At 40.6% G+C, this 288,358-nt stretch overlaps 2 protein-coding genes across 2 annotated transcripts; both read left to right on the top strand.

Moving 5' to 3' along the window:
* The first annotated feature begins 112,865 nt into the window (after positions 1–112,865).
* PARP8 (poly(ADP-ribose) polymerase family member 8) lies at positions 112,866–279,357 on the top strand. Its single transcript, XM_080933512.1, has 27 exons — positions 112,866–112,972; positions 113,403–113,504; positions 114,430–114,484; positions 205,937–205,974; positions 212,092–212,181; positions 212,861–212,931; positions 214,653–214,730; positions 217,317–217,411; positions 223,974–224,034; positions 224,449–224,539; positions 232,358–232,424; positions 239,478–239,603; positions 240,059–240,617; positions 242,099–242,149; positions 242,254–242,349; positions 254,861–254,953; positions 256,292–256,417; positions 257,332–257,397; positions 261,495–261,562; positions 263,732–263,780; positions 264,721–264,833; positions 265,038–265,110; positions 266,182–266,251; positions 268,603–268,676; positions 269,697–269,766; positions 270,539–270,623; positions 279,072–279,357. The coding sequence occupies exons 2-27, from the start codon at positions 113,414–113,416 to the stop codon at positions 279,172–279,174; spliced, it is 2,559 nt and encodes an 852-aa protein (XP_080789638.1). The 5' UTR covers positions 112,866–112,972; positions 113,403–113,413; the 3' UTR covers positions 279,175–279,357.
* On the top strand, positions 145,262–145,762 carry LOC308433590 (peroxiredoxin-1-like; the record flags this gene model as incomplete). Its single annotated transcript, XM_080933700.1, has 1 exon — positions 145,262–145,762. The coding sequence occupies one exon, from the start codon at positions 145,262–145,264 to the stop codon at positions 145,760–145,762; it is 501 nt and encodes a 166-aa protein (XP_080789826.1).
* Positions 279,358–288,358: the final 9,001 nt, after the last annotated feature.

Genomic DNA, 288,358 nt, shown 5'->3' with positions numbered 1-288,358 from the left:
GCCTTAAGATGAAGACGTAGGACTCTCATCTCCTTCTGTACCATGCCTACCTGAATGTTGCCATGATCCTTGGTGACAATGGACTGAACTCTGAGCCTGTAAGCCAGCCCCAGTTAAATGTTGTCCTTTATAAGACTTGCCTGAGTCATGGTGTCTGTCTAACTAAGACACCCTCCTACACATCTCTTTCTTGTATTTATATCTATTCACTTCCTTCTGTGACCCACTGAGTTTAACCAGGGCAATCTGTGTATTTGAACTTACCCACTGGGACGTGGTGAGCTCAGCAGTAGACACACAACTGAAGTCAATGACTCTTACTGTCTGAGAATCTACCAAAAACCAATTGTGCAGCAATCAAGATTGGGCCCCATAAGGTCTTCTTCCTTCCATGACTGACAGTTGGCAAGTAAGGTCTAATGTGGGCTCAATGCAAGCAACAGATTGTGAGTTCACCATTTCAATAGCTGTCTTTAGTCTAGAGGGTGGCATTTATCAGTCCTTTATCCTATCTCCTAATTCTGTCATAATCACAACCCCCTTTTTATAATGTTTTTCAATGCTGTAAATATTTCGTTTAGGGATGAACCCTTAATTATCACTTGTCTTCAGCATCTTAGACAACTGTGAGTCTCTGTGTTTACTCTCACTTGCTACAAAGAGAAGGTTCTCATAGTAATACAAAGAGTGGCTTTTGTCTTTGGCTATAAACAGATATTTAGAAGGTAGTTTGGTCTGTGTCCGTTTAGTTAAACAACAGTAGTAGATGTCTACTTGGGCTTACAGCCTTCACAAGCACAGGTTGCTAACCAGGCTTACAGTATAAGACATGAGTTCTCGACAGCAGATGGAGCAGGCCATAAATCCAGTCATAAGGTGATTGGGCACCTCCATAACAATCAAGCCTGTATTCCACAGGTCAGTACAACTTGCCTGGCATATCGGTTCTGTAGTTTGTAGAGTTAACAGTTGAGTAAGATTCCTTTTCTCTTCCAAAAGCCTGCATAGCCCTTCCAAGCATTGTAAAACCAGCCAGTGAGGAGGAAGTTTCTAGCTAGGTCCCATCTTTCTTTTACTACATATTGCATCCAAGGTATGTGTGTCTTACGCTGTAGTTCTGGTGGACAGCCAAGACGGCTGACAGGAGTCTGCATTGTGTCGGGGTCTCTGGGGCCTTCCTGACCCATTCTGAGGTGTCCCATAGTTGAGACTGGAACTTTGCTTAGTAACCCACTTCTGCTATGAACAGAATCATCTAGATGTTCAGAGCCACTCCCTTCAATCTCTCCTTGGTATTTTGTATTTGGGCTACAAGGTAGTAGGTTTCCATTGGGCTTTTTTTCCATACATATTTTGTTTTGTTTCACTCTTCCTCCCATCCGCCCATCTCTCCAGTTCCACCGCCTCTTTCCAAACGAAACATTTCTACCTTCAGTATTACTCATCTCTACTTTCTGATCTATTATTAAACCAGCATCTTACATATATAAAAATGATGCTACCTTGTTATTTTCTTGTTTTGCTTTTTACTTTCTGTTGAAATGTGTCCAAGCCAGATCCTTCGTAGTGGTCTTTCCCAATGAGGTTTCTGAATTGTACTGTTTTATAGTTTGATAAAGTATCAAAAATAAACTCATTGTGGGAAAATGCACAACAATGCACATATAAGGCAGTTGAATTTCGGGTTTTGTGAGGAATACTCGCACATTCTTCAGGGTAAATGTACACTTATTATCACACATAGCTCGAAAGGGTAAACTCCCTTCCCAAAATAGTTCATGAGAGGAAGTTTCCCTTTCTCATCTACTACCACCACATTTCCTCCAAACTAGAATCACAAGTTCTCCACGGTGACAAAGGTTCATTTGTCTTCCAGAGTGTGGGTGTCATGCACCTGCCCAGCATCCCAGCTCACACCTGCTTCTCAGCTTCTGAGCTTACTCCTGGAGCCTTCACTGCCACTCTGATGTCATGCTGGCTGTTGCCCTCTGGGCTCCAACACAGTCCTCAAATGGTGTTGACTATGCCAGGCATAGCCTGACAAGCTACAGACTGGTGACTTTTATAGCCCATGATGTTTATAGGCAGGCTATCCTACCTGAAAAGCTCCAGGCCAGTCCTAAAATCAACATAAAGATGACTCCTGATGTTGGAGGGTGACTTTAGGCCTTCACAAACCTGGGTACACATATGTACTTACACACACACACACACACACACACACACACACACACACACACTCCAGTATTGCTTCAAATTTATTTATTTTTCAAAATGAGTTCAAGACCTCTTTAATGTTAGTAAATTATTCTAGGTTAGAAACTCTCGACTTTCTTATAACTGTATTCCATCATTCAGTTGGTAGAATGCTTACCTAGGATGCTTGAAGCCCCATGTTCAGTCCTCATCACCATATTAAACAGGCCGGCAGTGCATGCAATTCACAGCTACAGAATGAGTTTGAGGCCAGTTCTGAGATACATGAAATAACATATTTAAAACAGACAAGGAAATGCACCCAGTCAGAACTGATAAAAGGTATTGAAATAACAAAGGATATTTTTAAGAGATATACAGGGGAAATATTATTTCATTTACTGTGCTCTGGAAGACAATATTAAGAAAATAAAGAAAGAAAATAAAAGAAAAAAATCAGTAGTCCTTCATCTTCATGAACTTTCTTAAGGCGTAATTTACATGTGCCGACCGGAAAGTGCACAGTTCAGTGAGTCCTGAGAAATGCCCACATTTACGTGACCCCCAACACGTCCAAGGCTGTTTGGCGTATTTGCATCACAGTTATTCCTGCTGTGCACTTTCCTGACTTTTGCCCCAGGCAAGGACTGGCCTCCCCAGCTGTCACTTTTTGTCACTGCAAAGCCATCTTCTCCATTCTATGTGTCCATATAAATAGTATAGAAATCACACACCACACACGTGTGCATGGTAACGTCTGCAGGGCAACGCTGTGCTCCACATATTACAACAGAATATATAAGTAGCTTATTTCTTTCCACGCTGAGTAATATACCACTGTATTATTGTGCTACGTATTGATATATTACCACCAATAATGCTATGAGCATTTGTGTGCAGGTTTTTCTGTGAACACGCATGCTCACTGGTTTTAGATAGTATTTACAAGTGGAGTTGCTGTATCATTTTTTAACTGTATGATTAACTTTGTAAGAAGCAGATGAAGTGGGGGGACTGATGGTTCACATCTTTGATCCTAGCACTTGGGAGTCAGAGAACTGCAAATTTTTATGAGTTAGAGGCCAGCCTGGTCTACGTGCAAGTCCTAGGCTACTCATGGCTACATGATGGGATTGTGTTAAAAAATAAATAAACAAAAAGCTTTCTCTGATGATAGCACACTCACAAAATGGTGTGTGTTTCTAAATGCAACCAAAGTTTCTGCAAGAAACGTAATGAACAACAGCTCCACCCTGTAACTTTATACCCATGGCCAGGGGCTCTCTTCCTACCCAGCAAGAGCAGTGCTGAGAGAGGAATCCCCCAGCAGGCTGAAGCTATAAAGAAGATTGTACTGAGACTCCAGTGTGCAGAGCTCAGATGCAGATCAAGAGGATGCTGGATGTTAAGAGATGTGAGCAATTTGAACTGGAAGGAAACAAAAAGATGAAGGCGTAGTTGTTTATCTCTCTGCTGATTGTATTTTATTTAATGAAGACCATCAATATGACATTATATTCATTTCATCTGGTTGTAATTTGTCTTCTGGGAAGGAATAAGCCAGATCTGTGAACAACAACAACAACAAAAAGAAATTAACAAAAGTTATTTTCTAAAATAAGTGCACCCAGAAGCAACAGGTAAGTTCTAGCTGTCCCTGTCCTACTCAAGACTGGACCTCTGCATTAGAGTCACATCATTGGAACACACCCTGGCAACTGCCTTACACGGAGTAAGGTTTTATTCTGGCTCACAGTTTTGTAGGTTTTGGTTGGTGCTGGTTTTGTGCTGCTGTTTGAGTTCTGCTGGTGACACAGCATGTCTTCATGTGGTCGAGCAAAACCATCCATCCACTCATTGACCATGCTGTAGAAGAGTACAAAAAAAGAAAAAGGAGGGAAAAAAATCTTGGCTTTTCACAACCCCTTCAAGGGAATCATCTCCCACCAGACTCTACCTCTTCAAGTGTGAACAGTCTCCCACTAGTGACACTCTGGAGCCTAATTTCTTAGCACACGTGCCTTTGGGGACCATTCTACATCCAAACGGTGCTATACTGCTAGTCTTCCTAATTATAGCTGCATTTGTGAGCCTGTCATCTCCAGCTGTAATTTGCATTTCCCTGCTGAGAAGTGACTTTGACTGGCTTCTTAGTGGAATTTGTGTATTTTTCCCATAAGTATCTCTTCAATCTTTGGTCCCCCCCTTTTTTTTCTTTTTCTTTTTAATGCACTGCTTTCTTTTATCATTTGCTTTGAACCATGGTAGTCTGCAGGGTCAAAATGCCACTTACAGAGAGGATGGAATTTTGAATTAGATTCATGGAATAACCTGCGAGCGATAATTAGTCAATCTGGTTTCTGTCGCTGACGCCTTCCCCACAAGCCTTCAACTAGGTTAGTAATCTACCCGTTCCCAGAGTAGGCCTGGTTTCTCCCCCTGAATGTGACTATCCCAACGAGCTGTCTTGACATCCTGCATTGCTGCCATCTTGAGGGACCACATCCCTCTCTTTAGTTGGAGCCTCCACGCGGCTCCATTCAGCTCTGTTGTCTCTGACCACTTAAATGACAGCCATATGTGTCCTCTGTTTTCTCCCATCAAAGCATTGAGTCCATCAGGATTCCCGCTTTGCAGTAATCCTCTTATTTACTTGGGCTTTCTTTATTCACTGCCCCCAGGCACGCAGCAGTGCTCCCTAGCCGTCACACCCAGCCTACTTTCCAGGGAGACCTCCGGCATACCGTACAACCCCAGGTTCACATTGAGAGTTGAATAAATACTATTGTTAAATGACTTAACCTCAATTACCCATGAGTTATTAATCTGGAGGGGAAATATGTTCAAAAGTCTCATTCCATATATAATTTTTTTTGAAACACTATACTGTTGTTAATAGTATGTAAGTGGGAATTATTTCATAATAATTTACCTCAGTTTACCCACACTATGAACCCAGCATTTGTTAGACACATACTCTTCTGTTCTGTACTCTCAAAATATATAATGAAATATTTACATATAGCAATAAAAGTTAATGTACCAAGTGCAAATAAGCAGCAGTTACGTAACACAGCCAGAAGTAACATGAAATAAACTCTGATTATTAAAAAGGAAAAAAATTAGCAAAGGGAAACCTCACTCCATAAATAACTAAGAAAGGATAGCTGGACAAACCTGAAAATGATCACCTTAAGGTATTTAACTTTCTCTTCAGAACAAGGTTGCGTAATTTATACTTGATTTAAAAAGACAAAGATTTCATGTGATTTGTTTATGGAACCAGACAATGTACCTACGCATAGTTCCCAGACATTCAAATAGTACTCTGTGACTTCCCTGTGAAAAATAACTTGGCCTGACTATAACATTGTAAATATGGTGCAGGTGTTATGTAGCGGTTACATCTCAGAAATTAATCAAAATCTCAACAGTTAGCACCTAGGGAAGTTTCTATTGAGTCCTAGTTGTTAAGTATATACTTTGAAGGAAGAGGACAGATGTGCCTAACGGAGTAACTTCATATATTGCATTCATAATCAAGTGTGACTTCTGCACACATGAGGACAATCAAGTCCACACAGCCTTTGTCTCCAGCTCCACGATGCCCAAGCTTCCTTTAAAACCCTGTTGTCACTCGGGATCCAGCACCCTCAGTATCAGCCCAGTTATCTGTTGAAAAGCATTTCAGTTCTCGAAGTCAGCACATGTATAATTTTCTCCATCAGTGAGAGTGAAAAGAAGACATTTATCTTTCAGTCTGTATTTGATTTCCAATATCATGTCTAGTCTTTTATCAAGTTGTTGTTTTTTAATTATGAGGTGAGAAGGAAGATTGGCAGTTATTTCTTACTTCCTTTCTTCAGCCTCAAGCTCAAAAGGGGAAGAGAATCCTAAATGTTAACGACAATTCAATCATTTGCTTATCATGGAAGAAGGCGCTTCTAAATTTAAAAATAGCGCTTGCCTAGAGCCGAGTTATCAAAATCTATTCTTGTCACAGCTACTAACTAGCCCCTTGTCATAAGATACTTCTCCTTTCCACTTCAGGTACCTAAGAGTGGCTGGGAACTGGGTGATATTCTGAAACACCTTTCTGTTCTGGTTTTTTTTTTTTTTTTTTTTTTTGTTTGTTTTTTTTTTAGGCTGTCTTCCCATATTTATTTATTTATTTTTTTTGCTAGTCTCCATTGCAAGTCTCTAATCCAGGTGGAGATACTCACTTTAGGGCTGCATCTATTACTCCACAATTACCTCAGCACTGTGCTCTAAAAGTCTTCCTTTGACTTTGCTGAGCATTGTTTTCTCAGATGCCACCAGAACCTTCCACTGAAATGTCTTGCCACAGAGAGTCAAGTCTTCTGCTGGAGCCAGCACCATCGTTCATTGCATGAGAACATGCAGCACAGCATGTCTCCCCTTCTCTTGCCTATGTATGTATGTATGTATGTATGTATGTATGTATGTATGTATGTATTTATCAATCATTACCTCTGCCATCCACATGCACATCTTTTCTTGGTAGCCCAAAAAAAACTTACCCCACTCATCAGTCAAATCCTCTAAACCACCAAGGTGATCCATCTAGTGTCTAATAAGAAAAGGCGCTCTTGGCCCACGAGAGACAGAGAAGCCGAAAGGGCACACCCTGTGATGGGGCTGCCCAATGCTATGTTCCTTGTGCTGCCTGCTGATGAAGGCTGCTAAGGTTCTCACCATAAGTCACCTGTGCTGTGCAGGTCACCAGCTTCTGAGTGGTGAGGCCTTCCTGCTCCTGTGCAGAGAACTACTGTCTCTACTAGACGATCATGATCAACATATAAGAGATGAGAATTTGTTTGTGAATGCCTCAGGTTCCATGGGCTACAGGGGGACCATACATTATGAAGTTACACATGCCTCACATGGATGTTTGCACTGAGTTGAAACCCAGACACCCAGTGCTAACCTACAGGAGGAGGCTCTCTGTTTTGTTTATACTTTTCCTGGTCTTATTTCTCCACTCCTCCGTCCCTGCTGCGGAAGGCTGACCTCACATACACTGCTACCTTTCAAATATTTGGCTTAAGCATTTCTAAGCCATATTCAATAGCATATGCTTTTTTTTCCCCATGGTTTGATTTGTTTGATTTTTAAAGAAAATTCTTTCACTCATGGTTTCTTTTACCAACCCATCGTTAGGCATTGTTCCTTTGTATAATCTATCAAACGTCCCTTGCCATTGTTATCAATCCAAACGCCTCTTACCCCTCTTCTTGAAGGTCCCATTCTTACAAAAGTGCCCATTTTCTTCTTTCAATGAATTAGCCCATAGCTTATGGACCCTCGTTTCTGATTTTTAGTCTCATTTGCTTTTTTTAGTCCTGCACTTCCTATCTCACTCATTTCTGGTTTCACTTTTAAAATTCCTTCCTCTTTTTTTTTTTTTTATTATGTCTGTGGATTTTTTATAATACTGAGCCACATTCCATAGCCCAGTAGGTCTGAAACTCACCAGATAGCTCTGGCCAGTCTTGAACTCATGAGGAGTCTCCCAACATCTGTGGCTGTTTAAAATGAACGCTACATTCATCGTTCTGCCTGTCTTATCCTTTAATTAATAGATATAAAATTTCTATCCAAATACTGACTTAGAACTACCAGCCAGGGCATAGAGTGTCCTTCTTGTCTTTGATTTCTAAATGCTTTAAAAGTTCCACTAAATTTATTTAGTAGAGTATCACTTAGCAATGCAACATTTTATTTCCAAAATGACTGGGCATGATTATTTACTTCTAGTTTACCTTCTGTGAGCACAAGCTTATAGACCCTTTCTATGGGTATGTGTTTACAAGTTTGTCACATGTGTACAGTACATATGTTTGGTGGCCAGAGGACAGCCCCGAGTGACATCCTCAGGAATGCTGTTGACCCTCTTTGAGACAGAGTCTATCACTGGTCTGGAGTTCATCAGTCAAGATAGGCTGAATTGAAGGGAACAGCAGGGATGCTCCTGTTCTACTTTCCTACCACTCAGACCACAAGCAGGGACTCCCATGCCTGGTGTTTCCACATGGCCTCTAGGAATAGAGCCCACTTAGGTCCTCATGCTTGAGACACAGGCACTTAAGCAGCAGAGCTCTGAGAATTGCAGTCAGCTTGGAAAGTTTAGCCAAACCCTTAATTTATATGGCTGTCTAAAATCTTTGCACATTGTACACCTTCTGTTAGTTTGGAGAATCATTCTCTAGAATATGTGTTTGGCTAGAAACTGTTAATAAAGCTTGAGTATGTTAATACTTTTCTTCTAACTAATCTATCACTTTCTTAACTAGTCCATTGAACTAGTCCAGCAGAATTTTAGAGTGGAAGTTTTGTCCTGTAACTACCAGTCTGCAATTTTGGTTTATCTGTTGCATAATCCTGGTTTAGCAGCCATGCATTGTAACTGCTCTATTTCTGTTAACCATTCACTTTTCTGTTAATATTTTTCATCACTCGTTCTTGAATCAATTCATCATTCAAGAATACTATCTTCTGTCTTCACCTCAGGTCCCATGTTCACAACATGTGGGGCTGGTGCTGAGACTTTATGTGCCCATGGCTTTCTAGGTAACAATCCCAGGCTTTATGACCTTCTTTATGTCCGAAACTCCACATCTAGACACTGGGTTTTGTTCTTTCTTTCAAAAATATGGATGGAGAAGTAGGTAAGTAAAGACAAAGATGACAGAGAGAAAACACAGTTGCATACACGTATGTCTATGTGCAGTGCAACACACACAGAAAGAGATGAGAAATGCACACATAATGGGGTTTTTCAACACGTGCTCTTCTTGTTTGTGAAGTCTATCTGTCAAGTAGAAAACTTGACTAATTGCTATCACCTCAAACCTTTGGATTGCAAATACGGCTCTTGGATATGAAGTAAGGTTTCTGGAGCACTGTTCTGTGAGTTTTCTGTGAGCATCTTCCTTGCTCTGCTGTAAGGAGCCCTGGAGGTTACAAGCTGCAAGTGACTGCTCATTGCTTCCCCTGGGATGCACAGCTGCCCTTGAGAGATGCTCCTGATGTAGTTCGGCAGGAGGACCTGATAAGTGTCTACTGCTTTTTAGAAATGGACTAAAACACCAATCACTGGGCTCACATGAGAGACCCATGACTCCAGGTGAATATGGAGATGAAGACAGTGTATGGCATCCATGTGAGAAGAGGCCTTTGGTCCAGGGAGGGCGTGTTTTCCAAATGTAGGGGAATGCCAAGGCACTGAGGAGGAGAGGGTGGTTGGAAGAGGGTGTATCTTAGTGGAGACAAGTTGAGAGGGAAGGGGAGGGGAATGGGGGGAAGGGATAACATTTGAAATGTAAATACAGAGAGTATCCAATAAAATAATTTTTAAAAATGGCAGTTGGGCTGATGCCCACACATGCATTAAAAGGGAGAATGGTATTAATGTGGCCTTAAAAACATTTTTTAGCCTAGTGGGAAGAAAAATCACTTTATTCTTATAATTTGCTTTATGTCTTGCTATTATCAGTGTTAATTGCAGTTTTCTAATAAAGTATTTATTTAACCTCCATTAGTTTATTTTCTTCTCATAAAATTTATTTTTTTTCCTGGAAAATTTATTTCTTCCTTTCAAAATTATATATAATTTAATTAAGTGTTTTGGATGAATAATCAAAATAACTAATGGTGGAGACATTGCTGAAGTTGGTGGCTGAGGCACTGGCTAAGATAATGTCTAATTTACTTTTTTCATTTTATTTAGACTTTGAATTTCAAGTTCTTTTTCTTTTCTAAAAGTAAAGAAGTGTTAAGAGGTCTAAATCGAGCTAAGTCAGACACATCCACTTACATTTTTAACAAATTTGCCTGTGTTTTGACAGCTTTTCTTCCTTCACCGTTTAGATTATAATTTATGGTTTCATTTCACAGCAGCTAAATATTATAGTCAGTTTTAGGGAGTGAAAAAAGTATCATAATCTGGCTTCCAATACTGTCACCCACGAGTCACTTGGAAAACTATAGGAATCTGTCCAACCGAGTTTCTCCTAATACATGTCTATGTGTACAGTGCCGGGACTTCCAATTCTTTTGCTTGGAAAAGTGATAGAACAAAATAAAATGAAATAATGAAATAGGGTATCCAGTGCAGTACCAATGTGACCATGCTACCTGAAGAACTACTGATACAAATTTATTTAAATTCAACGTATACCATTCATCTTACACAATACAATATGCATTGATGAGAATCATTCCCATAGAAGCAAAGAGCAAAGACAAAATATATACTGTTAACAATTATGATCAGTTATTATAAATTACAAAATTAAATTTAAAATTTTATATTTATTAGTGTGTGTGTGTATGTGTGTGTGTGATGTGTATTTGTGAGAACAGGTGTCTGCAGGTCCCAGTGCACTGTGGATGTCAGAAGAAAACCTCCTGAGTAATTTTCTTCTTTCACTGTGGGCTGGAGGAACTAAAACTCAGAAAGTGAAACTTGCACGCGTTTTCCATCTGTGTTCTCATATTTGATAATGTTACCATGTTTAATAAGCACATTCTCTATTGAATGCTAAGTATTAGGTTTAAAGATGGTTTTGTAGGAAATACAGATGTATCCTCATATGACAGATTTCGGTGACTCTTGAGATGTCCAAATACAAACAGATAGAAAGATAGATAATAAAATAGATGATAGAAATAGGTATATAACAGATGATAGTTGATAGGTAGGTAAATAAATGATAGATATATGATAGATACATGTACAGGTCTGAATTATGTATCTGTATAGTTGGCTCAAAGACACATATAAGTATATATGTGTATACTTGGCTGAAAGATGGCAAATAACAAGAAAATGCAAAAACCAGGCAAATCAAAGAGGAAAATGGGGGACTGGAAAAAAATGGCACAGTGGTTAAGAGCACTGACTGCTCTTCTAAAGGTCCTGAGTTCAATTCCCAGCAACCACATGGTGGCTCATAACCATCTGTAATGGGATCTGATGCCCTCTTCTGGTGCATCTGAAGTCAGTGACAGTGCATTAATATACATAAAATAAATAATCTTCTAAAACAAAGGAAACTGGAGGTGAAGAAGAAAGAGAAAGGAATCAGCAGACCAGAGGAGTGATTGATGGTTCTGAACCAATGTTTTAAATTGCACTACAGAAATTCACTGCTTTGCTAAACCGTCTGTCTTCACTTGGACAGAATCACAGGGCGGTGATTCATAAACAGAGTCAAGGACACCATACTTCAATCGTCTTCACTTTTTTTTTTTGATAGGTTTTCATTTGTATTGTGTTGTAGATGTGGCTTTTATTCTCAGATAACTTGATACAATGAGAAATGAATCAAAGCTGGGTGAGTACTTACTTGGCCCAGGGCATTTTTCCTCTGTTCCAACTATCTGTAGGCCTAGACCTGGAAGCTGTGAGCCCCTGTACAATCTAATCTTCCAAGCTGACTGTTTCAGCCCAGTTTTTGATTGGATTAGTCTGCCTAGCCTTATACTAACTTTGGCAAAACATTCTAATCTTCTGGTTCTTTCTCATTTTTTGGCTCGTTTTGTCTTTACCTTTCTCTCTGTAACCTGTCTCGATAAAACTGTCCCAGCACATACATGCTCACCACACACCACACCGCCACATTTTTCTCTCTCATTGCTCTGAAGTAGCCTCTTTTCCTCTGCTGTTCTCAGGAAAGCAGAGACCTGTCTCTGACTCCCATCAAGTCTTTGATTTGTTACATTGTCTGCCCCTCAATTAGATGTCACCTTCAAACCTGGTTGCTTTCTTCTACCAACTAACCTTATCTTCATTGTTAGGGATTAAAGATGTGTAACAAGGGTCTGTCAATATTTCAGCCAGATCATACCAGAATCTTGGTGTATGTATTCCAGCCAGATTATATCTTTAGATGAGATTTTTGTCAGAGCAGCCATGTTACTAGATTAAAATTCCTCTACAGTTGTGTATTGAATTTGAGTTCTGTAACAAGCCAGACAATTACACTACAACTAAGCCACACCCTAATCCTCTGAATTGATTTAGAACAATGAGTTTTGTAGTGACTGGAAGATAAAGAAACCATTGTTCACTCAATATATATTTGCCATTGAATTTTGGCTTCTTTCATTTTTTTTTTTTTTTTTTTTACTAGTGAAGCTTCTAGTTTTAGTGTGCTGAAAAACACATGTTTGTGATATAAATGCAAATGAGGTAACTAACCCTGAAACATATCCCTGCCACAGCCCGACTGCTCATTTTGTGCTTTCTCCAGTAAGAGCTCCAGACACTCTGCAACTTCATATTATTAGTCAAGTAGAACCAACATGTTTCAAAATAGTTTGGCATTTTTAAGCCTTTGGGTCTTTGCTCTACACTTAACACAAAATCCTCAGATACAGCCATGATCTGTGCTTGCTTCTGGTGCACTGTCCACAGAGCTTGCTGCATAGTATGAGACATTTTGTTTTCTTCTCAACTGAAATGCCCCTGGTTGATTTTTGAAGGCAAGTTTCCTCAACAAAGACAGCATGAAAAACGTATGACTCTGTTCTGGTTGTGCAGGGCACAGTACTGCCAAAGTTCCCCAGATGCCTGAAGTTTCTTTATTGTTTGTTTTTTTTGTTGTTTATTTTGTTTTGTTTTTGTGTCTGCTGCTTTCTGCTGATGTGTCTATCACTTTTCTGGGAAAACCATTGCTTCAGAGTGAAATCTGTATACCACACCCTTAGGAAGAAATATTCTGGGCACCCAGATGATGTCAGTCTCCGCTGTGATGGGCTTAGAGCAGCCCTGGAATTCCTGTCCATACCACTTGCTGGAGTTTGACAGTGAGTGACTCTGGGTAACTAAACACCATGTTACCCTTACAGGAGATGCTATGAAGGACATAAATATAAGCAAGATTTGGTATTGTTGACCACACTTCCCTCTATGTCTAGTACTAACATCTAGTATCAGATAATGCTCAAGAAAACACTGTGATGGGCTGAGTAGATAACACAGCATGGTGGCCATAGTGCTAAGCAAAGACACATCCCACAAGCAAAGATATAGCATAATAGACATATTGTTTATTGTCTTACACACCATTTATAACTTATATGTATATAACTTCATTCATTCCTAAGGATCTTACGTTCAAAGTAGACTAAGATTAAATTTCTATGAAAACAGAAATACAATGTCTCTGTCTCTTTGCTCTTTTATTTCTATTATACTTACCCAAATGTAAAAGCTATTTCAGAAATAAGGTACAATAATGTGCCAGACACTGTGCTTATGTCCCTTCTCCAGCAAACCCTGAAGGCAAGAGTTCCAGTGGTGATGGCTTACATAGGAGATGACTCCTGGAAACGCTGGTGGCAAGGTGAGAAAGTGGTGGAACACGAAGGCAGCTCACATGACATGCTAACACAATTACTAGTGCCAGAGCCTGCTCTACATAGTGTGTGTGAATGTGCAAAACACAACTCAGCAATTCTGCAACTCCAGTATCTGACCATTATCTTCCATCAGTCATGGAGAACACTGCTGAAAGGGTGTAAATTTCTAGTATGCTATTTAGTGGGTGCCAGGAAAGTGGCTTCAGACTGTCCAAGAAAAGTCTCCAACAGATACACGTTCTGACCATCATAGTCTACTGACTATTTGCACTAAGTACCGAGGAGCTAGCATGTATAAGATAGGCCAGGGTTCACAGTAATCAGGTTCATAAATGTTTCTTGATGAACAACAAATTTTTACCTTCTTAAATACTAAATTGTCATATCATAATCATTCATTATGATACTTCTGATTGAAGCATGAAGCATTAAAATTGATGGTAATGCATTTTTAAAAGACGAGTACCACAAATCTCTCTTTAAACAAATGTAATGGGAGGGGGATGCTAAGTTAGAACAATGACCCGCAATGATGAATCTATCCAGAGGCATGGAGCCTTTTAAAAGGTTGTGAGAAGAGAATAAGTGCAGTATTTTAAGGGTTGACCCAAAGCATGGTTTATAGGAATGCTTTCAGATGTAAGTAACTGTCCTTTGGAAATAAAGCTGGTAAAAGTGGACTGCTTCTTTTCATGTGTGTTTGTCTCTCTCTCTCTCTCTCTCTCTCTCTCTGTGTGTGTGTGTGTGTAACAATAGTAGTTTAAAACAGTCAGTAATTTGAGAGGGAGTGGGAGCACACAGAAGAGCAGGAGGAAGAAGATGAAGGGTTAGAAATGATGAAAAAGAGCACCCATGTATAAAATTCTCAAAAAATTAACTGTTATTAAAAAATGAGCCAAGCATGTTCTCCAGATAGAAAAACACATGAAGAAAACAATAGCAACAGAACCACAGGCATATTGATTCTGAAGACAGATAAAGGCATGTAGTGGAGCTCAGCGGAATGAAGCCACTGGCTATGCTGAGCTGTTGTGTAAGTGATGAGCATCTTAAAGATCTCTTCACTGAATCATTCTTAGATGTGTATATGGAATCATTAACTTTCCACATGAAAAGGTTGATCACCTACTGATAATTAACAATTAAATTTGCTTCACAAAATAAATCTATTAAATTTATGCTATAGTTTTTTTAACAATGTACATTACTTTACAAATATGTATCATTGCCATATATATTATTTTTAGGTAATAAATACCATTGACTATAGGTTTAGATATTTCAAAACCTATTTTAATAAAGGTTCTCAAGTGATTCAACTCCCTTTCTAGCCTATCAACCAAAGGTAGGGGAGAAAAGATGGTGAATAGGAAAAGCAGATGTTGACCTGTTTAGAAGTAGTTCTTTAGGGCAATTCTAATCTCCATTGTCAGGATACCCGAAGTTTAGGTCAAAAAAGTGTGTCACTAAACACAAATCAGTAGTGGTGGCATGATCTAGCAGAAACCACCTGGTTGTCAAAGAATCTGGAGGAATCAGTGGGAGAGACCAGAGCCATCTGGGTTGAGAGAAGTTCCCTGCTGTGCCTCTTTTAGAGAAGAGAAGGTTGCCAGGTCACTGTCCATTGGGTCTGACTTATACTTTCTTCAATCATTATATGCAGGCATGTAGGTAGGTCCTGCCTCAGCTAAATACCATGTGAGCCTGTACCACATGATACAACCAGAACCTTCCATGTCAATTGACCATCTGGCATAGGCTTTAAAAAATATGACTATCAAGTGAAAAGGGGAAAAACCTTCAGTTGTTAAAAATACGGTGAGGAGGGCTAGAGAGATGGCTCAGCCATCAAAGGCCAGGCTCACAACCAAAATAACCAAAAAGAATGTAAGAGTATCCAAATACCCAAGGCTATATCCATATGAAACCAATTATTATAAATGTTAGCTTCCAACTTCATAGAACTCTCATCTTCATTGCTGTAAGGTGTCATTAAGACATTCTGTTTTCAATAGGAAACGCAAAGTGTGGCTGAATGTCTGCTGAAAACCTTTTCTCTTCCTCCAAAGCCAATCAAAGCCTTAGACTGAACTCACCACGATTTCCTCAAATTAAATACAGTTTTGTCTCGTCCACTCATCTTCTCCCCATATTGGAATAAAGAAATGGCCTCTGTTCCTGATAAAGGCAGTACCTTCTGTGTTCTGGCCTTTACCATCTTAGAAACTTAATATTATCAAATACCTTCTTCCTTGTCACACCCATGTGAGTTTTTAAATAGCTCTGTGTCTTTCCTGTTTTTAAAAACCAATAGAAGAAAGCAAACACACAACAATATAAAGACTAAAAAACAATACCCCCCAGGAAAGCCTGCATCCTCCTCCACTTCTGTTTCATGGCTATAAACCCGGAATGAGTTGTTCAAACTCATGGTCTCACTCCTCATTCTCTCCCCATTAAACTAGAAACCCCAAAGCTTTCCCTCTTTTCATTGGATATATTTTATTTACATTTCAAATGTTATCCCATTTTCTGGTTTCCCCTCCATAAACCCCCTATTCTATTCTCCTCCCCCCTGGGGTGCCCTACAGGGGTGTCCCTAACCCCCTGCCTCCCCACCCTGATATTCCCTTACACTGGGGCATCAAGCCTTGGCAGTACCAAGGGTTTCTCTTCCCACTGATGCCCTGAAGCCTTTTGTTTCCACCATATTTAATTCTTGGAAGCTCTGCGCTTATTAACTACACTTTCTCCAGAATCATTTCTTAAATTCTAATTAATACAACAGAGTCTAAAAGTGGGTTTCAGTCTCCTCTCAGTACTCTGTAGCTGGGCAAGTGGTCCTGCTTGCTGGGCAACTCACAAGCCAAGAACTTTTCCATTTATCCACCTCGTCTTTCAAGCTGCAATGTATCATCATCCCCAGATGCTAATAACTCTTTCGTCCTCCTACTTCTCCCCATTCCCAATACCACGATGCAAACATATATTACTGTTTTCCACTCTAAAATCAATATGTATCTTTTCAGTATGTGATCATACCCCTCTGCTGCTCAGAACCCTCAGAACCCTGTGATATTTTCCCACTTGTTTTATAAGGAAATTCAGAACCCTTACCTGTGTCTTTACTACTATACAAGCTCTTTCATTGCCTACCTCAGAATCTGGTTACCACTTCCCCCTCACTCAGATCTCCAGTTCTACCTGCTGTATATCGTCCAGCAAATTTATATTCTGTGCCTCAAAACATTCCCCTCCTCCAAGAATGCCTTTCTTTCCGTAAAGGAAAACCCAGATCAAAAGACCTATTTTTTTTGGAAAACCCTTATCTAACCATCTTAGTCCTTCATCATTTAAACAATCCCTGCCTCCCCTTGGAGGCCCTGAGCAGGGTTACTAATTAAATGTTTATTTTTGTAATTATTTCATCTACCCAATCAGACTGACTCAATTAAGTTAAGCAACAAGGATGGTTTTGTTCGTAGCGTGTAGTCTTATCCTAGTGGTAACTATAAATAAAACTCTGTACTTTGGTGCAAATCTCTGTTCTCTCTACCAGTTCAGGAATTCTCCACTGTAGACCAATACGTGCGGCTGTGTGGGTAGATGTGTATGTTTAACAGATTTGGCTGCATTTCCCGTAAGCCATATGCTCTGTATGTCATATATAACAATAAAAACAGAAACTCATCTTTTAAAATTAGATTTTAAAACATTAATTTTTAAAACAGATTTGCCATAGCAACATCTCAAATCTAGTATTTTAAAACACACATCCTCTGACAAACTACGTTTTTTTTGTCACTTACAAAGAAAACAATGCTCTTAAAATTTTTGATTAAGATCTATACCTGGAGCTGACCCTGTAACCTGGCCTCCAAGAAATGCTGACTCAGCTGACACCAGAGGTGAGACCACCACTTTTTCTCAAATGCATGACCAAAGAGGGATCTTTACAAAACCCTCAAGACACAAACTGAAGTACAGCTGGAACAGGAGATATTAAAGAATAGTGATTGTTGTTTTTTTTTTATTTTTGTTAGATGTGAAGTTATGTTTGTGTGGCTATTTTTGGGGGGTTGTTGCAAGAAGATTACTTTCTTGATTTTTCTGTGGTGTTGTTTCCCTTCTTGTGCTAGACTTTTTCATCTATTATCCTTAGTAGGGCTGGATTTATGGAAAGATATTGTGTAAATTTGATTTTTATCATGGAATATCTTTGTTTCTCTACCTATGGGAATTGAGTATTTCTGGATATAGTAGCCTGGTCTGGTATTTGTGTTCTCTTAGGGGCTGTATGACATCTGTCCATGATATTCTAGCTTTCATAGTCTCTGTTGAGATGTCTGTTGTAATTCTGAAATGTCTGCCTTTATAGGTCCCTTACTGCTTTCAATATTCTTTGTTTTGTACATTTGGTGTTTTGTCCATTATGTGACTGTAGGAAGTTTTTTTCTGGTGCAGTCTATTTAGAGTTCTGTAGGCTTCTTGTAAGTTCATGGGCATCTTTTCTTGAGGTTAGAGAAGTTTTCATCTATAATTTTGTTCAAGATATTTACTGACCTTTTAAGTTTGGAATCTTCACTCTCTTCTACACCTATTATCCTTAGGTTTGGTCTTCTCATTGTGTCCTGGATTTCCTGGATGTTTTGGGTTTGGAGCTTATTGATTTTTGCATTTTCTTTGACTATTGTTTCAGTGTTTTCTATGGTATCTTCTGCCCCTGAGATTCTCTCTTCTATCTCTTGTGTTCTGTTGCTGATGCTTGCATCTACAACTCATGATCTCTTTCCTAGGTATTCTATCTCCAGGGTTGTCTCTCTTTGTGATTTCTTTATTGTTTCTATTTCCATTTTGAGATCCTGGATGGTTTTATTCAATTCTTTCACCAATTTGGTTTTGTTTTAGAAACATCAATAGTGATAGATAAAAACATACAACTTACTTTTAAAGGATTTATTAATTAATTAAAATTTTAAATAAAAAACTATATAGTAAGCCTAGATTCTACAGAAACAGAGGCTTTTGTGGTCTACCACTTGGAAGCAGGAGGATCTAGGCCTGGACTATAGAATACCCTAGCTACATACACAAACAAAAATATCATGCACAAATAGAACAAAGGGAACTCACAGGCCAGGCCCAAGAGATGACTCAACAGCAAAGTGTACTTGTTTGCAACTGTAGGAAAGTGAGCTCAGATACCAGAGCTCTTACCCTAAGCTGGTCATCAGTAAAAGGCCTGAAACTTTAATTCCCAGGGATCTATTGCCTACCCTCTTTTGGCCTCATGAAGTCATATAATACCTCAACACACACACACTCACATGTACACACACACACACAAAACTTTACCTCACAATGATACATCATAAATTAAAAGAAAAAGTTATAAAACAACACCTTTCCCTGCTAGATTTGAGAAATCTCTAGTTTGTATGAAATGTATTCTCCTTCTGAAAGGAATGGTATTAGCTCAGGACCCCTAAGACGAAGTTCTCAACGCAAAGATTTATTTGCTCCAGAGGGACAAAGGGTAGGGATAAGGGACAAAGATATGAGACAGAGGATGAGAGAGAGAAAAAAAAGAACATGAAAGAAGGGGTTGGGATATTTATCTGTCCCCGAGAGAAACAAAGGAGTGCCTGTGGATAGCGAGGAGGCAGACAAGGCAGGTAAGAAATGGTAGTTTATAGGGGAGGGTCAAAGGGGAAAGCCTGCGTTAAAAGAAATGCATAACCAGTGGCATATGAATTAAGTGAGACAAAGTGGGATCTTGATTGCTGGACTTCAGGACATTGATATTGGGATCATAGCAGTCAGGCTCAGGAGGAGGAAGTGGCCAAATAAGGGAATAGACCTTGTTGGGTAGCTTTAAGAATGTAATCTAACAGTTTTTTTAGCAAGGTGGAAGGAATGAGCAAAAAGGGCAAGATCTACCAGAGCCATGTTTGCAGCCTGACTAGATTCCTTTTACTTTCATGACCAGAGAGGTCATAATGGGCCATTCTGATACTTCATATTTCTACAAATAATATAACTTGCTTATAAAATGCTTCTACGACAATGCTATTCTTTTTTTTTTTTTTTCCATGTGAATATGTTTTTTAGTCAGTACTTGATTTTTTTCAAGGGCTTGACAGTATGCATTGAAAACCTACTAGTTGCAATAAACGTAAAGTACATGCAAAACAAAACGCAACATGGAAATAGTCAAAGTCTTCTTGTTTTGTGAATATATGTATATTTTTTGTTTTCTTTATTTCTTGGACTTCATACAGTCTGTGAGTGGTTTCTGAAGGAGTGCAAGCCTCTGGGGTTAGCATTCCACTATCAGTGACTAAATATTATGTCTGTTCTTTTGTGACTGGGTTATCTCACTCAGGATGATCTTCTCTAGATGCAGCCATTTTCTTAAGAATTTGGTTAAGTCATTGTTTTTGGTGGCTGAGTAGTATTCCATTGTGTATATGTACCACAATTTTTGTATCCATTCGTCTTCTGAAGGACATCTGGGTTCCTTCCAGCTTCTGGCTATTATAAGTAGAACCGCTATGAACATTGTGGTGCATATATCTTTGTTGTGTATTAAAGTGTCTCTGGGGTATATGCCCAGAAGTGGAATAGCTGGGTCTTCAGGTAGTACTATATCCAATTTTCTGAGGTATCGCCAGACAGATTTCCAGAGTGGTTGTATTAGCTTGCAACCCCACCAACAGTGGAGAAGTGTTCCTCTTTCTCCGCAGCCTCGCCAGCATCTGCTGTCATCTGAGTTTTGGATCTTGGCCAATCTGACTGGTGTGAGGTGGAATCTTAGGGTTGTTTTGATTTGCATTTCCCTGATGGCTAAGGATGTCGAGCACTTCCTCAGGTGTTTCTCGGCCATTCGGTGTTCCTCAACAGAAAAAGATTTGTTTAGCTCTGTACCCCATTTTTAATAGGGTTATTTGATTCTCTGGTGTCTAGCTTTTTGAGTTCCTTGTACACCTTGGATATTAGGCCTCTATCTGATGTGGTGTTGGTAAAGATCTTTTCCCATTCTGTTGGTGTCCGTTTTGTTTTCTTGATGATGTCCTTAGCCTTACAGAAACTTTGCAATCTCATTAAGTCCCATTTGTTAATCTTTGACCTTAGAGCTTGAGCCATTGGTGTTTTGTTCAGGAAATTTTCTCCTGTGCCTATGTGTTCTAAGGTTTTCCCTACTTTCTCATCTAATAGTTTCAGTGTATCTGGTTTAATGTGGAGATCTTTAATCCACTTAAACTTGAGCTTTGTACAAGGAGATAAGAACGGGTCTATTTTCATTCTTTTGCATGTTGAGTGCCAGTTGGACCAGCACCATTTGTTGAATAGGCTGTCCTTTTTCCATTGAATGTTTACTGCTCCTTTGTCAAAAATCAGGTGACCATATACATGAGGGCTCATTTCTGGATCTTCTATTCTATTCCATTGATCCACATGCCTATTTCTGTACCAGTACCATGCAGTTTTCAGCACAATTGCCTTGTAATATAGCTTGAGGTCAGGGATAGTGATTCCCGCAGATGTTTTTTTGTTGTTGAGGATGGATTTTGCTATTCTAGGTCTTTTGTTATTCCATATGAAATTGCACATTGATCTTTCCGATTCCATGAAGAACTGGGTTGGAATTTTGATGGGGATTGCATTGAATCTGTAGATTGCTTTTGGTAGGATGGCCATTTTTAAGATGTTGATCTTTCCAATCCATGAGCATGGGAGATCTTTCCATTTTCTGATATCCTCCTCAATTTCTTTCTTTAGAGGTTTGAAGTTCTTGTCATACAGGTCCTTCACTTCCTTAGTTAGAGTCACACCAAGGTATTTCATAGTTTTGTAACGATTGTGAAGGGTACCTTTTCCCTAATTTCTTTCTTCACATGTTTGTCCTTTGGGTATAGGAAGGCTACTGATTTGTTTGAGTTAATTTTGTATCCGGCCACTTTGCTGAACTTGTTTATCAGCTGTAGGAGTTCTCTGGTGGAATTTCTGGGGTCACTCAAGTACACTATCATGTCATCGGCAAAGAGTGATGTTTTTATCTCTTCCTTTCCGATTTGTATCCCCTTGATCTCCTTTTGCTGTCTAATTGCTCCAGCCAGGACTTCCAGTACTATGTTGAATAGGTAGGGAGAGAGTGGGCAGCCTTGTCGAGTCCCTGATTTTAGTGGGATTGCTTCAAGTTTCTCGCCATTAAGTTTGATGTTGGCTGTTGGTTTGCTGTATATTGCTTTTATTATGTTTAAATATGGGCCTTGGATTCCTGTTCTTTCCAGGACTTTTAACATGAAGGGGTGTTGGATTTTTTCGAATGCTTTCTCAGCGTCTAGTGAGATGACCATGTGATTTTGGTCTTTAAGTTTGTTTATATGGTGGATTACATTGATGGATTTCCTTATGTTAAACCATCCCTGCATCCCAGGGATGAAGCCTACTTGGTCATGATGAATGATGGTTTTGATGTGCTCTTGGATTCGGTTTGCAAAGATTTTGTTGAGTATTTTTGCATCAATGTTCATAAGTGAGATTGGTCTGAAGTTCTCTTTCCTTGTAGGGTCTTTGTGTGGCTTAGGTACGAGGGTTATTGTAGCCTCAAAAAATGAGTTGGGTAATATTCCATCTGATTCTATCTTTTGGAATAGTTTGTCGAATATTGGTGTTATATCCCCAATAAATGTCTGATAAAACTCTGCACTGAACTCGTCTGGACCTGGGCTTTTTTTGGTTGGGAGGCTTTTGATGACTTCTTCTATTTCTTTAGGTGTTATAGGGTTATTTAGATGGTTTACTTGGTCCTGGTTAAACTTTGGGACCTTGTATCTGTCTAGGAATTCGTCCATTTCCTCCAGATTTTCCAATTTTGTGGAGTGTAAGTTTTTGTAGTAGGATCTGATGATTTCTTGAATTTCCTTAGTTTCAGTTGTTATGTCACCACTTTCCTTTCTGATTTTGTTAATTTGGATACTCTCTCTTTGCCCTTTAGTTAGTCTGGCTAGGGGTTTATCAATCTTGTTGATTTTCTCAAAGAACCAACTCTTTGTTTTGTTGATTTTTTCAATGGTTTTTTTTGTTTCTATTTGGTCTATTTCTGCCCTAATTTTGATTATTTCTTGCCGTCTACTCTTTTTGGGTATATCTGCTTCCTTTTTTTTGTTCTAGTGCTTTTAGCTGTGCTGTCAGGTTGCTGATGTGAGCTCTCTCCAGTTTCTTTTTGGAAGCACTTAGGGCTATGAGTTTTCCTCTCAATACTGCTTTCATTGCATCCCATAGGTTTGGGTATGTTGTGTTATCGTTTTCGTTGAATTCTAGAAAGTCCTTAATTTCTTTCTTTATTTCTTCTTTGACCCTGCTATCCTTTAACAGAGCATTGTTTAGTTTCCATGTGTATGTGGGCTTTTTGTTGTCTTTGTTGTTGTTAAAGACCAGCCGTAGACCATGGTGATCTGAGAGGATGCATGGGAGTATTTCAATCTTCTTATATCGATGAAGGCTCGTTCTGTGTCCAATTATGTGGTCAATTTTCGAGAAGGTGCCATGGGGTGGTGAGAAGAAGGTGTATTCTTTTACTTTAGGATAGTATGTTCTGTATATATCTATTAATTCTAGTTGGTTCAAAGTCTCTGCTAGTTTTGCAGTGTCCTTGTTCAGTTTCTGTTTCCCTGATCTGTCCATTGGTGAGAGTGGGGTATTAAAGTCTCCCACTATTATTGTGTGGGGTGAAATGTATTTTTTGAGCTTTAGTAGAGTTTCTTTTATGAATGTGGGTGATTTTTTATTTGGATCATATAAGTTAAGGATTGAGAGTTCATCCTGACAGATTTCCCCGGTAATGAGTAAAAAGTGTCCTTCCTTATCTTTTTTGATAACTTTTGGTTGGAAATTTACTTTATTCGATATTAGAATAGCCACTCCAGCTTGCTTCTTGGAGCTGTTTGCTTGGAAGTTTTTTTCCCACCCTTTTACTCTGAGACAGTGTCTGTCTCTGTCTCTGAGATGAGTTTCCTGTATGCAGCAAAAGGCTGGATTTTGTTTATGTATCCAGTCTGATAGTCTATGTCTCTTTATTGGGGAGTTGAGACCATTTATGTTAATAGATTTCAAGGAATAATTGTTTCTGTTTCCTGCCATTTTTGCTTTTTTGGGTTGAGTTGTGTCTGTGTTTTTTTCTTCTTTTAGTTTTCTTGTTTAGGAGTTTTCTTGTTTTTACTAGGCTGTATTTTCCCTCCTTGTATTGGGTTTTCCACCTATAATTCGTTGTAGTGCAGGGTTTGTGGTCAGATATTGTGTGAATTTTGATTTGTCTTGAAATATCTTTGTCTCTCCATCGATGGTGATTGATAGTTTTGCTGGGTATAACATCTTGGGCTGGCACTTGTGCTCTCTTAAGGAGTGCATGATGTCTGTCCAGGCTCTTCTAGCTTTCATAGTCTCTGTTGAGAAATCGGGTGTGAGTCTGATTGGTCTGCCTTTATATGTTACCTGACCTTTTTCCCTTACTGCTTTTAGTATTCTTTCTTTACTTTGGGCACTTGATGTTTTTACTATTATGTGTCGGGAGGTATTTCTTTTTTGGTCCAACTTATTTGGAGTTCTGAAGGCTTCTTTTATGCTCGTGGTCATCTCATTCTTGAGGGTAGGGAAGTTTTCTTCTATGATTTTGTTGAAGATATTTACTGTGCCTCTTAGTTGATACTCTTCTCCCTCTTCTATTCCTATTATCCTTAGGTTTGGTCTTCTCATTGTGTCTTGTATTTTCTGGACATTTTGGGTTAGAAGCTTTTTGTTTTTTGCATCTTCTCTGGCTGTTTTTTTGTCTATGTTTTCAATGTTGTCTTCTGCCCCCGAGATTCTCTCCTTGATCTCTTGTAATCTGTTGGAAATGCTTGCTTCTGTGACTCCTGATTTCTTTTTTTGGTGTTCTGACTCTAGGGTTATCTCTTTTAGCATTTTTTTTTTTATTGTGTCAATTTCCGTTTTAAATTCCCTCTTCCATTCCTTCATCTCTTTGATTCTGTTTTCCTCTCGTTCTTTGAGTTCTTTGAGTGTTTTTCTTGTTTCTTCTTTAAAAGCTTCTGAATCTTTTTGCTTTTCCTCCCTTTCTTGTTTAAGTAACTCTATCAGCGTCTTGAGGCATGATTTCAGGTCTATGTCTTCTTTCTCTGGAGTGTTTGGAATTCCGATGTTTGCTACTATCGGAGAGCTGGGTTCTGGTGTTGCTAGATTGTCTTGGTTTCCTTGGGATATACTCTTTCTCTTTCCTCTTGCCATTTTGTTGTCAGTGATATGTTCTTGCCTTTCCCTTGTATCTGGTCTGTGTCCCTGGTACACTTTCCCTGTGCACTCCGCAGAGATCTCTCTACTCCCTGGCAGCCCAGGTTCCTGGTGGCAGCTGGGCCAGGCTCCGCTCTGCGTCCTGAAGTCGCCTCCGGGTGGGAACAGATGTTCCTAAGATCTGTTCCCGGTCACTGGATCGGGGAGGACAGGGCAGGTCAGGGCAGGGGGTGCCCTTTCCGTGTGCACTCCGCAGAGATCCCTCTGCTCCCCAGCAGCCTAGGTCTCCCACTCACCAGTTGCTCAGCCTGTACCCGACAATGCTATTCTAATGTACCTTTAACATCCACAAAAGAGCCTCTCAAGGCTCATTTGTACTCTGACTTCTGAAGACTCCTCCCAGAAGCTCGAATCCAAGTTGCTCTTTTCTCTTGAGTCTTGGGATGTCAAACTATAAACTAAAATGAACCGGATTAGACTGCCTCACCGGTGGTTGCTTTCCTAGCTTGGTGTGGACATCAGGTACAAATGCAGCTGAACACATTGTGGGCTCTCGGTACAGGATTAAATCATGTGAAGCAGTTCTGTGAGCAGGTTTCATGCTCAACTTAATATAAATATTCCATAACAAAAAGATTTAGGACACAGATTCATAGATCTATTAAACAAGCACTGGTCATAAGTCATAAGCAGGTCTTATCTTGAGGAACCTAAATCCAGTAGACATTCATTTCTGAATTTTCATTTGAAAGGTTTTCAGGATCTTAAAAACTTCTCTCTAGATCCAGTCAAAAATCAATATAGGTTTCTCTTTCAAGTCATGGTGCTTTTTGGTCTCTCTAAAGCTTTATTATAACATTAGGTGTGCTGGATAACTTTATATCAACCTGAGACAAGTTAAAGTCATTTGAGAAAAGGGAGCCCCAATTAAGAAAAGTCTTCTGTAGGATCTGGCCATAGGAAGCATAATGGGCCATAGTAGTTTAAGGGGGAGTGTAGATGGCCCTGCAGCCATTTGTATTAATTCTATGTCCCCAAGTAGGGCTTCCTAGTCCATGCTCAGGAAGGTGACTTCATCTGAACCTTCCTATTTTAATTAGGAAAATAAAGTGGAGAGCTGGTGATTGGGCAGGGGAAGGGAGATGAAGAGAGAGAGGATTAGAGGTCAGAGGACAGGGGAGGGCCGAGAAAGGAGTTCTAAGATGGAGGTCAAGAAGGATGAATTGAATCCAGGTGGGCTTTATTGGTGTTAAGTAGCTGTGAACACTTAAGAATTTCATAGGTCTAATATCTCATATAGAAGGGCAGTTTTTATTTTTGTCTATTTGATGTAATCTTATTGTGTAGAGGGTTTGTGAATTGAGAATTGAATATATAAACTTGTATGAAAAGCTATCAGGCCTTAGAGTTGTGTTTGTGATGAGATTTGGGGTAAAGAAACACCCCGGGATGAAGGCAGTAGGGCAGGCAGAGTAAACCTCCAGGAAAGGGAGTCTTGTGAACAGAGTGAGACCATGGGGATGACATGGACCAAGTGACAGAGTCTGTGTGCCAGCTCCGTGCTAGAAACAGTACCCGTGGAATGAGACTGCTGGGCCGATAAAGAGATAAGCCAAATCCATTTTTAATAATTACTACAACAGAGGAAGACCCAGCCCATTGTATTTAGGGCCATACCCCCACCCCCACCCTGGGCAGGTAATACTAGGTTCTATAAGAGAGCAGGCTGAGCAAGCCACACAGAGCAAGGCAGTAAGCATGTCACCTGGACCAGCTCCTGTCTGCAGGTTCCTACCCTGCTTGAGTTCCTATCCTGACTTCCTTTGATGGTGAACTGTGATGTGAAAGCATAAGCCAAACAAGCCCTTTCCTCCACACGTTGTTTTCGGTCCTAGTGTTTCATCACAGCAATAGTAACCCTAACTGAGATATTAGATAGAAACAGAACTTGATCAAATTTAATAATATGCAAAGACCTTGATTTGTAAGTACAGGCTGGTGATAAACTTGAAAATAAAAGAAGCTGACACATTATTATATAGTCTTTAAGAGATTCTTAAACACTAAAAGCATTTTTATTCATACAAAAATTCATATATAAAGATAATAAAGGCATTTGCTTTACTCTGAAATAAATTTGATTTAGGAAATATGTAACAAGCATTAATATTTACTATCATGACTATTGTCATTAAATATACTAGCAATGACCACTGCCAGCATGCCAAATTTCTACAGGACCTTTAATTGCTGACCAAGAAAGGATGATGAAGAAATTCTTTTTTAAAAATTTATTTCGGATACATTTTTTAAGGTTGTAATTAAGTATTTGTGGGTACATATACATACACACACACACACACACACACACACACACACACACACACACATATATATGTAACAATAATATAGGAAAAAAGGCTATTAATTTGAGGGGATAGGAGAGAGACTACGAGGGGCTGTAGGGAGGAAAGGGGGATATGATACCGTTCTATTTTAATTAAAATATATTCTTTTTTGTTGTTGTTGAGCTTCACACAGTCTGTGAGTTGTTTCTGGGGTGTTCAGACCTTTCTGGGGTTAGTATCCCATTATCAGTGACTGTATATTGTGTTTGTTCTTTTGTGACTGGGTTATTTCACTCACGATGATATTCTCTAGATGCATCCATTTTCTTAAGAATTTGGTTAAGTCATTGTTTCTGATGGCTGAGTAGTACTCCATTGTGTAAATGTACCACAATTTTTGTTTCCATTCATCTACTGAAGGACATCTGGGTTCTTTCCAGCTTCTGGCTAATATAAATAGAGCTGCAATGAACATTGTGGTGCATGTATCTTTGTTGTATGTTGGAGCGTCTCTAGGGTAAATGCCCAGAAGTGGAGTAACTGGGTCTTCAGGTAGTACTATGTCCATTTTTCTGAGGAACCACCAAACTGATTTCCAGAGTGCTTGTATCAGTTTACAACCCTATCAGCAGTGGAGAAGTGTTCCTCTTTCTCCACAACCTCGCCAACATCTGTTGTCATCTGAGTTTTGGATCTTGGCCAATCTGACTGGTGTGAGGAGGAATCTCAGGGTTGTTTTGATTTGCATTTCCCTGATGGCTAAGGATGTTGAGCACTTTCTTAGATGTTTCTCAGCCATTTGATATTCCTCCACTGAGAACTTTTTGTTTAAGTCTGTACCCCATTTTTTAATAGGGTTGTTTAATTCTCTGGTGTCTAGCTTTTTGAGTTCTTTGTATACCTTGGATATTAGGCCTCTATCTGATGTGTTGATAAAGATCTGTTCCCACTTTGTTGGCTGCCGTTTTGTTTTCTTGACAATGTCTTTAGCCTTACAGAAACTTTGCAATCTCATTAAGTCCCATTTGTCAATCTTTGACCTTAGAGCTCGAGCCATTGGTGTTCTATTCAGAAAATTTTCTCCTGTGCCTATGTGTTCTAAGGTTTTCCCTACTTTCTCTTCTAATAGTTTCCGTATACCTGGTTTAATGTGGAGATCTTTGATCCAGTTACACTTGAGCTTTGTACAAGGAGATAAGAAAGGGTCTGTTTTCAGTCTTCTGCATGCTGAGTGCCAGTTGGACCAGCATCATTTGTTGAATAGGCTGTCCTTTTCCCATTTTATGTTTACAGCTCCTTTGTCAAAAATCAGTTGACCTTATACGTGAGGGGATGAGGAGATTTCTAAACAGCTCCCCTTACATTAACGTGACAGATCTACTTTACTACCACTGTTTTGCTGACAGAATCATTTCTAATTCTTGTGGCTACTTTGATTAGATATTATTTAGAAGGTGGAGAATCAACTACTACTTTTTTAAGACTGTAGAGGATAGATTTATGAATCTCATTAATTCCAATGTCAGCAATCCATCAAAGGTCAGCTTTGTAGTCCAGGGTTCCTAATTATGTTTATGTTTATTTTTTTTTAAATTTTCCACGTTGCCACATGGTTTTAACAGTTAGAACTTTGACTGTGATGAATAATGTTATTAAACACAGAGGACCCATAACTTTAGTATACTATTGTTTGACTGCCAATTATACCGTTTGTTTCCATTTCTTTATTGAATTGTTTTTCTGTGTTGGGCAACAATAAAATTAATAGTTTGCAGCAAATAACTTTAGAGGACTCACTTGAATTTCTATACACTTCACTTGAATTTCTGTATACTTCCTTCTTAATAGAGTTTGCTGGAATACAATGCATATTTATCACCGTACACAGACTTTAATTGTGTAAATCAGTTTTTTCAAGTCTTCATTTCCACTTAGTCAATAGCAAAGATGCAGAGATTTACCCCCTGATTTAGAAAGTTCCAGTGCACATTTTGTTAATATTCCTTTATTCCCAACTGTGGAGATTTGAATAAGAAATACCCCCCAGTCTCTGCTCCAAACTTAGTCTCCACAGTTCCTTCTGCAAATATTTCCCCCTTCTAAAAAAGACTGAAGCATCTGCACTTTGGTCTTCCTTCTTCTTGAACTTCATGTGACCCGTGAATTGTATCTTGGGTATTCTGAGCTTTTAGGCTAACATCTACTTACCAGTGAGTGCATACCATGTGTGCTTTTTTTCTGATTGGGTTACCTCACTCAGGATATTTTCTAGTTCCAACCATTTGCCTGAGAATTTCATGAAGTCATTGTTTCTAATAGCTGAGTAGTACTCCATTGTGTAAATGTACCACATTTTCTGAGACTAAAGGAAAGGCCATCTAGAGACTGCCCCCACCTGGAGATCCAGCCCATATACAGCCATCAAACCCAAATAATATTGCTGATGCCAAGAAGTGCATGCTGACAGGAATCAGATATATCTGTCTACTGAGAGGCTTTGCCAGAGCATGACAAATACAGAGGCAGATGTTCATAGCTAACACTTGATTTCAGAATGGGAACCTTAATGGAGGAATTAGAGAAAGAATTGAAGGAGTTGAAGGGGTTTACAACCCCATAAGAACAACAATATTAACCAATCAGAGCTCCAACAGACTAGACTCTATCCAAAGTGTACACGTGGACAAACCCATGGCTCCAGCTACATATGTAGCAGAGGATGGACTTGTTGGGCATCAATGGGAGATGAAGCCCTTGGTCCTGCCAAGGCTTGATGCCCTAGTGTAGGGGAATGTCAGGGCAGGGAGGTGGAAGGGAGGCAGTGGGTGGGGGGGCACCCTCATAAAAGCAGGGGAAGGCGGATGGGATAGGGGATTTAAGGAGGGGAAACCAGGAAAGGTAATAACATTTGAAATGTAAATAAAATATATCCAACAAAAAAAGAGAAATGTCCAAAGGCCAACTTTGGTTGGTTACATAGATTGTAGAATAATTGTCATGTTATGGAATTCTAATCTCATAAAGTTATCACAAGCAAGGTTTTCTGACATGGGAAGCTTTTCAGATTACTAGGTGAAATCAGCTCATCAAATGCCCACGTGCCATAAAGGAAATACTTTCATGTACACAGGAAAATACTGTTGTCTACATACAAAATAAAGAATGGCATGATTTAAAAAAAGAAAGAAAGAAATGACCACGGAGGCTAATATATTCATGCACTTGGTCCCCAGATGATGGAACTGTCTGAAGATGACATAAAACTTTTAGACATGGAAACTTGCTGGAGGACGTACATTGATGGGGGTGGGCTTTGAGAGTTTATAGGCTTGGTTTACCTCTGTCTGTCTGTCTGTCTGTCTGTTTCTCTCTCCCTCCCTTTCTTTGCTTCCTGTGTGATAAACTGTAGTTTGCCAGCTTCCAACTCTGACTACCTCCTGCAATAGCTTCTTCACCCGTGTTTGACTTGCCCACAGAACCGTGAGTCAGAACAATTCTTTCCTAAGTTGCTTGTGGCCATGGTGTTTTTATCACAGCGATGAGAAATAACTAATATACTCTCAGGTACCCTCACTAATGAATTGTACAGTATGTACTCTGGTGTCTGACTTCTTTGGCTTGAAAGGACAATTTTCTTATATGTCTCCATGATCATTAGTTTGTATCTGTTTAAGGTTGAGTCATATGTCATTGCATATTTCTGGTTGTTTAATCATCTATGTGTTGAAGAACTTTGGGATTGTTTCTTGGTTGTGAATATTGAGAATGAATAGAACTACTGTCTACATTCTCGTACATACCTGTTTGTGGACAGAAATTCTCATTTCTCTTGGGTGAATATTTAAAAGCCAAGTTTGCAGGTTACAGGAGGTCTTTAACTACTGGTGACAGTGGTTTGCCTTTCAGTTGCAATGTGGGACAGTTCCAATTGTCCCACAGCCTTGTCAACGCCTATCCTTCTGATAGTTACTGTCATTAGAAGACCATGTAACTCATTTATTTCTATTAAATACCCCACCTTTATGTATTGCCCAGGTACTCGACGCTACCTTATTCTAATAGCAAATACAGCAATTCAATGGATGACCTTACTCCTGCTTTCATGGATAAAATAAAACAGAGACTATTTACCCTCATGTCTGACATCAAGAAAAAATTCAGTACACTTTAAGTGACTTTTGCAATCAGGTAAATATTTTCATCTATTAGTGTGCTCAGAAACCATCCCAGGAAATTGATTTGGGTTTTCAGTTAGACAATAACACAATTGTTGGAAACAGATCATAAACATTTCATTGACTGTGCTGGATAACTTTATGTCAACTTGACACAAGTTACAATCATTTGGGAAGTAGGAAATAGAGAAAATTCTCCATCCAATTGCCCTGTGACCAAGCCTGAAGGGCATTGTATTGATTAATGATTGATGATTAATGATTAATGCAGGAGGCCTCAGCTCACTGTGCACAATGCTACTTGTGACATGGTGGTCCTGGGTGCCATAACAAAGCAGATTGAGTAAGTTGAGAGTTGCACCCCATGGCCTCTGCACCACCTCCTGCCTCCAGGTTCTTGATTTCAATTTCACCTTGAGATCTCTGGGTGGTGGTCTCTATGCTTGATGCTGAGAAAAGTGATTTCCTCGCCAAGCTATATTGGCCATGCTGATTATCACAGTAATAAAAAATTAAGCAAAGGCATTGGTACTTGATTTTATTTTCAAGTAATAACCTCATTGTTCTAGTATCCAGCTAGAAGTATTTAATTATTGATTTTTATAGTCACAGAGTTGTGCAGCCATCCTCAAAACCAATTTTAGAACATTTAAAAAGAACCACCACACCTATTAGCAATTTATTCTTCTTCATTTTGTTTTGTCAGCAAAAAAAGGGGGGGGGGGGTAAAGGCATTGTTTTACTGGGATTGCTCTTAGGATAAGTGAATGTTGAATGACTGGGTAGCAGACAAAGAACACAACCCAAATCAATCACCATACAAATATTTCTTTTTTGAAATGAATGCTCAAAAATCCAATGAGGGATTTGAGAGGTTGCTCAGTGGGTAAAGCACTTGCCTCACAAGAGTGAGAACCAGAGTCAAGACTCCCAACACCTGTGTAAATGTCCGGTAAGTAAAGGTCTTTCCGTTCCCCACATCAGTACCACAAGTACTCAGTAGGATGAAAAAGGGGATCCCTACTTGCTGGACTAGCCAAATAGGTGAGCTATGGTGAGAGACTCTACCTTAACATATGACATGAAGATCAATCAAGAAAGGTACCTTCCCTAAACATTTTGCCTGCTTCATACGTGTGTCTATACACAGACAAACATGCATGTACATAAACACCGCACAGAGACACATGTGCAAAAAAACTCAGAAATCCTGTTTAAGATTAATATAGTTAGAAATTGAAAAAAACTAACATATTTTGATAAATAATGTCATCACATTACCATTATTTTATGCACTAATCACAAAATACTTACTATCCCTGATTTAGCAATAATATTTGGCAAATGCATTCTTATGAAATATTTTAACTAAGCAAAAATTTCTTGCCTGCAATTATGCTTATGCTTAGGTTGTCAAAGGATGTACAAGACCTGCTTTCCTTCCCACTGAAACAGTGTGTTTACCCAACAAGCAACTTAAACAGGTCATGTGGTGAAAATCCTGTTTCATGGGAATAAATCATGTAAAAGAGCTCAAGTACCGTGGAAACATAAAATCTGGGTAAGACAGCAAGTCCGGGAGTACATGTCCCCCTGGTGAAGCTGCTGAAGTTTTGACAGAGATGAGTCCCAAAGAAAAGGTACCTTCTGCTTTGATAGAGACAAACTGACAAACATGGGATCTTTGAGCTGGTGTCAGGGCTTTAAATGCGAAGAATCCTCCAATGTAGAAATTTTCTTTTCCCAGTAATCCTCTACATTGAAGATTGTACTGAGTCATCAAGCATTGGGTTAGGACTTCAAAACCAGTAACTAGTAAGATTTCAAAGCATACTATCAAACTTTTTAAAAAAATCAATTGCTGACAAAAATATATTCATATAGTTTATGCCAAAATGCTTTAAAAAAATCTGTACATGTATCTCTCTTTAAAAAAAAATAAAGGTGTAAGGGGAAAAACAAAAAGAAAACCAAAGAGCTCTCAGTATCCTACAGCTTCATGTTTTAAGTCTTATAGTTTCAGAAATCCAGCAATCTTAATGTCTTCACTAGTAAATCGAAAGAACTATATGGGATGATAGCTTCTGGTTCCATCCATTTGCCTAGGAATTTCATGAAGTCATTGTTTTTAATAGCTGAGTAGTACTCCATTGTATAAACGTACCACACTTTCTGTATCCATTCTACTATTGATGAACATCTGAGTTCTTTCCAGCTTCTGGATATTATAAATAAGGCTGCTATGAATACGGTGAAACTAGAAGCTATCATTCTGAGTGAGGTAACCCACTCACGAAAGAACACTCAACGTATTTACTCATTGATAAATGGATGCTAGCCTGGAAAGCTTGGAACACACAAGAAACAATTAACAGAATTTATGAAGCTCAAAGAGAAGGAAGGCCAGAAGGTGGATACCTTAGTCCTTTTTAGAAGGGAGAACAAAACATCCATGAAAGGAAATAAAGGGAGAAATAGAGGAGCATGGATTAGAGAAAAGATTATGCAGAAACTGCCCCACTAGGGGATTCATGCATATGCAGCCACTAAACCCAAGCACTATTGCTGTTCCAAGTAGTGCTTACTGGCAGGAATCTGATATGGATGCCTCCTCAGAGGCTCTGCCAGAGCCAGACTGTTACAGAGGTAGATGCTTGCAGCTAACCATCAGACTGAACATGGGGACCCCAGTGAAGGAGTTAGAGAAAAGACTGAAGGAGCTGCAAGTGTCTGCAACTCTATGGGAAGAACAAAATTATCAACCAATCAAACACATCACAAATCCCAGGGACCAAAACACCAACTAATGAATTCGCATGGAGAGACCCATGGCTCCACGTGCATATGCAGCAGAGGATAGCATTGTCTGGCATCAATGGAAGGAGAGACCTTTGATCAAGAAAAGGCTCATTTCCCAGTGTAGGGGAATGCCAAGGTACTGAAGTGGGAGAGGGGGGTTGGGAGAGGGAGAACCTTCATGGAGGCAATGGGAGGGGGAGGGGAAATGGGATTGACGGAAAAGGGGATAACATCTGAAATGTAAATACAGAGAATATGCAATAAAAAAATTAAAAATGAAAGAACCATACAGCTGTTACCAAATCAATCTTAGAAAATTTTTCCAAAGAAGGAGCTATTAGTTTTAACTCCAGTTCTAGGGGATACAATATCCACATAGATGCTGGGTCTAACATCCAGCAGCAATCTTGGAATATATCCAAGACTAATATATAATATATACTATTATAATATATATTCTACAACAATATATGTATATATATATACATATATATATATATATATACATATATATATATACACATACACTAACATCCTTGGATTATATAAGTTCCAAGGTTGATGTTGGATGTTAGATTATATATATGAAATCTCTTAAATTCATAACTATGATCTCAGTTTTGGGGAGAGTTTGTCTAGTGTGTGTGAGACTTCAGGATTCACGATCAGCTCTACACAAAAGACAGAACAAATAAAGCACAGAAGAAAACAAATACCTGAATCTTCATTTCCTCTGTGACAAAAGATACTGGTAATGATTTTGATGCTAAAACATGGTTAGTCAATAAAACGATGTGCAATGGTTAAGGCAGTCAGTGTTCAACCTTCGGAGGGTCATAGAATACTAGCTGTGCAAGAGGTCTCTGAAATTTTATTTTAAGAAAATGTTTCACAGGGAAACTGGGATAACTCCTCCAGAAGAAGCAGTTCTTTAAAAAGCCACCTTTTAAACTCTCAGGAATTTTGAGTTAAGATCCATAACCACTGAATGATACACGGTAGCGATTATTTTTAATAACTAGGACCTTTGTCTGTCCTGTCCCTGATGATGGCCAGTGCTGGCTCACTGCCTGTGCACCGTGCTCCTCTTTGGTCTCTGGGGCAGCTTGCTTGCTGATTGCAAACCCCGGGAATAAACTTGGCATTGCCCCAGACTCTGTTCCTGCCAAGTTCAATTTCATCAGGGAGTAATACAGAACAATACACATTTTTACTTTAATGTTCAAAGACTTCTGGATCATTGAATTTGGACAGTGTTTCATCTGTGGGATGCAAATTATTCTAATTACAACAAATTTACCTAATAAAAAAGAACACCTGCTTTTTTTTAGGGCAACATCCTCCAAACAATAATGAATTGAACGAGATTAAATTTTGCTTGCATTTAATAGTAGTTGGGGAAGAATAAAAAGGAAACAAAGTTGTGTTTGTCACTGGAGAAAGCATTCGATGGTTAAAGAACCTTACAGAAGAAACAATAGGCTTTTAAGTGTGTGCATTTGTACTTGGTGTCCTCAATAAATGGAAGGAAAACAACAAGGAATTAGCAATGTAGACACCTGGATGAAGCAACTGTTCAGGATTGACTTTCAATAAAACTGTCTTCCTTCAGAAACACAAAAGTCAAGAACTGAGGTCTTGATTTCTATTCATATATCAATAATGTTTTCATACAATTTAGGTGTGAAATCTCAAGAGAAAACAATTTTTATTGCATCATTTTTTCTGTAAACATCAATTATATATAAGTTAAGCATGTTTTCCAGACATAGAGCCAACCTTGGCTACAGCAGAGAACAGAAGTCCAACACTTTGGAGTTTGTGTAATAAACTATATGTTAGATTTCATATATCTTCTTTCCGTAATAACATTCTGCCAAACTTCTGTGTCACTTAAGGTATATGAATTTACCACATTTATAACATACTTTCCATTTTTGGTTTTTTAATATCTCATGAAACTCACAGGAGGTAAAGCAAAGCAAAGAAACTTACTAAAACTTTATGTGCTCAAGCAGTAAGACTGAAATAGGTTCCTGAAAAGTACCTGGTCGCAGGCAGTGATCTGAGAAGCTGCTTAGATCCAAAAAAAACTTTGACGTAGTACATTTTCTAACAGATCTCCACATGAAATTGGCTACATGCACCAGTGTTCTCCTTATAATAGTAGAAAAGAAAACTGGTAACAGAAGCTCATGTGTACTAGACATTTTAAGCAACCCTTCCCACTTGCTGGAAACTCCAGACCTAAGGAGGACAAGTTCAATTTCTGTTATCTCCACTTCACTTGGTGAAGGCAGCTTTTTCTTGTGCCCACATAAGGTAGAAAACCAATGAGATACCTTTGTTTGTTTGTTTGTCTGTTTGTTTGTTTTTCAAGAAATATGGTAATCCATCAGATGAAGGCCTCAGAGTTATAACCTCATTTGACCCAATGACATCCTTTAAGACTTTCACTTGCAATACTACCTAGCAGTTTCTGGTAAGATTTTTACATGTGAATATTGGAGAAACATGAACATTCAATGCCCACAATAGGTAGTTAAATCAAATTCTTATACTAATTAGTAGTAGTATTGTCTTAGATAATGTATATAAATATGTTTCATTACCAGCCTTTGAGCACACACTGAGAGACCTGTTGATCCAGTACCGTATGTAGCTGAAGATGGTAGTGTCTGGCATCAGTGTGAGAAGAGACCTTTAGTCCACGGAGGACATGTTTTCCCAATGTAGGGGAATGCCAAGGCAATGGGTGGAGAGGGTGATTAGGAGGGAGCACACCTTCGTAAAAATAAATGGAGGGGAAAGGGGAGAGGAGTGGGGTGGGGAGGGGGGAGGGATAACATCTCAAATGTAAATACAAAGTAATCAAATAGGTTTCATATTTATTTTAGTAATATTTGTAATATTATATTGATTAGTGATTTTAGGGATATTGTATGTCATTTGTGGCCAAACTCAGAAATGGTATTTATTTTCTAGGTTTATTTTATAAAATGTTAAATTATCATGAATTATTGCTATTATTTAGTCTCTATTACATAACTTTCACTATATTGATTTGTGTTATTGAGAGAAGCTGGAATGAAGTACATATTTGGCTTATGTGAGGCCTTATGCACCACACACACATACACACACACACACACACACACACACACACACAAGCACAGGCAGACACACTCAGGCATACACACACATACAAACACACACACACACAGGCACACACACACACAGGCATACATACAAATCACATGAGGATATTATTAAGTTGCCTTTCTTGAATTCCCATCCACTGAAATTCTGCATTTGCCACAGTGGTGGTCAATCCAGATTGGGATTGGAGAGACAAGACTTCAAAAGTGCAGGTTATGTTTCTTTAAATGCATAAAAGGCACAAATCGATAAAAAAAAAAAAAACACATTACTACCTAATTCTCTAATGGGGGGGGAGTTCTTGATGATAGAAATAGTAACATATAGCAATTGGCTAGCATAACATAGTTTTTAAGTGGGAAAGGGGATAACATTTGAAATGTAAATACATAAAATATCTATCCAATAAAAAAGGAAAAAAAGAATAGATTTAAAGCATCACAATCTACTAATGAAATAAACAAGAGACCTTTATTTTATTTTTTTCTGTTTTATTGAATATTCTCTGTATTTACATTTCAAATGTTATACCTCCCCCACTCCCCTTCCTCCTCCTCCTCAACTTGATTCCGTGAAGATGCTCCCTCTCCCAATCACCGTCTCCACCTCAGTGCCTTGGCTGCTGCTGATGTTGTTCTTCCATGAGAGTGCAAATTTTTCAGCTCCTTCATGCCTTTCTCTAGCTCTTTTATTGGGGTCCCCATGTTCAGTCTGATGTTTAGCTGCAAGCACCCTCATCTGTATCTATATGACTCTGGGAGAGCCTCTGAGGAGACATCCATGTCTGGTCCTTGTAAATAAACATTTCTTGGCATCAGCAATAGTGCTTGGGTTTGGTGGCTGCATATGTGGCGGTTCTCCAGGTGAGGCAGTCACAAGAGACCTTTAGAGTTAATTTTATGTTGCTGAATTTAAGGGGCCTAGAATTTAAGGCATGAAGACGTTAATTTACTAAATATTTTCAACTGTAGGAATGTACTTGATTTCAGAAGTGGGGGTCAGGCCATCGGTAGCTTTCAATCAGGCTAAAGAGAAAGCAGAATGCAGTTTTTTAACCCAAGATGATGAAATCCAGGGAGACCGTGGGTACACTTGTGGGAACATGGCTTTGATCTCATGAAAGTCTGAGAGTAACAGTGGAAGCAATGAGAAGGGCAACAAAGAAGCTTGAACTCACTGAGCACCATTCATCAGAAATTCTGCTTTACCTTGTATTGAGTGTGTGTCAGAAAGTGTGCGGGTGCCTTGACACTGTCTCGTGGGTCACAGCAATGTCCTTAGGGAAGACCTAACCCTTCCAACGCATCTCAGGAAGTGCATTGCTCACTTGTAGGACTTCTTCAGCACTAGAAACACATAAGAAAAGCCCATTTCTTCCCACTTGTCCTGTAATGTACCCCATAGAAGATAAATGATGGCCAAATAGCTCTGCTGATATTTTTCTCTCCTTCTGAAAAGTTGAGAATAGAGTTCTGCTCACTTAGCTGGGCTCCCCTTTCCTCTCTCTTCTACCCAGTTCTTCTCAGGCGTGCCCAAGCTTCTGCTTGCTGAAGTGACAGGAGATGCACACAAGGGAGTCACAAGTTTCATGTTTCAAGATTTGTTTTTCTCACACCCATAAAACTAGGCAGAGTCCGAGCCTAGTTCTGACAGAACCCCAAGGGCTTGCTTCTCTCTACTCTATCCCACTGCCAAGTACTCAAGCTCTCTAGAAAAAAAGCAATCAAGTGAATGATGTTGTTGCTCTTCAGTCTCCAAATTGCATTGTTTGATCTTGCAACAACCATAGCCCAAAATATTAAGACATACTGTTAAGAAGTATGGTGGAGCAGTTGAAGCAAGACTTCATCTTAAATGCTAGGACCACAGCTGTGATGCTGAGCACAGTGCTTCAACGCCTTGCTGTTTCTAATTTTTAGTTCAGTTCACATATCAACAATTCAAATAGATCCCTTTTGCACTTCAGCTTTGCTAAGCCGTTCCTGATGCATCTAGTCAATTTTGACTGGATCCATCTTTCTTGTTCTTTTTTTCAAAGCTTATTTTGCAAGTTGCCTCCTTTTTAACTGGAGGCAAAACAAAAAGTTGAGCCCACCCACCTAAATATGCACGATAATATTAATAACCCATATATGTCATAATTCTGACACTTTTTCAAAATTGGAGTTTGTGTGATATTAATGTCTTCTAAAAGTCTGTTTTTTGAGGTTTTTTTTAAGGTATATACTGACTGTGGTGCCTCTGATCTTCTCTTTGGAGCTACTTGACAACACAACTATTATTGTCTTCTTAGAGTAATGATTCTCAGCTGTGGATACACACACAGCATCAATGGTTGGACCAGTTAAGACAGAATCTCTGGGTTGTGTTCCAGAGGTGAAGATACTTTTAAATTTCAATGACGAAAGCTGCTTATTTAGTAATTACACTGTCTTCAAGATTCAGAGAGAATAAAATATCCCTTTCCTTTTTTCTATTGGAAAATAAAAACACATGGATTTGAAGCACATAGGCATTGGTTCAGACAGAGGAACCCATAGGATGATTTGAAGGTCAGGAAGCTGGGGGGCTCCTTGGAGACAAATGTGGAAATCTCAGAATCAGAGGATACCACTTCATTGGGATCCTAGACTCAGCACCTTGAGGTTGTATTGGTAATCCTTACTGCAGCTAAGTTTCCTAATGCACTTGTAGGGAGCTCTTGCTCAAAATGAGTCCTTTAGTTGATGATAGTTCAATATCTTGTATCCCCTGGTCTGCACCAAAGCCGTCAGGCATAGGGAGCTCAAACATATCAGACACATCTTGCAACTTCTCAGTCTGACACTGACCCCGCTCCTGCAATTTCCAGGTCTCCACCAACAAGGAAACTTTTTGATTTCACATTTAACACAGGCTACAGGTGACCTTCTCAGGATGTTCTGGCATGAGAGGCATCAGAAGAGCATGATGGGTATATAAGAGGCAAAGAATGGCATCATGGAACCCTCTGGGGGTCTGAACCTGAGGCAAGGAGCCAGGACACTTGCTCACGGGACATTTCTCTTCCTTCTGCACTCATTACTAGCCAACTTGCCATTCTATGTCCTCATGAGTCAAAAGGATGAAGTGCCATGCAGAACCTTGAAGGATTTTGCTTAGTAAGAAGACATGCAGCTGGACGCTTGCAACACTGTAAAGTGTTAATACTATCTAGACAAGATATCTTATAATGTGTTTTGATGAGTGATGAGTTTGACCCATGATCTTCTATTGATGACATTCATAATCAAACAAAGTGTACAGAGTGGAACGAAGGACGAAGTTTTTACTACCACGTATTTAATGGCAAACCCAATAAAAACAAGGGGACATTGATTACAATGCAAACACACTGGGCACTTATGATGATCCAGAAAATTCAAGACAAGGGAAAAAAATGCCTTGATTTAATTAATTAACTAATTAATTAATTAGCCTCATGTACAATGTGTGGGTCCTGCTCCTGCAAATTCTCCCTTTGTAGCCAGGACTGTCTAGGGCAGAATGGCTGCTTTTAACAAGTTCAAGCTTCTAAACTCCAACAGGCATCCTTGCCACTTCCTAAGGCAAAATGAAAATTCCGTCTTTGGCCTTTATTACTTTCTCCAGGGAAATGTCAGCCCTGCCATTCCAGCCACCCTGGGACCTGATGCCACAGGCTCTTTAGCAAACTCTGCAGAAAGAGGCCTTAGACTTCTTCGGAGAGTCCACACTGCTCACTTCACATACGAGATGCACACAAAGTCTTTATTCTCAAAGAACTTTTTCAGAGAAGTGGTTGTCGAGTGACTAAAAACATTACTATTTCATACCAGAAATTACACGTCAGGTTCAGGGATATGACTCAGTAGTAGAGCCCTTGCCTAGCATACATGAGATTCTGGAGTAAATCCTCAGCACCACCAAGAAGGAAAACAGCAATGAACGAAAAATGCAGGTTGCCTAATGTCTGTTAATTTACCATAACCTAGGATTATCTGCGAAATGAGTCTCAGCTGAGGTTCTGATGTAATCTCTACACTAGAGTGGTCTGTTGCTCTATGTCTGTACAGAATTATCTTGATTTTAACTGATACAGAAGGGCACCATCCACGGTGGGCAGCACTATTTCCTAGGTAGATGGTGCCAAACTATATACTAAATCTAGTTGAACATGGGTCTATCTTCCAGCCAGCAAGAAAAATCTGAAGTTGAAATTTCTGGTTTCTTTGGAGACTCAGTTGTATTATATGATGTGGTTCTGAAAATTGTCTTATGACAGGGTGTGTTGCTGAGAACAGACATGTGGTGCTTTTCTGGAAGCTTCCTGGAAAAGGGACATGTGGAGTTTTCCTGGAGTGGATGCTTGAGAGGACATGTGATGTTTGGAAAGGGTATAAGGATAACCCAACAGACAGTGGATGGTGTAGCACTGGTTCGCTTGCCACTTTTTTGTTGGTCTCGTTTGGGTTTTGTTGACACTGTCTTCACTAATGATGCTGTGTCATTGGTTTGCCTTGGCTTCTTTGCTGATCATCATTTGTCCTGACTTAATAAACAGAAAGGCACCAGAGAACTTCTTGTGATAATCTGGAGAATTTGGGCTGATTGGCAGAGCCTCATGGTTCCTTCTGGATTAGACTACTGTTGCTGATTCATGAATGGTGTTTGTGGGTGGATTGAGCTACTGTTGCTGATTTATGTGAACATAAAACATGCTGATATCATGACAACGAAGACTGGAATTTCCCCCAAAGAACTAGTTCTAAACAGATTCACATCCACCTTTACCTTACTAACTTTTTTCCCATCAATACTTCTGGTGGGTGTTGGGTTAGAAAAAACGTTAAAGTGTTTTAAAACCCTTATTAAAGTAGGTTTAGAAAAAATTAAGCCAATAAGAGTCCTCCATGATCTCTTCCTCATTTACTTAGCTGTGATGTCCATCCTTTGGATGGAGTTAATCTTGTGTGAAATATCACGCAGATCTGTTCCCAAGCCTCTGCCTTGAGTATCTGCCTTCGCGTCCCTCAGTGATAGACTATATGAGCTGAGTTGTAAGTAAACATATTCTTCCCTCCCCTAGGTTGCTTCTGATTAGTCAGGATGCTTTATCACAGCAGTAGAACTAAGCTAGGACACCCAATGTAAAATCAGGAAGGTTGTTGATGCCTTTGACGAATACCTAAGGAATCCCATGAAAACACCAAGTTATAATCACTGAAGGAAAACAAGTCTGAAGGCTTCAGGAAGAATTATGTTCCATTTGATTCTCCTAATGGTTACTCTCCAGTCTTCCCTCAATTTTAAGGAAACCAGTCAAGTTATGCTGTTGCGTTTCTATGATACTTTTGGTGAGTCGTTATAACGAATACATGAGAAATATTACTTCCTTAAGAAAATATTGCCCATCATTGTGTATGCTAGTATTGACTATTTAGAACACATACAGTAATGTGAATGACAAATTGTTCATTTTCACAAATAGAATGTGACTCAGATCCCCATCTCATGTCTAATTCTTTGTTTTTGCCATTTGTTTCTGTTTTTGTTTTTATTTTCATTTTGTTCTGGATGCAAAGTCTTACTGTGTAGCTTGTACTAACTCTGAGCTCTCAGTCCTCCTCCCTCTGCCTCCTGGATGCTGGAATTACAGGTGTGTTCCTGCTTGCCAGGCTTCATACTTAATTCTTGATGATCACTTTAAAAATATCCAACGCTTTGGTTTCAACCTGTGAATATGTTTAGATTCTTTTCCCATTTACCTTTTGTACCACAAAGATTAGCTCCTTTATTTTTCCCCTGGCTGCTTTTTGTGCTATGATAGTTTGAATCATTTTAAAATAATCTCCCTTCATAAACCTGAACACACTTCATCATGCCTTGTTGAATTTAACTATATTGCTCTGAGATTGAAGGAGAACCGATTGTGGATCAGAAAGTTTGACAAGAATTTTTCGAGTGTATTTGTTCTTAGACCTAAAATGCTTCTATGCACATATAACTTGCAGCTCAGTCTGCAGCACGGCTATATTCCCAACACTGTTTTCTGATTGTGTTTATTCAAACTGTAAAAGGCACATTTCCTTTGTCCCATTGCATTAGGCTCTTACACTAGTGACTTTCAGTCATTCCTAGAACATGTCGCCACATCTTATTTCTTCCTTCCTATCCTGCTAATAGAAAATAAAAGTTCAAGATGTTTTCTTCATAATAAGAAATATAGGTTTTTCTCTTTGATACTAATGGAAATGACAAATGTGGGTAATACTTAAAGACATCCAAATGACTATGTGCCTTTATCGTTGATTTAACCCACCTTTCATGATTTGTTTTCCCTTACCACCAAATCAGCACAGCTACCACAATATAAAACAGCAAAAATATGTTCCAAAGAGACTTAAATTGTCACTGTTCTTTGCTGCTTTCTCATTCTGCTTTCCCTATGGTATCTCACAATTCAGGATCAGTTGACTCTCAAGTGGTGAACGTAACTGTCATTTCTAGTCTTTTTGATTATGATCCGTAGCCTTAAATGGCTGAGCCATCTCTCCAGCCTACAGCTATGTTTTCTAAATGATAACACTGCAGGGACAGAATCTCCTTTTCATCTATCCACCCCAGCCCCTTCAACCTTTTTGTGCTCACTAAAGTTCTGTTTCTGTTTCAGTCAACCCTGTTACATCCTGAATTCTTGTTCCTTTGTTTTCTCAGATTGTTTTGCTTTATATATATATATAAAGCACACACACACACACACACACACACACACACACACACCCTTCTCTTGGGCAAAAGCTTTTCCCCTGACCTAAGAACTTCACATGGACTTCAGTAGTTATGTAAACATTTGCATCTGCCGATTCTGCATTGTTCCATCTCCAACCTCAGCAGCTTCTTAAAGAGGCTCATCACCGCCTTGACTAACCTTTCTTAAGTAGCAAAATCCCTCCTAAGTTCTTTGTATTTATTTTGGATCTCCACCCCCCAGCCTTGTGAGAGGTAAAGGAATGCAAATGTGGCTTAGGAAAGGGAACAGGATGCTGAAAGGAGACAACAGAGGGGAAAGGAAGAGATCATGGCTGAAAGTCTAGAGGAATGAGATTAACACAGCTTTGGAAAATGTTGCTTCTTCAGAGCCTGTTACTAGGAGTGCTCCATTTCTAAATGTTCCAAAGTGGGAGAGAAGGTAAGAATAGCATCTTACCTTCGAAGGCACCATTGTGAAACTGATGCCTGAAGCTTCTGTCTAAAAATGAGCATTACAGGGAAGGCAGCAACAAACAAAGCACCATCAAGAACCAGAGGATGTGAGAAACTTGGTTTTCCTTCATTTCTACCTGTTTCCTTGCTCCAGCCCAGCCTAAGGCCATTCCCAGAGTTCATCAACCTTAATGTTTATCTCCAATGTCCCCACTGTCTGCCCTTTAAAGTGAAATTCTGAACTCTAGAGCACTTTTACACTGAGTTGGACTATATGTTGGCTAGTATCAGGTCAACTTGACACACAAGCTACAGTTGCCTGAAAGGGGGGAAGGGCTTGATTATGAAAATGCCTCTATAAGATCTGGCTGTAGACATTTTCTTAGTTAGTGATTGGATGGAGAGGACACAGCCCATGGTAGATGGTGCCATCCCTGGGCTGGTGGTCCTGGGTTCTTATAAGAAAGCAAACTGAGCAAACTATGCTGAGCAACCCAGTAAGTCACACCCCTCCATGGTCTCTGCATCAACTCCTGCCTCCAGGTTCCTCCCATGTTTGATTTCCTGTCCTGACTTCCTTCAGTAATAAACAGAAATGTGGAAGTGCAAGCTGAATAGAACAACTGCCTTCTTCCCTTGGTTATGTTGCTTCATCACAGCAATAGTAACGCTGATCAAGACAGCCTTTAAATCATCATTCTGGATAACAACATACTCCCAGATTTATATTGGATTGTCAAACAGGTAGTTATCCATGAGTACAGCTATCTTATAGAGCACTAATAAACACAATAAAATTTGATATGGTTCTACTAATATAAAGCATGGTTTAAAAGTCTGAAGTAGAAAGACCTTGCCTTGCCTTCCTGTTAGTCTGGAAGGGCAGAGAGGCAAAACTTCTTTGCAAGGTCTTAAGCAGCTGTAGACAACAGAACAATTGCTTTGCCACATGACACCATGAATCCTGTGGTTAACACCTGCTCCTCCCCAGCTGGTTGCTTCGTTTTGTTTTGGTGCTGATGGTGACTTGTTTAGTTGTTTTGATTGTTTTTTTGAGTCAGGGTCTCATGTAGTCCAGGAAGGCCTGGTACTACTATATTTGTAGCCAAGGCTAACCTTGATCTTCTGGTCCTCTTGCCTCTACCCCCTCAATGCTGAGATTTTAAGTGTGCAGAAGCACATCTGGCTGCCACTATTAATCTTGCCGTAAAAAGATCTCTCAGCCCTGACTGGCCTCTAGGCCCTTAATGCCTTCTAACATCCTTCAGCAGAGCCTTTATGGTACTCTTTTTATCATACAGGGTTTTCAATTTCCTGTTTGCAAGCCAATCTAATTTTTCAAAACATGAGTTTGAACTTGATTCTTTTTGGCTAGTGGTTTTGTTAGAAATTTGAAGTGTTAAAATCAGTCTATCCAATAAGCAGTTGTAATGACTCTGAACTCTTAATTGCAGCCCTTGCAGATTAGAGGTGGAGGACTAGGAAGTCATCCTTGGCTGTGTAGGGAGTTTTAGGCCAGCGTGGCCTATAGGAGACCTTGTGTCAAGAAACAAACATGTTTTTTTTTAAAAGAGATGTTAGCAGTTTTGCTCATATACTTGTCATGTGGTATGTGTAAAATATTTTAAAAATTAAAATAAAATCTGAGAGAGAGTTAAAAGTAAAAGTAGGAAGGGGGAGAAAGAGAAAGGAGGGAGAGAGAAAAGGGGAGAGAAAGGAGGGGGAGGGAGAAGAGAGGGATGGGGAAAGGAAAATGGACAGTAGGAGAGGAGAAGAGAGGAGAGAAGGAGGAGAGAGGAAGAGAGAATATGAGAGAGACAGAGAGAGACAGAGGTGGAGAGACAGAGAGACATAAGACAGATATAGAGATGGAGAGAGAAATACAACAGAGCCTTCTGACCAGGGGCTCCCCAGCCTTCAGTTGGTAGCTGAGCTTCCAGTGAGCAGAAAGTTGAGTTGCAGCAAGAACTCCACAGTAAAAGTGATGAGTTCCCAGAAGTCTTAGGTTCTCAGAGTTTTCTGATGTTTGGTTATAATGAATATACGCCAGTTGTCCCATAGGAAAGGTCTTAAATATTAAATGTTTTCCCATTTCTAACAGCATTGTTTCATCCTGCAGATGCTGCTGCGACCAGCTTTCAAGCACTGTGAAACAAATTCTGACGTTTTTGGGAAAGCGCCCTGTTATGTTACAAGGAAGTATTGAAGTTCCACGGAGATCATGGTTCAGAAAATGCAGTACCCACAGTGCTCTTGCTCACCACTGACTCTGACTGGCCTGTTGCTTTTTCTTTCATTCTTCTCGGTTTTACAATCCATATTCTCAGCAGATAAGTACAGGCATGAAGACTCAACACTGTGGGCACCTTTTACTCAGAGTCAGCTAAAATCTGTCTGTCTGTCTGTCTGTCTGTCTCTCTCTCTCTCTCTCTCTCTCTCTCTCTCTCTCTCTCTTTTAAATTTTTATTTCATTTCATGTGTATGAACGTTTTGCCTATGTTCATCTGTGCAAGGGTGTCAGACCCCCTGTAACTGGAGTTATAGAACAGTTGTGAGCTGCCCTGTGAGTTCTGGGGATTGAACTCAGGTCCTCTGGAAGGGGAGTCAGTGAGACATCTCCTCGGCCCCAATCTGATTTTTTGGGTTTCACTCTGTAACCCAATCCTACTGCCAATTTACACAAGTCCTCCTGACTCAGACTTCCAAGCATGGAAGTCAGAGTCACGAGCCACCGTGCTCAGCTTCCAATCTCCTTCAGATAACTACAGGTTTACAGGGAAATCCCAGGGTCCAGCTGCCCCTAAAAACTAGGCCTGGCCACTTGACCCACTGCACCAGTGAAAGACATGGGTAACACTGAAGAGTGAGAGAAAGAAATGCATTTGAAGTGGCCACCCTGGAAGAGGAATAGACAGGAATCTTCTCATCCAAAGTCCATCTTTGGGCTTATGACTTGGACTTTAGGCTTAAGAAGAGAAAGAAATGAGGCACAGGGCAAGAAACACACGCAATTAAGCAGTTCCACATATTGTTCCAGCCCTTTGTTTGCGTGGTAAACCGAAGAAGTCTTCGGAGCTGCTACCACTTGAGGGATGGCGACCAGAAGGTTCCTGCAGGATGATTGGGTCTCCAGGATGCACCCCCACTTTCTTGGATCATTGCTCTAATCTAAGTAGGGAGTCGAAGATGTCTGAGTTGCAGGGTTTTATGTGGATCCCTGGCCTCCAAATTATTCATGGTTATAGGACAATGACTGTGTTTTCAGCCTTGGTGGAGGTTGAGATAGCTTAGCATTTCCTTGTATCCTTAACAATCCTGTGTGCAGAGCCAAGTGGTGAACCCAAAGGAAAAGACAGACGAGAAGCAAAGAGAAATGCAAGACTTTCCAACACCAGCCTTTTCTCTCTCAGCCTAAAAGCATCCGACAGTTCCAGTTTCTGTCTCCAGGGGCATGACTTAGAACGCTTGCTGTGCAGAGAAACGCTTCCCAGATAATTCTTCGGATTTCTTCTAATTGTCCAGTCCTTAGGAATTTTCAGTGTCCTGCTTTTCGGAGAAATTATATCCGTAAGGACTGACTGAATATCCCACCACACTGGAAACATTGGGTAATAATGAAGATAATCCTCATGATAATACCCCGCACACACATTCCCTTTAATTTCCCTTTCTGCTCTCCCCACTGGTTTTAAGTCCCACTGTTAGTGGTGGGACTACATGGTCTGGTCCAAGCCTTACCATCCATTTCATCACATCTGTTAGCCCTGTGTCTTTGATAGCTTTCCAGTGTTGATTTTTCTATGTGCGTATTTGCATTTTTTGGCTTTTCCGCCGGCAGGCTTAGACAAACTCTGCTCCCAAAGAAAAGCTTCGCTATTGCTCGGCATATAGCTCCCTTCTGCACAATGGCTTACTTAGAGCACGGAATCCTCACAGCCCCTCTCTCACCAGAAATCCCCTAACCCCTTTTCATTTTTTTTTTTTTTTTTTTTTTTTTTTTGCTTAGTTTGTGAAGCCTCTGCTCTTGGCATTGTGCAGACTCATTCAAATTTTAACACGTTATGAGAAGTAGCTTGTGGTTGAAATTAAGGGGTGGGGGCAGGCACAAGGACTGTGATTGGATGAGAAAAAAAGATAGGCGGGAATAGAATTTTGGAAAGTGGGAGAAGCCAGAGAAATTGAAAAAAGAAAAAAGAGAATGATGACGATGACTCGGACCCGTGTGGCCTTAATTAGCCACAGGTAGCTATGACTATCTTATAAGGGATGGATTAGTACAGGGAGGATTCATCTTGTCTAGATGGGCGGATTATATCATATCAATTGGATCAGAGTTTATTGTGTGGTGTTTCCTTCAAGTGACGGCTCAACTGAGTTCCAGAGAAAGGTACAGTGGCGGGGTGCATCAAACCCACCACTGAATTGGGATGTGTGGGGCTGTTGTGGCAGCGACTCGCCAAGGGAATTGTGAGAAGGTAGCCACCACTGGGACCAGGGTGTGGCTATAGAAAATGTGAGCCGAGTTCCTGGCTAACAAAGAGGCAGCCAGGAGAGCCTAACCAGAGGGCTGCCGCCAATGAGATAAATATATGTTTGTTCTGTATGCCCAAACCCCCGGTGCTGGAACTAACGTGGAAGAACTAACTGGGGTTAGAGAGGACCTGAGGGCAGTGTGGTGTGGTGATAGCTGGAACCAGGCGCCACTGAGATAATATAGCCCGCTGATGCCATACGGCTTTAACGATGTCGGCCATAGCTAGGGTTGGTGGATCTTTTTAATATTTACTGCAACAGTAGGAAATTCCTCCCTATCCCCTTTGTTTGTTCTATTTTGTGTGGTTTGTTACTCCTAGATAGGATATCTCTGAGTAGCTCTGGCTGTCCTGGAACTCCATATGTAACAGCCAAGGCTGGCTTCAAACTCAAAGATCTGCCTGCCTCTGCCTCCCTACTGCTGGGGTCAAGGAAGTTCACCATCACTGCACGATGTTAATCCTGTTCTTTAGTTTACTAGTTTGAAACTCATCTGACCCGTTTCTGGCACTTTTGTTACAGCTAGTGATTTAGAACCAGTAGCTCACAGTGGACTCAGGATTATAAACACCTTCTTTTCTCTGTGAGAAACCAGAAACTCATGTGTCTAGATTTCTGGAGCACTTTCCTAACACTATAATTCATTATACCATTTTCTACCTCCAGCTTTGGGGGTTAGGCCTAGGACCATGTACATGACACAGAAGCCCACCCACTGAGCTATATTCCAACATTACAAATACCATACATTTTTGGCTCCCCCACCTCTGTGTGTGTGTATGATATAAATCTATGACATAAAAAATGCTTTCTGGGCAAACCACTCCACCACTGACCCCCAGCATATTTTATCCTTTATGGTTTTTACTTTTTAAATGGTTGGATTTCAAAGACAGGATCTTGCTATGTGGTGCCAGTTGGCTTGGAACTCATTGTATAGACCAAGTTGGCCTCCAGTTTATGAGTAGCCTTCCTCTCGCTGCCTTCTAAGTGCTAAGACTACAAGTGCACCACTATACTTGGCTCCAGTAAACATTTCAAAGTTGATGTTTTATAGTTGCACAAGCCTCTTGCTTCTGCAATGGTCTTTCACATCTGTCTTCTAATATGTCTGTAGTTTAAGTCATTCTTGCTCAACATTGCCTGTCCATATCATCTACAGCCTTGGGAAACTGCTGCTCTGAGATTGTATTTGTCTGCCCAGCCCTTTGGATAACTACATAGACACTCTCCACCCCCACCCGCACACTGTGTTTTCCCCAACAGTTGTTTCCTATTTGAAATACAAATTTAGTTATGAGCCTTTCATTATTGTGATAGGGAGACAGCAATCTAGATAAAGGAAGTTTCCTTCCATAGCAAAGCAAAATAACCAAGATATTCACGGACATCACCTCTTTACTACTTTTCTGTATACTTTAATAGTTTGATGGTATGTTTGTTTGTTTTCTGAGACAGGTCTTTCAGTGTAACAAGCTGACATTGACCATGTTATTTCTCCTGCCTCAGCATCTCCAGAGTTGAAAATCACAGCTTACGGGACATTTTTTTGAACCTACCAGCTATATAAATGACAAAGTGACTTACTAATTTTATTATGGCTTAGGCTTTTAGCTGGGCAGACTCTCAGCTAGCTCAATCTAAATTAACCTGCATATTCTGCCGGTGACCCACAACACGGCTAGTTCTTTTCCTCTCTGCCCCTGTTCACATCTGTCCACCTCTGTGTCTGCTGGCAAATCTTTTGTCTCTCAAGTCGTCTCCCATAAATCCTCTCTTTGCCTGCAAGTTCTGTCTTCCTTTCCTGCTCAGCTCTTGGCCCTCAGATCTTTATAAAACCAATCAGTAAATGAGAAAGGCAAGTTTACAAAAAAGAAAATCCATTGGTGAACCAGTACAGATGTGCTCTCTGCCAGTACAGAATTAACAACTGAATATACAGAGACATACTATAAGACCATGTACCCCAATAACAGTTGTTTACCATGGTACCCTGTCTGCAGGACTTCAAAACCTTTGTTTATCTCTTCCTGGGAATTAGTTCTATCCTTTTTTTTTTTTTTTTTTTTTTTTTTTTTTTTTTGAGGGTCAGTAGCACTTTTAATTCTGTATCTGTTAATTTGTTCTTCTCTTCTTCCTACTTCTCGATAGGAGTGCATATCACAAGAAAGGGAAGAAGGACTCGGGTGTGCAGGAGCCACTTCTTCACACCTGCTCCCTAAGCCTATAAAGTCACTACAGCAGAGACCGTGGGTTCACATGGGCGGCAGCAGCCTGCAGGGAGGAGGACTGATCACACGCAGGTGCTCAGGGCATGCAAAGCCTGAAGAAAGATGATCCTGTGGGGTTTTCATGGCCTTCTTTTCTTATGCTTTCTCATGCATTTTGGCTTTCTCTGCAATATGTTGCTCTATTAGTTTAAGTCACTGTTAGAGCCACTGACCTTGTCACCCTTATTCAAGTCATGAACACTCAACCTCAGTACAGACTCTTTTTTTTTTTTCATATTACATCCACACCTTTTTTTTTGCATTTTTATTGGATATTTTATGTATTTAAATTTCAAATGTTATCCCCTTTCTTGGTCCTCTCCTCTCCCATCTCCCCTCCCCCTGCTTCTATGGAGATGCTCCCCTCAACCCACCCACTCCCACCTCACCACCCTGGCATTCCCCTACACTGGTGAAATGAGCCTTCACAGGACCAAAGGCTTCTCTTCCTACCGATGCCAGAGAATGCTATCCTCTGCTACATAAGTGGCTGGAGCCATAGATCCCTCCATGTGTGCTCTTTGGTTGGTGGTCTAGTCCTTGTGAGCTCTGGATGGTCTGGATGTTTGATACTGTTGTTCTTCTTGTGGGTTGCAAACCCCTTTAGCTCCTTCAGTCCTTTCTCCAACTCCTACATTGGGGACCCCATGCTCAGTCTGAAGGTTAGTTGCAAGCATCCTCATAACTTCCTGAATTACCTGGTGAGGAGAAAGATTTAGCCTTTGTCCAAAATTACTGAGGATTAGTAAACAAATCTCAAACTTGGACTTACATCTCTGGCTGGGAGCTCACTTCTGTTTCCATTTGCTTCCTTAAAGTACATCTTTTAGGAATTTCTGAAGTCAAGGTAACTCAGAGTATACTATTCAAACAGAAGTATTGCATAGAGAGCCTTTGACCATATGCCACGCAGGCCTCTCCAGGGTTGTGTTTATATGATTACTCCACATGGGAAACAGGAGGCAGTAAAACAATTGTTTTGATGAACTCAGACCAGTTTTAAAATGGCTGAATGTGTTTAGTCATTTCCCTTGGTCCACACTTCTTCCCCATTTTACTTCTAAGTCATTACAATGGCTTTAATCTCTTCTTTAGTTTGACATCCGGGATAGTTTTTGACCATTATCCAATGAAATATTGATTCTCACTTATGAGCCTCTAATCTTCCCATTCCCTGATGGATTTGACTATTTATTTTCTACATTAGTTAAAGCAGTAGGGTTAAATTTTTTTTTTTCTGGTACTAAAAATGGTTTACCAAAAATCACATTTAATCTACCGAAAAAAGAGGCTGAACCTAGAAATCATTTTCATTGGCTTTCCATAAAATGTGCTTTTCTCTCTATAATTAAAATGGAAAACCTTAAAAAACAAAAAGACTTGGTACTAAGGAGGAAAATTGCATTAGTAAATGTGATGACTAATCTTGATTAGATTAGCTAGATCTATAATCAAGAAAAACCAAGCAGGGGAAGACCCACCCCAAATGTTGGCAACACCTGCGATGGCTATCTCAAAACCAGAATATGGAAGAATAAACTGTACTTCTTGGCTGCTTGTTCTCACTTTCGCTGGCAATGCCCTGTTGCTATAGTACAGCTTCCTTAGAGTCCACCTCTTCAGGATTACAACATAGACGGAAGACTAATAGCTCTCCAGAATTTTATTTACTTTTGTTTTAGACCTTTAACACCCGATTGGGACTGCTGAGACATCCAGCTTCCTGGACTTAGCAACTACCAGTACTAGATTCCTGGCTGCTGTGGTGTGTGACAACCATTGGATTACCCAGACTTTATTGTATAAGCTAACCTGATAAATCCTCTTTGAAAATATATTCATTCTATGAGTTATATCCTCTAGAGAACCTTGACTAATATAAGTCTAATCCCTAGACTCCACTCTCCACCACACACACACACACACACACACACACACACACACACACACACACAGATATATAATTGTGTGTATATGTATATATTTACATATATATTCTGTTTGATGCAGATATAATGGCTGGGTTTTGTGTGTGTGTGTGTGTGTGTGTGTGTGTGTGTGTGTGTGTGTGTGTGTGAATTTGATACAAGGTAGAATCATCAGAAGGAAAGGAGCTTCAGTTGAGAAAATGTATTCTTGAGATCCAGCTGTAGGATATTTTCTCAATCAATGGGAGAAGGGCCAGCCCAATGTGGGTGTTGCCATTCCTTTGTGAGCAGTGCTGGGTCCTAAAGGAAAGCAAGCTGAGCAATCTATGGTAAGGAAGCCAGTGAGCAGCTCCCCTTCATAAACTCTGCATCAATTCCTACTTCCAGCTTCCAGCTCTGCTTGACTGAGTTCCTGCCTTGACTTCCTCCAGTGATGGACTATAATCTGGAAGTAAAGCTAAGTAAAGCCTTTACTATTCAAATTGCTTTTGGGTCATGGCATTTCATTGCTGCAATAGAAACCCTAAGAACAACAGATAGGATTTCCTCAAGCCTACATAATATCATATTTAGTTTCCAGATGGGAAAGTCTACATAGTTGTTCTAACACTATTTCTTGACTTAAACCATCTGTTTATTTGATTAAACTCTAGTTTCTCTTTCATACATCATGGTCATCTAAAAAGACCACTTTTCTTTGTCTTTTTGTTTGTTTGTTTTTGTTTTTCAAGACAGGGTTTTCTCCGTAGCCTTGGTTTTCCTGAAACTAGCTCTGTAGACCAGGCTGGCCTTAAACTTATGGATGTCCACTTGCCTCTGCCTCCTGGGTGCTGGGATAAGAGGAGTGCACTACTGTCACCCAGACAAAAATGTCATTTTTCAATGACAGTACATTACCTTAAGACAAGGTCATTAGGTAGTCAATGTCAAAGAACTGGCTCACTGTTGAGAAGCTGCCCACTCAGAAGTGAGCTGTGTCCCCCACTGACACTGTACCATGAAAGTAGTCAAGACACTTGGGAGAGGGGCAATATCTCATATTAGTCATCATTATACTTATGTAGTAGTTTGTTCCCTGGGTCTGCTTGAATGCTTTCTGGCACCCACTATGATTAGATTCATCATTCAGTAGAGGTTGTTCCTAAAATTTTATTATAATCAGAACAAACAAATTACCAGATCTCACTGAAACCTTAAAATGGCTTAACAGAGATTCACATAGGTTTACCCTAAGATTTCTAAAATTTCCATTACCATCAATCTATTGAGGTAGAGCTCCAGTGAGGACATCATGGGTCAATTAACAACAGTTAGGTTTAACTAGAGGATTGCCATGATGTCCCCCAACAGTGATGACCCAAATAAACCAGAGTCACTTATTCAGCCTGTCAGTGTCATCTTGTCACACAGTTACTAGCTAAAATCTCCAGGTGTGTCCCCTTCATTATTCCATCATACATATGGTCTATAGATTGTGCATCCTAGAACAGACCTTAGCTGAATTGCCTCCAGAAACCTTGTGCTGAAGTTACCTAAAAAAACATGTATCTCTGTTAACTTCGACCTTATTATATACAATTGTCTGACTTGTCTGTCATGCAATGGGAGAAATGGGAAGTGTATTGGACTTGAAGACAGGTCTACTTTTGAAGATAGTAAGCTACAGGTGATAGAAGCTGACGATGAGTTATTTAGAACCCAAAGGCTACAATGAGTAAAGATACATGGGGCTTTGAGTAGCTGTCACTTAAGAGCCTAAAACTCTAGATGAGTAGATGAAAAAAAATCTGGGAGATTGTATCAGTAAACAGAAAGAGGAGTCTTATAACAAGACAAATGGCAGTCAGAGGCACAAAACAATAATGTTGTCAGAGAAGAACTATGTAAGAAACTGCATAAGTAACTAACTTATATCTTAAATTGTTGAGCAATTAAGCTCAAGGCACACAAGATGGCTCAGCAGGTCATGGTTCTTGCCACCAAAGCAGTTGAGTGGCGTTTGACCCCGAAAGCCACAAGGTGGAAGAAGAGGACTGACTCTCATAAGTTATCCTCTGGATTTGGTATGAGTGTCAGGGCATAGTCCTCCATGCCCTAAATAAATACATGTACATAATAATAACAACAGTATTTTAAACAACTGGGTTACTGTTGTAGACCAGTGTGTTTAGTACTTGTCTGGTACACACAAGGCTAGTTCTTTCTCTTCAGCATCAGAACCATAGGCATCAGTAAGTAAATAATGAAAAGGAAGGAAGAAAGGGAGAGAAGAGAGGAAGCTCCTGTTACCAAATTACTGGGCCAATGGTATGACTCAGAGCGGGAAGAGAAAGACCAGACTAGCTCAGTATTGGTAATGATGAAGTGAGCTCAAGTCTTGACATTTGGAGCTAGAAATGTATCAAATCCTTCTTACTGATGACAAATGCAGGGGATAATTTGCTGGTTCAGGGTGAACTTCAGCTCTTTGTTAACAAAGCTAGAACAAAAATAATCTTTTCCACTTAAAATGCACAGCGAATCGCTAAACTCTAAATATAACCGCAGGTCCCATGTCCCGCTGATCTGTACATACAGGGCATGAAGAGAAGGGCCGGAAACAAAGGCACAAGGAAAAGATGGAAGACACCATGTACTTGCAATGAAAGCACGACAGATTTCAAATAAAGGTCCACATTTTAAAGACAGACTTTTAAAATCAAAGTCATGAAGTTTTACATGGCTCTTTAAGCAGGCCTAGCATATTTACCAGTTCCAGGGCATAGCTTCAGAAAAAAAGCACATAACATAAAGAAATTAAAGAAGGAAGTCAGTCATTTTCACTGGGGAGAGAGAGAGAGACTTGGAGTCTCTTGCTCATTATTGTGTTTACATGTATAAGCTAATAGACAAAAAAAAAAAAAAAAAAAGAGGCTGTTTGTTTATTTGGTTTGGTTTTTCAAGACTGGGTTTCTTGTGTAGCCTTGGCTGTTCTGGAGACCAGGCTAGTCTTGTACTCAGAGAACCACCTGTCTCTGCCTCCCAATTGCTGAGATTAAAACCACCATGAAGGTGAGGCTCGGATTACCATACACAGCCTAGATTTCTAAATATATGTAAGTGGAAAGTAGGTCTTTCCCACCCAGCTCCATCCTAACCCCACTGCTTCCTCTGTTCATTCCTCAGCAATGAGACACAGTGTATGGGCTCTCAATGTCAGCTCCAGACACCATTTATGGCCTTAGAGTCCTTATGTTACATTTCTTTTTTATAGGACATGTTGTCCACCTGCATTTCTCTAATCAGAAAATGAAATTATCCCCATTAGAGAGTGAAAACATGTGATCTCATGTAATTAGCTCTTGTGCTGGTCACTGGTTGAACAACCTATTTTTCTGAACTTTTTGGCTTTGTCACTATGAGTTCATCGGAAATCTTGACTCAAGCACTTTGTATAATGAAAATCTTGTTCATCTCATTTAGGAAGTGTGTGTCTGTAAGTTAATTTCCTATGGGATCAATGTTACCAGCAGAGTCTAGTACAGTTATGACCAAAGCACTTTTGCTATTTCTTCCAGTGAATCCACTTTTGTTAGTTGTAAGATGTTTAGGTGTGTTTTAGCACAAGTCTGAAAGGACTGACTAATGTAGAATTCTCAGCTGACAGCACATACTGCTCTAATAAAACTTGATTTAGTGGTTACAACAAGAGAAAAAACATCTTAAAGAAAATAAAAACATTCCAATACTTCTCTGGGGCTTTTAACTTATCCCACGAAACAGATATGATTGTTATCACCTACTCATTAGACATTTTACACTCTTTGTAAACATAAAATTACCTGCATTTCCAAATGTACAAAATATTGTAAAATAACCCCACTCTTCCCATATATAATTATTGAATTAATTGACCTAGGACTATTTAACTCATTAATTTTTCTCACATTATAGAAAATACAGCAGTTCCCACTATACTATTGAATTTTTTTTTTTTAGAAACCAACAATTATAGTTAGGTTGTATTTTTCTGTTGTTTGTTTGTTTGTTTGTTTGTTGTTGTTGTTGGATTTTTAAGACAAGGTTTTGTATAGCCCTAGTCATCCAGGAACTGACTCTGTATGCCAAGCTGCCCTTGATTTAGATTGACTTATAGATTCAACTGCTTCTGCCTCCCCAGTGCTCAGATTAAAGGTATGGACTACCTCTGTCCAGCTCTGACATGTATTTTTTGACATATATTGGTAATGTCTAATAATTGGATTATTTTTTTGTTGTCTAACGGTCACCCAAGTGTCATGCATCTTCATAGCTTTATTTATGTTGAAGTTTGAGGGTTAAATCTTGCAAATGAAGTGTCAAACAAGCACAGTGTCAGAGGTATGGGATATGGGTGTGAAGCATGCATGTGCTTCCAGATACTTTTATCTCTCTCTCTGTTTCAGTGGTGGTGAATACCTTTCTGAGAAAGTATATTTTTCTCAAGGACATGAATCTGGAACCAAGCCTTTGCACATGTATTTGAGCACTTGGTCACCAGTTGGTGGCACTGTTTGGGAAAGTTCGACCTTTAGGAGGTGCAGCCTTGCTAGAAGAGTGTGTTACTAGAGGTAACTATGATTGTGGAGCCTGGCCTCTTCTGGTTCCCTCCTGTTGTTTTCCGTGTGTAGAAAGAATGCAATCTTTCCACCTGCTGACTGCCAGGCAGGGTGTATGCTCCAGCTGCCTTGCCTTCCTTGACTATGGATTCTGTCCCTCTGTAACTGTAAGTCAAAATAAATCCCTTTTCTCTCTAAATTGCTTTATGTCAGAGTTTTCGATCACAGCAACAGAAGAACAATTCATATTGCTCCTATACACCCAATTTTTCTCGGGAAATGGGGTCGATGAATCTGGTCCATGACGCTCAAGATCACATAGGAAATTTGAGAGCATTCTGTAAAATGCAGAATTAAGTAAAAGCCTCTTTCTCCCTTGTCTTCAGCTCGTTAGCCTTCTTCCAGTCAGTTTTTAACAGGAATAGTAGCAAGTATGGCCAAGATTGGTTGGCTATTCCCCAACGTTTAAATTTCTGGGGTTTTCTATTGCCAATTTGTTGAAAATTGCAGGTAAATGTGTCTTGATTTATAATAGCTGTTCTGATATGCAGGTTCCTGGAAACAACCAGCAGGTGAAGGGGTATATGACAATGAACAAGGAGATGTGGCCAGAGAAATGTGGATAAAAGCCAATTATCCCAGCAGCTGAGAAGATCCATAGACTCTCCCTTTTTTCCCTGTGGAGGTGGCAGGCTGTCTGACTGTGCCAGCCAATATTCTTCACAATAGAGAAAGGATCAGAAAACATTCCATTGAGAAGGGAGTTGCTGCTCAAGGATTTCATGTCAGGCTCTTGGTGACTCATCCTCTGGTCTGTGTATAAGAATTATATGCTACGGAGGTCCTCACTGAAACCAGAAAATGATGCTGCTTGCTGCAGGCATGAAAGCAAGACATTTCTGAAAACTGCTTATGACAAAGAATGAATTTTTAATAGGTGGCAAGTAACATTTCATAAGTATAGGACTAAACTGTCGAAGCTGTAGTATATTCTCCAAATAAATCCCGATCAACACAACACTCCTTGCTGTGCTTCAGAACCTAGGAAACATTTTTTTTGACTTTCAAATGTATTATTTTCTAGCCAAGGGCAGAAAATAATCATTATAGTGTCAAATTAGTTCTAGGCTGTGTTTTCATTTTACATATGTGTTAAAATGTCTCTAACATTACTTGGACAATTACTATTGCTATTCCTCCCCAGATGGCAACAATGTAGTTTGCATGGAAGAAATCAGCCCAGATTTATCACTGACCCCAGACAAGACTATACAAAACACATAAAGCCAAAATAGAGTGTTAAATATTAACTATAACTAGTAGCTTCAAACTCCTCTGCCCAAGGTTTCTAAAAACATAACTAGATATTTAGTTAGATAACAAGTTGAGATTATTATGGCTCAGGTATCCTTTTTAAGGTGTGAAGCCTAGAGGTTAGGAAACACATTTTTTAAAACTACCAAAATCAGACATGGTGGCAGACATCTGTAATCTCATCATTTGGAAGGCTGGCGCTGGAGGGCTGAACCATAGACGGTCTGGATTACAAAATAAGTTCCAGGTTAACCTGGGCAACAATGAAGCTGTCTTAGAAAAGGAGAACAAAACACCTCAAGTAACCAACAAGTTTTTATAACTCTTAGCAAACGAATGTTCTTAGAGGAAGGTACAATATCAACATAGCAGCAAGTGGTAATGACCAAGGTGGTCATGGATAATAGACCAATGGTGGTTGAAAGGGATGTTTTCTTAGAAGACCTGTGGAGGTAAACAGCAGAACCTAAGAACACTGAAAACGGATCCTCTCTTCTACCTGCTGCCCTCTTCCACACTTACTCACTGAAATCGCTTTCTTTCAACAAAAATTCACAGTTCTGAATAGTGGAAAATTGTCATCATTAAGAAATAACTCTTTACTATTTCTGTGGAAAATAGTCTAGTGTAAAACCGAAATATCAATATTATTCTTTTAGTCCCCAAACTGTGCTCAAACCTTCAGGAGTCCTTTTCGATTTTAACTCAGTAATATCAAGTACATATAAACAAATTGTAAACTTAAAGCTCTCATGTTAACTTCCGATTTTCATATATCATAACCTGCATTAAATAGAATCACTCACAATTATGCTCTAATTTTGAAAGAATAATATTTTAAAACATAAAATTTTGTATGCATATGTTCACCCAAGTTAAAACTCAGTCATTTGGAAGACCAAAGTATACACACCTAAGTACACACTCAGTATATGATTGAACAGGAAACATCTAAAAATTTACATTCTAAAATCCACTTAGTTCTGGTAGAGATGTACACATTTTTTAAAAAGTTCTTTCTTTAGATAATTAAAAGTACAATAATTGGCCTGGTTTTGGTGGCATACACCTTTAAACCCAGCATTCAAGAGTCAGAGACAGGTAGATATTTGTGAGGCCAACCTGGTCTACAGAAAGAGTTCCAGGATAGCCAGAGCTACACAGAGATACTGTCTTCAAAAAAAGTAAAGCAAAGCAAAACTAAACTAAATAAAGCCAAACAAACAAAAATGTGCATTAACAGTCCTGTATATAATTTTTTATTGGAACTTATGTCAAAGTAGGAGCAGTAAGCATGGCATTAGTAGGAACTAAAAGTATTTGTGCATACGATTTCCTTAGTTCAGAATAATACCGTATGGATAAAAGAAAATCACTGCAGAATCCAAACATTCCATTAATGGCTGCAGTAAAACATTAAAAAGTTCTTAGAGTTAACAAGTATATCAAAATGTAGTTTAAACTGAAATACTTTAGAAAAATCAATTCATAAGCTGTCAAAATTTTGTTTGATATGAGATTTGAACATTTTTCCCCTTTAGAGGAAATGTGATTCTAACACAGGCAATATAATTTTTCTTCTATCTCAGGTTACAAGATCAAAAAATTAAAATTTTCTGTCTTCATAATTCAATCCAGTTGAGACATAAAATCAATGGAGGGCTTCTAGCAAGCTCTGATTACTGAGGCTATTTTATAGGCCAGCAGAGTGGGGGAGGCAAGGGGGGAGAAAGGCAACCAAACCTCTGATGGCATGGTAAACTCTGGAAGAAAACAGAATTTATATAAAGCAAAATACCAAACTTTAGTATTTTTCCATGGACTCTTCTGTAATTAGAAAAACTCCTGAGATTTGTTTTTATATATAAAATCATTAAAGAGCTATTATGATCCTCAGAATTACAAATATCTCTTACCAATGTCTTTCTTTGTTTTTTATGCTCTGACATAAGTCCAAAATTAATTCCCTTCAGAACTTAACTCCACACATATCCTTCCCTTATGGGTAGCAATTTAGCAAGTATTGTATGTCCATATAAAAAAAGCCAATGAAAACAATGACTTTTGTAATTAGGTAAATATTTAACATAATTCATAAATCTTCACCAGAGACATGAAAATAAACAAGCATTTTTTCAAAAGTACTTGCATATACACAATGCAATATCATTATCAAATTCTTGGCCAATGATTATTTCTCTCTGATTCTATTGTATATGTTTCGATTGTTTGTTTTGTTTTCTGAGGCAGGGTTTCATACACTCCAGGCTGACCTTGAAGTCCTAGAAGGTATTAATTCTACCTTGAAATTGTTGAAATTATATACTATTTTGGTGCCAGTTGTAGTCTTTGTGGTTTGGTTCTGGCTTCGTTTGTTTATTGAGACAGGGTCTTTCTGTGTAGCAGTGGCTGTGATGGACCTCGCTATGCAGACCAGGCTTGTCTAGAACTCACAAATATCTACTTGCCTCTGTCTACTGAGTATTGGTTTTAAAGGTGTGTGCCATCATGCTCAGCCTTAGTTTTTTGCTTTGTTTTGTTATTTAAGATGACTGAGTTTTCAACCATCAGAAAACAGATATTGCCTGTACTCTTAGGAATCAAGACACCACTCAGAAGTAAAATAACAATTCTGAAGTAGCAACAAAAAGACAATGATAGTTGGGATTCCTAAGACCATTCGAAATATGTGTTTCCCAGTGCCTGCCACCCTCAGGTTGAGAACCAGTGATATAGAATCTCATGTATACACAAAACTGGCCTCAAGAATTCACAAAGAAGTCAAAGATAGTCTTACTGTCTAAATCCTCCTGCCTCTACTTCTAAAGCCTGTGATTTACATAGATTGTGACATTTAATCTAATCAGGTAAAATTAGGGCCATCATGTTTGATAACAGTACATGACTGTTGATATATACATCTTATTTAACTTCCCTTTTATGTTTCTATGTTTCCAGCAAGATTTTCCCAAAAGTTACAGTGCTGTCACCTGAAAGACAAAAAGAGTAAACACATCTCTAAACACTCACTTGATGGCACTCTATCCAGTAAGTAGGGTCTGTTTTAAAGGCTTTTCTTAAATAAGTTCTCAGTAGGTCCATTCTTTTTGTTTGTTTGCATCCAATACATTTGTTTCCCTGTAGAAGTGAGGAAACAGCCAAGGCACAGAAGTCACACTCCACAACAAACAAGTGTAAAGGCTTATTAACATTTTTCTTAGGAATAAAGATTTGCATTTCACCCCACACCCACAAAAGCCTTCAGATTTGTTTTCATTTGCCAGGAGGACCCAGTTGAAAGAGTGCCTCTCCATTCCACAGAGCACAACATTCTTGACTTTATGTTGTGCAAAGAAGAAAAGAAAGGCTGAAACAGTTTCCAAAATGTATCAAAATACTCATAGACAACTTAAAAACTGTACAAAGATGCAACCATCTGGTAGTGTGATGGCTAAAGAAACTCCATTTGATTCTGAGCATCCATCTTGGTACCGAATAGCCATCTGTTTGTCTGTGATTTAAGTTCCTGGAGGTCATATTCCTTGACCCAAAAATGCACAGCCATGACCATCTACTTGTTATGACTGCTTTTGTTTTTTCTTTGTTTTTGGTTGTTTGGGTTTTTTTTGGCTTTGGTATCCTGCTTATATGGGCATTCAAGGAATGTTTTGAGCTCTTAACTAGCTTATCTTGGCAGAGAAACAGCTCTTGATCCACTCGGGCAGATACTCAAGGTCTTCTTTTTTAAAAGAAGGTTTTCATTTGTCTAAATCTTTCCTATACCCATCTTTGTGTAGCAGTCTCTTATTTGGCTTAAAGATTGTTATCCTCCTAGTAGCTTCAGTAAATTGAACTAATTATAGTCCAAATTGTGTCCATGTTTGTTTCCCTTGGGGTATCTTGAATTCCTCAACAGTCGCACAGATTGTGATAGCATGTGTGAGGGTCTAGGTTCCATCCCCAGCCAGAAACATAACAATAAAATCTCTAATAGAGTCTTTATAACACAAAGAGTATGGTTTCCTGCCATGTGCCACTTATGAAGACCATTAGCAATCTCCTTGGCTGCTACCCTAGAGAAATAAATAGGAACACAGAGATATGAATGAGAAGAGGTAGATCTGTTTTCCTACTGGGTTTCTGCTTTGAAAATAATAGCAATAGATTTTACAGTGTTAGTCTGTACATAAATATATGGAAACAAAAACTGGCATGTTAGATTAAGCTTGGCATCTATAAATGCAAGAACCTGAAGATCCTTAGGGAATAAGCACCCAATGATCTAATTCTCCTGGTCATTTGTTCCATGAGAATGCTAAGCCAATGTCCTGTACATACAGAAGGAAAAATAGGAAAGAGTCAGAAGAGAAATAACTGATTCAATTGATAGGTTCCATAGCAACTTTCTTCTCTTCCTCTCCCTCTTCCTCTTCCTCTTCCTCTTTCTCTTCTCCCTCTCCCCCTACTTCTACCTCTTCCCCTCCTTCTCCCCCTCACCTCCCTTTTCCTCTCCCCTATCTCCTGCCCTCCCTTTCCCTCCTACCTCTTTTTCTCCTCCTCGTCTTCTTCTTCTTCTTCTTCTTCTTCTTCTTCTTCTTCTTCTTCTTCTTCTTCTTCTTCTTCTTCTTCTTTTTCTTCTTCTTCTTCTTCTTCTTCTTCTTCTTCTTCTTCTTCTTCTTCTTCTTCTTCTTCTTCTTCTTCTTCTTCTTCTTCTTCTTCTTTTTCTTCTTCTTCTTCTTCTCCTCCTCCTCCTCCTCTTCATCCTCCTCCTCCTCTCCTCCTCATCCTCCTCCTCCTCCTCCTCGTCCTCCTCCTCCTCCTCCTCCTCCTCCTCCTCCTTCTTTTGGCTTACAGGTTCAGAAGTTTAATCCATTTTTATTAAGGCAAGAACATGACATCCAGGCAGGCATGATGCTGGGGGAGCTGAGAGTTCCACATCTTTATCTGAAGAGTAAAGAATACTGGTTTCCAGGCAGCTAGGATAAGGGTCTTATAGCCCATGCCCACAGTAACACACCTACTCCAACAGGGCCACACATTCTAATAGTGCCACTCCCTGGGCCATGCATATATGAATTATAACAGTAGTATTTCTAAATTGTCCTCAAACAACTCAAACACAGGCATGAATCTTTTTTGAAATTGTGAGAACCTAGTCCTCATTTAATATTCCCTGTGTTTTATATAAAGGCATTACTACACGTTTCTGAACTTTACCTGCTTTTTCTGAGATTTAGTTGGGAGTCTTCACAAACAAGAGTTACAGCTTTAGTTTTAACAAATCCATGCCCATAGCCTTTGAATGCAGCAGGGAAGAACAGCAATTAAATCCTTGGACTATGATTTTCTTACACATAAAATGAATATGCTATTTCTTTCTTTAATTTATTATGGTTTGACTGAAGTCTTTTTTTTTTACTTTATTTTCAAAAAAACAAAGATAAATGTGCAAATTTTCAGCATTTTTTTTGCATAAAAGTATACGAATACATTTTTAAGGTTGTAATTAAGTATTTGTGGGTACATATACATACACATATGTATATTTGTAACAATAATATAGGAAAAAGGGCTATTAATTTGAGGGGATAGGAGAGAAATTAGGAGGGGCTGTAGGGAGGACAGGGGGATGTGATACAGTTCTATTTTAATGAAAATATATTTTTTGTTGTTGTTGTTGAACTTCACACAGTCTGTGAGTTGTTTCTGGAGGGTCTTGTTTCTTCTTTCTTTAGTTTTCTGATTTTTATAAGCATAGATATTAGATTCAAACTATATAGTTTAGTCAAGAGAATGCTTGCTTAACATGCCCGAGTTTGATCTCAAATAACCAATAAATTGGTGGTAGTGCACATCTGTTATTCTAACACTTGGGAGGTGGAGGCAGGAGAATCAAAAGTTTAAGGGCAGCCTTGTCTGTTTGCTGAGTTTGAGGCCTGTCTTAGCTACAGAAAACCCTGATTCAACATAGAGAACAAACAAACAAAAATAAAACAAATATCCTTAAAGTGCATAAAAAACTAGGCACTAACAAAACTTGCTAAAAGGAGCAACACAAATGTACATGTAAGTATGTACTATATATATTCAAAATGTCTTAGTTATTTTTCTATTGCCCCAATAAGACACTATGAGCATGGCAGCTTATAAAAGAAAGAGATCACTGGGGCCTATGGTTCTAGAGTTTGTCATGTTGTGGAGGTGGGGCAGCACGCAGCAGTCTCGACAGCTGGAGCAGAAAGCTGAAAGCTCACAGCCTTTGCCATATGCTCAAAGCTTTGAAACCCCAAAACTCTACCCTCAAGAATGTACTTCCTCTAGTGAGTCTACACCCCTAGAACTTCACACACAGTGCCAGCAACAAGGAACTGTGAAGTGTTCAGATACAGGAACCACTGGGGAGGCATTGCATTCTACCTCAAACATCACACAAGCAAGCATTTTAGTAAGACCATTCTCATTGAAGACTCAAAATCCAAAAGACAACGAGCATTTTTGTTCGTTCTGTAGCTTACCAGATTGACAGTTCAGTAGCAATAATAACAAACTGGAATCCATTATTAACAAAGATGGAGCCCTTCCATGCCCTTTTGGCAATGGGATGCTCTACTGAAGTAGGTCATCTTGATGGGACTTTTCAACACAGGCCAACAGAGTGTTTCTGTTAATGTCATGGAAGTTAAGGAAATTTCCAATCGTTTCAAGTCTAGACCTATTCTTTCTCCCAAAAGGCCACATCCATACATTAGAATGCCAGCAGACATCCATGATGGAGTTGTGTGTCTACCTTTATTAAAAAAGAATTATATTATAAAGTAGTAGGTAGTAAAGAAATGAGGAAATTTTGTCAAGCCATATGTTTATATGTACACACACGTACACACACATAATTCTGTATAAATATAAAGAATCCAGGCGACTTAGCATACTTTAAATAATACTTGAAGGTTATTTCCAAGATAATCTCATTAAAAATTGCCTAATACTCTGTGAATTGGCATCTTTTAAATTTCATTAAATCCAGTGCTGTTTTTTTCTTTCTCTGCCCACTCTCCTGTATTTATTCATAAGTCTGACTTGTCATTCTTCCCCCTTTACACATATATGTTCTTGCAATTTACAGTATACACTAAAGTATTTTATTTTCTCAATAAACTTCATTTTTATAACTCCTTTGCTATGAAAGGAGCCCTCAGAGGGATGCTGTGAGGAACTCATTTTTCTTCTCATTGCTTTCCTAAGCCTCCAAAATTTCATGTTCCCTCTCTAGATAAAATATAGCTCCTCCAATCTCTCCCTTACTTATAGTTTTTTCATAACTCATTCTTATGTCATTGTACATCTCAGCAAGATGTGTGAGAGTTATTACTTGTGAGAACATGGGAAAGAAACTTGAGAGTTGCAAAGACGAGCTCTTAGGTCACACAGAGGAATAAATAAATAAATGGTGGGTAGCAGGAGACTAAGTGAGCAGCAAGTGCCTGGGTGTCTGCACATCCTTAAATAACCCACTGTGTGACCGTGAGGGTTAACTTTGCCCTGTCTCTTACTGCCTTTTCTAACACGCAACCTCTGCATCTGCTAATGATGTCCATGCATTTTAAATTACAATAACATTTGGTTCTATTCTATATTTTTGAAAATTAACATCAGGATCCAGCTTAAGCAGGTATGGAATGATGCCATTATTCAGTCTCAGATGAGCCTTCTGAGCAGATAAAGTGCCTTTTACTACCCATGACTTTCTGATCCCACAGTTGCTTCGTTTTCTAATGGGTTTACCTATTTGGGAACTAGTATCTACCCTTCTGCCGCCTCTCTTGATATACCAACAGTACTGGATAATCTTTTCCTCCAAAATCTTCACAGAATGGAGTTAAGCATGCTACTGATTTAATAAGATCACCGGAAATTCCAGAAGGGTAGGAAAAAAATGCAATTCAAAGAAAAAATTGTAGTAACTTGATTCTCAGGTATATCTTTGTTTATCTTATAGGGTCCTCTTCTGTTTCTTTTTTATCACAAGATAGTCCCATGTAGGTCATTTCTCTATAACCAGAAAAGTTGTAAGTGTCCCTACATAGGCTGGGACAAGCTGGTTTATAATGACAGATGAAGCAGGGTATTTTGATTTTTCCCAACTCTAGTCTAGACCCTGCCTCCTCAGATCTCTTATAAATATTCCCATATGAATGTTTGTAAACTATCCATGTTTTATGAGAAAACCACTTTCAAGGAATTTTAACTTAACAACAAATCTATATAAAAAAAAGTGAGGCTTGGATTCTGAAGCTAAAAACAGGACCATCTAAATTATTTTAATTTAAATAATATCACATAGGGGTCTCTATAGTCCAGCCCACCAACTTTAAGCCATACTGACACCATTGGTATTTTGTTTGTTTGTTTGTTTTTTCTATTTTTCTTATTCAAGAAGTGTAAAACTTTAATATTTAGAAGATATTAATTTATGGGTTAGTAAATGTTTATTCCTGTTTCCTTGAAAGCTTCAATCCAGAGTAAGAAACTACAGTATTTTACACACTTTCTTCCCAGTAGCACAACATCAAAGATGAAATGCTTGATCAAGAACTGAGCATTTTGTTAATACAACAGAATATAAGTTTGTACAGTAGCTCTAGAACCCTCAACAGTTGGTGATACCAAGTGGTTGACTATTCTTTGCTAAGAATCTTACAGCTAGGCCACTCCCTAACCCTCCAAGTGGATAACAGCTGGTTGGTTCTGTATACTTCCTGGTCACTCTTGGACTCTGCCTGCGTGTGTGCAACCACATGAAATAACAGTTCTACCGTGTGCCTTACCTTTCTTCCATATTTTGAGCCACATAGAACCTGATACTTTAACTTTTGTCAATTCAGTTACATTTTCCACTACCGTAGCATATACGTACCATCAGGCTTAAAGGTTAAAAGGTCTATAGCTGAATAAATCAAATCTTCACTTTGGGGATAAAGCATGCCAAGAAATCTAGTCATAAAATCCAAGAAACTTAAATAGTGTTAAGTAGCTGAACAGAAATTTGCAGGTTGGATACTGTTTATCGGGCTTGGTGATCAATTCCTGTCTGCACTCCAGGATAAGACAGAGGCTTTAGTTGCTTATTAAATGGCATTAGGTGTAGTATCAGAATCAGCAATGGTGTGATAGCATCTTTGAATGTGGAGCTGGAAAGTTCCTGTACAAATCCTAGCTCTGCCAATTAACAGTATTTCAAATGTAGGCAAATTGCTTAATATTTCCAACATTTAGTTCCCCTAATCTAAGCTGGACAATGTCATTACCTCCATTTTAGGGGTGCTCTGATGAAGAGAGGAGGTGACAGGTGTTAAAGAGCTTCGCAGAGTAGTGAGAAACAACCACTATCTGCTTATATCAAAGAGCTTTTCACCCCCTCGACACCTTCACAGACTGTCTCTGTGGGATCTTGAGCAATTCCTGTCCAAGAAACAGAACTTTATCCTCTCAGTGACCTGAGCATGACCTCACACCAAAAATGACATAAATGTTTTGCTGGCCAACAATTATTTCTCCTGAGTCAATGGGTTATTGACCCTTTAATCTACATAAATACCAACACCATGGTGAACTGAAGAACTACCCTGGGGTGCATGTCTGTAATCTTAGCTTGTGGGACATGGACTCAGGTAGATTCAAGGTCATTCTTGGGCCATATGAGACTTGTCTCAAAAAAATGAAATTAAGTGAATGAATGGATAAATAAATACTTCTTTAAATGTCATAGGGAGTTCAAAAAAATTCTTATTAGTGCAATGGTGCAGTGATTTGAGTGTTTATGTCTCTTTAGAAACATAAACCTAAATCAAACCCCCAAGATAATGAGACTCAGAGAGCTCATTGATCCGTTCCATTGTGTTAAGACACAGGAAGAAGGTACAACATGGAAGCCAAGAAGGGGCTTCTTATCAAACATAAAGTACCCTTTGATCCTGGACTTCCCAACCTCAGCAACTGCATGAAACACATTTTTGTAATTTAAAAAGTCTCTGGGTTTAGGTCTCTCTGTTTTAGTTGCCCAAGCAGATTAAGACTCTTAATTATCTCTCACTTTGCCTCTGTGCCGCAGCTCAGCTCTGCCTGTGCAGATTCATTTACCTCTCTGTTTCTCATTCTCCAGCTTGGAGTATTCCTGTCAGCTCACAATAACATTGATCAAGTGGTGGCTTGCACTCCTTTGTTTTTCTTGTCTGTTTCAAGGCACTCAGCCCAAGTTCCTCTCAACTACCCCCCCCATCTTACAGGCTGCATTATTTTCAATTAATTCCCAATAAGTCTTAATCGTCAGCGCCCTGGCAGAGCCAGCAGAGTTAATCCCTGTTTAAGCTAATAGGTTCAACTTCTTCAACAAACAAATCTTTCATGAAAGCTTCTGACAAGCCAGAGAATTAGCTGAATGAGGTTTCATTGCTTCTCCTTTTCCTTGATCTTTCTCTCTATTCTGGATATTTCTTTGGTGATCTGGTGCTGGCAAATATGGTTAAAAAACTAAAAGCATAATCTAGTAAGGAGGTGGTGAACTCCTCACCCCCGTGGGTGGAATGTTTCTTGTGAATCAAGCTTCAATTTAATCAATAACAATTACAACAACAATAAAAATGGCAAGGCGTTGGTGGCAAATGCCTTAAATTCCAGTCATGGGGAGGAAGATCCAGGGAGATCTTTGAGTTCATGGTCAGCTGAGTCTACATAGCAAGTTCCAGGACAGCCAGGGGTACCTAGAAACTATGTCCTAACCAAATAGATAAACAAAAATATGGTGGGTGATACCTGAGGAAAATCACTGAAAGAACAAAAGACAGAGTGAACATATTCACACTCACAAAGGGGAAGGTGGGACAATAAGTGGGTTGGGATGAGGCGTAATGGATAAAATCTTTGTTGGATGAGCATGGGGGCCTAGGTTCAAATCTCCAGAACCCACATGTTGTACATTGAAAGAGAATCCTTATTCCCACATAGCCAAGCATATTTGTATGCTTGCTTGGTCTCCTGTTGGCAGAATTCTTTTGGGGGACATTTGATGGCGTGGCCTTGTTAGAAGAAGTTTGTCACTGAGTTCAGACAGGTTCTGATGCAGCCAAGACTGCCAGAAACTTACTAGAATGACTTCCAGCACCTCATTTTTATTCTTCATCCTCTAAGTGTGGGGAATACAGGCCTACATCACATATCTGACTAACAAAATTATACCATTAATCTTAGTATTTGGAAGTAAGAAATGGCTTACACAGTAGCTAGTTCAAGGCTAAGTTGGGTTACATAGCAAGGTGTGTTCGAAAAAAGAAAAAGAGAGAAATTGTTGGAGTCTGAGAAGTTGTGTAAGGTAAGGATTCTCCACATGGGGATTGGTATAAAAGTTTCTCAAAAGGAAACTGACTAATGGAATTATCTTCAGGAAAATTCCAGCTGGTGGTGGGAGACCAATGCAGAGAAAATTTCATTTCTACCTTTTCGTAAGGTTTTAATTTTCTTACCAGATACACAAATTGTGTTTTTTCTTTTTAAATGTCAGAGTGAGTTATCAGGTAAATGAAATTCCAGTCCATTTCTGTAGTCTCTCATTTGTTTTTGTGTCTAGATAAAGAACATGGAGGTTTATTTTTTCAACTTGAATAATTATGAATCCATGACCTATAGGAAAATCCGGTGTCCCCTTCCTATTTCTTCTCCCCTAGAATTGTTGTTATTTTTGCAAGACAGTGTCTTCCTTGTGATGTTGATACAAAAGAGGTGATACATTTTTGGTTTAAATTTTATGTATCCTAGACATAAATGGTATAATGCCATTTCTAGATCTTTCCATGATCTATCAATTCACTAAGTTAAAACAGCTGAAATCCTTTCTAAAACAAATCTTTTTGCAGTCAGCAAAATGAGGCAATTACATGAATAAGTTTTTCCACTTGGCCTATTTTTCTGCCTGTGGTTATTAATCAGTCTTACTGACTACATTTTCCATTTTACATCCACGCTAAGGCGCTACTCCAGGTGGCCAAACATTTTACATTGTCTTTAAAAAAATCAAGCAGAAACCTTCATCCACTGAGCAAAATAGATGTACTTCTTTGCTGACTCCAAGTCTCTCCCAAATTACTGAAAAATTACAATGTGGCATCTACAAAGGGGCAGTAAGCATAGACAGTCTCTTTGCCTAACTGGAGGTCATTTAAATAGAAATGGTTACCTTACACAGAAGGCTGAGTTCTAGTCAATGCCAGCTATCCTCCACCCTTTCAACCCTTGGATTGGTTGTTATAATACTTTGTCTAGTCATTCTGTAAGTGTGGACACTGTGTCATCAGAAACAGCTGTTTCAAATAAATGGCTCCTTCAGACCTTACTTCTTGGCCATCAGAAACACTGTTTGATTGCACTGTTCACTTTATCTTTTCTCTAAATGTTAGCTATCCTTTAAATTTATTATTTGTGATTTTGTTTGCTTCGTCTTTTGAGACAGAATCTCAGATATCCCAGGTGATGAGTTTAAACACATCACATAGATGCAGGTAATCTTAAATGTTAGATCCTCTTGTCCCCACCTCCCACATGTTGGGGTTAGAAGGGTATATCACCACACCAAGTCTGTGGAGTGCTGGACATCACCTCCAGGAATCCCTGCATACCAGAAAGCATATTACCCAAGGTAAGTACAACTCTAGCCATACTTTGTTTTGTTTTTGATGAGGTCTGAAATTACTAGGTACACCACATTGGCACCACAATCAATGAGACCCTTTGTCTTAGCCTCCCAAGTCCTGACATCACTGGAGCATGTAACTATGTGCAGATCAGAGTAGCAATTAAAAAACAATAAGACCATTTATTTATTTAATGTGGAAAGGTAGAAGAATGTGTGTGTAGAGGTCAGGGGACAAATTGTATGACTCAGTTCTTTTCTTTCATTATATGGTTCCAGCAAAGGAGTTCCAGTTGTCATGTTTGGCAACAAGACCTTTACCAGCTATGCCCAGAACAGCCATTTCCTTACTGAAGTATCATGTACACATGAGCAGGATTCAGACTCAGTCAATACAGAGAGGTACCTAAGTTTTTACAAAGCTTCTAGTATCATCCCATTGCACTATCAACACTTCTACACTCTACATTAAGCTTTTCTTGTACATAGTCTGCACTCTAATCCCAACAGATTCCTATAGAGTGACTTGTCCTGAGAAGTTACATGGTTGTGATAATGGACTCATCATGTGTACAGTCTTCAAAGCACAGGCGGCCCCCAAGTCATTGCATGGCTGTATTGATAGATTCACAATGTATACTCCTCACAATTCTTGTTGGGCTTCAGGATCAATGGTTCTTGGCTCACTCCTGGCATCTGGCAGGTGATCTGGGGATTGTGAGAGTTTTAAAAACTTTTCAGGTGGTACTCATTGTGTACAGTCAAGGTCAAGAATATCTGTGAAGAGGAATTCTGCCTAAAACTCACCTGTAGCCCTGTCAAGGAAGTGCCCAGCTTCCTCAGGGACTCCAGAATATATGTTACTACAAGTCAGTGACAGAAAAGGGCATAAAGGTTACCTCTCTTCTGGATGTAGACCACCCCAGTGCACTGGACAAATAAACCTCTAGCTTTTGCATCAATCCCTGATCTCTTGTCATTAATGGGAGCCTCAAATAGATAAGAATCAATTTGGGTATTACTTCTGGTGCATTGTCCGGGGAAGAAATGAGACTCCCTGAGGGACAAGAGAGACCAGTGAACGGAGAACACAGGTCTCAACAGGCCTCAAGGTCAGGTACTGCACAGTTATCCTGTGTTGTCTTATTGTCTGTCTTTCTATTGTTCTCAGTTTTTGGATTGCTTGAGAGTATCTGTAAGTTGTGACTCTGGCCAGTGGGAGCTAGAAAGTCATTTGTTTGACTCTGGGGAGTCTAAAGGGTACTTCAGGCCCTATTTGGACTTTGTTTAGCGGGAGCTGGAGAGTGGTAAGTTGTGATCATGGGGAGTCTGAAAGATGTGTTGTTTGTGTTGTTCTGTTCACTTTTGGCTTGTTTGTGAACATCTGTGAATCCTGTGACCAGTCGATCTATCTGTGGCCAGTAAGTGTCAGGCAGGCAGGCCTTAACATCGAGGTCATGGAGAATCTGTAGGACACATCAGATTTTCTGAGGAATTCTAGTGGAACTCCACTAGTCAGTTTTGGATGTTGCCGGTGGTGTTTGTGGCAGGGATACCCAGGATTGTAAGAACCTGTGGCATTGGTGGTAGGGATGTCAGGATTTTTGTTTCGGTTTCTGGGGTGTGTGTATGTGTATGTGTACTTGAACTGAAGTTACTTTTAGACATGAGACAAAGCACCTCTTCTCCTTTAAGTTTAATCATAGATTACTAAAGTGATGTTAAGAAGAGGAGAGTTTTCAGTCCAGGGGCAGTCAAACACCCCAATCAGATTTCTTACATCCTTTTCTGGGAGAATATGGTGTCAGACCATCCTCCAGGGGTCTTTTGTCTTTCCCCTTCTATCCAGATCCTTGTTTTACAGGACCCTGAATCATCTAAAAAAGAGATTCTATGGGACTCTTCCTTCTGTGACCTCTTTCACCTAGATCCCCCTTTTTCTGACACTCCTAGGGGACTCATTGACCTTTTAGACTGCCTTACCAGTGCGGAAACCTGGAACCAATGACTGCCAGCCAGTTCGAGATCTCTGAGAGGTAAACGAACAGGTGGCCAATCTCCACCTCATGGTACCTAACCCCTATAACCTGTTGATCTCATTGCCCCCATCTAGAACCTGGTATATGGGACTGGACTTGAAGCAAATGCATCAGTGGACTAATCTAGAGGTTGATCTTGTGGTCAAATTCTTTTGTGCCAGATTTGAGGTGTCTGGTGAAACAAGTGGTAGATAACTGTGTGCCATGCCAAAAGGTGAATGCATGGAGAACTAAGGTAGAAAAAAATAAAAGGCTGAGGGGCAATAGACTTGGGGTTTACTGGGAAGTAGACTTTACGGAGATTAAGCCAGAAAAATATAGATATAAATATCTATTACTCTTTGTAGATACTGTTTCTGGGTGGGTGAAAGCCTTTCCAACAAAAAGAGAAATGGCAGCAATGAAAGTTAAGATTCTAGAAAAGATCTTCCCTAGGTTTGGCACTCCTAAGGTACTCGGATCAGACAATGGGCCAGCTTTTATTGCCCAGGTAAGTCAAATATTAGCTCGTTTCTTGGGGACCAATTGGTAAACTCAATTGACCTTAGAGACTGGTACAGACTGAGTGGTGCTTTTTCCATTTAGCCCCTTCTAAGGTTAGGAACACTCCCTCCTGCTTCAACTTGACCCCCTTTGAGATACTCTATGGGACCCTGCTCCTCTCACCCTATTGTGGGATGTTCCTGAATTGACTTGTCATAATGATAGTGATTTATACATCAGACTTAAGACTGAGACAATTCAAAACAAAAAACATAAAGAAAGGGCTTCATTGGCTTATGATCCAGCTACCCTGGAGACTGCTCACCTTTTCCAACTCTGAGAATTGGTCTACATGGGATGCCATCAAACCATGCTGGAAGGAACCATACCTGGTTTTGCTGACTACAGCAGTTGAGGTGGATGGGATCGCAGCCTGGACACAAGCCTCCCATGTGAAACCTGCTCCAGACCTGAGACATCTGACATTTCTAGTTAGAAAAACGGAAAAACCGACAACTCCCTAAAATGCAAAATATCCTGAACACCATGATCTGGCTCCTAGTTTGTCTGTGGCCAGCATAGGATATCTCAAGAGCTGTGAGCAACCCTCAAACACCTGCTAGACTTTCATGCAGGTCCTATCAGCTACAGGTGTGGTCCACGTCTAAAATATCATTCTCTTACACCTGGTGGCCCGCTTTAACCCCTGATTTTCGTAAATTAGCTGATGGGTTGGACGCCTGGGATATTCCCATTCAGGAACTGGAAGAAAGACTACCAGAACCCAAGGGTAAATCCACATGATCACTGAAGCCCTGTCTTGGAGGTGGTCTGAGAAGACAAGAATTAGGATGCAGGCACCCTCAGCTAAGGAGTAAGTTATTCCTCATCCCTATCTATGTGTGTCCCCGAAATAAGCGGAGTAGGGCATGGGCGCATAAATGCAGAGGAGCTGATGGCTAGCTGCCTTAGGCCTCACAAGACAGAACAACACAGATGAGGGCTGCCAATAGAGGTCCTGACAATCTCTCACCTTGCAACAAGTGTCAGGGCAAGGACTATGCATTACACTGTCCTCCCAAAGAAACAGTTTCTTTGTAACTCTAATCATGACTATGGTAGACCAGATGGATATTTGATTTCCCCTGAGGATACCTGGTGGGCTTGCTCTTCAAGATTGACCCCTTGTGTACATCTACAGGTCCTGAATCAAACCAAGGGGTTTTATGTCTTAGTTCAGCGAATGCCTCGGCTCCTATATTATGAGGGCTCCGAGGTCTTTGAGATACTAGAGAAGAGACTGGGTCTAAGCAGGAAAAAAAAAAAGAAACCAATTACAGCCTTAACCCTGAGTGTGCTTCTGGAGCCAGCCTGGGAGGGTTAGGAATGAGAATTGCCTCCTTGGCAACCTCATCCAGCCACTACTCAAAAAGTTTGAGTGCAGCCATAGACCTTGATATCCAGAGGATAAAAGATTCTATCTCCCACCTTCTGGAGTCGCTCACCTTCCTGGCAGAAGTAGTCATACAGCACAGGAAAGGGCTGTTGTTTCTACAGCTAGGGGAAGACACTTTAGTTTCAACTCTGAAAAGACCTTTGATCATCCTTTGTTTGCTCCTAAAGTTTGGTCCTTGTGTTTCGAATCGCTTAGTTGTTTTCATCAAGGAGCCTTAACACTGTGCAAATAATGGAGCTCAAACAACAGTATAAGGCTGTAGAGCAGGAGGACTTTTGATTTCAAGATAGTGGCCTAGGAAAAAGGGGGAACGAAAGAAGTAAGAAATTCTCTACCCCCCACCCATGTTGAAATAATGGCCCAGCAGCCCATCCTGCCTTGGTCTAAGGGACTTCCTTGAGTAAACAATTTCAAGAAAATTATAAAATGTGTTATCTGACAGCCATCTGACTCTCTAGAGAGTCCCAGTTAGGGTCCCGATACATATGCTCACTAACCAATAGGCTTAAAGGTCAATATGCTTAGCCAATGAGTTTAAATTATAACCTTGCTGATGTAACCTGTACCCCTAAAATATATATATATAAAAAATACTTGTAACAGCCTTTCAGGGTCACCTCTCCTCAGGATGTAAGCCACCCCAGTGCACTGGATAAATAAACCTCTTGCTTTTGCATAAAAAAAAGAAAGAAAGAAAGAAAAAGAAAAGGGCATAAAGTCCAAGTACTGTGTGTGCATACATTCTCTTCTTTCCACCTTCTGATTGGAATTATCTGTGCCAGTGTTCATTTGTAAAATGTCTAACCCTAAAAAAGATGCTTTTCATTCTATGATTTAGGGTTAGTTCTACTAAAAATATATGCCAGAAAATCTTACAACTCCCTCTCATCCCTTTCAACACACATGTACACACACACACACACACACACACACACACACACACACATACACACACACACTTTCCTTTTTTTCTGTTCCTAATGTCTTCACTGATAGCCGGGAGCCTCATCCCAGTTGTGGAGAACTGTGCACTGGACTAATTAGCTTCATACTAATAACTCTCTCAAGACACATGAAATTATTTATGTTTAATAGATCAGAAAATGGAAAGATTTCAAGTTTCTTTCCAGTGATCCCACATCTAACTGTTCCACAGCAGAAATGTGTAGCTTTTAAACCTAGGTAGATATTTACAGTTACAGGCATCTCTACAGTGGATTCAAGAGGTGTACTGGGTCACAAGGTAAATCTATTTCTAGCTTCCTGGAAATTTTTCATACCTGTCTCCATAGTGGCTGTACCAGTTTGCACCCCCAACAGCAGTGAATAAATAAATGTTCCTCCTTCCTCACATCAACACTAGCATTTTGTCTTTGTTTTACTGGTCTTTGACATTCTGGCTGGGATAAGATAAAATCTCAAGGTAGTTTTAATTTGTATTTCTATGATGACTTAAGATGCTAAACATTGAAGCAATAATTCTCAGCCATTTGTGTGTCTTCTTTTGAGAGCTCTTTACCGAGTTCCATATCCTGGTTTTTAATTGGGCTGCTTGTTTTCTTGGTGTTTGGTTTCTTGAGTTCCTGTGTATACCACACTGACCATAAATGTTCCATTTGTACTCTTGCCGTCTCTGTCTCTGTCACTCCTCAAATGCTAAGATTATGACTGAGCACTGTATCTTGAGATATTTACTTGCCATTATTTCTCTCTGATTTATGTTGATACTTATTAGCAAACAAGAAAAATATCAGATATTTACTACTGAGAAGCAAAAGTGTTTTAGCTCTTGAGACGATTTGTCTAGAATACTTTTGCTAAGACTATGTAGTTTTTATTCATACATCATTCCTTGTGGGACTGGAGTGCTCAGTCATTAAGAGCACTTACTACTCTTTCAGATGACCTGGGTTCAACTTATAATGGTTACAACCTCCTGACACTCCAGCTCCGGGGCATCCAATGTGCCCTGGCCTCTAAGGGCACCTGCAAGCACATGGTACACATAAACCCATGTAGGCACACATACAAAGACATAAAATCACTCTTACAAAAGAAATGACTCCTTCACATAGAGTAAGTGTAGAAACTGGGCTGTAGACCTCTCATTGATATGCAGTTCTCAATGCCTCCCTGAATGGGTAGCATTTGGATTTTAAATGGTCATCATTAAAGAAAGTTGATTTCATGTCTTACAATCTGCTGACATCTTTTATATATTTATTTATTGGTGATGCTGAGCACTAAAGTCAGATCCTCTTCATACACTTTAGGTAAGCATTCTATCATTTAGCTACAACCACATACTGGCTTCTTGATCAACTGTTTTTCTAATAACTTACTTATAACTTGGGAGTATGTTTTTACGTTTTATGAAAGTACTCTACCTTATCAAAGTTCACACATATTTCTGTGTTGGCCTACCATGTACAATAATATGGGAAACAATAAAAGAGATTAGAGTGTACTTATAAATTGGTATCTGATTGTTTGGAAATATAATAAAATATTTAGTATATATGAGAGATTGTTTATAAAATATGTATATCAGATCAGTACTGAAATAATAACAATGTATCTAACTCCAAGCTTTAAAACCAGGAATACTTGTGAAGTGCATGCGTCTTAACAAGCAACTTTCCCCATCTCCATTCAATCATTTATTGAATTCCACTGAGTGCACCTTCAGATCTCTTTTTACTACTCTGTTCTGTATTTCAATAAAATAGCACTTACAGTTTTCTTTGCCCTTAAACTTCTCAGTGGGATAGCTACTAAGACACAGTAGGAGATGCCAGAATGACAGATTATCCTGTTGTCTTGTGGTATTTCCAGCGATTCCTGACTCTTCTCTGTAGGTCCAGCTCTTGCCAGAGGGTACCTCCCTTCATGGACCAGCTCTCACCAGGCAGAGCAGATCTTACCACTCACTGGTGTTTAGCCTCCTGGCTCCCAAAGTAAACTGCTGTTATTCTTCTAGACCTCGGGGCATGCTGTCTCCTGCTCTAGAGTAGCTGACTCATCATGTCTGCTTTGGCCTCCTTCACCAGGGCAGCCAATCATTTATACTAAATCATTTCTTTTTTGAAGACCAAGAATAGTTTATGATTTATAAACGGACACTAAAAGCATTTTTATCTCTAGTTTGCTAAGAACATTTATCATGCTTAAGTTTTATTGAATTCACATTGTATACCCCCACCATAGGATTTGTTCCTCCTGCAACTTATTAATTTGAAGAACTGTGTTTATCAAGCTATACTTTGGTCCCTGTGGTAAAACAAAAAAAAATGTTATGTTCATAGGATAAACACAATTCACTCTCCATTTTATACTATGTAATGAAAATTTTATTTTAGAATGCTTACCAAAGGTTCATAGTATTTTCTTATGATATTGTGTTCTTATGTATGCCTTTTATTATATATCATCCCAGTAGAAACTACAGTTGTCTTGTTGGTAAGTATCCCTTCTTTTTCTGTCCTGAGATAGGTTGTTAAGATGGAGATGATCTGATTTTAAAAAATCAGGTAAAACATGCGAGCCATTTTGCTTCTTCTATCTTTCTGAGGAGGGAAAACCCTCAAGTTTTTAATTGGAACTCTCTACTGTATCAGGAACTCTGTGTGATTTCTGTGCATCTTAAACATGGTACATTTGAGCTATGGAAAGTTTCAGGCTTTCTTCTCCCTGCTTCTATTTCTTTTTTGTAAGTCAGTTTAGATTGAGACTATCGGTTCTACCCCGCATGTCATGTGACCATTCTCCTTACTTTCATCTACTGTCTTCAGAATTACTTGTTGGTTCAGTAAGATAGGTCAGAAGATAAAGGAGCTTGTCACGTGAGCCCAGAGACCTAAGTTAATCTGGGGGGGGGGGGGGGTTACATTAGTTACTGGGCAACTGTTGTGAAGAGACACCATGGCCAAGGGCACTTTAAAAGAAAGCATTTATTTGGGGATTTGCATACGGTTTTAAGTGTTAGTTCCTGACCATCATGGTGGGGAGTGAGGGGGCAAGCAGGCATGACACAGGAGCAGTAACTGAGAGTTATATATAATCCACAGAAGGGAGGCAGAGACAGAGCAAGACTGGGGCCCTTATGGGCTTTGGTAACCAGACACCTCACTGCCAGTGACACTACTCTTCCAACAACGACACATCTTCTACTCCTTTTTAAACTGTCCATCAACTAGGAAGCAGACATTCAGATCTGTGGGCTCACGGGGCCATTCTCACTCAAACCACCACATGCACACTCAGGAGGAAGGAGAGAACCAAGTCCACAGAAGTGTCTTTCTCAGGTGTTACATGACAGTCTAGCCCCCACCTGTACATACAGCAATGAAGAAACTTTACATTCTCTTAAACCTTAGAAAGAAAACTTGCTTATTTTCTCTTTGACCTATCGATTTAGTTTTCTACAGCTACTTATATCAAGAACTATTACGGTTTTGGGGTCAGGGAAATGGAGGAAAATTGCTTGTCTTTTAAGTCTAATAGTTTGAGTTCATTCTTTGGAACACACAGTGAAAAGAGAGCCATGAGTCCTTTAGTTTATTCTTTGACTTACACACACACACACACACACACACACACACACACACACACACACACCATAGCATACATGCATGTGCCTATATTAACATACTTATCATGTACACACAATAACAACAATTAAAATATTTTATGTTCAGTTTATATCATTTATATTTTCTATATTTAGAGACTTCTTTTAAAATTTTGTATGTACATGTATGTATGGGATGGTGAATGGGGTGTATGTGGGTAGGTTCATGTGTGCCGTAGTGCACAGGTGAAGGTTGGAGAACAACCTCAGGTAGTACTATGTCCCATTTTCTGAGGAACATCCAGATGGTTTTCCAGAGTGGTTTTATCAGCTTGCAATCCTACCAACAATAGAGGAGTGTTCCTCCTTCTTCACATCCTCGACAGCATCTGCTGTCACCTAAGTTTTTGATCTTAGCCATTCTGACTGGTGTGAGGTGGAATCTCAGGGTTGTTTTGATTTGCATTTCCCTAATGACGAGGGATGTTGAACATTTCTCTAGGAGTTTCTCAGCCATTTGATATTCCTCAGTTAAGAATTCTTTGTTTAGTTCTGTACCCCAATTTTAATAGGATAAATTTGATTCTCTAGAGTCTAACTTCTTGAGTTCTTTGTTTTTTTGGATACTAACCCTCTATTAAATGTAGGAATTGTATAGATCTTTTCACAATCTGTTGCTTGCCATTTTTTCCTAGTGACAATTTCCTTTGCCTTACAGAAGCTTTGCAATTTCATGAGGTCCCGTTTGTTGATTCTTGATCTTAGAGCATAAGCCATTGATGTTCTGTTCAGGAAAATTTCCCCAGTGCTTTTGTTTCCTAAGCTATTCCTCCCTTTCTGTTCTATTACTTTCAGTGTACCTGGTTTTTGATCCACTTGGACTTGAGCTTTGTATAAGGTAAGAAGAATCAATTGATTTTCATTCTTTTATATGCTGACCTGCAGTTGAAATAGCACCACTTTTCTGAAGGAGCTGAAAGTGTCTGTCACCCCATGGGAAGAACAAAATTATTAACTAACCAAACCCACCACAGCTCTCAAGGACTAAAACACCAACCAAAGAGTTCACATGGAGAGACCCATGGCTCCAGGTGCATATGCAGCAAAGGACATCATTTTCTGGCATCAATGAGAAGAGAGGACTTTGTTTCAGAGAAGGCTTGTCTTCCCAGTGTAGGGAAATGCCAAGGCACTGAAGTGGGAGGGGAAGGTTGGGAGAGGGAGCACCTTCGTGGAGGCAATGGGAGGGGGAAGGAAAATGGGACTGGTTGAAAGGGCAAAACATGTGAAAAGTGAATATCCAATTTTTTAAAAAAGGAAAAAAGAAAAGAAAAAAATTTTGTCCTTGTCCTACTGGATGGGTTTAGCTTCTTTGCCAAAGTTCAAGTGACCATAGGTTTGAGGGTTCATTTCTGGGTCTTCAATTCTATTCCATTGATCTACCTGCCTATCTCTGTACCAATATCATGCAGATTTTATCATGATTGCTCTGTAATACAGCTTGAGGTCAGGGATGGTGATTCCCATAGCTGTTCTTTTATTGTTAATAGTTTTCTTATCCTGGGGTTTTGTTATTCCAAATGAATTTTCAAATTGCTCTTTCTAACTCTATGAAGAATTGAGTTGGCATTTTCATGGGGCTTGTATTGAATCTGTAGATTGCTTTTGGCAAAATGTCCATTTTTACTACATTAATCCTGCCAATCCATGAGCATGGGAGAGCTTTTTATCTTCTGAGATCTTCTTCAACTTCTTTCTTCAGAGACTTGAAGTTCTTGCCATTCAGATCTTTAACCTGCTTGGTTAGAGTCAAACCAAGGTATTTTGTATTATTTGTGACTATTGTGAAAGGTGTTGATTCCCTAATTTCTTTCTCAGCCTATTTATCCTTTGAGTAAAGATACTGATTTTTTTTAGTTAATTTTATATTCAGCTACTTTCCTGAAGTTGTTTATCAGGTTTAAGAGTTTTCTGGTGGGATTTTTTGTGGTAAGTAGACTATCATATCATTTTCAAATAGTGGCATTGTGACTTTTTTTTTCTAATTTCTATGCCTTTGACCTTTTGTTGTCTAATTTTTCTGGCTAGGACTTCCAGTATTATATTCAATAGGTAGGGAGAGTGTGGGCATCCTTGTCTAGTTCCTGATTTTATTGGGATTACTTTGAGTATCTCTCCATTTAGTCTGATGTTGGCTACCAGTGTGTTGTATATTGCTTTTACTATGTTTAGGTATGGGCCTTGAATTCCTGATCTTTCCAAGACTTTTAACATGAAGGGGTGTTGAATTTTATCAAATGCTTTCTCAGTATCTAATGAGAAGATCATGTGGGTTTTTTTTCTTTGAGTTTGTTTATAGTGTGTATTATATTGATGGATTTCTGTATATTAAACCATCCCTGCATCCCTGGAATGAAGTTTACTTGATTGTGATGGATGATCTTTTTGATGTGTTCTTGAATTCAGTTTTTGAGAATTTTATTGAGTATTTTTGTTGGATGTTCGTAAAGGAGATTGGTCTGAAGTTCTCTCTTTTTTTTTTTTTTTTGTTGGATCTTTGTGTGATTTAGGTAAAAGGGTAATGTTGGATCCATAGAATGAATTTGGTAGTTTTCCTCCTGTTTCTATTTTGTAGAATAATTTGAAGAGTATTGGTATTAGGTCTCCTATGAAGGACTGATAGAATTCTGCACTAAATCTATATGGTACTGGGCTTTTTTTTGGTCGGGAGACTTTTAATGACTGCTTCTATTTGTTTAGGGGTTGCAGGGCTGTTTAGATGGTTTATCTGATCCTGATTTAACTTTGATACCTTGTATCTCTCTCCAAAATAGTCCATTTTTCTCCATATTTTCCAGTGTTGTTGAGTATAAGGTTCTGTAGTAAGATCTGATGATTTCTTGAATTTCCCCAGTTTCTGTTGTTATGTCTCCCTCTTCATTTTGGATTTTGTGAATTTGGATACTGTCCCTGTGACCTCTGGTTAGTGTTTTTGTTGGATGTTCGTAAAGGAGATTGGTCTGAAGTTCTCTTTTTTTATCTATCTGTTGATTTTTCAAGGAACTGGCTGCTTTTTTGGTTGATTCTTTATACAGTTTTTTTTTCCTATTTGGTTAATTTTGGCTCTTAGTTTGATTATTTCATGCCTTCTACTCCTCTTGGGTGTATCTGATTACTTTTGTTCTAGAGCTTTTAGGTGTGCTGTCAAGCTGCTAGTTTGTGCTCTTTCCAGTTTTTTTTTTTTTTTTTTTTTTTTTTTCTTTTTTTTTCTTTTTTGGTACTCAGAGCAATGAGTTTTCCTCTTAGTACTGCTTTCATTGTATCCCACAAGTTTGGGTATGTTGTACCTTTCTTTTCATCAAGTTCTTAAAAGTCTTTAATTTATTTCTTTATTTCTTCTTTGACCAAGTTATTATTGAGTAGAACATTTTTTAGGTTCCATATGTATATGGCCTTCCTGTTGTTTTGTTGTTATTGAAGACCAGCCTTAGTTCGTGGTAATCTGATAAGATGCATGGAATTATTTTGATCTTCCTGTATTTGTTGAGGCCTGTATTGTGACCTATTGTATGGTCCATTTTTGAGAATGTACTACTAAGATGAAACGTTCTATAGATATCTGTCAAATCATTTTGGTTCATAGCTTCTATTATTTTCACTGTGATTCTGTTCAGTTTCTGTTTCCATGATCTCTCCATTGAAGAGTGGAGTGTTGAAGTCTCCCACTATTATTGTGTGTGGTGTAATATATGCTTTGAGCTTTAGTAAATTTTCTTTAATGAATGTGGGTGTCCTTGCATTTGGAGCATAGATGTTCATAATTGAGAGTTCATCTTGAGAGATTTTTTTCATGTGTATGAAGTGCTCTTTCTTATTTCTTTTGCTCACATTTGGTTGAACGTCAATTTTATTTGATATTAGAATGGCTACTCAAGCTTGTTTCTTGGGATCATTTGATTGGAAAATTTTTTCCAGCCTTTATATTTGAGATAGTGTCTGTCTTTGTTACTGAGATGAGTTTCTTGTATGCAGCATAGTGCTGGATCCTGTTTAAATATCCAATCTGTTATTCTATATATTTTAATTGGAAAATTGAGTCCATTGATATTAATAAATATTAAGGAATAGTGATTGTTGTTTCCTCTTATTTTTGTTGTTGGAGATGGAATTATGTTTATGTGGCTCTATTCTTTTAGGTTAGTTGCAAGAAGATTAATTTTTTGCTCTTCCTAGGGTGTGGTTTCTTTCTTTGTTTTGGAGATTTCCATGTATTATTTTTTGTAGGGCTGGGTTTTTGGACAGTTATTGTGTAAGTTTATTTTTGTCATGGAATATCTTGGTTTCACCATCTATGGTAATTGAGAGTTTTGCTGGCTATAGTAGCCTGGGCTAGCATTTGTGTTCTCTTAGATCCTGAATGACATTTGTCCAGGATCTTCCATGGTCTCTGTTGAAATGTCTGGTGCAATTCTGATAAGTCTACTTTTATATGTTACTTGACTTTTCCCCCTTATTTTTTAATATTCTTTTTTTGTTTTGTGAATTTGGTGTTCTGACTATTATGTGACAGGAAGAAACATTTTTTTTTTTCTGGTCCACACTATTTGGAATTCCATAGGCTTCCTTTATGTTCGTGGCTATTTCTTTCTTTGGGTTAGGGATGTTTTCTTCTATAATTTTATTGAAGATATCTACTGGTCCTTTAAGTTGGGAATCTTTGCTTTCTTTTATACCTATTATCTTAGGTTTGGTCTTCTCATTGTGTCTTAAATTTTTTTTTTTTTTTTTTTTGGATGTTTTGGGTTTGGAGCTTTTTGCATTTTCCATTTTTTTGGATGTTGTATCAGTGTTTTTTATGGTATTGTCTGCACCCGAGAGTCTCTATTTTATCTCTTGTATTCTATTGGTGATGCTAGCATCTATGATCCTCAATCTTTTCTATCTCAGGGTTGTTTCCCTTGTTTCCCTTGGTGATTTTTTTTATTATTTCTATATCCAATTTTAGATCCTGGATTGTTTTGTTCCATTCCTTTTCCTTTCTGGTAGGATTCTCCTGTATTTATTTAAGTCCTCTATCATCATCATGAGATATGATTTTAAACCAGAATCCTGCTTTTCAGGCATGATGGGAGTATTCAGGACTTGCTGTTGTGGAAGAACTTGGTTCTGATGATAACAAGTATCCTCAATTTCTGTTCCTTATGTTCTTGCACATTCCTTTGCCATTTGATTATCTCTACTGCTATCTCCTCTAGCTGTATCTGACTGGAGCCTCTCCTTCTCATCTGGATTGTGTTAGAGTCCAGTTTTCTCTGTGATCATGTGATTCTGGAATCCTGGGATCCTGGGATCCTGAGTTTATCAGAGCTTCTGGGAGTCAAGCTTCCTCTATAGTACTGTGATCCTGGGGCTGTTAGTACACCTGTGATCCTGTCATCCGGGGCATGTTAGAGCACTGGGGTAATAAGCTTCCTCTGGGTGTTGTGGGATTGGGTGTGAAACCAGGCCACGAGGTCTGCTCAGGACACCATGCTTTAGACTAGCTTGCTCATAAGCTTCCAGATAATTATTTTTATTTATATTAATTTTCCATAATGTGTGTTTAAGGTGTTGCCTGGCATTGTTACTATATATTATCAAACCTACTTAGAGAATTTTACAAACATTGTTGTTTTTTACTCCTTTTTAAAAATAACACTGTAATATACTCCAATTTATATAATGCATACATTAATGATAATTTCCTAGAAAATAATTACAGAATTTGACACAGTCATTCTGGAGACTAAAGCACAAATATGCCTATATTCTGTCACAGATAGTTCACTAGTTCACTTTAATATAAAGTAGCATTTCTCTGTACTCCCACCTACACAGACTATTCATTTTTATGTCTAAGTAACGTTTCACATCTGGCAAAGATTTAGAAGGCATCTCATTTCATTCAGTGTGTTTGTCTTTGTGTATGAAAACACTAAATTAGTCAACATGCTATTATCCATCTCAACCAAACAAACACCATTTTTTTCTGTGCTCTATATTAGTGCAACCATCATCATTTTATTCATCAAAAATAGTTTCCAAGGGGAAAATATATATTGCTCGATTCATATGGTTTATATTAGATTTCCTTTTATTCTGGTTTCTTTAAAAACAAGTTAGAATGACATGATAATTGTGGATAGTTGATCATACGTATTGTCTTCATCTGGTATTCTCTTTGTAACCTACATTTGATCAGCCTGGTAAGCAGCTCTGCAGGCTGGCCTCTGGCATTAATCATTGCAGATAAACTCACAATTCCCATTGTTTCTGCTCTGTTGCTTACTATTTTTTCCTCTTATAACAGACGACTTTAAAACACAGACTCTAATATACTCTTCCTCCTCCCAGGTTCCCACAACCATTTAAAGATTCAGCTTGACCTTTCCTCCTGTTCTTACTTCAAGTTACCATCGTGTTGATACCTGAGAGATCTCATCAAAGGCTTAACTGTCAACAGCTTACTGACTCATTCTTTATCACAATTTGATCTTCCTTATTTCCATTCGATTCATTTTTTCAGTATTGCAAGTCTGTCAGGGTTTCCCTCTGTAATGCATTTCTCCAAAGAGTAGCTATTAGCCAAATTTGCCTTTATTTACAGAAAAAAGAAAGAAAGAAAGAGAGAAAATCAAACATGCTAGGCTTCTCAGATGAGAATTATTTCAACTCGAGAATAAGAAACTGATGCTCTAGGAATTGCAGAAAAGATCATCCAGAGACTGCCTCACCTGGAGATCCATCCCACATACAGCCACTAAACCCAAGCACTATTGCTGATGCCAAGCAGTGCTTACTGGCAGGAATCTGATATGGACGCCTCCTCAGAGGCTCTGACAGAGCCATACTGTTCCAGATGAGGATGCTTGCATCCAACCATCAGAATGAACACAAGGACCCCAAAGATAAGCTATAGAAAAGACTGAAGGACCTGAAAGGGTTTACAACCCCATGGGAATAACAAAATAATCAACTAACCAAACCCACCACAGCTCCCAGGGACTAAAACACCAACCAAAGAGTTTGCATGGAAAGACCCATGGCCCCAGGTGCATATGCAGCAGAGGATAGCATTTTCTGATATCAATGGGAAGAGAGACCTTTGGTCCAGTGAAGGCTCATTTTCTTAGTGTAGGGGAATGCCAAGGTACTGAGGTGGGAGAGGGTGGTTGGGAGAGGAAGCACCTTCATGGAGGCAATGGGAGGGGGAGGGAGGATAGGATTGTAGGAAAATGATAATATTTCAAATGTAAATGCAGAGAATATCCAATAAAAAAAGAAATTGATGCTCTGAAAACAAAATGAAGGTCTTGTGGCCATGCCAATGAGCAGAACAGAGTAAAGCATTTGTTGGACCTTCATGGGCTTTATTTTCAACAAGCTTAACCTTGCTGTTTGAAAGATGAGCTTTTTTCCCCTCCTTTTCTCCAATGCTACGATCCCCTGTTTTTAAGTCATCTGTAGTCTGCTGTTCAGATACGGATCTTGAAATCCACAGCTTCTGTTTCACATGAGGCCTTGTTACAAAATAACCAAGTGGGATATTAAGCCACATCCAGCCCTACTGCATCAGGTTCTGTGATTTTCCAGGTCACCTGAATATAACATTCAATGGGATAGCCGGGCTACTCTTTCTGCAGGTGACTTAATTAGTTAATAAAGCAAGAAGCTCTTGTTTCTAAGTGTTAAAGAAGAAGCACTGTCTATTATTTTGAGTGGCAAAACAGGTTATTCTGTCCCAGTTTAAAACAGAGGCCACAGGGATAGATATCAAGGTTTTTGTTTGTCTTTTCTTAAGGCACACCTGTGGCATAGTCACTTTGGAAGCCCCATGAACAATTACAGTCCATTCTCTTCTTTGTTGTTTCTGAGGTGTGTGTGTGTGTGTGTGTGTGTGTGTGTGTGTGTATGTGTGTGTGTGTGTGTGTGTGTGTGTATGTGTGTGTATGTGTATGTGTATGTGTGTGTATGTGAGTGTGTGTGTATGTGTATGTGTGTGTGTGTATGTGTGTGTGTGTATGTGTGTGTGTGTGTATGTGTGTGTGTGTGTGTGTGTGTGTGTGTATGTGTGTGTGTTTCACATCCTTTAATATACTGTTTGCTCCATGTGAAGTCTGGTTAGCATATGTGGTTACCAGTTGGAAGGTCATAAGCCAGCAGAACCTTTCATCTTTACCTATGCTAAGTTTCTTGACCAGCTCATGTCTGCCCTGTACCTATGTGTGCACACCTTCCTAACAACTAACAGAATAATCTATAATGGCTATTATTTTGAGAAAAGGCATATTCCAGACCTGGGGGAACTATGTGCCAACCAGAAAGGACTGCATTTTCCTCAGCTTCATCCTATTGTGCTCTTGCATTCTTGTATAGAGCCAGGAATTAAGACAAACGGTTCATCATTTTAAAACAACAGAACCTACACCACAAAAAAGCGAAGGCTGGAGGGATGGCTTAGCAGTCATGAGCACTTGCTGTTGTTCTGGAGGACCTGGGTTTGATTCCCAGCACCCATCACATGGTAGCTCACAACAATCTCATACTCCAGTTCTAGGAAACCTGGTAGCCTTTTCTCTCACCTCCTGACACAGCCAGTGTTCACATGCTATACATCCCACACAGAAAAAACACATACAAATAAATAAATTTTACAAAAATATGACTGTTGACACATAATTATCATTTCAGATACAACATATGCCTATAGTTTGAAAGGGACAGTGGAAACTAGAAACCCGACTAGAAACTCAAGTTGCCTGAACTCAAGTTGGCTGACTAACATTGTTAAAAAACAAAAATTATTTATTTGAATGTGCGTGTGCAAGTATATTTTGTGGTGTGTGTGTGTGATCAAGTGCAAGTGAATGCACAATGATCTACATTTGCAATTCAGAGGACAGTTTCCAGAAGCCAGTTTTCTCTTGACCTCTGAACCTTAATTTTCATTTTGTTGTCACAGATTTTACTGATATTTTGATGGAAGGTCTGTCTATATTGCCTGATACTTACTGGGTGGTCAAGATCAGTATCAAACTCACAATTCTCCTGCCTCATCCTGACTTGTGCAGGCCACCATGGCCCCAGCATATCTTTATTTCATAGTAAGTGTACACAGAGAACTGGCAAGGGGCTAGGTGCAGCTTTGATCTTTTCACCAAACACACTTTATAACAGTAAAACAACAACAATAACATGGAATGTATAAGAGCCGAGTAACTGTCCTTGCAACTACACTGCTTATCCCAAAGTCTTCAAGGAATTGATGGTTTTGGAAGAGTAGCCAGGTCTCTCACATAATATTAGAACTTTAACTATGGGATAAAAACACCATTGTTGTTGTTTTTCTTCTTCTTCATCATCTTCTTCTTCATCATCTTTTTCTTCTCCCTTTTCTTCTTCTTCTTCTTCTTCTTCTTCTTCTTCTTCTTCTTCTTCTTCTTCTTCTTCTTCTTCTTCTTCTTCTTCTTCTTCTTCTTCTTCTTCTTCTTCCTCTTCTTCTTCTTCTTCTTCTTTTTCTTCTTCTTCTTCTTCTTCTTCTTCTTCTTCTTCTTCTTCTTCTTCTTCTTCTTCTTCTTCTTCTTCTTCTTCTTCTCCTTCCCCTCCTCTTCCTCCTCCTCTTCCTCCTCCTCCTCCTCCTCCTCCTCCTCCTCCTCCTCTTCCTCCTCCTCCTCTTCCTCCTCCTCTTCCTCCTCCTCTTCCTCCTCCTTCTCTTCCTCCTCCTCCTCCTCCTTCTCCTTCTTCTTCTTCTCCTCCTCCTCCTCCTCCTTCTTCTTAATTTACCACAGCTATTAGTTAATGTACTGTTTCCTCTGCGTGGGGTCTGGCTCGCATATGTGGTTACTGTTGGAAGGCCACAAGCCAGCAGCACTGTTTTTCATGGTGTTTATCTTTTTCTACCCTACTATTTCTTGACTACTTTATGACTGGCCTGGACCTCTGTCTGCAAGATTTCAGCACAACTAGCAGAATACCATACAATGGCAATGCTGAAATGTTGATTTAATCTTCAGCTACCTAAATTCTAGAAATGACACTAGTGGACTGAGTTTCTGTTGCAGGTTAGAGAGATGGAGGTCCAGATATGTTCTTCTTATTCTCAGTTGTTAGTAAACACATTTACCACACAAAAATTACAATGAAGGCAGAGTCTCTTTGTCTGCCCAAGAACTGATTCTTATTTCTATCTGATGAGTCCACCACTTACCGTTTCCCCTTTGTTGGTGATTGCTTTGGAGGCGGATCTTTTTCTGACCTCAAAGACAGAAGAGGAAGTAGCTCGAGACCTTGTGGGAAAGAGTTTGCTCCTTACAAAAACGAAAGAAGCTGCATTGCCTACTTTTCCCACCTCCCTCTAACTTGCCAATAGATATTCACCATCTTAACTGTTGCGGCTACAAACCATGAGGGATGAGCTTCATAATGAACCCAACCAGCTGGTGGGGAAGCCAGAGCCAAGGGAAGAAGACACCAGGTTCTAAAGACAATACCAAGTCACAAAACACAACCCCAAGACAAGGAATCTTATGACATCTCATTAAATACCACGATATTAGGAAGGTGGTCTCCTCTGCTTTTTTTCTGCTTTCTTTACTCCTCTTCATCATCTGCGGTGCTGGGGATCAAGTACAGGCTACTAATATGTTCAGCTACTAATATTTTCACTACGGATCCCCTCCCCAGCCCATTAGTAAAGATTTCTGTTCCATCGAAACACATTTTTATTGGTGGTGGTTTGATTTTACTTGGTGTTGTGATTTTATTGGAAGAGGGTCCCATATTCTGTAGTTCACCCTGTCCCCAAACTCATAGTACTCCCCCTAATACATCATCCCAAGAGCTAGGATTACAGGCATAAGCCATCACATCTGGCTTTCTCTGCTTTCCATTAGTTCTGTCTTGTTATATTAACTTTATTCTGGACAGTCTCTTCGTGCATTATAATTGCATCACATTCATTTCTATTATATTTCTGTTGATAGTCCCATTATTTAATAACCCCAAGGCTGCCTCTTCTTGTATAATATAATCTTTTAACATGATACATTTAAAAAACTGTGTGTGTGTGCATGTGCATAGGAGTGTTGTCATGTGTGTGGCCATGTGAGTCCAGCGATCATCATCAGTTGTGATTTCCAATCTATTTCTGCCTTCTGTACCATATGTACTGAGCAAGGTCTCTCACATGAACCTAGACATGATTCAGTTGTGTGTCTGGTCAGCTTCCTTAGTAAGTCCCAAGGGCTGGGACTATAGGTGTGTCATCACACCCACCTGACATTTCTGTGGCTTCTAGGCATCTAAACCTCTGGCTCCCACTTGTGTGGTTGTCACTTTTTCCACTGAGCCATCTTCCTAGCATTAGCTCCAATATACATTCTTCATACTGATTGTATGGGACACACAAAATATATCCTCCAAATTGGTAACTTTTGATACTCTGCCATCCAAAGCTTTATGTGTGAGTTCTGATGCTTTGATGTCTCTAGATTTTAGAGATTTCGATTTCTTCACCCAATTGCTCCTTTGTGGCTCACAATGTGCTGCTGCCACCCTTTGCTGCCACCAAGATGAAGAGAATGATTTCTAATTCCTGTGCCCATTGGTTTGTTTTGGTACACAGCAGCGTCTGACTGATAACTACTATACTTAGGACTTTTATGAAAATTCTTTCTTTTGAGCAAAACAAAACTCTTTTTTTTTAAAAAAAAAGGAACAACTCTTGGTTTGATCCTGGTCATCACAGAAACGAGCAACTGAACAAAATACAGCAGCAGAAGCTGTCCTAGCACGTCATGAAGGAGTCCTAGCAAGTCAACTGTCCAACTCCTTCAGACGGTGGGAGTAATACTGTATAGACCGCTGTCCTCCAGGGAGATTTCCCAGGTTCAAGTTTAAAGATGCTAGCTGAGAACTTGTCTAGATGATTAAGGGAATGGAAGGAATAGAACAGAAAGATAGGTGACAAGATTGGTAAAAAGGGTGTGGATGGATCAGAAAGAATGAGTCAGAGTACATGTGCTCTCTCTCTCTCTCTCTCTCTCTCTCTCTCTCTCTCTCTCTCTCTCTCTCCCTCCCTCCCTCCCTCCCTCCCTCCCTCCCTCCCTCCCTCCCTCCCTCTCTCTCTCTCTCTCTCTCTCTCTCTCTCCATCTTTCTCCCCCTCCATTCCCCTCTCTCTCCATCTCTCTCTGTCTCTCTCGACACAGGGTCTGATATGTAGCATTGGCTGGCCTCAGACTTGTACCCCTCTCCCCAGCCTCCTAAGTCCTGTGATAACACTGCTATGCACCACACCAAGCATTTATGCTTCATGTGAACACTCACCACTCAGCCACAAAACCTTCGGTCGGACCTCTGAGTGCGTGCCGTGCTCCTCCATCAGCCACTACATCGCCTGCTCGGAAGACTGATGGACGGAACAATGAGAGTTTAACACGCAGGCAGCAGAGACGAAGCTCACAGACACACATCCTGGATGAATGGGACACACCACTTTTGTCATATTTATCGACAGTTCTGAAGCTCTCCTATTATGGAGAAAATAGGAAGCTGCATAATTGTAACCATTCACTTCTGTCTGTCTCCATTCTTGAAGATCAGTGGCGAGCAAAGCCAAACAGTGAAGCAAAGCAGCTACCTCATGGGACATGGGGACATGGGGAGCTGGATTTCTTCACCTTCGATTCCCACCCTTTCCTCAGCACATAGCAACCAAGACGTTTTAAAGAAAAATTATATTTTTTTATTCTTTGGGAATGCCATTCGTATAACAATGTGTTTTGATCATATTTGGCCCCAACCTGTTCTCCAAACTCCTCTGGGATCTTCCACCCATATTCCTTTCCAACTTTAAGTCCTCTGTAAAATGATTTGCTTTATAACCTCTGAGTCTAAAGTTTTTGAACACATAAACCTGTGGTGTATATTTTCAATACAAGCTACAATATGTGTGTGTGTGTGTGTGTGTGTGTGTGTGTGTGTGTGTGTGAGAGAGAGAGAGAGAGAGAGAGAGAGAGAGAGAGACAGACAGACAGACAGACAGACAGACAGACAGAGACAGAGAGAGCCTGCAACTCTGCTTTGTGGCACAACCTCTAATCACATTCCTTGGGAGATGGAGACAGAAATTTAGGAGTTTGAGGCTCTCTTTGAAATCTTTCCATTTTATTACACTTATTTATGCGTGTATGTATGTGTCTGTATGTCTACCTGCCTACTCGCATGCACCTGCCGTGGTGTGTGCATGCCCCAGTGTAAGCGTGGAGGTCAGAGGGCAAGTTGCAGGAGCAAGTTCTCTCTTTCCATTTTATGGGCTCTGGAAATTGAATTCAGGTCATCATAGCTTGCCATCAGGTATCTTTACCCACTGAGTCTCTGGCTGTAATCACTGACTCCTTTTTCCTTCTTCCTTTGCCTCCTTTCCTTTTTAAGGAGTAAATTAACAGTGAACACAGCAGGCTCATTTTCCTAGGTTATCAGCACATAGATGCAGCACTGATTAGCAGTAACTTTTAGCTTAAGGCAAATGGTCATTCCCGCTAAACCCTGGTAAAGAAGTGAGAGGGAAGGACTGGCGTTTGTGCCCTTCTGTTGTCTTGCATATACCTATTACCCAGTCTTTTATCTGCTCTTCATCCATCTCTTCTATACAGGGCACGTTAGGAATGGTCCGTTATCAAAGTAGTAGAGTGATAGACATAGAGAAATGAACATCATCCAGAAGTTTAGTTGGTTTGGTTTTGGATTTTTGATTCAGGGTGTCATGTAGCTCAGCTGGCCTCAGATTCCCCATGCAGTTGAGGATGCCTTTGGATTCCCGATTCTTCAGCTCCCACCTCTCAGCCGCCAGCAATCCCTGGCATGTGTTGACATCCATTGCCAAGTCACTCAAAGTTCTTGAATTTGGAGTTGATGCTCAGTTACTAGGGGGAAAAAATGGTTTCATTCTGTTAGGAGAAGCTTGGGGCTATTATGTTGAATTTAAAAAAGAAAGGCCTGTATCGTTATTGAGCAAACCAAAGCAAGCATATCTGTTTTCATTTGAGACTTTTGCTTTCTGAGGAATTCCCCCGTGCACCAGTTTAGAAAGCACCGCCTGCTTTAGAAGCTAAAATGCCAAATGCTAGCTTCCCCAGCCTCCTTTGCAGCTAGGGTACAAACATATGATTTCAGTTTCGTCAATCTGTTTGCCAGTGCTGCATTTTGACTTGGGAATTAATAAAAAAGAAACAGATTCAGCTATGCTTTCTCTGTTTCTCGTGCAGGCAGTTTAACAGCTGCTAAAGTATCTGTTGTCTCAAGAACAAGTGGGAGTTGGAAGGGTGGCTTAGCAGTTGGCTTAGGATTGAGCAAGCCTCACAGTTACTGCTCTGCAGCCTGTTTACTTCTGGTGGTGGGGTGGTTTCCTCACTAGGTTTGGGGTGCATTTCCTGGCTGCTTAGTTGTGAGTCTCGCTTCGTACCCATTTCAATAGTTCCACAAACTACTAAATATTTTTGTGGTAAATATATTTTCTGTGAAAGCCGGACACATTGGCTTCTGTGCTTTTGACATTTAGAACCTCAAGATAGGGCCAACAAAAATGGCTTAGAGGGTAATGGCTGCCTGATGATCTGAGTTTGATCTCTGGAACTCATGCGGTAAAATGGGAAAAATGATGACTGAGAATTGTTCTCTGATCTCCACACATACATCATAGCAGGTACACACACACACTCTCTCTCTCTCTCTCTCACACACACACACACAAATAACTGTAACAAATAATCCCAGATCATCTAAATAGCAACTCAGCACACATTTATCTCTGTGTGTTAATGCTTGCCAGTGTGTTCACGTGTGCATACACAGTGCTATGTTCAGGTATGATCTTTCAATGTTCTCCCTTTTATCTTATATTTTGAGATAAGGCTTTTTACTGGATGTAGAGCTCATCATTTTTTTTTTTTAGATCAGCTGGCCAAAGGGTCCCCCGGGCTGTTTGTCTGGCCACAGCTGTGCCAGGGTTACAGGTATATGTACCACCACGCCTGGCTTGTATGTAGGTACTGGAGACTGAAGTTAAGTCCTCGTCCTTATGTAGTAAGCATTTACCGACTGAGCCAACTCCTTATCTGTAAGGATTTGTCTAAGTTAAGATGGAGTGTGTGCCAAGCCAGACAGAATAGACGACTTCAGAGAGTAATTCATCTAATGATCACATACATGCACACACACACACACACACACACAGAGAGAGAGAGAGAGAGAGAGAGACAGAGACACAGAGACACACAGAGACTAGGTAGCTGTAGGCATATGCTCCCTCCTGCATTGATTGGCAGGATTGAGAGGTGGACGAGATGAATAAGTAGGTTTGTGGAGGAAACGTGTGAATGGGACCCACCGAGGCTTTGGAGATCAGCACAATGCCTACTCCGTGTTTCTACTTCAGTCACCCACGGTGAAATCAGAGGAGCAGAGTCTAGAGTCCCAACATTTATTCACCTGACAAAATAATAATTCTTCATGTGGAATCCTGGTAAATCTTACATGTGCCTATATGCCCAGGTACATGCACATTTTAAGTAAATTTTAGATTCACATAGTTCATATTCTGCTTTTACCTATATAGCTGTCTATTATACCTAAGATATAACACGCATAACTATTTAGCACACACCCAACATACATATATATATATAGCTGTGACCAAGAGATTGTCGCATGAGTCACTTTCCTCCCAAGGACAGAAGGAACTAGATGTCTAAAAAGAACATATTAATATTTGTAGTGTTTGCATAATTTACTTTACAGATCTATTAACACTGCTGTACTTTTAAAAACAAGAAGGTGGTTTATATTAAGCAAGTGTGGGTGCAGGATTTGAGCAGATAGGGCTAGAATCCTGATAGTTGAGGGGTAGAAGCAGGAAGATTGTTGTAAGTTCATAGCCACAGCCTGCCTCAAATAGAAAGACATAATAAAAGAAAACAAGTAACTCCCAACAAACAAACACATAAACAAACAACAAAAACCCCAGAATTTCACTAAAATCTAAAGCTGGCTCTTATCCAAAAGATATTACAGTAGATTCTGCATGTACACTGTTTAAGAAGCTCTGCCTCTGAGATTCCAAAGGCTCCTACATTCTGCAAGCATCCTAATAGGGCATTACACATACGTACTTTGGTTGAGAGTTGCTTAGTCTAACCCAGAGCTCAGAGCACTGCAGAGATCTGGCAGCGCCTGGATTTATATTAGCTTTTACAGGATTTTTCCCCCAACCCTCTTCTATCTGACGTGTCTCCTGCTAACTGTCTTTAAGTGTTCCCTTAGCTGCTGAGCTAATGTGCTTATGTCTCCAATGGGTTTTGAGTGAACCTATAAATGATTAAGGATGCATTAGCTCTCAGGAGGGTTGCTATGATTCCCTGAAGAAGTGGTAGTGCCTAGAGACCTAGCCGTGCGATTTTCCTACACTGTGGCCTAGCTTTGAGGATGGAGTCACATTACTCAGCAGTGAACAGTGTAATTACTCACAGCAGTTTGCCTGGTGGCATATGACATCCAATTTACAGAATTAAAGGTAATGTGATTCAAATGAAAAATAGGTAGTTTTTAAAGAATGAATGGCCAGATCAACTATTAGAAATGTCTGGGTTAGTCTCTATGTTTGGATTTTTATAAGGTTTTCATTTTTAAATAATATCTATTCAATTTACGGTTATTCTGTTGAAATTTTCTAGTATAAAACAAAACTGGATTTTGTCTGGCATGATGGCATATATCTATAATGCCAAGACTTAGAAGGCAGAGGCAAGAGAATCATGTTGCGGTTAAGATGCTCCATGCTACAATTATGTGTTAAAAAATGGTTGGGGAGGATGGGAGTCAGAATATGTTCTTTAATTGTAAGTCAAAATATATCCCTCAAAAAGTTTCAAGTCAAAATTTGCAGGTCTATTGGGATTAAACACTCTGAGAAGATAAATAGTAACCAGGAAATAACAATATTTCATAAAATATGCTAAGGGTAGAATTGCTTTAATAAGTATTTTTAAGGGCTAACAAGGTATTCAAGTCCAGAAAAATAAAGATATTTACTACCAAGCCTGCCAACCTGAGTTTGGTTCACAGGACCTATAAAGCAGCAGAAGGTGGTAACCAACTCTAGCCAGTTATCTCCTGATCTATATCTGCATATCAGGGCACACACATCCCTTCATAAACATACACACACAAAATCAATCAATATATTTAGTTATTAAAAGAAATCAGGACCTGGGCCTGTGAGGTAATTCATTTGCCATCAAGGCTGAAAATAATTAGTTTGATCTCTGTGATAAGTCAAAATCTGCAGTGTGCTCTGATCTTCCCATATACCATGTCCCTCCAGTCCACAGGTGCACGCGCGCACGCACACAAACACACACACAAACACACACACACACTAAATAAAATTAATTTAATCTAATAATGAATTTTTACTGGGAACCTTTCAAAATAGGCTCACATAATATACAATATTTTGGGATAACTCTAGTCAAGTAAGTAAAAGATTTGTATAATAAAAACTTTAAAACACTGAAGAAAGAAATAGAAAAAGATATCCGAAAATGGAAAGATCTCCTACATTTGGGGATCTGTAGAAAGAATGTTTTGTGGATGAAGAAATCACCTGCCACTTAAAAAAACCTATGGCCTATAAGAAAAGATAGAATAGAAAATGGAATATCCCAGAGGCATAAAGGATTCTGAGATAGAGCCAGGGTTGGATAGAGCTACCAGCTAAAATATGAGAGCAGAAAAATGGTATGTGAGCAGAGATAATCAACCACACAGCAGAATATAGATTAGCATAAATGGGTTATTTTGAATTATTTACTAGTCAAGGAATGAGCCTAGCTATGTGGCCTAGGTACTTATAAATATAGACTTTGAGTCTGGGTCATTATTCTGGGAGCTGGAGGCAGAAGGAAAACAGCCCATAGCACAACAGTGATCTGTAAAATTAATGTAGTAAAAATGGCCATCTTACCAAAAGCAATTGACAGGTTCAATGAAAGTCCCATCAAAATTTCAACAAAATTCTTCACAGATCTTGAAAGGACAAATTTTCAGCTATATGGAAACACACACACACACACACACACACACACACACACACACACACACACACACACACTATCCCCCTCAATAAGATAAAAGAGTCCTGAATTATAAAATAATTTCTCAATGTGTCACCATCCATGATTTCAAGGTGTACTACAGAGGTATAGAAATAAAAACAGCACGGGACAAAAACAGGCACTTTGATCAGTGACTTCAAGGCCCAGATGCAAATCCACACCTATAGAAGACCTGAGTCTTGATAAAGAAGCCAGTAAAACACTCTGTAATGAAGACACCTCTTCAACAAACCGTGTTGGACGAGCCGGACGACTGTGTATGGAAGAGGTCAAATACACCCACACCAATATCCCTGAACATGACTCAACTCCAAGTGGATCAAAGACTTCAGCACGAAGACAGATGTACTGAACCTGATGGAAGAGAAAGTAAAGAGTAGCTCAAACTCGATGACACAGAAGACAACTTTATGAACAGAACACCACAATATCAACAATTAACCAACGTGTCCTTGCTAAACTGAAAAGTTTTGGTATAGCAAAAGACACTTTCATTTGAACAAAGTGGCAGCCTAAAAAATGGGAAAAGATTTTTATCCACTGTACATAAGACGGACGGCTAATGTTCAAAATATATAAAGAAACCCAAAAATTAGATATCAAGGAAACAAATAACCAATTTACAAATAGAATGCAGACCTGAACAGAGAATTCTCAAACGAGGTGAATTCAAATGGCGGAGAAACGCTTAAATAAATGTTCTACATCCATAGCCAGCAGCGCAGACCAAAAATTATTAGAGATTTTATTTTACACCCATTAGAATCACGAAAGTTAATAAACAAATAACAGCTCACGCTGGCTACGGCAGAGAATAAGGGGAACACTCATTCATTGCTGGTGGGAGTGCAAACTTGTACGGCCACTGTGGAAATCAGTGTGGTGATTCCTTAACAGAATAGGAATTGTTCTACCTCAAGATCCAGCTATACCTCTCTTGAAGTGTCCTAAGGAATACTTCATCCTATCACAGAGACACTTACTCAGCTATGTTCATTGCTGCTCTATTCATAGTAGTGAAAAACTCGAAACAACTTTAATATTCCCCAACACACAAACAAATGGATAAAGAAAATGTTGATCTATTTACACAGTGGAGTATCATACATTCAACTTGAAGGTAAATGAATGGAACTAGAAAAAAAAAAAATCATCCAGAGTGAGGTAACCCAGATGCAGAAAGACAAAAATCTTATCTATTTGCTTATATGTGGATATTGGTTGTTAAGATAATCAGTGATAACCAAACTGCGATCTATAGGACCAGAGGTTAGGGATAGAGTAAGGGACTAGAAGGAGATGGATGAATCTTTTTAGGAAAGCAGAAAGCACAGCTATGGGTGGATGGGAGAGGGCTGAAATGGGAGTGTCAAATGGTGAAGGGAAGGAAGAGGGGGTGGAGGAGGTGATATGGGGAGAGAAAACCAAAATGAAGGCTATTTGGGGAGCAGTGTGGAAACCTAATAAAGTAGAAACTTCCTAAAATACATACATATATTATCTAAATGAGGCAGAGAATAAGAGCCAGATGGGATGGAGGACACTGAGTAAACAAGGCCTTCTAACCACAGCAGGAGCAACGCACATGTGAAAGCACAGAGACTGATACCATTCATAGGGCCTGTACTAGATGGGATCCTAGAGCTGAAACATGTCCCCATCCCTAACCCAGAAGCAATACCCAATTGATACATGCAATTGCAAACTTCCTTCCCTCCAAGATAGTCTCACCAAGGGAACAAGCTAAGCTTAAGGGAAGACTGCATGCTGAGGAGTAAATCCTCAACAGAAGAGCAACTCAACTGCATCTTTGTAAGTTTCTTGTCTCATAATGTTGGTTGTGTTAGGTTTTTCTCCTCTCCTCTCCTCTCCTCTCCTCTCCTCTCCTCTCCTCTCCTCTCCTCTCCTCTCCTCTCCTCTCCTCTCCATCCTCTCCTCTCCTCTCCTCTCCTCTTCTCTCTCTCTCTCTCTCTCTCTCTCTCATCTATCTTCTTTTTACCCTATAGATCTTTTCATACATACTATGGCCTCCAGTTTAGTGTTTTTATGAAATGCCTGGGAGGCTCTGTTTCTTGTCTTCTTCTTTTCTTTTTGATTGTTTTGTCCAATTCTGATGTGTTACAATTTTTTTGTTTTATGGTATTATATTTCATTTTTTGTTATCACTAGAAAGTAGTTTGTTAAAACTCATGGAAGGAAATAAAGGGACAAACAGAGGAGCAGGGATTGAAGAAAGCATCATTCAGAGACTGCCTCACCTAGGGATCCACCCCATATGCAATCACCAAACCCAAGCACTATTACTGATGCCTAGTAGTGCTTACTGGCAGGAATCTGATATGGATGCCTCCTCCAAGGCTCTGACAGTCATACTGATATAGGTGAGGATGCTTGCAGCTAGCCATCAGACTGAACATAGAGACCTCAATGAAAGAGCTAGAAAAAGGACTGAAGGAGCTGAAAGGGTCTACAACCCCATGGGAAGAACAAAATTATCAACTATCCAAACCCACCACAGCTCCAAGAGACTAAAACGCCAACCAATGAATTCTCATGGAGAGACCAATGGCTCTGGATGCATATGTAGCAAAGAATGACCCATAGCTCCAGGTGCCTATGCATCAAAGAATAGCATTCTCTGCCATCTATGGAGGAGAGGCCTTTGGTCCAGCGAAGGCTCATTTTTCCAGTGTATGGGAATGCCAATGTGCTGAGGTGGGAGAGGGTGGTTGGGAGAGGGAGCACCTTCATGGAGGCAATGGGAGGGGGAGAGGGGATGAGAAATGGGATTGGGGAAAAGGGGATAACAGCTTAAATGTAAATACAGAGAATGTCAAGAAAGAAAGAAAGAAAGAAAGAAAGAAAGAAAGAAAGAAAGAAAGAAAGAAATTGATTTGTTTTGTAGTGAGAGACAGAAGGGGTGGATCCAGATGGGTGGAGGGGGAGGAGGGACTGGAAGGTATAGAAGAAGGGGAAACTGTAATCAGGATATATAATGTGAGAAAAAATATGTTTTTAATAAAAGAAAAATATGAAAAGTAGAAGAATTTTAAGCTGACCTTCTAATCTGCTTCAAATTTTTGTCTCCTTTCTTGATAGTAAATGTGACATGTATTGATATTTAGATTTTAAATTTTTTGTAAAATATTTTTATTATCTTAGCTTATGTGTATTTGTATGGATCTGGCTGAGTGTGAAACATGAGTGTGCAAAAGCATCAGATCCCCGGAACCGAAGTCGAGGTTCTGAGCTGCTGCGCCCGTGCTGTGGAACCAAACTTGGGTCCTCTGTGAGAACAAACACTCTTGAGCACTGAGCCACCTAAGTCACCATACAATAAAGAACTATATTAAATAAAGGGTTGCTATTAGAAATGTTTCCTGTCTTCCCATTCTAAACAAAACATACATGCACAAAGAAAAGCAATCTAAAAATCCTTTAAGTTAGAAATGCAAAGGAGAGAATGAGAATGAGAGAGAGGGATAGATTATTAAAATGAAGAGTTAGATCTGGAGCCATCTCTCTTCCTGGCAAATGTCAATAATCCCTGAAATCAGGAGACAGGCAAAACGCTGGAGACCCAGAGTGCGGCATGAGTGCATCCCATTCTCCACAATCCCACCGTAAAAAAAGAAGAGAGGTTTGTTTAGCTCGCGATTCCTCGGGCATAAAACATGCCGCAGGAAAGGCTTGCATCAAGAAGCAGTACCCAGGACCCTAGAGAGCTGCCCTTGAGCCAGTGCCCTCCGCCTTCATGTGCATTGCAGAGCATGTTGCCCAACTGCTCCGTAGGGTGAACTTCCGCTCCAATCAGATTACCCCTTAGGAGGAGGTTGCAGTGTGTCTGTGCCTGTCAGTAGGTAGTGATTTCCCTAAAAGGCTAGTGGATACAAGAGATACAAGAGCATCCTCATGGAAGCAAGGGGAGGGGAAGGGGGCGTGGAGTGGGGGGAAAGGGGATAACATTTGAAATGTAAATATGGAGAATAGCCAATAAAATGATAATGAAGAAGAAAAGGAAGTAGCTCATATGGAAGGAGCAATGCCTGTTGTTGATCCAGTCTCCCTAGAAAGCCTGCTTCCATGATTTGCAGAGCTTTCTGTGGGAGCCCCGTTAAGAGCATCTAAATGGGCATCAAAAAACCAGGAGCTGGCAGATTTTTGTGAGTTGCAGAAAATACAGTAAGTGCACAATAACCATTGACATTAGTGAAGTGCAAGAGTGCTAGGTTGTTTTTCTTTCTTTCTTTTTTTTTCTTTTATCTTTTGATGTGTTTTGAAGTTCTTATCAGGAGCAAAACAGTCATCATTAAAAAAAAACTATTATTTAGAAATTGGGCAGTTAGCTTCTTTTTTCTTTTCTTTCTTTCTGTTTCTATTAAATAGTTTATGTATTTACATTTCAAATGTTATCACCTTTCCCAGTACCCCTATCTTCCCTTCCTCCCCTCCCCTGCTTCTATGAAGATACTCCCCCTCCCACCCATCCACTCCCTCCTCAACACCCTGGCATTCTACATTGGGGAAATGAGCCTTCACAGGACCAAGAGCTCCCCCTCCTATTGATGCCAGACAATGCCATCCTCTGCTACATATGCGGCTGGAGCCATGGGTCTCCCTAAGTGTTTTCTTTGGTTGATTCTCTAGAGTTGGAATTACAGTCAGTTGTGAGCCTCCACTGTGGGGCTAGGGAACCAAACTCCAGTCCTCTGGAAGATCGGTACATACTCTTAACCACTGATCCACCTCTCCAGACCTGATTGCCAAAGCTAGCCTACTGGTTTATCCTGGCACAAAGTGACACCCTGTGTCAGTTCTCTCCCCACTAAAAAACAAAAGAAAACAAAATGAAGGAACAACAACAAAAACATGCTTTTAATAGCTTTTAACTTGGACAGATTATTCTGTAACTGGTTTTTCTGTCAGCGATGATGGTAACGATATTAGCTCCCATTCCGCTTTCATTACCAACTTCCTTCATAAACTGGAGGAGGTTTAAACAGACCAGGGATGGTGAGACTCTCCTGTGGTTTTATCAAATTAGAGAAGAAGGCAGAATAATCAGGAGTTCAAGGTCATCTGACACTAACAGTACATAATGAGTTTAAGGTAGGCCTCGAGAAAAATCATTCGGAGAAATACATTTAGATACGAGGTATTCTCTACACCAGAAAGTGGAAAGGCCAAAGATACTGAGAAAGTCAGGCTTTGGACAGCTGTGGACCCATGAGCTGCTGCTAGGTATCTGAAACCAGGGAAAGAGGAAGCTGGTACTTGGACTTCTCTGATGTCAAACCACTTTGTAGGATCCTCTTGGTGGGGGCTTTTACACTTTCACAATAATGAAACTTTCACAACATTCCTCTGAAAAGAACTCTCCCTTGTCTTCCTCGGTTCTTCCGAAAGGATTATGCCTCTGCCACCGTCAAGGTTCTATAGTTTTTATCAGAGCAAACTGGAAAGAGTATAGCTGACTTTTCAGAGGGGATACTTCTTGCTCAAAGGCACGTTTTTTCTAGCCCAGATCTCACATGCTCGCCTCTCTATTGAAACCTGGGCGCATGTGTGTGTGTGTTTGTGTGTGCGCTTGTGCACATGTGTGCCATCCTTGAGAGGGAAGGGTCTCATCTGAGGTGTGAGCAACTCAGGAGTTAGGGCATGTCACAATAAAGGTCACAGAGATCTTCAGCCAAATCCCTGCCTGTCCTTGTCCTAAGAATTTGAAGACTTGAAATATAAGGGTAGAGGAAGGATGAGTTTGAACAGGTGTTTTTATTATAGACAGAAAGCATAAAGGAGAACGCTTAAGCATCTACTGAGGAAGCAGAGCTCTGAAAGCCAGCCTTGCTATGGAGGGGCCCCAGGGGAAAAAAACCAACATTGTTTGTCTAAGGGCTTTTTATAGGACTTATGACAGAAACTTGGATAAAGACTGGGTAATTTCTGTTGATACTGGTTAATTCTCTGAGTATCACACTGGTTAAGAGTTTGGAAGTTCCATATGATGTAGGCATGTCCCCCAGGCCCAGTCACCCAGAATAAGGCACTCTTCATGTTTAAATAGGGGATTGGTCATACCTCAAAGACCCTTCCTCTCCATCTTGGATTTGTCTTTACTGCCTGTTGATCTTGACTATCCGCTGGCTGTTATCCTAGACTGGCATTGCTTGTCATGTGCACGTTAACCTTTCCTCCCCAACTTAACCCACAGTGGGGTCTACCAATTGTTAATTACCCTATACCTTTTGATTTTGTATTTATGTGACTACTGTGTAGTTTTGCCGTGGAGCTAACGCCTACCACAGACACCAATGTGTAGTTACTGTTGTTATTGTTATCTCTTATACGCCTTGTCTACGGTGCGATCTGAGGAATTCTCTTTCCTGAAATAGGAGGAGGCTTTTCAGAAGTGAAGGTTAGTTGGTTACAGTTGGCTTTATTAAAAGCACATTTATAAGGAAAACAGCAGTGCCTTGTGAGTGTTCCTCAATGGGTGGGAACCAGTCAGCCTACCAACACTTGCGCAGAGTCTTGCTATTTCTCTTGTGTGGTTGGCTTGGTTACCACATACCCAGTGTTCCCAACCTCCCCACTTTAACCCTTACACATTGCATATCCCAACCTTTGCTTTTTACCTTATTATAACCACTAAGTTATATACTCAGTCCTTTCCCTCCTCACTCCTCTCCTTGCTGTTTTTGAGGCAGAATTTCAGTACCTCAGGCTAGCCTCAAAGTTGCTTGTAGCTGAGATAGCCTTAAAATTCATTCTCTCACACACTGGAACTACAGTGTTGGTCAGTGTGTACCAACTCTCCTTCCTTCTTCTTCCTTCTTTTCTTCTAGAGAGAGAGAGAGAGAGAGAGAGAGAGAGAGAGATGGATTGCAGCATGTGGCAGTCAAAGGAAAACTTGCAGGAGTCAGTTCTCTCCCATTCATGAAGGTTCTGTGGATCAAATTCAAGTCACCATCCCTGGCAGCATCTTGGACCTTTGTCCTTTCTATCATCAAATAAATTCTCTCTCTCCCTCTCTCTCCCTCCCTCCCCCCTCTCTCTCCCTCCCTCCCCCCTCTCTGTGTGTGTGTGTGAGAGAGACAGACAGACAGAGAGACACAGACAGACAGACAGAGAAAGAGACAGACAGACAGACAGACAGAATGTGTGTGAGAGGAATTAGGAGACAACAATCTGTGTACTTTATACTTCTGCTATGAGGCAGCCCCATACCTAAAATGACCTAGACAGTAAAGAAAAAATATGCTAGGGTTGGCAACCTTTTTGTTGGAAGTTTGCTAATGTCAACATTTCAGGAGGCTGGTGTGCCAAGTGGCATGAGAAAGTAGATTTGTACCATGCGGGATATATGAGCTACTGACTTGGATTTAATGCAGTGCTGCAGCCGTGAGCACACCTGGTCCTGTTTGAATGTTTGGGCCTGGCACAGTGCCAGCCTATGATGTGGGCTAAGATTGCTATACTTGGACAGACTATGACTTCCTTAGAACTGCAAGCATCTAATATAGGACAATTGTTCATGACACTGTCTGCCAATTTTGCCATGCAAAACCTGTAGAGATTGAGCAAGTTTTGTTATGCATTTTCTCTTTCACAATCTTTCTATGGAATAGAAGTAGGTGTGTACAGTCCTGATTTGTAGTTTGGGCTGGCCCAAAACTCTCTTTCTATAGAATATGCATTGAACTTGTAGCCATCCTTCTGCTGAAAATAGGCAGGGGCCCTACACAGCTGTGTCTTTATCTTCCTCTTCAATCTCTTTATTCCTGGGGTTCTACATTCTATGTCTCCTTTGTAGCCCCGTTCCTTTCATGTTTCCAGGTAGTTGCATGACAAATGATTAATATTTGACTTCCTGGTGAAAAAGAGAAAAGAGACTCTAAGTGGTGATTCCAACTTCCATGCTGGAATACCCTGACCACAGCTAATTTCAAGAAGCTAGTATGACATCATTGAAGGCAGAGCTGGAAAGGAAGCACACAGGTGGATTCCAAAGTTTATGTGTGGCAAATTTAGCAGCCCACTGCACTGAAATTTTCCCACTCCCTGCAACACCATCTGTCTTTGCTCCTATTGTCTTTCTACAGTGTCTCCAGCATCCCAGAATTTGTCCTCACCCCTCCAAACTCTATGCTTCCCCATTTCCATTTTGCTCCAGGGAATGCTACAATCTTCCCATCTTTTAGCAAGTATTTGCTGAGTGTGGTCCTTGTTTCACATATCAGCTGAAACAGAGCAGAAAGGCTGTTGAACAGAGCAAATTACTCAGGCTAAGAGCCTCTTGAAAAAAGAAACAGAATAGTAAGTATAATACGTGCTGTTACTGGGGCAAGCCCCAAGGACACACACCAGTTAACAGTCTGTCTCTGGAAGTGTCACACCGTGATCTATCCAGGCAGATTGAAGATGTTATCTCTTTGATATGATTCAAGTACCACAGAAGATTTGTATTATTCTAGGTGCAGTCTTGAGAAACAGAGTCAGTTGGCTTACTGCATCGTTTTGATTTTGTCTTTTTGTAGTTTGGCTGTTGCTGTTTGTTGTGAATCAGGTTCTTACTCTCTAACCAGGCTGGTCTGGAACTCAACATATAGCCTAGTCTGGCTTCACTCAGTTAGGCTTCAAACTTGTATGTCTTCGGCTTCAACCTCCCATGTACTATGAATACCAGCAAGCAACTCTATACCTGACTGAGATGACCATTTTTTTCCAGACTAGCATTAGTAAGTGTTGTGTTATACTTACTGTATATGCACATGGACCCTAAACACGTGAGTGGGTACTAGACTCTAGATTTAGCATATATTATCATTGTCCCTTCATCCACTAGCCAACATTGACTGCCCAGGAGATGTGCCCTTGACCTGAAGTGGACAGATCAGTCCTTCTCCACTGTGTTCAAATGGTACCTGGGTGAAATTAGCAGAGAAAAAGAATCCTCATTATTTAGAAGAATATAATGTTGAGCAACAGAAATAGGAAGAAAGTGAGTCCTGATGGAACTGAACTAGAAGTTCAGTTCCTGAAGGCCCCGGTTTCTCTTGTTCTTTAACCTGGTGTCTCAGTCAGGGTTTCTGTTCCTGCACAAACATCATGACCAAGAGGTAAGTTGGAGAGAAAAGGGTTTATTTATCTTACACTTCCACACTGCTGTTTATCACCAAAGTAAGTCAGGACTGGAACCCAAGCAGGTCAGGAAGCAGGAGCTGATGCAGAGGCCATGGAGGAATGATACTTACTGGCTTGCTTCCCTTGGCTTGTTCAGCCTGCTTTCTTATAGAACCCAGGTCTACCAGCCCAGGGATGGTACCACCCACAATGGGCTGGGCCCTTCCTTTCCCCTTGATCACTAGTTAAGAAAATGCCTTACGGCCGGATCTCAAGGAGATATTTCCCCAACTGAGGCTCCTTTCTCTGTGATAACTCCAGCTTGTGTCAATTTGACACAAAACCAGCAAGTACATCTGGTAAGTGACTTATGTATGCTTCCCAACTCCATGAGCAAAAAAAATCCCATCTAGTAATTTTCTGGATCCAGTTGGAGTTCTACCATGCAACCAAATGGCTCCTGACAAATATAGTTCCTCGGAATGAGCTTCCAAATGGCAAGGCTGGACTGTGACTGCCCAGAAGTGAGCGGTGCACACACAGATAGGTACTTGCTCCACAGCTTCCTCAGGCTACCTGCAGGGTTTCCAGAAAGTGGCAGATACATGAGCCTTACTGCTGTGAACCAAAGGATATCTCTGTTCTGGGAATTACAAGTCACTTGTAGCAAATTCACAAAAAGGATGGGGTTGAAAATCACTGTGTGTGGTGGTAGGAAAATGAGGAATTATTTGGTTCTATATAGGAGAGATGGATACATTTTCATTAAATCATTTTATTTCTGTATCTGTAGGTTTATCTCACCTCGCTCTGGCAACTGTTAAGGGACAGGGTCCTTTCTTTTTTGGATAAGAACATTGAGATTTTATAGAATTGAAAACAAACGAGGTTATAATTTGGTGATAGAGTACTTGCTTAGTAAACGCAGTGTGGAGCTCCATAAAACACATAGCAACAAGAACTAGGAAAGGCTGGTGGGGTAATGCTGGTCTGTAAAGTAGTACTTGGAAAGCTGAGGCAGAGGTCTGGCTGAGAGTTTCAATCTAGCCTGTATTATAACCTATCCAAGGAGGCAAACGATCCCTTGTAAAGAACACCAAGCACACTGGAAGTGGGCTAGAGAGATAGCTCCAGGCTTAAGAGGGAGTACTGCTTTTTGAGAGGACCAGAATTCAGCTCTCAGCACCTACACCAGGTGACTCCCAGAAGCCTGGACCTCCAGCTCCAAGGGTGGCAATGCCACCTTCTGGCCTTGAGAGACCCTCAAAGTGAGGACCCCCATGCTCTGTCCCAGGAGAGGCGACACCCCAAATCACTCACGAGAAGCGATCTTGATGCAAACTGCAAGAGGATTTTTATTCCAAGCGTGCTGGGGCCCACAATCGTACACCACACAAGGGTGGAGGACTGCCGACCCCGAGTGCAGGATCGAGACAGCTATTCTAGCGTTCACAACAAAGCCCGTGAATCACAAACCAATCATAACAAAGCCCGCGAATCATAAACCAATCATTTTAAATTATCTAAGCCCGCACTTTCTAGGCCAATCATTGTAAGCCATCTAAGCCTGCGCTCCAGGGACCAATCGTGTTAAACTATCTAAGCCCGCTCTCTGAGGACCAATCGTGTTAAACCATCTAAGCTCGTGCTCAATGGACCAATCAGTTCCCTATAGTCTTGGAGGTCTGTATTTGTGTGTCTCCTGGGTGGGGGTGACAATGGCAGTCAGGATAAGTCACTGGGGCGGGGTTGGGGGGTGGTTTCTATGGTGCGAGCAGTTTGCAGTAGCCAGGTAAGCTATTAGTCAGCTTATCTTCTGTTAACTTACTAGGACCGGCTCTAGTATCCAAGGGCCTGTCCTATGCCCTTTCACCCAGTTTCATACGTAAAGCGGCTCCGGAAGAGCAAGGAGTGTGGCCTTATACCTATTTACTGGCAGAGAGCAGGGTCTGGAATTTGAGGTATTCAGGGCTTCTTAGGCGTGGAGGTTAAGGCTCCTTTAGAGTGAGGTAGCTTGGGGTCCTTGGAGGGGTTAGGCTCTATTTTTTATCCTTTCAGCCTCTGAGCAGGTACAGATTCACAAAATAAAACTTAAAATAAAACAAGGAGACAGAGGAAGGGCAAGGAAAAGAGGACACCATGGATGCAGGCAAAAGTTTGAATAATCTCATTTAAGTGTAACCCACCATACTGTGCTTTTGATACAGATTTTATTAAAAAAATAAATAAACATGGAATGTATGTATAATGTAGATGTGCTGGTTTTAATTGTTTCCCCCTGTTCCAGATTTTAAAATATTTAAACACACCACACCTTAAGGGGCGCGGCCAAAGTGAGTTTAGCTTTGAAAGAAAACCAAAATCGAAACAAAACAAACAAGCCAAAGCAAGAAGATAAAAAAGAAAGGAAAAAGGAAAAAGCAAAACCATCAACAAAGCTAAGCAACAACAACAACAGCAAACCCATGACCTTGGGCGTGGTGGATTAGTCTGGTCTACAAAGTGAGCTCCAGGCCAGGAAGAGCTACCTAGAGAGACCTTATCTTTGAAAAGAAAACTCAGACAGAATAAATTACAGAACAGCCTGATTTATGGCATAAGCGGTATATAAGATGTATCAAAGTTATTTTATATAGGAGGAAGTGAAGCCTTTGGGCAGACAACTGTAAGATCAAGTAAGTCCTCTGAATTAAGAGATGCTAAACCAGAAGGAGGAAGTAGTCAAGACTCCAGAGTGGGAGATGAGGAGGAGAGAAAAATGCTGTGGTTGTCTGAGGTGTCTACAGCTAGGCAGCCAGGACTTGAACCTACCAGGTCCTAGTGAAGACTCATCCGGAGGAAGAGAAGTCGCTATTGTGACTGAGGTTACAGTGATCTAGACAATGTGGAGGTGTGTTCTGTTTTAACCTCAGTGGGGATCGCTGTGCAAGATGGGATTTTTCCTGTCTGCCAGGTGAAGAAGGTGGGATGACATTTCATATTTTCAGTGAGGGAGGGTCCCCTCTGTCAGGGAGGACCATCAGTCCTACTCTCTCAGACAGCCTGTCACCACTGTCAGTATCAGAATGGGGACTGAGGAAAGATCTGAGCCATTTGCAATACAGTTGAAAACTCGGGGTAATAAAGAAGCTGGCTGTAACTAGTGTACCTTATAAAGAAAGGCTGCCAGGGACAACAGAAATAGGCAGATGAAGAACGGGCATCCCTACAGGGGATGAGCACTTTTTGAAACACTGTTAAATGTTGTTAAATAAATGCTATTGGCAATGGGGCTTTGTTGCCATCCCTTTTAATGGCATGTTGGGGACTAGGCTAGGGTGATGTCTTAACTCTTGCAATATCTTGCCTTGGTATCCCGGCTGTCCTCAGCACAGGATTATCAGCCAAGCAGCCAGCCCCAATACTCTTGTCCCAGCCACTTGCCTTCCGAACTCTCTCCTCTGCAGCCTTTGGGAAGCTTTTTGGCAACTACCACTGCTTCTTGCCCCTGTGACAAAAGAGGCAATTTAGCTAGCAGAACATAACTCCGACTCCTATCCTCACTGTCTCAGACCTGAGCTTTTCCAACAGCTAACACTGGCTTTCTTGCCTCCTCAAGCCTTGATAAACTCTAGGTAACCTTGAAGCCTTCTCCACCCTCTAGCAGATGAAGACTAGTTTCCCTAGCGATCCATCTGACCTGTGATTGGTGCGCTCAGGGTCCTGTATGAGGAACTGCCAGGATTGGTTCATATACTATTACCAGTTTTTTTCCTGGCTATATAATCTGGTTATTTGGCTCACTTTATTAAAACATTAACCTTTAGTGAAGTCTTCTCAAGCAAGGCAGTGAAGGGAAACCGAAGAAGACCTTAGGTGGTGTGTGGATGAGTCCCACAGTGCTGTCAAGCTTCAAGGGATACTGATCTGAGCAACTATAGGCCTGGGACCAGTGTCACTTGTCACTGTAGTTAGCCTAGGTATCACTGTGTCCAAGGCCTATACTGCAAGCTTTAACCCTGGAAAGCCTCGCCTAACTGCTGGGGGATGCTATGCTGTCTTCCGCAGTCACTAAAGGCTGCGGGGAAACTGAGGATTACGAGAGGCCAAGTGTGAGAACACAGATGTTAAAAGGCTGGAGTTACACGGTAAGCCTCCAACCTGAGTGTTTCCAGAAGTAAGTCTGCATTGTAAAGGGTCTGAAACTACAGTACTTCGCTGGGCTTGTCTGTTCAGCCCCTAGGCCCCGTCACTCGCTCAGGCTTGCCTGCACGCACTATTGCTATTGGGGAAAATTGAAAGGGTCCTGCTCAGCTGATTGATAACACCCCTACATCCCAGACACTGGTTGGTATTAGAATGCAGAATAAACCTATGGTGTGCCAGGGGAACCTTTTCAGTAAAGATGCTAAAGAAAAGTGCTTGGTGGAACCGGGTTCACGTTACTTATGGCAGTAAAGAGGATCTCAGCAGTACGGTTTCCAGTCCTAGGAAACAGGGCTGAAGAAACTTTCCCTTGACTTAGCCCACAGAAGGGTGGCTTTTGGGGAAGACCTAGGGAGTCTCCTCAGGTCAGGAGCGGGGAGGGAAGGACATGGGAGTCTTTGGAATCTCTCAGAAAGGGCTTCATTTTCTAAAGAGCTCCTCAAAGGCGTCGAACCTCGGAGCAACAAAAACCGAGAGGCAAAAGCAACACAAAACGAAACAACTTCCATCACCACCACCCCCAAACATCAAGGAATTAGGAAATGGGAGAGTCCTCCTGGAGTAATCTCCAGGCTTTCTCCCTTCCTCTGATGTGATTACAAGGGAAGACTTGTTCACTTTATTTATTTTTAATTCGTAAAGATTTTTTTTTTCTTTTTCTTCTTTCTCCCTCCCAGCCACTCCGGCTTGGGTTTCCATATGACTCATAATTCCTCCTGAAAGTGGAGTCGAATTCATAAAAGTGGCGGAAAGGCGGGGCTGGTGGTGCGGGAGAGGCCGGGAGCTCCAGGGAGTCTTCACTACCTATACTGTCACTCAGCTCCCGGCGCGAGTGGCAGTCGGGGGTGGGGAAATCCAGCCTGCGCGGATGGCGGATACTATTAAAGCCCCAGCGGCGTGCAGCCGGGCCCGGTGACCCGCGCCGGGTGCAGGAGGGTCTGCGGCTGGCGGGCGGCGCTGCAGCAGCCTCGGCACCGCCGCCGCCCGCGGGCGCGAGTGTGCGCGGGTGTGGGAAGGCCGGCGTGAGGGCCGCGAGGGGTGTGCGCGCGTGAGTCGGAGCGGGGCTCGCCCCTTGCCGGCGCCTGCCGCTCCTCGGCTGCCCGATCGCTCTCCAGCGGTTCCCCGGCCCCCCTTCGGGCCCCTCGGTTCCAGACGGCCGTCAGTCCGGGCGGGGGAGGGAGAAAGTGAGACTCGGTGTCATCACCATCCATTGTCAGAACGGGAGGAAATTGGAATCCAGCAGCGGCGAGCAGCAGCTGGGCGGTCACATCTGGGAATGCAAAGCCGACCTCCCCCTCCTCCTCCTCCTCCTCCTCCACCTCCTCCTCCACCTCTCTCACCCGGGATCACTTCCGAAAGCACTTCGCCTTCAGCCCCTGCCTCGGCCAGAGGTTTCATTTTTAACTGAATATTTACGAAAGCTGGAAGCGTGCGAGGGGGGTGGGGTGGGGTGGAAATAGCGGCTGCTTCTTTTCCAGGGATTTATTTAATGGGGATGTGTTCAAGGCAAGAGAGAATTCAGAAGGATATCGACGTCGTGATCCAGAAGTCCAGAGCCGAGAAAGACTGCCTGTTTGCAGGTGAGTTCTTGCCTCTCGGATCCTGGGACCTGGAGCCAGCCTCCCCTCTGACTACCCTTTGCCCAGATTTCTGACCGCGACGCGTGTAGCTGGGGGTGTGGGGCGGTAAGTCCCCGTTCCGGGTGCATTTGGAAACAGCTGCAGCGGCGTGAGCTGGAGCCCCAAGGGGAGAGGGGCACGAGCCTACCACTACCCCCCTAAATAAAAAAATAAAATAAAATAAAAACCCACCAGGCCAGGGAAGGCTCCCGCTCCGGGCGCAGGACCCGCGCGATCAGAGCGGAGGGGCCGGGCGCTGGATTCCAGCCATCGGCGGTGGCCGAGCATCGGAGCCTTGCCTCCCGGAGCCGCGGCCGAGCGGGGCGAGCTGGAGCCCGGCGGCTTTGCGCCATCGGCCGGGCGGCGGCGGCCGGGAAGGGACGGGCTGCGCTGCGCCGCGCTGCTCCCGCCCGGCGCCGAGGCCCCGGGAGAAGGCAGCGCTGGGCCGAGCTCCCGCCCCCTCCGCTGCACCCGCTCCTGGGCGAGCGCGCAGGACACCGCCCCGGGGAAGGGATGGATTCCCCGGATTCCCGAGCCACGCAGGCCCAACCTGGGGGGTCGCTTTTCGTCCATCTTTGCCCCCCCCTCCAAGGCCGAGGGCAGCTCGGGTTTCGGGGCTTGAAGCCTGGCAGGGGCTGCTTCCGGCTGGGAAATTCCCGCTGTTGCCATGGCACCCGGCACTTGTTGCGGGGGGCGGCCTCCCGCTGCACCCCGCGGGGTGCTCCGCATCCCTCCTGCACCGCCCTGCTGGCCGCCCCTAGTTCTCCAGCCTTTGCTTCCCTCCCCATGGGCCTCCTTGGCTCACATGTAATATAGCAGGTTCAGGACAGAATTGGGGTTAAAACAAATCCATTGGGGTGCCTTATAACACGACTTTCCGTTTCAGATTTCAGATACTCGGACTCCACCTTTACTTTTACCTACGTTGGCGGCCCCAAAAGGTATTTATGTGTATAGAGTTGCTTCATTTCCTGTTCACACGGTTGTGTTTCCTTTGTTCCTAGCGTCTTCCGTGTTTGGGTATTTTTCTTGTTTGTTTAAATCTTGGGGCTGCCCCGATGTCTCCCGATTTTATATAGCAGAGGGAAAATAAATATGTTTGAAGTTTCTTTTTTTCTAAAGCTACGCTACAGAGGGTGAGCAGAACTCCTCATACTAAGAAACTGTTCTGTTTCAGTAGCAGATTGCTCTTTAGGCGTTCTGGATTTGACACAGGCTAGTCGGTGCAAAATTGGTACCTTGAACATGAAGTGAAATACGCGAGAGACATAAACTGTCACTGAATAGTTGGATCGCCAGTGGTTATTTTGCCAGTGTGTGTGTTTCCATTCTCCTGAAGGTTGACATAAACATGTGGCCTCCCAGTTCTCAAGACGTTTTCTTTCTTCCTCCGCAAAGGAGTGGTTGTGGGTTTTCACATTTAGTTGTAGAAAAGATTTCGGAGAATTATCTGTAGCTGGAGTGGATGGCTTTCTTTGGAGGAAGAATGAGAGACGCATATTTTTGTAGTGAATTGACAGGGCTATGATGCAGCGCAAAGCCAACTTTGAATTGAGGAAGTAGAATTTGCATCAAAAGTTACTGGGTAAAACACACCTTGCTCTCTTCATTTTTGTGGTTTGGGTTCTTTTTTTTTAAATCCTTTTAGGGATAACTAGTTTAAAAGAGCTGTACCTACTGACTTAGTCTATGGAGACTCTTCAGCTTAGAGCTGTTGTTCAGAGTCAGCATTCAAAATAGCTTGACCACATTCCAAAATACCTCTTAGGTAATGGAAACACTTATGAATTTAGAAATTGCAAAGAAGCTCTGCTCTGGAAATAGTTTTTAAAAGCATGATACTAATGTGTACCTTTAAAATACTTAGAATTTATGTTACTTTACTTATCTCAAAATAAAACTTTAGAATGGTTATCCAGTACCCAAATAAAGTCACCCTAAGTTCCAAGATTGGCCTAACATTGATCGACCAGTTGAGAATGTTATTAGTGAATTATTAAGCTTCATTGCCTTTTGGGGAGAGAATAAATTACATTATTTTCTAATTTCTGAGAGTACCATCATTTTTGTAATTATGGATCAAATTAAATTAAGAGGACGTTTGATTAAATTAATGCTGCTCCTACGCTTAATGTCCAAAGGACATTATTATATGACTGATGTCCTCTTGGATAACTATCAGGGCTAAAACATTCTTTGTGTCAATTGAAATCATTCCCAGGTAATCAGGTGGAGTCAGTTGTCACCTTCCTTTAGTGGGAACAGGAATACCTGTAGTGGGGTTTTATTTGAGGTGTGTGTGTGTGTGTGTGTGTGTGTGTAGCCTAGCCTGGCCCAGAACTCAAGGTTGTCTTCCTGCCTCAGCCTTCCAGGTGCTCCGATTTCTGGTAGGACACTTGTGGTCTCAGTGTCTGACCCAGGAAGGGGGGGCTCACACTATAACTTTAATCTCTTACATCTTTTAGACACCGCAGTTAGGATTTTTTTTTTTTTATTAGCAACTGCTGTACTAGAGTTCAGCAGCTGGAGGCGGAGAAGCTATGAATGTCTCCAGGATCGCGTCTAAGGTATTGGGATGAATAGTTAACTAATTAAGATAACATCAGTTTTCACGGTAGGAACAAGTCAGTACCATAACTACTTTTAAAGGGAGAAATATTTCCTTTGCTATGTCATTCTTTCACAAGGCGATGTTTTTCTGTCGCGCCTCTTTAAATATCTGGGGCTTGTGTGTATAATATGGAAAGAAAATTGGTAGAGCTCTGTGATTCCCTCGTTTTCTCCGAGGCTTGTTTTATAGCACAACAAATATAACATTGTTTAATACAGGGCAATAGGAAATCCATTTATATTTGTATTGTGGGGCAGAGATTTTCTTAAAAATATATTGCTGTCATTATCCATATCAGAGACCCACAGTTATTTTCCACTTCTCAACCTGACATGAAGATCAAGCGTTTAAAATTAAAATATTCTTGCTGGATTTTGATTTATTTATGTATTTGAAAAACTGGTTTTGACGCAGTCTCACTATAATTCAGCCCAGCCTGGGATTTACTGTAAAGATCACTCTGGTTTTGGACGTTCTGTTTGTCCTGCCTCTGCCTCCTGAGTGTTGGAGTACAGACGTGACCAGCTACACCAGATCTGTCTTGATTTCATGTGCTTACCAACTTATGGTATTGGATTAGACTTCACCATTGAAGGAAGTCTTCTACAGAGACTGATATGTGAATTGATTTTAGCTGCTATTTTATTTAAACCATTAGAAATAATTTTCAACTCAAGTTGTAGACAAAATTTAACATGCCATTTTATATCTGACACTTTCTAAGAATGACTTATATGTCCGAGACATTATGAAACGTGGTCGGTCATTCATATCACTATTAAAAGAAAGAATACTGAACTTTCATGTTTGCTCTTTTAAACTGTAGTGTGTCTGTTGACTGGTGGAAATGCAAAAAGATGATTTGATGGTTCGGCCTGAGGATTGGCTTTATACACAGGGGCAAAGTACTGGTTAGTATTAGGTATCCGATGATACCTAATCATCGATTAGGACCGGATGAGGGACGAGGAAGAGGCGGTGCTTGGATCAAAGCTGGGAACGTTCAGGGAAGTACAGAGAGTTCCTCTTCTCAATTTTGGGTGTGTTGAGGCTCGGAGACAATTCAGCACGCATGGCAAGGTTCCATTTATGCGGTTAACTGAGGAGAGCCAAGGTGTGAGTCCCTCTTCTGCCACAGTGCTGAGGCGTTTACTGCTCCCTTTACATAGGCTGCTTGACCTTCGTAAGGATGCAAACAGGTTCACACAATCAGACGCAGCAGACAGCAGAGCTGCTCAGACACTTGTAATGTTTAATGTCTGTTGGTTGAGAAACGGTGTTAAATTTTTCGAACACTGCTTTTCCTGGCATCTCCTCCAGTTAACATTCGTTCAATACATAACGCTGTGTCTCCCTCTGGTTCCAGCGGTGGTCCTTTAATAGCCCCATTCCCACCCCGAATCTCTGTGCTGTGTGATTTCCGATGTTTGCTAAGAACAGACCTCAAGGGTTCACGATTTAGAATCCGAGCAAAAAGTTATTTTATTTTCCTCTTACACTTTGTCATGCTTCTGACCTTTTGGCATTTTTTTTTTCCTATATGAAGTAGCAGAACATTCCATAAAATTTCAAAGGATAGGAGCTCCAATTTTGCATCTTGCCTGTGGTCAGACATGGAGTTACTGCCCGGAGAAACAGAAGGGATGAAGTGTGCAGTACCAGATCATAAGGAGATGGGGAAGCTGACCAAGGTTTTGGGGCCAGAGGTTATTAAAGTTTAGGCCAGAACCAAGAACATAGTTGTCCCAACTTCTTGGCTGTAGATTGCCATAGGACTCCCTCAGCTTTTAACCATGGAAAGATTGTGACAGATAAAACATAACGTTTTAAAAAACATAAAAACTTCTGGTTATTAGAAGTTTCAAATGGGCTGGCGAAATGGCAAAGCCAGTAAAGGTACCTGTCACCAAACCTGATGACCTGAGTTCAGTCCATGGACCCACCAGTCCCCCGAAAGTGTTCTTCGTTCTAGAACGGCACCTCATGGCTTGTGCCTGAGCAGGTGTGTGCACACATTTGTGTGTGTGTGTGTGTGTGTGTGTGTTCACAGGTGCAGAAAAGATAAGTTAAAATGTTTAGTAAACAAGACATGCAAAAAGGAAGAAAAAAAACATGGAGTTTCTCTGACTTCTGTTAATGTATTAGTTTATGCTCTTAGAGTGTTTTTATACGTATAAAACACACACATGCAGAGACTGGATTCTATTCTTCTGAGAGGTCGAGTTTTCTTTTGTGTGTAGTCTGAGGGACGGAACACAACATCTCCATGTTCTACAAGCATTCCAGCCCTAGTCTGCCTCCCCCTCCCCTTCCTTTTAGTCACTCTGTTAGTGCTTCACCATGCAGGCTAGATTTGAACTCACTCTATAGCCCCAACAAGTCCAGCCCTTGTGATACTCCTGCCTCAGCTTCCAGAGGAGCTGGCATCACAAGCTTGGGTCACTGGTGCTGGTTGAGAGGTCACTGTTTAGAACATGATAACAACATTTTTCCTTTAGAAAGGATATGAATATAATGAAATTTTTGTTAGATAGATATATTCTCAGTAAAATAGCATGATTGCATTTCAGGGACTGTAATATTTAAACTGAGTGTACCATTTACCTAAAATAACAACACCTGGGAGTCTGAAGTAGGAAAATTCTGTTTCAGGCCAGTCTGGCGTATGTATTGAAACTCCACCTTTAAAAAATATTTAGTATTTTATCAGAAATTATGAAAGTGTAGTATTCAGCAGAAGTTGGGCATGTGTCTGACCAAGTGTGGCCTCAGTTTATGGGTAATCCTTCTTTCATGACATCATCACGGGCAGATAGACATCTTTTTGAGCATGATTCCTTGTCCAGGGAAATGTTCTGGAGTATTGTGCAAGTAGTAGTACTCCTTGGAACATCTGCTACCTCCTGTTTCTCAGCATGTTCTGCCTGGGTCCTTCCTTCTCTTCTATACTCCGCTCACCATCCTTTTACCTTAGGATCCCAGGCATCATTCATTATTGAGATACTTGTGAAGACAAAGATTCATCTCAGAAAATTTTCCCTGGAACTGTTCCCTCTAGGATTCTGCTAGATCTTTCTAAAGCCGTATTATAATACACAGACCCATACTGTACACGAAGGGGTACGATGGGATTACAGTAGGTTGATACACATCTGTGAGGCCTAACTGACCCAGACCCATCGCCTTGGTTTACCAACCCAGTACACTGCTAAGATTGGCTTTACCCTCAGGGCTAAAGGAAGGGCTAAGCAGAAGTCGCTGAGCATCACAAGAGTGTATCTGATATCTTAGGGCTAATCTGGGAAAAGATAAAAATTTAAAAAAAGAAGGAAGTTTTCTGCTGAGTGCATATTGGCTTTGCATTATTTAAAAGAGGAACGCTTAGGTTAAAACTTTCCACGTGAGGGGCTGTCTGTTGTAATTAATTGCTTGCTTACATATCTTTGTAAGCATTTTAGAGAAGGAACTTAGTTAGTTCTATTCATTCTGGTTTCCCTTGCACCCTGTCACTGTCTAGTACACTATGCTTTCTCCATAGGAAGATGTTTTAACAATTATGAAATAAATTCTAAAATATCTGGCTGGCAAGAAGGAATCCTCTAACTTAAGTGACCAAATATGGAGACACTTGGTGATGCCATTTGTAATAAAATTGCATAGGAATCCAGCATGACAAAAGTTGCCTGCCAGGTTACAACGTCAGCTTTTTGTGTTTGATATTCAAGTTGCCTTGAGTGCAGGGATGGGTAAGTCGGGGGGGGGGGGGCAGACAAACACACAGTGCCATTGTTTCAGACAATATTTCAGTTATTTGATAGACTAGAAATCTGTTATTATCGAAAACCAAAAACAAAACCGTGCTTCTTCTTTCAAGCGTGTAGGCTGCCTCAGATGTTGGAATGGCTGGAGAAGAGAGTGTGAAAGAAACTGGGTCAGTATGTAAGGACCTACTGGGGATTGAACCTATGTCCCTTTTGCAAAAATGATGGTGACATTTGAAAGCTGCTGAACAGACATGTATGACTCTGTGTTTGCTTACGGAAACACTTCACAAAACTGGGTCTGGTGGTGCAGACCTGCAACCCCAGCAGGACAGCCCCCACGTTCCAGACTGGCCTGTATGATACAGCAAGTTCCAGGCTGCAGTTACAGAGCGGAGGCAGGGGCATTTCTGCAGGTGAGGCAGGTACATAGAGAACCCTGACTTAGGAAAGACCTCAGTGCTACTGACACCCCCTCCCATCCAGCCTCTCTGTCTTGTATAAGTTGTTCAGAAAAGAATTCATTATTAAATGAAATTTCAAGCCACTGACTTGAAGCTACCTGTGGTTTCTCATGGACGAGGCTGTGTATTAAAGCGTATATATTTAAGATATTTCACCTTCATTTTGTGGATTAAGGCGGTACTGTTCATGATACTCACTTTGCTGAACACCTTCTCAGCAGAGCGCCCACCTTCCTTTCTTTCACCTTCTGTGTTTACACTGAAGAAAAGTAGGCATTTTGTTGGTTACTTTTACATTTTATAGCTAAAGAGATCGAGGGTAGAGCAATCTAAAATAAGTTAGCTTTGCACAAGACAGTAGGGCTATAGTTCAGTACAAGTTAATGTTTATATAAGCTTTAGGGGAATTGGTTCAACTGGCCCGACCACAGTTGTTGGGAATATTTGGGGACAGGGAGGGATTGCTAAGGGATGTTTTTCAGGGTCAGTATTGAAGAAAATCTACTGGTTGGCAGGAAATATGCTTGGGCACCGTTCAGAGCATAATAGTTGGAAAATTATGTACCTTGGCTCTGGAATGTTTAGGCAAATATTTGACTAATCCATTTAAATCCCCCATCATTACGATTCAGCATTGAGGGGGGAAAATTAAGAGAAATTTTTACCAATCCTGAAAACACTTTTAAATTTTGTATCCTGATTTGCCTTCCTGTGGCTGGTGCTTTAATAGGTGAATCTTGCTTTAAGATAAAGGCAGCTGATTTAGTCAGCTTATTTCAGGCAAGTATTGACAATGAGATACTTTTATTTCATTTCTAAAACACCCTTTTCCTGCACCTCAGTGAGCACCAGTAGGGCATAAGCTAATACTTATTTCTATTTTAGTATTTGAGGCAAGGTCTCACTTACGAGCATAGGCTAGGTCTTTAGAAATTCTCCTGGTTTAGTCCCCTCCAGGCCCCAGATTTAGGGGTATATGTCACCGCAGTTGGCAAGAAGTGTATTTTTAGAAATTTGTTTTTGTATGCATTCCGTGTTATGCCCAAGTGCTCGTGTGAAGGAGCTCCTGTTCTGGGGCACATGTGTGGATGTCAGAGGACAATCTCCAGCTGCTTGCTTCTCAGACCCACCTTCCTTGAGACAGTGTCTCCTTCCTGCTTTGCGAGTCTATATACCTTTGAGCTCCTCTTTCTCTACCTCCTGTCTCCCCCATGGAGTATTGGGATTGCAAACTTGTGATACCACATTCAGCTTTTACTGGGCACCAGGGATCTGCACCCAGGCCACCAGGCTCTACCCTCTGAGCCACCTGTCCTGCCCCTTATCCGCACTTTATTTTTGTGCCATAATTGAGGTTTCCTCTTCAACATAGCTCCTTAAATGCTCCGCGATGCCTGTGCCTTTGACATCGCCATCTCAGTTCAGCACGTGAAAACAAAGCATTTCCCCTTTAGGACAAGCTTCCTTCTCTGGCTTTTTCCTGGTCGAAATCCTAGCTGGGTGAGAGATGGGAGTGAGTCTCAGGCTTCACAGATCCAGCTGAGGTCTCTTCCTGATGATCCCACAACCCCCTCACCCCTCCACCCAACCACACACACACACACACACACACACACACACACACACACACACACACGAATTTCTCTTGGCACCAGGTCCTTTAAGGTCCTGATGATTATATTCTAACCCTTTCAATTTCCTTACCAGTTGATTTAAAATTATTATTATTTTTTTTAAAAGAGAAAAATCTTGCTCTGTAACTGCAGCCTGGAACTTGCTGTATCATACAGGCCAGTCTGGAACGTGGGGGCTGTCCTGCTGGGGTTGCAGGTCTGCGCCACCAGACCCAGTTTTGTGAAGTGTTTCCGTAAGCAAACACAGAGTCATACATGTCCGTTCAGCAGCTTTCAAATGTCACCATCATCTTTTCCCCATCAACCTTACATTTCTGGTTTGGCTTACAGGAAGCACTTTTCGTAGTCAACTCTGTTTGGAACATCTCAGGCTTCTAAATACTGACTTTCTTTTCTCTGTTCATTGACTGTCACCTCTCCATTGAGGAGCAGTTTGATTACTTTAGCAGTTTGATTACTTTAGCATCAAGGCTTACCGATAGTAAGCAATCCTACTTGTACAATGTAGTTGGTTTGGGCGCCACCAAGGTTGTGGATCTTAGTATCGTAGAGAGAAGTTCCTTTGTGTCTTCACAGTGGCCAATCCACTCACTCAAATGTGTAGTGTATTTAGAGCTGCGTAGAACAGAGTAAAAAAACGATACAGTCTGATAGGACAAGAGAGCACATGGATTCTTGCCTTCTGTTTGCTGGCTACTTGTAAGCCCCAGCAATGAAAGTCTTGAATGTCTTATCTGAGTCTTCATGAGAGGGTGTCCGGCTGAGGTCCAAATGCAGGGTGACCGGCCCTCACAAGGTGGCACAGTAGTAGAGCACCTTCCTTCTATGCACAAGGTCTTGAGTTCTATTTCAGTGCCATCATCTGAGCCGAGGGTGACAATTGGCTCCGTGCTTCGTCTAACAGGGAGGGATCTGCTGAAGCCCGCTCGAGTCAGGCCAGTTCTCTCTGTACAGAGCCAGCAGGATTGTACTCCACATTTATTTCCCACACCTTGAAAGTGTGGGTTGAAAGATGAATCTTCCACCAGCGCTTAAGCGCTCCCCTGATTTTGACTGTGGTGGTGGAGTGTGCTGGCCCCTGTAGGTCTACTTCTATCCCAGTGCTCAGAAAGCTGGGGCAAAAAGTTGCCAGTCTAGCCTAGTCTTCCTGGGGTGCATATAGCACATTCAGCCTTGCATGGCTGCATATTGAGACCCAGTGTCAAAAACAGCAGCGACAAACCCCAACCAACCACCACCACCAAAGCTCAACCAACCAATTTTATCTTTGCGCAAATTGTAGAGGTTCTTATTTAAGAACCATTGGTAAAATCATTGGGTTGAAATGTGGAACCCAAGGCACAGAAATGACTATATTTCTTGGCCTTTCATACTTAGAAGAAAAATACCGGAAACCTAAAACAAGGATGAGATCAGATACTAAGTACACAGCCTCTGCCTGTTTAACTCTAAGTCAAAACCAGAACAAGGCAAAATGGTCCCAGAGAGATATGTCAATATTTTGTTTAGACATTATCATTTCAGTGCCACTTAGTGTGCCTAGATATTGTGAATATTTATGTTTCTTCAAGCCAGAGTGATATCATTTTCTATATCATATGAAAGCATTCCCCAAATTGTTTTATTAGATCTTAGGGCTGTGGCCAGATATGTCAGGGAAATGCACTGATGGCTATTGAGCTGTTTTAATGGCTAGAGTCTTAGAGTCTTTTATATAATGGTGCTCATTACATATATCCATGAGATGAATGAAGTTTTCAGGGTTGCTCAGACTTACTTGATTACTGATCTAGACTGTCCCTGGAGAGCTGTTTTATGGAAAATACTTTGGCAAACTCTGTCGTACTCATTGGAAATAGTTTACCGGTAAACAGCAACGACGCCGTGCATGGAAATTATAGATAATGTTGAACCCTGAGGAATTTCTTTTTAGCTTTATTTTTTATTTTTTAGTGAATGTGGTATATAACAAGGAGAGTCCTGATTAAAAGGCAGCTGGCGTTTTACAGCCCTAACGTCCCTGTGTGTGGATTTATTTCTGCGGTCCTCCCTCCTCTTCCTGATTGTGTTAGTGTGGGTTCTTAGCTCTTCTTACATCCGGAAGGCCTGAGGTTGTAGCAGCATCCTTCCTGAATGATTAGCACAGACTTAAGGAGGTGTAGGTAGATAATGATTCTGCAGAAGCACTCATTATAACCTATCATTTCTACTGCTGTGGGTGTCTTGGTAAATAGTCTGGTGGAGCATCCTTTGGAGAAATTTATGACGGAGGAACTCTGGAATTTGTCCAGATAGTTCATTTCTTTGATAGTTATATTGAGAGGGAAAACAAAAACAACAACAACAACAACAAAAAAAAAAAAACCAAAATAAAACCCAGCAACAACAACAACCAACCAACCAACCAACCAACCAACCAACACATAATGAGAAAAAAAAAATACCTGTTTGGCTAAAGTCATTACCCTCATGGAATCCCCGATTCATCAGTCTCAGCCTCCCATGTGCTGAGAGAACAGGTGTGAAGTGCTTAATGTGCCCTGCTATTTAGCCTAGGAAGTCCTGTATCACTTTTGGTGGTATTTTATTGCAGCCCAGAAGCCTCTGATTTCAGGTGCACTGTGGGGGGCACAGAGGTTGGCAGCTCCCGGTGATAGTCACTGTCATCATCTAAGAATTGATCCACGGCTTTTATGTTTAGAGAAAGCCACAAGCACATAACAATAACAACTAGTCTATACATTTTAAGTTTCTTATTTAGATGTTTAAAATCTTAACTGAGGTTCATGATAACCCGTGAAACAGGACACACACACACACACACACACACACACACACACAGAGTCACCTTAGTTTTGTTTTCTATTACTGTAATAAAATGCCCTAATTTAAAATAACAATCAAATACCCCAAGGAAGGATTGATTTTATAGCACAATTCCAGGTTACAGTCAGTAGGATCTTGAAGTAGCTAGTTATATCACAGTCAGAGTAGAGAAAATATATACATGCATGCTTCTATTCAACTCATTTACTCCACTCACTCACAGCCCAGACCCAAACCCAAGCCTAGGGAATGATGCTACCCATAATGGGCAGGTCTTGCACCTTAGTTAAAGTAGTCAAGATAATCCTCCTCAGATAGATGTGTCCACACAGTAACCTGATCTAGATCGTCCCTTGCCAAGACTTTCTTCCCAGGTTTTCCTAGGTCATTTTGAGTTAACAACTAGAAACTAAAACTAACCTCCTTACCTTGTCATTGACCTATGAGCAGTCTTACAGTATTACCTACTGACTTAGGTTGAATACTGAAACCTACCAGGTAAAGCTGATATTAAATTATATTACAACTAGGCACTAGAGAGAAAAATACACACCCAAAACCCCAGATATTATTTTATTACCGCTATAAAATTTGAAATGGTTTCTGTAATGGGTGGTCAGATTTATTTTTAGGTAACTGAGGAAAAAGTTTGACTTATTTACCATGAGCCAAATTCTTTTTCGTAGGGAGGAAAGCAGCCTGGCGGAGATGGTGATTTCAGTGTGTCTTAATTAGGTGATTTCAGTGAGATTGCTATTCTTGGTTGAATTTGGCTCCAGACTGGTAGAACTTGGGCCAAAAAAGGCTTCAAACTTAATTTTTTGAAATTGCACTAGTTTAATTAAAAAAAAAAAAGTTTCATGTGTTGACTGCCTATGCCATTAACCTAACATTTCCTGGACCTTCAGTTCTTGATGCAACGGTGGGCAGCTGGCACGAGTTGCTGTAGGAGTTTTCTAGAAGTTTCTGTCTTTTGAGATAAGGAAGTGATCTGCTGCCTCTGAGTACACTTTGAATATTATCCTGCTTTAATCGTATCTTTATGATCCAAAAGCCAAGACTTTTCCAACCTGTACGTAAACATTCTAAGCATGGAAAGTTTTAAAAAGACTTATTTATGTGTATGTGAGTGCCTGCATGTATGCATATGCACTTTGTGCCTGTGTGTCTGGTGCCTGAAGAGGCAGGAAGAGAGTTACAGCCACTTATGAGGTTCCACGTGGGTGCTAGGAACTGAACCTGAGTCCTCCACAGATGCAGCAGGTGTTCATAACTGCCGAACCCTCTCCAGCCCCACGAATTCTTTTAATCCTAACAAGGCACAGAGGTTTGGATCAAATAAATATAAAATAAATGAACTAGTTTTATGAAGTAAACACGTCGGCACAGAAACTTAAGATGGATAATCTGTGTGAAGAAGGTTTTAGCCAAGTACCTGGAAATCATTCCCAATTTTGTAGTAATAGGAATCTATCATTGGCTAGTCTAATATTCTAAGTATTAGAATTCTAAGAGATATTAACAACCTTTATAAAAAGTTGGAGTTTATAGAAAAAGTTTACAGAAAGATGGAGTATTATACATGATATAAAAAGCCCCTTGTACCTTAAAACAGCAGCAGTACATTTATTTAGTTGCATTTATTCATTTTGGAGGCAGAGTTTCTTCAGACAGTCCAGGCTCTCCTCAGACTCCTGTGCGATTCAGTGTTGGGATCCAGGGGTCACCCACACGTCAAGATTATGAATTAATTTCCCTCCCTGAAAGCTTGCTATGTATGATTTCCATACACTTAGTAAAGAAAAAGATCATGAAAACAGGCCTGGTTCCACAGGCCTGTAATCCCAGCACTTTGGAGGTAGAGACAGGATGAGTTCAGTGTCATTTTTAACCAGGTCAGGGTCAGCCTGAACTACAGGAGACCCTGCCCCTCTCTCAAAAATGTTAAAAGAATAAAAAAGAGAAAAAGAAAAGGAAAAACAGACAAACAAAAAACAAAGAAAGAAAAGAAAATGGAAAGAAAGGAAAAAGAAAAGCTTTCATTAAATTTCCATTTTGTAGTAGCTTAGATGACTCCGTGTGTGTGTGTGTGTGTGTGTGTGTGTGTGTGTGTGTGTGTGTGTTCAAATTTGTATGTGTACATATAGTTGCATGGTTGGGTTCTGGCCTCATCTTGTGCCTTGTTTGAAACAGGGGTTCCTTGTTACTTCACTGTGAGAGGTTCGACCATAGCTGTTCTCCAGCCTAGGCTTCTAACTTTTAAGAGATAGTTTCTGTGGTAAGAAACAGATGAGAATCGGTCTGACTTGGTGGTTTACACCTTTAATGCCTGCCCTTGAAAGCCACTGATGAAGAATTTGAAGCCAGCCTGGGCTACATTGTAAGCCTATATCTCAACGAAACAAGACAGAATCATAAAATTGGATCCGAGTGAAGAAGTAAAATCTGCCGTGGCGCAGTTCCAGTCAGCCCTGAAAACTGTTGGCACTGAGCTCTGCCAGGTTTTGTAAGATCTATGCATTGCTATGAAAATACAAGCAGGAGTCACTTTTGTAGCCTGCTCAAAGGCATGCAGATATCTCTAGTGTTATGAATGTCACTGCTGGCTGAAAAGAAACACTGGGAGGAAAAACAGACAGTTTAGTTAACTTCAGACTAACTCACAGGTCATTCATTTCTCATAGTAGAGCAGAGGCAGGTTTCACTTGCAGCTTAAAAAATAAAATCAAACCAACCAAACCTAGCCAAAACAACCAAACAAACCAAACTAAGCAAACCAACCCAACCCAACCAAACCAACCAAACCAACCAAACCTAGCCAAAGCAACCAAACAAAGCCAAGCCAACCAAACAAACCAAACCAACCAAACCAACCAAACTGACCAAACCAACCCAAACCAACCAAACCAACTGAAACAAAACAGCTTGTTTCTCGGTTGTCAGAACAAAGGAGTCACGAATGTTCGATCTCATTACAAATAAAATGCCATCCTTTAATCATTTTAGTAATCAAAACTTAATGGCCCTTAAAAATTTCACTTTAAAAAAAGCTTTCAATAAAACATAATCAAGCACTTATGCTTTCTCCTTTCTTTTGTGCTTGCTTTCTTCTTTTGTTCCCTTCTCCCTTCGCCTACTCCCCCTCCTCTTTCTTTTCTTCTATCTTTTCCCCCTCCTTCCTTCCTTTGCTCCTTCCTTCCTTCCTTCCTTCCTTCCTTCCTTCCTTCCTTCCTTCCTTCCTTTCTTCTTCTCTTCCCCTCTCCTCCAACTCCCCCCTTCCTGGCCTAAGAATGAATTGACTTTTACCTTAGATATCTTCTCTATTTCTGGATGCTTACTGCTGATTACTGTTTTCTAATGAAAACTTACCTGTAAGAATACCCCCATTTAATCCTGACCTCGAGAACTCACCTTGGAGTGCAGGTGCTGATGACCTGAAGGATGTTCTCCTGCTAAGCCTCTGGCTCACAGTCCTTTCCTGTACTGTAACAGCAGCTCCACATGTTCCCACATGTACTCCTGCAGCCCAGAATCCTCTAGGATTTCTCCACTTTGGTGAGGTAAAGGACTCAGCTGAAAAGAAAAAAATAAGAAAGAAAAACAAACAAACAAACAAACAAACCAAAAACAAAGACTGCACTGTGACCATTAAGTTGACAATTTGTTAGTTTCCAAGTGTTTGCTAAGGACATTTCATAGTCCTTTTTTCTTCTTTTCCTTGATCTGTTTGGCCAGACTGTTATATGCAGTGTTAATGGACATAGGTTGTTAGAGTTGTTCTTAGAATGGTACCTTTTCTTGATGGATCTGAATAAATAGAAGGATTTGCTTTTGTGAGAATAAAAAACCCTATCTATCTATCTATCTGTCTGTCTGTCTGTCTGTCTGTCTGTCTGTCTGTTTATCTATCTATCTATCTATCTACCTATCTATCTATCTACCTTTCTATCTGCCTATCTACTGTCTGTCTGTGTGTCTGTCTGTCTATCTTATTCATCCATCCATCCATCCATCCATCCATTTATCATCCATCCATCTATCCATCGACCCATCCACCCATCCATCATCTTTTTATACTCTCTCTGCCTCTCTATGTCTCTCTCTGTCTCCTCCTCCTCCTCCTCCTCTTCTTCTTCTTCTTCTTCTTCTTCTTCTTCTTCTTCTTCTTCTTCTTCTTCTTCTTCTTCTTCTTCTTCTTCTTCTTCTTCTTCTTCTTCTTCTTCTTCTTCTTCTCTCACTCTCTCTCTCTCTCTCTCTCTATATATATATATATATATATATATGTGTGTGTGTGTGTGTGTGTGTGTGTGTGTGTGTGTGTGTGTATGTATTTGTCTGTCTGTCACAGCAAATGTACAGGGGTCAGAGGAGAATTTGTAAGAATGTGTTCTCTCCACATATCTTCAGGGCTGGAGGCAAGTGCATTTGCCCTTTGGCTGAACCATCTTGCTGGCCCCTGTGATCCATATACACATACCTATTTGGCAGCTTCAAACCTTAATTTTTTTTTTCTCAGATTCTTAGTTCATAGTTACGGCTCTGTCCTGACAAAGCAGTGTAAGTGTCATACATAGAGCCATCTGTCATCTTGGCAGATGGCTACGCTTAGGTGACTCGAATTTGCTGTGTTGATCAAGGTTATGCCATTGGAAACTCATTTTCCCAAGTGTGGTTACATTATTCACTGTTTGGCTTTCAGAGATAGGGTTTTATTTAGTAGAAGAAGCCAACCTGGACCTTACTCAGTGTATAGCTTACACTTGTCCCGAATTCATGGCCCACTTCTTACCTCAGTGTTCAAGGGGCTGGCCAACACACACCACAGATGTTTCTAGAGTAGAGAAACCTGAACAGATTCTAGGGTTTGATGAAATAAACAGGGGACCTGGAATTGTATGTGTAGCTTGGTGTAACTTCCCTCACTTGTAAATTGTTCATTTTATTTGAATATGAGCTAAATGTTCTTTCATCGGGAATAAGAAAGTAACATTTTGCTAAGCTAAGTTTTATTGAACACATCAAGATGTTTTTGTGGTTAATTAACATTTTCAACTTATATGTTAGTACCTAATTAATTGTCTGAATAGCAGGACTTGTCATCCAGTGTGATAACGGCCTTATTATGTATGGTAGACATGAAGTTTGGCATTTCTGTCTTGATAGTGTGTGGGTATGGCACTCAGAGGTGGAGGTTAGAGGCTAACTTCTGGGAGCTGGTTCTCTCCTCCCACTGTGGGATTGGGCATCAAACTCAAACTGTCACATTTTCAAGCCAAGCCTTTGTTAGGCTGGACAATCTCCGCATCCCATCCTTTTATTTGCATATAGGCTACGTTTTAAACAATGGTTTGAGGGGCTGGGGGGATGGCTCAGCTGAGAAATTGCTGAGGAGCCGAGTTCAGATGCCTTTTACTCACATAAAAAATCCAGATACCAGAACACTAGCCTGTAACCCCAGTTCTGGGGCTGAGGGAAGACTAGGCTGAGACAAATTAACCTCTGGAAAATTTCTCAGCCTGAGTTCTGAATCCAGTAAGAAACCCTGTCTCAAAACACAATAAGGTAGAAGGTTGCAGAGATGGCTGGGTCCTTCGTGCTCTGACCTTGAAGCCCTGAAATTGGTTTCCAGAACCCATGTTGGGTGCTCATAACTACCTAACTCCAGTCTAAAGGATCTCAGTCCCTCCGCTGTTCTCCATGGGAACTGTGCTGACATCTACCCCTTCCAACACTCACAAGCACACATAATTAACAATAAAAATAAGACAGAAAGTGATCGAGGCAAGGCACCTAGAGGCTTTATACTATTTAGAAATTTCAAATTAGGTCATGTGAATGTTGCGTTGGACTTTGGATTCCTGAGAAAGCTTCCTCAACAATAGTAAGACAGATTTATATTCACTAATTGTTTAGCTGTGAATCAGAAGTGAGCACACACTGATACTGGTATTGCATTGTTAGTAAACTTTTTCTGTGCTTTCTTACCTCTGGATGACAACCCCCCACCCTCCCCGAGTGAATATTGGAACATATGGTCTAATGAGTGTGTGTACATTGGAGAGGGTGGGCTAGAAGGCTTCAAATCAGGACTGACCTGGAAAAGATTGGGTTCTGTCTTTCGTGGCTCGGGTGGGGGAAGGGCTGTATGGGCATTCTAGAAGCCCTGGCAAGTAGAGTGCAGATTCGCTGTAAAATACAGAGTCCCCCAGGAAGGGGCTGGGGGGTTTCTGTGGTTGATGCAGCAGGGACTCAGATTGAAGCCTTCCAAGCTCTTAGGCTCTGCCTTCCGCTGGGTTGCACTGAACTGTGAAGACCCGCTTACTATGAGCAAGTGTTTAACCCCTCTCAGACAGTCCCTCAGTCTCAGGGTACTGTAAATACATTTCCCCCTCTGGCTACTTTACAAGGACATTGAGGATTAATTAAATCTAAAAGAAAGTAGTGAAGCGCACCCCGGGGAGCCCTTTGCCACTTTCTCAGGCTTCTTCCCTTGCCCATCCAGCTTACAGCTATTTGTTGAGTTGAAGTCATAACGAAGGAGCTACACCAAACACCCTATAGTTGGGGAAACAAACATGGATGTTTTGCATGACTTCTGTACACTGTAGCTATCTTCAGACACACTAGAAGATGGCATCAGATCCCATTAGAGATGGTTGTGAGCCTCCATGTGGTTGCTGGGGATTGAACTCAGGACCTCTGGAAGAGCAGTCAGTGCTCTTAACCACTGAGCCATCTCTCCAGCCTGACTTCTGCTCTCTTTATGTGTTCTTAGTTTATTTGAGATTTTATTTTTTGATCACTATGTGTATGCATACATGCATGTGTGAGTCGGGACACATGCGTATGGAGACAGTTGATTCTCTGCCACCTTTGTGTGTATTTTAGATATCCAGCTGAAATGCCAGGCTTCGTGGCAAGTACCCTTTCCAACTGAGCCATTCGCTGGCTCCTCATCCTGAATTCTGAGAACACTTACAATATGAGTCTGAGTGGTTGCTTGTATCAGTGTGGGCTGGTCTTTGATTGGCATTATGGCAACATATTTACACATTGTATATTCATGTTTTCTTTTGAAAATTAAATTTTTTTCCTATCTACTATAAAATATGTACAAAGTAAACTCGTGCTTTTTTATGTATCGCAATCAGTGTTGTGTAAGTTTCTTTTTGCCAAAACAATGACAAAAATACATCTAGTCTTATTTTAGGTGGTGCATTCAGGTTTTGATCTTTGAGGCAGAGTCTCGTGTTGCACAGAGTAGCTCTGGATTCGTTGTGTACCTGAGGATGTCCCTGAACTAATCCTCCTGCCTCTGTATCCTGGATGTTGTGGTTACAGGAGTGTATTGCCCAGCATGGCTATTTTAAAGGAAAGTTTTGTTTTTAGTTATTAGTATGCATGTGTATGTGGGGGGACATATGTGCATGTGTGTGCAAGTGACTGGGGGTCAGAAGGAGGTGCTGGATGTCCTGGAGATGGAGTTTCAGGCAGTGGTAGAATACTGTACACAGGTGTTGGGAGCCAGATGTAGGTCCTCTGCAGGAGCATCGTGCATTCTTAACTGCTGAGTGCTCTCTCCAGCCCCAGAAGCTCAGAATTTTCACATCACAGGCGGTGTTAAAACCACTAGGTCAAATGTGCAAAAAATAAAGTCTTTTATTCTCCAATTAAGCATTAAAGAAGTAGATATATGCTAATATACATCCCGAATTAAAACATGTTAATATCTAAGCTCACAAATCAGTAACCATTTATAAACAATTTTAGAAGAATATATACTATTTCCCAGTGAGGCAGGGATGCTTTTATAGTTGGTTCTTAGAATTGAACTTTTGTTATTTTAATAGTCTTGATTGCTTGTTTATTTGTTTATTTGGTATAAGATGCTGTTATACCAGCCTCTCAGGAGCTGGGCCTAGAGGTGTGAGCTATAGCACTTGACTTTGGGTTTATTAAATGTTTGAATAAGGGACTTGGACCACTGGCCTGAAAATGAATGTTAATCTTTTGCTTTATTTAAGCACATGGAAATTGCTATGTTCTTATGGTGTTTCTGAGTTTCTCCCCTGGCTTTGAAAAGACAAAGACACTCTGAATTAAGTGTTGGAGAAAGGAGACTTTTCTTGATTTACTTCCCAGTCTGTACTATTTGTTTATTTATTTATGAATGATACAGGATCTTACTTTGTAGCCCAAGATGGCTTCAACATGAAATTATAGGTGTGAATTGCCACGCGCAGTAGGGTTCCTGATTTTGTAAGAGGGCACAATTGTCTCTGAGGTCAGTAGCCCCATCACTACTCAGTAGATTGCTGAAAGGGAAGATGGGAGCGGTGCTGGCTGTATAAAAAGTACTTAGGCCTATAGTCACAGATAAGGAGCTGTGGGTGAATCATAATGCCGAAACAAAAAAAAAAATTACAGGCCCCGCATTAATACATTGAGTCTAACAGTAAGTGACAACCAAGCTTTTATATGTATTCATGTCCCGCGCAACCGTCTCGCCTACAAGAACGACGCGGCACACGAAATAGGATTCTTCTGCGGTAAACTTTAATACTCTCGAGAGGCAGAGCATAAGCATACATCAAGTAGAAGCGAAGACCATGAACTATCTAGCCTGTTCCCTTATAAAGGGATCAGTCCTTGCCTTGGACGTGGAGCCCCCTGATTGGTTGAAACTAATCAGGCCCTATGACGCCACGGGAGAGGCAGAGCTCAAGGAGTGGAAAGTTACCCAGCACGTGCACACATGACTTGTTTACTGCTAACTCCAGCCGGATGTCAGCGCCATCTTGTAATGGAGAATGTGCAGGCGGCGCCCCACATATTCATCAATTCTGTATGCTGCAGCGTCAGGAGTGTTAGAAAGATGATAAAATGTCTCAATCTAGTTTTGATGTTTTAGTGAGTGGGTGTCTAGTCCTCAACTTTACTCAAATAGTCCCAGTAATAAATATAATATAAATAACAATGAAGCTTTATTAGCAAGATGGCCGTAGGGAAGGCAGGAACTGGGACATGCTGTTGATGGCACGACTTCCTCTTGGTCCTCCTGGGGACTGGCACAGGAGTGACTGCTATCTCTGTGTGGGGTGTTGGGCCTGTCAGCCTTTCTAATGGCTGGTTCTGTTGGTAGTCCTGCCTCCCAAAGACGGTTGTTTGTAGTCTCTGCTGCCTCAGCTGGGTGTCACTTATCAAACGGTTGCAGTAGACTACTTTTTCAGAAATATGCATTTTTATACTATCCTTCCTAGGTCTCTGCATTTAGTTTAAACATATTATTTGGGGTAGATTAGAGAACAAGGCAAGGAAGCTAGGGTCTCTGGAATGCCAGCCTTGCTTGTGGGGAGCCACAGACCACACAGAAGTATGTGCAGTATGGTACATGCCTATAACAGTGCCTTCCTTAGCAAATGACAGGACATCCAACTCTACTCTGGTTTAATTGCAATATTTTTCTTGTTTATGTGGCTCTAGTTGGCTTTCTGGCTTGATTGGCTCAAGGCCAACTTTTGTCTTCCAGAATTTGTTTTCTGTTTGTTTCTTGTGTTGTTTATTTATGATTTTCCTTAGGTCTTGTCCTTCATGTCAGTGAGAGCTGTGCTCCTGAGTCATTGCAGAACAGCTTCCTCCATCAGTCCTTCTTCCTTTCCCATGTCCAGATGCCTCCTGTCCCCTGTAACACCCCTAGAATCAGAAATCAGGAATAAGATGAGCAATTCCTAAGTTAACTCTCACTGTTTTGGGATAGGGTCTGGCTGAGTAGCCAAGGTTGACCTCTCCGTAGATTTTTCCAATTCCTGGGATTATAGTCAAATGCCATTGTGCTCAGACTAATAGGGGCATTTCTTGGATAACATTCCTGCCACAGTGTGGGTTTTCACGTTTCTGTTTTATCATAATTCTTACTGGCTTAAGGAAATCTAGAAAGCAGTTGACTTTATTTTAGGCACATAGAGGTACTGTGCTGGGTGAGACTAGTTCCTCCTACCCCAGAATCTTCACAGAACACCCTCCTATGTTCGAGTGTTCTTGGGAGACTTTTGTAATTTGTATCACTGAGTCTACAAAAGCCCCAAAGAAACCTGGAGAGAAAATAGATATTGCATAAGAAGTTTCATCACAGTCTCTTCCAGAATGACATAACAAACCACCCCTTTCCAACACGCCTAGAGGATAATGATATGGACATGTTTCATTTTGTATAATTCTACAAATCGCATGAGACTTTTATGGTGTCCTTGACTAATGGTGTCCTTGACTAAGGTTTCATACCCAAAGATTTATATGATATAAAGGATGTACTGATGTGAATTAGTAACTACTAAATGTGAATTAGGAATTAACTCATGAGATAATTTTCATCCCCCGGTAACATGGGAGTTATGAAAGTTCTCAGTTAAGATTCATATTATATCTTGAGAATAATTATAACCTGCCTCATTTCACTTTTTTCCCTTGGTTGGTAGAGGGGATGGCAAGAGAGACAGTATCTTGCTATGTAGTTCAAGACTGATTCATTAGGTAGCCCAGATTAGCCTGGAAACTGCAGCTATCAGTTAGGAAAATTAAGACTGTCACCATATATTAATGGTGGAACTGTGCCCCCAAGTACTGACAAGAGAAAGGTGGTTCAGGTGTCTTGATCTTGGCCAATGGTATTCTTGAGGCCTGCTTCCTTATTTGTGACAACTAGAAAAGATGTTTAGATACAGACATCTTTTCTTGGGGGGGGGGGGCGATATACGGTTCTTGAAGGAAACATAATCTTCCAGGAATATCTATTCTGAACCCGTAGGTTGGCTACTTGCTCATTTTCCTCTCCCCATCTATTCTGACAACCCTTTTAGCCTTGATTTCTTTGGTATTTGCAGAATGTGCCTTTGGATATACAAGCAAACAACTGTGAGCTTTGCTATTCCCCCTTTCTGTCCATTTTGATGGGAGCCTCTTCTCCACTGATCTCATGGGGTCAGATTGAGGCACCATTTGCATGTTACCTGACAGCATTATATTAGTCGTTTTTCTGATCGGTGGGTCAAAAGAAACATAGGGAAAGAATAATTCATTTTGGCTTTTGGTTAAGGGTACATGGTGAGAAGACACAGTGGCAGAAATGGGATGTAGCTGTTGATGTCTGCAGTCAGGAAGAGAGTGATGGATGCTCATGAATGCTCCAGTATGAAGTCAAGCCTCCCACATTTAGGGTGGATCTTACTTCTCTTAACCTAATCGAGGAACTCCTTCATAGCTCAGCCCAGAGGTGTATCTCCTAAGTGAGCCTAGATTACTGGTTCTCAGCCTACGGGTCTTGACGCCTTTGGGGCCAGGGTTTGAATGCGTCTTTCACAGGGGTCACCTAATACCATTGGAAATCACGGCTATTTTCATTCCATTTTATAACGGGAACAAGATTACAGTTAAGAAGTAGCAATGAAAATAATTTTATGGTTGATACCATATGAGGAATTATACTAAAGAATGTGTTAAAGGAGGAAGTAATGCACCATTGTTCTAGATTCTCTCAAGTTGACAATAGTGCATTCTCTCTCTGTTCTCCACCTGACGTAAACAAACTTGAGAGAACTCTACAGGGATCATTTATGACCCCAGCCTAGAAGTGACACTCAGTACTCTTTGTCACTGCAGGGTGGTGGTCACATTTTCATGTAGATCTGGGCAACTCTAAAAATTGTATGAAAGGCAGCAAAAAGTGGTGAATATCTCCACACTTAAGTCCTATCTTACCCGAAAGGCTGACATTTATGATGCTTCACAAAGCTGGTGAAAAATATTTCTTTTCTTGTTCTAGTAAATGTCTCCACTGTTCGCCCACCTTTGCCCACCTCAGAAATCTGGTATTGTCCAAGGTGCCTGCTTTTCCCACTAAAGGAACACCAACAATTGTCACTTTCTTGCTGGATTTAATTCCTTGAGTACAGTCAATGACCCATAACAGAGGTCTGTCCTCCATCCCTGCTTCTTCATGCCTTGGGTCTAATTACCTTTTCCAGATTAGTCTCTCCTTACCCAGGTTTGCTTCATCCTGTTTCACTCAACCCATAGCAAAACAGTCTCTCAGGTACCTACAAGATCATGTTTCCTCCTCTTTCGCTCTTCTAAGTTTTCTTGACCGGAGTCAAATCCAATTTCTTCACCATGACACTCAGATATATCTCAGATCTGGCATCACCATGACACTCAGATATATCTCAGATCTGGCATGTCCACACACTTCCTTTATGTATGTGGGCTTGTGCCATGGTACACATGTGGAGGCCAACCTGAGAGAATGCAGTCTCTTCTTTCGCCATGTGGGTTCTGGGGATGAAGTTCAAGTTGTTAGGATGTGCCCACTCATTGGGTCTTCTCCCTAGCCCTTGAATTCCATCTCTTGACCATTTCAGCTTCAACTCATCAGTCTCCACCACTGTTAGTCTTACTGTTTCTGCCACTGCTGGTTTGTTTGTTTGTGAAAGGGTCTCAGTTAATGTGGACTAGCCCGGAGCCCACTGTTGATAGCCCGGGGTGGCCTGCCCTGTGTTGTAGGATCATAACTTACATTTCGTTTCCTCTAAGGTTTCCTTTTAGAAAAATAGGTGTATTATTATGTATTTATCATTTTTACATTTATTATTTATTTCCATTTCATGTGTATGGGTGTCTGTTTGCATATATGTCTGTGCACTACATACGTGCCTAGTGCCTGAAGAGGCCAGAAGGTGTCAGATCTCCTGGACCTGGAGTTATGAATCTCCTACACCTGGAATATGGGTGTAGGGAATTGAACCCAGGTCCTCTAGAAGAGCAGTTTTAACTCCTGAGCTGTTTCTCCACCCACTCCTCTAAGAATTATTTACCAAGGATCTCAAATTAAAATGGAAACATTTCCCCCTGCTGCTGTTATCTTATATGTAGTCATCTGAAGTTAGTGATGACATGATTAATAATTATGTGATATAATAGCTATGTAATGACAGTGGTTAATAATAATGATAATAAAAGTCAGTTTGTTTTGACTGCTTTACGTTACTGCTGTAGTTCTCACGTGTGTTGTTTTCTAAGTTTCACAGTGATGGTGACGGCAGACTTTGGTTGAGGAGCACTGAGGGACTGATGTCTCTGTGGAACTGGGTTACTCCTGAGAGTAGAATTGCTCAAATGAAAGTTGAGTTTTTTTTTTTTTTTTTTAAGGACGTTTACCTCTTGTTTCTGGCCATGGGTGATGTGTCATGAAAGGCCTTCCTTATGAGATGTTTGCATTATCTTTGATTTACAGTCTCTGGAAACACTAAACAAATAGATTGTTCAGTCTCGCATGCTCTGTAACAGTAACACAAAGCTGACGGAAACCAACTGTAAAGAGCAGAGCTTAAGTTTTGCATAGCACTGTGTCCTCTTTTAACATAAAGTAAGGGTGTGGTTAAGAGCACTGGAGGCTTTTCCAGACGACCTGGTGCAATTCCCAGCACCTACATAGTAGCTCACAACCACCATGATACCAGTTCCAGAGGAATCTCACACCTAATTCTGACCTCCACGAGCAAACAAGGTATCCAGATCTACATGCAGGCAAAAACCCCTACACACATCAAACAATAAATATATAAAGGAAAACTTTATTTCATCAAGGCTTTTGATTGAAGACCTGGGTGGTCTTGGGACTTTACTAGACAAGTTTACCTGTGAAATAGTTCCCTTGTTCTCATGATTGGTTTTCTTACGTTCCTAGATGGTGCATTGTGTAATTTTATGTCAGTCAACTTGACATAAGCTAAAGTCATCTGAGACGAGGGAACCTCAATCAAAAAAGAAAATAATATGCTTCCATAGGATTGGGCTGTAGGCAGCCTGTAGAGCCTTTTCTTAGTGATGGATGGGGGAGGGCCCAGCTCACTGTGAGTGGTGCCCCTGGCTGGTGGTCCTGGGTTCTATAAGAAAGCAAGCTGAACAAGCCAGTAAACAGCACCCCTCCATGGCCTCTGCATCAGCTCGTGCCTCCAGATTACTGTCCTGTTTGAGTTCCTGTCCCAACTTCCTTGAAGAACTATAATGTGGAAGTATAAGCCAAATAAATTCTCTGCTCTCTAACTTGCTTTTGGGTGTAGAGTTTCTTCACAGCAATAGTAAGTCTAACTAAGACAGGCGTATACAAATTAATACTGTTTTTTTTTCTAGCTCTGTAATCAGGTGACCCACAGGTTACCGTCTTTTAAAATTCAGTGTAACTTGGCTAGTTGCTCTCATGTCTTAAAAGCACCAACTGAACACCCTCTTGGGAGCTTCTTCATCACAGCACAGTCCTTAAAACTGTTATTTATAAATACTGTTTGCATGTTTGTATTTATTTTGAGTTTAATTTGATTGACACAGGACTATATATTCCAATCTGTGCTGCCAAATCACTAGCCCAGAAAAAATTAGGAGCTCTTTTTTTTTTCTTGTTACACAGGAAAAAAACGAGCCTTCGCTGGATCAAAGTCCTCTCTTCTCATTAATGCCAAACAATGCTATCTTCTGTTGCATATGCACCTGGGGCCATGGGTCTTTCCATGCAAACTCATTGGTTGGTGTTTTAGTCCCTGGGAGCTGTGGTGGGTTTGGTTAGTTAATAATTTTGTTTTTCCCATTGGGTTGCCGACCCCTTTAGCTTCTTCAGTTCTTTCTCCAGCTCCTTCATTGGGGTCCCAGTGTTTAGTCTGATGTTTAGCTACAAACATCCTCCTCTGTCTCAGAATGACTCTGGCAGAGCCTCTGAGGTGGCATCCATATTTAGTTTAAAAATTTTGGGGGACATCCCTTAGAGATTCTTTATATATATAATTTAAACACCAGTGTCCTTAAAGAGATTATCAAACTAAAGTGTCAAGAAGTAGGTCCCTATTTTACCAGTTTTGAGACAGGGTAATTTGGAATTCTGAGCAGGCTAAGGCTGACTATTATTAACTTGAAGTCCTCCTGCCTCTGCTTCTGCCTGTCTCACATGTGCTGGTATTGCCATTGTGAGCATCCTGTTTGGTTTGAAAGGAATATTTTAATTACTCTGGTTTCTTGAGATAGTGGCCTGCGATGTCAGTTCAAGCCAGCCCCTGTCCTCTTTCCTCAGCCACTCAAGTGCTGGGATCACAGGCTTGTGACACAGGCCCATATTGGACCACATTTTAGTAACTAGATTCTCTCTTTTAAGTTTTGAAAAGGCATATCAAGATTTGAATGAATGGACTGCTAGTTTGGCCCATTCTTTTTTAGCCAAGTATTACTTTTTGATGGCTTAAAACAGTGTCTCACTCTGTAGAGCATGCTGGCCAGATTTTCCATGTAGTGTAAGCTTCCTGGGAACTTGCAGTGACCCTTCTGCCTAAGCCTCTCAGGTCCTGGGATTACAATCCTGAGATTCCACATGTAGCCTTTTTAAATTTAACACTGGAGTTCCAAGATTTTCCTGGTAGGCACAGGGCAGATACATGCAGACTTTGGTTTGGGTCTTAGCCGTGTTCTGAAGACAGTAGAAAACCCACCCTATTTCAGTATTGGGGGTTGTGCTGACTGATGGAGAACATGTTCAGAGTCTAGGGGAATATCACAGAATAATTTTAAAGCTCCTTTGTGTATAATATTCTTGTCTATGTTGCCGGTGGTTTTGTAATTATCCATACTTGTCCCAAAACAATCTTAGCAATTCATAAGCAAACAATGTGATGATGATTATAATTTCATTGCTGAAAGCTAATGTGTGGACTGTTGAATGTATATCCCTTCAGCACTTTCCCAGAGACACCTCCCTCACAGACTCAGCTTTCTCAGGCTTTTACCTGTCAATCATAAAGAATGATTCTAAACTTATGTCTAATGAGTGGTGGCTGTCGCCTCGAATCCCAGAATTCGAGAAGCTGAAGCAGGAGGATTACCTTGGTTTCAGAGCCAACTATGGCCATATTGTAAAATTTAGACTCAGAGACACAGCAATGAATTCTAAAGGATTATCACTAATCTAAAGTGGCATTTTGCAAGTAAAGCCTTTATTTACGATGCTAGTAAATGATTATGTAGAATCTCCTTGTGCACCACATTTTACGTTTAAGACATCCTTTAAACATATTTTTTATAGTGCCTTTTATTTATATATCTGCATGCCTGTCGACTGATGTAACTGGAATGAGACCTGAGGAGAGCAGCAGCCCATGAGAAGTCACCTCTCTGGAGGTGGCATCAGAGCACACGCCCGCCAGTGTTCTCAGGACAGCTCATGTAGGAGCATGGAATATTATACAGTTTTCACCACTTACATGGGAGCAAAGTTGGGTATCAGTATGGCTCTGAACTTTGTTAGTCAATTGAAGGTGAAAGCGATAGTTTTCTTTGTTCCTGCATTTGATCAAAATCCTTTAGAAGGGTTCTTAATCACGTGTTTCAAGGCCATTTTTCTCCTATACACTTGATATCCTTGAAGAGTTTTTTTCAAGGTGGCTTCAGGAACCTTCATGTTAACCACACCTTGACAAAATAACTTCTCATTTTAGAAAGGGGGATGGCATTTCCAGGCTGTGTAGTGTCTGTGAAGAAATCAGCTCCCAGTTACAGAAGTGGACTTAGAACACCATACGGACGTTACCACATTGACCGTAATATGGAATAAGTGCTCAGGGCGGCCAGAAGTGGTGTCAGTATGACCTTGGGGTGACATCAGTAATCCTTAGAAACAACAGACTCCCAAGATGGTTCACAGTGGCCATCCAGGCCTCCTCATAGTGAATTAGGTTATAAATGATTTCTGGGGTTTGAGCAGCTCAGCAACTTGAATATTTATTAGATGCATTTCATAAAAGCAAATGGGCAGATCTGTAATTAGCTCTCTAAATGTGCACTAATTAATCATTATTTCCTCTAAAACAGCTAAAGATTTGTATATGCTAATCTCTTAATGGTTCCTTTAAACAAATGAGTATGATCATGCCCTTCCATTGGTGGTGGTCCAATTTTATTTTTGTTTGTGGCTGTTTCATTGCATTATTTATAAACTTAAGTTTCAAAAGTTTATTTGTATGTGTGTGTGTGTGTATATGTGTATGTGTGTGTGTGTGTGTGTGCGTGTGTGTGTGTGTGTGTACATGCGTGCATCCATATTTGAGTATACACAGGTTGGAAATATAGAGCCCAGTAGATAACTTTGTAGAATATGTTCTCTTCTCTCACTTTTCTGTGGGTTCTGGAGATTACATTTAGAGCAACAAACAGACTTTCTTGGCAAGGGCTTTTCCTACTGAGCCATCTAACCAGCCCTAAGCCCCTTTATTGGAGATAGCCTCTCATGAAGCCTATATTGGTGGTTTTGAAACTCAGACCTTCCTCCTCCTCCTACCTCCCAAATGCTGAGATCTTGGGTATCTGCCACCCCACCCCACTTTGAAACATTTTATCTTTAGTCATAAATTATTTTATTTTTAAAATAACTCTGCATATTCATTTGTATCACAATTTGATATATTTTTGCATATGAAAAGTCCAGGCTTCAGTGGGCTTGAGATAAAGATTTTGTGATTTTTTAAAGAGCTGTCTTGGGAATTAAACATTTAAAGCAAGGTTTACTTACTTTGTACTGATTTGTTATTATTTTTCACTGTGGCGTCATCTAAACGTATTTCAGCTAAATAATATTTTAAGCAAGGATATGACTTAGATGAAAAATATGTGCTGTTGGAACCAGATATGGATGTCTCATCAGAGGCCCTGCCAGAGTTATACAGATATATCTGAGGATGCTTACAGCTAGCCATTGGACTGAATATGGGGACCCCAATGAAAGAGCCAGGAAAGAACTGAAGGAGCTGAAAGGGTCTGAAACCTCATGGGAAGAACAACATTATCAACAAACCAAACCCTCCAGAACTCCCAGGTACTAAAACACCAACATTGAGCACACATGGAGAGACCCATGGCTCCAGCTGCATATGTAGCAGAGGATAGCATTGTCTAGCATCAGTGGGAGAAGAGGCTTTTGGTCTAGTGAAGGCGTGGTTTCCTAGTGTAGGGGATTGCCAAGGTGCTGAGGTGGGAGAGGGTGATTGGCAGAAAGAGCACCTTCATGGAAGCAAGGGGAGGGGTGGGGGGAAGAGATAATATTTGAAATGTAAACACAGCGAATACCCAATAAAATAATAAGAAAAATATGTGCTATTATGAAATATGCAGTTCTTATATATTAAATCAGTACAAGGGTGATTAGAAGACGTATAGCTTATGATGAAGCGTATATATTTTGTGCAGTGAGAAATAACTGCATTTAATGAGCTTAGAATACACGGTGGAGCTGGGGATTTGGGAGTACAGATGATGGAAGTCATTCCATCCATTTTTCTCATGGTTATCCTTTAGATTGAGCTGGTTGCTGTATGAAAGAGGTGAGAAGAACTTAGACTAAAGCAGGAATCCTTGAAGTGAAGGCTGGAAGAGCTAGAGAGCAATTAGAGAATCTCATACTTATTTAAACCTGGGTGACTTCAGAATTGGCCTGAAGTTTAAATTGAGCATCTAAAGTATTGCGTTTCACTTGGACTTTGTCAGGTGATCAGCCCATAATCTTCCTTTTGAAAAGATGGAACATCTAAGCTATAATCGTATCTGAAGCACAGTAGGCTTTGTCACTATTGGCACCTTCGGACTTGAAAGTTCTTCTGTAGCTGGGGCTACAGACTGTTGTGAGCCCCATGTGGTAGCCAGGGACCAAACCCAGGCCTTGCAAGAACACCCAGTACTGGGAGAACCATTTGCAGTAAAATTTTAGGGGAAAATCGTGTATCTGTCCTTCTTAAGCAAAAAGGAGAAAGAGGGAAAGGCTTAGGGCACAAGAATAATTATCTTCCTTTTTCTCTTTTTCTCCCCAGTATTCATTTTGAGACACGGGCTTGTGATATGGTCCAGGCTTACCTCAAACCCAGTGTGTGGCTCAGATGAGCCTCAGACTGTCCAAGATCCCCTTGCTTTCAAAAGGCTATCCATATTCTTCTGGTTTGGAAACCGGGACACGGATGGCCTTGGGTACAGGGTTTTGTGCAAGAGGGCAGCAGCTGAGTCCTGTCTGTGTGGCCGTACTTGGACTCGATCTGTTTCAGGGCATGGTGCAGTGCAGTGGTGTGCGCTTGCAGTGACTGAGAGAATGGTAGACATTTGCCTAAGGAATACGTATCTTGGCAGAATCGGAATCTTCAGAAGTATCAGCATCAGTGGTTATTTCATTTTCAGAGTGTTTGTATGAACGTTTTCCAAGTCATCTCATTCTCATGGCTACCCCTGTTTCCCAGTTAACCTGAGCAGAGAGAGGTACAGAGGGATGAGAGAAGGCTGTATTCTTTCAGTGGACTAAGGTGTCACCACCACTCTGGACTCCTGTAGGGGTCGTGAAGAACATGTGGGCACCTGAATTACTCTGACACCGTCCTTTAAGATCAAAAGAAATCACATGCATGCATGCCGTACATTAGGTGTAAGTCAGATGTCCTGTGAGTCACCTAATCTGATTCTGGGGGACCTGTGATAGGCCCAGGTAGGAGGGCCTTTTAATTCATAAGCTGCTCGACAGACTCTGCAGTGTAGTGTGAGTGACATTAGGTTGCTGGGATACCGAGTCTTTGGCAGCCCCTCAGGCCTTTCACCCAACATTCACAGGCTGGTTTTCATGATAGGGTAACATCACCATTGGATAAGTTTCGAGGACCACATCTCACAGAATCTGTCAGCTTTGAGAACTAATGAAAGAAACAGAACTAAATGTGTCTCCACTGTTGAAAGTCTATCAGCATTGTAGCGAGAGAAGTGGGGCTTTCAGATATGGCCAGAGGTTTAAGTCCCCTCCATGTGCTGTGGGAGAGGCCAGAGGCACCAGCATAGACTTCTGCAAGAGGGAGCTGTGTGACCAAGGTGACAAAAAAAATGCCAGCTTAAAACATGTTGTCTCATGAGAATTCTTTGTTTAACTCTGTACCCCATTTTCAATAGAATTATTTGATTCTCTGGAGTCTAACTTTTTGAGCACTTTGTATATATTGGATATTAGCCCTCTATCAGATGGAGGATTTGTAAAGATCTTTTCTCAATGAGTTGGTTGCCATTTTGTCCTATTGACAGCATCCTTTGCCTTACAGAAGCGTTGCAATTTTATGAGGTACCATTTGTCAATTGCGGATCTTAGAGCATAAACCATTGGTGTTCTGTTCAGGAAATTTACCCTTGTGCCCATGTGTTTGAGAATCTTCCCCATTTTTTCTTCTATTAGTTTGAGTGTATCTGGTTTTATTGGAGGTTCTTGATCCACTTAGACTTGAGCTCTGTATAAAGAGATAAGAATGGGAGCGACATCTTCCTGCGTTTTCACGGTTGTTTCTGTTTGTGAGACCTGTAGCTCGACCCTGCTGATAACAAGATGTCTTCAGGAAAGGCAAAAATTGGGCATTCAGCTCCCAACTTCAAAGCCACAGCTGTTATTCCAGATGGACAATTCAAAGATATCAGCCTAAGTGATTACAAAGGAAAATACGTCGTGTTCTTTTTTTTTTTTTTTTACCCTGTTGACTTTACTTTTGTGTGTCCTACGGAGATTGCTGCTGTCAGTGATAGAGCAGAAGAATTTAAGAAACCCAACTGCCAAGTGATTGGAGCTTCTGTGGGTCCTCACTTCTGTCATCTGGCATGGATTAATACATCCAAGAAGCAAGGGGGGTGGGGACCAATGAACATTCCCTTGGTATCAGATTCAAAGCACACCATTGCTCAGGATTATGGAGTCTTAAAGGCTGATGAAGGCATCCCTTTCAGGGGCCTCTTTGTTATTGATGATAAAGGTATTCTTCGCCAGATAACAATAGATGATCTTCCTGTTGGCAGCTCTGTGGATGAGATTCTGAGACTAGTTCCAGTTCACTGACAAACATGGGGAAGTGTGTCCAGTTGGCGGGAAACCTGGCAGTGATACCATCAACCCTTACGTCATTAAGAGCAAAGAGTATTTCTCTAAGCAGAAGTGAGCACTGGACCGGTTTTCTGCCAGGCAGCACTGAGCAGCCAGAAGAGAACTGTACTCTGCTCATGCTTACACATGATATGGTGTGAGTCCAGATTAAGCCTTTCTTCCACTAGTGGTAACGGCCTGATCTATGTTTTAGGCTGGGACAGAAACCAGCCTGTTAATTTTTTTTTAATCTATTAAATGTGAATTCTGAAAAAAAAAGAGGTTATAAGAATTTATTGATTTACATTCTTCTACATGCTGACTGCCAGTTGAACCAGCACCATTTGTTGAAAATGCTATCTTTTATTTACTGGATGGTTTAGCACCTTTGTCAAAGATCAAGTGACCATAGGTGTGTGGGTTTATTTCTAGGTCTTCAATTCTATTCCTCTGATCTACATGTCTGTCTTTTTCCCAATAACATGCTTTTTTTTTTTTTTTTTTTTTTTTTTCTCAATACTGCTCTGTAACACAGCTTAAGGTCAGACATGGTGATTCCCTCAGAAGTTCTTTTATTGTTGGAAATAGTTTTCACTATCCTGAGTATCCTAAAGAAATGTTCAACATCCTTAGTCATCAGGGAAATGCAAATCAAAACAACCCTGAGATTCCACCTCACACCAGTCAGAATGGCTAAGATCAAAAACTCAGGTGACAGCAGATATTGGTGAATATGTGGAGAAAGAGGAACACTTCTCCGCTGTTGGTGGGATTGCAAGCTGGTACAACCACTCTGGAAGTTAATTTGGGGGTTTCTCAGAAAATTTGACATCGTATTGTGGACCCAGCTATACCACCCCTGGGCATATACCCAAAAGGTGCTCCAACATATAACAAGGACACATGCTCCACTATGTTCATAGCAACCTTGTTTGTAATATCCAGAAGCTGGAAAGAACCTAGATGTCCTTCAACAGAGGAATGGATACAGAAATTGTGGTACATTTACACACTGGAGTACTACTAAGCTATTAAAAAAAACCAATGACTTCATGAAATTCTTAGGCACATGGATGGCACTAGAAAATATCCTGAGTGATGTAATCTAGTCACAAAAGAACACACATGGTGTGTACTCACTGATAAGTGGACATCAGCTTGAATTACCGAAGATACAATTCACAGACAATATGAGGCTCAAGAAGAAGGCAGATCAAAGTGTGGATCTAAGTCTCCTTCTTAGAGGGGAGAACAAAATACTCATGGGATGAAATACAGGAACAAAGAGTGAAGCAGAAATGGAAGGAAATGCTATGTAGAGACTGCCCACCTGGGTATTCATCCCATATGTAGCCACCAAAACCAATCACTATTGCTGATGCCCAGAAGTGCTTGCTGACTGGAGTCTGATATGGATGTCTTCTGAGAGGCTCTGCCAGAGCCTTACTGATACAGATGAGGATGCTTGCAGCTAACCATCGGACTGAACACCGGGACCCCCAATGGAACAGTTAAAGAAAGGACTGAAGGAGCTGAAGGGGTTTGAAAACGGAAAGAAGAACAACAATATCAGCCAACCAGAACCCCCAGAGCTTCCAGGGACTAAACTGCCATTCAAAGAGTACACATCGGGAGACAGATGGCTCCAGCTACGTATGTAGCAGAGGATGACCCTGTCTGGCATCAATAGGAGGAGAAGCACTTGGTCCTGTGAGGGGTCTTTTCCCCAGTGTATGAGAATGCCAGGAAGATGAGGTAGGAGTGGGTGGGAGGGGGAGCATCCTCAGAGAAGTTGGGGAAGGGGGTATGGGAGAGGAGTGAACTGAGAAAATGGGTAACATTTTAAAGGTAAATCTATAAAATATCTTTTTAAAAAAGAGAAAAGAACTTTTTGTCCCCGAGCTTACAAAGAGAGCTGGACTTTCAGACTTAAACGTGTGACGGTCTAAGTTACACCTGACTGACCCCTGATGGTCCAGTGCAGGACTTTCACAGCTCTACGTTTTGTACACCAGCTTTTTACACACACACACACACACACACACACACACACACACACAAACCTGTTTTCCTTCAGTGCTGTATGGTTTCTCTGCTTAAATTTTTGTTTGGAATTTTTGTTTTCCCTCTGGTAATGCAGTGAGTTAGTATACTTAATCGGATCCACTATAAGGAAGTAAACAACTGTGTTCTAAATTTACCAAATAAGGCTTCGAGGCAGTGACTTAAATGAGTAAGAATTGGAGTTCACACTCTCTTCTTCATTTAACCGTTTGAAATCTTCGGGCTGTTTTTTACATTAAATAAAATGATGTTCGTCATCATTTTTAAAACGTTACTCTTCCTCTCAGTAGGAACCATGTTCACCTAATGTGATAATGCTTATTTAGCTCTGGTTTTATGCATTTCTTGACATTCTTATTCATCTTGCAAAACTCTCCTCTGGATGATCATGTCATTTGTAGTCCTCACTCTCAAACCCGAGGCAACACCTGACCAATGATGAGTAACACTCACCACGACACTTTAGTCCTTACTGACTTCCTGAAATTCTGTATCTCTGAGTCAGTGGAAATTCCCCAGACGACGCCAAGGAGAATTTCTTCTTACGTTAGAATTTATATTAAAAAGGAATTGGTATCCAGGTCTTACATGTTCAAATATTAATTTCCAGCAGGGTTTCTTCTACCTTTTGTTTTTAATATCTGCTGAATTCGCAGTATGGATTTTTAATTTTAGAGTCCATTAAAGATCTAATGTCGCTCCATGATTTTCTTAGAAGAAAGATCAGGTTGGAAGGCGGTCCCTCTTTAATCATGGGAGACTGCTCTTGGATCAGGTGGGGGAGGGGAAGAACTAGTAGGGTTTATGGGCTGGTTTTCATGGGGGATGTGGAGTGATCAAGGTTCAGTTACTAAATGTTCAGCATGCAAGTAACTTTTCTACCTGGGATAACGCTTTTAATTCTCATGGCCAATATAATCTGCTTCTTTCTTGTCTTTGCTTAAATCTTAATTTGCTCTCGTTGGCATAGCTTTTGTCAGTGACGCAGTACACACGGCATTCTAATTGTGTGGCTATATTTAAAGTTTGAAACATCGTTCCCAGGTGCCTTTGATCAGTATGATTGGTTCTTTTAAATTTAGACAGCTTATGAGATTGCCAAACAGATAAAGTTAGCCTGTAGACCATTAAAGAATGAGTTGATTAATGACTCCAAAATAAGCTGTTCATTGTGCTGACAGTTCTCCCTCGGCTCCGGGGACACAGTCAGTGCAGGCTTGTTATTCAGTGACGTGGTCAGAGACACACATCTAGAACTTCTTTGTTCTGTCGTCATTTTGTTTAAAAGGTTCAAGAGTCCACCTTGTTCTTACAGGATTGACTCATGAAAATAATGGGCTTAATTTTGGAGCCGTGATGATTTTATGGAAACGTAATCTGCTGCCCTTTTCTTGTTTTGACAGTTGACCTTTTAAACGTCAACAACATGCAGTTTTCCTGCATTTTGTTCCAGTTTGTAGAACAGGTTATTTGGAACACATTCCATGATAGTTGTACAACTCATGCGCATCTTTATAAATGTGGTCCTTCTGGAGAGAAAGAAGTGTCTTCCTTTACCGACTAGAAAGAAGCATTTGACATTGGTCACATTGTGATTATTAATACCACAGTGACAGGGATGGAACAAAAGCATTAAGCATGCTGGAGATACGTTCCCCCCACTCAGTTCCCGCTTCTTCCACCCCGGAACTTTACTTGTCTGATTGCTTATTTGAGACAGATTTTCTCAGTGTATCCCCGACTGTCCTGGAACTTTTTCTGCTGATGAGGCTGGCCTCGAACTCACAGAGAACCACCTGCCTCTGCCTCCCCAGTACTGGGGTTAAATAAAGATTTAAAGACAGTTTATCTATGTAGTTTATGTTGACCTGGGACTCATGAACCCCCTGCTTCAGAGTGCAGGCACCATACCTGGCCTAGTTGTCTGCCCTAGAGAAACAAAGCCGCTTTCGGAAGGTGCCCTTGGATGGGGTATTTGGAGCCTTAGGTGTGAACTTTGTACAGTTCACTGTGTTTGGTGAAATGCAAAAGAGAAGTGGTCAGAGTTTTAAGTTTTTGTTTTTTAATTTCTCAGTGCTTTATGTGTCTTAGTCTGCTTTTTTCTTTCTTTTTTGTTATAGCAGATTAGCTTCTAAGAACAGGAGTTTGTTTGTCTCATGATTCTGCTGCTTGGGAAGCCCAGGAGCACTGCATCTCTTCTGGGCACCTGGTCAGGCTTGCATCCTATTATGGTGCAAGGCATTGGATGGGGAGGCAGAGGGAGTACAGTAGCTCGAATTCTTTCTTATGAAGACTCTTACGCAACATGTGAATAACATCTTGGGATCTTACCCTATCACCTCTCCTCTGGTGCTTCTCACCTCAACAGGCCCAGTCTCCAAACTCCATAGGAGTTTGACATTAAGGTTCTAACACATGGGCTTTACGGAATGTGTTCAAACCACTGCACTGTGATTAAGAACGTGTTAAATACCTATCCATTCTGATACTTTCTTAGTTTTTAGAACCTAACATTTCACTTAGTTTTCCCTACAGTAATATCAGATCTAGACTATAAAATGATTGCCGTAATAACTTCTTGTTAGCTTAGCGGGAGGAATAATTGACTCAGAGGATGGCAAATAGTGTTTGGTGAATTACTGATAGGAATTGTTGTTCATCTGATCTTATGTGTCCGAAGAGGAGCGCAGGGGAGGGTAGGAAAACACAATCGTCAGGCCGACATTTCCATGGGATCATAGAGTTTGCTCATCTTGAGAACAGGATCTCTTAGGATCATGGGTGTGCACCACTACTCCCAGCATGCTTCACTGCAGCTTCTTTTTTAGTCTCCCTTTATCTCGTTCCTTTCCTTTCCTTTCCTTTCCTTTCCTTTCCTTTCCTTTCCTTTCCTTTCCTTTCCTTTCCTTTCCTTTCCTTTCCTTTCCTTTCCTTTTCCTTTCCCTTTACTTCCCCCTTCATTTTCTTTTTGTTCTTTCTCTTCTTTTTTCTTTCTCTCCTTCCTTCCTTCCTTCCTTCCTTCTTTCCTTTGTCTTCTTTTGAGACGGGATCTATCTTTGTAACCCCGTTCGTCCTGGAACTCACTATGCAGACTAAACTGGTCTTGAACTCACACAGCCCCACTTGTCTCTGCATAAATTAAAGGTGTTCACTCAGCACCACTCCCCCGTCTTTTACTAATCTTGAAAAATTATTTTCTCAAAGCCACAGTTTTTTGGCAACATCCTTTGGTTGGCAATGGCTGTGCACCCTTGTAATCCCAGCACTCAGGAGGTGTGGTGGCTCATCTGAGTTACCATTTTGACACGCCTGACATAGACCTCTGTTTAGGAGTGGTCTCCATCAGATTGGTTCATGGACGCATCTGTGTGGCAGTAGGAACAGAAAAGTAATTAGAACAGGGACTAAGGCAAGAGGAGCAAGAACTTGATTAGCATCGGCTGTAAATGAATTTGTGGCTGGTGTAGTAGACTGCATAGCAAGCTACAGATAAAAAAAACAAAACCCCAAACAAGAACAGCAACAACATGAACACCACCACCACCACTACCACTACCACCACACCAACACCACCACCATCACCACCATCACCACCACCACCACAACCACCACCATCACCACCACCACCACCACCACAACCACCATCACCACCATCACCATCACCACCACCACCACCACCACCACTACCACCACCACTACCACCACCACCACCACCACCACCACCACCATCACACCACCAACACCAACACCGCTGCTGCCACCGCCACCACCACCACCACCACCACCACCACGATCTTAGAACTTGGATTGTGGATTGTTTTTATTTAAGTTATATTTTAAGGCGTGGGAGAGACTCTCAGTCTTTTACCAGAGTTTTCTAGTAAAAAATGATGAGCTGAGCTTCTGATTTATTGATTCTGTAGGATTTTATTGCATTTGCTAGATGCTAGGGATGTAGTGCTAAATACAGTAAATGTTCTTGGTTTCACTTGAAGTCAGGAAAAACAAAGGAAAAAAGAAAACACCGAAATCTTTACGGCACTGTTGTAGAAAATGTGGCATAATAATTGAGAATGCGAACTCCGTGTCTAAGGAATTTGCAGTGAGGGTCTACTCATTACGCTTACGTTTAGTTAAGGGATCGAGTGAGCGTAAATTCTATTCTATTGACTACATGTATAGAAATAGTCCACAGACAGGAGAGAACATACACTATTGAGTAATGTGTAAGGATTTAAAAGACTGATGCCAATGTGAAAAGTATATGGAAGACATCAGTGACAACGTTAAAAAGGGAAGGGATTAGCATTCAATGCACAACTATATGTTTATGTGCACACGAGAGAGCTAGCGCTAGAGAGGATGTAATACAAAACTGAAGTGTTTGTTGTTCTAACGGCACCTCCACAAGCCGGTTAAATGAAGTTCTTGTATAATTGCCACCATTTTATTTTGTGGTATGAAATTATCACACTAAGAACACAAATAGAAATGTACACTCACCAAGTAGAATCAATAGCTTTCATTGAGATGGTTTTCACCTGAAGCCAGGTGATATACCTGGAAATCCTAGTACTTAGGATGCTGAAGCCAGAGGACTGTGAATTTCAGGCTAGCCTAGGCTATATCTTTAAACTACCTCAATGCACAAGAAGAGGGAGAGGGAGAAAGGGAGGGAGGAAAGGGCGAGAGGGTGAGGGAGAGGAAGAGGGAGACGCATGTTAGCTGTTAGTGTGATGATCAATTTTGACTTTCAACTTGATAGGCTGAGCGTCATCTAGAAGCCCAGTAAAGCATATCTCTCTATATATTTTTATTTCTAGAGAGGCTTAATTAAGTGGGGGACCTGCTTGCTGTATACAAGGGTGGTACTGGCCAGTAGGCTGCGGCCAGGATGTAATACTGGAAGAGGTAGAAGCCCTCTAATGTGGGCATTCTTTCTGTGCTTGGCCAGTGTGATGTCAGCTGCACTGCTTTCCGTGGCCTGTCTGCCATGAAAGACTGCAAACATAACTACCCTCCAGACAGAGCATTTGTCTCGGAAACACATAGTCTGACTAATACAATTTCCAAATGTTTTCTCTCTTCTCTAGACTGTTGGTCTTTCAATTACCCACTGTATTTGCCTAAGCAATTGTTAGTTCTGCAGCCCTAAAATTTCACTCTCAGGGATAACTCTGAGTGCAGACATTGACAGCTGAGAGGCACATCAAAGCCCGTTGTAAAGAGCCAGTGTTTGGAAACTTGGACCACATTTCCAGTCTTCAAGTCTCTGAAGCTCTCTCTGTAGTCAAGATACCTGTTCCGTTAGCTGGAAGGTATACATTTCCCTGTCATTTGGTCCTGAGGTGTCTTTCTGAAGAATGGCTTAAATCTGCATCTGCTTGACAGGTTTATCAATGTGGCTGTTCTGTAAGAGGGCCCACACCAGTCTCCTATATGCCATTAAGGTGAGCGGGTAAGGCCTAGAAGAAAATTCAGAAACCTATTCAAAAAACAAAAATCTTGTTGAATTCCATAAAAGGTATAGTTTGGACATGGTTATTTAAGCAGATGGATTTTCTGTTTAGATTTGATTTGAACTTCTGAGAATTCAGAATTGTTTCCACTGATGATTTGGACTAAAAAAGGTACTTACCTGAGCCCTAAGCCATCTGAATCAACCTATCATTAAATTTTATGCCTTTGTTGGAACTGTCATTTTTAAAGCATTTTTATCCACAGAGGGAGTCTGATTGAGTTTTCTTGATTATGCTCTTATGGTGATTTAGTATTTTATTATAGTATTTCTCATTCTGTCATAATATTCAAACCTATTAAAAATCCTGAAATTTGAGAACGGTGTAGTTTAGATGATTTAAAATTAGTTCTGTTTGAGATTCCAGAAATTGTAGAGGGGAGACTGGGCATCTGTTGTTCCTCAGGTTTCCAGGGTCAGATTTGTAAGCACCCTCTTTAGCAATGGATGATTCATTATAATTTCAAGGCCCTCAGCTTCTGGGGTGAATGGGTGGTACCAGGCACAGGCAACCCTTGCCAGGATGTGCCCAAAGATTCTCATTCAGAGTGCTAGCTTTTGTCTGTAACACTGCCTATAATGTTACGCTTCCTTCTCATGGTACTTGGAATGTAGCTCAGCTAGAAACAAGCAACTATTTGGAGTAACTACAGTGAATTTGTTGTCGTCCATGGGTGGCTGCCTCGGTGTTTGTAATGTCTGCATTTCTTGTTGGCTGGATGATGTCCCTGTCACCGAACACCGAGCTCTGTAAAAGAAGTTGGTTGCAAAAGAAGCTAAGTGTGCATTCTAGAGGATAAACCACAAGTACCTCTAAGGACAGGGCTTGAGGACATTTTGAGGAATAAAGGAAGCAAGGTGATCTGAAGCAGGGAGAGCTGATTGGAGATGCAGAAATTGTGCATGCAGAATCAAGTCAACCTTCCTGGTTCTTTTCATGGGATGCATGGGTCAAAAAGGGTGGTGTGGTTGTGAAATGATGATATAGTTTTTGGCTGACAAACTGACCCACATGACAGGTGTCATCTGCAGACAGGCTCATGGGAGACTCACGTGTTACTTAGCCGTCTGATCCCCTAAGTCGGTGACTTTCAATTATCATTGTTATTGTTACTGTTTATGTTATGTGGTATCTGTACGTGAATGGGCACACATGTGTAGGTCAGAGGATGACTTTTGGGAGTCACCCTCCCCTTGTACTGTGAGATCTAGGAATCACTCTCAGGTCACGGGGCTTTGAACTCCCGAGCCATTCCTGGTCCCCAAATAGGACAATTAAAGTAAGTAACTAAACACAAGTGAAGTTAGAGCATTTGTTCATATTTCCTTTTGGTTTCAGCACCATAGTCTATGTGTTTACTTTTTGAAGTTGAACTTCTCAGTTTTTAACCAGAACCACTGGGGAAAGTACCCATTATATAAGGCAATATTGCATTTTATTTGGAGGCAGTGTCTTGTTATGTGTCCTAAACTTATATCAGATCTGTAATCCTCCTGCCTCAGCCTTCCCAGTGCTGGAGTTGCCAATCTGTGCTACCACGTTTAAGGCAAGAGAGAAGGTTTGATTTGCTACGTTAAGAGGCTAGATTTTGTTATTCCTTTGAGCTGTATTTAGCATTGGCTTAAATTGTTTTCTTAAATCACATTAAATCCTTTCTGCACTTCGAAGATGTCAAGCACCGTGCAGAGGTTGCCAAATCTGCTGTAGGGTGCCGAGCCTGTTTTATTTTATTTAGCCTTTGAGACTGGAGGCACATCAAAGGCCTTATCACCTTATTCGGAATGCGGTCTTTATTGGCCTCCTATGGCTGACTTCTGGCTACGTAACTCCCTGTGACTCTTTTTGATGAAATGTGTAGAACTTCCAGACATGCTTATTTTTCTGCTAGCTTCGAAAGTGGACTTTGAAGAACTAGTTCCTTGTTTGAATCTATAAGCATTTATTACTTTATTTGAGCATTCCCTATCTGTGTGGTTACGTCTAAAACCTTTTTTTTTTTTTTTTTGTTCAGTTTGGGGAATGGAATGCAGTTTCTTGCACATTCTGGGCAAAGTTTAATCAATAAACCTAGCCCTTGGATTTTTAAGACAGTCTGATAGTTCAAACTGGCTGGCCTTTCTTTCTCTTTCTTCCTTCCTTCCTTCCTTCCTTCCTTCCTTCCTTCCTTCCTTTCTTTTTTCCTTCCTTCCTTCCTTCCTTCCTTCCTTTCTTATAAATTTTTACTTACCTTCCATCCATCTGTATTATATATTTATCTAATGTGCATGGGTGTGTTAATACATATGTGTGTCTGTGAGCCATGTGTGTTTCTGGTAACCCCAGATGTCCTTGGATTGGGTTTACAGATAGTTGTGAGCCACCCTATGGGTGCTTAGAATGTACCTCCATCCCGTGGAAGAGCAGGTAATGCTTTGAACCACTGAGCCATCTCTCCTGCCCAAGTGGCTTTCCTTTAACTTAAGACCTATCTGCCTCAGTCTACTGAGGGTTGGTATAGCAGGTTTATACCACTGTCCTTAGCTACTGTTGATGTCTTGAAGTAGTAATTTCATTATTCCACATTATAAAGTTAGTCTTTTTTTTTGTAGCTTATAAAGTATTTATTTATTATTTATTTTTTTATTTTTATTAGATACTCTCTGTATTTACACTTCAAATGTTATCTCCTTCCCCCAACCCCTCACATCCCCCCCTCCATTTTTCTCCATGAAGGTGCACCCTCTCCCAATCACCCTCTCCACCTCAGTACCTTGATATTCCCCTATATTGGGAAAATACGCCCTCACTGGACCAAAGGCCTCTTCTCACATTGATGCTAGACATGGCTATCTTCTCCTACATATACAACTCCAGCCATGGGTCTCTCTGTGTGTGCTCAATGGTTGGTGTTTTAGCCCATAGGAGTTGTGGAGAGTTTGGTTTGTTGATAGTGTTGTTCTTCCATTGAAGTTGCAAACCCTTTCAGCTCCTTCAGTCCTTTCTTTAGCACCTTCATTGGGGTTCCCATGTTCAGTCTGACGGTTAGCTGCAAGCATGCTCAGCTATTTCTGTATGACTGGCAGAGCCCCTAAGGAGGCATCCCTTACTGGTTCCTGCCAGTAAGTACTTCTTGGCATCAGCAATAGTGTGGATTTGGTGGCTGCATATGGGATGGATCCCAAGGTGAAGCAGCCTCTGAATGATCTTTTTTTTTTTTTTTTTTTTTTTCCAATCCCTGCCTTTCTATTTGACCTTGCATTTCTTACCTTGAGTGTTTTGTTCTCCCTTCTAAGAAGGACTGAGGCATCTACATTTTGGCTTTCTTTTTTTTTTTTTTTTTAGCTTTCTAAGATCTGTGAATAGTTTCTTGGGTATTCAGAGCTCTCTGGAGCTAGTATCCATTTATCAGTGAGTGCATACCATGTGTGTTCTTTTGTGATTAGGTTATCTCACTTAAGATGTTAGTTTCTAGTTCCATCCATTTGCCCAGGAATTTCATGAAGTCATTGTTTCTAATACCTGAGTAGTACTCCATTGTATAAATGTACCACAATTTCTGTATCCATTCATCTACTGAAGGACATCTCGGTACTTTCCAGCTTCTGGCTATTACAAACAAAGATGCTAAGGACATAGTGGAAGATGTTATATGTTGGAGCATTTTTTGGGCTTATGCCAAGGAATGGAAAAGCTGGGTCTTCTGGTAGTACTATGTCCAATTTTCTGAGGAACCACCAGACTTATTTTCAGACTGGTTGTACTAGCTTGCAATCCCAACAACAATGGAGGAGTGTTCTTCTTTCTCTACATCCTCACCAGCATCTGCTGTCACCTAAGTTTTATCTTAGCCATTCTGACTAGTGTGAGGTGGAATCTCAGGGTTGTTTTGATTTGCATTTCCCTGATTACCAGGGGTATTGAAAATTTCTTTAGGTGCTCGTCAGCCATTCGGTATTCCTCAGTTGAGAATTCTTTGTTTAGCTCTGTACCCCATTTTTAATAGGATTGTTTTATTCTCTGAAGTCGAATTTCTTGAGTTCTTTGTATTTATTTGATATTAGTCCTCTATCAGATGCAGGATTGGTAAAGATCCTTTCCCAATCTGTTTAGCTGCTGTTTTGTTTTGTTGACAGTGTCCTTAGCCTTATAAAAATTTTACAATTTTATGGGGTCCTGTTTGTCAATTCTTGATCTTAGGGCATAAGCCTTTGGTGTCCTGTTCAGGAAACTTTTTCCTGTGCCTATGTGATTTAAGCTCTTCCCCACTTTCTCTTGTAATAGTTTCAGTCTACCTGGTTTTGTGTGGAGGTCTTTGATTCCCTTGGACTTGAGCTTTGTACAAGGAGATAAGAATAGATTGATATGCATTCTACAGCATGCTGACTGCCAGTTGAACCAACACCATGTGTTGAAGAGGCTGTCCTTTCTCCTTTTCAAATATCAAGTGACTGTAGGTGTGTGGGTTCATTTCTGTATCTTCAATTCTGTTTAAGTGATCTACCTGCCTATCTTTGTATTGATATCATTTTTTTAAATCACAATTGATCTGTAATAAAGCTTGAGGTCAGGGATGATGATTCCCCCTGAAGTTCTTTTATTGTTGAGAATAGATTTCGATATTCTAGGTTTTTGGTATTCCAAATGAATTTGCAAATTGCTCTTTCTAACTCTGAAGAATTGAATTGGAATTTTGATGGGGATTGCATTGATGCTGTAGATTGCTTTTGGCAAGATGGCCGTTTTTACAGTGTGATTCCTCTAATCCATGATCATGGGCAATCTTTCCATCTTCTGCGATCTTCAATTTCCTTCTTCAGAGATTTGAAGTTCTTGTCACAAAGAGCTTTCACTTGCTTAGTTAGGTCACAACAAGGTATTTCATATTGTTTGTGGTTATTGTGTATGTTGTCTTTAATTCTTTTCTGAGCATGTTTATCCTTTGGGTAGATGAAGGCTACTGGTTTGTTTGAGTTAATTTTATAAACAGCCACTTTGCTGAAGTCATTTATCAGCTGTAGGAGTTCTCTGGTGAAATTTTTGGGGTCTCTTAAATATATTATCATATTATCAACAAATAGTGATATTTTGACTGCTTCCTTTTTGACTTGTATCCCATTTGACTTTCGTTTTTGTTTGACCAGGAATTCCAATACTATATTGGATAGATCGGGCAAGAATGGCCAGTTTTGTCTAGTCCCTGATTTTAGTAGAATTGCTTCAAGTTTCTCACTATTTAGTTTGATGTTGGCTACTAGTTTGCTGTACATTGGTTTTACTATGTTTAGGTATGGGCCTTGAATTCCTGATCTTTCCAAGACTTTTAACATGAAGGGGTGTTGCATTTTGTCAAATGCTTTCTCAGCATCTAAAGAGATGATCATGTCGTTTTTTTTTTTTTTTTTTTTTTTTTTTTCCTTTGAGTTGGTTTATATGGTGGATTGTGTTAATGGATTTCTCTATATTGAACCATCCCTGTATCTCTGGGGTGAAGCCCATTTGGTCATGGTGCATGTGTTCTTGGATTTAGTTTGCAAGATTTTTTCTGAATATTTTTGCATCGATATTCATGAGGAAAATTTGTCTGAAGTTCTCTTTCTTTGTAGTGTCTTTGTGTGGTTTAAGTATGAGTGTAATTGTGGCTTCAAAGAAGAGTTGAGCAGTGTTCCTTCTATTTCTATTTTATGGAATAGTTTGGAGAGTATTGGTATTATAGGTCTTCTATGAAAGTCTGATAGAATTCTGCACTAAACCCATCTGGTCCTGGGCCTTTTTTGCTTGGGAGGCTTTTGATGACTGCTTCTATTTCTTTAGGTGTTATAGGACTGTTTAGATATAAAGTTAGTCTTTTAAACTCCCCGCCCCCCAGCCCCTGCACATGATGCCCACTAATTAGCCAAAGGGATTACAGACACTTGAAATATAGTGAATGAGCAATATGTTGTAAGTATCAACATCCACACTAGATTTCATAGACTTAGTACAAGGAAAATAGTGTAAGATCTCAGGAATTTTAATATAGACCACATAAGAATGATAATTTATATATATACTGGCTAAATTAAATTATCATCATTTCTCTTTTGACTTCTTGTTGGGGGATCTTGCATGTTCAGGTTTGCCTTGAACTCAACATGTTGCTCAGAATGGCATTCCACTCCTGATGGTCCTCTCTGCCTTCATCTTCTGGATGCTTGGGTTACAGACATGTGCGACCATGCCCAATTAACACAGTGTTACTGCACCCAAATTATTGAATACATTATTGAAACAGATTCAGGTGAAATATATTCAGGTGAGTGTGGAGTGTGCTCTGAAACAGAAGGTGACCTTGGATTTCCAATTCTGCTTCACTCTCTCAAGTGCAAGGATTATAGATATGAATCACATGCTCAACTTCATTTTACCTTTTTAATATGACAGTTTCAAATTATATATGTGGCTTGCTACATCCTCCTTCTGGACAGCATTGCTTTTAAAATAGAAATATGTTCCGTATGTTCAAAATGGTTTTAGAATCCCAGATTCGTTGATCTATTTGAGGAGCTGTGAGATTACTTTAGAGCAATGTAGAGTATAAATGTGGACCTACTTCATGATCAATATTTTTTTTCCTGGTAGAGTTAATAAGCGTATTAATATTGCATGGGGAAGGGATTTAGCAGTTCCAGATGGGAAAACTTTAAATCAGCCAAGGCCTTGTCCTTATTACCATCCTGATTATCCTGTCTCCTCAGTATAGATGAGACTCATGTAAACATTGAATATGTTTTAATGGAAATTTCTTACATCAAAATATTATTACCTTAACATTTTGGCTATTGATACAAATGGTCTTGTAGTAAGGTTTGCTTTGTGTGGATGATGAGTTTTCCCGAGACCTAAGTAAAGATAATCAAGAGGGTTTCCTCCCGTGAATTATATTTTCCTCACTCAATTAAAGGAGATCAACCTCGGTAGCAATTAGCTTGCTTCTAATTACATCGACAACTCTTTATAAACATGGGAGAAAAGTTTTAAAAAGTACTGATTTGACAAAAAATTAACAAAGGTTGCGATAAAAGATTTTAAAATGTGAAACATAATTGGATGGGAGAAAATTACTCAATGAAGCTTTTAAAGTATGCACTTATGTTACCGTTAAAAAATACATAACTGGTTAAGACAGTTTCTTTATCTCAGGCACCATGGATCAGAAGAGTGTGTGATTTTAAGGTCAAAGATGAACATTGTGTGCCTAGTTAGATTTCTGTGAGCTCCTGTCAGTTAAAGCTGTCTCACATAGAGGTCAGGTCACTAACAAGTATGGTTGAATAAGGCATGAGGTGACCTATGAGTTCAGATAGGAAGGTACCAAACCAGCTGCAGAACTAAGTATAATAGGACATCCATAGAAAAACTTTATAGGCCATTTATTACATCATTATTATTCCAGATGTAGTTTATTTTATATGTACAAGTGTTTTGCCTGCATGTATGCATATATTCCACATGAGTACAGGGTTTTATCAGTGGCCCAGAAAAGGGCATTAGGCATCCTGGAACTGGAACTATGGATGGTTGCGAGTCTCATGTTGGGGGATTGAACCTTCTGCAAGAGCAGTAAGTTCTCTAGACCACTGAGCTATCTCTCCAGTTACCCATTTGGTGATTGTTTACTTGATAAATACTTTCAATTTGCTTGACTCTTGTTTTGTAAAGTATAGTTCAGGGTTTGATCTGCCTCAGAAATATGAAAGTTCATGAAAAATACAGTGTGATACCTGGAAGTCTGTGCTGTCACTCCATTTGCCTCCTAGTGACAATGCCTAGATGTGAGAAACTCTGCCAGGGTCTCTCCCTCCATCCCCAACTCATCCATCTATCTAACCACCTAGATCAGCAGCAAGTTAATCTGCTCTAAACTCCCAGGCAGGAGCCTGCGCATTCCTTGCTACCCACAGATCCAATGTTTTAGATCCATGACTGAAACATGCATTCGAAGCAATGTGTGGGCACACACACACACACACACACACACACACACACACACACACACACACGGCCTTCTGTTTTAATGTGCACTTGAACAGTGCAATGGGTGGGCACTTCCAAACCTCCCCACTTTGATATTCCTGAACTATTACTTATTCAAACCTATTTTCTGTCCTGGCTGCCCCGGACCCAGGCCTGTGGCCCTTGTGGGCCACGACTGACCACCAACTCTCACATCTTGGCAGTGTCTCCATCTTTCTGTCCTACACTCATTGGGCCAGGACCTCAGGCAATGGCAGTTCTCTTCCTCCCTAGATGTTCCTTGCCAGAGAACCTCCAAGTTCTGCTTCTGTCTCTCCGCCCAGCCATTGACAGCAGTAACCTTATTTATTAATTAGAACCAGCTGGGGGCAGGTACCATCAGTGTCTCATATACAGAGGTGTGAATTCTTGTGAAATTTGGAAAACCAGTTAACATAATATAAGCAATAAACCAAATCTACAATATCTACCCATCCATCCATCATTTCTTTCATCCATCTATCCGTTCATCCATCCATCCGTTCATCCATCCATCCATCCATCCATCCATCCATCCATCCATCCATCCATCCATCCATCTATCCATCCATCCATCCACTAACCCACCCATCTATTTTTTTTTTGTGTGTCAGTATATTTAAAGGTCAGAAGATAACTCATGGGAGTCAGTTTTCTTCTACCATGTGTGTCCCCTAAAGGGATCAAACTTAGGTCCTCAGCTGAGTCGTATAACCAAGTCTCTCCCACAAGATATGTGTAATTATAGGCAAAACATTCCAGTAGTTAGAGATGTGAATGATACTGCAAATTCATCAGGACTGGTCTATAAGCCTATTCAGTTCTCCCTCCTTTCAATCTCAAATGCAATACAGAGTTTCTCAACGATTTTTGGTCGTGCTGACTGGCAACAAGCTTTAACATCAATAAAGTACAATGTGAGTGATCTACCTCCTGGGCTCTGGGCTACAAGCATTTTCTTGGTATTTGTAATGCTGGAAATACATGTGCTAAGGAAACCATTTTTCTCTCGGGTAGTGTGCGAGCCATGGATACACCAGATAGACTTGTCTCTGTGAAGTTATATATGAAGTAATGCTGGATGCGTACAGTGGTCTGTCAGAAAACCAGGAACCCAAGTGGCTTAACTATGAGAGAAAAAAAAAAAAGCAAGCAGAAAACAAAACATCAGGCAGGATAATGCATATGTCAGGTTAAGTGTCACCAAGAACCTGGCAATGTTGGCTTTGTCCCTCCTGTTTGCAAGGTGATTGCCATTTCTAGTCGCATTTGTGAGTGTTTTCTTATCAGAGTGAGAAGTATGTCTTGACACTAGGCCAAACAATTCTGGGTCTTTCTTCTTATTGTTATTGGCCTCATTTGGAGCTAAAGATTAGCCATCTAACTGTAGGAGTTGAAAGAAAGAAGGGCAGACTTGAGGGTGGAGGTCGTCAGATTTTATTATTCAGGCATATATAATAAAAAAAGCACAGTGTGAGAAGCTAACACTGGCCATTCATATCAGGGGCCTTTAGAGTAACAGGGAAGATGAAATAATAACAGCATTTATTAGATTGGTTTATTCAAATATGCTGCTGTATGGTCTAACGACAGGTATCTTTACTCCTTAGAGGCCAAAACTGTGTAGTTGCTCATCCACAAGACTTTGTTCCCTGCAGTCCCAGTGTGTCCCCAGAGTCCTGGAGGGTGTCTGGAGAGCCACTGGTCCCTAGGCTATAATAGAGGAGGAAAAGCTTGTGCTAATATTAGCATGGGAAGCAGCAGCAGCAACAGCAACTAAGCAAATTAACTTAGCAGCACGAGGGAAAGCCAAGTGTGCCCACGGTAATCTACCTTTTCCATGTCCTTTTTAGTTAGGACCTTCTGCCTGCTCCCAGAGGTGCCACACACTTTTAAAACTGGTCTTCCTAACATTAGTTAAGGCCAAGACAAGGCCCCATGCTATGTGATTCTGAGATATGGCAAGCTGACATTTAAAATCTACTATCACGGGGGCTGGAGAGCTAGCTCAGCTGTTAAGAGCATGTACTCACTTCCTCTAGAGGACCTGAATTCAATCCGTAGAACATGTGAAAGTGCCTCTGGCCACCATGAGCATCTACACACGTATGTGCATACCCTTCCCCCACATAGTTGAAACAGCTGCTATGTAAGCTGCTTCCACTCATCGTGGGCGGGGCTTGGACAGTAGTGAAAGACTTGGCCACAGACCAGTCTGATTGCAGCACCTCTTCAACTGAAATTTTTATTTTTATTCTAATATTTCTCTAGGTTGTTTCAAGTTTGACAACACAAATGTGTTTTCAATGTGTTTTTATTTGTACGACAGCTTTGTGACTGTATGTATTTCCTTCCTAAATAGTTTTGAGATGTGCTTAGAACTTACTTTCTCTGTTCCCCTTTTTGAGGGAGGACCTCATTTTGTAACCCGAATTGGCTTGGAACTAATGTGCGTACTCCAGGCTGTCCGAGAACTCATGGTAGTGTTCAGGCTTTACCTCCTGAGTGCTGGGGTTACAGCAATGTATGGGCATGCCCTGCTTGTCTCTCTAGAGTTTCCCCATACATCTGGTATATTGAGTGTGACTGTGAGGATAAGCCAGAGTGTACCCATTCCATGATTCATTATAACCGTTTGGGAGAATCTTTGCGTGTGCTCTGCACTTATTCTACAGTCCCATGGTACTCAGTCTTCCCAATGCTTCGGCTCCTTTAATACAATTGTGTTGTGGCGACCCCAACCCTAAAATTAATTTTTGTTGCTATTTGATAACTGTTATTTGCTGCGCCTATGAATCATTATATAAGTGTCTACTTTGCAGGGTGTCTGGTATGTGACCACTGTGAAAAGATCTTTAGGCCTCCCAATGGGGTTCTACCCCTCAGGTTGAGAACTGCTCTTCTAGACTCTAGATTTTTCAAGTGGAATTTGTGGCCTGTCATAACCAACAACTGCTCTGTTCCTACCAAGTCACACTGGAGGAAGAAATGACTCTGTCTTTCAAGTTGATAATAAACTTTATGTCCCCCAATAATTGATGGTACATTTTAAAATTTAAATTGTAACATTAAAAGGTATGTGATAGATATTTTAACTCATCTGTAATGATGACTTGATTTTGAACATTATTCCCTTTGGGCTTTTGATTTCAGAACCATTTTGCCTCTGTCCCCCGAGTGTTGAGATGACAGTTATGTGCCACTATATCCCTCTGGTGCTATTTTGTTTTCCTGAAAGTTTAGGTCTGTGAACTTAAATTTTCTGCCTACTTTTTGTGGTATTCTAAATTGGCCACAAGCCAGTCTTATTGAAGTAAATTTTAGGAGTTATATTCTGGATGGTTGGTTTTTGATGTAAAAATGTTTGGTGCCTGGTCTTCATTTTTTTAACATAAAAGTTGTTTAGCTTTCTCCTTTTCCCATTTGACCTGTCTGTTCCCCTTCCTCCCTGTCTGCTTTTCTCTCTTGAGGTAGATTCTTACCATGTGGCCCAGGCCGGCCTCAGTCTTCTTGACTGAATCTCCTCACAGCTGGGATTATAGTCATGTGCATCCACATCTGACCATGCACATAGGACCTTTGGATTCTAAACATTTTCTGATGGCTAAAATCAGGAATGAGCCTGCTCAATAATCTCATTGTTCCGACCAAGGTGTTTAGGGTTTAGAAGATTATGTTTGAATCCAGGCTTATTACTTATTTCCTGTTTCCTAATGAGGTGTAGTGATAGGCTCTAATCCTCCGTGGATCCCCCACCCCAGACGCTTACACACACGTCATCACAGGGCTCAGAGTGCACTTAGGACAAGAAGAAGGGACAGAACTAAGAGAGGACACCAACAATGTCCCCCTCCTCTTGCCTAAGTCTCTCCTTTTTACAGTTCTTCTCTTTAAGGAAATTTTGATGTTAATCTGAGCATCAGTTAATTCATATTTTCTTAAAGCGCATTGTGACTCTTAAATAAATTGATGGATTTCTGTAATTTTCTCATCCTGGTAGTCATATCTTGCATCTGAAATTGGCGCTCGCAGGCTTCATTTGTAGTTTCCATAAAAATCCTTTTTTTTATTTGGTAGACTTGTCTCCATGTTAGCCTTGCATCTCTTTACGTTTTTCTGTGTGAGTCATTATGTTCTTTGTAAACGGATGGAAACTCTCTCTATGCACATCTGTAGGAACATTTATTGATTTACTAAATCAGATGCCTGTCAGGCACACATCTGCATGGATTGTTTGTGCACAACATGAGCACAGCTCTTTAGACCGACACCGTAAGTCATGTTCAATTACCATAAATATACAATCAGCCAGTAGTTTATCTTCTGAGGCACAACCCTTTCAGGAAAGGGGGTTTTGTTATGTAGAAACTGCAAGTGGCTACTCGTTGCTTCTAGAAGGCATTTGTGTTCGCTAGACACCTTAAACTTAGATTTTCTAATGCGGACTTTATAGGAACCATTCAGTAGCTTTGATGGCTACCTAGAATTCATAATTCCTTTCTTGGAAACAGTATGATAAGATGTGAAACTACAATCAAAGTTGTTACATCATTAAACCTTGTTTTTTTTTTCTCTAAGATTTACTTATTTATTATATATAAGTACACTGTGGCTGTTTTCAGACACACCAGAAGAAGGCATCAGATCTCATTACAGATGGTTGTGAGCCACCATGTGGTTGCTGGGATGTGAACTCGGGACCTCTGAAAGAGCAGTCAGTACTCTTAACTACCGAGCAGTCTTTCCAGCCCAACCCTTGTCTTTTAAAATTCAGATGTAATCGAGTGACTGATTAGAAGAATTGTCGTTTTGGAGGATGCTCCTGAAGGAGTGAGGGGAGATGTGAGGAATGCTAGGTTTCTCTGAATGCTAGCAAAGCTTCTGCTTGGCATGTTCCCTGTTGTCAGCGCAGGGTTGTTTATTCAGGTATATCCATGTGTATTACAAAACCGGGCAGTAGTGAGAGGCTTGTACTTCATTGATTTACCATGTTCCAAAAGGGCTCACATGCTTTTCATTGGCATTAGTCTTTTATAACCTTTGCTGAATGCATTGTTCTGGACTTTATCTCTCTCATATGTCTTCCTGTCTTTCACACAGTATTTTTAATTTCACCAGTAATCGGCGTCCCTACCTAGTTGTGCGTGCTGTCTTCTTAGAAGTCTTAATTTTCCCTCTAAAGTTAGAAATTGTTCACAATTTCTCATTTGCTGGTATTTTACTATATGTTTTTTTGTTCTTCCTTAATCATTTAAAAGCGTTTTGTCAGTTTTCTCGTGTGTCCAGATACACAAGGTAACTTCTCTCTCATTTCATCACCCATGTGGAAGACCTTTCTAGAATTCACCCCTCTCCCCACTCTGAGTCATATCTGCGGTGGCTCAATCCTGGATTGCGTTGTAGCCTTTGTTTTCTAGGCCGTGTTCTGCTTCTTCAGTCAGCAGAATGCATCCGTGATGCCAATGAGAAGTCGTGTTGAAGATCTTATTTGCCTCCATAACCTGGGCATGTGTAAAATATCTTTATTTCTTCTTCGGTTCGTTTGTTTGTTTGTTTGTTTATTTACTTTTCTGGTCTTGTTGTGAGGAATAGGTCTTGCTCTGTAGCCTGTACTGGCCTGAAGCTTGTCAGCATGGCTTGACACCATCATGCCTCAGTTTCCCCAGTCCTGCTGTCACAGGCACGTGCCATTGTCAGTGCGATCTTCATTCTAATGGCTAGACGGTGAAAGGAGGGAGCTTGGGTCTGAGTGCATTCTCATGTCCGACTTTGAAGATGTCGATCTCTGGTGTTTAGTACTATTGTTTCCTTTCTGATTCTGATTTCCACATAGGGATCTTGTCTGTCTTCCAAGTGTTTGAGAATTTTGTTTTGGCTATATTAAACATTTATTCCCAATCGTGAGTTACTAATCTCTACCTTTGATCATTCAGTTCCCAGGTAAAAGGCATCCAGCTTTTATATTTATAATAAGCCTTAATCAGCACGAAAGCTGGGCAGTTAAATACCCTCTATGCTAAAATGTCTATTTTCCTGCCAATAACTCCAAATTATAACCTGCCGTGTTCCATTTGGACTGCTCTTCACTCCAATTGCCCATCCCCCAAGGCTATTTTTTTTTCATAACTCACCTACCTTGACGCCTCTCTCCACTTTTGGCCTTCTCTTCCTCATGGACTTCTGCCTCTGACCCCAAGGCCAGGAACCAAAAATGTTGGCCAGCTAGAGACTACAGGCACCTTTATTGGACACTCAGGGATAACTTGGGGGACAGATTTACATGGTATCATTTGGATCTACAGGCAAATTCTCTCCTCTCTGGAAGCATCCAGTCCTTTGGGGCCAGTACTTAACATTAGAACACACAGCAAAAGACCAAACTTCAACATGTTTTATCTCTGCAGTTTTCACATTTAACAATGTCTCAGTGTTGACTTTGAAATTTTTAGCAGGATTAGTTTTTAGCCTATTTTCTTGAATATTCAGTAACATTTCCTTACTCCCTTCTTTCTGGGCTTTTCCACTGTCAATACTTTTATGCTTCAAAGTTCTTTGTTCTACTTCTTTCAGGATTTCATTGAATAGCTCTCTTGACTCTTTTGTTTAATTTTTATTTTTTCAAGTTTATTATTTATTGTTCTGTTTTACATTTTATTTTTGGAAGTAAGGGTATTTGAGATGGCACTTTACTGTGTAGCCCAAGCAGGCCTTGAACTCAAAGCAATTCTGCCTCAGCCTCCTACATGCTGGGATTACTGGCTTGAACCATCACACTGGGCTGCATAGTAGCTGTCAATAAAGTTGATCTCTCCCTTCCTAGAATCTGATATCTCTCTACCAATATACCTGTTATCCATGCATAAACACACCAACGTGAGTATCCATAGTCAAGTGTATATTCGTGGATGCTTTCAGGGTATTTTGTATATTTAAATAGCTACTGGAAGGTAAATCATTTCTCATTGTTGCCCATCTGTAAACCTTTTCCTCTGGCAGACAAGACAGTGTCTGTATTACTACAAAGCCTTCCACATACTTCTTCATTTCTGAAAGCTTCTTCACACTGGCAACCCTACAGTTAATTTGTTTGATTCCCATTTAAATATTGCTTGCCTGGGGGCAAGGGAGTTGATTCTGTGGTTAAGAGTGTGTACTGCTCTTCCAGTGAGGACTGGAGTTTGCTTCTCAGCACCCATGTCAGGTGTCTACAACCACCTGATACTCCATCACCAGGGGTTTTCACACACACACACACACACACACACACACACACACACACACACACACAAACACACACACACACTGTCACTCACACACTCACACACACACACACTCACACACAAACACACTCACACTCACACACACACTCACCCACACACTCACTCACACACACACTCACACACACACACTCACACGTACGTACATATATGTGAGTACACGCTATCTTCGAAAAAAATTTTAGGATTGTTGGGGTGTGTAATGGTTTTGCTACTGTCGTATGTCTCTCTGCTAAGCCTGAAGACCTGAGTTCAGTAACAGGAATACACATCTAGGAAAGACACCCCTGTTTATTAAATACGATTCAAAATGAATATGGTAGAAAATTAATTGCTAATGTCTAAACTAATGATAGCACATACAAGGACCTTTGTCATTGTGTCATTGTCAAATACATAGCTTCTTCTGGCATTATGTAGTTGGAAAAAGACTTGATACTTCATTAAAAATCAAAACAAAACAAAACAAAAAACCCTTATAAGTGGTCTCCCATTTTTCAGGTGCTTTGAAAGCACTTAGGAAGCAGCACTCTGGGTCACTCTTGCTTCCCATTGGTTACTGGATTGCAGCTTTAGGTCCAAAATAAGCAAGAGATGCTTTAGAGCCTTTCCAAACTCAGATTGGTTGTTTTTGTTAATATTGGACAGTATTTTATTTGAAGAAATATACATTTAGTGGTCACATTTCCCAAACTCTTTTGGTAAAACAGCCTGCCATGGCATCCGTGCTTTGTGGTTCACTGTTTCCTGGGTTACTGAAGAAGCACCGAGGACCAGACTGTGCAGCCCACCCAAGCCCAGGACTGCCTGCACTGGCAGACCAGACCGGGGATGCCACCGCAAGGCAAACTTTGTGTGTTCTAATAATGTAAGTGCTAGTGTGATGGTAAAGATGGGAGTAGGGAGGTGTGAGAGCATGTCGGATGGGAACCAAATTCAGATCTAGTGGGAAGGGAAAGGAAGATATTTTGGTGTAGGGAATATTTAAAATAGCAAAGTGGGAGAAACTTAAGGCCATCTTTTTTTTTTTTTTTTCTTTTCTTTTCAAATTCTGTTCCTAATATTAGGTTTGACTCTGATGATGGTTTGTTTTCCTTAACTATTTGGGTTAGTGCCATGAGGTTGATAAACTTAATTCATAGAAGTAACGATGGCAGCCAAAGGTAGTTCTGGTTTGCCTCTGCTTGTTTAGACAGAGGGTGGGACTCAGAATGCTTGGCTTCTCAACCCTCCTCCATCAAGCCCTTGCTCTACACGCTCAATTTTAGCTTAGGTATGCTGCATTTTTCCATCTTTGAAATGGAAGCGGTACTGTGAGTTGTAGACCTGCAGTGAGGTGTTAGTGAACTGATCCTCTAAAGGATTTAGTTGCTCATACATGTCGAGGGCTCAGTAATCATGAGCTCAGTAAACAAGCTCTGGTAATCTCCTTTAAACTTGTAATTGGATAAGGCTGAGGAGAGACCAATGGACGGCCACATCTTAACCCTGAAAACTTTATTACTTTATGAGGCTGAAAGGAATTTACCATTGTGCTCTAATTAAGGTTTTTCCAAAGGAAGATTATCTTGGATAATAAAGGTGAGCAGAGAGGAGTTACAGAACCATCCATCGTTCAGCGGTGCCAGAGTAATGATGTTTGAGAGGCATCGACTGAGGTTTAGCAATGATGTTTTGCTGTTTGTGAAGATGGAAGGCACTGTGTGGTGTCATGGGTAGACTCTAGAAACGGAAAAAACAAAGATTTTTTTTTTTTTCCAATAGAACATCTCAGGGAAATGTCTTCCCAATGAAGTGTTTAGTTCTGATCAAATCCATTTGGAATTCTGCCACTGAGTTCATGGTGACTTCTTATAGCAACAGAGGAAGGCATTCCCATTTTATAGAGAAGAAAGTAAGATGTGGGTGGTAGTCTTATTTGCTGGAAACTGAGACAGTGGAGGGGGTACTTGGGGGACTCATTGGCCTCATGATAGAATTGTTCTCACAGGAAGGGGATCCAAGAATCATGGCTTTGTGATACCTTCTTACCAGCCCTTGGTGTCTCCTGCCTGTAATTATTCCGGTCTCTGAGATATGTCTCTCTGGGAGCCGTAGCCCACACACTGACTCTCTTTTCCTTCAGCTGCCTTTGACATAGAACCCACGGCTGGATCAGAAGTAGAAGTCTTCTGTGGTGGTTCTTCTTCCTCATCTGTTCTCCTCCTTCCCTTACTTTAGTAGGAGTTCATCAGGAAACACTAGCCGTGCACTCCCAGCCGCTCCCCACACAAGCAGCGCACTACGTTTTAACTCAGAACAGTGCCTCCTCTCATGTCTGTGCACTGGAAACACTGCAGACAGAAGCACATTCAGCCAAGATGGCGAGTGAGAGCACCTCTCCTGATGTTCTTATGAAAGCCTCTACAGTTACCTCCATCTTCCCTCACAACCTTCATGGTAGACCAGTAGGCAGGAGGCAAAATGTTCCTATGTGCTTTGCCAAGACAGACTGAATGGATGCTTTTCATAGTTCAGAGAAACTCTCTTGATTTTGTGTGCACATCTATGAACTTTCCAGGAATATATATGCTCAGAAACCCTTCCCTACATTTGATGAAAGGAAGCATATTTTTGGAGAATGGGAGTACGTGTCAGAGCCCCCTGATATGAATCTCAGCACCTTTATAAAAGCTTGGTTTTGTTGCATATGCATGTACATTGCATATACAAAAATTGACCGTTTACTAAGGGATATGCTGAATATCAGAAATTTAAGACCTGAGTTGGTTTTTATCCCCCCTCTCTTGCAGGAGATTGACCTCAGGGCCTTTCACATTCGATGTGAGCCCTTTGTGCTGTTGGGCAACTCCACTGGCAACTCCACTGGCCCCAAACCTGTGGATTAAACAGTTATTTCTTTCTTAATGTGTTCTGTTGTCAGTCGTGACAAAAGAACACATTACTGTAAAGGTTACATGGTGTGTTTCTTTTTACATTATATGAACAAGTTTTTATTCAACTAGAAATTTCAACTATTGTGTCTTTATAGCACATATGCCGAGAGTTTCTTACTCTTGCTCATTGTATAGGAAGAATTCAGTATAGGTGTGGTAGCACATACTTGCAGTCACAACACTCAAGAGACTGAGAGAGGAAGATCATGAGATTGAAGTTTACTCTAGGGTAACCTGTTTCAAAAGACAAAACCAAACAAAAATGTGCAAACCAAAGAGAATATCTTTGCTCCAGTTTGTTCTCGTGTTATGACTTTCTTAATCATTCTGGGTTAAAGATTAAGTACTGCATTGGTTCCTTGTTTACACATCTACATTCAGCTTTTATTCCTTAGTTTATTTTTATGTGCTTGAGTATGTATTTTTATGGGTGCTTTACCTGCGTGTGCCCTGATGCCTGAGGAGGCAAAAAGAAGGGGCTTGGATCCCTTGAGATTTGAGTTGCAGGCAGTTGTGAGCTGTTACATGGGTGCTAAGAATCAAACCCTGGAAGCTCTGGAAGAGCAGTCAGTGCTTTTAGCCATTGAGCCAGGTCTCCAGCCCTGATTTTCAGCTCTTTTTTTTTTAAACAACAGGATTTATATGTATGTATGTATGTATGTATGTATGTATGATTGTTTATTTACGTGTGTGTATGTACTTGAGCACACATGTACAGGTACCTGGTGGATATGTGTGTATGCACATGTGTGTATGTGCATGTGTATGTCGGTGTCTGATGGATCCAGATTAGGTCATCGGATAGCCTGGAGCTGTTGTTGTGAGTTCCCTCCTGTGGATGCTGTAAATGGAATTCTGGCTCCAGGAAAGAACATGTTGTGTTCTTAACCACTGAGTGATCCTTCCAGTCAGTTTCTAGCTTTCTGGCTCCAATTATTCATACGTCAACCATTTGCAAATATCACACCCAAGCCATGCAGGGGAGGGGGCGTGTGCAATTTTAGTCCCAGTACTTGGGAGTCAGAGAGGCAAGAGTATCTGTATGAGTTCAAGGCTAGCCTACTCTAGAAAGTGAGGTTCGCGTCAGCTAGGAGCTATTAGTGAGGCCCTGTCTCAAAAACAAATCAAACATTAACTTCCCATTCCCCCAATGATGCATCTGAATGAATATAATGTTGCTGCTGCAAGAATCCTGAATTTATTATGCCTAATACATTCTTAGACCCCCATGATTCCATATGCAGACTAAAATTTGTTATCTTGGAGCCTTCTGCAGAGCAGGCAAGAGTCTGGTTGTTCTTTAGATCACGGTACAGAAGAGACAGGCTCGCAGAGGGAGATGGCTTAGTAAGCTGGCACGGGCTTTGCAGAGGAAACAGTAATTATATGGGGGAGGGCAGTCCTGATTGTGAAAGAACACAATTGGAACAAATTACATTTAATGATCTAATTGGCATTTATTAGCATTCATGAGCCGGGCAGGTTACCATCTCCGAGATAGGAAGGCTCTGTGGGAGCTGAACAGAGAGAGGCATCATTCATTCAGGTGGAGCAGTCCCCCTTCTGATGGTTGCTGTTAATTTTCTGCCTTTTTGAAAAAAAAAAAAAAAAAAAAAAAAACTCTTGTTTTTCAAAATTCAGTTTGACCCAGCACGAGTGACTCCATTTTGCCACGGTATAATCTTTTGGACCTAAATAGTTTAGTTCAGAGCTGATGTTTGGGCTTCATTTATTGTGACTGCATACCTGTGACCGCATGAGCAGATGCCTGCAAACCCAAACCTCAGACTGCAGGAGCACGCATCATTAATTTTTGCTAATCATGATGGCATTAGGTTATTGTAATATATTTGACGTCCTGTGTGTTTATGCCTAGAGTTGGTGTCAATGCTGTAGGATCAATGCACACAGGAGAACAGTGGGCACCTTCCCTTGTCCAGGGTGCAGTGTAGCTCTGCTGGTTTTGCAGGGAAGTGAGGACTGAAAGTCAAGCCACATGCGTAGTAAGTGCTCTGCCAATGAGCTACGGCCCCAGACACCTTGTATTTGCTTTTCCAAATATTCTGAGACTGGTTGTCCAGGCTGGACTTGAACGCACGCTGTAGCCACAGCAATTTTGAATTTGCAGTCTGCTCTCCCTGAGCTTTTTCTATTGGGGAGTAAAGTCTTGTGTAACCATCTTGCCCAACTCTGTCTAGATCTTAATTAAATGAAACAATCAATACAAGCGTTGGCTGTTCTTTCATATTCATTACTACTCAGAAGAGAGAGAAAAACTGTAGCCTTATCAATTTTGGGCCGGTCCTATCAATTCAAGTGTGCCCTGCGTCTGTTTCAGTGAAATGCACGTTCTTCTCTGTGTGCGATGTGGGCTCTGTTTTAAGTAGCCGGTCACCCTGATGTCATTAGCCCCACTATCTAAACTTGTGAGAGACCTAAAGATTTTTGTTTAGAAGACATTTTTCTACACAGTGTCCTTCAAACTGTATTGGTTGCATTTATTTTTTCAAACTTAGGTTGTGTGGTCCTTAGTGCGTCACCTACATTTCATCCCCCCTCTAAGCCCACGCTCAGGGCAGCACCACTCTGATCATTAGTCACTATGGTAGTTTGATTGTAAACTGGCCCCCAAGACTCCTGTGCTTGAAACACTTGGTTCCTGGCTGGTGGCACTGTAGGGATTGTGTAACCTTCAGGAGGTGGAATCCTTCTGGAAAACATGAAACACTGAGGGTGGATCTTGAGGTTTATTTATTTTTTAATAGGGTTTCAGTGCTACCTCCTGACTGTGGGTACGGTGTGGCCAGCTGGCTTCCACTCCTGCAGGAAAGGAATGTGTTCCCTTGAACCTTGAACCAGAATAACTCCATCCTTCCTTAAACTGCTTCCTGTTAGGTATTTTGTCATAGCAACAAACACAGTAAGTCATTTTAGGAAATATATACATATACATAAACATATACAACTGGGACTTCTTTATGACAACAAGCACAGTTACAAATATAGTCACTTTAGGAAGTATATGTGTGTGTATGTGTATGTGTATATGTATGTGTATATGTATATGTATATATTTATACATATAAAATAAAAATTGGGACTTCTTTATGGCATTTGACATTCTGTTATTGGATAAACATAGCTTACTGTTGGTAAGGTCTGGTGTACAGATTTAACATTATTTTAAAAAGTAGGAGAACCTGTTTGAATTTAAGCCCACGATACAGACATGATACCCAGTACACTATGGAAACTGTTGAGTACAGGCAAAAGCTTACATGTTTCTTTCAGCCTTGTCATAGGTTTTCTGTTTAATGAAAGTTGACGTTGAGAAGTACCGCTCCCACTGGAGGTTCATCAGCCTAAAAAGAAAGAAAGAATTAATCTTTTGGTCCTTTTCTTCTAAGAGTCGCTAGGAACCAGGCAGTGAAAGGATAGGACCCCCCAGAAACAGTCTCTGAGGCTCCTGCAGGTCACTGTCCTCTTGATCAGACAGCTTGAGAGACTGATACCATTATGTTTTACCAAAAGGAGAGTCAGTGGAGAAGCCACATGTTCAGCAAGGCTGTGATCCACTCTACCAAATGGTACGGTTGGTAGAGAGGAATGACCAAAGGGACTGCAGCCCAGAAAAGCAATCCCCCTGAAGAGACCTGACTTGGAGCAAAGGGGTTAGTTTTTAGCCCCATGCTTGGACATGAACACCAGGGAGGAAACTTCAGCCAGAATGGCTCTGCCCTAGAATCTCTCAATCTGCATGCAGAATCAGAGGAAAGACGCATCCAGCTCCATTTCCTGTCTCCATTTCAAGTGACCTTTCTGAAGTCTATACACTATTCAGGCAATAGATGGCTCGTCAGATGACACTTCAGCCTGGAGCCCTGAACAATGGAGAGAAACAAATGGACGATTAGGCCACAGGTTCATTTGAAACCACCCCTTGCTTCTCCTTTCCCCACTCAGCCTTCTGCCCCTCACTGCACCATTTTGCTGAAAGGAAAGGAAATCTCTACCAAGAGTGGGAAAGCAAAGTCTCTTGTGAGTGTCGCTCCAGAGGGACACAGATCTGGCATTTCAGGTCTGTGTGGACCCGTGAATATCCTCCAATGTCAGTAACTTGGATTTCAGAAATCACTAGCCTGGCTGCCAGGTAGCAGGGTACAACCAGAAACAGCACTTCATCCCACCTCCATGAAAATGTGGTGGACTTGCAGCAGGGAATGTAGTGAAAAAGTAATCAGAGCAGTAACTTACTACGAAGTTGGTTATTTTGGAGAAATAGGATCTGAGGGGATGGATTAGGGACTTTCGTTTTTTTGTCTCTTCTCCCTAACCTTCCCCTCAATCTGTTACTGTGTCCCTTTCACTCGATGCTCTCCGTGAGACCTACATCTCCTGTTTACCTACAAGGAACATTCAGACATTGCCTTAGGAAGTCTGAGATCCAGACAGCTTCTAAGAGGGACAGGAAGAGGTGGTCACTGAGGACGAAGACCCTGCTTAGCACCCCTAAAATTTACCCCCTTTGGTGTCAAGTGACCTCTTGTGACTTGTAAATGCCCTTCACATATTATGGGCAATGAGAAGTACAAACGTGGGTTGGACATCTCCTTCCTCAGGGCTGGCCAGGAATGCCCCTGTTAACTTCTACCAACCAAAATCCAAAAGTTAACTACCATCGAATGAAAGATACAATAGTGCTTTTCCCAAAGAGACAGAGTAGGCGTACATTATACTACATCGATAGATGATTCCTTAGAACCTGAGAGCTGGCTAAGCAATTAAGAAGTTTGAGCTAATATTCACTGTAGTCTCTGTGTATTGTAATTTATCATAGTGCGTGTGCTCTCTCTCTCTCTCTCATACACACACACACACACACACACACACACACACACACATGTACATATGAATGTATGCATATGTGCACACACATATCACAACTGACTTAGTTGAGGGGACATATTTAAGTTTATCTTCTCTTTCCACCTCATCTCCCAACCCCTGCATCCTTATGGCCAGGAAAGGGTGATTTCCACTTACATTGCTGGAGCTTTGGATGGCCTTCAGCTCAGAAGCTCAGCTCAGCTGGTAGAGTAAGGCCATAGCAAGCTGTTCACATATGGCACTGAGACAGATGACAGTGTGTCACTGGGACTGTCTTGTTTCTTGTAAATCTTTTGATGGCTTTTGAACACAGGTGTCATATTCAGGGAGAAAAGGATGAAATAAGTCATAATTGGAGCAAAGTTCTGCTTTGGTAGAAAAACTGTCATTTACTATACAGAAAATGTAATGATGAAATTACTAAAGCTGCATTAACACACACACACACACACACACACACACACACACACACACACACACACACACACTTATCTGTTCACTGTATGTGTGTGCCACGCAGGGTGGAAGTGGGAGGAAGGAAGCAGCACATGTGTGTGTGTGTGTGTGTGTGTGTGTGTGTGTGTGTACACGTGCTATCAGAGGACAACCTGCAGAAGGCAGTTCTTGCCCTCCATCCCTGCCTGGTGAGCTTCTCCCTGCTCTGAAGCAGAATCTGACCTGCTAGGCTCCTCTGGTCTGAGTCCATCCTGTGCTTTGAAGTTCTACACCTCTGTAGCTGCATCCAGAACATGAGGCCTACTCTATTTTTCATGTGGTAGCTGTTTCCCTTTTCTTTGCAGCCAATTAAAATACAACAGTTTCCACAGCCTGTCCTGCAGTGCGGCTCTCAAATGCTGAGGTATAGCAGTACTGGGCAGTTGTTTTTCAGAGCCTCTGCTTTCCCGACTGCTGAAATCTGCTTTAAAATGATGTATATTTGCTTTTTCCCTTCCATTAACTTCTAATTAATGGCACTACCAGTGCAACTGAATTTCTGCAGTTTAGGGATGAGTTTTCATAGTAATTAAACTTGACAATAAATCAGTCATGACTATTGCTACAGGTTTTTGTGCAGTTGCCGAAGTATGTTTTTAATATATTTTATTGTCTTTGACAATTTCCTACATGCTTATACACATAAGCATGTGTTTTGAGCCCATCCATTCCTCCCGCCCCTAACTCTCCCATGTTGTTGTCATTGTCTTCTCCTCCTTCATGTTCTTCTTCCCCCTCTTTCCTGTTCTTCCTCTCCCCCTTTCCCGCTTTCTTCATAAATAACCCACTGAGTCCAGTTTGTGTTGGCCATATACTCATGTGCGTGGGACCGTCCGTCCACTCCGCCAATTTATTTCTTGCACATACACCTCTCAGCTGCCTTCATGGTTCCCAGCTTGCTGCTGGGCTTCAGGCAGTAGACTAAGGATGGGAATGGTGCATGCTTGGCCCCATTCTGCACATTATTGCTGTCCAGGCTTCCATGCATGTGTTTGCATGCAGAGGAGGACCCAACTTTAGCAGACTGTTGGTAACGAGTCAATAAGCGAGATTCTCTCAATAACTGTGGACCAGCACTCAACCCCAGCTCTCTGAATGCTGGGAGGTCAGCCTTGATTATATTAAGCTACTGAGATTTGAGTTGCTGTAATATCTGCTTAGCTTTGGACACAGTTGGTACCATTAAAGGTTTGTTCTTTTCACTCCCTTTGGGACATGGAGTCTAGCTCTGAAGGAAGGAGAAACGGGACATGGTTAATGCAGAGTGTAGTCTCCAGCAGAGAAATGTTGTCAATGGTTTTAAGTACAAAGATTTATGTACGGACCCTATACAATTGATTTTACCCCAGCTTTTTCCTAACACTGCAGTGTGGTGTGAGCTGTGTGCTCTCTGGAAATGGTAGGGGCAATCTACTTCAGGCAAGCTCTTTGGCTCATTCTAAATCATGGATCTTTCTGCAGCAGATTATTAACTTTGCTGACTGTGTTGTTCTACAGCCAGCATGCTGGAGTGTAAGGCAGCTAGGCAGCACTGGACGTAATCAGATGCCATTTAAAATGGTTTACTGATAATAGGCAGTAGGTTGCCCAGCCTCTCCTTTGATGGATGTTCGAATGTTACTCTTGCCCTTTAAATATAGCAGTAGCTTTTCCTTTACATGACAATACCAGTATATTATGATTGAAATTCCTTTCCATAGGGAATCAACTTAAATGTGTCTGATAAATAAGTCACTTATTAGTAGTTCTTTGAAAATAGGATGTTTTATGAACCTCGAAACTTAGTATAGTTGGCTAGACTTATAATTACAGCACCAAGGAGATGAGGTAGATGGATCCTAACTTTCAGGTTGGTCTGGGTTATATAGTAGATACAGTCTCAAAAACAAGAAAAATAGGAAGGAAAGCGAAACAGTCATACATACTTGCCTGGGGTTCTGGAGTAAAGGCTGGAAACGGAGAGGCTGTTTACCCTCTTCCTCAAGGCTTTAGTGAAGGAAGCCAAAGCAAAAGAATCAAGAGTTCAAGGTCATTCTTAGCTTTGTAGAGAATCCAAGGCTATCCTGAGCTCCCTCCCCTCCCCTCCTCTCCCTTCCCCTCCCCTCCCTTCCTCTCCCCTCCTCTCCCTTCCCTTCCCCTCCCCTCCTTTCCCTTTTCTTCCCTTCCTTTCCATTTCCTGTCTGTCTTTCTTTCTCTCTTTCTTTCTTTCTTTCTTTCTTTCTTTCTTTCTTTATTTTTCTTTCTCTCTCTCCCTTTCTTTTTTTCCTTCCTTCCTTCCTTCCTTCCTTCCTTCCTTCCTTCCTTCCTTCCTTCCTTCCTTTCTTTCGAAAGTTTTCCTTATGTAGTCCAGTCTGGATTGAACTTCCCTGTGTGTCCCAGGCTGTGCTGGAACATTGTAGTCCTACCACAGTCCCCAGACAACTGGGATCACATCTGTACATCAGCAAGTTGGTCCACCTTAAATTTATATTCTTGAGACATTTAATATTTTCTAAAATATCCTTTCAAAGAATTTTGTATCTTAATGATTTTAACTCTTAAATCGGTGGCTCAGAATACCCGCAAGGACATATATCTATATCTATATCTATATCCATATATATATATATATATAAAATTTGGAGCCAGCATCCATCTGTGTAATATGATATACCTGTAAATATCAGGGCTCAAAGCAGAAACTCTGGAAATGGTGACTGTTTGTTCACCCTGCACCCCTTTCTTCCTTGGCTTGGAATCAATAAGAACAACCCAGTGAAATGTGAAGGTCTCTGTGAGCATTGATTTTCTCCCCTCCTCCATCAGGAATTGCAAGCTTCTTGGGAGACACCTTAAACATAAGTTAGAACCAGTCAGAGGCATTGCTTCATTTCCTCCCAGAGGACTCTTATACACAGCACAGCAAAGTGGGAAAAGTCAATGTGCTTATCCCAAAACACTGAAAACAAAAGTTGGTTGGTTGGTTTAGAAAAGAACTTGTCACTGTTGTAACATGGTGCGTAAGAATCTCAGTAGGTCACGTGACACGTGGTGACTTGGAAGGTAGTTCTTCTCCCCTCCAGCCATCTGTCTACACTCCAATTGTTTTTATTTATAGAACATTTACTATTCTTTAGAAACACTTGGAAGCTATACATTCAAGCTATATCACGATTCCTTTAAACATACTTTCATGTTTTTACTGAGGATATAGGCGTATTTGATGTAGTAGTTAACAGCTAAAATACAATGTTTGTGTACAGACTAGCTATAACTTATCATTGGCTGATGTGTATAAAATACAGTGATCATCATATGTCTATACTGTTAACAAGGGATGCCCAAATCTAAGCAAAAATCTTGTGTTTGACTTCTCACTGTTAATCTGGGAGAATATTAGTTAAATATTTCTTCTGAGCATAAAAATGTATTAACATATGAGGTTTGTATTTGAAATTCAGCCATAATCTCAAGTGTTTTCTGCTAATGTGGCTCTTAATTAAAGCAAAGTTAGTTGATTAAAAGATATGTTGAAAATTCTTAGTTTACTGAAAAACGAGTTCCACTTCCCCCAAAGCAGTGTTTCCTGCTGCAACCTGTCCCAGGCTAGGATAGGTGCTTTCATCTTAGTTAAATTTGCTAGCGGCAGGCCTGCCATATCTCTACTGGTCTCTCCAGGTTATAAACTGTGTGCTTTTGTGTTTTGGTTTTTTTGGCTCTAAAATGGCACTGCTTGTGGGTGTGTTGGTGGTATCAGTTGGGATCTGTACTGTTTAAACAGTATCCATGGTTACTGTCTGTAATCGTAATTTATATGCAAGATTCCCTTCAAATCCAGGAGAGGGAAGTGGTCCTAACCTGAGCTGTCTAGTTTGGGTTTTGATGGCTAGTTCACAGATGCAAGCAAGCCATGGCGGAATGCTTTACCTGTGGTTAATCTGGAGTGTAATTAGCTGTCGGTTGGGCCTGGGTCTGAAGCAGCTTCAATTCACATAGGCATACAGTGACAGAAGGTCTCTCTAAACTTGGGAACTTCTGTATCTGTGACTGTCCAGAAACAGAGTATAGGCTCTTTTATTAATCGATACAACCAAGTGCTACGCAAATGAAAGATGCTAAACAAAAACCCACTGAAAGATTTTTAGTGTGATCCGTTCCACTGACACCTTTGCAAGTTTCCCTCCTCAAGCTCAATCCCATTTCATACATCCAGTTTTACTGAGAGAACTTGAGATTTAATCTCCCTGAGCAAGGAAGCTGCTTTTTCTTGCTGAAGCCCAGTGATTAGCATTGCTGGCCACCATGAAATGTGTTATAGACTGCCAATGGCGTCCCGATTAAAAATCCCCTGGAACAAAGCTCCTCTGGCAGAGTTGGCTTGGGCATGGTGGACTGAGAAAGGTCTCTGGCCAAGGAGCAGGAAAGTCCAAGAGTAACTTTGCACACTGCTGTCTCATGCAGGCTTGTTGGTTCCAGAAGGTTCATTGAGATGAGCAGAACCCACCAGAAATTATGCAGGCTCTTTGCGTGCCTGTGCCAAAGCTACAGTCACTGCATGTTTTTGGAGGCCATTTCTCCCTGTTTCTGCTGTTGCCAGTTTCCAGGGGGGAAGAAGCAGGGCCCTTTAGCTTAGGGGTGAGTCCTCTATTTTTGGGGGGAGAGGGATAGTGCCTTGGGGGTAAGGTGTCAAGCCTTAGAATAATTCCTTCTTTTATTTCCTGTAGCGTTTCTGTTTGTAGAAACCGTGCCTTTAAAAGTCACCTTTTTTTTTTTCAGTTTGGCCGGGTGAACAGGGCGTTTGTAGTTTCAGATCAGAACCTCCTGAGCTTCTTGGGGCCATTGGAGCTTTAGAGGAAACAGGCAATGCCCCTGTAGTGCTGCTCATTGTGAGTGTGCCGGAAGGGCGTTGCATGTGATCGCTGCTCTGGAGTTTTCCAGGTAAATCACGTTACCCAGCATCCGGGCTGTGGTATTTATGACCCTTCACCCCTTCCTTTAGATGAGTATTTGAGACCCTTCCTTGTGCAAGGAACTGTAGGGAAATTTAGGCGGCATGAGTCAGACATAGCTCTAGGCGCCAGACACTCCGTTGTGTGGTCAGAATCTGCTCAGTTCCCAAGCCTGGCTCCTGCTTTTCTCTGCCTCAGCATACTGGGGTGGGGGGGGGTGGGGGGGAGTGTCTTTACTTCAGCCACCATCCTCTTTCTGTGGGGTTCTTCATTAAGAACTGGAACACGTGTTTGGATCTGACTTTTGGCCAGGGTAGATGGGAACTGCATTTTTCTGTGAAATCAAATAGTTCAGATCATGTACCTTACAGGCTTATTTTTAGTGCATCTCAACAATATGTTAAAAAGCATCTGTGGTCCACGTCCCTCGGTGCAGGACTCCAGTCCACAGTCTGTGTTCAAGGAGGTGGAGTCTGCATTTATTTGGAAAATCAGGCTAAAGATAGGGCATTTGAAGAAGAATTTAGAAGTTCTGAATTTAGCCCCCACCTCCAGCCCTTTCCTTATACTCACCTAAGAAATTTCCTGTTCTCACCGCCCCCTCGAAAGACTTCATCTTTGACAAATCTCATGTCCTGAGTTTGCCCGGATTCCTGGTAGTTTTCCTCTGGAGCGTGTCTCACAACCACACAATACCTTGTGCTTGGTGGGTTCATTTACTTGTGACGGTGCACCCGTGCTACAAGTTTCCCAAACCTCTTGTCCTGTTTGTTTTATTTACCGCCCTTGTCACCACGGAGTTGGTCTTCAGGGATGAGTTCCTCATCAGCTGGGTAAACGGATCCAACCATGAACGGCTGGTGAAAACCAGTTAGTCAGGCCACTCTCTCATTCCTGCTGCTCCTTCTGTGGTTTTTCTTGTAAGGGCTCCATGTCCTTAATGTTTGCACATCCTTCCCAGTGTGCCTGAGGAGCAGTGCTTTTAGTCTTAGTGAGCCAGGTGCTGGGACGGCTTCCCTGGGGCCATGTACGCCTTCTGTTCCAGCGTGCTGGGTGGTGCGTGTTTGAAGAGGAATGTCCGCAGACAGGAGCACAACCCGCATCCATTAGGCTCTGCGTCATTTCTTTAGGTGGGAAAAATGATCTGAGAATTTCTCCTGAATTCTAATGAGCACTTCTAAACCATTATCACGTTTCCATCTTTAAGTGACAGCCTTTGGTGAAGGCTCTCCGGTGCTGTTTGCCACCTTAGGTGTTGGGCTGAGGATATGTGGAGGCCCTCCAGCCTGTGTGATTTAAACAGAACCTGAGTGTAGCATTTGGGAGTCTATTCATTAAGAGTGATGCATTAATGGGAACACCTCACTTCCTCTCACCTCCGCCCCTCCCCCTCTCCCCTCTTCCCTGTCTTCTCCTCCCTCCCCTTCCCCTTTCCCTTCCTCCTCTCCTTTTCCTCCTCCTCTCCCCCCTTTTCCCCCTCCCCTCGCTCTCTTCCCCTCCTCTTTTTTAAAGGTAGAATCTTTCTTTACAGCCCACACTGGCTTCCACTTGGGCATTCTCCTGCCTCAGCCTCTCTAGTGCTGGCACTCCAGTTGCTCACCACATCTGGCTCATCTTGGCTTCTCGGAGACTTTATAATTCCACCTTGGCCTTTGCATAGGATCCTTGAAAAATGGCACCATTAGTTGAGTGTAGCTGGACAACCCTGTAATTCCAGTCCTCAGAAGGCTAAGACAGGGGAATTCTTTTCCCCCTTTAAAAAAAGTTTCTGTATGGGAGTTTTGCCTGTGTGTGTATGTCTACGCACTGTGCATGCGCAGGGCCCCAGAAGCTGGAAGAAGGCACTGGATGTTCTGGAACTGCAGAGATAGGTGGTTGGGAGCTGCCATGCGGGTACTGGGGATTGAATCTGGGTTCTCTGAAGAAGAGCCACTGCTCTGGGCCGCCGAGCATCTTTTTATTCCCAGGCCTGGGTCACACAGACTGTTTGACATGGCCTCAGGGTCATACACCTTTCATCTGTGAGGTTCTGTATCAGCTGCCCCTTAGTCTGTTTTTATATTGGATCCTTGTTTGCCTAGGTATCCCACTTCAAAGTTAGGTTCTTTATTTTCCTCCTTTCTAAAGAAATCATCTAAAACGTTTCTTTGGCATTGCAGTGAGTCTTTCTGTTACTTCTCTTCTGGCACTAGCTGCCTTTTCCTTCCCAGGCCCACCTAATGGAAAGCAAAACTGATAGCTGTGGATGTAGCCTGCTACCTCTATCCTCAACATCAGACCAGAGTCCTGACCCACTGAACTTCCAGCCTGTGGGAGGTGGAGGGCGGGGCCTCTGGAGCTTATGTTATCATTGTCTAGGATCACATACAAAGCCAGCCTACGCTGCAGGAGACCCTGCAGACATCAGTTCTGTTGCTGTGACAGTATACCTGGCGGAAGCAGGTTAAGAAAGGCTCACAGTTCCAAAGTCCAGTCCGTGAAGGAAAGGAGGCCTTAGCAGTCATCTGAGGCAGCTGGGCACATCCTTTACAGAGTAAAGCCGTAGAGGACAATGGGCTTCTTTTCAACTTGCTTTCTCCTTCTTATTCAGTTCAGGATCTCAGCCCATAGAATGATCACCCACAGGTAAGGCAGGCTGTTCCACTTCAGTTAACCGAATCCCCTCACACGCCTGTCCAACTCGTCTTCTAGGTCATTGTATTTCCGGTCAAGGTGACAACATCAAGCATCAGACTGTCTCAAAAAGGAAGAAAGGAAATTCAAAGTAAAAGGCAAAACTAATGTTTTAAATTGTGCAGTACATTAATATTTGTACTTTTAGATTGATGGCTCTTCATCAAAACTTTAAAATGATACACTGATTATAATGCATGATTTTGACATCACTCTTAAAGTTTATGTTAAGTACTCTAGTTAACTCTTTATTAGAGAAACCTGTGTTAACTCTGACATACAAACTAACAAGATGAGAAGTGTCCGAAATTTTTTTTTTTTTTTTTTTTTTTTAATGTGGAATGGGACAACTCAACAGCTCAGTTTATTTTGAGCTGCCCTAAAGCAAAATAGTTTTTCTCATACGTGCAGGGGCCGGGGAGACAGGTAAATAGGTAAGCGCTAAAGGGCTGAACGACATCCTGAGAACATGCACACATGTATGTGTTTATTATGTGTGTATATGTATATGTCTAATAAATATATGTGTGTATATATACAAACACACACACATATATACAGATGGAAAATATATGTACATGTATACACATACACACACACACACACACACACACACACACACGTACATACACCAGGCATATCGATACATTTACAATCCCAGTGTTTGGGAAGCAGAGATAAACACATCCTTTGGGCTCTCTGGTTCATAAGAGACCCTGCTTCATTGGCTCCTAAAGGACATGGAACGTTCCCTGGCTTCTGCCAGCACATATGTACCGGTATGTAGCCCAGCTCATATGAAAACTTGTGTATACTCACATATATAACAGACCTCAGAAATTTTAGTATTCAGTCTGTGGTAAACATTAACATTCTGTTAATTACTGCAAAATATTCTAGAATAAACTTCCCAGGCTCATTTAATTAACCAGATACCTTTCAACATATGCTTGTTGTCGACCTACTTTGACAGCTATGTGCTGTGTGCAAAGGTCTTCTTCCTAGAGGAGCTGAGCTCTCATACTTGTTGCTTTGAAAAAGACAGCATCGAACAATGTCAGATGTCTCCTTCTATAAAAGTCACTTTGGATATAAAAGGTAGTGGGGAAACCTTTTTCCTTCATATTTGCATCTTGAATTTCACAATTGTTTTATACCAAACGAAGTTGCCTGCTGCTCACCTGTGCTGTGCAAATGTAATCTGTCATGGGAAGGGCACACTAATGAAGGGCATCTGGACAAAGATCTAAGCTCTGGACCAAGTACCATGTGATGCAGGGCACATTGATAGACTTCTCTGGGTTTGAGGTTTTTTGCCTAGAAGACGAGATGAAAGATGGACGATCCTCTCAGCGGTAGAGTTCTTTGAGTGTTAATTGAGTGATAGAGAATCTAGTTTTACTTCTTGATTTCTGGATAGGTTACTTTCCTTCACACTGTCCCATTATCACTTTACTCGGAGCCTCTTTCATCCATCTCGCCCAGATCAGCATCTTCAATGGTTTCCTTTAGTTTTAAACTGATGAGTGTAGACACAGATGGCAACATTAGTTTTCGTGTTAGCTTGCAAACTTGAGACATAAAAATAGTCTAAGGTTTTAATAAGGAAGAGGAGTGTACATCACAGCAGGATAGTGTGGCCTTTTGACATTTTATGTCTTCTACTGGGTGTGTATTTTCTGGACAAAAGTTATTTTTGTCTGAGCTTTTGTATTTTTATTTTTATTTTTATTTTTTTATTTTTTATTTTTTTTTAACACAGGATTTATTGTAGTCCAGGCTAGTCTTCAACTCACACTGTTGCCAGGGATGGACATGAACACCTGCTTAAAACAGGAATTAAGAACAGCATTAGGCTTTGATAATATGTCCAAACCTTTTTTATTTACTAATCAAAGGTGAAATATAATCAATAAAGAAATTATAACATCTGCTTTAGTAGCCTACTAGCTTTGAGGAGGGAAGCTCGTTCCATGGGCTTTGGCTCATCTGGGGCAGTGACTTCTTTTGAGAAAGTAATGTTAGATTCTGTCATGATGGGGAAGCAGGTTCTTGGCATAGCGAGGTCAGTATTAAAAAAAACCACAAGAAACCACGTGGTTTAGGAAGATGTCAGGAGACTTGGCTCTACTTCTTGAAGAAACTGGATGTTTCTTCATGAGCTCCTGGTGGCCATCAAAGCACACTCGTGAATTCCCAGCATTCTTTGGGCATGTCTCAAAAACCAAACAGAATAAAATATGCATTTGTTTTATAAAACCGAGTGGTGTCTGGCTGGCTTCTGACTTCTCTTCCACCCCAGCCCTCTGAAATCAAGGCTGTGATGTAGACTTTCTGTTTCCATTTCTAAATCTTTCGAATTGGGCCACAGGAGACCAAAGTCAGAACACAAGTCACTGCAGTTTGGACGTCATGGTTTAGTTTTTATTCATCGGCCCCGGAAACAGTGAGTACGCTGCCAGCGGTGCTGAGTCTGAGGAAGTGTAAAACAGGAGTCTACAGCAGTGTTCCTTTGATGTGCATGTCTGGCTTGCATGTACCTCGGAAAGTCTTTGTCTGTGAAAGGTGATAGGATGCTCTGCTGTAGCCCAAATGGAAGGGCCAGGAGACGACTCTTCTCGATTTCTACTGTGAAAATACAGTCATCTAACAGTGAGACAAGTGTTGGTGTTCCACATGAGTGTTTCCCACATTTTTGGATGTAGATGCTGGAAAGCCAGAGATAAAGCACTCAGCACTCAGGTTGACGTTTACTCACAGCATTCTTACTATAACCAGTCACATGGTTTCCCTCAGTTTTACAAATAGGCCTCCTCATCCACAATTTTGTAATATAGATCGGATAAAATTTGTCCTCCAGAATCTCTGACTAGAAAAAAAAATCTCTGAAAATTCAACAAATGTATTTTGTAAATTTTGCCTAAATATATTTATGGACCAATGGGTGTGAAGGAACCTGAGGTTATTGAAGTTTGTGTTAAGCAAGGTAATGAGAAATCAGGGCAGCCACATTATCTCCTCATGGATAGCTTTTTCTTGAGACATAGATCTGATTGTGTAGCCTATGGGACGTTAATATGTAGAGCTGTGTATCATGTGTGTGCTTCTCCTCCTGTCTGTGTTTCTCGGATGTTGAGACACCACCAAACTTGATTCACCATGGGGGTCATGTAGACCAGGCTATCCCCAAATTCATGTATGTGAGGCTGGCCTTGAATTCCTAATATTTCTGTGTCACCCCTCTAGTGCTACACCAGTTCATGTTTGTTTCAATCCCAGTGACTCACTGGGATTTAATGACACAACCATTCTGAAATATGAAACTTTTAGAAATGAACTTCAAAATATGAAAAATTTTATTTTTTTTTCAAGTGCATCTGGCTACTAAGATTTCACAGCACAGAAATTACTGCAGCACACCGGGATGGTCTCTGTCACCATCACCTTCCACAGTAGGAGCACTGTGGCTCCAGAAATAAATAAATAGCGATTCCACGACTGCTCCTCAGAAGGGTTGGCTTGGGAATCTAGGAAGAGGACTGCATTCTATGTGAGGACTAACTGACGGAACACAAAACCTTCATTCTTCTTTCCAGAATTCAGTACACATTACCTGCAATTTTTTATAACCATGCTTCTGCTGAAGCTATAAATGAACATTGTGTTCTGTACACATGCACTAAAGAGGATTTTAAAATAGGAGATGTCTGCCCGATGTTTGCATAAAGACCTAATTAAAGTACAGTATATGGCTGAGTTACTTGGCTTGGACACCTAGTGGTGTTAAGTTGTCATTTCAATGACAAATGCAAACACGGACAATAACATTGACTAGGCAGATCTTCTCTACCTTTTCTCACTGTTGAGGGAGCTGTAGGAGCTGGGGCTGAATAGTTCTTGCAAAGCAACACCTTTTTATTTCTGGTCTGTGGTCAGAGGTGACTGACTCCAAATGTGTGAAACGTCTGTCTTCTGATATGTTGTCAGTTCAACTCTTTAACGGGCAAGCAAAAGTCCAAATGGTTAATACCAGCCCATGTGTTTCATTCTGTCGAATTTCCTTTTGACACAAGGTCTCACCGTGTACACCAGGCTGCCTTCCAACTTGCTCTGTAGCCCTCCTTGGCCTCAAATTCAGTATTATGTCAGCCTTCCAAATACTGAGGTTGAAGGTATCACACTTGGCTCCTTATGACCATTTTGTAAAATATCTATCTATCTATCTATCTATCTATCTATCTATCTATCTATCTATATATATATATATATTGTTTTACTGCCAAGAAACAAATAGACAAACGCGATGAAAAACCTTTTTCAGATTTAAAAATTCTTAATCACGTGGTCCATTTTAAAGCTCTTAGGTTATATGATCGGTTGACTTTAATAACATTGTCACAAGAAGTCCATTCTTATGCCCAGAAATAGACAGCAGTATTGATTGCCACATCTCTAGCCACACGAAGGGACAGGAATTGTGGTTGTTGGATCATTGACCACGTGGCCCATCAGTTTATTGACTCATTTCTGCACAATCCGTGTGATCCATAGGAGCAATTTGTTCATAATTAATACACATTAACAATTTAGTATCTTTTCCCTCTTCCTTCATCTCTTATCATAGAAGGCTTCTTTTAATATCCAGTTATGATTACTTATTTTCTCACCAGGTCAGAGACCCTAAATTCTGTACAGACGTGGCTCCCACGCTCATCCGCTGTTTCCTTCCGTCTTTTTTTTTTTTTTTTTGCCACTGTCTGGAGAATTCTCAGACACTGCCTGCCCTCGTCCCTTTTCAAAACCTCCCGTTAGTGACTCTGTCCACATAGACATTCCTTACTTTCCCATCCTCTCAGTGGAAAGCAGTAGTCCTTGTCAGGGTGGAAAGGAAGCATGATTTGTTTTGTTATAGAAATATCTTTATAGGTATTTTGAAGTCTTAATAGAGCCTGCAGTTTACATGATATTTAATCTAAGCATGGTGAAAGTAATCAAGTTTTTTTTTTTTTTTTTTGAAAAATCAAGCTTCAGCTTCTGTTTTCACAGAAGGAATTATTTTTTGACCTCATTTAGATGTTGGTCTTCCCTATCTGTTGGTTCATGCGAAAGTCAAACTGTTTCCTGATGGGTCTCTTTTTGGGCTAGAGGGTCAGGGCTGGGAGGCCTCAGGGGGAAAATTCATCTTTCCCCTCAGTTGTAGTTCTAGCTGAGTGGCCCTGAGAGAAAAGAAGGAGAGGCTTGGGTGGTGTGGACGTGGGAAGGGAGTTCTCTTTGGGCTGTCTCCAGTGGACCACGTCCTGTGGTCTGTTCATGCTTCTTTATGTTAACAGGGCATTGATGGGTTGCAGAGAACCTCACAATCGTTTCACACTTATTGTTTGAAATGTACTTACTGTAAAATACATTTGTTTTCTCTTTGTGGTGTGTTCTCAGATCCTGTCTCCGGGATGTTAGAGTATATGTTCGGTCTCAGATTAACTGAAAAACTAAGTGTTAGGCAACCTGTGGAGAGATGGGTTATAAACATTCTCATCCTTAGACTTTGTTTATATTCTGTAAACTGAGAAATTTCTTCATTGAATTTTCCGATCCTACAAGTAGATTTGTCTTTGGAAATAAAGGGTGACTTTTGTGGATTTTAGAGTTTCCCCATTTCAGTAAATTTCTGCTGCCAAAATCAAGGGTAGCAACACGTGGGTTTACTCTTAGCGTGCAGTGTGTAAAAACAGAAGCTGAGACAATGGGGTATTTTTACTCAGCTTAAAATTTAGATCACAACAAACATGATAGAAATATGCCAAACCAGCTTCCAGAGAAATCTATTCCAGGGTAATGCTAGTATTATTTTAGAGTCCCAAGTGTCATTTTCACCACTACGTGCTATGGTCGATTGTTATTGCAGAGCTTCATCTTGGACAGAAAGATGTGATGACTGTGAAAACTGCTTTCCTTCATTTTCACTCCCCTCCCCTCCCCTCCCCTCCCCTCCCCTCCCCTCCCCCTCCTCCCCTCCCCTCCCCTCCCCTCCCCTCCCCCTCCTCCCCTCCCCTCCCCTCCCCCTCCTCCTCTCCCCTCTCTCCTCTCCCCTTCCCTCCTCCTCTCCCCTCTCTCCTCTCCCCTCCCCTCTCCTCCCCCTTGACTATGCAACCCAGGTTGGTCATGAACTTGAGCTCCTGCTTTAGCCTCTCGAGTGGCAGGGCTCCATGTGAGCATCAGTATACCCCACTACAACAATGTTTTCATGTGCTCGATGGCTAACTGGATGCTTCTCTGCAGAAAGAGTGCTATAATTAGATTCCAGTGTGTTCCTGCTGAGTTCCCATTGGAGCCTGTTAAAACAATGTATGTTTAGTAACTTATTTTATGCATATTTATGTGACCAACAAATATTGATCATCATGGCTTTGAATTACACCTTCTGTTTGTTAAGCATTTATAATATTGTAAATACCAAGTATAGTGAACCTCATGATTTTGGGCATGCTGAATTATGGATGGACAGATTTATAAATAGAAAGCGTGACTCCTTTGTCCTCATTTCACATTGTGGAGAGTAATAAAATTCTGTTATTATGATTTATTTCACCTACACTATAAACTAAGTTATGTCCCTTCATCTGTGAAGTGATGAGTGAAAAGCAGCTGCAGAATAAACATACACATCATAATTTGGTTTGGCTTGCTTATCTTCTGCAAGGCATAAAGTATATTTTTTTCTTACTGTGATTTAAGAATCATTAAATGTCATTGCAAAGAAGCTGTATGTTTTCATATTTTGACAACTTTTAGGTTATACATATATATCTAGAGTCAGGAATATAATAAGATACACAGGGAAACTAGACCTCATCAGGGAAGTAAACATTAACGTGTGTAAAGTCTTGTAGGGCTGGGAAGATGGTTCTGTGATTAAGTATACACACACTACTCTTTCATAATGTGCAGTTCAGTTCCTAGCATCACATCAGGTGGCCCAGAAATGTCTGTTACTCTTGGCTATATTGAGTACTTGAAAACACATCACATACACACACACACACACACACACACACACACACACACACACACACACCACAAAATAAGTAGGCCAATAAATAAATAAATTAAATAGATAGGTAAATAAATAAATTGATCATTTCAGGAAGGTTTGAGATGAGGAAAGGTACATTAGCGTTGAGCAGGTCAATTTGGTCAGTGGAGTAGAAGCTCTGAATGCCCAAGAAAGTGAATGTAATTTAATACCTGAAGGATATGTCCTTCAGGCTGAAGCTAGGAAATAAAGGTTCCCAGAGTTTATTAAGGTATACAGCCCGATGTGAACTGTGGAATGTAATTTTTGCATTCAATTTAGTGTTTTCCCCTATAAATATATTTAATAGCTACTAATAAAGTATATTTTAAGATGATCAATAAAGGAACAAAAAAGCAAACATTAGCATCAATAACAACAACCAATGCATTACCATCCCACCCTCCAAAGGTGCCCCTGTTCTCCCTTGCAGTGTACGTCCATACAGAGTGGCTTCTCCCATGAGGGCCTTGGCATAACACCCCCAGTATTCAACAAGGCATTTCTTTGTGTGTCATTTTCAATGGGGATGGGATTAGAACCCGATTCCGAGTAGTTTCATGTAGCTTGGGTTGGTTCTAGAACTTTTGTAGTGAATATGCTATTATTTAACTAACTTCGTGAGCATTTTAATAATTTTACTTTTCCAAGCATAGAAGTGGGCCAGGGAAAGATGCTTTCTATCAAGTTGAAGGCCTATGTTCAATCCCTGGAACCCACAAGGTAGAAGGAGAGAATCAACTCCCACAAATTGTCCTCAGACTTCTACATGTACATGTGCAAGTGCACACACAAATGTAAAAATGGGTTTACAAAAGAACTAAAATATTTAAAGTAGTGTCTTCTGTGTTTATGTGAGTGACTTAATCAGTTTGGAACCCAGGGTAATCTGAAATAAGGAGATACTTTTGGGTTCTAGAGCTGAGTTACAGATGCTCATATGAATCATACATACAGTCAATTACTGACACACAAATTTATTCCTAGTGCCAAGGAATCGCTTGTGTTCTCACCAGTTTCTTACCGCTGACGGTCAGTTTTCCAATGGAAAATTAGAGATTTTTGTCACTTTTCAAGTTCAACTTTTTTTCTTAGATCGTTTCTTCTGTGGCAATCAGCAGCTCTTCAGACAGAGAGTGGCGGTGCACACCTATGACACCAGCACTGCGCTCACTGGGCATCACAGGAGGCTGAGCTCAGTGCCAGCCTAAGCTATAGAGTAAAGCTATCCCTTCAAACATCTAAAATCAGTTGTCTGTAACAATAAATACAGCAACAGCAAAAGCTAACCAAAATGCCAGCATAGAAGTAGGCAGGGATTAATGAGCTCAGGGCTAGTCTGGTCTACATCTAGGCTTGCAAGTCTGCTTTAACCATATCGTATTAAAGAAACCTACCCACCCACCCACCCACACACCCAACCAACAACCAACCAACCAACCAACCAACCAACAAATCAATACTAACAAAAATGAACCAGTAAATATGAGAACCAAGGCCTGGAATAAGTGTGTCTACATTTGTGGAACAACAGGATACAATTAACTTTTCAACATTCTTAAAAGAAATCTTGGATTGGCTGTTTCTATCTTTCTGAATATAGTATCTCATCTTACTCTTTAGTCCAAGCTAGCCCTGAACTCATGATCTTCCCAGTTCAGCCTCCTTAATTTTGCCACAAGCTCCCATTATTAACCTCTCTGAGGTAAGAAAATATAAGTAGGAATTTCTCCAACCAGATTTCACCTTCAGTATCTACATAGTTCCTCTTAATAGAGCTCACATGTTTTCCAAGGTTTCTTGGCGTGTTCCCTTCCTCTTCAGACTGGGAACCTGTTTTTCTTAGGAGAATCTGAAAGCATGACTTTAAGAGATTTGGTCATTCTTTCTTAATAATTACTTGTCATTCCCAATTAATTGAAAATTATGTTCAAATATTCTATGGGTAACTTAGTTATAAGTCAACTTATCTATAGACTAGAGAGGCTCATTCCTTTTGAGCCAGTGAAATTCACCATGTTGCACAAGAAGCAGAAACCATCACGAGGAGCTCGTGACTCCTCCCATGATCAGGGAGAATCAGATGTTGTTTCAACAGGTTTCCCAGTAGTGTGTAAAAGCTGTGCCCCACAGAACTTAGAAATAGCTTAAAAGAAGGAACATAGATCTGCTTTATGCTTTAGCAAACAGTGTTCTAGCAGGAGCAATATCTAAGGAGGTCTCCACAACTAGATGTCCCTTACCAGTTAATTCTGCCCCTTGTCATCCTCCTTTCCTTAGCTCTGGGATCAACAGAGTATTTTGTGCTTCTGCAGTGAGAAATCTATACGTCAGTGTTCCACTGAGATGTGCATACAGACTGCTGTCAGAGTCACAGTATTGTCGGACCTTGCCTCTTTCTTCCTCGAACCCAACAGCTGCCTGTCTTAGTTGTTTATGGCTTTGAGGCGTTGCATAGTCACCAGCTTAAGAATGCATTGTGTTCATTAAATGAGTGCTCATTAATTAACTTCATGATCAAAATATGTTAGTGTAATTGTACTGTGTTTGCTTTAATCTTGTGAGAATAAAACATTTCCTAAAAGTTTAACGAACAGGAAAACCACCTTGATTTTATTAGTAAGGTACTCATAACTGATCTGGAGACGGAAAGCTGGGGCACGCCCCGTGGGGTTGTCCTCTTCCATAAAGGCTGCAATCCAAAAGGAATCAGGAGAAGCGAGGAGTTTTTGGCTTTCTAACCCAACTCAACATACACAGAAGGTCTGGAACGCTGAATTAGAGAGACAGACCTTTGTGGTTATGGTCCTGCTTTGCTTTCTTTCTTTCTTTCTTTCTTTCTTTCTTTCTTTCTTTCTTTCTTTCTTTTTTTTTTTTTTTGGTAAGCTTTGTACATACATTTTTTTGGGGGGAATTGTTCTTAGGTGACAAATTTTGTAAAAGTTCAGAAAATGAAGTCACTACAATATTCTATACTTCAAATTGACTAGGTATAAGGTATAGCTTTAAAATGTCAATTAAACTTAGCCTTCAATGTAAGTTTGGATGTCCTTGTTTAATAAATTTGTAAATTTCAGAAACTTTCAGTTTGACAAAATATTTCCTGCTGGCTTAACACAAGGAAAAGAATGTCATGGTTCATGAGTGAAAGGTTTAGAATGAGATTTGATGAGGGATCTGTCTCTGTCTTTGAACGTTTCTATAGTTTCTCCCTCTTTTTTTTCTTTCTCTTTGTCTCTCTGTGTACGGTGTGTAATTGTGTGTGTGTGTGTGTGTGTGTGTGTGTGTGTGTGTGTGTGTGCGCACACATGTGTGCACTCATGCGCTTGCTCATGCGTGTAGACAGTGTGCTTGCTTATGGGTGTCCTAAGGCCACTAGAAGAAACAGAACTTCCTCATTCCCTGCAGGACAAATAAGTAATTTATTTCTTCTATAATCACTTTCTAAAAGTCCAAGCTGTACTCTGTATGAGCCGCCCTGAAGCATGGAACGAAAGTCTTTGATAACTCTGTCACAGGAAAGAGATGTAATATGCTTTTATGTTTTGAATTTATAGTGTGTGTGTGTGTGTGTGTGTGTGTGTGTGTGTGCGTGTGTGTGTGTGTGTCTGTGTCTATGTGTGTGTGTCTGTGTTTACAGAGGACACTTTGTGGAGTTGGTCTCTCTTATCTTGACATAGGTTCAGTCGATAGAACTCCTGTTGTCAGGCTTGAACAGCAAGCAGTTTTATCTGTGGACCCATCTTACTGTTTTGCTGTTGTTTGTTTGTTTGAAATAGAGGATTACGTAGCCCTGACTGGCTTCAAACCACCTTGTAGTATAGTATGACCTTGTGACCCTTCTGTCCCTACCTCCAGCTTGTGCTACCACATCTAGGTGTAGCGAGTTCTGGGGATCAAACCTGTGTCTTCTTGCCTCAGGGGCATCATTGGGATCCATTGCTGATTGGGGTGTTCACTGAGCTTTCTTCTCCTACCTCATGAAGGGATTTTCTTTTCATACACCCTTTAAAGGGAAGCTGGGCCGGGAAAGCAATGAGGGAGAGAGACCTGGCATCATCTCTGGCCGTGTAATTTTGTCCTACACTGTCTTTACTGGGAGGCCGGGCAGGAAGTGGAGAACTCAGTTTCACTGATTCAAACTCATCACACAAGCAGCCTTCCTCCCCACACCATCCATCATGTTTCCCTCCTGACAGCACTCAGGAGGAAGATGGTGTCTCCCTGCCCAAATAAACTGGAGGAGGGCTAGCTCTCTAACGCAGAGCACAGTTCAAGCCCACCATAAGCTAAATAAAGCCCTTTCCCTTTATGTATGGGGTGCTCTTCAAATTTTGAATGATTGTTATTATTTGTAAAGCCATGTTGTGCGAGTTTATTTAGCATTGAAAGATAAGAGGATTTGTACGTTATAAATAAACACTAATCGCACAAATATAGTCTTCTTCATGATAAGTGCATGACACTAAATACACTGTTGACTTCTGTATGTAACTAGGACATGGTAAAATGAATAATCACAAAGGTTTGGCTCTTTAAAGGCTGTGTGCGTCAGTATTATCACCAGGGAGAAAACAGGGCCTCCTACACTCACAGCCATAGAAGAGGAACAGGAGGGAATGAGTCTTGAAACGTGTCATTTCAAATTGTGACTGCTCTGGCTGAAATCAACAAGCCTGGGAAGAGATAAGACAGCATTCGCTCAGGTGGCACATTTGAGTTGAGATCTCAGAGGCAAAAGTAAAGTCCAGGAGATAAAATGCAGAGCGAATCCAGACAGATTTTTCTCATGCTCAAGAACTGGATCTTGCCTAGGAAGAAACCAATCAACAGAACCTCAGACCAACACAACCTAACTCAGATGGCTCAGCAGCTAAGCTCTTGCCTGGAAAGTGTGACTGGTAACCCAAGACCTGCATTTGATGACTGTAACCACATATAGTTGGAAAGAGAGAACTGACCGTTGTTCCTCGGCTTTCATTTGCATGCCTTGGGAAGGATCACACACTCATTTTGCACACCCAGTAATAATAAATGAAAGAAGTTAAAACTGCCTGAAAAGAATGGAATGTTTATGTTCGCTTATTTTTTATGTATGTAAATGTTTTGTCTGCACATGTGGGTGTCTAGGGCGTGCATGTCTGATGCCTGTAGAGGTCAAAGACATCGTTGGATCTTCTAGAGCTGGGGTCAGAGAAGATTGTGGGCTGGGATCCAAACCTGGCTCAACTGCAAGAGCAGTTATGTGCTAAGCCTTCGTTCCAGCACTGGCTCTCTTTGTTTTCTTCTGGCTGGGTTCTCTGGAGCACAGAGAGCAGTGCTGGGAGAGGAGTCTGAGACTCATAGGCAGCCTGCTGTAGGGCCTGCAGCTGCCGCTGAGAACTGATTCGATACTTACTCTATAAGATCCGAACTTGTCATGAACTCACTTTATGTGCCATAATTCCTTGAGGGATTTGCTCAGATGGTTTAATGTTACCCATGGTGTTTATCTCTCTTGGGTGTGGATAGTATTTCCCCAATCACTTTTTCTGCCATGCAAAAGCTTGACTTCAGGGATAGAATTGTTCTGTTTCGTTCAGTCTGGGATGTTATGTATGCAGCAGCTTCTGTGCTTTTATGACCACTTGGAGGTTGAGATATAAAACAAAGAACGTAAAGGCTTGTGAATCTGAGTGAATATTCATCATTTGAATATTAAGTTTGTTTTGGTTGCACCCTATACAGAAGAGAAAAGCCCAGAGATTGCTTTTTGAGGGCAAAATATGGAAATAATTATGTACGGAGGTTTTTTATAAACTTTAAGTATTGGGTGACGGCATATTCTACCTAGTGTTCACATCTTCTGTCAACAGTTCTGATTCTGGTTTTTGGTGTGGGAATGGACCTAGAGCCTTCAACACCCAGGGAAGACACTCAATTTCTTAGCTATACTCCAGCCCTGGGATATCTTTGTCTCTCTGTCTGTGTATTTGTGTGTCTGTTTTGTTTGTTTTGAGACAGGGTCTCAGGCTCTGGTTGTTCCCGATCTCACTTAGTGGACCATGCTGGCCTTGAACTCACAGAGATAGGCCATCCTCTATCTCCCCAGTGCTGGTAGTAAAGTTTTGTGCGACTGTACCTGGCTGGCATTTATCTCTTGGTGAATTTGCACCTGCTTCTTTCTCCCTCTCTGTTCACATATTCTGCCGACTCTTGTGACTGCAGATGTGATCAAGGAAAGAAACGACCACACTCCTCAAAGCAACAATGTTAATAATTACAGTGTCCCGGGTGCTTTCCAATTCAACCCCACTCAGAGGACTCTCTCTTAGAAGACTCAGTGTTGACCCGTGGTCCAGAAGTGAGAAATAGAAGCTGCCACTGGACTCTCACTTTAAAAACACACAGAAAAAGCATTTATTTATGTTGGTCATGTTACTTCATCTCTTCAAAGTATAACATGTCTAAAAATTATCAAAACCTTCTGGAAATAGGAATATCTATGATTGACTACTTTAACGTTTGCACAGTATCTCCAGTCTTTTTGTGGGGGACTAATTATTTAATTAGCTCAAAGATGTGTTTCCTACAGTGAAAACGTCTATCCAAGAGTCTTGTATCCGAGGAAAGGCAGGGCAGACATTTGCTGAGAGGACAGGGAATCGTTTGTTATATATAAACCCACAAGGTTAAACTAGTGGGTTTAACTTAGTGTGCTTATCCCTTGTGTGGAATATGTGATATTTAAACAATTCCCAGTCAGTTTCCCATCTGACACTGGCGACTTCCGTTCAAGAGAAATGATATTCCTTTCACTACACCTTTTCAAAATGGTAGCAGTTTACATAAAAACGTTAATGTATAGTACACTCCTGACACGTAACTTGCTAATTCATGTTGAGTTGCTATAGAAACTGGACAGAGAATAACTGATGCTTCCATTTTTCTAACTTATTTATTAAGTCCTCCTGTCTGGTGCTCCACTGGGTTTTAGTTCACACCCTAGGGAGCGCTGCAAGGCACCTGCTCCCATCGTTTTGTAGACTCGTTCCTTACAGAGATGCCGTAATGGTGACATCCAAAGGCCAGTCTACGTTTTCACATCACAAGTGGTCCAGAAATACACTTGGTATCGAGGTCTGAAACTCACTGTGTGTGGTGATTGTGCCTATGGGCACAGTGTGTGCGGTTGGAGGCCATGTTTTTATAAAAATTTAAACACTCCCTCAGTTAAGGAATTGCTATGGTATTATGTTAAGGCCTTTTGAAAAATATGATCTGTGCATCCTTCCATCTTCAGAATCACGTGATTCTGAATGACATGCCATCATGCGTTGGCCCTGAAATTGGTGAATTAAATGGTCGTTCTTCCCCCGAGGTCTGGAGGGGATTCAGTGTCCAGGTCGAGTGGTACCTACAGAAAGGAATCTACTCTTCTGACTTGCTGCTCAGGGAAGTTTGTGAGCAACTTGGCCTGGGATTGAGTCCTGAAGGTGCATGTGGTATACACCAGACAAATAGTGCTTTGTAGGAGTAACAATAGTATTTTCCGAGTAATTTGTGTTTCTGGTCTTCCCTGATTTTCAAACATGCACTGTCTCATGCGTTCTTCGTAGAGGTTGAAGCGGAGAAGTGCTGACTGATGATCGCTTGGCACAATCCACTGTGGCAGTGTGCCAACTGAGAATTCAAGTCAATACGATCCGGTGTGTGTGTGTGTGTGTGTGTGTGTGTGAGAGAGAGAGAGAGAGAGAGAGAGAGAGAGAGAGAGAGAGAGAGAGAGAGAGAGAGAGAGAGATCCTTAGTAATGAATGGTACAAATTGGAATGTTAGTGTGTAAGGTCGAAAAGAAAGGAGTAGAAAGGAGGAAAATAGTGTGGGAGGGGAAAAGAATCCTTCATTCAGGATCCTGATTAAGCCTCTCTGCAGTTGAATATGGAGACTTCCAGAACCATTAATACCTGCTGTGAAAACTCCCCATGATGAAGTCAAGGGTCCTGCTTTTTCTTGGGGAGAAGAGGAATCAGTGATGTCCCTGGAGCCACCACTGCCATGGAGCAATGCCTGTCACCCAGCATGGCTGCAGTGTAAATGGCTTGTGTGAACAGCTCTAGCGTCTCACCTCACGACACAGTGTAGTTGTACTGACTAAAGTAATTCCGATATGCAGGAAGACTTTCATTCAGAAACTTAGGGCGGGAGAGAGGACCACTCTTCCCATGCAGTGTTCTGTAAATAAATAAATAAACAAACAAACAAATAAATAAATAAATATACATACATACATACATACATACATACATACATACATACATATATATATATATATATATATAATGGAAACGTGTCTCATCATACCAAATGCATTTATTTTACTGCATCGGAAATACCTGCTTAAGAAATGACTACTTTCTCCTTTTGCTGCAGATTATTCGAACCCCATATCTTCTTGTCTCCATCTCCTACGTTCCAGGATCCCAGATTTAAAAAATATTGTCAGGGAAAGGATGTAACTCAGCTGGTACAATGCTTGCTGGCCAGGTCCTAAGCCTGAGTTCAGTCCTTAGCGCTGCATAAAACTGACGTGCCACCTCAGCACGCCGAGTTGGAAGTAAGATTACAAGTTCAAGGCCATCCTTAGGTATACATGGAGTTTAAGGCCTGGGCTATGTAAGACCTTGCCTTGTAAACAAAATCTTCTCTCCCACTGCCTTTTAAGTTGGCCTAGGGTTATAATCATGCACATACAAAACAGTTGGGCTGTTAACATGCCATCATTACTGTGCACGTGTGTATGTGTACCACATCATGAGTATAGAATTTTACTCATAATAGCTTCTCTCCTTCCTCCTCCATGTTGGTTCTGGGGATCAAACTTAGGTCATTAAGCTTGCATTGTTTGGTGATTAGTGCCTTTACCAGCTTAGCTATCTCTCATCAGCCTTCATTTGTTTATTCTAAGTAGTGTTTTTCTTCATATCTTTGTAGTTAGATCCCTCCCACTTTTATAATGGCATCATTATTATAAATTATAGAATTGTGAGACTAATAGAATAGAAATTCCAAATGGGCTGTGGGTTTATGAGACCTTTCTAGCATATTGGTAGGTTAGGCTTGGCCAAAATGGGAGATGTTTGTCTCCGTCTATGTGGATACAGGTACTGTAAGTCAGTATGTGGGTCACTGGTGGGAGAAATGGTTGAAATGCCCAAGGGAGTAGCCAAATGACAGTCTCCTTTACCTTAATATGAAATAAAATGATTTGACAGCCAGAGGGCAAATTTTTATAGGTTTTAGAAATTTGTTACGATTTAGAGTAGAGAAACCAGGGTGAGTGAAATGTAGGGTCTTGGGTCACTAGGCAAAGCCTTTAATAACTGATGTTAAGGGCCTTGTGTGTTCATGTGTGCTTACACACTTCGGTGTCGCTGTCCTTGGGGCAGCTTTCAGGGGTCTGGGGACAGTGCCAAGCACAACTCAATCTACCAATTTGGAGCTGCAACTCAGTCAGTCATTTGGAGCTTTTGGGGCAAGGTTGGAGTTTCACAGCAAAGGAACTAAAAGTGCTGTAGAGAGTATTTCTCTGGAGTCAGGCAGAGGCTGGACTGAAACCCAGAGGCAGCCCAGTGAAGGCCAGAGAAGTGCAAATGGTGGAGGAGTCGAGCCTGGGGAGTCTCAGAACGCAAAGGGCTGACTTTGTCCAAGAGCACAGTTCTCCCTTCAGGGTCTGGGGAGGGAGGTGAGGTGAATGAGACCTGAGTCTCTGTCGCCTAACATTGTCATGATGTCCTATTGACCTGGGAAATGGCAGGGTACAGTGAAGTGTGAAAGTGCTCTAGAATCTCCTAATCCTGACACCACACAGGGATCATGCTAATGATTGTTGAAGGATGGGGGTGGGGCACTGGCCTGTTGACTTAGGTAAATGGTGAAAGCTTTCGTGGAAAATGATACATGATGATGAATGAAAAGGTGAATGTTGTGGGTCTTGAAAGGGATCAAACAGGCAAACTATGCTCCGAATAGTCCCTAAAGCACAGGGGGAGGGGCGGCGGGGGGGGGGAGGTGAGCCTGGGGTGGGTCTAGTTCCCTCAGAAGCACAAAGGGGGCAGAAGCCTCAGGACACATGACAGCAGTGAAGGTGGTTTCAGTTGATTTTCAGCCTCCCATGTCCAGCTGAGCAAAGAAGCTTGGGACCTGCATTAATTTCTGCATTTTTCTTTCCCTTGTATGAATTCTAGGAATGTGATGTAATGAGAAAGCTGAGAGTTTTCAGGGCTCTGTTATGAGGAAACATGCTTTAGATTTCAGGGAGGAGGCAAAAGAGGCAGAACACAGGACAATCCTAAATGCTGCTTGTTCTGTTAAACCTTTGGTCTTGTGGGGGGAAGAAAAGTCAGTATGCAGGAGTTTTGCTCTGCAGAGATCCATAGTGTTTGGGGTTTTTTTTAAATAGAATATTACAGAACACAGGTATTACATTCAGCACATGTCTTCTGAGTCTAAGTTTTCCTCATTCCTTATTCTGGGTTCACACTTCTAGTTTAAGATGCTGTCTTCCATTACCTCGTGCGTCAGCTACCTTTCCTGTGCAGCGATAAAACCCTGTGACCAAAGCAGCTTACCAAAGGAAGGGGTTCACCCAGCTTACGGTTCCAGAAGGCTAAGAGTTTACCGAGAAAGTGGCAGTCATGGTGACTGTCACAGCTAGCTGACAGCTCACATCTTGAACTGCAAGCACAGAGGGTCACCAAGTCCACTTCCAGTGGCATAATTTCACGTAGCAAGGACGCACCTCCCAGACCTCCCCAGAGTGCCGTGAATTGGATACCCAAGTATTGATACACAACTCAAGCATCCCTCATCTAAACCTCCATGCTTCTCTTTTACGTTTCTTTTTTTAAAATAATATCATTCTTATTGTGCATTATTGTTATTTTGTGACAGGGTCTCTCCCCGTATTCCTGCCTGGATTTAAATTTGAACACCAAACTGTCCTTTTTCTACTATTGTCTAATAGTCTTCTTAAGGCCAGGAATGTGGGCATGTGGAGCAAGTTTAATCTTTTGCCTCTCCATTGGGTGATTCAGGAGGAAGAAGGTTATAAGGCGCAAATGATGAATCAAAATGCAGGAATGACTCTGGGAATCGTTCCAGTAGAAAGAGTAAAACCCACGTGTAAGGTGAGGTGTAGGCAGGACATTTGAAGGCTCTTTTCTGATGGCCTTCTGGCTCTGCCGCGGAGCGGAGTCTTTCCTCGGGCCAAATACTATCAGAGGAATTACACAATAGGAAAAAATTTATGGATTCCAGCTTATACTTCTGACCCGCAGAACCTCAAGCTGTGGTCCATATATAGATTATACCAAACAACATGTCAACTGACCTGAAGTTCTCTGACAAAGCTTTTTAATGTATTCATAACACAGCACCGTCCAGGACTATGAGGGCATTTCCCCCCTGAGTCTAGAGCTTGCTTCAGGATTTTCTGCTGTCACCCTTTGAGTTTGCCGGTATGCCACTTGCAGGGCGTACAGCATTCATTATGTACAATATATTCCAGCCCTACTCTGAAAGCTACTTAAGCTTTGCTCTCTGCCTTACCTCCGCCACTGCCTGCCACCCATTTGGCCCTACCCATCAGAGCCTTGAGCTTAATCATCCAAGTCGGCTTGTACTGGATTGTTTCCCTTAGAATTCTGTAAGCTACAGAGTGAAACTGATTAAGATTTTACAGGCCTGGTGATTTTCCTCCTGGTATTCATCCAAAAATTAAGCTTTAGGTCAGGGAGCTGATGATTCATTCTGCAAGGCTTTTGTTTTCTGTTTGATTCTTGAGAAATCAGGCATGGTCGTGAACATGGGACTGTCCCCTATTATTATGAGGCCATTAGCACCTTAAAGTAAAATTGTCAGTCTTAGTTTTACTTTCTGATGAATGCAATATATTCCTATTTTTCATAAATCAAATTTAATTCTCCAGAAAACATTCATTCGTGTAAAACTCCTGTTAATTTCCATGCTTGAGGCTCAGTGTGGTGATCCTAACATTCTGGAGATGGGGCCCAGTACAAGGGACTATGTCAAACTCTCCCTGGGTTACATACTGATCCCGAGGCTAGCTTGAGTTCCCTGAGACCACATCTCCACAGAAAAAACTAAGACAGAAAGAACCAGAGCTGTGCTGTGCTCAGATTCCTTCTGCTGATTGACAGGTGGGATAAGACCTCCCACCAAGCCTTACAGAAGACTCGGGGGGCATACACGCAGACTCTCCAATCTCTTTAAACTGAAAGTGAAGTTGATTTTGTATAAGGGACTCTTTTTGTATCACCTAGCTAAGTCTCCAAACAAGAGCAGGGCTCATGCTAGTCTATAGCAGGCTCCCAGACTGGGCAAAGACAGAGAATGTGTTGAGGGTTCGTTTGACATTTAAACATTGATTGGAGTGAAAATGAGGTCAAGTGATGCGGTTGAGACCGTAGGGTGGTGGAAATGGATTCAACTTGGAATTGGGTATGATCTTTGTCCAGGTGCCTGGGTTCTCTGTCATATAGAACTGCCCCATTAGAAGGGGTAGACTGATCCGCAAGAATTTTGTTGCACTGTAGTAGACTCCCACTGTGTTAGCTAGTGAACCACGAGGGAGTGAGCTCACATTGGGTCACAGTATTTATTTACCCTACCAAGGTTAAGGTACCAGTGACGTGGATATTCTACCTCTTTCAGAGTCTTGATTTCTAAAGCTGAGGGTCTGCCTAGGGCTTGGCATCTGCCATTTGTTCCCATCTTCTTACCTCCTCTCTGTACACCCCACTGCCGTGCTCTCACTTTACTACTATGGTAGGGTGATAATTTACATTTTCCTTCTTCTTACTTTCCAGTTGTGTGCATGAAAACACACACACACACACACACACACACACACACCCCACACACACTGGAGATGACAAAATTGGAGACCTACTGGAGAACCCATTTGTGGCTTCATGGAGCTAGGGATACTAAGGTGAAGGGGTGACAAATAGGTAAATAGCTCTGGGTCCTGATTGTATAGTGCCTATGTGTCATATGCATGGCAGAATGACACAGAACAGCCCACACACTCTAATGCCTATTCCTAGGGTTTGGTGTTGTACGTGTTATAAGATGTAAGCAGCATCTTATGACTGGGTGGAAGATGCATGTGCCCTTGTACGTTCCTTGCATCCCTGTGAGAATCACACTTACTTCCAAGTAAAAAGTAAACAACTTGGCTGTCTACCACCCAGGCACTTTTCTACTGTGTTGATGGCGTGATTTTATGCTTCTCTGAATTAGTCAACCATGTCGTCTTCTTTGATTGTTCTGCATAAATATGATTTCACGTGAACGTGATTGGTTTCTTGACTTATTAATTGAGCGGCAGAATTTTCTTTAGGACCAGTCACATATCTTTTCTGTACCACTCCAGTAACCCATTTAAAGGGCTACTATCCTATGAGTTCTGGGTGCTACACACTAAAACAGTTGACTATGGACTGATGTGAATAAGTGTGGAGCTTGGATCTCACAGCATTTGTAGTCTTGTGTGTAGACATAGAAAAATAAACAAGTAGACATAGAAAAATGAACGGGTTGAATACCTTAATGTCTCATCTGAAATAAGATTGTAGAGGCACAAGGGTTCCTGTGAAAAGAGGTGGGAAATTGTTGACATACATTTTAATTTCTTTTCTTGAAGCAGTGTAGTCCTCAGAACTGAAAGCATTTTGTTTATTATAATGGTTTTAAAGACTGGATTAAGAAGAATAACTTAGTTAGCATACATCTATGGTCTCATCAGTTTTAACTCAAATGCTATATATTTGTTTTGAAAAATCACTTGTGGGGAAGCAATGTTAAAAATAGACTCGGTTTGGGAGCACATCTGGGTGGCAGAGTATCTAGTGTATACAAGGTCCCAAGGTCCAGCCTCAGCAACATATATATACAGCTTAAATTCTTGAATTCAGTCCTAACTACAGAACATGCTCTCTGGTATGGAAAGAAGATTCGGGGGGAATCAGAACCAAGAAACAATTACTCATTGTGGGGAGCCACCGGGACGTTAATGACTGTTTTAGGGGGGATTGGGAAGACCTACCAATACCCGCATCCACATCTCCTGTTTCCTGTGTTCCCTTTACCTCAGCCTCGAGGTCTGTGCAAGCAGTGTGCTCACACTTGCATTTGTATGAATAGATGGGCCCCGGGGGTTGTGTTTTCTTGTGTAAAAGCATGCCTCTTCCCACAGTAACGGCAGCCTCTCTCTTTTCCCTGTCTTTACAGTGTATCCTACTCAGTGCACGTTTCAGAAGACTATCCAGGTATGCTCTCCCTTCCAGTTCCAGTAAGCACTTGTGGCCGTGTTGTTGGTCTGGAGATTTGGAACACGTGTACATGTGGGGGACCGTGAACCACTGGCAGAGGACACATAAAGACAGAGGAATCTTGTTGATTTGGAGATTCTAACACCGGGCCCCAAATCAAATGTGTTTTCCTGATGTAGGCATTCTCCCTGACTTTCACGACAGCCTCCTTATAAAAAAATATATTAAGTGCTTACTGCAAATGGACACAGGAAAGAATTAACTGCTGAAGAAATGTTTTGACAAGATCTTCCTAAAAAGTTAAGAATACTGCTTATCTTTAAAAGTAAACTCACACCGGCTGGGTGTGGTGGGGGCACACCTTTGATCCCAGCACGCAGGAAGCAGAAGTAGGTGAATGTTTTCAAGTTCAAGGCCAGTCTGGCCAACATAGTGATTTCCAGAATTGCTAGGGTTACAGAGAGACCCTATCTCAATAAATGAGCATGCAACACACAACATGCAACACACATGCACACACACACACACATGTATACCCACAGAAAAAATTGTTTAAAAGAAGTAACTGCAAGGTATGTTTCCCACAGAGAATCTCTGATTTACTTGTAGTGATGTAGTGTAGTAAAAACCAAGTGGCCCCATTGTGTAGCTCCCTCTGGTGGTGAAGAGGTAATACTTTGTTGGCTTTTTCTTTTTTATTTATTCTTTTTCTTTCTTTCTTTTTTTTTCTCAAGCCATTGGAATGCGGCTTGGAAATATAACTTGGCTAGGTGTAAAAACTTAAATAATGTATATTTAATTAAAAATACATATTTATTTTACTTTAGCTGTGTTGATGCTCTGCCTGCATGCACGTATGCACACCAGGTGGATTCGTGTTGGATCACCTGGGACTAGTGTTACAGGTGGTGCTTCGAATTGAATCTAAGTTCTGGAGAACAGCCAGTGTTCTTTACGACTGGGTCACTTTCCCAGGCCCTGACGTTTTATTTTTAGCTTACTTCCTTTTGTAGTCTTGGGGATCGAACACAGTCTTGCGCCTGCCAGACAAATGCTTGGCCACTGAGCAACACGCTTAACTATCAATTGGAAGGAAATTTTTTTATGTACTTCCGTGTTTTGCCTGCATGTGTGTTTGTGCGTCATGTGTATGCAATGCCTGTGGAGGCCAGAAGGAGGTGCTGTCTTCCCCAGGACTAGTATGCAATGCCTGTGGAGGCCAGAAGGAGGTGCTGTCTTCCCCAGGACTAGTATGCAATGCCTGTGGAGGCCAGAAGGAGGTGGTGTCTTCCCCAGGACTAGCGTCCTAGATGGTTGTGAGCCGCCATGTGGGTTCTGGGAATTGAACTCAGGCTCTCTGGAAGAGCAGCCAGTGTTCTTCAGTGCCGATTCGTCTCCTCAGCCAATAATATTAGAAATTTTTAAATAAAACACTGGCTTTTAATTTGTATTTTCTTTTTGCTAAAGTCTCACCTTGGAGCAAGACTTTAGTAAATCCCCCAAATAATTTCATTTCCACAAGGTATCAGAATTTAGATATCTGTTTGATCTTGATTAGAGTCAGGTCTCAGTTTTCCAGTGGGAGAAGTGGGTTTGTGTATCCTGCTTTAAGTGTTGAGGCTGAGCTTTGGTATATCAGACACAACACAGAAATCAGGCACCAAGTGCTACTTTCGGTTCAGTCTAATTCCTAAGGCCATTATGGGTGACAGGAAATAATACCAAATATGATACTCACATGGAAAGAACATGTGCTGAAGAAATCAAACCATGCTCTGGAGGGACATGGATGTGGTTATAAACCCTCCGCATCTCAACTGTGGTAATGTTGCTTCTGGGGGTCAGTGCAACGATTTCCGGGGCTCCGGAGTGAGCATCAGTGTGACAGATTTTCCCATTTTATTAACTTTTAATAAAGATTTATTTGATACTTGTAAGTTAATGTTTCACTTTTCAGATTGACGCTGTTATATAAAATTATGTTTGTTTTTCCTTCATAACAGCCGTACCTCCCCCACCCACAAACTTCTTAGAATTTCTGGAAAAAATTTAATAATAGAAAATTTGGCAGCTTTGTACCCAAAGTAACTTGTCTCTACTTGTCAAATCAAGGCATCGTCTTTTTATTTCCGCACTGTGTTTTGGACATTAATGATGACTGAATGTATTCGATTTTTACTTGACCTCTGTTGAGGAATCATTTCCTCCTTTAACAAGGTTACGTCATTCAGCATCCTGCTGTTACCTGTTGGAACTGGGTGCGCTTTGTTTCGCACTTGGCATTATGGACTGCAAGATGCTAATGGAACCTCCTGGCTTTGAGCATGTCTAGAGCCAGCAAGGAAGCCTGCCCAGGCCTGTCTTTATAGACGAAGAGTACGATCATGCTTATTGATTCGTCTCTGTAAATATTTTCCCGAGGGCCTTTTTGAAAAGTTCCCATGTTGTTGAAATATCTGCCTTGTTTCTTTAAGAAAACTTATTTTATTCTATTTGTCTATTATTGTAAAGAATAGCTTCTGCATCTGTGGATATCCTCTGTTCTCAGCTGTGTTGGTTATATTTGCTCTTCTCTTCCCAAGCTGGGGTTTGGTTTATGGGGCCTTTCCTTGTGTTTAAAAGTCTTTTAAAGAAAGCATTTCTTTTACTGTTTTTGTGCTAATTACTAAATTCAATACTCTTGGTACTGCCTTCACTAATTCCATCTGGTAGTGTCTCTGGGCTTAATTAACTACCTTTTGAGGATGGGTTGGTCAAGGATTAGCTGACCACCGAGTCTTGTTGGTATGGTTCCCTTTGCCCTGAGTTTGTCCTCCTGATCCCCCTGTCTGGAGATGTGTGCCACACTCACTTCGGTCCCTAGGAACAGCTGTCAGTTTACAGCTTCGTTCCGCCCAGTCAGACCATCACTGAACACTTAGTTCATAGTCTGTGTCTGTGAAATGAAGACTTAGAGTCAGGTTTTTTAAGGAATCGAGCACACGTAATGGCATAGATACAAGGTCATTCTTAAAAATGAAATTAAACCACGAGGTGACCTACTGGCTTCCATGAGTCTTACTGAGAAGATGTTGTTTGTGGTGATGGTGATGGAGGTGTGTGCAATGCAAGTCATAGGTTGGCTCTGCTACTCCGTGTAAAACACTTTCTCTAGTGAGGAGGCTTATCTTTTATGGTAACTGAATTTCCCATCTCTTTTCTGCTGAGTCTAGAGTATTAGTCAGGGTTCTCTAGAGTCACAGAACTTATTGAATGTCGTTCTATATTGAGGGAATTTCTTGTGATGATTTACAGTCTGTAGTCCAAATAACCCAACAATGGGCAGCTGTGGATGGGAAGTCCAAGAATCTAATAGTTGCTCATTCCCACAAGGCTAGTTGTTTCAGCTGGTCTTCTGTATAAGCTGGCATCCTGAAGGAAGTAGGTCCCAACAGAGGTGCTGGCAAGTAAGCCTTCACAGTCGAAGAGTGAATCTTCCTTCTTCCAATGTCCTGATGTAGGCCTCCTGCAGAAGGTGTGGTCCCGATTAAAGGTGTGTAACCACTATGCCTGTATCTGGAACTTTCTTTGTTCCAGGCTGACCTTGAACTCACAGATCACCTTGCCTCAGTCTTGGGATTAAAGGCATGTAATACTTTGCCTAGGCCCAACATTTTCATGGCCACTATGCCTCAAGATTTCCCTTCCGAGATCCAGGTCAGAAACTTGTGTCTTTCAAGCCTCAAGAACTGCATCACAGGTGTGCCCTCCAATTCTGGATTGCACTTCATTCCAGATGTAGTCAAATTGACAGCCAGGAATAGCCACTACACCCAGCTTGTGGTTAATGCTAATTAGAGTGGTGTGGCAGACTTGCCTTGTTGGTATTTGGTCTATATCATTCCATCTCCCTGATGATAACTTAATAAAGCCTCTTTTTCACGGAGAGTCTTCTGCTGTGTTTTCTCTTCCTCCCTCCCTCCCTCCTTCCCTCCCTCCCTCCCTCCCCCCCCTCTCTCTCTGTGTGTGTGTACGTGTACGTGTGTGTGTGTGTGTGTGTGTGTGTGTGTGTGTGTGTGTATTTTAAATAATTAAAAATTGAAGGAGACAGGGAGCCACAATGACTCAAGTCTATCAATTAAAAGTCACATTCTCACTGTTCTGACACAATATTATTACAACCTGTCTCAATGGTTTTTTAATGATATGTCATTTCAGTTATATGAATGGAAATTGATCCATGTTTCTATTTGTTGAGGGTGTTTTATTTTTAGTAAGTTAGCATTGGTTGTGTTATAAGAAATTTGAATTTAGAGTATTTTACGCTTATCTTATTTTAATTATCGGTTTGTGCTTTGAGGCTGGGTCTTACTGTATAGTCCGGACTACGCAGGAACTCACAGTCATGTCCCAGGACACTTTAACCTCACAGAGATGATCCTGCCTCTGCTTCCTGAGTGCTGATGTTAAGATGCCATCACATCCTGCATGTACACGGATACATACATGCATGTATACTACATATGTATATATATATATATATATATATATATATATATATTATATATGATCCATATGTTTTTATGTGTGCATTGTGTCTGCGTGTGTGTGTGTGTGTGTGTGTGTGTGTGTGTGTGTGTGTATGTATGTGCGTGTACCGTGCATGTATGTGCAGGTCAGAGGACATGGGAGTGCTGGGAATTGAACCCATATCATCAGACTTGGTAGCAAAACTCCTTCCACACTCAGCCATCTTGAAAGTCTGTACTAAGGAATAGTTGTTAATGAGTTGGGAGTCTTATAGATGCTCTTCAATCATTAACGACGAAGGTAGACAAACCACTGTGGGTTGTATTATTATAACATTATTTTACCATACTTAAAAGTATGTATTTATTGGAGAAATAGGTACATTGACACATTTTGTTCTAGAAGCAAACATAGCGAATGGAAACGTAAGGATTTAAAGAATTTAATGTTCAGTGTATGGAACATTTAGAGAAAATTAATTTATAGAAGAATGATTCTGATGAGACTTAATAGCAGCTTACGTTGCAGCAATATGGAGACTGCAATTTCAGCAAATTGCTGCCTAGATTCTGCCCTTCCCTTACTGATATTTTTGTTTTAGATAGGGTCTCCCCACATGTCCTGGATTTCTTTCTACTGCTGTGATAAACAACATGCCCGAAAGCAACTCAGGGAAGAAAAGGTTTATTTGGCTTATGTGTCACGACCACAGTCTGGAATTGAGGGAAGTCAGGGCAGAGACTGGAGCAGGAGCAGAGGCAGGAATTCTGAAAGGATGCTGATTACTACATTGCTCTAATGGATTTCTCAGATAACACAGGACCCCTGCCCAGTGGGCTGAGTGATGGACCCTTCTTCTGCTATAAAGTATTCGTCAAGATAATGCCCACAGACACGGCCACAGATGAATCTTAAAAAACCAATTCTTTAAATGTGGTCCTCTCTTCCCGTATAACTCTGATTTGTATAGAGTTGACAAATCTCAGCAGTAAACTTATGTAAAGAAGGCTGGCCTCAAACTTAATGACCCTCCCTTGCCAGTCTCTTGTGTTGGGATTGCAGGTGTGTGGCCAGTGTGTTTAGTTTTGAGTTAAAACAACAACAACAACAACACATCAAATGTCCCTTAGTTACCCGTCAGCTGTGTACCTGCCTTTTAAAATAGACATTGATGCTGAGCAGACAGTGGTCCTGTGAAAGGAGCCAAACAGCTACATTCCAACGATCTGTTTCTTTAGGCTATATTAGAAGTGTATGAGGAGCCAGGTCAAGAAGAGCCTTTAAGAAACAGAGGCAGGAGGATGCTAACTTTAAAGGCTACATAGAGAGACTCTGTCTTAAACCCTCCCCCCTGACAGAAGAAAAGCATGCTTTTGAATACTTTCAATCTATAATCTCTACATCTGTGAGAAGCTATGGGCACCTTTGAAAAATCCGTAGTCTAATGCTTAATTTACACCAAGGAGAGCGTTTGGTTCCTTTTCCTTGGAGAACAGCAGTGTGCCCTTAATGAGAATTGGATTAAAGCGACGAAGATATAATCGTGTTGCTTTTGTAGCGGATGTGCACTGATTATGCTGTGTCTTTACTCATATTTCTTTGCAGACAATACATATGTGTCAAGTTCAGAAAACGATGAGGATGTACTAGTCACTACGGACCCGATCCCTGTCATTTTCCACAGAATAGCAACAGGTAACTCTAGTGCTACAGTTTTATTACCATTGCTTATGACTTAAAACTGATTGCTTAGATGCTTTTTGTTTTCAATATAGCAAATTTTTATATATTTTCCTCCCAGAAATATATATATGTATACAATTTTATGTCTATAGCATATTAGCTTTTCCACAATGTTTAAATATATCACGTCACTATGACTTCTGAAAGTATTTTTACCCACAATGACACTGCTAGACAGACTGAATACAGCAACTGTCCTCAACCTGTGGGTCATGACCCCTTTGGGAGGTTCAAAGGACCGTTCACAGGAGTCGTATATCAGACATCCGACTAAACAGATATTTACCCGGTGATTCCTAATAGTAACAGTTACAGCTGTGATGTAGCTACACAGTACTTTGATGGTTGGGGTCGGGATTAGCACAGTAGAGCTCCACTAGAACTACAGAACACCTCGGCCACTCAGGCTGCCTTGAAGTGAGTAGTAAGAGTTGAAATCTCTGCTTGCTCTTTAACTGGTTAACCTTTATAGGCATAATAAAAAACCAGAAGCTTCTGTGTGGTCTATCAAAACATCACTTCTTTCACAAAAGGGGGAGAAAAGCCTAGAACCTATTTGTCTAGGAACTCGTGAAAGTTTAACAAATAACACACTTGGATCCAGAGTAATTTTAAAAATCCTTTCTTGCAGAACTAAGAAAAACAAATGATATTAACTGTTGTTTGTCCATAAGATCTAAATTACAAAAGGAAAATGGGGAGGTATGTAAATTACATTTTACTCATGTCTTTTATTTGCATAGTGTTTGATATTTACCACGTATTTGTATTTAGTACCATAATTACATTACAGTTGTTTATGGTGAATAAAACAGAGTCATGCCATTTTGCATGATGTTATGATTAACCCGAAGAAAAAGTGTCTGCTAAATTGATAGAAAAGAGCTTAAATAAATACAATATGCATGTCATATAATTCTTTATCCTTCATATATAGCAATATGGCTGACAGAGAAACACCCATATGCTTTAATCATTAATGGGAAAGGAGGCCCTTGGTCCTGTGGAAGGGAATGCTAGGGTGATGGGGCAGGAGTGGGGAGCAAGAAAAGGGGGAATGGGATAGAGGGTTTGCGGAGGGGAAATCAGGAGAGGGAGTAACATTTCAAATGTAAATAAATAAAGTATCCAATAAACAGTTTTTAAAAAATTAAAAAGACAATCCATAAAATAGCATACACAGCCACATACAGTGGACTTTTAAACCATTGTAACATAGACACATGCATAGAATTATATTCTAGTGGTATTTAATCTATTTTAAAAACTTAAAACAAATCTGTTTCATATCCTTGCCCTTTTTTTCCTGTGATCTATGAATAGCTGTCAAGCAAAGAAATCACAAGCACAATGAAACAACAGTTTCTCAGCTGAAAGTTAAACTTGTTTGGTTCCTTGCTTGCTTGCTGTTAGTGTCCTACCATTCACTGGAGTGTCCTTCCATTGTCCACTGTGAAAATTACTGCTTTAATAAAGCTGGCATTGACCCAAACCTGCCAGAATTTCATCTGATCCAGAATCCTGCTTGGTTTTCTTAAAAACTTGAGATTTAGCCATGATTAGCAACACAGATGGATGGAGTTCTGAATCCAAAGGAAATGCTGATTTTTTTTCTTTCTTTTTCTTTTCCTGTTCTTCTTCCTCCTGCTCTTCCTTTTTCTTCTTTTCCCTTTCTTTCTTTCTTTCTTTCTTTCTTTCTTTCTTTCTTTCTTTCTTTCTTTCTTTCTTTCTTCTTTCCTTCTTTCCTTCTTCCTCCTCTTCCTCTTTCCCCCCTCCTCTTCTTCTCCTCTAATATTAAAAAATCTTTGCTAATCATGACAGACATAGAAATATTAGCGTGAATTTTAATTGTACTTGAGATATGTGAGAGATGTTTGGCTCAGTTAACTAAAAACTCAGATATCAAGTTAAAGCATATTCAATTAAACACCATTTCAAAATCTGAGTTTCTAAGCAAATCATTCCTGTATACTGAAAGTTCTCTTTGTATTAGGATTCATATTTAGTTGTATAATTTGAATTTTTTGTATCATTGCATCCCAACTTTCCTCTTTCATATTGTTGTGTTGTCCCTGGAAGTGAAAATCAGCTTGGATAAATAGCGCAGATGAACTTTTAATAAGGAAGAGCTGAACTAGTGTGAGCCTGTCAAATACTGTATCAGAGAGGAGCTGCAAGCATACGTTATTATACACAGTGTGTACTGTGCACCAACTGTGAACGTGCAGGTATTAGCATCTGGAAGGTTAGGAAGGTTTATTTTCAGTAAACTTCTGCGGTGTCACCTTTGTCCCTCTTTTCACTCTCTTGAAGTCGTACTGCACCAACTGTGTGTTATGTTTACAGCCCACTCATTATGCCCAAACCCGTCTGTTATGGCTGCTTTCTGGTTTGACCACAGCAATTGCCTTTGTCATTTGAAGGAGTCAAGGCAGAATAGTACGGTGGAAGAAGACTCGGAGGGTGACAACGATTCTGAAGAATTTTATTATGGAGGACAGGTAAGCAGCCCTGCCTTCCCGTGCAGCCATGTTTGTCCTAGTGGAAGGCTAGAGCCCTGAAGTCATGCAGACTTCAGTATGTAAGTAGAAAATAGGAATAATCTGTTTTTCACTTCCCACACATTTTCCATTCAAACTTACATTATAGATCTTTGTACTGGATTCATATACTGGAATTAATCTACTAATTAGTTATAAAAGTTTTGGAGTTCGGTTTGGGTTATTATTTGGCCTTTCACATTGTTTCTTTATCATTTAATTTTGGTTAGCATGCGAGGAAATGGCTTCACTTTGAGGTTCTCACACATAGGCCCTCTACTCTGTTCCTATTTACACCCTTCCCTTTGTTCTGGTCTTTCCCCTCTCCCCACTAGTCCCCCTTTGCTTTCATCAAAGTGTGAGCATTCCATTGCTCCTTCCCCTTCTTCCTCTTTCACTCCAGCAAGGCCACCTTCCTTCCTTCTCACAGTGACTTTCAGGAACACCACACATACCCAGATTTCACAGAGTGAAAGCACGTATACTTTGTCTTCCGCACAGACAAAGAAATATTTTCAAATTGACAAGAAATATTTTCAAATATTGTTTTTTCTATGAAAAGCATAGATTGTTAGTTTCAAATTGAAGATGGTTGATTTTTATAAATTTTGACTAGCAATATTTTTGAGAAATATTTGTTTCTTGGTGAAAATATATGAGTAAGATTTTTTAAACATGCACACATGGCATGCCTATTTATATGTTATGTAGGAGATATGTAACTCATATGATTCTTCCAGAATAATGTTAAAATTTAAAATCAGGAATGTTATACAGTAGGTTTCTGTGACGTCCTTTATTAAATGCCTTTGTAGTTTGTGTCCAGGCAGGAAGGGTAATATGAGAAAATAGGCCTTTAAAGATAAAGTTAGTATGGAAGAGAATGTGACATATACTGAGAATAAAAAATCAGTACTTGTGAAATCAGATGTACACAAGGCATGGTTAAGTAGGCTTCCATCTATGGAGTAACTTTCTAGATGTTGGGCTCTTGTCTAATACTGTCACTAACATATCACAACATGTCACCTGTCTTAGGGTTTTACTGCTGTGAACAGACACCATGACTCAGGCAATTCTTATAAGGACAACATTTAATTGGGGCTGGCTTACAGGTTCAGAGGGTTAGTCCATTATCATCAAGGTGGGAACATGGCAGCATCCAGGCAGGCATGGTGCAGGAGGAGCTGATAGTTCTCCATCAGCATCTGGAGGTCTGTTAGTGGAAGACAGGCTTCCAGGCAGCTAGGATGAGGGTCTTAAAGCCCACACCCACAGTGACACACTTACAGCACACACAGCCACACATTCTAATAGTGTCACTCCCTGGGCTAAGCATATACAAACCATAACATTACCAGCATGCAAAGGAGGCCTTGCAACTCTGCTTTTTCTTTACAGCACTCATTTTTGCAGAGGGGAGTGTGATGCTTCTCTTTAGGCTTCATTAAGTTTCCAGAATCTTGGCCAGTCATTCATCCCCTTTAAGCATTTGCATTTCTTCAGATAATGATGTTTAAAAATGAAATGTAGATCACTAAAAGCATTGGAAGTAGAAAGAGATGTCTTCTAGGATGTAAGTGTGTAGTATAAGTACAAAAAAAGAACCCAGTCCCCTTTTCTTTGCTACTGGAAGGCATAATGTACTGGAATATTCCATCTTGCAGACATCTCTTTGATTTACCTGATGCAAATCGGAACAGTAGTCCTAAGTCACACTGAGTAGACATGAATGTCATATAAAGGATTACCTCAGACCACAGTAAATAGCTCAGAATAAGAGAAATGAAGAGAAGGAAGCCACGATGTCAGTTGTGTGGTATTCAAGTATGCCGAGGCTCTTTCAACGCACATGGTGCTCTTTAAGATTTCTAGATAATCATGCCAGTCAGAGACAAAAGACTAAGTTTAAGACAGGTAAATAGAAGAAACAGATTAAACATTTCTATTTAATGAGTCACCTCTTGGGTGCCATGATAGAACTGACCTTGTGGTTGACCAACTTTAGGATTCTAGATTCACTCTTGAATAAGAGTGGGTTCTCACCCACCATACTCTGCTGGCATTGGTATCAAAGGTTCATACATTGATCTTCTGCTTGCTACTTACATAGCAGAACCAGAGGTTCTGGTGTGTACACAAGCAATGGGAAAGCTGTGAAGTGATGAAGAATAAAAGCTTTGCATTCCACTGAAATGTGCATACTAATACTGTATGTTAAAGAATGGATTGATAGTTTTCATTCTATATACATCCGGACCGCTGAGAAGCATGACATTCTCAATAGATGTATTACATACACATAATACCTATATGCATGTATATAAAATCACTGAATAAAAAGAAGACTGTGATTGTAGTGAGAATCTTGGTGAAGTAAATACAAAAGGTCTAATGTTGATCTTAAGACAATGAAGTTTCCTGGTCACGAGTGAATAGAAGAACTTTGTGCTGTTGGTTCATCTGCAGTGCCCTGCACGACTCTTTTTCTTTTGTCTTGGTTCCTTTGACTCCTTTCACTCAGTTCTGAACCATCCTTTCTGGCAGGTGAACTATGACGGGGAACTGCACAAGCATCCTCAGCTGGAAGCTGATCTGTCTGCAGTGAGGGAGCTCTATGGACCACATGCAGTTTCTCTCAGGTAAACGGCTTCCATACGCTACCTTGCACAGGTCATTGGGATTTTCTGTTGGAGTAACTTAAAAGAAAATTCTTTACAGTGGTTATGTTTGGAAATGTTTGAGGAATTCTACTGTGTCTCTCGTGATGCAGAAGGACAGTTTTATGGCTCTTCGTTACATATTGTTTCAAAGTCAAATGAGATGCATTGAAGAAATAATTCATTTTGACAGTTAGTTTGCAAAAGGAGTGGTCTCTAGAAGCTATGGACATGCCCTTGTGGTGTCGGCACTTGGAAAGCTGAGCCAGGAGGATAGCCAGTCTGGCTGATTCAAGGCTGTGTAGCAAGTAGCAAGGCCCTTTATTTAAAAAGTATAATTACTGTTTACTGCACTAGATGGTTCTGTACACCTACATCATTGGAAACAATGAAAGTAAGTGATGGAGAAATACTGGCACCCAAGTCACGTGGAAACTGAAGGCAGCGGTGGGAGAGTTAAGACATGGTAGTCTGAACGACAGTGCGCTTTTGTCTGTAACTAGCTATACTCTGGGTATACACAGTGACTAGTTACCTTTTTATTATATTTAGCTCTTGGGCAGATCTCCCATTCTTTTTCTTTTATTCTATTTAGTGTAAGACAACATTTGTGTCCATACACTGATATCTACAAGTCAAGCCGGCTTATTGTAGAATCTTGTTTTTTTTGCATCTTTGCACACATATAGTGTCATTGCTAAGTCTCCGTGGGATTCCAGGCTTCTTTCCCGACCTCAATCCCAACCCTAAGTACCAAACCCACCAGCTGAACTCTATTGCTTTGGAGCTCAGATCACTTGCAGAAATTGCCCTTTCGTTGCTGTATACCCCTGAACTTCTTAATTCCAGCCCTAACGACCAAATTCCCCTGCTGTACCAGGTTGCCCCAGGGCTCAGAGCACTTGTACAGGCTACTCTCTTGTAAGGATAACTTCCTTCCCAGTCCACCGAGATCAGTTGCTTGAACCCACCTCAGATCTCTATGTGGATCGCTTAGTCTGTATTCTTTGCAGCGTTTGGCTATGACTCTTGAGTATACTGTTTCTGTTGTTTTAGTAATACTCTACTGACTAGAGAGATTTGTAACATACATGGCACTGCCTTTTGTTTATTTGCTGTGTCTTGCTTTGGTTTGCATCTTAAATCATGATCCTGGAACTTAACATGCTATGGGGATGTTATACAAAATAGAGGACTCATGATCTTTGGTAGGGGCAGCATCTGAATAGGGACAAAAGGACAGACACATTGTCGACTTGTCATTCAACCTCTGCAGTGGGCATACCTGTATTTAGAGAAGTTGGACAAGCCTTTTAACTTGGAAACTCCACACTGCATTAATTTACAATGGTCAAATTATTTGTTTGGGTTTTAGAAATAACAGCACAATGGCTCCTCTAGACCAGATTAGTGAGGACTCTGTTCTCAAAGCATCTCTCTTGCTTTTGGAGATACATCAGGTACATATAATAGTGCTATTTTCTTTGGTAAATGAAGTTTTTGCACACTTTAAGCTTTTAGCCAAATAGTTATGGTCATTCAAGAGTTGGCCTATGGTCTAGTCAAGCGGATGTGCCAGGACATCCAATGTTCCAGAGTGAATGCATGTGGCTAATACAGGGACCACCAGTAAATTAATTCAATATCATGGCTCCCCTTTTCTCTGATAGTGGAACTTTTCTTGAACACTTAAAACTTTAATTTTACATACAATAATCTCTAGAGTAGAAGGCACTGAGGTACAAATATTATTCATCCTGGAATTCAGCTTCCCACCCTCCTCTCAGAACACATCTTGTTGCCGAGAGGCTTGCTTTAGTAGATGCCTTTTAGTTACAGTTTTCCAACACACAATTTCGCTGTCATATGACTGTAAGGTTTGTGTCCTCACCACGTATTTAATTGGCCAGTCTGGTGATCCGTTTAGACTTTCTATCAGTAACAATGTTATTGACAAGTCCATTGTGTTATAATTGCATAAGTGCTTTGATTTCCAACCAAATGAAATTCCTAAAACCGTAAATGACCTGATGCTTTTTCCTCCTGGTCTATTTCTCTTATAACACTTCTGATCCAACTTAAATCTCTGAACGAAACCGTGTTCTTGCCTTGTCTCTCTCTCTTTTTCTAGAGGATGGCTGCAGAATAAGTAAGCTTCTCAGGTCTCACGATATGAAGCAAGCCACAGCAAAACGTGTTTGATTTACTCTAAGTACATAAAGATGAATTTAAAGCCTACCCCAATCCTCAGACATACTGAGAAATGGATATTTAGGCAGAAGGTATTGGAATCTTCCTTGCAGAGTTCTGAGTCTATTGAAAGCAGACTGATCTAATTAGCCGTTCTTTTACTTAATTGAGACGCATAAGAACTTAATGGAGTCTGAAAAGCAAAAGTACCTTAATATTCAGAATAGGCTATTCGGTGGCTTTCTTTCCTCCGTTTTTAATGTGACATCTAATGAGAAAGGCAGCTAACCACATCTGAGTTCCTTATAAGAGATAGAAATAGCTGATTGCCCAGGTTGAAGCAAATCCCTTTTAAGTGTAGGTGAAACATAGATATAAAAAAATTAATTCGTAAGAGACTTATTACTAATATTGATAATGGGAGCTTAATGTGTTCTTACATCAAAGACAAGGTAGTGGCCACATGGAAGCATGTGTTGAAGGGTTGGGGATGACATCGGTGAAGTCTGGTGAATGGGAAGTGAGCTGGATCCTTCAGGATGAATACCTGCTGGTCAGACTAAATGGGTTTCATCTTGAGTCACGTTGCAGGATGTACCAGTGGATGTTTCTCATTGTGAATGCAGTTCTCCAGTCACGTGCTCCCAAAATAGAGTAGATAAGCGTCATTGGGAAACAATTTCAGATGAGTAATTTTAGAAATGGAATGAAATTTCTCATTGCTCTGGAGAAGAGATGGTTTTGGTAGTCACCTTGTAAAATATCAAATGTCAGTCCCAGATAACTGGCCTTTCGTTTATAATGATGACGTCTTTCAAAAAAAAAATCGGCATTTTTCCAGCGCCTCCTCAGCCTCTTATTGTAGCTAATGCCTGACTCATTATGGATGTTCGCAGGTACTTGTAGGTTGCGAATTTTAATCTCCCTTTACCAAGAGGCTGCCGGAATAAGGCTCTCCGATTTAATATTCGGAGAACCAGAGTATTCTGAGGATTTGATTAGAGGAACCAATGGACAGCATTACACTGATTACCGGCAAACCTTTCTTCTAAAAGAAAAGAAACAACAACAAACTGAACAAAAAAACATGGCATAACTCAGTATGTCTACTTTCGTTCTTCTGGTCCTTTAACTTTCTGTTTACCTCTTTCCTAGGAACTGCTTCCTTTTCTTTAACAGCTTCCCTTCCTGTCACATGATTAGATTGCCTTTGACACCTTAGGTCCTAGGCATACACATGCAGTCATTCTTGCCAGTGAATTACTCATAGACACGCTGCAGTATGAGTATCTGTGTCTTCTGTACTTTGTCCCCATTGGTACCTCAGTGTTGACAATGACTACCCCGTGCCATGCAGAGTAAGTTATTAACTCACTAGAGTTGAGCCATTGAGGTCTTAAGTGTTTTTTTTTTTCACCACGAGCCGAACCTACACAGAAGTCTGTGATTCAGCAAACGAAGATCTTGACCTGCAGGTTTCTAGCATACTATCTAGCGTATTGATTCAATGAGAGGATGTCCATGGTGCACAGAAACTGAAGGGGGAAATGTTTTCCAGACACACACATGTAACTGAGATGTAAGCTTCAGTAGCTCAGACTTTGCAGGCCTGCCTGTGCTCTCAAAGCCTGGACTTCATTCAAGCCAAACCAAGGATTATTTTGTAAAGATGACCACAGAATCACAGCAACTTTCTGTTCTTTTCATCTTATGAATGCACTACTGTGTCAAAGAAGTTCATATTTCTCTCTCATCTCCATCTACAGTCTTTTCAGCTTGTCTTTTGGAGAAGTTCATAGTCGTGTTGGATAGCAGACTTAGAAACGCTTTGATCTTCCCAGGCTTTCTTCCCAGTGGCTAAGTGTGCATACTCCTTGGCCCACTCACAAACATCTCTCCCACACTGGGCAGAAGCACACACCGGGATAGACCCGTGAGCTGTGGAGTTTCAGATGCCACAGGAAAGTGTGTGCTTCTTCCAGAGTATCTCAAAACAGCACTGCCCCTTGGTTGAAAGGAGAAACAGTTAAATAACAGTAAACATTTAGTTTTCAAGAACATGTGGTAGAATTGTCTATATAAAAGCAGATAGTTTTTGATAGTAAGTGAAAATTAGATATCTAAAATGTTTTATAATAAATATGGTCACAGATAATTTGAATCAAGTTGCTATAACAGCATAATTAACAAACTGGGGTGTGTGGAGAAAGAAAAACCAGCATACTCCAGTATTCAGTATAGTGTACACATTAAAGACGTGTTAATATATGTTTGAATGTCTTGGGAGTATTTCTTTTCTGGGGAGCAGCTTATCTCTCATTACACTTTATAGTCTGTCATTGAAGGCTGCTGAGCAGAGTCATGCAAAGAAGGGCACAGCGGCAGGAATGGAGCTGTGCTCATCTCTCTGCCCTTGCTTGACATGGGGCTGCCTCTATCTCTCCCTCCCTCCCTCCTCCCTCCCTCCCTCCCTCCCTCCTCCCTCCCTCCCTCCCTCCCTCCCTCCCTCCCTCCCTCCATCCATCCTTCCTTCTTCCCTCTCTCCCTCCTTTACTCTCCCTCTGTTGTCAAGACCCGTGGAAAGTTATTCAGGCACAAAAGAGGTCTTGATAACTAGGTCATTCCATCTGGACAAACTATAATCGCTCTCTCGGTGGAAAACATGGCATCAGCAACATTATGTAAAAAGGGCATCAGCACATGCATGGTGTCCTTTGTGGACTCTGGATGATGGCATACAAACACACAGCAGTGTAACACTGTCAGAGAGGTGCCTGGACAGCAGTTCTTGTCACCTCCTTATCGTTCACTTGTACTGTGCCATGGTGACCCAGACAGATATATGTGACCATGTATCTCAATTAAGCATACCACCTGCTGATCAGTCTTTTCTAGTGGATTCTTTAAGCTACTTACAGAGAATCTTTGGTGGGTTACGGCTTTGTGTATGTCTGTATCTCTCCTTCCTAACTCTTAACCACGGTCTTCAAGCTAAGACAAAGTCAGGTACTCTACTAATGGGATTGTAAAGGGGAGAGGAACAGGAGGTGTGGTGATGAAGAAGAAAATGGAAGTAGTAACCTTGATAGATCAGCCATTGTAATCCCAAGTAATTCTAATCCCTTAAATAGCAGTTAAATAAATGTCAAGACTCTCAAATATGTCATTCCATGCGTTTGACTTCATAATCACAGAAATCATTGTTATGAGAACACAGGTATGCGGAAATTTCTTTCTGAGGAAATATTCTGTCTGTATGGTGCAAAAGCATCAAATGCATCCAAGTGTTTCCCAAGGAAATTTTCTACCAGTTATGAGCCAGATTTAGATATTGTATATTAATTCTATAGTTTTGGTTATTTTCATATTTTGTCCCTGACCTCTATCTATAATTTGTAACTTCAGAATAATTGCATGAACATAGAAAACATATAGACACATACGTGAAGAACACTAAAACTGTTGCTCTTTATTTTCACTCACACATTTACATACTCATACATGCTTCCATACATAATTCAAGAGTTCCTTGGTTCATGGTACCACATTGTGCCAGTTCCTTGAGTCACAATATTCTCCCCATGTGACTACTACGCTAATGTCACCGACCACTCAGAGGGAAATTTAATTTCATTAAATTAAAATATGTGCTGTATAAAAGTTGCTTTTCATAATGATTTCTTATCACCCAGGGATACAGCTCACCGGCCAAGTGCCAGATTAGCATGTGCATTAAAAAAGGGAGATGGTAGAACAAGACAATCCCAAACTGAATTGGCTCTCATGCCTCCATGTGGGTCACCCTGTCACTACTTTGTTACCTGTCACCATGTCAGACTCAGGACTACTGATACTCTTAATACAGCACTGTGTGAGAAACAGAACATAGACCAGTTCCAAAGCCACCTGTGTTGGAGGTAGAAGTGTCCATTATTATTTTATTGTGTGTCCCTCTTTCCTCCTTATATCTGAAACTGCTTTTTTCAGTTAAGTTCAGCTCCTTTTTCTCTGAGTGGTTGGTGGTATTGGAGCAGCCCCATAGGGGAAATGACTGTGACTCAGGGAAATAGGACTTTTTGGTACCATGAATGTCTTGAATGTATGTATGTGTGTATGTGTGTGTGTGTGTGTGTGTGTGTGTGTGTGTGTGTGTGTGTGTGTGTGTGGTGTACTGTAGTATTAATAGGTCAAGAAAGAGAGCAATAGGAGTAAACTGAATTAGTTTACTCATATCCAAGGTTACTTCTGATCTTAAAAGCCAACAATCAGAATTAGTGACTACACTGTTAAGATAACCAATCATGTACAAAGTATTAAGGAAAATAAAAGTATTCATGTTCATCTTCGCTTTCAGGGAATATGGAGCTATCGATGATGTTGATATTGATCTGCACATCGATGTCAGCTTTCTGGATGTAAGTATCAGTTTCTACAATATGACTGGTACACTTACTCTCCATTTATCTTTATTGAAAGAAACTCAGTTTTGGATTATTTTGTAGCACCATTTCATAGTGCTGCTGTTAAAGTGATTTATGAAGACTGATCAATGGAGCTGAGATAATGTATCTGTGTCTTTCTCATTGTTTTTCCGTATATTGTAAAATGTCTGTTTTAATTATAGCACTTCATCATATAAGTTCTCATTTTTATTGTTACACATAAAGGCAAAATTAATGAGTGTTTTGGCCTTCTTTTCACAAAATGTTTTTTGAAATAATTTGTAGACGTTTATAAACTTAAATGTAACGTTTGGGTGCTTTTTTTTTTTTTTTTTAATTTTGAGGTTTAAAAGAAGCCAGACTTATCCTTCTAATATATTTGTGCAGGAGGAGATTGCTGTGGCCTGGGAAGTGATTCGAACAGAACCCATTATTGTCCGACTACACTGTTCCCTCACACAGTATTTAAATGGCCCAGGTTAGTGTTGTTTTTCTGTTGTTTCAAAGCTAAACTATGAACTGTGCAAAATGGATGTTTATTTGATAATTCAGAACTTGTTAAGCATGTTGAAAACTGTGTGGGTCCTTCTTTGTGAAGCGTGATGATTGATCATCTATATAATTATGGAAATTTCCCAGATAATGCTGAACTGAAGAGGCTTGAACAGTTTCTGTAAGGCGAACAAAATGAGGTGTCAGAGGCTTTGAGCACAGTCGTGGCTCAGGACAGATGTGTTGGACTGACCTTAGACTTGGTTGTTTCATTTCCCTGTTTATCCCACCCATGATTCCCAGAGAATTTACTTAGAAAACCATAACAAGTGGAGGTCAAGGAAGCATGTTTGCTCTTTGGATTCCTCTGGGATAGTGTGTTTCTGTTCAACTGATAGTTATTATAAACAAGGTATTCTACTATAAGCAACTTTGGCCCAGATGCATCAAAGGGCTACAATGTCTTCCTACCAATATACACACACATGCACACGCACACACAGGTACGCGCGCACACACACACACACACACACTCACACTATACTCCAATTTTATCTCTTAAATTTATCTAGTTACTTCCTACTGTGGTCACCCCAAGACTTTCTTCCTCATGGGCTTTTATTGGGTTCACTTGGGTTTCACTGAAGTGCTCCCCAACCTACTGGTTTTCAGTCAGGTGGAATATGAAGCTGGTGAGTTTAAAGGTCTCATTAAGTCAGAAAGATGACATGCTGCATTAATGACTAACAATTAATCATCTGGCTGGCACCAATGTTGGTGATCAGAGTCTGCCTCACCCTTGACATGTCCAGGTCTTTGGGCTTCTTTTACCATGATGGACAAGGTCCAAAAAAGCATGTTTTTTGACACAAGGTATGCCTGCTTAATTTATCCTGACAGTGGTTCAAGGGCAACAGTCTGACCTTTTAAATATATTTAAATTAGGAATAAAATTGAGTTATGTAATTTCACTGAAGCACCAGCCTTATGAGATGAAGTCTTGTTCATGTAATCCTGACATGTGTATTGATCACAGGGAACTCTATTGTCTTTCATATAATGCATCATTTCTATCATTCTTTTATTCCTCATATCCAAGAACTTGTGTTTTTGCCAGACTGTCACCTACTATGCCTATGGATTTAGTATATAACTCAATGTTGAACTGAATGACCACACTACATTGTCATTTTTTCTGTGTTATTAACTGACCCCACAGTATTAATTACCCTGTGGACCATCTGGGTTTTTGTTTTGTTTTCCTTATCGAGTCTCTAACATTTTGAATATTAAAGGAGATCATCAGTTAGTAATTGTCCAAGATCCATTCTCTTAGCCGACATGCTCTTCACAACTTAGTGTGTTTGGTACGTTTTTATTTTTTTTTCTCTTCTAATAAGAGTTGGAGGGGAAACAGTGCCATAGTCACATTCTGACAGCTGGGAAGCTGGGCTGTGGAGTGTTTGCTATCACACCCTGCTCCCTCCACACCCTGTACCAGCCTTGGCTTCACATCCTTACACTCTCTAGCCATGCCCAGCTCTTGCTAATAGCTCACAGACCCTCCGTAGACTGTACTAAGACAGTCTACTAACTTAGACATGTGTCCTACAATCCCACCATTTGAATATGACTCATGTAACCTCTGAGAAGTAATCTGTGCATTGCACTGATGGAGCAGTACCAAAGAGGAGACACCTCATTCTGAGCCCCTACCAGGTTTACTGGGGTTTGCCCCAGATTCTCACTTCGGGTCTCCAGAAGATTGTGACTTGTTGCCCCTCTGTTTGGCAGTGTGCACCTGGAAGATAGGTCTCCTGATATAGCCAACTTTATTCAGGGTATTAGACAATTTGTATTCTGAGGGTTAAGCAAGGTCATGTCAGCAAAGCTCACGTGATCATGTTGCATACAGTCAGGAGGGCAAGGTCAGATTAGTTGAGACTGTATATAGTCACAAGGACAACTGGGGCTCAGAACCATTATGCTGAATGATGATAAGGGGTAAGATGATGTATGGTCTAAGGACATGTTCTGGGAGAAGCCTGAAAACACATCCCAGGATCAGCCGCTCTAATGGAGGAACAGAGATTACAAGACTGTGGTCTTACTTACTTGGAGTTTTCTTACAAGGTCTTAGAAATTTCTTCATATATCTTTATTCATGGGTGATGTTATGCTATCAACTCAATACAGGTAGGACAGGGGAGGAACACACAGCCTCATGAGGGTAGAAACCCTGCCAGGCTGATCGGGCTCTTTATGGCCAGTCTTCAAGAACTTAATATCTGTACGTGGTTCATTTGACCCTTGTATGAGATGCGTTTATGACTTGCAGGGTGAACATTTGGGGCCAGCAAGCAGGTCCCTGGAACTTAGCTCAGACTTGTTTGTTTTTTAATAGTAAAATTTTCTTCAACTTTCTTATATTACTCCATTTAGCTGTGGTTTGTATGCTTTTCTCATAATTCTCTAACACACTAGTTAAATTGTAGGTTGTTCAGTATTTTTACTTCCATATGTTAGTTGTAAATTCCTCCAGTAGTTACTACTTTCTTGTTGAAAACTTGGGGAGAATTTGATTTAAAATGGACCATGATGCATACATATGAGTAGATGCCGAGATACTGTGATTGCAAGGAGACAACTAATTTTTCCAGGACAAGAATTAGGGTTTGTCCTAGCTTACAGTTTTGATTATTGCAAACAGATAAGGTGATGGGAAAATCCTTTTGTATTAAATTTTATTTAGAAGGCAGTTTTATGCTGTTGACAATAATTTATATTATTTTTTTCAGAATTTTTACATGCATTCAATGTGCTTTGATCAAATCTACTTTCTTCTAATTCCTTCCTCCATCCCTCCGTGATGAAGGACACAGGCATTCTCTCTCTCCCTTTCTTTCCTTCTACCCCCTCTCTCATCTCCTTGCCCCCTCCCTCCTTCTCTCCCTCCCTCTCTCTCTCTCCCCCTCCCTCCCATTCCCCTCTTTCTCCTACCCCCCCTCACACCCTGAACCTCTATTTTATAAACCCTTGGAAGTATTTCAGTGCTATAACTAGCTGCTAGTTGAGGGCCATCTACTGGAGCTTAAGTAGTCTCTGAATTCCGAAGAAAACTCCCATTCCCACTTCCTGTAACAGTAGCCACCATTGGCCATTAGCTTCTGGGGTGGAAGGCAAAGTGTGTTTCTTCCACCTGTTACGGTATTTTGGCTGGACTGAGCCCATGTAATTAGTCACAGCTGCTGTGAATTTTAGACCTACAATGTCCAGGAAACACCATATTGCTGTGTTTGACCACTAGCTCTGGCTGTTAGAATCTTTCTGCCCACTCTTCTGAGATGATCCCTCAGCCTCAGGAGGTAGGAGTGTGGTATGAATGAGATGGTGTTTCCTGAGGGGTGTTTCGTAGTTTGTCTTTAAGGTATCAACATTTATAGTAAAAAGAACTTGTAAAAATATGTGTCTAACCCAAGATTTAGACTGATCTACTTAGCAGTTCTTTTTGAAAAGCATTTCCTCTTGTGTTCTAGGAATGTGTGACTAGCACTAATTTGAAGTACAGTGTTTAGTTGGGGCTAATCTGACTGTGACTTAAAAGAATAGAAGAAACTGGACACCTGTTTTACAGTTTGAAATTAAAGATAAGGATAATTTTCATTGTGTATGCTTTAACCGTGACTATGCTTGTTAGAGTAATATGCATTACTGAGAACTGGTGATCTGTAAGGCCAGTTCCTGATTAAAGGCATGAGCCCTCATCTGTTGGAAACTTTGAACAACTGCCCTTAGCAAGCTCTTTTGTTTAAATAGCTCACTACTACAATCTCTACACCTGTGTTTGCCTGATCGGAGTGTTAGAATAATTTCCACTTATTTTATGCAGCCTTCATTTGCCAAACAAAATTATATGAAACAAGAACATTTTATTAACTTTATTATTTTAATGTGAACATACATCTCTCTTTCTGTCAATTTTCTATTTCTTTTGCGCCTTGAATTCCACCTTGTGTGGAATCTGGGAGAGTAGATAATTTTTATTTCTTTTCCCACCATGTGAAGTTTTTACTCCCCAGAAGGGTAGACAAGTTTTTTACAAAGTGTTTGGTTTTTGACAGTTTCACCTTTTTTTTTAATTCCCCCCACCCCATCCACTGTCTTTCTTACTCCTTTCCTCTTATGCTGAAGCCTTTTGTTTGCACAACGAATTCCTCCAATGTTGATGGTGTGTGTGTGTGTGTGTGTGTGTGTGTGTGTGTGCGAGTGTATATGAACATGTGTGTGTCCCACTGAGTTCAATTATGGTTCCTTGGATGAGCATGAAGGTAGTGTTTACTAGAACACAGACAACTTATCAGTGGCTATACAACAGAAGAGAACATTAACTTGCCTGTAGGCAAATGGTTCTCAACCTTCCCTAGTGCTGTGACCCCTTAATACAGTTCCTCATATCGTGGTAACCCGAATACTACACTGTTTATGTTACTACTTTATAACTGTAATTTTGCTACTGTTCTGAATTATAATTAAGTATATGATATAAAGATGGTCTCAGGTGACCCTTGTGCAAAAGGATCATTTGACCTCCAAAGGGGCCATGACCCCTGCTGTAGACACTCTAAGGGTTAAGGCCTCCTGAACATGGTCCATGGCTTGTGGATCCTTTGCAACTAAGCAAAGCTGTGTTCAGTGCCATGCCATGTCCTGCAGACTCACAGCACACTTCCCCAGTGTCTCTCTCTTGCATTCTTCCCACCCAATTTTTGGTCATGTTTCCCGAGCTACAGAAATTCTGTTTAGGAAAGAGCACTCCACAGTGGTGGAGACCCACTTTTCTCATAAGAGGATATTTGACACAATTGCTTTTTCTTTTTTAACTAATCACTTTATTTGTTTGCGTTTCAAATGATATTCCCCTTTCTGATTACCCCTGAACAACCCCCCCTCCCATGCCTTCTCTTCACCCTCCCCTTTGCCCACTGTACTGCTCCACCCACAGGCCCACTCCCACCTCCTCGGTCTTTGAGTTGTGGCTTCCTTTGCCTTGCTTTTGTTTTTGATGAAACATACTATTTTAGGTGGTCCTGGCTCACTCACACTTTATAGTTCAGAATAATTTTTAACTCATTATTACTGTTTTTGGGACGTTATTAAGTTTTTAAAACATCGTTAACATTTTACATAAAATGCTTTTAGAGTTACTAAAAACTAGAGATAGTGCTGAGTTTCTCTGCACCCTCCATGCTGTTTCCTTGACATGTTTATATTATTTCATTAAAGAGAATTACTTATGGTTAATTACATTCCCTTTAACAGTATTAGTCATTTTTATCACTTGAGCTTTGGAATATTTTTAAAGTAGCATTTTATGAGCTGTTTTGGTGTACTCTTAGTTTTTAGGTCATTTAGATTGTATTGCTACTGACTAAGTGAGTCAGTATTTGTTATTTTAGTTTCCTTAGAAATTAATCTTTTTGATAAAGTATGGACACATTGTCTAGTCTTTCATGCACTGACTAAATCTTAAAATTTTTGTTAGTTTTTAGAATTACCTATAATATATGCTGGATAAACATCATTGCAAAATATTACCATTTCCCTTCTGTATGTATCTCATATACTTTCTTCCTTGGAGGGTTTTAATTTTCCAGTGTCTTTGGATTTTGTTATACCTTAAGAGTAGGCTAAGGCCCTTTGGTTTTCTCTCTCCTCTCTTCTTAGTCACTTTTTTGTTTTAGCCCATGAGAACAGTTTATGTTTTAAGTCTCGGGGAAGAATACAACATATTCCTTTTTTGTTGGCTTTTATGTCTGTGGACTCTCTCTCTCTCTCTCTCTCTCTCTCTCTCTCTCTCTCTCTCTCTCTCTCTCTCTCGTGTGTGTGTGTGTGTGTGTGTGTGTGTGTGTGTGTGTGTGTGTGTGTATGCGAGTGTCTATCTGGTATACTTGAGGCCGGAAGAGAACATCTAATGTCCTGCAGGAGGAGCTACAGAACCTGTATCCTCTGCTGGGACAGTCAACTCATCTATTTGTTGAGCCATCTCTCTAGCTCCTTTTTTAAAAAACCCTATTTTTTTAAAAGAAAATATTGCATAAAATTTTCATGATTTTTGTTAATGCAACGAATTCTTGGTTGGGACACACGAGAGTGATGACCACAGTATCCGTCCCTTTTACAGAAGGGTTAGAACGTCTTTTGGATGGACCTGGTGGGTGTCTGGGGACTGACTGGCTTGCACCTATCCTGAGAAGGGCAGCCTGGATTAACAGCTGTGAAATGTATGTGACTGAGCATCCCAACCCTTGCTGTTCCGGCACATAGGGTGCTCATGGTGGTGTCACCTTACGATTTGTGCACGAGTTCCCCTCCACTTTTACATAATTACACAACTCTAATTCTTTTCTGCCCTATTCCAGAAAAAAAATTTTTTTTCCTCTCAAAAAGTTCTCACCAAGAAACTTTTTTTCCCCAATCTGGAAAATTAAACAAAACCCTTGACCTCAAATTCCCTCTCAGCTGCTCCTGTAGGGCAGTGTTTTCTTGACTGCCAGATTTTATTATTAGAGTGTTCTCTGCTCCTTTCAGTTTTTCTCTCCTCTCTTACAACCCACGAGGACAGGATTGTGGGGCCATCACTTCACATAGAAACCACTGTTTACTGTGGCCTCATTGTGCTGAATGCCCTGTGACCAGTTCTGAGTACTCATCTTAACTCTGCATCTTTTTAATTGTTTTATTTATTCACATTTCAAGTGCTATCGCCCTTCCCTCTTTCCCCTCCATGAACCCCAGTCCTATACCCTCTACCCCCTGCTTCTATGAGGGTGATTACACCACCCCCTCCCTCACCCTCTCACCTTCCCACTCCAGCCTCACTGCCCTAGCATTTCCCTAAGCTCGGGCATCCGGCTTAGACAGGATGAAGGGTCAACTCTGCATCTTAAATGGTAGTTTGTTGTTTCACTTTAAAAAAAAGCTTTTTATGAGTGTTTGGTTGGGTAGTGTTCTGAAGACTCCACCCTCTGGGTGGTCCTACCTCAGCCTTCCTTGATGGATGCCTGAGTACTCTTGTGTGCACAGCTTCTTCCCTAGCATTGTCTCCTCCCTGAGTAGTTTGGACTCATAGTTTTACATACGTGTATACATGGCTAATTCAGATTCACACCTTTGATACATATTTCTATTTGAATGCCCTCTATCTTTTGTTGACTATTTTCACCCTTCTTTTTGATTCATCAAGTTAACATTTTAAATTTACAATATTTAAAATCAAATAATCATTTCACTCCTTTAGATAACTATTTAAGGTAAGTCACTAATTTTGAGAATTATTTAATTTTGTGTGTGTAACATGTGTAGTATAGATAACACATATATCCATGCATACATGTTTATGATAAAATATGGACATCAAGAAAATGAAGAGTAAAAAAAATCTGCGCTTTATCTTTATTTCCTGATGTTTAAAAATAATATTATATATTAACTTGTTTCACCTACAGTTTAAGAATGTTACCTGAACTGTCCAAAGTGTGGTTACTTAAACTATTGCTTATTTTGAGTTTCTTCTTCATATTCCCAAGTACTAAATATCAACACAGACAGATGTTTACATTAATATGCAACCTGCAATAATCTTATATTTCACACTTATGTAACTTAAACTATGTTTCGAAGAACAGTGTTCATCCTTCATTCACATGTGGGTGCGACTGCATATGGACGTCAGTAACAACTCAGTTGTTTTGCGCATGAGTCTCAAGTCGGTATTTAACTGTGTCCCTCTCCCTCCCCTTTTCAGTGCCCACGGTTGATGTCTTTCAGATTTCGACAAAAGAACGGTTTGGATTGGGGCATCAGCTGAAAAAGTAAGTATACCAAGGAGGAACCGGATTGTCATTTGGCTCTTTCGCTGTTTTCTGTTCTCCTAGATCTCTTTCAAGTGAGTGGCTGGGGAGGGGTCATCATCCTGACACACATTGCTGTGTTCCTGATTCGGTTCTTAGAGGTCCCCTTCCAAGGTCCAGGGCCCTCCTGTCTTCCCGTCCACATTCGTTCCTCCTTCCACACCGCATGCTCTATCCTTCTTGCTCATGGGCATGGGTTCTTGGTCTCTGATGTGTCCAACAGAAGGAGCAAAGGTAGATAGCTGGAGAGGACACAGCGAGACTTCTCCTGTGGGTGTCACCTTGAGGTGGTCTGTTGTTTAACTTTGTTTTTTTCTTTTTTTCTGTCCTTCTGAGCTGTTCAGCATTTTATATCTGGCCCTTGCCAACATTCAATTGCTAGTTTCTGATACTTGTTCTTCTGGCCTGGAGAAGGCAGCAGGTTAACACCCACTGACTCTGAGCCATTACTATGCCCCACACGTATGCTTTGAAACATTCCTTTGTGAGTTCTCCCTTCCTTTCTTGGTCCTTTACTAATAGTATCTGTCTTAGTTATTTTTATTGCTGTGATGGGTCATCATGACCACAGCAGCTTTTGCAAAGGAAAGCATTTAATTGGGGCCAGCTTATAGTTTTGGAAGCTTAGTCTGTTATCATCATGGTGGGAAGCATGGTGATTCCCAGGCAGACTTGGTCCTGGAGAAGAGCCGAGAATTCTCCATCTTGATCAGCAGGCAGCAGAAGTAGACTGTGTGTTACACTGGCCATAGCATAGGAGACCTCAAAGTCCACTCCCACAGTGACACACTTCCTCCAACAAAATAGTGCCATTCCCTATTGGCTAAGCATTCAAACACATGAGCCTTTTGGAACCATTCCTATTCAAGTAGCTATAGTATCTCAGTTTATCTTTTTTATAAAATAAATGGACATGTTGGTCCCCAAAACACAGTGTGCATGGAATTTATTCGAATGGGCCAATACATTCCTTAATATGTCATCATTGGCATTTATGACCTATCATTTCTGTGGTCACTAAGATTCTGGCATACTTTGGTATCATTAATAGATACACAATAGAAATAAATGGTGATGGGTTGGGAGTATTGAGAAAAGAGGAAGCAAGCTTTTGTTTCTGGGCCTCTTAAAACCCCACAGAGACATATTCATAGTGGCTTTAACTCTAATTCACTTTTATTTTCTGATTTTTACATCTGTTTTACCTAAAACTCTGGTTTTTGTCTTGTTTTGATTTTTTTTAAAAAAGGAAAAAAAGGCACCATTGATAGAGCGAATTAAAAGGGCATTTTGGTTTTGAGTAGAAAAGGAGCAGTGGTGAGCTACAGACTGAGGAGTTGACCTTTCACCTTTTCTGCAGTCAGGTGCATTCTGCCACACAGGAGAACATAGACCACGTGTGGGAAAAGCAAGTCTGTGGCCATCCTGAGTGCTTGTGGTTTGCCTGGAACAAATAACTGTTTTACAAATGTTCTCCTCTGGTGACCCTCCATCCACAGGGAGCACGGCTCCGTATTAGACAGGATAGAGATGAGCCTCAGCATCCCATCAAAAGGTACCAGACAACCTTTCCCAGTTCGTCTTTAGCAACGCATAACAATCACACATACTACTGGGATAGCGCAGGGTGATTCTGCACAAGTCCAGCATATCTGTATTTTCAGCACCACATCTCTGTGATGAAAATATTCCAAAGCTTCCAGCTTTGAAAGACACAGAACTAATTTCTAGCATTCTGTGACTTGGTCCTCATGGCTCTTTCTGCCGCCCACCTCTGCACCGTCTCCAGCCTCTGACCACCATTCTATTCTGTGATACTGTCCTGTTTAGTTTGTGCACAAGAGTGAGATCAACAGTTTTAGATCCTCCATAGAGATGGGAGCATGTGGTGCTTTTCTTCTCTGCTTGTTTCTGTTACTTAATATGACCCCCAGCTCCATCCATGATGTTGCAGATGACAGGATTCTATAATTGTCCTTGTCCTGCTTGTTGTTTTGGTTTCCTGGAGATAGCATCTTGCCGAGAAGGCCAGGTTCCACCCTCCAGTATCAGCCTCCCAACTGCTGGAATTACAAGTCTGCACTGCCACTCCCAACCAATGGAGTCATCTCTGAAGGGCCCTTAGGTTGTTTGCATCTTGTGTTTGTTTTGAGCAGTGCTGCAGCAGACATAACTGTGCAAAGGATTCTCTTCTACAGATTCCATTTCTTTGGATAAATACTGGTGGGAATGCTAGAGCCTGGGTTAACTCTGTTTTAAGAAAACCATGTTTTATTAGTGACGGTCTACACCTATTTGTCTGACTGTGAGTGTGACTGAGTGTGTGTTTGTGTTTGTGTGTGTGTGTGTGTGTGTGTGTGTGTGCACGCACGAGTGAGTGTATTGTGGAACTCATTTTCTTCCAACTTCATGTGGGTCTCGAGGCTGTCAGACTTAACAGCAGGCATTTTGCCTGATGAACCATCTCACTGGTCCCCATAATGGCTCTCTTAATTTAACCAATACCCTGAGTTTCCTTTTGTGCACATTTTCACCCCCGTGTCCTTTCTTTTATCTTTGAATGAGAGCAAAGAACCTGACTGAACATATTGACATATACATTAACAATGTTAACCATGGCAAAACTATCAATACTAAGTTCTGTTCTTGTCAAATTTCGAGCTGTTAAATTTTGTACGAATTCTTGAAGGACTATTTATTCTTTCCAGTCCATAAACTTGGTTTACTAAGAGCCCGGCAGATCTTGCGCATGAATGCGGTGGCTTAGATTCTTGATTAGGATGCAGCCCACGCCTTTCTCCTTCAGTTAAGTGAGTTTTCATTTTCATCATATTCCCGCAGCTATTGAGTAATGCTCTAAGGGAAAACACTTTAAATTCCCCATGCCAGCTTCCTCTTCTCCGGTGCCGCAAGTCTTATGTGATGTCTGGGCTTGTCCATATCTTAGGTCTGTAGGATTGTCATCGGCTTTTAGGACACTACACAAAGGTATCCTTGTGGAGATATGAATTATGCATGATTGTATTTGAAAGAGGAGTGAACTTCTCAGCTGCTCAGTGCTGGGTCTAGATGTTCACACAAATGCAGAACCAAATAATTAATAATCCCCATAGCAGGTAGGATTCTGCGTCTCTAATAGCTAAAATTTTAAGGGATGTTTAGTACAGTATAGTATACAGTGTTCTCTTTCAACGTCTCGTGTGATATCTTTACATTTCCGTGCTAGAATTAGGGAGGATTCTCCAGTGCAATTGCTTTCTTTCTTTTAGATGGACTTTGTTTTTTACATGAATCCCCTGATTACTCATCCTGTAGAGAAGCGTGTGTGAGGGCTTCCTTACCTTGTGTTGCCTTGGACAAGATTTTGTAAGCACTGCTTCTTATTGTTTTGTTGTTGTTCTTGTTGTTGTTTGTGGAATGGTGGTCATCAAAATAAGATAAAAACTAAAAAAACACAAAGTACCAGAATATACAATGTTCTGTCTGTAGCGTCTCATGCGAGTATCACATGAGTTTCGAAAAAGGAACAGTGTCCATAGCTGTAAGCCTGAGAACTTAACAGTTGTGTGCTGGGGTTTGTGCTTAAGAAGATTCATGTGTTACGTATAGCATTTTCTGTTCATAGAGTCATCCTGGGGCTTATTGTTTTTGGAAATGTTACTTGCTTTGATGGATGAATTTTAATTATGTAGATGATTTGCTAGTGTGGATTAGATTATTTTTTATGTTTTCATGAAAAATTTCTTTCCAGTATATGATTAAGTTTCTTAATTATACACGTTTTTGTCTGCGTTTCTTCTGGTCCTATCTAGTCAACATAATTTGAAATTTCTGGTCTCCATGGTAGATTGTAAGATTAAAAGCGGCTATTTTCTCTAAAACAGATTGAGGGGGGCGTTTTTGGAATTTAGGCTACTTCCGGTTTAGATAGAGTTTTACTAAATACATAACCACATTCAGTGTTTTCTGCGATCCTTTATCCTGCTGTTTTAAGGTACTAGTACCAAGTGCTAAGGTACTAGTACCAAGTGCTTAGTATTTGTGATTGGCCTTCCAAACAGGAACACAGATTCAGTCACTTGCTCTCCACGGTAACTTGGTGACACAGGAACTATTGTCAATTTACCTCAGTGATAAAACTACTGCCCAGAGCATCTACGAAGTTTCTTAAAGCCAGTCAGCCAGAAAATGTTAGAGTTCTAATCTATTTCTAGTTCAGTCCTTCTGAACCATGTGCTGTCTGACATGTAGACACATGTACCCTGTTGTGATGCTTGTGTTGAGGAATGTGTTTGGCACTGAGTGAAATATCGTTTGAGTGTCAAGTCAACAAAAGAGCTTGAAAAAAAATACTTAAGTAATTGTCAATGTCTGACGTGACATAAAACTTGTAATGCATGGGATGAGGTGTCTGCTATTAAAGGTTGACAGTGTCAGTAATAGTGGGAAGAGCTGTGAAACCGTGCGTGATTTTATACCTAATTAATTGATCAAAGTTCAATTCTGTTTTGGGGGAGAAAACTGTGTGGGTCTTCTTTGGCCTCATATACATGTAAAATGCAAATGGAGAATTAAGTAACAGTTGTAATTTGTGAAGTTCTACATTTATAGTAATTCAGTTTACACATGAAGTGTATGATGCAAAATTTAAACACTATTAGAACAGTTTTACCAGATGGTATTTGCTGAAGCTGGCCATGGCTACAGTTAGAGTATAATACTCCTCGAGTGTGTAATCACCAGAAGGCAAATCATGATGTTGCCCTTCTCTCTCTCTCTCTCTCTCTCTCTGACTCTCTGTCTCTCTTTCTTCCTCCTTCCCTCTCCCTCCTTCCCTCTCTTTCCCTTCCTCCTTCCCTTCCTCCCCTTCCTGTGTGTGTGTGTGTGTGTGTGTGTGTGTGTGTGTGTGTGTGAAGACAACCCTGAACCTTTGATTAGAAAGTAGCTGAGATACCGCTTTTCTAAGTGTTCTTCACTTAGTAAATTCTTTAAATGTTCTATGGCTCTGTGTTATGAGAAGGTGGGATCTCTCTCTCTCTCTCTCTCTCTCTCTCTCTCTCTCTCTCTCTCTCTCTCACACACACACACACACACACACACACGTTTACATACATGTTTACATACATCACTGACATTCACTGTTTTACAAGAAGCAGTTGTTTCCTTTACGTCCAAGGACAACGAGGACTCAGCATATTTAAGAGCTACCGGTGTCAGCTGGTAAAGCCACTTTGGAATAATAATGTGTTTTGACCATTTTACATGTTGAAGTTCTTTGGCTCCAGTTTGCTTATCTAGCATGCACTCGGTAACCTCCTTGGTGGCAGGTAACCTCCTTGGTGGCAGGTCGTAGGAACAGGAACTTTCTTCCGAATAGGAAGAAAAGAAGCTAAATCTAATTGGTACAGAGAAGTGGTTCTGTTGAGTTTTCTTTTTATTAGTAGCAAGGAGAAATGATGATGATGATTCTCCTTGAAATATCGAGTACAAACAAACAAAAACAAAAATAAAGCCCACCAGTCTTCAGTCATGAAATAAAAACAGAATGACGATGGTGTGCTCTTAACCCTGAGGCACACGTTTGTGCAGTTAGCATCACTGTCAACACAATTTATCCTTTTGCTTTTCACCACTTCTGCCCCCCTAAGGGTGCCTGGCAAGTCCTCCGTGACTCTTCTGAACACATCACAGACAGCAGGAGAGAGGCTGGTATACCAGCGAGACACAGTGAGCTGGGCTAGCCGAGACCTGAAGTGTGTGGAGAAATCTTGGTAATTGTCTTCTTGCTAGGACTCACACCTTCTCCACTGAACAGATGCCCAATTTGAGTGTATGGAATAATAACTATTTCCTGGAATTTAGAGGAAGCTTTTCATGTGCTGGACTCTGTTTTAGACGCTGGCATAGTCTCCGTGATAAACAAACACTGCCGCAAATGCTCTCTCCCGGAAGCAGTTTGTAGAAATAACAAAAGAACATGACAACCAGGCTTCAGGGGATTTTGGAAAGAAAGTAAAAATGTGGAAATTATAGTACATATCATATATGTTTGTAAACCTTCACACGTGCAGAGATATCATCATTCTGGGTCCCCCTGCCCTGTGACTGGGAAGGTCAGCCTCAGGTCCTGTGCAGATTCACGCTGACAAAGTTCATAGAATTCTTTCCCATGAAGCACCAAGAAAGCAGATGGTGTGGGAAATTCTGAGGCTAGAAATTACTAAATTCCAACCTTATGTTAATAAGTAAGGTATTTTAGGACTATTCAATTTTTTAAAAAGGCACATATAGAGGTAAATGGGCTATGTTTGATGACCATTCTTTTATATTTATGGCTATATACAGTTTTACAATCTGGCTTTATTTTTTTCCACGAAGAAAAAGTATAGATGGAACAATGAAATAAAAATTGGCTTCACTTCAAATAATTCACATAAAAGTTAAGAATCCTGGAGACTGCTCTCAGGATCCTCTTAAATCGTTTGTTTCATAAATTCTCCAGCAATTTGGGGAATTAAATTATAGCAGTATTTTATTTTAATTTATTAATAAGTAGGTTTCTTAATCACTTATATGATACAACTCACCATTTAAAAAACAGTCATGGTAATTTCTTACGTTCTGGCTTGCTTCATAGGAAAATTCATTCACAACTCAGACTTTCACTTATGACTATGTCCCTAATAATGCGTTCTTGATGCAGTAGACACCACACTATTGGTGGGCACCTTAGTGATGGGCGTGGCGGCACATACCTTTAATCCCAGTACTAAGAAGGCAGAGGCCGTCTGAACCCTGGGAGTTCAAAACCATCCTGGCTCTTGTAGCAAGTTTCAGGCCAGGGCTGCATAGTGATACCCCTGTTTCAAAGCAAAACAGAAACAACCCCCTCCTCCACCAGCAGCCCCGCCTCTACCACCAAACCAATGGGCCAACCATCCAACCCACGGAACCGGAAGTACGTGTTTAGGTGCCTTTAGGACTGTGCTAACAGTACTGCCTTTGTGTTGACAGAATCATGCAGACGTTTGTTTCTCAGCAGTGGAAACAGAGCAAAGAAAAATCCAATTGCCCGCACGGTAAGAAGCTGTCAGAGAAGAAGGTGAAGTCTCCTCTCCATTTGTTTTCTACCCTGCGCAGGTTGGTAACAGGCGTCTTCATCCTTGTCTCGGTGCTGAGCCCCCATAGACTGTCTTTACCTAGTTCAAAAGTATTCTTTCTTGTGAGCTGTCTGCTTCTTTTCTTTATGACTTTCAAGAGAAGACTGGGTTACAGGCGTCCCATCTATAACATAGATGGGCACTTTGTTTGTTTGTTTGAGTGGACATTGGAAAAAGTACTAAAATCAGATTTTTGTTTTAAAATCGAGATTTCTCCAAAAGTTAGTTCTTTCTGGGGTTCTGAGTGAGGTCAGAGGGAGAAGCCAGGCTGCAGTCTTGTGCTTATCAGCAAAAAAATGTGATTTAATTCCCGCGACCCATTCTGCACCGAGAGCAGGGAGGCGGTGATGGGGTGGCAACATCCGTCTGGTGCTTGTGCTGGGGCCCTAAGGTCTGGTCCAGTTTGCTCTGTGTTAATTCTTGCTCATCTCCAAGGTCGCCCAGCTATCCTCCCCCTGGTTGTGGCAAAAGCAAATCCAAACTGAAACCCGAACAAGACGGCATCTCCAAAACGCACAAGCTGCTGCGGAGGACTTGCTCCAGTACTGTCAAAGCCGACGATCTGTGTGCCAAGTCGCACCGGACCTTTGGGCGCTCGCTGTCCAGCGACCCCAGGGCCGAGCAGGCGATGTCCACCATCAAACCGCACAAACTTTTGGGCCGGCCCTGTCCCGCAGCCGGCAAGCAGGAAGACTGCCTCACACTCAAGTCACATAAGTTATTGACTCGATCTTGCTCGGGTGACCCACGATGTGAGCCCAACAACAACTTGAAGCCCCACAAACTGCTGAGCAGGTCTTACTCCAGCAATCTCAGAATGGAAGAGCTGTATGGGCTGAAAAATCACAAATTGCTCGGCAAGTCTTACTCCAGTGCCCCCAAGTCATCGAAAACGGAGCATTTCAAGGAACCCAACGCAGAGGGCAGGAGGCTCTCGCTTACCTCAGGGCTTATCGGTATTTTAACACCATCATCGTCTTCTTCCCAGCCTCCTGTACGTAAACATTTTCATCTTGCCTTCTTAAATGTAGCTATCCCAGCTCCTGTACGTAAACATTTTCATCTTGCCTTCTTAAATGTAGCTAAGGGGCAAGAGATTTGTTCACAGTTTTTTTTTTTTTTATAAAACCTGGGAGGGAAAAGAAACAAGACAATGTTATTTATTTTGCTTTTAAATTTGCTGTGTTTTTTTCCTTTGGAAATATTATTTTTTTGTGTACCCAGGTTTTACAGCTGGCCCAGAACAGTTAGTATGGGATCTGAAAAGAAAAATCATGTAATTATTAATTTGCACTTTGGCTCACATTCCTATCATTGAACACTGCTAAAAATGGAAGGAATCCAATTAGATTTACAAAGCCTTTAATCTTTATTAAGCAGGCCCTTTATTTAGTCTTCTTACTTCATGAGCGTCGGAGGACACTTGTCTCATAATTAAGAATAATATTCTAGCTCTGTAGTAGAAAACTTTGTATGTGAACACTGTGATCAGCAAGAGAGTCCAAGAGTCTCACATGAAGTTTTTCTTGCTGTTCATTCTGTGCTAATTCAATCAAGTTTTGGGAGCACCATGGGTTCAGTACATGACTGTATAGTTGGTATTGACTATGAATCAGCCTTACACAAAATTGACCTCTCCAGTGATTAACATTCCAGCCAGCTTCTAACAGACTTAAATTATACATGTAGCTACATAATAATGGTTGATGAAAGTTGTGTTTGCTGTTTTAAATATGCATATGTTGTGAGTGTCAGTTTCAAGATTCGTAGGTATATATCCAGTCATATATGAGTTGAAAAAAAATAAGAGTCTACTTTTAGGAAGTCATTCTTACATAGATTTTTTTTTTCCTGCAACTGAATCTCAGCTACCACTGTAAAATTATACTTGTTTTTAGGAAACCTTGATAATCTTTGTAATTTTATATGAGTTATTTTAAAATTCCATTTAAAGGTATTGTTCTGATGTCATGGAGAAAGTTGTGTAAATCCAGTACATAAGGAATGTTTCCCATGATAGCTTCACTGAGAAAGATAATTTCAGGTAGTTTGTGAAAGAAAATGCATGCATTTTTCCATGTTCATAGCCCAATAAGAGATTGAGCACTGGAGCCTTTGTTAATAGCCGTATAATTTTCTGTAAAGATATTACTGCAGGTGATAAGATTTGAATATCCTAATGAGGGTATGGACATTTTTGGTCAATAATAGAATAAACTAACTTTTTTTTTTCATGTAATAGTGATAGCCATTTCTACTAAAAGATGAGAAGTTAAGAGTATCATTTTCTTTAGGCAAAATTGCAGATTAAACAACCATGGCAGGATTAGCAAAGAAATTCAACAGTTTGGTATTATTATATCTGACAGCACTAGTGTGGTCTTCTGCGTTTGTTTCTGAAGAAGGTAAGAGCTGCAATCACTACATTTTCCCCAATGAAAAATTACCTTTTTTTTTAAACTTTGCCTTTTATAGACAAATGGTGCAAAATGCATTCCAATCCGAGACCGCGGCTTCCTGGTGCAGGTATGAGTTAAGACTATGTACTGTTGGGAGTACCTAGTCCCCTTTGGGATGGCATGTCACTTGAGAACAGCCCTGCTTATATCATCCTTGTAATTTTTTATCAGACCATTGAGTTTGCTGAACAGCGGATCCCTGTACTGAACGAATACTGTGTAGTGTGTGATGAACCACATGTGTTTCAAAATGGCCCCATGCTTAGGGTAAGTTCCCACTGACTGAACCTCCACATTAACGCAACCCAAGCGGAAGCATTCCAGCATAAAAACGAATAAACAAATAAGTACTATTAGAATAAGTACTCCCTAGGGAAGATGATTTAATGTGTATTAAGTGCTATCATTTGCATGGAAAGGGATTAATATGACTTCCTGAGGCATCTGTGAAAGAGTAAGTAATTTTCTCCTAAGATTGCGTTCCTTATGTCTGTCATCTTTTTATCTCTTTCCACTTATTTCTATATTGGCAATAAGTCTCATAAACTATATACTTATATGCTTATTTAATAAGACAAGGCTTCTGGGGACAGCCTTGTGTAAGGCTAGGCAGCTAGGATAGTTTAGTGTGCTTGCTCAAAACCTCACAGTTTAACACAGTATAGAAAGAGGTACCCTGCATGTTCCACGTAAGGACAAGGTGTGGTTGGGTGAGTCAGAAGAAAGTCCAAACTGCCAGTTCAGTAACAAGGTTGTCACACCACCTGAGATGTGTGGGAATGGAAAAGGCATGCGTGCTTTGGAGGATGAGTTGCTCAAAATAAAAACTGGCACTTATCTGCAATAATAACTTTATAAACTTCATTCAGTATAAGTTGAAAGAAAGATCTCAGTTTTCAAATGGAAGTTTATGCAATCCTAGAGGGGGTTTGAATAAGAACGGTTCCATGGAGGCTCTTATATTTGAGTGCTTGATCTTCAGTCGGTGGTGCAGTTTGGGAAGGTTAAGGAGGGCATTGCTGGAGGAACCTCATCACTAGGGGAGGGCTTTGTGGATTTGTATCTTTCGCCATCCCCACTGCTTTCTCTCTCTGCTTCCTGTGTGGGGTGGAGATGTGATGCCTCAGCCTCTTCCTTTAACCAAACTGCCACGGCTTGCCTGCCCTTCTAGTCCTCGGGAACCATGAGAAAAACAGCAGCTCTCTTCTCTAACTTTTGGGCATGTTCATCACGGCAACAGAAAAGGAGCTAATGCAATCTTCAAGTCTCTAAAGTTTATAGTTAAGTGATTTTTAATATAATCATGATTATATTAAACTAGCTCTCTAGTTTCTGCAACATGATTATTTTCAGAATGTTCATTTGTGTTTGCCCATTTATACATCTTTATAGAAATGTCTGTTTAAAAACATTTTTTTTGTTTTCATATTGTATTACTTTAAATTTTATTACTGAATGGTAAACATTCTTTATTCTGAATATTATATCTGTATTGCTAGATCATTAACATATAAATCATAAAAACTTTATTCTGTGTATTTTCTTTCCATTTTCTTGATAATGTTTTTAGCCCAGTAAGTTTTACATTTAGATGGAGTCTAATATTTTTAATTTCTTGCATTTTTGATGCTATTCTAAGGAACTGAAACCAAAGTCGTGTGAATTAGCTTTGTTCTCCATTTACAAGTTTGCTTTGGCTGTTTATCTGGACTCCCTAGTTTTGTTCTATCAGTTCATTGGCCATCTTGTCTATTTTTGCAAATGAAAGCAGTTGGAATTTGTAAATGTTTGCCTTGGATGTGCACGACTGTTTGGGAACTATTGTCATTAGCTATAAGTGAAAAGTTTGCCTACAAGTTAATGTAATGGAATCCAGTTACCATGTGATGTCACTGGGAGTGTACTGCAGAGATGGGCGGCACTGTGAGGTGGACCTACCAGACCAGGTAGCCCAGAACTCCCTTCCTACTCTAGCAAAAGGGGAAGAGTGGCATCTGTCCCTGGTGTTTCTGTTATACTGCTGCGTGACACCGAGAGTGACCCCCCCCCAGCAGATGCTGAGCCTATTGGCTTTCTAGCTTCAAAACTATGAGAAATAGAACTTGTTGGGTTTTTTTTTTTTTTTTTTTTTTTTTTTTAATGGCAGTCTTCATAGACTGACACAGTTGAATGTTATTTTTTCCAAATCATGAACACAGGGAATCTTATACTTAGATATTTTAAAATTTCTTTCAGTGGTGTTTAAAACTGTTTAGCATATGATTTCTATATGTCTTTGAATAATTTCTTTGTGCAAATAGATTTTAAAATTTTATTTGCACGTGGTTCTTGTTTGTATAAAAGAGTCCAAATGATATGTTTAGATTATCCTTGTATTCTGTAAGTTTGTTGACTTTTCTTTATTAATTCCAATAAGTGATTGCTGGTTTCTTTTAATGACTCTCCGTAGAAGATTTCTTAGGTTCTTTTTCCCCTGATACTGTGATATTTAAAGGAAACTGGAGAGCCAGCTCATCGGTTCAGAGATAGGCAACATATAAAGAGAGTTTACTTATTCCTGGCTCCTCGATTGGAAGGTCCTAGCCCGTCGGCTACATTGCTTTGACGTATGGTGGGGTAGTGTATGACAGAGGCACAGGAGATGGCAGAGCTGCCCACCCCTGCCCCAGCATCAAGAGAGGACAGAGTAGCTGGGACCCCACAATGCCTCTTAAGCCCATACATCTGTGACCTCGTCCACACTAGGTCCCACTTCTTCAAGCTTCCACCGTCTCTCTGGGGACCGAGGCTTTAAAAAGCTCCTTGGGCAGTGCTCGAATCTAAGCTACTCCAGTCTTTCTCAAGACAGAGGATTCTTGGTTGTGTGCATTAGAAATGTACACAGCAGGGCCTTTGTTTCCTTGAGACTTTAGCTCCTGCCAGATTTTCTTTCATTTATTTTGTAACTATTATTGAAAACAGAAACATTCAGTTCTGTACCCTTGAGCTGTCCGTTTCTACCCTGGTTTATCACCATTTCCTTCCCTTGTGATTTTGGGAGGAATGTGTTGTTCTCCATGTTTATTCAATTTTCAATTAATTTACATGTTTGTGATATGTTGTATCTACTGTCTCATTTTCTATATGCATTATGTCAATTCCTGATCATCTTTTTTTTTTATACCTGCCTTGGGTGTGTGTGTGTGTGTGTGTGTGTGTGTGAGAATAACCATTTTCTAGGATGGTGTTTTAATTCCTGCCTTATAAGGTTTTGATCTGTTTTCATAATGACCATTTAGCAGGCTGACATGAGCATTTAAAATTTTCAAAATTAAGTCTCCAATAAGGCCAACTTTATTACAATGACGTGGAAACTTTTGTTCTCACATATGCGTTTTTGTGAAGTGGGGACAGCACATGCCCGAGCACGTGTGTGGAGATCAGAGGACGACTTTGTGGAGTCAGGTCACTTTCTTTGGTCTTCAGTGACTCCCAGGAATAAAGGTTATCAGGCCGGGAATTACTGCACTGGCCAAGCTGCCGAGCTCTTACTCCAAATGTCTCCTCTTCCTCCCTGATACCACAGCACATAAAACACTATCTCCTGTTCCATCAACACGGATTAAAAATAAGTGCTTTATTTGGTTTGCCTTTAAACTAGAGAGAAACTGATAAAAGTGATAAACATTAAAAAACTGCATGTATGTAGTTTTTAAAAATTTATTTGTTTGGTTGTTTGGTATTATACCATTTCAGGTTCTTATCCATCCTCATTGTATCTGTGTGTGTCCTGTCTAAGGCTCTTGGTGTTTTAGCTTGAAGTATTTCTTCATTATTTCCAGAGGAAAGTTTGCAGTAATGATGACCTCTCAAATTTTGTTTGAGAATGTTTTCATTTCCTTTTTAAGCTTGAAGGACAGTGATGTTGCCCACAGAATTATTTACTGACCTTTTCCCATGTCTTGATTTATGTTTCTCTTCTCTTTGATACTTTGTGTTATTGCATGCTTTTATTGTTCTTATTTTCTGAATTCAAATTAGTGTGTGTGTGTGTGTGTGTGTGTGTGTGTGTGTGTGTGTGTAGGATTCCTCATGTGTGAGCCCTTCACATTGCTTCTTTTGTCTTTGTTTTCTGTGACCTTACGCTAGGTTTTTTTTTTTTTTTGTTTGTTTGTTTTTTATTTAACTTGAGACAAGATCTCTCAGTGTGGACTCCAGGCTAGCCAGAAGCTTTAGGTGGTAATTTTGCAGTAGCCTCTTGAGTGCTGGGGTTGCAGGTGTGCATTGCCAGGGCTCTCGGTGTTCTAACTAAGGCATGTGTATATTTCTTTACATTTATCCTATCGGTGTTTTAACTAAGGCATGTGTATGTTTCTTTACATTTATCCTATCAGTGTTCTAAATAAGGCATGTGTATATTTCTTTCCATTTATACTAGTGGTGCTCATTGGACTTTCTTGAGGTATATGTTAATACATCTCACCTCACAAACTTGCTATTTTGGTAGATGATATTTCATCAAATATTCTCCCACATTTCTTCCTTCTCTCTCAGTACTGCATCATTAATGCACTTGTATGAGATGGTACTGAGCAGAACTCAGCCCCTGCTCCCTTTCTTTATTATTCTCTTACTGAATCACACATCTCAGTTAACTCCTCAAATGCATTCATAGCGTCCCTTCATGAATTTTATACTAGTTTTGATAGGGGTCAACTGCAGAATTTACTTGCTCTTTATAAATTTTACTGATTCTGTGGAAATACCATCTTTACTTAGATTGCTTGTCTTGTCTCTAATAGTCTCAACAGTGTTGCTCCATGCTGTGTCTGTACTCTCCTGGGCCTTGTCCATCACTTACCTTTCTTCTGTACCTGGGCCTTTATAATTCTTTACATGCTCGCTTTTCTTCCTTTCTCTCTTTCCTTCCTTCCTTCCTTCCTTCCTTCCTTCCTTCCTTCCTTCCTTCCTTCCTTTATTCCTTCCTTCCTTCCTTCCTTCCTTCCTTTATTCCTTCCTTCCTTCCTTCCTTCCTTCTTTCCTTTGCTTTTTTTCTTTCAGCTATCCTTCCTGAAATATTAATGCAGCAGCCTTCAAATCAGATCTCTGTCCTTTCTATAATTTTATTTCTTTACAAATTAACATCAAAAGTGCCTTCCCATTTCTTTCAAGGGCGTGTATTTGTTGAGCATTCCTTTAATACTTAGCTTGGCTGTTTACAATTCTACCCTAGCTTGAATTTCCTCCTTGCAATAATAAAAATCACCTATAAATGATATTTAACGTCATCTCCTGATTTTGTTGTTTAGTTTTTAAAAGTTTCTTCTGTTTTTTTTTTTTTTTTTTTTTTTTTTGTTTGTTTCTTTTCTCCTCCCCCTCTTCTAAATTAAACAAACATACGGTCTCCCTGCTTGGCTTTGGCTGGCCCAGAACTTTTTATTTAGTTCAAACTGTCTTCAAACTTGTGGCAATTCTGCCTCAGGCTCTCAAATTCTGGGATTTATTTTGCCAGGAACCACTGTGACTGACTACAAATTTTTCTTGAGCACATGGAGTCCTGGCCAAGTATGTGGCCTTCTGTCTCCCCGGGCATCTGTAGAAGCTGTTCCTTCTCCTCCTGCATCTTGCACATCCTTACTAGTCTTCCTCCCAAGCAGTTTGGTTCCTTTGTTGTTCGCCTTGGTTGCTGCTCACCGCCTCAGTAATGACCAAGAGCACTGACTAGTGTTCAGTCCTAATCCTGGGCATAAGTTTTGTGCTGGGTGAATTGCAGATCAGGCACAGACAGACAGGTGTCTGTCCATTAGATGGGGTCCATCATAGTCCTTCGGGAATGACCTTCATTCCTTTTCCAGTTTCAGGAAATGTGAGCTGTCACGAATAGTTCACGTTCTCACCACGTCTTGCCTTATTACAGACTTTAAGCTACGTTCCACAATGACCTGAGTCTGTTAGACCATTTTTAATAGTTTTTTAAAGGCTTTTATAGGGAGGTGGAAGGGTAGGTTATCACGGAGACATTTTTGTTGGTATTAGTGCTTACTCCAATATTTTTTTAAAAATGCATTCTACTAAGCCTAGGCAGTCAAATCCATGTTTTAGTTTAAGAAATAGTAAAATATGAGTGAATGTGGAGATTGTGATTGGCCTAATATGTGTCCCGACTGTGTATTGAGGCCGGGGCTCGTTTTGCACTGTGGACAGGCACTGTGCATGGATACCTTGCTTACTGATTCCTTACTACACAAACCAGTGATTTGTGGTTCAAGGAGGGGTTTTGTTTTGTTTTCTTGAATCCCAGAGATAATGCACTTTCCTCAGCACCATTCGGATAGTGTTTCTGGATGCAGAGCTTTGAGCTTGATTCTCTCTGACTTCTGCATCCTCCATCTTCAACGTTAGTTAAAGGATTAGTAGCTTGAAGGTTTCATGGTTGATTCTGTTCCACTCTTTGAGGGGGAAAAAGATTGATTTGCTCTTCAGAATGTTTGAAGATATTAATCACGCAGCCTATAAATCAATGATTTTTCATCAGACCCTTTTAGTTCTCAAGATTCACATAGATAAATAACAATTCTATGAGAATAATTTTCAGATTTCATGATTCATTTATTTTTATTCTAAGGAAATGGATAACAATTATCCTTATGGTTCATATACCATTTTTTTGAAAGTCTACTTTTATTTTATTCTCAGAATAAAATACGCTAGCTAAAACAGCATGTATTTGTTAAATTATTACACGATTTAAAAGAAAAATGTCCACATGATACATGGACCACTACAGCTCCCGGTCCCCTATCTCCGAATACCCCAGTTAGGAGCTGCATCTGCTAATGTTCAAGCTTTGACCTTGAGTTTATCCATGACAGTGATGTCTCCAATGCACAGAACAATAGGGATCCATCAACAGCAGACACTCCTTAGGTATGTTTTATGTGTGCAAAGCACTCTGGGTTGTCAGAGTGCAATTCCCTGTGAATATTATTAGCTCCCTGCCACAGGTGAGGAAGGATGTATTTTATTCAGCGATACGCCCATGGTTTGTAACAGAGACAAGGTCTCACTGGGCACGGTGGCACCAGAGTCATCTCTGAACTTGAAGACTTGAATGATTACATTTTTGATTTTTGAAATTCAGCACACACATGATTTGGGAGCCTATTCTTCATGGTTTAATTTGCGGGTAATTCATTTTTATAAGAAGTGGCAAAGATTCCACAGTTTCTCTTAGGATTCTTCTGCCTCACTTCAAGTTCTGTTTGTTTCTGTTTCTGCATCGGTGATGGTTAGAGAGAAAACGATATTCCAAACAAGTACTTTCTGTAGCTTGTTATTAGATCGTTCAGAGTTGCTGTGACAGAGCCTAAAGCATTGACATTCGACCTTCCTAATGCTGTGACCCTTGCATACAGTTCCTGACGACGACGAGGTGACCTCCAGCCATAAAATTATTTTCATTTCTACTTCATATTTGTGATTTTGCTACAGTTATGAATCCTAAATGTAAATCGCTGACACACAGGATATCTGATAAGTGTCCCCTGTGAAAGGGTCATTTCACCACCAAAGAGGTCACAGCACACAGGTTGAGAATTTTTGGCCTATGCAAGTCAGAGAGATGCCTTCAACCTTTTAACTAATGATGCGACACACAGGTCAGGTCAGGTCAGGCAAAGAAAACCCAAGCATCCTCTCACGTTGAAGTAGGGTAAACAGAAGGAGACAACTTTCAATTCTCTCTTCACAGAGGCTTTTGGATTTGGGCACACTTAGTAAATTTAGTTTTCTGTATTTCTCTTGTATTTATATTGCAGTAATTTTTCTGTAAGTTTAAGAGTCATACATTGTTTCTCATTGGATTTTAGGCAGTGGTTCCCTGACCATTGCTTTAGTCCTGTGGCGTATTTCTAGGTGTAATAAATCCTAAGGATGGCACATTATAGCACCCACGCAGCTGGTGATTTAACAGACTAGACAACACTTGGTTTTCCTCAAATTTCTGAACCTAAGATCTTTGTCTTCCGTGGTTACATTATTTCTCATTATTCTTTAAGTCTGGTTTTCTTTTTAAAATTTTTTTCTTACAACCTTATTTTAAAAAGAGAGATACATGTACAGATTTTTAAAAGCATTTTGGCATAAAACTATATGAATATATTTTTGTCAGTACTTGATTCTTTTAAAGGATTGATAGCATGCATTGAAATCCCACTAGTTACCATAAGCATAAAGTACATGTAGAACAGAACGTAACATGGAAACAGTCAGAGTTTTCTTGCTGTGTATAGATTTAACATAATGATTTTTGAAAACCAAAAATTGCCACAAGGCTATATTCTTAGATCTTGAATTGTTAATGATTTAAGGTCTAGGAGATGGCTCAGCCGTTAAAGGCTAGGCTCACAACCAAGAAGTCTAGTTTTCTTAAGATGCAAATGTTTTTCCTTTCCACTCCTCAAGTCATGAAATGCTAGTTCTTACTTGTCCTCCTGTTTTCTACTCAGAGCCAGCACCTGTGATGCATCCTTTGTTAAAGTGTTATTTAGAAGTATTCCAGTAGACCAGTTTTCTTCCTTTTTTGTTAACAATGTTTCTAAATGACACTGGAATCTGTAATACATGTAAGCTATTAACACAGGCATGTTCATAGAGTGTGGGTTCTTGGTACTGTGGTGAATTGTCAAAACACAAAACCTGGTGATTAAGTCTACCACCTCTGAATGCACCGGGATGTCAGTGCAGCACGTGTTTTAGAGACGCCTTCAACTGTTACGGGGAACAGGGAAGTATGGGCTTGGTGCCTCAGAGTGTCTCAATTCCTAGTGACCTTACTTTCTACTTTGCTGCTGTGCCTTTCCCGTGAGCTGTTGCTCTCTGATGGAGATACTCGTATATCGATGAGCGTCTTCATCCCAGCATTCACTGGCACTGGCTGTCATTCCGTGTCCCTGCTCAAGAGACACATTTCCTGTCTCCTGTGCGTGTTAGTAAGTTACAGAATCACAATCTCGGTCAGTCGCCTTCAGTGCACTGGGCTGGAGTCAGAACATCACAGTGGCAGCAGCATGTGACAGAGCAGAGCAGAGAGGCGGAGGGAGGGAGATGTGGTGATCCCTTCAGAGGCAAGGCCCCAGAGACCTCCTGTCCTCGGCTGGCAGACTTGCTGCTTTTCAGCACTTCTTCAGTTTGATCAATTATTAACCAGTCAGTAGACTCATCTGTTGATTTGGTTGGCACCTCCTTCAGCTAATCGACCCCAGAAAGCCTGTCACATCAGCTTCTGCTTCTGAAGCCTGCATTAGTGACCAAGCCCCCATCCAGCCGACAAGCCTGCCTCACGAGCGAGCGCACCTCTGCCCTGGTCCTCTGTCACATCTGTCCCTCTTCGGGCACAGTAAAGCCTCCCCACTCTAACAGCTGTCCTGACTGCGAAATACATGCAATGCCTTGCCCGTGACACTGGAAATACAGTGAATTTAAACCCTAGAGATGTGATTCTTAGTATGTGAACATTTATTCTCGATTTTCAACACTTTTTAAATCCGACAATTTACCCTTAGGCTGATTTTTCTCTTTTTATTGATAATTATTTCAGCAATAATTTAATATTTTTGATTAACAAAAATGCATCAAATGCTATATGTACTACAACCAACAGCCTTTATTAAATGCTTTATTATTTTTTGTTCAGGACTTTTATTTTTCTGTACATTAACCTAAAGTCACTATCGGGTCAGCTAGGATAATTAACTTGCTTTATTCAGTATAAAAATGGCTCTCATTACTCAAGGAACTGTTCATAAATCTTGCCTAACTTTCTTATCAACTCACTGAGTTGGATGTTACTTTTGTTCCCAGTTTACAGATTTGAAAACAGCTGCATTTATGTTCCACGGCCACCAACATCCAGTAGTAGGTTTAATATGTTGGGCTTACATGACATATTTAGTCTGAACAAAAAGATCATAGTGGAAGTGTTTGGAAACCATTCCCAACACCATGTTCTACTCCATACATAAATGCATTACAAAATCCTCCAGAGTTGTAACGTTTCTATTCTCAGTAAAGGGTAATTTAAATTCATTGAAAATGAAAATTTCTTAAAATACATTTAGGTTCTAAAATATTCTTTGAGGCTTAGAAACAGTTTTTAAAATATGTTTTTATTGCTCACATTTAAATTGCTTTGATTCAAGAAATTTTAGGTGTATTCATCTTGGCTAAAACGTCTACAGTGAAACATATTTAAGGACACATATAAACGTTCTTTGTGCCTTTAAGCTGGCAAATAATGAATATTGTGTATTAAATATGCCTGTTGGTAATGGTGGGGCTTGGTATAGTTTTATGGTATAAATTTTAGGGAGTTGATTGCTCTAATACAACACATAATTATTAAATCTTACAGGTATATATTTAAACAAAATAAGAACTAATAAGGCCAGACTTGGATATATTTATGCTTACTTGATTTCTATTAAAGTACATGAAATAACCCCATTGTCACACCTATCTGTTATTAGATGTTAAGTGGCTACATACTGTTTAGAGTAGATCCTGTCAGTCATGGCAGATTTTGGTGAGGGGCACACAGAAGTCATTTCAGAGTGCAGACAGACTGGTCTACTGTGTAACTCTTGCATGGTGCCAAGGAGGAGTGGTTCTCTTTACCTTCCTCTCCGTGAGCAGAGAAGCCGGATGTTTTCTTCATTCTTTGAGAATGTTTTACAGATGTGCACAGTGTACTTCATACGTACCAGTCCCTTACTCCACACCTAAATTCCACCAGTGAGAGAGACCCCTGCTCCCTGTTCCCAACTCCATGTCCTCTTTCCATAGCTAAGGAAGACCATTCAATACAGGCTATATGTGCATGCTCGTAGAGCTATTCATGTGAGTATGGAATCTAGCAGAGGCTCTCTCGATGAAGAACACAGACTGCCTATCCCAGCTGTCTTAGCTGTCAAAGCACCCCAGCTAGAGTTAGGGCATCATAACAATCCTCTCCATCTGTACTGGAAGTGTGACTGGCTTTGTCTTGTGCAGGTCATGTGCAGGCTTCTATAGCAGCCGTGAGTTCACCAGTGTACTGGCTTTGTCCTGTCTAGAAAATACTGTGTTGGCCATCCTCCTCAACCCCTGGCTCTTTCTGCCCTCAGGAGAGTAAGAGCCGGAGGGATTCAAGGACACCAAGAACTCAAGGCCCTCTAAATCAACATGATCAGAGGTCACATGAGCTCATGGGATTAAACTGGAGCAGCATGCTTGGGTGCACCAGGTCTCTTGCATGTTAGGACCTCCACTTTAGTGTTTTTTGGGATTCCTGAGTTTGGCAATGAGTGGGCCTCTAATTCTTTGCCTTCTCTGGGGCTCCTTCCCTTCTGTTTGTTTGTCTTGGTCGACTGGAGTATTATTCAAAAGGAAGCATCTTCCATGTTGCCGTGCACTGGGTCAAGTGGTACACCGTTAAGTGTGGTCAGCCCACCATGCTTCCCAAGCTCTTTCTCCCTGAGTTTTCATTCATGTGCAACTTTCTCGTTATATTGAGGCATGGATATAACACTGTTGTAGTTAATGTGCAGTGATGGTTTATGTTGAGCTACTCCCAAGAAAGTGATCAAACGAAAAAGCCTCATGTCTCTGAGGAAAATCTGAGGCACACACACATAGTTACTCATAAGAGATCTAAGAAGATTTTAGAACACGGAAAATATTCAAGTAAAAGAAAAAAGTCAGAATTGAGCCGTCTGCTTTGTTCTGTTCTTATCCAGAAACATACATAGCAGTGACTACAGACTGCACAACTCCCTCTCCGCATCTCTTCCCACAGTTTCAACAATTCTGAAGCAAAACTAGTTACACTGTTAGGACCAACAGAAAAAATACAGCAAATCGTCTTTTTTATTATCCTCTCTGGGGATTCCGCAAGAAACTCATGATAACTCAGGCTCTCTATCCATAAAGCCACACATATGGGGCTCCTCTGAGCATAAAAGATGTCCAGAATGGAGCCGCACTTTTCCAGTGGCAATGCAACAGACCAAACCATCCTCTAGAAACAGCAAGGAGAGGAGCAGTACCACTAACAAATGCCTTTTGTCTGCTGTGCATAGGCACTGGGCTGCGCTGTGTTAGGCTTCATCAGCTACCTAATGCAATGAAACCGGGGAGATCAGATAAATCAAGGGGATGACACTATATTAGATTTGAAAGACGAGAACTCCTCCAAACTCATTTGAGAGTGTATATTTCAGTGCCGTTGACCTCAGGAGGGTACTGAAGTCAAGAGTCTGTGCAACAAATTCAACAAAGCCAATCTTTGAAGAGCCAGGTAGCGAGTAAGTTGAGCCGTGCTCATTTCTCATGAACAAATCTCCCAGGGAAAAGTGAGATTCACCCGTTATATCTTTTTTTCTGTTTTTAATGTAGTTTCTGTGTTTGTCTTCCTTATATCCCAAACTTAGGAATATGGTTTTTAAATGAATACATCTAATATGCATTATACTTTTGATACAGAGGTGTATTTTACTGCTTAATATTCTTTTCATCAGTTGCTAAGTTCTGATTGGAAATACCTACAACTTATTAGCACAGCTCTTTGTTATTATAGTTGTGACTCCACCAGGTAACTGTTGCTTTAGTGTAAGAATTTGTCTATTGATAAGTAATAGGATACAGTTTCCTTTCTTCAAGCCCTTTAAGCCTCCCTATTTTCCACTCATTATGTCGAGCACCTTTACGTTTATGAATTGAAAGATGGGGAAATATACTGTAGTTGACTCCTGGTCTTTTGCAGCCCACAGTATGTGAACGAGAGCTGTGTGTGTTTGCTTTTCAAACCCTGGGAGTGATGAATGAAGCTGCCGATGAGATTGCCACCGGAGCTCAGGTACCTGTGCTGATGGAACCTAATTTTGACTAGAAAAATCTTTTCCAGTCCACAGCTGTCTTCTCTTTCAGATCTGTGTTTTGTCTTTTTTTATTTTTTATTTTTGAAGTGGCCTATGGGAAAACATTCAACAACTTTTTAAGGAAAATAATTGTTTTCTATACTGAATGATGTGCTTGTGTTTTATGTAGTTTTGTTTGTTTATTTGCTGGCTTGTTAGTTTTGGTACATTTCCATGAAGTGGAAGTCTGTTTGTCTGTCTCTCTGTCTATCTCTCTATCCATCCATCCATCCATCCATCCATCCATTCATCATCCATCCATTCATCCATCCATCCATCCATCCATCCATCCATCCATCCATCACCTGCTCAGGATTTCTTGGAGCTTGCTATATATACACCAGGGAAGCCCCCAACTCATGGAGATCAATCTGTTCTGCTTCCCAAGTGCTAGAATTGAAGGCATGAGCTACCAGGCCCAACTTTTTGTTGTTTAGTATAGGGTTACATTAGGCCTTTTCATTGAGACAGGATTCTGGTATGTGTCCTGGACAGGCCTTGAGCTGAACTTGTAAATTGACTGCCTTGGTGTCTCCAGGACTGGGACTATAGTCATGTACCATCATGTTCCACTTTCTATGCATTTTCAAAAGGCTACTTTAAAATTTTTTGGATATAGTTCTTCCTATTTATGTCCACACTGAATTACAACTGTTGTTCTGTTCAGACAGTAGCCTTTTTTTCTTCATTCAGTTTCCAAAAACATTACACTCTTCTGGGATCTGGAGAAGGCAGGCAGCTTACTGTAGACAGTACTGTTTCTTTGTTTATCAGAGGCAAGTTGGTTTCTAATAATTTGCTTTTCCTAGAATATACCAAACATGTCATGACTATGTGGACTTTTTAACTTGGAATGATCTCTCCCATCATTCAAAGTCTCTATGATAGTTCCAGAACTTGCCTATGCATCATTATGTAATGTCTACTTCACTGTCCTTCCATTTAACCACATCAAATATTCCAAGGAAGCCTGCATGCCTTTAATATCTTGTCCATTAGATCGGATACATCACCCTAGCACAGACACTTCTTGTTTGTCCTACCATCGAATCCAGAACAGTGCCATCACACAAGGTGTGCTGGTGACAGAGACATACTCCTGAGCAATGCTTGTTATTTTAAATCAGCGGTCCAATTTTGGCCAAGTTTGGTGTAAAGTCATGAACTACAGATGTGACAGGTGGGTGGCAGCCCCAGGGCTTCCTGATTACATTGGGCTGTCATAGCAGCAAAAGATGATAGACCATGGCAATGACTCATCTCATCTGTTTTCTTAGGTGGTAGATCTGCTTGTGTCCATGTGTAGATCTGCGTTGGAATCTCCTAGAAAAGTCGTCATTTTTGAGCCATATCCTTCTGTGGTAGATCCTAACGACCCTCAGATGTTAGCCTTCAACCCCAGGGTAAGTGGTCCCCCAAGCCCACCATGCACGAAGCTCCCGAGAACCATGATGGAGTCTTTAGTTTCATGACTGTCATCTCCATGGATGTCTGTCTTGTCTCCATGATAATTTTAAGTTCATTGTGTAGTCTTTGGGATTCCATAATCTGACTAGAATAAAAGGAATATGAGCCAAGGGACAGCGCCCCCCTTTCTTCTTTATCACCTCAACCTCTTCCCCCTGTTGTTTCTCACTGTCTCCTTAGGAAGTAACAACAGTTAAGTCCCTATTGTTCAAAGTCTAACATTTCTTAAGAGAATCATTTCATAAACACTTAAACCAGAATTTTTCTGAAATAACAGAATTTCAAATTGATTGCGAGCCAAAATTGCTTTAGTTTATATTACTGTTCATCTTGAAATCATTTTGGAGAAATTAGTGTACAACACACCCTCCTAAGTCCTTTCCCTTCTTGTTTACTTTCTGCATGGAAATGAGGAATCATTTGAGCACACACTGTCACCTTACTCTTTGGATGACAGTGTTCCCGTCTAAAATTAAAGCAGCTGGGAGATTTGAAGTATATCTTCTTCCAAAAGGATTCTAAGCTTATTTTATTGCTTATTGCTTTGGTATGTTGAAAGCCAGAATCAAGAGCCAAAACCCTTTTTATAATTCAAGACTTTATTCCAGTGAGGTGCGTATTATTCGTGCCATTGTAGTATAAGGCATAACACTTGAATTTTTCTTCCCCTTGATTCTGGATATTAACCCTCTGTCCTGTGCCATGTTATTATATTCTTCTATGTGCCGCCATTGTTTGCACATTCGCTTTGATAAAAAATGTATGTACAGAAATAATATATTTCTCTGCTGATATGTCATTTGCAAAGGCCTGTAAGTGAACGATGCCTTGTGTTTCCTTTGACCCACAGAAGAAGAACTATGATCGAGTAATGAAAGCTCTGGACAGCATAACTTCCATCAGAGAAATGACACAGGTAAGAATGTGGTCTTGTTCTCATGTGCGGCTCAGTCTGCATGTGTGAAATGCTACTTTAAAAATGTCCTCAGAATAACCCCATTACGGAATGTTCATGTCTTTTCTCTTGTACGAGGCATAATTAAAATCATAAAAGTGGACTCAGATGGTTTAATTCAACTTTGCCCGTGTCTTCCTGTGATAACACTGATTTTAAAGAATAAATACATAATTGTAATCTTAATATTTGGTTCTTAAACTTGAGTAAGGTCCTTGAGTACTTCAAGTTAGCAGGATCTTTAAAAGCAAAGTTCAAACCTAATAAGTACTACCTTCAGCACGAACTGATGCTAATAATTTTAGACATAATTTTTAGCGTTAAAAAGACAGAAATTTTGGACAATAGGGACTGGTGCTACATATGTACAACCACATCTGGATACATGAATTTGATGTTGGGCTGGGTTTATTTTTTGCTTGCTTGTTTGTTTGTTTTTGGTGTTTGTGTTTGTGTGTGTGTGTGGCGTCTGTTGGTCTGTGTCTGTCTGTATGTATGTGTTTGAATTAACATATCAACTAACTCAAGCCAGCTTTCAGCTTGCTATGTAGTAAGGACGCCAAGAACTTCTGATCTCCGTTTATCTATCTCTGTGAGGGGCTGACCAACATATGCCATCACAATAGCTTTAGAAAAATTCTCTCTCCCTCTCTTTCTCGCTTTCTCTCTTGTGTGTGTTCATATGATCTCATCAGTAGATTTATATTTGTTTAGAATTATTCTTTAAGATACAAATTCTGGGGCTAGAGAAATGGCTCAAAAGTTAAGGGCTGTGGCTGTTCGTTCCCAGCATCCTGAAGCTCAAAATGCAGTGTTTCTGACTTTCATACAGGCACATTTGCAGACCGAACACCAACAGACATAAAAATATATAAAATAAAAAAGATAAAGTATCCATCAAATACTGTAGGTATAACACAGAGTCTATAACCATTTTGGAATTGGCAGCACCTCCCCCCTCCCCCCCCCCCCCCCCGAATGTGACATTACATTCTTGCCCTTTAGGGCGGCCCTGGTGGAAAGCTGTGTTGAGCAAAGATCTAGATTTGCATACAACTCACACCCCCTTGTGCTGTGGCCTAGCACTTGGAAAAGTACTTGCCGTTGAAGGACTAAGGCCTTTACACTACCAAGACCTTGGAGCCGGGATTTAAAAATCATCATCACCAATAAAAATTAACAATCCAAAAATCACATTATATTTTGTGTAAAGTTTGCATGTGTCCTTTCTGGTCTTTCCTTGTGCTAGTCCACTGTGAGCGAGAGAAGAGTATAACCTGGGTCCTTCATTCTCTCTGAAAGGAAGAGGAGTCCTCTGCCCAGGTTCACTGAGTTTTCTCTTTGCCCCTCACCGCAGGGCTGTCTGTACTCCTTAATTGAACATTCTCTAATGGACATTTCACAGTTGCATGTTTTGTCCTTGATTCCTGTGGTCCTTATTTATTCATGGTGACCAGTATTAATTCATCAGCTTGTTCATACATACATGTATCATACAACAGTTGGTGTTAGACAGTGGCACATGTGAGTACCCACACTGCAAAAGTGATATCATTTAAGCCCCCCATTTTTTCTATTAACTATTCTGTGCTCATAACTTGTATTGTCTGAGCTACTTTTCAAGTAACAAGTGTTTGTGTGAGGAGAGAAAAGTATAAAATGCATTTTCCATAGGGATAAGAAAGAAGAAATCATGCCACGTATTCAGGAAGATAAATATTTTTAGTCATGATAAAAAAAAAAAATTGGTATGGTGTATTTGTACTATTCTTCAGAGTCTAGAGTCCAGTCCCATATATCATTCCCAGATTTAAACATGGCTACAAACTCTGACTCTAGAATCTGCTCGCTGCCAAAAATTGCTCCCTTTATTCTGGGTCATGTGTAAGCTATTTTAACTGGAGGCGTTGGAGCATCAGCCTAGGAAGTTAGAGCCCAGAGTTGCATAACTACCTCGGCACAATGTGGCTCATGACCTTGGGCAAGTTGCTTAGTTGCTGGAAGCCGAGGTGTCCTCACTATCTAGTTAAGAAAAGCAACTGCATTTTTCTTTTTCTTTCATTCATTCGTTCGTTCGTTTGTTCATTCATTCATTCTTCACTCATTCATTCATTCATTCATTCATTGGTGCAGAGTGGTTTCATAGGCAAGCTGCCAAGTCTTATAGAATACAATTACTTAATCCCTTTCACCGTATTATACTAGCTCATGTTTTAAAGCTAGCTCCGAACTGTTATAAAGAGTTAGACGTTGTTTCTTGATCTTTAAGAAACGTTTAATTTGCCAGTAAATTCCATTTAATTTTTCTATTGGAGAAGAGTTCTTATGTGAATTGTCTTCAGTTTTTGTGCAGTGGTATCTCATGGCTACATGCTTTCTCTCAATATTCAAACTCAAAGTGTCTATAATCAAAGACAGAGCTTTCAGGATGCTTTGCTAAGGTGTGGGACTCTTTTGAGCACTGCCCTAAGGGAAGGGTTGCTGACTGAGCTGAATTCCCTTCCCAGCCACGTTCTTTTCAACCCCAGGAGGGTTAAGATGTACAAAGGGAATGGCGCTAGAAGATCCTAGAAGGAGCTACGTGGAAAATCACTGCAGGCCGTATGTCAACATTGATAGCTTTGCATCTTCTCAAGAGAGACACAGAGTAGAGTGTGTGTAGGGGGGAGGGAGGTGACTGCGGATGCTAGGAAGTCCCTTCTAATAATCTCATGAAGGGAGAATCCAGGCTAAAATTGGATCAAGTCTTTTTCATCTTATTTTTACTATAAAAATAATTACATGATGTACCCAAGTGTCTTCCATGTCCCACCACAAGCATACTCCCTCCCAAACCATGGCCTCTTTGCTTGTCTCAATTATTATTGCTTTACACACAAATGCACATGGCCAGATATATGAATGCAGCCTGCTGAGTGTTTAGTATTGCTCTTATGTTTGTAGGATTGACCATGTGGTATCAGATAACCAGCTGGGGGACACATTCCTCAGGAAGACTTCTTCTCTCTATAGTTCTTAATTACGATAGCCCTTTATTGAGGGGTGGAGCCTGTGAGATCTCTCCCTTCCACCCTGGCATGTGAGGTAGCCATATTGTTAAGATTTTAAGGATGTATTACTTGTCATATATAAAGGCCCAATCTTCGAGCAGGCTTCCTGGTTCTCTGTCTCTTACCATCACTCTAATCCCTTTTCTTTGGTGTTCTTTAAACCTTACATGTAGGTGTAACATTGTAGATTCGTCAATTGGGGCTGGGCACTTCATGATCGGTTGTTATCTGCATTTTGATCTACCATGATTTTTTTGTAATGAGTTCTGTCAGAAAGCCGTATGTGTGTGTGTGTGTGTGTGTGTGTGTGTGTGTGTGTGTAAGTAAGTCTTCAGGATGAAGTTAAACATTATATTGGTTGGGAAAGTAGCAACATCATGTTCACTTTCAAGATGCATGACCTCATGAAGCATGGGTAGTTGGTTTGGTTTTCAATACCAGGGATAAATTTCCTCTTATTGAAGAGGCCTTAAGTCTAGACCACTATTGGTTATTATCAAGATATGAGTTCTGCTATTGTACCAGTAGGATATTTTGTAATGCTGGATTGTTGTTGTAGTTCACAGGCTTTACAACTTGGATGGACTATTGCTTGCTTTTTTCCCTTGGCAGTTTAATAGCCCCATTCAGTACTATGAAAGCTAGTCCTCAGAGAGCAAGCTTTCAGGTCAGATCCAACTCAAATCCTCTGAGTCCTTTGTCCAAAGTACATAGTGTCTTCAGCAATAACCTCCAACTTCTGAGAAGGAACCAAGGGCAACATTAATAGCCCATATTGTTTCAGGAGTCTCTTGGGGTCCCTTGTTGGTCAAGTCTCTTAAAGCTTGGAGGCATGCCTCTCATGACTCCCTTCCCCTTTTGTGAAGATGATGATTGGCTATTCCCCGGGCAAGCCTAAGCAGGGCTTGTTTACCTAGACTAGACTATGTTACTTAATCTAGTTTTCTTTTTGTCTGGAGAAAAGGTGAATTTTAAAGAAGAATGAAGGAATATAATTGTATCTTTCAGGCACCTTATCTGGAAATCAAGAAGCAGATGGATAAACAGGACCCTCTTGCTCATCCACTTCTGCAATGGTATGAGATGGTTCTTCTTCTTCTTTTTTTTTTTTTTCCTCATAAAAATCAGTAGCCTTTTTCTGTTTCCAGGGAGGCTTATTTCATAAGCCCTGCAAAGCCATAGTTCTACAAGTCTATGATACCTGGTGATTTTTTTTTCTACCCAACAGTCCTTAATGACTCTTGCTTTAATTAAAACTAGTATATCACAAAAGGAGGAGGATGCTGTTGTGTGCAAAAGTAGGAGCACACAATGCCTTTGACAGCGGTTAGTATACAGCCTTAAAGGATATGCCTAATTAGATTATGTGCTGAAAGCATTTTGGTTCATTTAATTTTCTAGTTCAGTGAGAACTTGGTGATAAAACTTAATCCTTTTCAGTCCTTTCCATTGGGGGGAAAAATCTCAGAGCATGCTTAAGATATTTTGAATCTTAACAACGATAAGAAAATTTTCCTGACTCTCTGATTGACGACTGCAGAAGATTTAATGTTTAAGGGTGAGCCTTGGTGAGGGACACGTTTAGTCCCAACCTGGGTTCCAGAATTCTACAGCAGAGAAAAGAGGCGATCTAAAGAACACACCTTGCTCTGATGCCTGCTTCAAGTAATTTGTCCCTTTTCATATGCAAAAACTAGATGATAAAGGTTTTTAAGAGTTTTGTGTACATGGCTTTTTTGAAGTCACTTAAATAAAATCACCATGGCTATCCTAGAATAGTACAGAGACACCTATTACAGGAGACCGGTCTATATAAACACCAGGAGTGACAAACCATGAATGGGGAACCGGTGAAGGAGGAGTTGATCGGGGAATGACGACTGGACAGTAAAAAATACTAAAGATAATAAACAGCAAAAACAAACAAAAAAACCTGTCATCAGATAGACAAGAGTCCAGTTTCCTCAGGTTTCTGATTACTTTTGCTTAGTAAAATTTCATGGACCATATGATCTAATAAGACCATGACAAACTTTAGGTAAAGAAATTTGCCTGATTTATTAGGATCTGTTATTAAAAGTACTCTGACGGATTCAAGAAAATAACGCTTTTAAAGTATCATATTTTCTCATCAGACTTAAGGCGAAAGTAGAAAAATAAATAGCTGGAATTTTGAGGTTCCAGATTATTTACTAGAAGACACAGGGGAAAATTGGGGTCCGGTGTTCGGGCACTTTGACTCATTAATAAAAGAATTCAAGAAGGGACTCAAACAAAAGCTAGGGGAAGAGGGAACCGGACAGGAGAGACGAACTGTAAAACCCTCAGCAGCAGCCTAGAGGAAATGGAAGCCAAAAAGTAAACAGGCCATACCATTTAAGCTGGCATTGAAGTCATATGGCGGACAGACAGCCATGGAGTGGGCAGAGGATCTTTAGGCAAAGAGTAAAGAAGGCTCAGATGTGTGGAAAGCCCAGATACTGAGGAAGTCGTGCTTAGGAAAAGAGATAAACACATGTTATGCTTTTCTGAAAAAGACAAGTAAAAGCATATAGTGATTTTATCTTACTGCCCTGGGGCCCAGTAAAGCTACTGCACTAAGGGGGGGCATTCTGGGATGGAACAGTGCAGCATCTCATTAAGGTACCGATTATTCCCCCTTTTGTGGCATGTCTTAGCCTGCCTTCCTAAAGCGAATCTCTTGGTCAGACATCTTGCAGCCCCCGCTTCTATTTTATACACAATAGGCTATGAAGCATTCGTGGTTTCCAGTACCTAGGTTGAAATAGTCAACCTCAGTGTTGAATGTGTAGACTTTTGTGGATAAGCCAATGCCAACTCTCCACTCAGATATCCTTACCTGTTTTGACCAACATCCTCTTTATTGAAAGCCATTCTTCATCCAGGAGATGCTGGAAACAAAGTGATTAGAACCATGGATCAACTTCTCACCGACAGACTCTCATTATTTGAAAGCATTGAATCTCCAAAAATGTTCATGTGGCTAATATTTAAGGTTGTGCTTTTTAAAATGTGACATCTTCACAAGTTTTCCAGTACTCTTTCCCAATGAGTTTTCTCAGATGGAAGTATCTTTTTTGTTGTTGTTGTTATGTAAGCTCCTTAAATTGTGTTAGTAAGGAAACCAAACTTACGTAATCTACTGAAAAGCATTACTGAGTTTTGTTTGTGGCAGTCAAGATATTTGCCACCCAGTTGTGACTGACTGATCATTTTAATTTCAGGGTCATCTCAAGTAATAGGTCACATATTGTGAAACTGCCCGTCAACAGGGTGAGTTGTGTTTTCATATAAATGGGAAGATTGTTAGCTGGAAGGACCGGCTTCTGTGGTTCTCAGGCAGCTTGTCCCAAGTTGGATATGACCCAGCTTGACTCTTTAGGTTCTGTTTGTGCATGAGCTGCAAACCCTTAACATCAAATTCATACGCAGCATGCACCCTGCCCTTATAAGTGAATTAAGAACCTCAATATGAGAGAACATATAAGAGTTTGAAAAGTGACATCTAGGGAGAAATTCTGCCTTTCCTTATTTGGAATGCTGGGTGCAAACGCCTTGTTTATCAGCCGAGGTAGTGTTTGAGCCATCTTCTTGAGAAGCTAGTGGTGCCTGATTTCAGTGCTCACAGGCACCTAAGAGCAGCACTGAAAACTCTTCTCTCCTTATCTTTAAATCCCCGCAAGAGAGATCGCTGCATGGTACATGCCTGGGTAAGCATCCAAGCGGAAAGACAGTTAGGGAGTCATGTCCAGCAGTTCACCTAACCTTGCCCCACGATTAAAGAGCAAATGTATGCAAATAGAGCCGAAGGATGATCTTCATTTTGAAATTGTGCATAAACTCCTGGATAATTATTATCTTTCTTTATGTAGCTACTAACACACGCCATTATTTCTCTAATAAAAAGTCTTAAAAACAAATGACCTTAAGAGCAGTCCGCTGTGGGCATGACAGCACAGTGGAGTCTAAGCATCAGCATCTCAGGACTGTCTGCCAACCTCTTGTTTTCCGGCCAGCCCAAAGAAGTCACTTCTTGTGGGTGATTTCATGTGCGGTCTAACTTAAGTGGCTTTCTAAAAAAACATGTAGGTTTTGAAACCAGTCCGAAAAGGTCATTAGTGTAAAATTCCTCTGTTGAAATCGGATGACTTGGATGATCCCTGAGCTGCTAAAATGTTGACGTGACACTGCTTACTGTTCCTTTGCACAACAGCAACTGAAGTTCATGCACACTCCACACCAGTTCCTCCTCCTCAGCAGTCCACCAGCCAAAGAGTCCAACTTCAGAGCGGCCAAGAAGCTCTTTGGGAGCACCTTCGCATTTCAGTGAGTATGGCTGCCTGTGTGTGCCAGAGTGTCAGTGAGAGTCACTGTCTCGGAGTCTGGCACTAACTGACAGATCAGCCATTTGAATATTTAACTTGGAAACTCCCAACTTGCAGAAGCATCATGTCTTCTAAAGGGGAGAGCAACTGTAGAAAGATCTGACTTTCTGCCCTTGCTTTTTCCCTTCCTGCTCCTGTGTTTTAGTGGCTCTCACATTGAAAACTGGCACTCTATCCTGAGGAATGGTCTGGTCGTTGCCTCTAACACGCGCCTGCAGGTAACACTTTTTTGCATGTTTTACTAAGACTCCCTTTATTTTTAAAGGGGAGCTGTGAAGTCTAATGCATTCATTTAAAATATTGTCCGGAACTTCTAATAAAAATGAACACATTTTTACAAAATAACTGAAGCAAGATTGTTTGATGCCTGACAGTAAAGGATCCTCTAGGAGAAAAAGTGGAAGTCACAATTTGAAAGTAAAAATAAAAAAAAATAAGACTGAGCAGAAAGTAAAACAGGGCAGATGTTCCATCTATTATTTTAATGTGTATTTCTTCAACACTGTGCCTCAGTGTGGGTCCTTTTAGAGAAGAAAAGGAGACATGATTTCCAGACTGGGGCATAGGGATTTGAATTGTCAGTCTGTGGTGACTGGAGTCCTGAACTCTGCTACACTCTTGATTTATTTATTCCTCTTCCAAGTCCATCCCTCCAGATTGTTCTGTAGCACAAAGACATGAAGAAAGAAACGGTCCAGCCCAGTCACCTGTGCAGTAACAACACAGGGGACAGAATTAACTCGGCATGTCAGCAAGCTCAACTGCCTTGATTTGCTACCGAGTTCTTAGTCCTAGCATGTGAGGACCCTAGAGGATAGAAATGAGATAGAATAATTTTAAATGTTCTGAGTAGTTCCTCTTTCTACCACTTCAAATGTTTCACACAATGAAACTCCTTTTAACCTGAAACACTTGGTGGATGGACAGAGGAAGTACATGATGATCTGTGTTCACATCTCGGCTTGTGAGTGTTCCCGAGAAAGCATCTCCAGGCTCTTCAGCAAGTCTCACTTGCAAACTTCTAGATTCGTAAGAAGAATAACTGAATACAGTCCTTTGTGACTAGTGACCCTCTTTATTACTGGTTGAGTGGAGAACATTCTTTCATCCTTTTCCTTTCATTCTTTTCTTTATCAACTCATTCCAAACGAGATGGTGGTCTCTTTCTACATTTAGCCCAGCAATTTTAGTTAGACCTAATGTTCCATTATGGCCGACTCCCCTCTTCTGTACGATGCAAATTCAAAGCACTGACGGTTTCCTTCTCTCTCTTACACCTCACGTTGTAGCTCCACGGTGCGATGTACGGAAGTGGGATCTACCTTAGTCCAATGTCCAGCATTTCGTTTGGTTACTCAGGTAACCCTGCACTTGGTTTTTAATTCCTATGTGATTGAGAAGGGGGATCTCAGCGAAACTGAAAGCATGCGTTGTAGGGAGCCTGGACAATCTTAAAATGAAAAAATGATCTCCTGTTTGTTGGCATTAAGTAGTGGGATTCATGGTTAGTGTGCCTTTGCATTTTTAAATTTTCACTGTGGAGTAATCAAATACTTTGTAAACAGGCTTAAATTATACAGAATAAAAAATAAGCAAATGACAATTTCTCAAGATTGCCCTAAAAATCTTAGTATTTGATTCTTTAACTACTTCCATAGTGTGTGTGTGTGTGTGTGTGAGAGAGAGAGAGAGAGAGAGAGAGAAAGAGAGAGAGAGAGAGAGACAGAGACAGAGACAGAGAGGATCACACTGTATATTTCCAGGGAATGTTTCACATCCCTGAATGCCAAATCTTAGTATTTCCAAATTGCAGGAAATAATACTTAGAGAAGTCTGTTCACTAAGAGACCATTAGCCTGGACTCTTTTGTCTGTTCATTAGTCAAGGTCTGTGCAGATTCAACCACAATAAGTTGCTTTTTCAGTGGTGACATAAATAGAGTACTTAAAAACATCAGTGATAAAAAAGAAAATAATGAAAATCAGGTAGTTTCCGTGTGGCAGCTTCCGTGTGGCCTTTTTGATCTTGTTTCTCAAGTCATACACCTGTATATATACATAATCAAAGCTACCACCAGCCCTTCTGTTATCTCTGTTGATATCATCTGCTGATGAAGGAGTGACACTGTAACAGAGCAAATAAGTTAAGAGATCCTGTTCTAAACGGGTGAGGTAGGGGGTTGTGTTTGTGGATCTCATTCCCCTAACTGAGCTACCTTGTCTGACCTCAGTGGGAGAGGATGAGCCTAGTCCTGCAGTGACTTAATGCAGGAATGGGGGAGATGAAAGAGGTGATGCTGGGGGGGAGGGGCTCTTCCATCTCAGAAAAGGGGAGGAGGAATGGGGAAGGATCTCAGGGAGGATCTGTTTAGGGGGTACCAGGAGGAGGGGGGCTGATATTGAAATGTAAAATGATGCGATAAATTAATAAAAAAGAAAATACTGTTATAGTGAGATATCAGCTTAATCCTAAAGGTGTCAGGCAGACAAAACTGTATTAAGATAAGTAATGGGAAATAAGTAAATTAAGAGTTAAAACTAAATGCTGTATAGATAAATAATACATCATCAGCACAGATAATAAAAATAACAACAACCAAAAATTATTATCATTAATTATTATTATTATTTTGGATTTCTGCTTCTTATGCTAGTTCTCAGAATCCTTTAATGGGATCATAGAAACTGTTGGGAGGAGACTAGGGACAGAATGAATTGATGTAAAATTTTGTCTTTGCATGTGCATTTATCCAGAAGAGAGTCCATAGCTTTCATCAGAATCTGAAGGGCTCTTGATGTATTTCTAAAAGGAAAAATCAAGGACTTGGGATATAGTGTGATAAAGACCTTGAGTTTTGTCCATAGCCCAGGTTGGGGCAGGAGGTAGGGGTGTGAAATCTTCAGAGACCGATGGAGTTGGGGTTGGTTGTGAGGTCTGAAGACATAGCACCTAAGCCGTGGAACTTTGCCCTTTCCCTGTTCTGCATGCCGGGTCTGCTCCCGGCTGTGCATCTTCCAGTCAATGCCTTGCTTGGAAAAGTGTAGACAAACTTACTTGCGAACTTCTGAGCAGCTCTGCCCCTACCGCCAACACACTCATTGAAATGGAAGAATTTCTTAGTTTGGGGTGTGTCATCATGTGGAACATTTACATAGATTTACTTATCGCATAGTCTACAATGAAATCTATGTTGGTTCTCTTTTTCTAAAATATTTCATAGCGAAACATCAGGACCTCAGTAGAGTAAAAGCTAAAATTTATGACTGAGCACAGAAAAGAACATATAGTTGCTTGAGTTAGATTGTAATTTCTACACAGAAGCATGTTTCTATCAGTAGTATACAAAGCCATGGGGGAAATCTCTCTTTTCTCCTGCTTGAATTTTCCACCCTATGCCTTCTCCTACCACTCTGTCCACATTAAATATGGAAGTTAATTCTAATTGCATTTTAAAATCCACTTCTATGAGTACTCCATAGTGTATACAAAATGCTTTTCTATCCCCATTTTCTATGCTAAGAACAGAGATTCCTGTATCACAACTCTTGGGTACAAGCAGCCATTAGAGCCTTGTGGGCCTCTAATGGCTGTGTCTGGCTTGGTGTGATCAGACTTTTGCCTATAGCACAACTTTTGATACATGTTGATAGTCCGTTCCTTCGCTTCAATCAGCTGTGTCTCTGAGTTACGACTGCGCTGGTGTTTTTCAGGGATGAACAAGAAGCAGAAGGTGTCAACCAAGGACGAGCCAGCTTCCAGTAGTAAAAGCAGCAACACATCACAGGTACTGTGGCCATTTGCAAGTCAATATGTGAGCAGTGAACTGCAGCTTCATTAGACAGCAGGGTGTCAATAAATACTGAGGATTATTAAGCCTAAATAAATGTACTTTCAAAGGCCATTAGTCATGAAAGAGTCAAACTCATTCTAAATGCAAAAACCTCATTGCTTATAGAGAATAATATACATTTATGAACACACACGCACACACACACACAAACACATCCATCCTGGTGTTTCTCTTTAACTAACGAAGTCTAGACTCTGGGAATAAAACTAGATTACTACTTCTTTACAAAACTAACTATAAAGCTTAAGTCAATGGAATATTAAATGTCAAAGAAAAATACCCCACACAAAGTGATGTTTAATGTTACAGAGAGTTTACTTTTGAGGAGGACTGCCTTTGAGTATAGCATTAGAGATGGAAACAGCCTGAGAGAAAGAACATTCCAGACAGAAATCTGAGGTCAAATATCGTGCCCTTGTAAGAATATAAAAATATCCTGGGGAAACTGAAACGCACCTGATGAATAATGAACTTGGCTTATTTAATATCTCAACATAAAACCGACTTCTAAATGAGGTGCTTTGTAACCTCTCTGGCTTAGTAAATATTGCTGTAGATGTGGGTTGGTTTTGCTGGTTGCATTATCTAGAGTGGTTGATTTTAGTGTTTGAAAACATCGTGCAAAATTCATCATTTGCCTTGCTATAAATTGGTTGGCCTCACCAGGTAAAACTAACACTGAACTCTACTTGTGTGTTCTGAGACAACTGAACTCTGTTTTAACATTGCTTCAGTTCACTGGCCTTATGAATGAAATGACAAAAACTATCTACACACATTAAGTGATGTAATCAAAACAGCGGAATGTTGAAAGAATGTGAAAATGCTGGTAGATAACTCTCCACAACCAGACTATTGATTCTTGTTTATTAATGATGAGCACTTGTCGTTGTTGCTTGCTGGAGTACTCCATTTTAATTTTGACTGTAATTTTTAAACTGTTTTATGATTTAGTCTCAGAAGAAAGGACAGCAGTCTCAGTTCCTGCAAAGTCGTAACTTGAAGTGCATAGCCTTATGTGAAGGTGAGTGTCTGGGCCTTACATCCTAGCTCTATTTCAGAACTCAAGTGTATTCAGAGTGATTCATTTTGAAGTAGTGAAGGATTCTTCCTTATCTCAGAGGGCACTGTGGGAAATGAGTGTAAATGAGGTTGCAGAGGCTAAAACCAAAGTTCATTACTGGCGTGGGTTCAGACAGAGCCGTATTATTCCTGAAAGAGTTTCCCAAATGTAACTCAGCTTCCAGAGAGTGTTATTTGTTCTTGCGATACTTTCTCTTCAAGTTGGTGCTTGACTGTGTAAGATAATGCAAACCTCGAGTGAGCCATACACTGAGAAGATAATGTGATGGGACTTTCCATTACTCCAGGGAAGCCATTTCATTCTGAACTCGGTGCAGAAAGATTGAGAGGTAGTTTGCAAGATCACAGGGCTTTTCTTTGCCCTTGCTTTAAAGTCTGACAGGCTTCAAGTCATCTCTTCTTTCTGAGTCAAGACTTTAGTAGCCTCTAGTGTTTGTCTCAAGTGTTCCACATCTGACCATTGACAGTGATTTGCTATTTGTGCTCTCCAGACCTATGTGTTTCTGATAGTAATCAAGTGATTTCCTTAATTATGAAGTGGCCTTTTGTTGATTTCATTTTTTATTGATAGCTGGTATGGTTAGGAATCCATTTTATGTTCGTTTGGACAGTTCCTTTTGCATTTAGATTTCAGAGAGAAGGACAATAGTTACTTAACTGAACTCCTATTCCTTTAGAATTAAATGGGTGTTTAATACATCTTCTACTTACAGTGATCACATCACCTGACCTGCACAAACATGGAGAGATATGGGTTGTTCCGAACACGGATCATGTCTGCACGCGATTCTTCTTTGTGTAAGTCCAAATGCTCAGATTCGTACATTACTGTGTTTTCTACAAATGAAAGAGTGACTGCAGTAGTATTTGCTTACTGTACCTGTCAAATGAAACAAACAACTGAACCTCTCATGAGTCTAACAATTGTTACATCTCAATAAGCTTATTGAGGAAAGAGATGTTACATGCTGTTAATCTATAAGAGCTATAGGACAACCATCTGTATAGGCTTTATTGATGAATGATTTTAGAACTGGGGACAGAGAAGGCGATAATGAAAATGGTCTATAAAAATTAATGCACATTTTGTTATATATAGGCTGTCGAAGTATTGCATGTTGGCCTGTGTATTTGTTGGCACATGAGTAGACATCCATTGTTTTCATTCCAAATTCATGGATGCGGTAATCCATGTAGTCCCACTTCCCCTGCCTGGCTACACCTCTTGGCACAGAAAGGATTTTAAGAAAGAACTGAGTTATTGGATTTATAGTTTATGGAATATCTAAAAACAAGTTGAAAAGTGATCTGGGTTCCTTTATAAGCCTATCAATGTGATGGCATTTAAATTGCTACAATCCATTATAGGTCCAGGGAACCCATGTGTTTGCTGTTTTCATCCAAGAGTATGTGGACAGCTTGTTCACAGTGAGAGGTTCTATGGAAACTATGATTTTCTTACAGCATTTATAGACTGGCTACAGGTTTCACAGCAATGAGTATAGCAGCTAGAACTCCTGGTATAGCAGCTAGAACTCCTGGCTTTATCAGGGAGTTTGAGTTCCAACTCCACAGAAGTTAGGAAGAACAGTCACCACGTTGTATAACCTCTCAATGCTTCATCAACAAAATGAGAACAGTATGCCTACCTGCATCACTTAGAGACTCAACAGCAAGCAGATGGCTCACAAAGATCATTGGTACTTTTATTACTCACATTGGATGATTTGCAAAGGTATAGCTGTGGGGCCTCAGAACATCTAGAGTAGCATTTTGGATCTAATAGCAGTAGGATTGTTATACAACCTCGGGTCCAGATGGCTGAGTCAGGAAGAGGTCCTTTGGCAGGACCCCTACTTGACCAAACTCTTCTCAAAGTGGAGGTCAATAGAGCACATAGCTGACCTATACAGGTCAGCCTAGGAGGGCCCGATGACAACAGAGGGCCTGTGAGCCACTAGGAAAACTGTCATATACGTAATATTACAAGATTATTCTGAGATGAAGCTAAAGTAGGTCTCTAGTACAAAGCTCACAAGACATCCTCATTTTTCTCAGCTAGTTTATCATTATCCATTGTTAGAATCTCAGACCTCTGGAAATAAGCTTCAATTACAGAATTAACTTATCTGTCTCATAGGCTTGAGATGTCCATCAAAGGATAACTCCCGGGTCTTTTCATGTGTTCGGCTCTTTTGTACCTTACAAAAATTCAGATTTATTGAACAGAACAAACAGCCTTACATACAGAAGTAGCCCAATTCTCAATATGACGTCTTTTTATATTTTCATAAATGATACATAAAACAGATGCAGAGGACTAATTATCGGTGAAAAGAATTTCTGTTCTCTACAATAGTGACTAGAGGAGCAAAACTGTCTGGTGAGAACCAGTATGCCCAGATACTTTCAGAGCTTTCACAATGGTTTACAGGAGAAATCTTTATTAAGATAATTTTCATTGCTTTGTAAACACAATGGGATGTCATCTTTTTTTTGTACCCTCAGTAGATAGAATTCATTAGATCAGACTAATAAATTCAGAACACACCAGAGAGAATGCGCTCAATCATTATTGTACTGCTAATTACAGCTTTTAGTCTCGTCCTTCAGAAAAGGCACAACCTTGTGGCTGTATGAGTGAAACAGCTAGGAAAAGAATGAGTTGTTAAAAATTAAATTAACCATTAGGCAATAACCCAGTTGATAAGATTTTTTCTTATTTGAACAAATATTTTATTATATAGTGTAGTCTCTGATGCTAGGAGCTATTCTTGATGAGGAAGATGTAAGTTAGCATGCATTTCTGATGTATAGTAGATGAGAACGCTAACAATCAAGACAATTATCATCCTAATCTGATTTCCCAGAACTATGGAGATTACAATATAGTCATTGAGTGTCTTCAAACTCTCTCTCACATCTCAGCAACACAGGAGAGAAAACCTAACCTAATGGGGAAATTCTATGGAACAGACTGGTGTGAAACAAGGTATTAAAATAAATCCGAAAATACTGGACTGCTTGTGAGAAGAGAGGTACATGTTGGCAAAGTATTTTTTTTTTTTTTTAAGGAAATCCCCAAATGATTCAACTAAGAATAAATACTTTAGGCAAAATGCAGTTATGCAGATGTTATGACCAGATCTCAGCCCACATCTAGTAGTAGAAGTTGTAAAGCTTGATTTTCCTTACCAACCATCGGGACACTTGTATAAACATATAAAGACCTACTATGTGTAGAAATGAGAGAACTGATTTTCAGTGGGTCACGAGATGGACTGAAGCAGAAGAGCAAGAACACCGAATGTCAGGCCACACTCACAGACATGTCTCTCCCTCCTCTCTCTTTTTTTCTCTGAGTCTTCAGTTATATTCACTACATAGCATAGGCTGACCTAAAACTCTCACCAGTCACCGTGCCCCCCCCCAGCCCTCTGAGTGATGGGGTTGGTTATAAGTCTGTAGGCTAGATCATGTAGATTATTTCACTATGAACTGAGGGTTGTGAGAGATAGAAATGAAAAATTTCTGTTGTGATTTTTTTTTTTTTTAGAATTAAGAAAAAATAAATCAGTGGTCACTTGGTCTGACAAGATGGCCAGGCATGGGCTCAGGAAATGGCCATGAAGCAAAGGATAATGCCCTGTTCTTAAGCTCCAAGGGGACAAGGAAAGTTCTGGAGCAGGTCTGCAAATCCTACTTGTCTGGAAAGGAGAGCCTACGTGCTCAGAGCTCTAATGTTTCTTTCACTCCAAGAAGGAAATGCTCGATGTGCTTTGACTGGTAAAGCAATGTAGAGTAGGTACCCACCCCATCTCTGAAAACATTTTAGCAAGTTATCAAGTACAGCAGCAGGAAAAAAGATAAAACACTTGGCTGCAGAAAATGGGACCAAATATATCAGGTCCTTGGGTCAAGCAGTTCTTAGTTCTACCTATATTAAGGAATTCCCCTTCTGTCCAGTTTGCCTTTTAAGTTCAAATATCTCCTATTCCATAATTTTTTTTGAAAATGGAACAAGCATACCAGACTATGGTACCTTGGCTTTCCTGTGGCACATGGTTAAATTTTAGTTCACTAACCTTCAGATTGAAGAAGAATCCTTGGAGTCAAGTGTCCTTCCCTTCTCTTAATCTTCCCCACTTCCCTTCCCTGCAACTCTCTGTACTGGATTTTACCCACTGGTTAGTAACGTTTTTCTTAATTCTGGTTTTGTATGACAGGATTTCACTATGCGATCCATGTACTTTCAGACTCAGCCATGATCCTCCTGCCTCGGCTTCCCAAGTGCAGGGATTATATATGAGTTTGATTTAACTTTTATAAAACAAAATAAAGCAAAGTTTGAAATGTTTTAAGATGATACAGGAAGAATGTATAAGATACGAAATGTATGACCATCGGGTAAAAATCAACATCATCTTTAGTCATGCGTTTATAAAAGGTAGACAATATTCAACTGCAGACTTTGATAGGAAGCAATGTACTTTAAAACATTAGAAGACAGAACCTGGCCTTTGCCAGTGAAGGTGCCCCCTGTGTGGACAGAAATACTGATAGAATATCGATGAATACAGAATACAGAAATATCGATGGATCTTACTTGATCTCTGATCACCACATGAACCCACTTTGTCCCCAAGCCTGACCCCTTTCCAAGCTCTAAGCTGCCCTGTCACTTCCTCACAGCCCATGGCAGCTGCCTCTCACCTGTGAGTCTTCAGTCTTTCACACCAATCTGTTCCCTGTGCTTATGTGCTGTGAGGCAGGAGGGCTGGTGTGTGGCTACTCAGCCCTACCATTGCTTCTGGTTTCCTGCCTCGGGTACAGAGCTTCAACTGTTGTGCTATGATTTTCACGACTGGGGTTCTGTTCTTCCTCAGTGAAGCAGAAGATTCTGCCCTCTACTCTGTCTCTCCATTTGTCTTTGTACACGTGCCATTGGTCGGGTAGGAGAGAGTGCATTTTATCTGCTCATTGACTGTCAAAGAGTTTAACAATACCTTTAAAACAGTAAAGGTATTTTTACAATACCTTTAAAGAATTAATATATTCCAAGTGGAACCATGGTTTAAAATCTCTAATGGTTTAAACCATGGTTTAAAACCATGTAATGTCTCCCACACCCGAGTGTCTAATTCCAAAGTCTCATCCAGTTTCTTTCTGCTTCCCTCCTTTGGGAAGCTTCCAGGCGCATCAGCTCTGTGTGAACTGGATAATACCCAGTTATCCGTTTCCTGAGTGGCCTTCTGTCTCCCTTGACCAGCCTCCTCGAACTCACTGAGTGTGTGAGCTGATTTGTCTGTGTGTTCATGGTGTTTGTCGGGTAGGAGTGGGTGAAGGCCTGCATTTTAACTGCTCAGTGAGTGTTCGCAAATATCTTAACAATACCTTTTTAAAAATATCAACATATACCAAGTGGGACCCATTATTTTAAATCCCACTGTAGCATTTCACTGCATTTTGTCGATGCTGAGCTGTGGTTTGCAGTGTCCTTTCACGTCCTTACATTTACCTGCTCCTAAGTATTGTCGGTTTTGCTATTTTAACCTATAAACACCCTCATTCCTATAGAACTAATAATGTCTCCCTCAGAATTCATTGTAAAAGTTACTGCTTCTTCTTGCTTTAAATTTCATTGCTCTCCATGAAATTTTGTCTCTCTACCATGACAGATTTATCAACTGTTAGGATTTTTACACGGATACAGGTTTGACATGCAAAAATTTTAGTTTTATTTTTGGGGGCTTGTTGTTGTTGATGGTGATTCTGTGTGTTTGGGGAAAGCTTTCTCTGTGTAGCCCTGGCTGTTCTGGAACTTACTCTGTACACCAGGCTGGCCTCAAGCTCAAAGATCTACCTGCTTCTTTCTCCCAAGTACCTGGAGTAAAGGTGTGTGCCGCCATGCCCAGGCTGATAGACAGAAATTTAAGACAAGACATCGGGAGAAACATGGCTCTGCCTTTGCAGCTCTAAGACAATGCGTGCTGAGCAGATGCTCAAACACATACCCACATTCCCAGTGCCTGTTTCTCAAGGCAAGGTCAAGCACAATTTTTCCTCCTTCTCTGACTTCCTCATCAAAAGTGGTATCTGAAATCACCTTTAGTTTTATATACTGTCTTCGTACTACTAGGTTTTGTTGCCTGTACCTCATCCCTGCCTCACTCCTGCCTCGCCCCTGCCTCGCCCCTGCCTCACCCCTTCCTTGCTCCTGTAGTATTTTGAATAGTTCTGCTTCCTCCCCTCATGGAGTTCTCTATATGAATGGGTACTCCGATCACAGAGGGCTTATACAGGAGCAGTTAGAGCATACTGTATGCAGGCACATACCAAATACCGCGTGATCTATGTTAATAGAAAGATTATATACGACTGATGTCTCGGATAGACTTCATTGATAATGCCTGTGGAAAACTGTATCAGGAAAAAATATGCAAAGATTGGAAGTGTGGAGATAATTTTTTTAGGTAGCCGAATTCTGGTGATAGTTCGGACCTGGGAGATGCTGAAGGGGGTGAAGGAGTTCGCATATAAGCAGGAAAAGGGAACCGGAATTCATGGTGTGCTCGAAATCACTGACCTGGGACACTGAGAAAGAAGAGGCAAAGTTAGCTAAGGAATGAAACAATGTGGCTGAGAGAGACGGAGACAGGCAGACAAAAGACAGACAGACAGTCAGACAGACGCATGCACGTGCAGAGAGAAGGGAGCAGGCCATAAAGTAATGAGCTACATGTCTTGTATTTTACTCATAGGATGTAACATATCCTGAGCAGCGATCTCTTAACTTAAGAAGAACATTAAGGTCAGGTGGATGATGTAGATGGTTGAGCCAGCGTTGGGAAACTATAGTGATTTAATAAACATCCTATCACCGATCACTTTCACATTGCACAGAGCAGAGATAACGGTGTGAAAGCTGCATGTCAGTTAGGCCAATACGCCCTACTCATTGAGAGTCCAGACCAGACAGGATGTGCTTGGTGTGGAGAGGGTACCAAAACTGTGACAGAGAATGTGTTCACCTGAACAGGACCGTTTATAGCCACACGGAGGCAACAATCTGAGGTTGGAAAGTCACGGAGACCTGGCCTTCTGTTGGCAGTATGGTCTTCTCTAGGACTGTTCAACTCTTTCAGCCTCCACCTCTTCAGATCCCAGTGCTGGAGAGTTAGTCTATCTTAATAAAACACAGTCATATGTGGAAGGCTATCTGCCTCCTTTTAAGAAACATGGACATGTACAAAAACCACGTCAGCATGGCTTTTTCTTAGGATTTCTATTAGCATAACATTTCATTATGACATTTTGTACACATGCACAATACCTGTCAATTGCATTCTAACTCTTGCATTGTAACAATGCATTCAGTTGCACTCCAACTTTTCTCTACGTCCTGTTATTCCCCTTCCCTTTCTTAAATACACAATAATATATTTTGCTCACCCAATAAAGAATAACTGTACACAGCCTGCCCCAAAATTCTGAGTTAGATTGAACAGCTCTAACATTTTCTCATTCTTGTAAAGGACTGTTTTTATTTATCACTTTATATGTGTGTGTATGTATGTGCTTATATGAACTTATGTGTACCATGTGCATGCAGTTGTCCTCCTGAGGGTGTCAGACTTCCTAGGATTGGAGTTATATGCAGGTGGCTATGAGCTACTTGCTGCAGGCACTGGGAGCCAAGCCTGAGTCTGCAATAGCAGTGAGAGCTCTTGCTGCCGATGCCTCTCTCCAGCCCATATGTGTCCTGATTCTTAATGTGACATTTACTGTTTGATTTCCCGAGAAAATGTTAGTGCTTGGACTATGCGCTAGGCACATTAATGAGTTCCCATCCTACAGTAATGTTACCGCATCCGTGTGGAAGAATCAGGTCAAGTGGTATGTAAACTAGTAAAATTGTATGGTAAGAATCAACCAAGCTTATCACTATTCTGCTCCAACTCCAGTCTTGGAACTCGGACTAGACGCAAGTGGAATTCTTTCTGTGTTTAAGTAGTGTATTATGTAAGGAGCTGAGTTTCCATTTCTGTGTGAGAGTGTTTTTTTTTTTTTTTTCCTTTTTTACCTTGTGCTATCTCAAGAGAATTTAAGCGTGGAAAGGAAAAGACAGAAGCATGCATTAATCTCCGAGACATGGTGCTTATGCCTCTGCTTATCTGTTTTGAAGTAATTACAACTTCTCTACATCTTCTTTCTTGAAGCCCTTTTTATGACATAAAATGAATTCGTCGCCTATTTCACTCTGAATATTATCATTTCAAGTTTGAAAAGTTGTTCTTTGGCAATCCTTATTGCCTAAGTCAGCTTATTTGAGGAAGTGAATTGTCTCAAATGTAATTATTTCTTTCTCAGGCACTTAGCAAGTGCTGTCCTTTAGAACCGCGTCTTCATGTGTTTACTGCTAGGCTGATCTTAGCTGGCTTGTGGTCTTATGTGAAGTGCCAGCATAAAGAAAAATGTATCACAGACCAAGAGAACATGAGGGAAACTGGACTGCTGATTATGGAACACAATAGGCAGAAGGTGGCCGTGGCAAGGAAGCAGGGGTGGAATGTGAAGCCAGTGCAGCCAGTAGAGGGCGGGGCAGCTGAGACTGGAGTGGACTGAAGATATCCAGAATACAAGGAGCATGAAGGATGAAGGTGGTGGCTTCTTTTGCAGTTGATGTTACAGCAGCCGTTGGGAGAGATGCTTGCATTGCAAAAGATACTTGGGTGACCCTACAAGTCTGGCAGTGCTTCATGGGAAATGATGGCAGTGCTTCATGGGAAATGATGGCAGTGCTTCATGGGAAATGATGGCAGTGCTTCATGGGAGATGATGGCAGTGCTTCATGGGAAATGAAGGCAGAGCTTCATGGGAAATGATGGCAGTGCTTCATGGGAAATGATGGCAGTGCTTTATGGGAAATGATGGGAAATAATGGCAGTGCTTTATGGGAAATGATGGCAGTGCTTCATGGGAAATGATGGCAGTGCTTCAATGGGAGATGACGTACTTAACATTGAAGTGGACAGAAGGGACTAAGTGAAGGTCTAGCAGAAAAGAACAAATAATGCGGAGTTTCATCTTTAACATGCATTATTAGATACAACTAAAAGCAAACTACCTGTGTGTGTGGTTTTATTTTGTTTTGTTTTGTTTTTATAGGAATCAGGTGGGATTTTGAGGCCATTTAAACAGTTTTGTCTTTGTCCATATTTCCTGTTTTTTTTCTTCCCATTTTAGCTATGAAGATGGCCAGGTGGGAGATGCCAATATCAACACACAAGAAGGAGGCATCCACAAAGAGATACTCCGAGTGATTGGTAATCAGACTGCAACTGGTTAAAGGACCACCACCTCACAGGATTTGAAAGCCTTCCTCGTGTTCAAAGCTGGATTTTGAACTGAAGAAGATGACAAAATAATTTATTGTTATTATAAACAAAATTAACCCTTTGAATACTGATTTTTCTTTTCTTAGTATTTCTAAATATTTCATTAAATGCCTAAAATGGTATAAGATTTACCAATTGTAGGATTATGGAATCTAGTAAATAAAAATTAAACAGCACTTAAACTGACGTTTGGGTTGCATACACAATAAACAGATTGAAAAAAACAGTTTTGTGCTGATATTTTTATATGAAGTGCTCTAATTGGACATATACTGCTACTTTAGGGTACGGACATAGAATTGAGATGGTTTTATAATGGCTTAGGACAGTCTGCACACTGCAGTGTGCTCAGTCAGTGTGAATCATGCCAACCCCTGAAGGCCATAGGAGGGATATCCCTATCCTCGCCTTTTCTTATAAAACGGCAGCTAGGTCCAGGGGCAATGCCATGCCAGAAGGCATGCAGCACACCCATCAGTAGATGTCACGTTTCAGGGTGTGTGACTGAGCACAGGCATGCGTGTTCATCCGAGTATTTTGACAACAGAGATGGATAGCTTCCACGTCTGTCATCTAGTGAACAGAAAGGAATAATCAATAAGCAGCAAATCTGGAAAGTATCCATGATATGAGCCAAATAGTTCACTCACTTATACAAAATACGTAGACACCCATTTATCCCAGTTGTTTGAAGAAATATCTGACTGGTTAATATAAATAATTTAAAATGTTATCTAACTAGGGGAAGAACTAATTTCCCTGGTGGCTCAAATCCATATTTAAATACCTAGGGAATTTTTAAAAAGGACCACAGAGTTAACAGAAAGTGCATGCTTCTTATTTTTTTTCCACCGGAGTTTATTTTTACTGCATCTGCATTTTTATATTTTTCATCGGCTACCTCGGATTGTTTTTTTTTTTTTTCCATATTGAGAAAGAAGGTGAACTTTGGAGCTTCTTTTACATTAAAAGAACACAAGCTTACGGAGAAAACCTACCCCTACTTTCAGCACTTCTTCGTTCAGAGTCAAGTGCTCGTCCAATCCTTCGTTTCTTTGATTCTTAGATTCCTAGGCATTTCCAGTTTTGACTGACATTGTTTATTTTGCTATATGGATGATACTGTTGGAATCAGGCCATTCACGGAAGTATTTTAATTAGTGGGTCTGCCACTCTATTTAAACCCTGAATCAAGGCTCATGTCTGATTTTAACTTGTGTAAACAGAAAAAAAAAAGCTACAAATATGTCTTCACTTGTGAGTGTGGTGTGATAGCTTTCCTGTTCATTCCCTTTGGTTTCAGAGGTGAGACATCGGTCATGCATGTTGTCAGGGTTTGCAGTTTAGTAAGATTTTACTGATCATTTGTTTTTCCTTACACTGTAAATAATTAAAGAGCCACCATTTCTGAAAAAAAATATAGGATATAAAGAGGTTAGGATACAAATCAGTTCTATAGTGCCTGCTCGAAGAAGCATCGAGATGTTCTTACTTGTCCCCTAAGCTAGGAAGACATACCGGCATGTTAGATCCTATATTGAGTGTTCAGTGATCAGTTATCTGAAGACTGGTACGGCACAAGGATACCAATTGTTTCTCTCAACCAGACCTCCCAAGTCCTTGTAACAATATTCTGAGATATTTTCTAGGCAACATAAAAGGAAGTCATTTTACAGGGCATTCTCCATATATTAATGATAGAAAGGTGTAAGTTCTAAATTTAAAATGGGAGTTTGTATCAGGATCCTCTGATCTGGTCACCAGTGAGGAACATCCAGGAGTCTGTAGAATGCCTCCTAGCTCAGTTAACAAGCCCTGACCTAATCAGTTATGACTTCGTTTAATCCACTACTAGACTCTGAACCTGAAGTGTAACCTGTAGTTGCATTCAAGGGAGATAATTTAGAGGAGGGAAAACTGGCATCAAAAATTTCTACTGCCAATTTAAGAGAACAAGAAAATTTGCCTATCCAAGTAGAAAAGTAATTGGTAGTTTAATACCCATTTAATACAACACAGTGATGGGCATTTTATGATAATTAAATGAGATGTCTTAAAATGATCATCGACTTGTATTGCTTTCCCAGAATTAGTTTCCCACAATTGCACTGGAACTTTTGTAAGCAAATACTCTAAAAAGAATAAGACTTTTGTGGAACTTTTGAAATTGGAACTCTTCTGATACATTAAGAAAAATGCTTATATTTCTAAAGGATGTTATTTCTACTAATACCCTTAGTAGGTGAATACCCTACTTCCAAAACTCAAGGTCCCTAAAAAATTCAGAAACAACTATCACCCTATGACTCAGTCACCCTGTTAGGGTGTTTTTACTTGATGGCTCTAGACATTTTAGATAGTATTGTAGTTTTAATTATCATTGGAAATATGTCCATTGCTTTTTATAACAATACTAATTCTGTGGTCATTGCTACTCAGTATTCCCCCAAAAAATCAAACTTTATTCATGACTTAGAGTAGCGTCTATTCTTTCTCATGTTGCTGACTTTATAGAACATTTCATTAGGAAACATTCTTCCTCTTTCACTACAAGACAGGAGTGAAATTACTGGAAATGGAAATGGAGAAAACTGTAATGAGCTATAAATAGCCCAGTCCTGCAGAATGTGTCATGGTGAAGCACTTGGATGTGCCCCAGAGCATTAGTGGTAGGGAGTTAATCCCAGTCAGCTATTAGGTTTGAAGGTTCTTTTAGTTAAACTTGAATTTTAAGAGTGTCATATCCTTAGAGTTACTGTGAAACACTGCCTAGAAATGAGATGAATCCAAACTAATGTGATTGTTCCTTCTTGGAAATTTTAAGAATTTGCCTAAGAAATCAGCCAGTTTTTTTCTCCTCTACTAACTAAAAGCATTTAATATGAAAGTCTGTGATCTGCACTCTCACTTGAAGACTTTTATGAGTGCTTTTCATACTGATGTTTTATTAATCATCACCTGTTTCAGGACATGCTGTTTCAGGAAGCATTCAGGACAAACTCATCCACAACTTTCATCACATAGTAATTTAATATCACAAAGGCCATTTATCCTTGGATCATCTCTCATCCAAATAAAAAGATATCATGGTAACATTTGAAGCACATTAAAGAAACATAATATTCTATTGGTCTGTTGAATTCTTCATTCTAACACTACCTCAGCACTCAAGAGGAACTGCTTATCAAAGCAAATTGGTTTCCTGAGTAAGAATCAAATACAATTTCACAGTCAGAACTCATCAAATAAATCAACAGTTGAGACCTCACTAGACAGAGGCATTGCCAGCTGCTTCCTAATGGCTGTGGCATAGGCAACTTAGTCACAGAAATTAATAGCATAGTTAATGAGTTGTTGGAAAGGATTTAAGTGGCATAACTAGAAGTTAATTAGTTTACTGTAAGGTTTGTTTGGTTCATGGACCATTTTCATGTCCACTCACTTCAGAGTCAAGAGCAGTTATGGACTCTAGTGGGTTAAAGAATTTAAAGAGAGAAACAATAACAAAATAACCCAAGTTGCCGTGCTAGAATGACAACCTGAATATTCAAACATGTTGGCAACTATTGCCTGTGAAATTTTTGTCAGCTCATCTATGGATTTGACGTATATTATTACCCAGTAAATTTTTCTTGGAGACTTTGTACACACCATGAAATATAGGCTAAGTTTTTGTAGGGCAAAAGTATTTCAAGTAGCTTTTAGACAAAACATATCCATGAGTGTGAAAAAGTTGTATTGATGAATAGATTACATTACACATTTACCAGCAAGTCAGTAAAAGTAGTACTTATTTACATAGTCAACATAATTTATTGTCCTAAAAACAATTTCTTCAATCTGCCCAATATTTAATGCATTATTTGAGATTTTAAGAACTGCAGCCACTCCTTTATGTAAACATTAAGGTATGCTTATGTTTCTTTGACTATACAACCTTCTTAACAAGAACTTTCTTGACTTTTGTGCACAGAATAGTATTGCAACCTGCTATTTAGCCTTTGGTGCCTTAGAGTTATTCTAACTATTTAACAATATGTACAAAATGTAAATCCTGACAAGAGATAACTAAGGCCAAATATTTTCTCTATTCACTTTTTATTGCATTTGCTTTCTATTGCTCCTTCAGCCTCTTTTATCCAGCTTTGTAATGGTTCAAACATTGTAGCTAATGTAAATGTTTACTTTCAATAAATCTGAATTTGTTCAACAAGTGTATATGTGAGTACTATTTTGCAGACTTGGGAAGGGCCTGGTGGTAAATCTTTCTTCTAAGGACTGAATATTGGATGGTTTCAAACTCTAAAAACGATGTTGCCATTTTGCCTTTAAAACTATTTTAAAGTAATAACAGAAAAGGTAGGAAAAAGCTCTTCCCATTATCCCCTCCCCACAGAGCTGCGATGTATGCAATGGGCCATGAGGATTCTGCTACAACTTCAGATTCTGAACAAGTCTGGTACAGATGTGCGGCGTTGAAAAGATGTTTATGACTTGTAAGCTTCTGCTCATAGGATCTTGGGTTAATATCACCAGAATCATTTCAGATGAATGATTTTCTTCTAGGCTTATTAGTCACTGCAAAATTATTTTGGGAAGGGAGGGAAGGGGGTGAGGAAGAATTTTACTCTGTGGCCTAGGCTGACCGAAGACTCAAGTATGTAACTCAGGCTGGCCCAGAATTTACAGCAATCTTACTGCCCCAGTCTCCTGAATGCTAGGATTACAGATGTTGAGACATTGTGTTTAGTGACAAGATTTTTAGTGTGTGTGCTGTAGAGGCAGACACAAAATGTTTGAGCCACCACTTTTTATTAACCACTTCATTAACTGAATAGAATAAAGTCTATAAATAAATATGACTCTAGATAAGAATAGTATGACTATCTGTTTATATTCTCACAATAAAATAACTTTTTGCTTGCAGTACATTTCTAACTGAGAAACTTGAGCAGTTAGCTTCTGTTTCCTAGACCTAGTCTCATCCCCTCTAGAAATAGTTGGTAAGAATGCCATATGCATGTTAGCAGTCAGTGTTAAGACAAAGGGTTAGGTTTTAAATGATGCTCATGGACTTCAATATATTTGTGAGACCAAAACAGGTCTTGGAATAATCAAGAATAGTATAAACCTAGGGATGCTGAATGGAAGAGTCACATCCAGTGCTGCTGGGGCAGAGCAGGTCATATACATCAGAGCAGTAAGGGAAGCAGCAAAAAAGACCCACGAGCTAACCTGAACACACAGTCTCCTGTCCAAAACATGGAACTGGAACCGTCAGTAAAAGGAGAGCTATGCTTCAGGGAAAATGGATGAGAAGATGTAAAGGTCTTCGATGTACCTACAGAAGTCACTGAAGGTAGTTCACACTAAATGAGGAGAAAACTACACTCCACGTGATGTTTTAAATGTGTAAGTTGGTGTGGTGATAGAGTATTGTAATCTACTTACATGACCAAATATACAGTTCTCAAACATAATCTCATATTGAAGCTAGCCTTTGGGCTGTCCAGATTCTTCTAGAGACTTCTGACACGTTCCTAGGTGGTAGAAATCAAAACACCGTTGCCTTTTAGCAGATAATATCTACATATTTCCAACGTCTCAATTTTCTTTTGGACAATATGTGTTTATTTGATGACCTAGAGTAACTTCCAGACCTTTCCTACCCCTCCAGCACTCCCTTGCCTTTCTTTTCACAGGCCTCTTTGAGGCTGTGGCTCTCTGTTCTAGGAACACTTCATCTGTTTTCACCAGTTCTCAGCTGACCCACTATTGTAAAAACAACTGGTTTGTAGCTAAAAACCTTCCTTGTTTTTAAAAACTTTACACTGAAAATCAGCTGAACATTATTTAGCTTCTACTTCTGTTCCCAAATATTAGTCATGTGATTTACACAGAAGTGACTTGTAATTCACCTAAGAAGACATGGCATTTTTCAAAAATTTAAATCCTATCAAAAGCTTAAAATTTGTGTGTTTTCATCTATTAAGATTTGTTTATCAGGCATGATTAATTTTCTATGACAATTTATAACTTAAACAGTTTCACATAGGTGTTTTGACTTTCCCTTCACTGTAACTATAAACTACGTGGATAGCTGGCTCAGTTCTCAGATTCCCAGTCTCTCCACTAAACTTTTCCTAATAATGCACATTTGTTATTGGCAAGAAATGAGGTTGACAAAGCAGATGATATAGCAAAGTAAGATTTAGTGTTGACTTGCAGGAAGAATCAATGAACAGAGTTTTGATTGCTGTAAAAGCATTTGGGGAATGTGGGTTAGATTGGATTTTAGTCTAGGGTGGTTAAAAGGCCTTCTACCTCCATGTAATTGGCAACATTAGACGTTGTCATCTCTTGGATGAATGACATCCAGAAAGCAGAGATTTGAAAGCATGCCGACAGAAGTTATACATAAAGGGTTTTCCAAAAAGGAAGTCAAAGACAAAAGGGAATGTTGGAAATCTCCTGAAGTAAATCTATTGTAATGGAGTCCAAGAGAAGAAAGAGTAGAGCACTCATGAAGGACTGGGATAATTATATGTTATGGATGGTGTAAAATTCAATGAATGCATACTCAGCCATGAAAGAGAAAAGTGGGGAATATTCTATACTGCAGGGAGACATTGAAGAATAAATCTCCCATTCATCTATAAAACATCTCTATATACACTGAGATGGGCAAGAATGCTTGTACGAGTTTCATATAAGTATTGAGATGTCCTAATTTGACTTAGTATTTCCAATATTAATTAGATTGTGTCTGTTTGTGTGTGTGTATGTGTATGTGTGTCTGTGTGTCTGTGTGTGTCTCTGTACATGCATGATTTGCACTGTAATCTGGAAAAGACCTTAAAATTTATCAACCAGGATGGTGGCATCTTCCTCTTTTAAACTCCAGTTTAATAATAGTCAACTGTGAATAACTCTGACTTCTTCGTGTTGTCTAACAACTCCTAAATATAAAATCTCTCTATCACCATTAAATTTCACAATAATGTGATCAAATACCACAAAGCAAGTGTCTTTATTTGACAATTCAAGGACACTTGAAACTAATGTCCTGCTTGTCACAGCTCTTTTCTCTTTTGTCCACTGACCAGTGAACCAAGAAATGGCCTGAGCACCCACCTCATGGTGTTACAAATCCACCCCTGATTATTTTGTTCAAGTCTACCATCAAGTCATCTCTCATACCCGTACACAATTATCTATTCAGTTACCTTAAGTCTTCTTTGTACGTTCCTTTGTTCAGTTTAAGTGAGTTATGCAGATGCTCTCCAAATGGCTCTGCATGACAGAACCCACTTCCGTCTGCCAGGGACAGACTCAACACAAGAGTAATTGGTTTGTTCTACAGATGCTCCCCGAGATCTCATATTACTCAGATGGAGCATCTGAATGGTCGACAGAGCACACATTAGCTCTTTCTGCTATAGTATAACAGCTAAATAGAACTTCCTGCTCATCTGCTTCTCCCATCTCCCAAGGCAGAGTGATCTTCTAAAGTCTAAGCCTGATTTTGTAAGTTCGTTGTCTAAAACACTTCAATGTCCCTCATTATCTCATTCAAAAATTCCTTCCAGATAAACATTGAAAATCTGACCCCTGCTTCTCTCCACCTTATTTTGCACCCCTCAGCAATGTGACTGTGAGGTTGGCTTAGTGTGAAGAGCCAGTTGTTTGTCACATTCTCACACATGCTCTCTCCTCCACATCCAGTCCTATCTTCAACTGTTGTTGGCCATGAGTGTGTTTTCATTTTGTCCAAAAAGGATCTTCATATTCTATGTCCAAACTAGATAGCCCACAAAATCTCTCGGTATCAACAACAGCTCAACTTTCTCAGCACAGGTGTTTAGATGATTATCAGTTTGTTTCTTGCATCATGACTACCAGGTTTATGTTATTTTTCTTTTATTATTATTTTATATTAATATAAAATGTAGTTGTTTCATTATGACATTTTCTCACATATTGTTCTACTTTGCTCATATTCCATCCATTGTTACATTCTCTTGTGTAAGCCTCCTTCTCGTGGTGGTCCCCTTACTTCCCTTATATTTTCCTATAGTCACCCTCCTCTTTTATTTTACATATATATATATATATATATATGATATATATATATATCATATATGTGTATGTACCATGTATAATACATATGGTATTGTATATGTTATATACATATATATGTAAGTATGTAATATGATATAGTATATATATGTGATTGTAATATATATTACGTATGATATATCTATGCATTTTTAAATTTATTTTACACATATGGGTGTTTTGCCAGGGTGTATACATGTGAACCATGTGTATTTCTATTGCCCTTGGAGGCCAAATGAAAGTATGTTGTGGGACTGGAATTATAGTTGTGTGCTTAAGGGTTGTAATGTTTTGAATATGCTTGGCCCAGAGCATGGCACTATTAGGAGGTGTGACCTTGTTGAAGTAGGCATTGCCTTGTTAGAGGCAGTGTATCACTGTGGGAGTGGGCAATAGGACCCTCCTCCTAACCACATGGGAGTCTTCTCCTGCTTGCCTTCAGAACAAGATGTAGAACTCTCAGTTTCTCCAGTGCCATGCCTGTCACGACACTGCCATGCTTCCCACCATGATAATGGATTGAACCTGTGAACATATAAGCCAGCCCCAATTAAATGCTGTCTGTCCTTTTAAAAGAGTTGCCTTCGTCACAGTGTCTCTTTACAGCAATGGAAACCCTAAGACAAGAGTATTAGGAGGTGAACTTGAGGCCCTCTGGAATGGAAGAACAGTGAGTTCTCTTAAACAATGAGCCACTTCTCCAGTCCCAGAAACTGATTCCTTATAGTACTTTGTCACTTGGCTCCATGTGCACTGTATGAAATCACAAATGTCCTTCTGATAATGGTAGTTTCCAAATAAGTGGCAGGATTTAAACTATTTACAATAGGTATTCTGATATAATTTGTTGTATTCATAAATCTAAACAATCTGTCATTTAGTAAAATACAAGCCAGAGTTAAATATCATTACCATCCTTATCATCATTATTGTTGCTATTTACCCTCCCTACAGCTCAATTACTGCACAAGATACAAGATTCTACAGACAGAAAACATCTATCACTCTATCTGTCAT

This window comes from Micromys minutus (assembly GCF_963924665.1).
Source record: "Micromys minutus genome assembly, chromosome: 20".
In the NCBI taxonomy this organism is placed as follows: domain Eukaryota; kingdom Metazoa; phylum Chordata; class Mammalia; order Rodentia; family Muridae; genus Micromys; species Micromys minutus.
This window is presented reverse-complemented; position numbering and strand designations above follow the sequence as displayed.

Excerpts from the sequence above, each read along its gene's own strand:
- PARP8 (XM_080933512.1), top strand. The coding sequence starts at position 113,414 with ATGGGGATGTGTTCAAGGCAAGAGAGAATTCAGAAGGATATCGACGTC. Across the intron at positions 212,182-212,860 it reads TTTCCACAGAATAGCAACAG|AACTAAGAAAAACAAATGAT; the intron begins GTAACTCTAGTG and ends CCTTTCTTGCAG. Across the intron at positions 242,350-254,860 it reads AAAATGGCCCCATGCTTAGG|CCCACAGTATGTGAACGAGA; the intron begins GTAAGTTCCCAC and ends GGTCTTTTGCAG.